This window comes from Rhinichthys klamathensis, unplaced genomic scaffold (genome assembly GCF_029890125.1).
Source record: "Rhinichthys klamathensis goyatoka isolate OS25496 unplaced genomic scaffold, OSU_Roscu_1.1 h1tg000152l_1, whole genome shotgun sequence".
In the NCBI taxonomy this organism is placed as follows: Eukaryota; Metazoa; Chordata; class Actinopteri; order Cypriniformes; family Leuciscidae; genus Rhinichthys; species Rhinichthys klamathensis.
Window position 1 is genome coordinate 1 of NW_026606687.1, and position 271,208 is coordinate 271,208.

The 271,208-nt window shown below is 39.8% G+C and overlaps 11 protein-coding genes across 20 annotated transcripts; 4 read left to right on the forward strand and 7 right to left on the reverse strand.

The window, feature by feature from the left end:
- Positions 1-37: 37 nt before the first annotated feature.
- Positions 38-20,152, reverse strand: csnk2a1 (casein kinase 2, alpha 1 polypeptide; the record flags this gene model as incomplete). Its single annotated transcript, XM_056258426.1, has 15 exons — positions 20,025-20,152; positions 18,828-18,917; positions 18,635-18,713; positions 15,812-15,940; positions 15,492-15,603; positions 15,293-15,394; positions 15,039-15,089; positions 14,889-14,948; positions 12,166-12,249; positions 5,281-5,391; positions 4,732-4,833; positions 4,444-4,544; positions 4,143-4,291; positions 614-703; positions 38-186 (listed from the first exon to the last, which is right to left on the reverse strand). Coding segments are annotated over exons 4-15 (1,212 nt in total), but the record flags the coding sequence as incomplete, so codon positions are not given.
- A 1,976-nt stretch (positions 20,153-22,128) lies between these two features.
- On the reverse strand, positions 22,129-113,638 carry ptp4a3b (protein tyrosine phosphatase 4A3b). Of its 3 annotated transcripts, none has more exons than XM_056258449.1 (7): positions 113,543-113,638; positions 88,854-89,208; positions 88,591-88,779; positions 88,288-88,380; positions 29,005-29,135; positions 26,803-26,877; positions 22,129-23,488 (listed from the first exon to the last, which is right to left on the reverse strand). In XM_056258449.1, the coding sequence occupies exons 3-7, from the start codon at positions 88,693-88,695 to the stop codon at positions 23,371-23,373; spliced, it is 522 nt and encodes a 173-aa protein (XP_056114424.1). In that variant the 5' UTR covers positions 88,696-88,779; positions 88,854-89,208; positions 113,543-113,638; the 3' UTR covers positions 22,129-23,370. The 3 variants fall into 3 exon arrangements, with proteins under 3 accessions (XP_056114424.1, XP_056114425.1, XP_056114423.1); XM_056258450.1 differs by lacking the exon at positions 113,543-113,638 and adding an exon at positions 99,360-99,377; XM_056258448.1 differs by lacking the exon at positions 113,543-113,638 and adding an exon at positions 91,689-91,853.
- Positions 113,639-116,504: 2,866 nt separating this feature from the next.
- On the forward strand, positions 116,505-120,597 carry ndrg1b (N-myc downstream regulated 1b). The gene is made up of 14 exons (XM_056258447.1): positions 116,505-116,654; positions 117,207-117,312; positions 117,558-117,678; positions 118,228-118,290; positions 118,415-118,475; positions 118,691-118,777; positions 118,915-118,971; positions 119,096-119,196; positions 119,365-119,427; positions 119,520-119,571; positions 119,712-119,759; positions 119,925-119,960; positions 120,131-120,182; positions 120,329-120,597. Exons 1-14 carry the CDS (start codon positions 116,607-116,609, stop codon positions 120,520-120,522), a joined length of 1,089 nt encoding a protein of 362 aa, XP_056114422.1. The 5' UTR covers positions 116,505-116,606; the 3' UTR covers positions 120,523-120,597.
- A 935-nt stretch (positions 120,598-121,532) lies between these two features.
- On the reverse strand, positions 121,533-126,588 carry ccn4b (cellular communication network factor 4b). Of its 2 annotated transcripts, XM_056258440.1 has the most exons (5): positions 126,422-126,588; positions 124,214-124,490; positions 122,691-122,948; positions 122,379-122,572; positions 121,533-122,185 (listed from the first exon to the last, which is right to left on the reverse strand). In XM_056258440.1, exons 1-5 carry the CDS (start codon positions 126,467-126,469, stop codon positions 121,886-121,888), a joined length of 1,077 nt encoding a protein of 358 aa, XP_056114415.1. In that variant the 5' UTR covers positions 126,470-126,588; the 3' UTR covers positions 121,533-121,885. The 2 variants fall into 2 exon arrangements, with proteins under 2 accessions (XP_056114415.1, XP_056114416.1); XM_056258441.1 differs by lacking the exon at positions 126,422-126,588 and having other exon boundaries at positions 124,237-124,376.
- Positions 126,589-128,675: 2,087 nt separating this feature from the next.
- On the reverse strand, positions 128,676-168,255 carry tg (thyroglobulin). Its single transcript, XM_056258427.1, has 48 exons — positions 168,105-168,255; positions 167,883-167,991; positions 167,685-167,782; positions 166,559-166,747; positions 166,189-166,348; positions 165,315-165,421; positions 164,879-165,022; positions 164,057-164,239; positions 162,619-163,656; positions 160,556-161,152; positions 160,210-160,443; positions 159,762-159,899; positions 159,095-159,172; positions 158,870-158,970; positions 158,624-158,744; positions 158,336-158,539; positions 156,520-156,723; positions 156,234-156,379; positions 155,211-155,367; positions 154,911-155,075; positions 154,411-154,560; positions 154,011-154,175; positions 153,050-153,172; positions 152,827-152,942; positions 152,213-152,318; positions 151,482-151,679; positions 148,832-149,002; positions 148,482-148,568; positions 148,275-148,352; positions 146,725-146,862; positions 146,448-146,621; positions 143,024-143,135; positions 142,859-142,938; positions 142,603-142,746; positions 142,402-142,467; positions 142,152-142,286; positions 140,638-140,802; positions 140,319-140,526; positions 140,082-140,169; positions 139,462-139,600; positions 138,135-138,331; positions 134,396-134,560; positions 134,152-134,319; positions 133,819-134,006; positions 131,600-131,707; positions 129,580-129,720; positions 129,110-129,303; positions 128,676-128,966 (listed from the first exon to the last, which is right to left on the reverse strand). The coding sequence occupies exons 1-48, from the start codon at positions 168,187-168,189 to the stop codon at positions 128,830-128,832; spliced, it is 8,199 nt and encodes a 2,732-aa protein (XP_056114402.1). The 5' UTR covers positions 168,190-168,255; the 3' UTR covers positions 128,676-128,829.
- LOC130090832 (src-like-adapter) lies at positions 134,921-138,055 on the forward strand. The gene is made up of 7 exons (XM_056258444.1): positions 134,921-135,192; positions 135,744-135,843; positions 136,581-136,667; positions 136,760-136,857; positions 137,081-137,212; positions 137,320-137,443; positions 137,607-138,055. The coding sequence occupies exons 1-7, from the start codon at positions 135,114-135,116 to the stop codon at positions 137,821-137,823; spliced, it is 837 nt and encodes a 278-aa protein (XP_056114419.1). The 5' UTR covers positions 134,921-135,113; the 3' UTR covers positions 137,824-138,055.
- Positions 168,256-168,670: 415 nt separating the features above from the next.
- On the reverse strand, positions 168,671-188,990 carry phf20l1 (PHD finger protein 20 like 1). Of its 7 annotated transcripts, none has more exons than XM_056258431.1 (24): positions 188,871-188,990; positions 187,773-187,906; positions 187,036-187,198; positions 186,704-186,799; positions 185,673-185,757; positions 185,331-185,419; positions 184,660-184,837; positions 179,185-179,460; positions 178,634-178,698; positions 178,325-178,550; positions 178,089-178,223; positions 177,368-177,562; positions 177,097-177,156; positions 176,685-176,975; positions 176,412-176,594; positions 176,255-176,311; positions 176,063-176,164; positions 175,704-175,844; positions 175,324-175,508; positions 175,016-175,115; positions 172,481-172,676; positions 171,862-172,105; positions 171,604-171,769; positions 168,671-170,013 (listed from the first exon to the last, which is right to left on the reverse strand). In XM_056258431.1, exons 2-24 carry the CDS (start codon positions 187,853-187,855, stop codon positions 169,871-169,873), a joined length of 3,459 nt encoding a protein of 1,152 aa, XP_056114406.1. In that variant the 5' UTR covers positions 187,856-187,906; positions 188,871-188,990; the 3' UTR covers positions 168,671-169,870. The 7 variants fall into 7 exon arrangements, with proteins under 7 accessions (XP_056114406.1, XP_056114405.1, XP_056114407.1 ...); XM_056258430.1 differs by having other exon boundaries at positions 184,660-184,834; positions 187,030-187,198; XM_056258432.1 differs by having other exon boundaries at positions 177,368-177,544; positions 187,030-187,198.
- Positions 188,991-213,443: 24,453 nt separating this feature from the next.
- On the reverse strand, positions 213,444-215,119 carry LOC130090838 (uncharacterized). The gene is made up of 4 exons (XM_056258452.1): positions 214,990-215,119; positions 214,641-214,788; positions 214,395-214,503; positions 213,444-213,685 (listed from the first exon to the last, which is right to left on the reverse strand). The coding sequence occupies exons 1-4, from the start codon at positions 215,066-215,068 to the stop codon at positions 213,560-213,562; spliced, it is 462 nt and encodes a 153-aa protein (XP_056114427.1). The 5' UTR covers positions 215,069-215,119; the 3' UTR covers positions 213,444-213,559.
- A 1,235-nt stretch (positions 215,120-216,354) lies between these two features.
- On the forward strand, positions 216,355-217,430 carry LOC130090834 (uncharacterized). The gene is made up of 2 exons (XM_056258446.1): positions 216,355-216,992; positions 217,125-217,430. The coding sequence occupies exons 1-2, from the start codon at positions 216,531-216,533 to the stop codon at positions 217,311-217,313; spliced, it is 651 nt and encodes a 216-aa protein (XP_056114421.1). The 5' UTR covers positions 216,355-216,530; the 3' UTR covers positions 217,314-217,430.
- Positions 217,431-218,415: 985 nt separating this feature from the next.
- Positions 218,416-219,550, forward strand: LOC130090833 (uncharacterized). Its single transcript, XM_056258445.1, has 2 exons — positions 218,416-218,918; positions 219,030-219,550. Exons 1-2 carry the CDS (start codon positions 218,466-218,468, stop codon positions 219,228-219,230), a joined length of 654 nt encoding a protein of 217 aa, XP_056114420.1. The 5' UTR covers positions 218,416-218,465; the 3' UTR covers positions 219,231-219,550.
- A 7,054-nt stretch (positions 219,551-226,604) lies between these two features.
- Positions 226,605-238,905, reverse strand: LOC130090825 (gamma-aminobutyric acid type B receptor subunit 2). The gene is made up of 19 exons (XM_056258435.1): positions 238,412-238,905; positions 237,144-237,281; positions 236,842-237,012; positions 236,655-236,756; positions 236,428-236,493; positions 232,999-233,187; positions 232,638-232,880; positions 232,138-232,198; positions 231,974-232,051; positions 231,671-231,821; positions 231,417-231,549; positions 231,149-231,256; positions 230,885-231,016; positions 230,225-230,335; positions 229,905-230,129; positions 229,545-229,778; positions 227,965-228,061; positions 227,177-227,255; positions 226,605-227,059 (listed from the first exon to the last, which is right to left on the reverse strand). The coding sequence occupies exons 1-19, from the start codon at positions 238,736-238,738 to the stop codon at positions 226,903-226,905; spliced, it is 2,802 nt and encodes a 933-aa protein (XP_056114410.1). The 5' UTR covers positions 238,739-238,905; the 3' UTR covers positions 226,605-226,902.
- Positions 238,906-271,208: the final 32,303 nt, after the last annotated feature.

The following is a 271,208-nucleotide window of genomic DNA, read 5'->3' on the forward strand; positions in this document are numbered from 1 at the left end:
GAGAGAGAGAGAGATGTGAAAGAGAGGGGGGGGGGGGGGGGGGGGGGGGGGGCAGTTGGTGTTCAGGGCTGGCTCCAGCGGCAGTGGGCACTTGTGTGGCCATTGTGTTTGGGGCAGGGATGACAGGTGAGCCGGCGCTGATGTTTGCGATGTTGGGCTGTGTGCTCGCAGTCATAGAGGTGATGCCTGCAGTGCGAAAGCCACCAACACGTTTAGCCTAGTGTTTTGATTTCCTGCACACAGTCGAAGTCTGAATATCTCTATTAGTAACATCTGTTCAAAAGCTTTTTAATCAAAAGATACGTTTTCTAAACAATTTTGAATTATTAATAGTTTCACCCAAAAATTAACATTATCATTTATTCACCCTTATGTCATTCCAAATCTGTACGACTGTCTTTTGTAGAACACAAAATAGGAAATTAAAAAAATTCTAGTGTTTTGAACACCATTGTATGAGGGGGGGGGGGTCCAAAACATCTTGTGTGTTCTGCAGAACAAGTCAAAGGTTCGAAATGACATGAGGGAGATGACAATTTCAATAAAAGACTATTTAAATAATAAAAAAATTCCATCAGAGATGAAGCACAGAGGAGAAAGATAAATGGTTTACCTGCCATCAAGCTAGAAGAGCTGACCGGTGTGGAACTAGCAGCCATTCCTGCTGCCGGCGCTCCTCTGCCCTGGTCTTTAACTATGGGGTCTACACACAAAGAAACATACCATAAATGTTATCTCAACATGAAGACAAATTATGACATGAAGTTTCCATCAACATGTACATTAATTCCATCTGAAGCAGTTAAACAGTTCCATGACACCTTTCAACTTGCATCTGGCAACTTCACTCAAACCAAAAACTATCTGTAACAATTGTACTAAGCAGGGCTCAAAAATAAGGATGGCCTGGTCTAGTGTGTGAGTTTTAGACAATTTGTCACTTTCCCTACTGTGTTTTGTAGTTGATCATTTACATGTTTTTTTTTTTCTTTCTTATTTTCTGGCAATGACCAGGATAATTCACAAGAAAATAAAGAGCAAAAGGAGGAGACATGATGTAAATACAAAGTATTTGTCCTCTGCATTCAACACCAAGTTAGTGCACACACATTAGGAGCAGTGAGAAGAACACACACTGCAAACCGTGGACACACAAACACCCGGAGCAGTGGGCAGCCATTCACTGCAGCAGCTGGGGAGCGATTGGGGGGTTAAGTGCCTTGCTCAAGGGCACCTCAGTCGTTTCCTGCCAGCATTGAGAATCGATGGGTTACAAGTAGGGATGCACCGATCCACATTTTTTTCACTTCCGATCCGATCCCGATACCTGAATTTGGATATCGGCCGATACCGATACTTTTCCGATACCAGAGCTGTGTTTGCTTAATATTTTTATTATCATTATTGTTGATTATATGATGCTGAAATAAACTCCTCTCTACAGGCAAGTATGATATGTACGTATGTATGCATGTATGTCAATATATATATATATATATATATATATATATATATATATATTAAATAGGGGTGTAACGATATTTGAACCGAACCGAAAAACCGCGATACACCACCCACGATACGTATCGCGATACTCTCATGGTGAACCGAACGCGCCCCGCCCCCTGCGGCCCCCGCCCAGCCCCGGCTCATTGCACCTCATGTGTTGTGTACACAACGAATACAGGGCTGTTGCCTAACCACCATTAACCACATATAATCGCAATAAGCTCAGTGTTTTGTTACTTTTGATAATAAGCCAGGTGTAATCTTTCAAATTATGTCTATTTGATCACGAAATGCAAACAATAAATGCCGTTTTGGCGCTCTTAGATGTGGCGTGACAGATATCACTGTATGCATGCGGCAGCGCGGAGCGCGATCATCTTTTCCTCAGTTACAGAATAAACATGAATGGACACCCGAAGGTATGTTGAAAGATACAGTATACTTACTGAAAGGCATCATAACTCGTGTAAACACTCAATCAGTGTTTCAACAGCGGAAATACGTCAATAAAACGCTTAGTTTTTCACATAGCTTTATATTTACCTCATGCAAGTCATTCAGTGTCCACAGCTTGCTGGTTTGCTAACTCTTTCACTAAATAAATGATATATATTAGCCTATATATTATATTTTACTTAACCTGTTTATGATGTCTTGATTATTTAATGTATGTTTAAAATAGTTGTCATGAAAATAACAGCAACTGTGTAAATTATTATATGACAATAACAAATTAGAGTAAAAACATGTTAATGCAAAAATTGCCTTATGTGCAGTTTACATGTTTTCATACAATTTGTTATTTGAGTGTTGATTATTATTATATAATTTAGGTTAAAAGTCTAGGCTCTGTTGTTAAGCTTTAATGTTATAGTAATGTGCAAGTAAGGGCTGTAGTTTACAGCATTAGCAGATAATTTTGTTGTCCTTGAGAAACGTTTACTTGTAATTGAATTAATTTAAAGACAAGGACACAATTTGTTCATTAAAGCACTGTTTAATAAAAAATAAAAGCAATTTTAGCTTTCTAACCCCCCCCCCCCCCCACCCCACCGAAATGAACCGAACCGAGACCTCAAAAACCGTGGGACGAACCGAACCGTCAGGTTTGTGTATCGTTACACCCCTAATATTAAACAATAGATAAACAAAAGATAGACAATTAAACAAAGATACACATTATACAGGCCTACACAGTGCTTTAATTTCAGGAAGGTCTACTAACATTATTCAGGTATGGTCTAAAAATAATTATAATAAAGTAATCAAAAGTAAAATAGCACTGCAAAGTTTATCATAGATAGATTTATGCTTATTAAAGCTAAAGTTATTCATTCAAGAGCTGTGAGTGATTGCCTCTTTGCCTTTTGTTGTTTGATTCTCAGTAATGAAACAATCGTCAGCATGTTTATTAGACTGCTTCCCCTTTAAGAACGAGTGCACCATATTTTCTCCCAACTATTTCCATAACTACGTCCATTTTAGACAAACTGTTTAAGTGAATCTCCAAGCCGGTCATTTTGACATTTTTGTGTAGGCTACATTTGATCGTTTAGACGTGCATATGAAGCCCAAAGTATAATGTGCTTGTCTCGTTGCGGTCTGTTTCGGAGCGCGCGACGCGGGAACAGCTTCTCTTGCGCAGATTTTTGTGCTTTTAATAGCTTTTTTTATTATTAAAAGCGTCCCGCAATTTAGCAACAGTAGAGACTGCATTTTACAACAATCACCGATCATGCTGATGGGCTGTCGTGTTGTGCGCGCTGTGGCACCGCGTGAGAGATCTCTCTCTTTCTCTTCTGGACTGCGAATAGCAAACATGCATCACAGACAAATGGTTTAATTAATACGGCTTTGCAAACATTGCATTTTGCTGTCTTGCTCTGCTGTGGTGTTTCCAGTGTGAAGTATTTCCACCATAGGATTTCCACACAGCGAACATGTTGGCAGCTCAATGCTATCCTGCGAGCTGGCTGCAAACTGCGGAATGGATTTCCTGAGGGGGGGTCTCTGTGTCTCATTGAGCCGCACCTCCGTTCAGGATATCCATTCCACAGTTTGCAGCCAGCTAGCAGACTAGCCGGCGGGCCGCGGGAATCACTTTTGGAGTCGTTTCAGCAGACTACGTTAAAGCGCAGACATGGCTCATGGATATCGGATATCTCCGCAGGTTGGATCGGGAAAATCCGATACGTGAATTACGCTGGTATCGGTCCCGATACCGATACTTGATCGGATCGGCCCCATCCCTAGTTACAAGTCCGACTCTCTAATCATTAGGCCACAACTGCCCCTTTTTAAAGCTTTTGCATTAAAAATTATGTATAAAAAATGCAAAAAAAAAAAAAAAACATTGAAGAGACTGTATAGCACAGCTGATTAATATCATTATTTTTGAGCTCCGCAATCAGTTTCTAGTCCCAAATGAAATCACCATGAGGAAGAAAAATTAATTAATGAATAGAACGTCACCATTTATTACTGATCAAATAGCTTTGAAGAATGCAGGACCATAAATTCATTGATTTATTAAAAGGACATACAAGCAAAAACAGCATCAAACTCAGAGACTGGAAAGCATTCACAGGTTTCCAGGGAGTAAATTTTGAAAGTGCTAAACTCTGGGAACTCACAGAAGTAAGGGTGGTCCATGGCCTCGCGGGCAGTCAGTCGCGCCTGGTGGTCATAACGTAGCAGCTTGTCCAGAAAATCCAGAGCCTCTGTACTGACCAGGTGCTGATTCTCACTGTGCACAAACCGTTCCCATCTTTTCCGGGAGTGTCTGGGTGAATGAGTGAGATGTTAAAATGCCATAAATATGACTATACACACACACTTCAGTTTTATAACTAAAAATAAAACAGCTATGGGAGGTAAAAAATTGTTTTAATTAAACTAGATAAAAAGTCTGTCCATCCTGTATTAAATTCATACCTGCCCAAAATGTCATTGAAACGTGGGTCCAGCTCAATGTTATATTTGTCAATGTAATCATACAGGTCCTCTGTACCCAGAACCTTTGCAATCCGAACCAACTAAACAGAAAAACAAGATCACATCAATAAACTGTTCACAAAAGATATTAACCAGCATTATAAAAGTAGATTTTTCCAAAACAGCAAGATTATGAATTCATCAGTCAGGTATAATGTGAATGACTGGACATCACTGCTATTTGTTTAGAATAAACAAGTTGAGACTAAAAATTAATAAATGGTAGACCTGGTCATAGTTGTCATGTCCATGGAAAAACGGTTCCTTCCTGAAGATCATACTGGCCAGCATGCATCCAAGACTCCACATATCCAGACTGTAGTCATACATCTGGAGAGAGACCAAAACATTTATTTGACTAACTCAAAAATATCAACTGGAATTGTCAATAAATGTGAAAACCACAATTAAAAATCTTAAGTAGAGATGTTAATGATTAATCAGTAAACGATTAATCGGCAATACTAATTATTCAATTGTGGATTCATAAATTTGAACACAAATGTGTTCAGTAATCATGCAATGTCCACCACAAAAACCCTGATCTTATATTAATGTAAAATATGATATCTGTGCGGCAACAGTATCTGTTAATGGACACCATAGCACGCAAGAACCGGACAAATCGTACCGCAACATTCGATTTCTATGTTGCTCCGAAAAAAATGTATTCTACACATGCCAAGATATGTAATCATTTGTATCATTGTGTGTAGTACCGATTGATTGATTGTTAATAACCTTGAAAATTCACATCCCTTATCTTAAGAGACTAACCTGATAGTCCACAAGTAGTTCAGGGCCTTTAAAATATCGGGAAGCCACACGCACATTGTACTCCTGGTTTGGGTGGTAAAACTCAGCCAATCCCCAATCAATCAAACGAAGCTTTAAAGGGAAAATGCATATTCAACAAATCAAAAACTGGACTCAATCTATATACACATTAAAATTGCCATCAATTACTCACCCTTATGTCGTTCCAAAACCATAAGAAATTCGTTCATCTTTGGAACACAAATTAAGATATCATTAATGAAATCTTTAAGATTTTTGGCCCTCCATTGACAGTCCACGCAACTACCACTTTGTTGATCTCTCATAAAGAGATCGTAAAACTAATCCGTTGAATCGAGTGGTTTAGTCCAAATTAAATTTAGGTTTTTATTCACATAAATATTCATCAGTGAACATAAAAAGAAGCTCAACCATACGCACGAGAACAAACCACACTGGTTCTTGCAGAATAACACACAAAAATGAACCTCATTAGCATGTTTGAGCTTCTGTTTTCCATATCTGATGTGTGCTGTTGATAAATGTTTATGTGAATAAAAACCTAAAATTCAATTAGTTCATCATTGAAAGCGGCCGTGTCTCTTTAGAAAATTTGGACTAAACCACTAAATTCATAATAGGGATGTTCATTTCTTTTTCTTTTTTCCCTAACCGACAACCAAAGCTCTTTAACCGATCATTAACCGCTAACTGACAAGACTATGTTAAATTCCATTAGAATGGATAAGGGTTTACCAATTAAAAATAAAAAAATTTAGGGGGTTTATTTTTACACGCGCAAATAGCAGCATAAACAACAGAAGAACATGAGGATTCATCGTCACATCACGCACCTGCAGCGCTTCTGTGAACGGAGAAAAACAGAATAAAATCATATATATAAAAAGGAATAAATACACTAAATATATTTCACTTAAATTAACAGATTAACAAAACGAAAAGAAAACTGCAAGTAGTATATGCTGAGTTTCAGTTCATTTTTGTGATGCGCTCCACAAACAAGTTCACGGAAAGGAAACTAAGACAGCATAAATCACATCCTGTTTTTTATTTTTTTTACAAAAGCACGCGTTTTATTTTTATTGTGTGTACAAAAATAAAAATAAACCTTTTACAGTTCCGAATGACATCTTACTCTTAATTAGCATGACCAGAGTATTTTAAGTTATTTCCGCTGTCATAAGGAAAGTAATTTCAAGTGATCGCGCAGACGCCACGCAGACACACACACAACATATCAGTTCTAGCATTGCTAACTATAATAAAAAAAATATATAATAAAATCCATTCAACCAAACATATAAAGTTACACTGCTCAATTTAAATAGTCCTTAGTACAATCTGTGCCATTCAGCGTGCCCTGTAGAATATGCCAAAAACAGTTTGCGCATGTGAAGAATGATGTTTTACGTCAATATTATAGCGCGAGTGAAGTATAAAGCCTATTTTCCATAAATAATATGAGAGAGGAGGGCTACGTGAGACCAACGTCGGTTTCGGTTTTGCTTTAAATTATTTTGTTTTGGCTTAATGTTTATATTTATCATATAATTGTAATTCTTGTTCTCTTCTGAATACTTGTACTTTTTAAACCGGTAATTAATTATGTTAATTATTAACTATATTCGTTAATTATCAGTTAACCAGTTAATTATGAGAAACCCTAATTCATATGGATTACTTTTACAAAATCTCTTAATGAACGTTTTGAAGCCTGAAAGTGGTAGTTGCGTAGACTGTCAATGGAGGGACAGAAATCTCTCAGATTACATTGACAATATCTTCATTTGTGTTTTGAAGATGAAAGAAAGTCTTACGGGTTTGGAATGACATGAGAGCGAGTAAATTGTGACTTTTTGGGTGAACTAACCCTTAACATTCAAAAGTTTGGCATCAGTAAGATTTTCTTTTTTTTTTTAAAGAAATTTATACTTTCAGCAAGGACACATTAAATTGATCAGAAGTGACAGTAAAGACTTTTACATTGTTACAAAACATTTTCAAATATATGCTGATCTTTTGAACTTTCTAATAATCAAAGTATTGTAAAAGCACCATTGTTTCCAATAAATAAATAAATAAATAGAAGCACAACTGTTTTCAACAATGATAAATGTTTCTTGGGCACCAAATCAGCATATTAGTTGAGATGGACCGATTGCAATTTTTTGGCCGATTCCAATTTTCTTTCTAAGAACTATAACTGACAGCATATACAAACAAAAACCTACGTTTCTTCAATGCAAAATTTTATTTTCTTAAAACACGCAAAAAGTAATAAAATAAGAACAAATAAACAAATTGCAAACAACAGCACAAAAAAATGCAAAAGAATTGAGAGATGAAATAAACACGGCTTTAAGTCTAACAGTAGGTGACCAAGTAAGAAATACTACAGAAATTAAAGTAATCAAATGTAAAATAAAACTGGCTAGTCTTCAATTGTAAAAATTAAATACAGATTAATGCTTAAAATTAAAGTTACTTTAAAGGGGTGGTTGATTATGATTTCACTTTTCTAACTTTAGCTAGAGTGTAATGTTGCTGTTTGAGCATAAACAACATCTGCTAAGTTACAACTTCAACTATACTATATATAAACAAAGTTCAAAGCAAAGGGAGATATTTGCTTTTAAAGAAATCGTTTTTTAAGGACTACAACAAACGACTGGTAGGAACTACACGGGCTTCCTCCCGGGTTAGTGACATCACTAACCCTAAAATTTACATAAACCCCGCCCCCGGGAACACGCAGTCCATATTAAGAAGAGGAAGAGCTGTTGTAGTCAAGCACATTTGTGAGTCAGCTCAAACTGTAGCATCCATCTTTTCTAGGGGTGTAACGATATTTGAACCGAACCGAAAAACCGCGATACACCACCCACGATACGTATCGCGATACTCTCATGGCGAACCGAACACGCCCCGCCCCCTGCTGCCCCGCCCCGGCTCATTGCACCTCATGTGTTATGTGTACACAACGAATACAGGGCTGTTGCCTAACCACCATTAACCACATATAATCGCAATAAGCTCAGTGTTTTGTCACTTTTGATAATAAGCAAGGTGTAATCTTTCAAATTATGTCTATTTGATCACGAAATGCAAACAATAAATGCCGTTTTGGCGCTCTTAGATATGCCGTGACAGATATCACTGTATGCATGCGGCAGCACGGAGCGCGATCATCTCTTCCTCAGTTACAGAATAAACATGAATGGACACCCGAAGGTATGTTGAAAGTAGGGCTGTGTTGAAAAATTCGATTCACCAATTCTGAATCGATTTTCATATTAATTTCTAAAGATCGATCCGTAACTCAGAGGATCGATTTAATAATAGGAACTTTAACTTGCCGCGACTGGGAGATCCCTGTATGCGCATTGAAAGGCTTTCACTCAGCGCGCACACTGTTACAACAACGGGCTTTGAGTGAGTCATTCGTTCATTCAACGAACACGTTCAAAAAAGCTGATTCATTAAAAGAGATGTAATGAAACAAGGTGTTAATTATTTTTAACTTTGAGTTCCACTTTTCAAGGCTCAGCTGAGCAGCAATGCGTCGCATGGGTAACGCTGAAGCTGATGCTTCACTTATTAGAGACCAATATGGCATTGATTCAATGCGTGACTCGCTGATTTTATTTCCCCGCGGCTTCCTCGCGCTGTGGAATGCTGACCAGCGCTGCTCCTGACGCGCATTTATGGTAAATACCCGTGACGTGAACGTTAAAAGGCAGATACGACAAATATTTAGCTTTCCTTTGACACGGCAACCTTTTTCACGAATACATATGACTTCAAAGACAGCCGCAGGTAATCCGCACGCGCTCTGCCGATCTCTCTCATTCACTGTCTGTGCGAAGCCTCTGTAGGCTACAAATCACCACGATAAACAGTCTTGTTTGTTATCATTATGAACTTGTTTAACATTCAATACACATGCATGAAGTTCAAAACAAGCAGTTAAATGTCTATAATAGCCTAATAGTATCAATATGTTGCATAACTACAGTCCTGTAATTCAGGTAACAGCTGGAAAAAAAAACAAAAAAACTCATATCTAAATCTAGAAAATCGGATCAGATCGGATCGAATCGAATAATGATAATCGATTCAAGATCTTGAGAATCGGAATCGAATCGATTCTTGAAATTTGAATCGAAACCCAGCTCTAGTTGAAAGATACAGTATACTTACTGAAAGGCATCATAACTCGTGTAAACACTCAATCAGTGTTTCAACAGCGGAAATGCGTCAATAAAACGCTTAGTTTTTCACATAGCTTTATATTTACCTCAGGCAAGTCATTCAGTGTGCACAGCTTGCTGGTTTGCTAACTCTTTCACTAAATAAATGCTATATATTATATTTTACTTAACCTGTTTATGATATCTTGATTTAATGTATGTTTAAAATAGTTGTCATGAAAATAACAGCAACTGTGTAAATTATTATATAACAATAACAAATTAGAGTAAAAACAGGTTAATGCAAAAATTGCCTTATGTGCAGTTTACATGTTTTCATACAATTGCTACAAATATTACAAATTCATAAATGATATAATAATAATCAACACTCAAATAACAAATTTTGTTATTTGAGTGTTGATTATTATTATATCATTTAGGCTAAAAGTAGGCTCTGTTGTTAAGCTTTAATGTTATAGTAATGTGCAAGTAAGGGCTGTTGTTTACAGCATTAGCAGCAGATAATTTTGTTATCCTTGAGAAACGTTTACTTGTAATTGAATTAATTTAAAGACAAGGACACAATTTGTTCATTAAAGCACTGTTTAATAAAATATAAAAGCAATTTTAGCTTTCTTAACCCTCCCCACCCACCGAAATGAACCGAACCGAGACCTCAAAACCGTGGGACGAACCGAACCGTCAGGTTTGTGTATCGTTACACCCCTAATCTTTTCACATGCAATAGAAAAAAGTCACTGTGTGCATCTCACAACAGTTCCTATACAAGCGATTTATAGATTATCCTGACAGAATATGCTAATTGAAGATAGTTAACTCCACATCAGCAACATAAATTAATCAACTAACCATTCAGAAATGTCCTGTTGTATTCTACATGTTGTCATTTCTTCTTAGTCTCTTCATCTTTGTCTGACTCTGGTTTAAACATACAAGGCAGAACGGTTTCTGACATTTTAGTGTCTGCGTGAGGTAATCGGAGCTGCTAACACACACAAGCTCTTGAAGCTCCGCCCACTGTGTCGGGAGCTGCAGCTCATTTGCATTTAAAGGGCCAGGCACAAAACGGTGCGTTTTTGCTAACCCTCAAAAAGTGACAACTTTAACATGCTATATAAAAATATCTGTGGGGTATTTTGAGCTAAAACTTCACATACACTCTGGGGACATCAGAGATTTATTTTACATCTTGTGAAAAGGGCATTATACTACCCCTTTAATTGTAAGTCAAGAGCAGAGATTGATTTTCTTTGTCTTTTGTTCTTTGATTAACATGACTGACAGAGGCAGGAATATTAGACTGCTGTCACTTTAAGAGTGTATGGACAGATCCAATATACTGTTACACAACATGCGTTTTGTTTCTCAACTATTTACGTTCCAAAACTGACTGTTTAACTAAAAACTCGCCAACACCAGCATTTTGACTATTTTGTGTATTTGATTTACACACATTTAAGAACAGTAAGCCATTCATTTTGGTACTTGTGACTTACAAGCTGTTTGAGAGGCAGCTTCAAGTGTGCTTATGTAGATCAGTGGTGCGTGTGCTTTTGGTGTAAGCATGAAACCTGTGGGAATTTGTTAAACTATGCACTATTTAATTATGCTCTCCTCGTGCAGCTGTAGCACTCCCTTCAAAATCAACCGAAGCCCTAAAATTATACTTATGAATTTTTTGTCCAGAAAGCTCATTTCAGTTTGATAATATTTTTTTTCAATTTTTAATGCAATTTTTTGGAGATTGTGTTTATTATTTTATTTACCTCTAAATTACTAGATTTTATAAATAATTTAATTATCATCAAAAATCAGCTCAAAAAGTCTCACCATTTATTTTGCATTTGTATGTGTGTGGGGCAGGGTAGAGCTGTTTCTTAATTGTAAATGTGTTCAAATCAAACCACTTAATATCTATATGACGACTATCATAATGCAGTCTGCATTGTGACTGACTTATTTGAAAAAAAATTGCCTGTTATATGACCGCCCATTAATTTAAATGGGCATTCCTGTGTGCATGCGAGAGCTCTGCATTGGGCATGTTCTATAGTCTCATGCCTTCATTTGAGTTTTTTTGTTTTGTTTTTTTGACTGAAGGGAGTGCAACTATTTTTATTATAATCACAGAAACCCCACAAATTCAGTAAAAAAATTTGTGTGTATTCCAAGTTCAAGTGCGACAAAGTCCTAAGATCTTGGACCACTCTGATGAACACTCAATTTTGAAAAACTGGCAACAAAAACGGACCGGCCGGCCACCGGTCCGGGCTGAGCATGTGGAAAACCGGCTTATTCCGGACCCTGGCCCTTCGATCGGTGCACCTCTACATATTAGAATGATTTCTGAAGGATCATGAGGCACTGAAGACTGGAGAAATTATTCTAAAAATTCACCTTTGCCATCACAGAAATAAATTACATTTCAAAAATATATTTAAAAAGAAAACAGTTCTTTTAAATTGCAGTATTTCAAAATACTGCTGTTTTTACTGAATCGGATCAAATAAATGCAGCCTTGATCAGAATATGGGATTTTCAAATGCATTAAAAAAAAGCTACTGACCCCAAACCTTTGAATGGTGCTGTACATATACATAAATAAACAAGCAATGCTCAACGTTGGGTATATTCTTAACTTGGGTGATACCTTTCTGTGCTCATGGTCAATCATAACATTGTGTGGTTTTACGTCTCTGTGCATTATTCCCATACTGTGGCAGTAGTCGAGAGCCTGGGGATAAAAGAGCGTATATTATTATATACATATTATTAATACTATGAGCTAGGGCTGGACGATATGGCCAAAATTTATATCACGATATATTTCTTAATTTCGGTCGATACGATATAATTCCGATATCGATATGAACAGTATAAAAGCCTCAGGAAAAACTGCCAAGAACGCCCACAATGAATGTCTGTACCTACAAACTTGTGAAAGATTAATTTGCCAAGTCTCTGAAACCTCCTCCTATAAAACTTCATAATATTTTAGGAATAAAAATGGTACAAATAAATGATTGTTAATATTTCATTTGTATTTAGCCTTCGTACAAACAAGAAATGTGAAATCACGGTCAAATAAACATAAGACTCGAAATATTAATATCTTTAACTTTAAACTATAGGCTAACATAGGTTGATTATAATATTCTTATATATTGAAAAAGGTGCTTCAGCCAGAATAAAGAATAAGAAAAGTGCTCAGAGTTGCTGCAGAAAAAAAACCGCAACAAAACCAGATGTTGCTGAGGGACATTTTGAGTGTTGACACCCTGAATTCATTCCGATTGATGAATCTGAATGTAGTGTTTACATGAACGCTTAACAAGTGATCGGGTCACAAGCTTTAAGCTTCAAATCGGAATTGATTTTTTGACATGTGCACACTGCACAAATAGAGTTTCCCGCTGTTTGCACATAATAACTATTCTCCTACATTGATTATTTGTTTTAAACCGCAGACTTAATATTTATCCATTTCTGGTGATAATTTGGAGACAATGAACATATGAACCGTTGTGCCGCTGTTTACATTTATAACGCAGTTAAAACGCCCCTCACCGCCATAGACTAGGGGTGGAACTGTACACAGAAGTCACGGTTCGGTACGATTTCGGTACAATGGAGGGAAAAGCAAAACAAAAATGCAGAAGGCATTGTATTTTTTAAATAAGTTATTAATAAAGGCATAGAACCAGTTTATTTGTAGTGCACTGACAATAGTTTTATATAATTAGTTTAATAAAAAGACAAAAAGACCTTGCGATATGTTTGGTAATTGTACCTGAATTAATTTAAAATTAATTTGCTATATTTCAGATCAATATATTTGTTTTCCTTAATTTTAATTAACATTATTAATTAACAATGTAACATTATTCTCATCTGAATTATAAATAATCGATTTCTGTATAAAATAATACTACCATTAAAAACACAACTTAAAACACTTGATTTTCTTTTTTAATCAATGTAGAATGTGTAAGATCAGTGCTCCGAGGACAAGAAATGAAAACCAATGCAATATTATGAATGTCCAAAAGATGGGACCCACAGACTGTTATGAAATGGAGTTGGATAAATATGTTTTGCTTTGTGTGTGTGTGTGTGATTTTGGTTGGGTGACAGTTGTAGGTTACAGTTTGACAAGAGTTTACAGTGTGACAAAAGCACAATGTTGTGTTTTATTGCGAGTGTACACAAATATAAGTAAACACTTTGCAGGTTTAATGATCTGTATGAACAAAATGACGGAGTATGTTTTTTATGTTTCCACTGTTCGATCGCGCCCGCGCGCCTCCCTCCCCCTCTCCCTCACAGTTCGATCGCGCCCGCGCCTCTCTCTCTCTCTCGCACACACACACACTCCAGCATTGCAATCTTGACATCGCAGCCTGTTCATTATGCGGTCACACCAAACGCGAATAGAGCGTCAAATTCACGTCTAGTTCGACGCTAGTCCAAAGCGAATAGGACCTAGCCGATGGTACAGATAAAGAACCCGCGTATCTAACAGTAGTTCCGCATTACATTAATTAATTTGCACGTGAGTTTTATTTATTTTTATACCGTGTATTCTCTGTGTAAATTCGGGCACCGAACCGTGACGCCCGTACCGTTTCGGTTCAATACAAATACATGTACCGTTCCACCCCTACCATAGACTGTAAAAAAAAAAGAAAAGCGCACGCACCCAAAACCAGTCGTCTGTGGATGAGACTCTGAAACAAGGACTGGTGGGACGTTGTCCTGCTCCACTTCACAGATGCTGAGTGAAATGAGAATTATAGAATGGCGGGACGCTCATTTATATAACACTTTATTTAAACAGGAAAAACAGCTTGTTCGCACGTCATACGCTATTTCAACGTCATTGCACATGCGCAGTCCTTTCAGTTTCGGTTTTCAATCCGATCAAGTGTTTACATGCCCTCTCGATCGTATTAGAAAAGGAATCAACCACCGCTCTCCATTCGATCGAAAATTCATTCGGATCAAGCTCAATCGGATCGATTAAGGCGTTTAAATTAAGGCTTTTCAGTCCGATCGAGCCGTCAATCCGATTGCTAATGGATTATCTGGTTGCATGTAAACGTAGCCCATGCCTGTAATGTATATTGAAATATCAAAAATGTGTTTAAAAATATCACCGTTATTGAAAAAAAATATTGCGATATATATTGATATTGTCCAGCCCTACTATGAGGATTACTCAAACTGTTTTGCCATTACAAATAAGCCAGTGAGGCAGATATTGGCTGGTTATGTTCCATGATATCGCTCTTGCAACCCACTTTTAAAATGGGCTTAAATAATGGTAAGGTCAATATGCACCTTTGTACAGGAGGATCATTGTGATCATCTCACCTTAAGAATTTCATACATGTAGAAGCGAATGTCATAGTCTGATAATGTTTGATACAGTTGCTGTGAAGAAAGAGAAACAATTAACTACAACCTCAAATTAAATGCATATACATTCTCTAAGGAGGGCCGACAAACATAAACATCTCTTACCTTGAAGTCTGTGTTGTTAACATGCTCAAAAACCAGCGCTGGTGTTCGGGACTGTGGATGGAAAAAGCAGAATGTGTTTTAACCCCGAGGGCACACAAACACACTTGCATATTTACTTTGAAAATTAATTAACTTTCCAAGAAAATACCAGCAAGACATTATAAAAAGAGTCACAGTTGAAAAAATACACTGACACAGTCATAAAGTAAGGAAGACAATGACAGTTTAACTCCCAAATATTTCAATAAACTCACCACAGGATCCTTTACGATGTCTAAAAGCGTTATGATGTTGGGGCCTCCTCTCAAGTTCTCCAGAATTTTTATTTCTCGTTTAATTTTCTTCTTTTTCACTGGCTAAACGTACAAGGGGGGAAAAAAACACCTTAAATATAAACAGACTTATCTCCTGTCAAATCTTCTCTGAGGTGTGAAACAAAACATCAGATGATACCTTGAGTATTTTGACGACTACTTTCTCATTGTTAGTGATGTTTATGGCTTCAAACACTTCACTGTATTTTCCCCGGCCAAGCTTTCGCACTAACTGATAGTCATCCTGATTTCTGCATAATACAAACATACAACAGAGTACATACAATGTGAGTTTAACACTAACACTCTGAAAGCATCAAACATTAATTGTTAAAGCAGCACATTTGATCCAAGGCTTCGGAAAAGCACAAATACTTATATAACAATTAAATGTGAAAATTGGCTATTTAATTACAGCACATGTCATTTTTAAGTACTAAAAAATTAAAGAGAACACACCCCCAGTCCACCACATGGGATTCATAGTCCCAGTACTCTCTGGGTCGCTGTGTGTTTACATCAGGGTAAACTCGAGAGCGACTTGGGACAGGGCCAGACATATTCTACACACGGTATTCCCTGAAACACCTGGAAAGACAACAGTATAAAAAACAGAGTTTACAGGAGGATCAGGAAGATGTTTATCAAATCAAACAGCTTTGAATAGCACAGTAAATAAAAGCTCTGAATTGCATCTAGACCAAGGGTTTTCAAAGTGAGATACAGGGCTCAGGGCTCCAGACTAACTTTTCCACTGGTTGCACTGGTGCTACCAACTTTCTCAGTTGGTCGCACCAGCATATAATTTGGTCGCACTCGCACCTTTTTTCTTTTCTTTTTTTTGCTACATGCCATGGGATTAATCAATGCATGCTGATGAATAGTGGTCCTAAACTGCATACCATAGTTTTACACTGATGTAAAAAGACTGACAGTGACAAGACCTCATGTTAGCAAAATGTTTTAATCTTTTAACTATCAAATCAAAATATTCTCAAAAAAATATATTAAAACGTTAAAAGTAAAAAGATGACTGAAAAATAGTAGTATTTAATTAAAAGCATTTATGGTGAGATTACTACATTTTATTTAATTAAATGCATTTATGATGAAATTCATTGTCATGTTAATTTGTGCTCATTTTGACCACGAACTATGCGCTGTCACCTTAATTCAGCGCGTGCAGCACAGCAGAAATAGACTCGGTGTGTAAACGATCTATGCACTGCTGTATACGCACCACTCCTGGAACGGATGCAGTGAGAAAATACCGTGTCAGGCTAGACAAATATTGATCTTGACATTGTTAGCCTCTTGTCTTTTTTACATGTCGTACACTGTACATTTAACTTACACTTATTATGACTTAATTCCTAATTGGCGCATTTCACCATCAGTGTGCAATGCGCGTGACGTGTACGTTCGTTAATAAATAAACTGCAAGTGTCTTGCGGAAGAACATTGTAGCCGGAGCTACTTCCCTCCGTTAATGTCTATGGCAAGTCACGCAGACACTGGGCAACTCCGCGGTCGAGCCGACCCCGGGATAAAATAGTCAGAATTAGGGCTGCACGATTTGGGCCAAAATGATAATCACGATTATTTTTATCAATATTGAGATCACGATTAATTATCACGATTATTTGTTGATTTTAACCAAAACAAATGTTATTGTCACATAGGCTAATTATAACTGCTTTCACATTATGCTACATTCCTGCTAATGTACAACTATGTGCATCAAAATAAAACAGGTCCTCTTATTCACCAAAATTCAGTGCATCTCTTTAAAGAATAAATAAAAACAAATAAAACAATAAAGAAAATGTAGCAAAACTTCAACAGGGCACTATTTTACATTGTGTAAATATAAAATAAAAATATAAACTTGCATTGTACCTGCATAATGGATGTGAATAAAACGCACAAAATATACAATCAATAAAAAACAAATATTCCATAACAGAATGTAACCAAATGAGAACATTTCAAGGCAGAACTAAGCACTTAGCACTATGGAAGTTCGATTAATGGATGAAATTCAGAGTCATTGTTATTTGACGCTTAAGAAATGTAAAATGTTGTGGTACAGTGTCAGTGATTAGTCTTACTGCATAAATTGAATCTTATTTAATCCTCCAAAGTGTATGTGCTTGAATTATTTCTACTTATTAAACAATAGTTCAAAACAAGAGTTTGTAGTACTGATTATTGGAGTCCATTAATCGAACTTTCATGCCATATTAATATGTAGTATGTATGTACCAATTTACTAATGCTCACACTCGGTCTCTCACGCGCACCGTCACTCGGTCTCTCTCGCGCGCAGACACAATCGGTCTCTCTCGCGCGCTGTCGCTCGTACGCAGACACACTCGGTATCTTTCGCGCACTTTCGAGCGCGCTCTTGGACACTCGGTCTCTCGTGCACTGTCGCTCGCGCGCAGACGGTCTCTCTCGCGCACTCGGGCTCATGGAGGCACGTGATCAGACAGTGGTTTACGGAGCGCTAGATTGGCTTTACAAAAAAAAAAAACCCTTTGATACGGAGTGTTCTGTGAATGTAATGACGCATTTTAAATATCGCTCGGTCACGCGAATTTGATCGTGGGAAGCCAAAATCGCGATCGTGATTAAAATTCGATTAATCGTGCAGCCCTAGTCAGAATATAAACACTTACTATAGGCGTACCGTAGTGATTCAGGATAAGTCAAAAACACGGTTTGGAAAATGGATTCATGATGTACTCGTTAATTTTGAACATACGGACAGCAGCAGCTGCTGATACAACGGCGTTCTGTTGCGCACACTCGCACAAATGCGACCACATAAAATTTTAACTCGCACGTTTTTAAAAAAAATGGTTGCAGTCTAGAACCCTGGGGCTGCAGGTCAAATGTTTAGAGAAAAACTCTACAAAAACATTTAAGTTAAATAAATTAAACAGGTAAATAAATAAAAGCTAATTAAAATAAGTAGATGGGAGAATTAATAAATACACAGTACAATAATTAGCAGACAAATATAGTACTGTAACTTAATAGAAATTAAATATTTTCCAAGTAATATTTTGACATTATTAATAGGATTACGTTTTTTTTCCACAGTACAAACTGGGTCTTTATACAAGAAACTAAACCGATGCCTTTTACATTTTAGAATAGGACCCATTGCATGAGGATGACCATATTTGGAGGTCTGTGGCATCTAAAAGATTGAAAACCCCTGATCTAGATTAATTTCATAAAGTGTTAAGCATACTTATATATGTTGGTTATTACCTTGGAGGGTTCCTCCAAGCAGCAAATGACAGGTGAAGCTGATGAAGGCAGATGTGATGACTTTATGGTGGACCATAGGCTACAAAATACATTAAATTGGCCTGTTAAGACAGCTGATGATCAAATCAATTCAAAGTAAACCACTTTCATTTGAAATTCACTATATTCAAGCACTGCCACACAAACAACCCACCTGATTGTAATTCGAATGAAAGAGGACATCCAGGAGCTTATTCAGGAGACACAGCAATCCTAAAAGTCCTTCCTCATGGCCCTCCAGATGCTGGAAAACACAAGGAGGTTGTAAACTTTACAGACACCGCTGTACAACATCAGCCTGAGTATCAAAGTACTGATTTATGGAACAACGTCCATTAATAACAAACTAGGTTACTGTACTGCCAGATAGTCATTGGACTAACAAATCGCTGTTTGTGACAAGACGTGTGATCTTCCTGAATGAATTACTAATTATTAAAACCACATGAATTAGCTCAATTAAAGCAGGGATGGGAGAAAAAACACATTGGAATATATAAAAGCCGAACTAGAAATTATATTTAAGCTCTATAGCCTCCATTATTAAAAGGAATACTAGTAATTTTTTCCTTAAATCAATATCTTGTTTTGAGGAGCCACAGGCCTGGTGACACAGCCAAAGAAATCAGTCTAGCTCACTAGACAGCTTTTCTACATTCCCAACTTTGTCCACATGTAATACACATTATTAAATAACTACAAACAGATCATATAAGCAATATAATTACAGGATGTCTCAATTGTATTATCAGCTTTCCTAACAGCTGTTAGTTAGCCAGCTAGCCGCTAACTAGCATAACGTTTGCCACACCTAAGCCATATCTAATTCATTTAACGACACATTTAACTCATTCACACTCCAAATAGTTCATTTCAATTTAAAACAAATTATAGAAGCATAAATCACCCAATACACTAACCCGGGGACACATATCACAGTGTTCTATCGCACAAATGCTGCTAGCTGAACGTGGCGCAACACGCCACATCAAAGCTAACGCCATTCGCACAAAAGATTAAACAAGCGCATTCAAGAAAATACTAACCAATTCATAGTCATATGAATTATAAAACATACACGAAGTTTATATTTGTGTTTAATCGGACCCGCAATTAATCCAGCCAGTTTAGGTCGGTTTTTATAAAGAATACGGCGGGTTTAGGTGGTTAGCGAGTAACGTTAGCACTGGCACGCGCTAACTGTGTCGCCTGCAAATACCATGAGATAAATTCACACAAGCGTGTATTAGTACTCCAGTGCCTTACACGTGTGTCCTTTTTTGAAATAATGCGAAAAGCCAGTAAACATAAGAATACAAATATCAGTAGGTCGTAAAGCACACTGCATTACCTCTCGGCGTCTCCTGATAGACAATATGGCGGATGCTGCACTAGAGAAAGGCTGCGTCTCATTACCTAGCGACCTGCTCGACAAGACCGTGTTGAATGCGCATGTGATGTCTCAAGATGCTGTCTACGTAGGCAGCCCACTAGTTTTTGAGTCACGGCTAAAAAATATAACTCGCAGACACACAGACAGACCGGTTTCATTCTGTACATTCTGTATGTGACTAAACGTGTAGGCCACTGTGTATTGTAGGCGGTTACATGTCTAATGCTCCGGCAATGTAAATATTTTTAACCATGCCAAAAAATCTCCGAATCCTAGATACAGACAGACAGATTGACAGAAAGTGACGTGAAGTTTTTCTTTCTTTCTTTACTTAATTTTTGCAGGCTATGTTGGTATATTTCCAGAAATTATTTCTGCATTTATTTTCCCTTTTTTGTTTTTGCTTCAAAGTCTGCACATCTGTCAATGTTTTGTTTTCTAGTGTTTAGGTGTGTATGACATTATAAGCTATTCAATTGCATATAGTTTCTCCAATTGAATATTCATCCAATTTGTTTAAAGCAACCATAATTTTGAGCAATCAAATGAATCCTGCTCATTTGTATTATTGCACAATATGATTTCATGAACAGCAGACCATGTTACTAAGTAGTTAAAAACTAAAAAAGTTAACATTTAATCTTCCTAGTGGTAATTTTCAGAGGAGACAAAAAGGAGTGCTGTCCTTTCCCAGTTTTTATCTGGTGAATCTGTTGGCATTAACAACAAACAAAATGTTGTTTGTTGACAAACAAAGAAGATAAAGGCAAGTTCTCAAGGAGAATCAGTGTAGAATTACCCTCAGTTATAATTAAAATCCATGAACAGCTGTTAGCATTACAATATACACCCATTATATACCCTAGTTATTTCCCTTCTTTGTCAATTATTCCTTCTCTGATAGATCTTGTGATTATATCACAGAGACAGTGTTTTATAAAATATAATGTACAACATAAACTAACAACATGATTGTGAGAAATACCAGAATGACATCCAAAGAGATAACATTCAATTACTGTGGTATTGAGCAATCTGTTTTTATTTATTTTTAATTAATCCAGATTTCACATATGTTCCAATTTCATAAAAAAAGAGAGCAATATTTACATCAATTCTTAACTTTTCTGTTTTGGTATTAAAACTTATCAATAATACAATCATTTCAACCGCTGTAGGTATGAACAGGGAACAATAGATCATTAATTATGGATCAATGTTTCATAATTATCACTTAATACATCAATGTCAAATAGGCCACTGTAGAGATGATCATGAAAACAAATGGTTCAATGACTATTACTGTGGTGTAAGAGTGTAATGTCTTCATACAGATTAGATCATAAATTGATTGCAAGTGATTTTTAAACACTGACACTATATCATCCAATGTCAAGGGTAATGACTTCAGCTCTTCTGTTTTATTCAAAAGAAAAGAAGAAAAAAGGGTGAACACATTTTCTAAAAGATATGGATAAAGGAAACATGAAAAAAAGTTTTTAAAAAAGTGGACATTCCCATGGATGATGTCGTCATCTTAAGGACTATGAATGAATGAGGTTTAGGATAAACCTGAGACGTGGCGTGTAGTTTGAGCCCCACTTACCTGCCTGATCCTTTATCACACAAAAAAAGAAATGTTTCCTTTGATTATTAGTGTGCTGATCATATCAGTTTTCAGAGACATTCTGAGAATTATTTAGCCAACAACCCTACAAAACATTCCAGATAACAAAAGTGACTAAAGAGGCTGTATGAAAGAGAAGCCCTTATATATGTGAGCAACAGCAACATTGAGCTGATTTATTCACACCTTTTTTTAAATGGGATCCACTGTGGAAAGAATTATCGAGCGTCATAACCAGAAATGCAAACTTGATTAACAACTGATGTCCTGTATTAAAGTTCAGCTCTAAATTGAAGTGAGCTTGGCATGTTCCTTTAAAACATGTCTATTCTCCTGCTATTATTTCTGTAGATAAACATGAACAAGAATTGGAAAATAATTTAATCCATAATATGTGCAATTTGCTTATCCTTCTCATAGTCATTAAGATGCAAGTATGCAAAGATGCTCTTTTATTAGATATTTCTTTAACATTTGCTCAACTAGCTTTTGATTTCAAAGGTAGAGAAATGTGACATTATCCCAGATCCAAAGTCTTATGCATTTCATATCCAAAAGGGAAGCAGATTGATTATGCATGTGAGATCATTTCAGTACCAACACAGATCCGTTAAATTTTTTCCTCCGTTGGTGTCTATTTGACCACTAGTTAGGCAGAGATCCTGTTTCCATTTCATTTCCCATTATATGACCAACACAAAGTAGTTTTAGCCTCACTCAAAAGTTCATTCTGTAATTCTAAAGTGTCCACAGTACAACTATGTCTCTGAGAAACAGCCACGTGTGAGCACTGAGCGCAAACAACAACAAAATAAATAAAACTATTGAAATTCAAAAATTCTGTACGTATATGCTAAGATCTTTCATTTGAAGCATGTAGTTTGAGGACTCCCTCTTGTGGTTGCTGATAAATTAAGACAAATCTACAGATCTACAAGTGCGCTCGCTCGTGGATTTCTCTCAGTTCATTGGTGCAATTCTGCGGCACAACCGGGTTTCAGATAAGCTGGATTTTTTTTCTGAGTTTTAAAGTGTTCTGAAAGCAGCTAAAACATCCAAAAACCTGGAAGTCATGTCAAAGTGTGCTATGTTATCCATCTAGATGCCCACAGTTCTATTAATAAAGAGCCAGTGGTGTAAAACTCGAATCCCAGAGTAGATTCATGATATAAGGTAGAAAAAAGAACAAGGTTAAATCACTCACTCGCATCCCCAAAAATATAGAGCAACATGCATTCTGACACTTCAAAATAACAAAAGAGAGACAGAGAGAAAGACAGGGTAGTCAAGCAGTTTCATACGAAAGCGCGAGTATAACAACCGTGATTTTGTTGAAGCAGGTGGCCATGATCATCTTTGGATTGTGTGCTGCTGGTACAGTGTGATGGCTGGTAGCGTTGAGTGTGTGCGAATATGCATTGGCGTGTGTTTGTGTTCACAATTCATTTGTGAACACACAGAGGATAGGGGTTTTGTGTGTAGACAAAATTCAAGAGGCTCGCCTTTCACAGCCCTGAGCTGGTAAAGACCCTGTGTTAGGGGTCTGATATAAACACCAAAAGGGGGTTGAATAACCCTCCTGAAAAGTAATGAGTTCAAATGCACTAGGTTGGTAATTTAAGTCTGGTTTAGTCCATGTGTGACTTGCTCCTTCAGATGCAGGCTAGTGAGACCAGATCACATTATGCAGCACTTGCTTTTGTGGTTGTGTGGGTCTTTGAAACGCAGTCTTTGTTTAGGGCGGTACTTCTCCAAGTACGTCAGCTGCTTGCTGTTGATGGCGCCCCGGCGCTTTCTATGTGAAAAAAACAACAACAACAAATACCCATCAGTTATATTAATGTCAGATCAGTGATTTTAAATAATAATAATTATTATTATTATTACTACTACTATATGTACATACACTAAGATATTGATGTTAAACAGGTGTTGAACTGTGAGTACAGTTCATAGCGGGTCGATGGAAACCCATCATCACCGTCACCATTCTAAGTCATTTAGAGCTACATATATGTAATATATATAAATAATAAATTCATTTTTTTATTATAAATGATTTTATTTTAAATGTTTTCTTAATGTTAAACACACACACACACACACACACACACACACACACACACACACACACACACACACACACAATTTAATTTATATACACAATTTATGTGTACAATTTAATTTATGTTAAATTAATAAAGAGCCAGTGGTGTAAAACTCGAATCCCAGAGTAGATTATATATATATATATATATATATATATATATATATATATATACGTACAGCCTTGTATGTGAGTGTATATATACACTCACCTAAAGGATTATTAGGAACACCATACTAATACTGTGTTTGACCCCCTTTCGCCTTCAGAACTGCCTTAATTCTACGTGGCATTGATTCAACAAGGTGCTGAAAGCATTCTTTAGAAATGTTGGCCCATATTGATAGGATAGCATCTTGCAGTTGATGGAGATTTGTGGGATGCACATCCAGGGCACGAAACTCCCGTTCCACCACATCCCAAAGATGCTCTATTGGGTTGAGATCTGGTGACTGTGGGGGCCATTTTTTAGTACAGTGAACTCATTGTCATGTTCAAGAAACCAATTTAAAATGATTTGAGCTTTGTGACATGGTGCATTATCCTGCTGGAAGTAGCCATCAGAGGATGGTACATGGTGGCCATAAAGGGATGGACATGGTCAGAAACAATGCTCAGGTAGGCCGTGGCATTTAAACGATGCTCAATTGGCACTAAGGGGCCTAAAGTGTGCCAAGAAAACATCCCAAACACCATTACACCACCACCACCAGCCTGCACAGTGGTAACAAGGCATGATGGATCCATGTTCTCATTCTGTTTACGCCAAATTCTGACTCTATCATCTGAATGTCTCAACAGAAATCGAGACTCATCAGACCCGGCAACATTTTTCCAGTCTTCAACTGACCAATTTTGGTGGGCTCTTGCAAATTGTAGCCTCTTTTTCCTATTTGTAGTGGAGATGAGTGGTACCCGGTGGGGTCTTCTGCTGTTGTAGTCCATCCGCCTCAAAGTTGTGCGTGTTGTGGCTTCACAAATGCTTTGCTGCATACCTGGTTGTAACGAGTGGTTATTTCAGTCAAAGTTGCTCTTCTATCTGCTTGAATCAGTCGGCCCATTCTCCTCTGACCTCTAGCATCAACAAGGCATTTTCGGCCACAGGACTGCCGCATACTGGATGTTTTTCCCTTTTCACACCATTCTTTGTAAACCCTAGAAATGGTTGTGCGTGAAGATCCCAGTAACTGAGCAGATTGTGAAATACTCAGACCGGCCCATCTGGCACCAACAACCATTCCACGCTCTAAATTGCTTAAATCACCTTTCTTTCCCATTCTGACATTCAGTTTGGAGTTCAGGAGATTGTCTTGACCAGGACCACACCCCTAAATGCATTGAAGCAACTGCCATGTGATTGGTTGATTAGATAATTGCATTAATGAGAAATTGAACAGGTGTTCCTAATAATCCTTTAGGTGAGTGTGTGTATATATATATATATATATATATATATGTGTACAGCCTTGTATGTGTGTGTGTGTGTGTGTATATATATATATATATATATATATATACACACTCACCGGCCACTTTATTAGGTACCCCATGCTAGTAACGGGTTGGACCCCCTTTTGCCTTCAGAACTGCCTCAATTCTTCGTGGCATAGATTCAACAAGGTGCTGGAAGCATTCCTCAGGGAGTTTGGTCCATATTGACATGATGGCATCACACAGTTGCCGCAGATTTGTCGGCTGCACATCCATGATGCGAATCTCCCGTTCCACCACATCCCAAAGATGCTCTATTGGGTTGAGATCTGGTGACTGTGGAGGCCATTTTAGTACAGTGAACTCATTGTCATGTTCAAGAAACCAATTTGAAATGATTAGAGCTTTGTGACATGGTGGAAGTAGCCATCAGAGGATGGGTACATGGTGGCCATAAAGGGATGGACATGGTCAGAAACAATGCTCAGGTAGGCCGTGGCATTTAAACGATGCCCAATTGGCACTAAGGGGCCTAAAGTGTGCCAGGAAAACATCCCCCACACCATTACACCACCACCACCAGCCTGCACAGTGGTAACAAGGCATGATGGTTCCATGTTCTCATTCTGTTTACGCCAAATTCTGACTCTAACATCTGAATGTCTCAACAGAAATCGAGACTCATCAGACCAGGCAACATTTTTCCAGTCTTCAACTGTTCAATTTTGGTGAGCTCTTGCAAATTGTAGCCTCTTTTTCCTATTTGTAGTGGAGATGAGTGGTACCCGGTGGAGTCTTCTGCTGTTGTAGCCCATCCGCCTCAAGGTTGTGCGTGTTGTGGCTTCACAAATGCTTTGCTGCATACCTCGGTTGTAACGAGTGGTTATTTCAGTCACTGTTGCCCTTCTATCAGCTCGAACCAGTCTGGCCATTCTCCTCTGACCTCTGGCATCAACAAGGCATTTCCGCCCACAGAACTGCCGCTCACTGGATGTTTTTTCTTTTTCGGACCATTCTCTGTAAACCCTAGAGATGGTTGTGCGTGAAAATCCCAGTAGATTAGCAGTTTCTGAAATACTCAGACCAGCCCTTCTGGCACCAACAATCATGCCACGTTCAAAGTCACTCAAATCACCTTTCTTCCCCATACTGATGCTCGGTTTGAACTGCAGGAGATTGTCTTGACCATGTCTACATGCCTAAATGCACGTAGTTGCCGCCATGTGATTGGCTGCTTAGAAATTAAGTGTTAACGAGCAGTTGGACAGGTGTACCTAATAAAGTGGCCGGTGAGTGTATATATATACACACACACACACACACACACACACACAAGGCTGTACATCAGTGCACATTGTATGCATAATTTCTGGACTGCATAATGTGCTATAATTTGTTTGTGCTGTATAATTAGCTGTAATGCATTAATGCTGCACAATATCTGTCATGTATCAATGCTGCATCATTTACTGTGATGTGATTGTACTGTATCAATCACTGTATTGATTGGGTATTGTTTAATGTTGCTACAAGGTGTTGGTGATGTTTTGTTAGCTGTAATGTATACTCACTGTCTGATGAACTGAATGGCATCCTCATATTTCATCCCGCTCTCTATAAGTGCCAGAGCCACCAGCACCGGAGCCCTGCAACATATACACACACAGATAGTGTTTAATACCAGGAAACACCATCACCTCAAACAGCTTGTGTGTGCGAACATTTAACCCTTCTCAGCAAGAATACCACCTAATGGATGTGAGAACAGGTTTGCAGTTATAGTATGTTAAATTTATGTGAGTGGCAAGATTCATTATTCTACTACTTACCTTACCGTCTGTTCATCACACAAAGCTATTGTATGGCTTCAAGACTTAATATAGTGCACAAGTCATGGATGAAAAATATATGCTGTTTTTTTTTTTTTTTTTAATAATTTTGGAGCTTGACTGCTCTTTTAGACAAAATGAAAATGAATGGGTATTTGGGGTGTGGAAACCAATTCATTATTCAACTTTTTTCCAGGTTTGGAACAACATTAGAGTATGAAAATAATTTTCTGTTCACTTTAATGACCTTTATTTGGATGTTTATGAATTTCAAGCAGCCATCTAATCCTTTACAGAGTCTTAAATGTCTTTTTTTTTCTTTGAGAGAAAAATCCCAGATTTACTAAAACCCAATAAATTTTTTTTTGAAGAGTGTTCCGTCCCTGTCAGAGACTTTGTCTATTTTTACCGTTTGGTACAGCTTTCAAGTCTCCACTGAGTGTGCCCCCTTCCAATGCGCAACAACACAAACTCAGCCTACTAAAGCAAACACTGTCAAAAACTGCTGAGGGCTCCCATAGGAGCTGCAACCTACGTCAGAGAGGCTGGTGCTTAACTTGTCGGCAGAAGCGGTCAGGGGTCAAAGTGGGAGGAGGGCAGGCAGGGTAAACCGGACTGTCATTAGCCTACCACTCCTGCAGAACCGCAGCATTTGACCGTCTAGCTCGACATCTTGAGCGCCGCAACTTAATTAAAGTCTGTGTGTTTTGACAGCTGACAAGATAAGAGGGCAACACCGACACTAGACCAGGATTCTATACTGAAAAGAGATACGGAGGAGCAAATTAAAGAGCTGCTTATCATCAGCTTCCCGTTTCGTCTTCGGACGTCAACCTTTGTGCCTCCAATAATAAACATGGATTAATATTGTGAGTCCGTGTGGACGGTTGGTTTTGGCACACATCGGTCAGGCAGAGAGAATGGGTTGACCTGGAGAGGACGCGGGCCAAGAATGAGAGGCCTGTCGCTGAGGGGTATTTGGGGTAAAGCAAAAAAAAAAAAAAAAATTTGAAGACCTCAAACACAACACTAACACAAGCCAGCTTAAAGCTCTGCCAGAGATATTACACAGTACACATAATCCATGATTGCATTCTGAGGGAAATAGAGCAACAGATCCTGGGAAAGGCTGTTGATATGTTTGAGAATTTTTTTAAGAGAGAGAAACGAGCCACATAAAGCCTGACCCATCAAATTCAGATGAGCATTTGAACGTCTACAAGTTCTGAACAGCCACAACTGCAGGCTGGGAAATTACTAGGACTATCTGGAATCTGCACCTGCAGAACACCGTAGAAAGCTCAGCAGATTTCCATTTGAACCAATGTTATTTTACTATTATGTATATACTATTATAGTATTTAATATTATTTTCAATTAGCTTTTATGTTTTCAGTTGGATTTTAATTTCATCTTAAGTTTTAGCAATGTTGCGCTTGTCACTTTATTAGTTTTATTATTTCTATTTAGCTTCATTTCAATAGATTTTTTTATTTAACAAAAATTATGTTTTGATTTTAGTTAATAGTAACAACATTGATTTGAACAGCCTAAATTCTAAAATTGTTCACAAAATTCTAGACATCCTTGTGGTCTTTTTTTGTTGTTGTTGTAGTTATAATAGCATTTTGAAAGTTTCAGCCAATTTCCAATCAGAATAATCATTTACATTTACCTAGGTGAGTGTAACAGATACAATTGGGCAATATCTAGCCGCTAGGCAGGAGTGAGTTGTTTTGAGTTGCCACATAATTCCTCACTGGAATATTAGAGCAAAAAAATTGAAAAAAAAAAGCACACTGATTCAGTGTGTGCGCAGCACTGGTTTGATTAAGTTCAATTTGTTCCATTTTAACATACCACATAGGTGGCTATAGCCTTGGACTTAGCAGCACGTCTGTGATAACAGGATGAAGTGATGTGATGCTGTTCTCCTTCACTCACCGGCCCAGTCCGGCCACACAGTGCACAGCCACACAGCAGCCTGGATCCTCACAGAACTTATTCTTCAACAGACTAAGCCAGTCATCCACGATCTTATTAGGAGGAGGTGCACCGTCATCGAATGGCCAATCCTGAGGGAGAGAAACAGAAGGATGAGTTCATATCTATTATAACTATGGATAACTATACATAATGGATAACTATATATGGATAACTATACATCTGTATTTCAAGTTTCCCCTTGAAAGGGAAAGACTCACATAGAGAGACAAAATAGCAGATACGAATGAAATAAATGATTCGGTCACCACCAGCAGGTGGTGCTCTATAATGCTTCAGAGTGCATCATCTCAGATTCACAGCAGCTTGTGAATCCCTTTGATGATTCCTGTGTGATTTTTACAAGTTCTGCAACGGCAAACATGGCACGTTCACTCGTCCTGTCAACTCCAGCACTTCAATCAGATCTGCCACTAACAGCTCGATATAACACCATGTGCAAGAGCTGAATCATCAGAAATATTATGTAAGAGAGAAACAGGGAATTATCACTAAGAAGACATTGCATTCAATAAGCCGTTTTATCAAAGTCTTTACATATTTAAAGGGATGGTTCACACAAAAGTGTTGCAAAAAATACAATCTTCAGAATATCTCCTTTGTGCTCAGCAGAGAAATAAAAGTCAAATGGGTTTGAAAGGACTTGGGGGTGAGACAATGATAGATGAAGTAACACTTTAAATTTGTACATTTCTTTGTACAATTTTATGATTTGACCTGTGGTTTGATATTCACATGCTCTCTATGCTTTAGAGAAACATTCTGAGTTTTGATAATTGCATCAGCAGATCAGAACAAACACATTCAGTCCAGGCACAATCTGACTCACATGCAGATATTAAAGACTTTTTTCTTTCTTTCATGGAAGACTGAAGACTGAACACAAATGTGCTGGGTCAAAATACACTGAAAAACAGAGCATGGTGTTCTGAATCGCTGCTTTCTCAGAAAAGGGGACATTTACAGGGAGCGAGTTGATGAGACCATTTTCTACGAGGACCGTCTATGAGAATCTCCTGGTTTAAAAATAACATTTTAATCCACTAAGAGGTTAATAGGCCCCTCCTTGTCTGGTATGTCAACAGTAGGCTATTAATTCCAGGAGTCCATTCCAAGATGGAAGTGCTCTGTACTCTTGCCAGGGCACACCGACTCCAGAACCAGCAGTGTGGGGCCTAATTGTGGAAAATGCCCTGCCATTTTCCTTGAATCGGATACCTGGTATTCCTCCAGCAACTCGAGCCTCTGCTTAAAAGAGAGCAGGAGAGGTCTGAGGCACCTGTTTGCTGTCAACCAACACTTCAGTTTCATTACTTCCTTTAAAGGGGGTCTTGATTTGAAAACTTTAACTTTGGAGAATTAGATACTAACAATGCACACAAATGTCAAATCATCTGATTTCGGTTTTCTCATAAAAAATAAAAATAAACATGTTGCTGGGTCATGATCTTTCATGAATTATAAAACAGTTTAGATGGTTGTTTCAGTATGATTTGTATTTTATTTTATGATTTATAGTGCATTAAGACTTTTTGCCATTTTATACTTCTGTGAGACAAATGGGATCTGAAAAGTACAAATCTACACTGAAATGAAACCACACAACCTATCATCAAGTTCACAGAACTTTTCTGATCCAACGGTGTAAAAATGTGGAGGATGACTGTTTAAATCCATCTGGATTTAATTAAAATGGAGAGGAAATCCCATTCCATGTTTTGACCCCCTGCAAAGCCATTGCCTCATCACCTCTTATGAAGAGCAGAAGTGTGTGTGTGTGTGTTGGGGGAGTCCACAAACAAAAAAGAGAGAACAAAGAGCAAAGGAACGATTCTCAGGTTGACTCGGGTTGAGAAGTGCAAATACTATGCCATTAAAATTATCATTTGAACAGTCTGACATATGAAATTCTATATCAATAGTGAGAGTTTGAGCAGGACGTTTGTCTGAACAATGGAAGACACTTTTCAATTCTATTTTGCGCCAATGCAAATGGTGCAGCAATTACACATTTCACCTTTAAAGGTAAAGTATATATTTTTTCTAAATTTCCTCTACACCTTCTTCTATACCAGCTTAAAAATGCAATGACAACTATACTACATTCAAAGACAAAATATAGTTTCAAAAGTTAGGGGTTGCTAATTTTGGAGGGATTTATTAATGTCTTTGAAAGAAGTCTCACCAAAGCTGCATTTATTTTGATAAAAAATAAAATAAAAATATAGTTGTGAAATATTATTTCAATTTAAAAATATAGCTGCGAGCAGCGATTACGGGCCCAAGCCGGTGGCACCGCAACCCCGGTGCCTTTAGTTACCTAAAGGCACCAGGGTGGCGGTGCCGCCGGCTTTGGCCCTTCATCGCTGCTCGCAGCTATATTTATATATATATATATATATATATATATATATATATATATATATATATATATATATATATATATATGTATATATATATATATATATATATATATATGTATATATATATATATATAAAAAGCCGGTGGCACCGCCACCCTGGTGCCTTTAGGGTTATTGTGCACGACGTGACACAAAATATCTGCTCACTATCTGCCGAACGACTCTGGTAGTTCCGCTTCAGCACTGATGATGTTGTAGAAATAGTGCGCTCTGGTTGGTCTGGATTATTCGGGATTTTTTATTTTATACAGAAATAAGTTATTTATAATTCAGATGAGAATAAAGTTAGTGTTGATTAAAATGAAGGAAAACAAATATATTGATCTGAAATATAGAACATTAATTTTAAATTTATTTAGGTTCAATTACCAAACATACAATCTTAATTTAATTTAAAGCAAACAATACATTTAAAATATATTGGTTGTATGCACTTTTTTTTATAAAAAAAAGATATATATCCAAAAAGACAAGGCCTTAAAGGGTTAAACTCTTGTCACTGTAACAGACACAATCTCTCTCTAATATATAAATATATATAAATTCAATAGGCCTACATGATTTTGAACACAAGAGGGCAGTATAGCACTATATATGATTTGGATTATTATTATTTTTGACTAAACAACCATTCTGGCTGTTTTTAAACTTAAAAATAATTCTTAAATTGAAAAAAAATTTCTGCTCTGAAAATATAAATAAGCATAAAAATTGAATAAGCACTTTGAATATTCTAAACAGAATAAGCACTAGTCGCTAATGAGTAAGTACTAGTACTTAATGGAATAGATACTAGTATCTAAAAAATAAGTACTAGTAGCATGAAAATAGAGACTAGTAGGTTAAAATGATTAAATGTTAAAACGGCTTGCCATATTAGCTCAGAGAGAGACAGAGAGAGGCTCACCATATTCAAACCAAAATATCTGACTTCCTCTTGGTCTGAGCTAATTACGGTAAATTAGAAAGTTGTCCGGCTCGAAGAGTACAATATACATATCGAGTTTTGTTACTGTGGATAAAACTAACCCCCCCACTTTTGTCAAAAGCATTTAGAAAGTGACACACTTCTTGCTGCCAGTTGGTGGCGCTATAACTTTGACTCACAATAGTTACATCCATCTGATCGGCCTTCCTAAACCCATAATATATGGGTTTAGGAAGGCCGATCAGATGGATGTAACTATTGTTGCTATATAGCCGACTTCCTAATTTTAAATTTATTTAGGTTCAATTACCAAACATACAATCTTAATTTAATTTAAAGCAAACAATACATTTACAATATATGGGTTGTATGCACATTTTGTAATAAAAAAAGAGATATATATCCAAAAAGACAAGGCCTTAAAGGGTTAAACTCTTGTCACTGTAACAGACACAATCTCTCTCACACACACGTCAAATCACTTACATTTTATATGCAATATTGACTTTTTTCTGTTTCAGCAGTGAAACTAGTTAAACAAAGATCACAGCAGAACCATTGCGCATCTCACAGCAACGTGTTTTCTCATTACTGAATGATTCAGCATTTTGAACGAATCGGTTGACTGAAAGATTCAATGACCAATCCATAATCTGTCTCATTCATGAATGACTCAGCCGTTCGAACGAATCGTTCGAACAAATGAATCAATGACTCGCTCATTAAGACGGTCGCCTGGCGACACCTAATGACGGTTTAGTGATATGTTTAAAAGTATCATTCTTTCAAACGATTGTTAATTAACTCATATTTGAAACATAAGCTATATATATATATATATATATACACACACATATATATACACAAAAATAAAATAAAAACACATTTGAAGCGTGTTTGCTTACTAAATTGTGAGCGGAACGAAAGTTGCAGCAAATATCAGCAATAAATTTCATTAATCACGAGAGTGAAGTGCTGACTGAAAAGATGATGACGGAATAGGCTATTTTATGTAAAAGCGCCTATTTAAGCGAATCTGTCATTGTACTCTTTTGTTGTTGTGTTTTCCGTGAAAAATAATAGACTATTGAACTCACAATTCAAGCAATCGGCCCCCGATATTGCACTAATTTTAAAGTGACACTAAAAAGTATGCGGCTGCAGTGGCATTCATTACAGTGCGCATCCATGGCGACGAGCGAGCAAAACAGAGCGAACGTTTTTTCATTTCTACTTCCATAGAAATTCATTCGAGCGCACTGCGAGCGCCACCACTATAAATGTCCTTACTTTACTTTCACTTTTAACTTAGCGATATAAAAGCCCCCGGTGTTACACGTCAAATAACCGGTGAGAAAAAATTCTCGGAGTCACATAGCAGCTACCTATATTTAAATACAACAGGCCTACCTGATTTTGAACACAAGAGGGCAGTATAGCCCTATGTATTATTTGATATATTTATTTTTTAACTGAATAGTGCATCCTGGCTGTTTTTAAACTTGTACATTATTCTTAAATTGAAAACAAGAATAAAATGGGTTTAGTTCTGATATTTGTATAATTTTATCTAGAAATAAATGGTGTATAATTACATTTTTAGAAGATATGAAGCTTTTAGTGTTTTTTTTTTTTTTTTACATGACTTTAATCCCTCGCCATAGCAAAACAATTAGAGATATTCAATAGATATTCACAATTATGCTTCTTTAATGTATTTTCATCATGTTGAAAAAGTTTGGTGGGAATAAAATAAACCACTTAAGAGGAGTGATGCATATTTTGTCATTTAAAAAAAAATACAAAAATTGTTATGCGAAAAGACAAGGACTTAGAGATTTCTTTATCCTTTAATGCAGGAAAAATCATACAGCCAGCCACACACACACACACACACACATAAACACAGACACCAACCCTCCCTCCCTCCCCTCCCCTCTGCTCCCCTCCCCACACAGACACACACACAAACAGAATGGCAGGGGGACAAGAAATCCATTCAAACTACAATATCTGACTTTCTGTTGCTCTGAGCTAATGACTTTAAATTAGAAAGTCGATTGGCTTGATGAGAACAATATGCGTGGCAAGTTTTGTAACTGTAGGTAAAACGAGCAAAGTTATAACACACTTTATGTGTCCTTTTTTAGTCATAAAATTAATTTCCTCGCCACGGCCAAACCGTTCGAGATATCAAAAATCCCTCCGGAATTTAGCATCATCAATGTCTTGACGTCATGCTGACCGAGTTTGCTTGAAATCCGATCAATTCCCAAGGAGAATTAAATAGAATTTCAGGGGTATGCGTTTCCAAACAAACCATGATAGCCGGCTTCCTGTTGGGATGTCGTAAAACTTAGAGCACGAAAGTTGTTTAACCCAATGAGATCTATAAGTGTACACAGTTTCATATTATTACATGCAAGTGTCTTTGATTTATGGACAAGTGTTCGAATCCCAGTCCAGGGGGCGCTGTCGGTCCGCCCTGCCACGCCCGGGTACCAGCTTCAGTCCGGCCCTGATGGCCACGGGTTCTGACCCGTGTGCAAAGTTTCAAGAGTTTTAGAGGATGTTAAGGGCCCCAAAAGCCCCCGAAACCTTGATCAACAATAATTAAAAGCTTTGTCACTCAAACAGACACATCCCCCTCCCCCCACAGACACAGAGGTATGCAGAGAGAGGGAGAGAGGGACAGAGATTACTCCAAAACATCCCATTCAAACCAAAATATCTGACTTCCTGTTGTTCGGAACCAAAAACTGTAAATTAGAAAGTTGTCCGGCTTGATCTGAACAATATGCCTACCGAGTTTTAAGATTGCAGGTAAAACTATGAAACTAACCCTCTCACTTTTGTCAAAAGGTGGCGCTACTGAGTCCCTGCACCACGCCCGTTCCTGAAACTTTGCACATGTCTACTGGCTAATATATGTGACATGTCTGTCGAGTTTCATGCAATTTCAAGCATGCTAAGAGTCTCAAAAGCATCAAAAAAGAATTTTAAAGTTTGATGTGTTGCCACGGCAACAGTATCAAAGATATCAAGAATCCATTCACAGGTCTACATCTGGCGTATGTTTACATTATACAGATGAAGTTTGAAGCAAATTGGGTTAAAATAAGAGGGTGATTTCGAAGCATTTTGAAAGTGACACACTTCCTGCTGCCAGTTGGTGGCGCTATAACTTTGACTCACAATAGTCACATCCATGTGATCGGCCTCTTACAGCGAACACACTGGTGAAGTTTCATCAAGATCAGTTAATGTATGCAGAAGTTATAACACACTTCCTGTTTCACGTTTCTCGCCATAATTTCGTTTCCCCGCCACGGCCAAACCGTTCGAGATATCAAAAATCCCCTCGCAATTTTTCATCCTCAATGTCTTGACTTCATGCTGACCGAGTTTCGAGGCATTTCTTTGAATTCTCTAGGAGAAGTACTTTAAATTCCATTGCATGCGTTTTACAAACAACCCTAAATAGCCGACTTCCTGTTGGGCTGGGGTAAAAAGTAAGAGCATGAAGTATATATGAACCGATGAGATCTATATGTGTACCGAGTTTCATATTCTTACATACAAGCGTGTTTGATTTATGGACCAAGTTTTCGGACCCCGTTCCAGGGGGCGCTGTCGAGCCCCCCTGCCACGCCCGGGTACCATCTTCACCCCGACCCTGATGGCCGCGGGTTCTGACCCGCGTGCAAAGTTTCAAGAGTTTTCGTGCACGTTAAGAGCCCCAAAAGTGCCCGAATAGTCGTAAGAAAAATAAAAGAGGAGAAAAAAAAAAAAAAAAAATATAGCTGCGAGCAGCGATTACGGGCCCAAGCCGGTGGCACCGCAACCCTGGTGCCTTTAGTTACCTAAAGGCACCGGGGTGGCGGTGCCGCCGGCTTTGGCCCTTCATCGCTGCTCGCAGCTATATTTATATATATATATATATATATATATATATATATATATATATATATATATATATATATATATATATATAAAAAAGCCGGTGGCACCGCCACCCTGGTGCCTTTAGGGTTATTGTGCACGACGTGACACAAAATATCTGCTCGCTATCTGCCGAACGGCTCTGGTAGTTCCGCTTCAGCACTGATGATGTTGTAGAAATAGTGCGCTCTGGTTGGTCTGGATTATTCGGGATTTTGTATTTTATACAGAAATAAGTTATTTATAATTCAGATGAGAATAAAGTTAGTGTTGATTAAAATGAAGGAAAACAAATATATTTATCTGAAATATAGCACATTAGTTTTAAATTTATTTAGGTTCAATTACCAAACATACAATCTTAATTTAATTTAAAGCAAACTATATATTAAAAATATATGGCTTGTATGCACTTTTTTTTTATAAAAAAAAAAGATATATATCCAAAAAGACAAGGTCTTAAAGGGTTAAACTCTTGTCACTGTAACAGACACAATCTCTCTCTCACACACACACACACACACACACACACACACACACACACACACACACACACACACACACACACACACGTCAAGTCACTTACATTTTAGATGCAATATTGAATAAGCAGAAAAATCGGATTTTCTGCTCTGAAAATATAAATAAGCTTAAAAATTGAATAAGCACTTTGAATATTCTAAACAGAATGAGCACTAGTCGCTAATGTATAAGTACTAGTACTTAAAGGACAACTCCGGCGCAAAATGAACCTCGGGTGTAATAACACATTGGTACAGAAAATCGTTCCCTGAGATTTGTTTTCATGATAATCGAATATAAAGAGTTTTATCTCTAAAAACAATTTAGCTTATAACGCTAGTATATTGGGCATCGAGTAAGCAAAAAGAGATCGCTAGTTAATACCATTAACAAGGCTCAAATTAGCCCCACACTAACACGGCAGCATAATGAGTGTCCTTGCATGCAAACCGAAGCATTGAGAACTTTGTAAGTGTATAGACAGTTTAATAAGAAGATACTTTACACAGACAGTACAGTTAGCGCATACAGACAGCAGCCATCTTGGAAAACAGTCTCGATCAATCGAACCACGAAGGTGAGCGAACAGTACGTGTAGATATTGAAGATAAGATGAATTATATTTATTTTTTTATTTTCTCTGTTGCGTTCAGTGCTTCTCTTATGCGCTCAGTGCTTTCTTCCGGAAACAACGGACCATATGAGATTCCAAGTCACAGTTCAGCTCACGTATCACCGTGTTCGTGGTTTGACTGATCGAGGCTGTTTTCCAAGATGGGTCCTGTCTGTATGCGCTAGCTGTACTGTCTGTGTAAAGTATCTTCTTATTAAACTGTCTATACACTTACAAAGTTCTCAATGCTTCGATTTGAATGTAAGGACACTCATTATGCTGCCGTGTTAGTGTGGGGCTAATTTGAGCCTTGTTGATGGTATTAACTAGCGATCTCTTTTTGCTTACTCGATGCCCAATATACTAGCTGTAACGATCAAGTCCACTGGAAGCAAGTTGAGGTGAGAACCCAAACGCAATTTATTCCAAAAACAAGATAAACACAACAAAAGCATGACAAGGCATGGAAAACTCTAAACTAAAACAGGAACACAAACCAAGACTAGCGAACAAGATACTGGAGCCTGGGCATAGAACAAACAATACTCGACCAAGACACAGGGCAAACATGAGAGTTAAATACATACAGGACTAACGACGAGACAAGGGACACCTGTAAACATTTAAACAATCAACCAATGACAACATGACACAACAGACAAGGGAACACAAGGCAAGATCACATGACTAGAACAGGGGATCACATGACAGACAAGAACAGGAACAAGACACAAAACCCACACCGTGACATAGCCCCCCCCCTATGGGCGGCTCCCGACGCCCCTTAAAACAAAAAAAATACACAAGTTCCGGAGGGTGGTGATGCGGAGGTGGTCTTGGGGGAGGGAAGGAGGGACAAGTCTGTGCAGGGGAATGGGACCAGGGCATTGCAAGGGCGCGCAGACGACCAGGGCGGAGCAGGACGCGCAGGCGACCTGGGCGGGGAAGACACTCGGGCGGCCAAGGCGGTGAAGACCTCTCGGGCGGCCACGGCGGTGAAGACCCCTCGGGCGGCCACGGCGGTGAAGACCACTCGGGCGGCCAAGGCGGTGAAGACCCCTCGGGCGGCCACGGCGGTGAAGACCCCTCGGGCGGCCATGGCGGTGAAGACCACTCGGGCGGCCATGGCGGTGAAGACCTCTCGGGCGGCCACGGCGGTGAAGACCCCTCGGGCGGCCACGGCGGTGACGAACCCTCGGGCGGCCACGGCAACTCGGGAACAGACACACACACTGGCTCGGGAACAGGCACACACACTGGCTCGGGAACAGGCACACACACTGGCTCGGGAACAGGCACACACACTGGCTCGGGAACAGGCACACACACTGGCTCGGGAACAGGCACACACACTGGCTCGGGAACAGGCACACACACTGGCTCTAGTGTGTGCGCAGCCCACACACACCACATGGCTGTGGCCATAATGGCCAGTGTTGCGGTCACTGAGGGTTCAGGTGGCGCACACGTGGCGTGACCAGTCTCTGGCTGAGCAGACGTGACGTGGACAGTCTCTGGCTGGGCAGACGTGACGTGGACAGTCTCTGGCTGGGCAGACGTGACGTGGACCACAGCCTCTTGCTTGGCAGGCGTGGAGTCGGCCATCTTGTCTGAAGACACAGGCTCAAAAAGAGGAAGAGGATCAGGCTCAGGATCAGGATTGGCAGAAGTGATGTGAAGCTCAGTCTCTGGATCGGCAGAAGTGACGTGAAGCTCAGTCTCTGGATCGGCAGATGTGACGTGAAGCTCAGTCTCTGGACCGGCAGAAGTGACGTGAAGCTCTGGCTGGACGTGGCTGACGTGAAGCTCTGGCTGGACGTGGCTGACGTGAAGCTCTGGCTGGACGTGGCTGACGTGAAGCTCTGGCTGGACGTGGCTGACGTGAAGCTCTGGCTGGACGTGGCTGACGTGAAGCTCTGGCTGGACGTGGCTGACGTGAAGCTCTGGCTGGACGTGGCTGACGTGAAGCTCTGGCTGGACGTGGCTGACGTGAAGCTTCCCAGGCTCAGCGGATACGGTGGGTTTGTGGGGCTCATCTGCAAAGCCCACAGTAAATGATGAGCCGCTTAACAAAAGAGCAAAGTCCATATACTGTACCAGCGTGCATTGAGGGGTATTGGCAGGCATGAGATCATAAATGGATGCATCAAGTCCATGGTGAAACATGTCTTTCAAGAACTCATCATGGAGATCAACCCCATGACAAAGTCCGCAAAACTCCTCCACATAATTCTCGATCGGGCGACCATCTTGGCTGAGGCGATAGAGACGGATTGCTGGGTCCATGTTGTGGTCGAGTATTCTGTAACGATCAAGTCCACTGGAAGCAAGTTGAGGTGAGAACCCAAACGCAATTTATTCCAAAAACAAGATAAACACAACAAAAGCATGACAAGGCATGGAAAACTCTAAACTAAAACAGGAACACAAACCAAGACTAGCGAACAAGATACTGGAGCCTGGGCATAGAACAAACAATACTCGACCAAGACACAGGGCAAACATGAGAGTTAAATACATACAGGACTAACGACGAGACAAGGGACACCTGTAAACATTTAAACAATCAACCAATGACAACATGACACAACAGACAAGGGAACACAAGGCAAGATCACATGACTAGAACAGGGGATCACATGACAGACAAGAACAGGAACAAGACACAAAACCCACACCGTGACACTAGCGTTATAAGCTAAACTGTTTTTAGAGATAAAACTCTTTACATTCGATTATCATGAAAACAAATCTCAGGGAACGATTTAGTCTGTACCAATGTGTTATTACACCCGAGGTTCATTTTGCACCGGAGTTGTCCTTTAATGGAATAGATACTAGTATCTAAAAAATAAGTACTAGTAGCATGAAAATAGAGACTAGTAGGTTAAAATGATTAAATGTTAAAACGGCTTGCCATATTGGCTCAGAGAGAGAGAGAGAGAGAGAGAGAGAGAGAGAGAGAAAATTACCTTTTAGATACTAGTACCTATTAATAGATACTAGTATTTAGGCTCTAGATCCACTCCGAAAGTCACTTCGTGATCATTTAACCGCTTCATTTGAGAAAAACTATCATTATGACATAAACAAACAAACTCAAAAGGTCTTCACGGCAACCCGTCAAAATAAAAGTTCAGTTTAACTTGACAGAAACATATTACCGTTGTACAGTAGAATTTAGATATGTCCCAATGTAATAATACTAACACTAATCCAAATAAATTATCATCAAAACTGAATTTAAGGAATAATCCATGTTTTAATTTTAACAGTAAAGCTCATTGTGCAGCACGTTATTTGACAAAAAGTTTATTTAATTTCATATGATTAAAATTGATGATAAATGATAAAATTTGTGTTTTATGTCTTCATTTTATTACCAGAAAAAACACAACACAGAATTAGTGTGACATTTTTTTTCATATTTTTTTTAAATGTTGTATACGTTTAATGATTCATAATACACTATTTCAATTAATTAGACATGCTTTTTGATTGCTAAAAAATTTACACCACGTATTCGTAATACACCCGCTCCGCAACACTAGCAGTTCCCCCAATCCCCCACCCCCCCCCCGAAAAAAAATCCTAGGGGAAACACTGGGCATTCATAACGGTGCGCGTCCATGGCGACGAGCGAGCAGAGCTGAGTGAACGTTTAGTTAATTTATTCATTCGAGCGCTCTGCAAGCGCCACCATTATCAATGTGGACGTCCGTATTTAAAAGCTCTCGATCCTCAGTCACATACCAAATATGTATATAATTTTGAACACAAGAGGGCAGTATGGCCCTATGTATGAGTTGGTGTTTAAACTAACCTATCACTCAAAGAGCCCCCCCCCCCCCCCCCCCCCCCCCCCCCTCCCCTCCCTCCCTCCCCACACAGACACACACACACACACACACACAAACAGAATGGCAGGGGGACAAGAAATCCATTCAAACTACAATATCTGACTTTCTGTTGCTCTGAGCTAATGACTTTAAATTAGAAAGTCGATTGGCTTGATGAGAACAATATGCGTGGCAAGTTTTGTAACTGTAGGTAAAACGAGCAAAGTTATAACACACTTTATGTGTCCTTTTTTAGTCATAAAATTAATTTCCTCGCCACGGCCAAACCGTTCGAGATATCAAAAATCCCTCCGGAATTTAGCATCATCAATGTCTTGACGTCACGCTAACCGAGTTTGCTTGAAATCCGATCAATTCCCAAGGAGAATTAAATAGAATTTCAGGGGTATGCGTTTCCAAACAAACCATGATAGCCGGCTTCCTGTTGGGATGTCGTAAAACTTAGAGCACGAAAGTTGTTCAACCCAATGAGATCTATAAGTGTACCGAGTTTCATATTATTACATGCAAGTGTCTTTGATTTATGGACAAGTGTTCGAATCCCAGTCCAGGGGGCGCTGTCGGTCCGCCCTGCCACGCCCGGGTACCAGCTTCAGTCCGGCCCTGATGGCCACGGGTTCTGACCCGTGTGCAAAGTTTCAAGAGTTTTAGAGGATGTTAAGGGCCCCAAAAGCCCCCAAAACCTTGATCAACAATAATTAAAAGCTTTGTCACTCAAACAGACACATCCCCCTCCCCCCACAGACACAGAGGTATGCAGAGAGAGGGAGAGAGGGACAGAGATTACTCCAAAACATCCCATTCAAACCAAAATATCTGACTTCCTGTTGTTCGGAACCAAAATCTGTAAATTAGAAAGTTGTCCGGCTTGATCTGAACAATATGCCTACCGAGTTTTAAGATTGCAGGTAAAACTATGAAACTAACCCTCTCACTTTTGTCAAAAGGTGGCGCTACTGAGTCCCTGCACCACGCCCGTTCCTGAAACTTTGCACATGTCTACTGGCTAATATATGTGACATGTCTGTCGAGTTTCATGCAATTTCAAGCATGCTAAGAGTCTCAAAAGCATCAAAAAAGAATTTTAAAGTTTGATGTGTTGCCACGGCAACAGTATCAAAGATATCAAGAATCCATTCACAGGTCTACATCTGGCGTATGTTTACATTATACAGATGAAGTTTGAAGCAAATCAGGTAAAAATAAGAGGGTGATTTCAAAGCATTTTGAAAGTGACACACTTCCTGCTGCCAGTTGGTGGCGCTATAACTTTGACTCACAATAGTCACATCCATGTGATCGGTCTCTTACAGCGAACACACTGCTGAAGTTTCATCAAGATCAGTTAATGTATGCAGAAGTTATAACACACTTCCTGTTTCACGTTTCTCGCCATAATTTCGTTTCCTCGCCACGGCCAAACCGTTCGAGATATCAAAAATCCCCTCGCAATTTTTCATCCTCAATGTCTTGACTTCATGCTGACCGAGTTTCGTGGCATTTCTTTGAATTCTCTAGGAGAAGTACTTTAAATTCCATTGCATGCGTTTTACAAACAACCCTAAATAGCCGACTTCCTGTTGGGCTGGGGTAAAAAGTAAGAGCATGAAGTATATATGAACCGATGAGATCTATATGTGTACCGAGTTTCATATTCTTACATACAAGCGTGTTTGATTTATGGACCAAGTTTTCGGACCCCGTTCCAGGGGGCGCTGTCGAGCCCCCCTGCCACGCCCGGGTACCATCTTCACCCCGACCCTGATGGCCGCGGGTTCTGACCCGCGTGCAAAGTTTCAAGAGTTTTCGTGCACGTTAAGAGCCCCAAAAGTGCCCGAATAGTCGTAAGAAAAATAAAAGAGGAGAAAAAAAAAAAAAAAAAAATATAGCTGCGAGCAGCGATTACGGGCCCAAGCCGGTGGCACCGCAACCCCGGTGCCTTTAGTTACCTAAAGGCACCGGGGTGGCGGTACCACCGGCTTTGGCCCTTCATCGCTGCTCGCAGCTATATTTATTTATATATATATATATATATATATATATATATATATATATAAAGCCGGTGGCACCGCCACCCTGGTGCCTTTAGGGTTATTGTGCACGACGTGCAAAAACGTAACCCTGCTTTGACTGTCGAAAAGAAGTGTGCTGTAGAGCTTGTATCAGTGTGGGCTCTGCAAAAGTGTGCATTGAGGGCACATGTCAACCACAAAGTATGCGAGAGCAACCTTCTGAAAGGTCAGGTCTACATCCAGGTCTACATCTGCCGTGTTTTTACATCATAGTAGTGAAGTTTGAAGCAATCAGGTGATTTCAAAGCTTTTTGAAAGTGACAGACTTCCTGCTGCCAGTTGGTGGCGCTATAACCGGGGTGGCGGTGCCGCCGGCTTTGGCCCTTTCACGCTGCTCGCAGCTATATTTATATATATATATACACACACACACACACACACACATATATATATATATATATATATATATATATATATATAATATATATATATATTGTTTTTTTAAGAGACAAGACAGAATATTACTTGCCTGATCTGATTAGAAAAATAGTGTTTGTGTGTGTGTGTGTGTGTGTGTGGCGTAATTGAACAATGTAGACATAAAGACATACTCCGTCCTTTTGTTCATACAGGACATTATTCAAACTGCAAAGTGTTTACTTATATTTGTGTACACTCGCAATAAAACACAACATTGTGCTTTTGTCAAACTATAAACTCTTGTCAAACTGTAAACTACAACTGTCACCCAACCAAAATCTCTTACACACACACACACACACACAGTTTAAAAGCAAAAAATATCAAACAATCCTATTTAAAAACAGTCTGTGGGAGCCATCTTTTGGACATTCATCATATCGCATTGGTTTTCATTTCTTGTCATCAAACAGAGCCCTAATCTGTTTATTTTTTCAGTTACACATTCTACATTGATTAAAAAAGAAAAATCAAAGGTGTTTTTATTTTATACAGAAATAAATAATCTATCATTCAGATGAGAATAAAGTTAGTGTTAGTTCAAATTTTAAGGAAAACAAATATATGATCTGAAATATAGCACATTCATGTAAAATTCATTTAGGTTCGATTACCAAACATACAATCTTAATGTAATTTTTAAGCAAACAATACATTTAAAATATATGGGTTGTATGACTATTTTTTAATATAAAAAGATATATATCCAAAAAGACAAGGTCTAAAGTTTAACAAGGGTTAAACTCTTATCACTGTAACAGACACAATCACACACACAATCACACACACACACACAAGTCAAATCACTTACATTTTAGATGCAATATTGACTTTTTTTCTGTTTCAGCAGCGAAAATAGTTAAACAAAGATCACAGCAGAACCATCGCGCATCTCACAGCAACGCGTTCTCATTACTGAATGATTCAGCATTTTGAACGAATCGGTTGACTCAAAGATTCAATGACCAATCAATCCATAAACATCTATCTCATAAGTGTTTACTTATATTTGTGAACAATCGCAATAAAACACAACATTGTGCTTTTGTCAAACTGTAAACTACAACTGTCACCCAACCAAAATCTCTTTTTTATTTTATACAGAAATAAATAATCTATCATTCAGATGAGAATAAAGTTAGTGTTAGGTCAAATTTTAAGGAAAACTCTGAAATATAGCACATTCATTTAAAATTCATTCAGGTTCAATTACCAAACATACAAATCTTAATGTAATTTAAAGCAAACAATACATTTAAAATATATGGGTTGTATGCCTATTTTTTTTTATATAAAAAGATATATATCCAAAAAGTAACAGACACAATCATACACACACACACACACACACACACACACACACACACACACACACAGACACACACACAAGTCAAATCACTTACATTTTATATGCAATATTGACTTTTTTCTGTTTCAGCAGTGAAACTAGTTAAACAAAGATCACAGCAGAACCATCGAGCATCTCACAGCAACGTGTTTTCTCATTACTGAATGATTCAGCATTTTGAACGAATCGGTTGACTCAAAGATTCAATGACCAATCCATAATCTGTCTCATTCATGAATGACTCAGCCGTTCGAACGAATCGTTCGAACAAATGAATCAATGACTCGCTCATTAAGACGGTCGCCTGGCGACACCTAATGACGGCTTAGTGATATGTTTAAAAGTATCATTCTTTCAAACGATTGTTAATTAACTCATATTTGAAACATAAGCTATATATATATATATACACACATATATACACACAAAAATAAAATAAAAACACATTTGAAGCGTGTTTGCTTACTAAATTGTGAGCAGAACGAAAGTTGCAGCAAATATCAGCAACAGGAGTCAAATTTCATTAATCACGAGAGTGAAGAGCTGACTGAAAAGATGATGACGGAATAGGCTATTTTATGTAAAAGCGCCTATTTAAGCGAATCTATCATTGTACTCTTTTGTTGTTGTGTTTTCCGTGAAAAATAATAGACTATTGAACTCACAATTCAAGCAATCGGCCCCCGATATTGCACTAATTTTAAAGTGACACTAAAAAGTATGCGGCTGCAGTGGCATTCATTACGGTGCGCGTCCATGGCGACGAGCGAGCAAAACAGAGCGAACGTTTTTTCATTTCTACTTCCATAGAAATTCATTCGAGCGCACTGTGAGCGTCACCACTATAAATGTCCTTACTTTACTTTCACTTTTAACTTAGCGATATAAAAGCCCCCGGTGTTACACGTCAAATAACCGGTGAGAAAAAATTCTCGGAGTCACATAGCAGCTACCTATATTTAAATACAACAGGCCTACCTGATTTTGAACACAAGAGGGCAGTATAGCCCTATGTATTATTTGATATATTTATTTTTTAACTGAATAGTGCATCCTGGCTGTTTTTAAACTTGTACATTATTCTTAAATTGAAAACAAGAATAAAATGGGTTTAGTTCTGATATTTGTATAATTTTATCTAGAAATAAATGGTGTATAATTAAATTTTTAGAAGATATGAGGCTTTTAGTGTTTATTTTTTTTTACATGACTTTAATCCCTCGCCATAGCAAAACAATTAGAGATATTCAATAGATATTCACAATTATGCTTCTTTAATGTATTTTCATCATGTTGAAAAAGTTTGGTGGGAATAAAATAAACCACTTAAGAGGAGTGGGTAAAAATGTAGAGCCTGGTTTTGCAAAACATCCACATTAAGACCAAAATAGCCCACTTCCTGTTGGGCTGGCTTAAAGTTGTTTGGCCCGATGAGATCTATATGTGTACAGAGTTTCATAATATTACATGCAAGTGTGTTTGATTTATGGACCAAATTTTCTGACCAAGTTAATTTAATTAATAAACTAATTATATAAAACTATTTTCAATGCACTACAATTCAACTGGTTATATGCCTTTACTTATTAATACAACTTATTTAAAAAATACAAGGCGTAAGACATTTTTTTTTCTTTTTTAATGCAGGCCAAACCACACAGCAGTCAAATGGTTAATCTAGCCCCCCTCCCCCTCCCCACACTCACAGACACACACACACACACACATAGACGTAGGCTCAGAGAGAGAGAGACATAAAATGACAATTTTCAAACCAAAATATCTGACTTCCTGTTGGTTGGAGCTATTGAGTGTAAATTAGAAAGTTGTCTGGCTGGAGGAGAACAATACACATACCGATTTTTATTACTGTAGATAAAATCAATCCCCCCACTTTTGACAAAAGGTGGCGCTACTGAGCCCCTCACCACGCCCGTTTCTGAAACTCTGCACATGTCTACTGTCTAATAAATGTGATGTGTCTGTCGGGTTTCATGCAATTTCAAGTATGTTAAGAGTCTCAAAAGCATCAACAAAGAATAATAAAGTTTGATGCGTTGCCACGGCAACAGTATCTAAGATATCAATAATCCTTTCTCAGGTCTACATCTGCCGTGTGTCTACATTATACACATAAAGTTTGAAGCAAATTGGGTAAAAATAAGAGGGTGATTTCAAAGCCTTTAGGAAGTGACACACTTCCTGCTGCCAGTTGGTGGCGCTATAACTTTGACTCACAATAGTCACATCCATGTGATCGGACTCTTACAGCGAACACACTGCTGAAGTTTCATCAAGATCAGTTAATGTATGCAGAAGTTATAACACACTTCCTGTTTCCTTTATTCGCCATGAATTCGTTTCCTCGCCACGGCCAAACCGTTCGAGATATCAAAAATCCCCTGGCAACTTTTCATCCTCAATGTCTTGACTTCATGCTGACCGAGTTTCGTGGCGATTGGTTGAATTCTCTAGGAGGAGTATATCGAATTCCAGGGGCATACGCTTCCAAACAAACCATAATAGCCGACTTCCTGTTGGGCTGGGGTAAAAAGTAAAAGTACAAAGGATATATGAATCGATGAGATCTATATGTGTACCGAGTTTCATATTATTACATTCAAGCGTTTTTGATTTATGGACCAAGTTTTCGGACCCTGTTCCAGGGGGCGCTGTCGAGCCCCCCTGCCACGCCCGGGTACCAGCTTCAGCCCGGCCCTGATGGCCGCGGGTTCTGACCCGTGTGCAAAGTTTCAAGAGTTTTTGAGCATGTTAAGGGCCCCAAAAGTGCGCTGAGAGTCTCAAAAGTATCCAAAAAGAATATTAAAGTTTGATGCGTTGTCACGGCAACAGCATCTAAGATATCAACAATCCTTTCACAGGTCTACATCTGGCGTGTGTCTACATTATACACATCAAGTTTGAAGCAAATCGGGTAAAGCCTGTTTGATTTATGGACCAAGTTTTCGGACCCCGTTCCAGGGGGCGCTGTCGAGCCCCCCTGCCACGCCCGGGTACCAGCTTCAGCCCGGCCCTGATGGCCGCGGTTTCTGACCCGTGTGCAAAGTTTCAAGAGTTTTTGAGCATGTTAAGGGCCCCAAAAGTGCGCTAAGAATCTCAAAAGTATCCAAAAAGAATATTAAAGTTTGATGCGTTGTCACGGCAACAGCATCTAAGATATCAACAATCCTTTCACAGGTCTACATCTGGCTTGTGTCTACATTATACACATCAAGTTTGAAGCAAATAGGGTAAAGCGTGTTGGATATATGGACCAAATTGTCTGACCCGTTCAAGGGGGCGCTGTCGAGCCCCCCTGCCACGCCCGGGTACCAGCTTCAGCCTGGCCCTGATGGCCGCGGGTTTTGTCCCGTGTGCAAAGTTTCAAGAGTTTTCGAGCACGTTAAGAACCCCAAAAGTGCCCGAAAGCATATAAAAGCATGAAAAAGCTTAAAAAAAGGAATATTAATGTTTGATGCATTGCCATGGCAACAGTATCTAAGATATCAATAATCCTTTCACAGGTCTACATCTGGCGTGTGTCTACATTATGCACATGAAGTTTGAAGCAAATCGGGTAAAAATAAGAGGGTGATTTAAAAGCATTTTGAAAGTGACACACTTCCTGCTGCCAGTTGGTGGCGCTATAACTTTGACTCACAATAGTCACATCCATGTGATCGGGCTCTTACAACGAACACACTGCTGAAGTTTCATCAAGATTAGTTAATGTATGCAGTAGTTATAACACACTTCCTGTTTCACGTTTCTCGCCATAATTTCGTTTACTCGCCACGGCCAAACCGTTCGAGATATCAAAAATCCCCTGGCAATTTTTCATCCTCAGTGTCTTGACTTCATGCTGACCGAGTTTCGTGCCGTGTGTTTGAATTCTCTAGGAGGAGTATTTCACATTCCATTGCATGTGTTTTCCAAACAACCCTTAATAGCCGACTTCCTGTTGGGCTGGGGTAAAAAGTAAGAGCATGAAGTATATATGAACCGATGAGATCTATATGTGTACTGAGTTTCATATTATTACATGCAAGCGTGTTTGATTTATGGACCAAGTGTTCAAACCCCGTTCCAGGGGGCGCTGTCGAGCCCCCCTGCCACGCCCGGGTACCAGCTTCAGCCCGGCCCTGATGGCCGCGGGTTCTGAGATGTGTGCAAAGTTTCAAGAGTTTTCGAGCACGTTAAGGCCCCCAAAAGTGCCCAAAAGGTAGTAAAATAATAATAAATATAGCTGCGAGCAGCGATTACGGGCCCAAGCCGGTGGCACCGCAACCCCGGTGCCTTTAGTTACCTAAAGGCACCGGGGTTGCGGTGCCGCCGGCTTTGGCCCTTCATCGCTGCTCGCAGCTATATTCATATATATATATATATATATATATATATATATATAAACAAGCCGGTGGCACCGCCACCCCGGTGCCTTTATATATATATTTATATGTCTACATTGTTCAATCACGCCTCACACACACACACACACTTTTGCAGAGCCCACACCAATGCAAGCTCTATAGCACACATCTTCTCAAAGGTCAAAGCGGAGTTACGATATTGCCCGTCATGCACAGTAACCCTAAAGGCACCGGGGTGGCGGTGCCACCGGCTTGTTTATATATATATATCGTATTATTCTAACTTGTAAAAAACTATTAACTTTTGTTAATATTCAACCATTTCACAACTAACTTTTTTCCATAGATCAAACACAACATAATTATATGGTGGACTGAAACAAAAATTATTAATTAAATAAAATTATTGTTTTCCTCTGAAATAGCAAAAGCATCACACACTAGCTGTACCTGCTCTAAATAAAAAATAGTAATTCAATAAAAATACAAAATCGAACTAAATAAAATAAATTATTACAAAAACAAAATCAAACCAAAGAAAATATATCTTCGAAAAAAAAAGCGAGTGTCATGAGGAAAGGCGCCTCAGGAATCGTCAGGATTAACTCCATGTGTAAGGAATTTTGATTGATTTTATTTGTCACTTGAAAATTATTGTTAAATGTGTGCCTGCATAACTTTAATAAGATTTATTTTCTTTGATTTGATTTTGTTTTATATAATTTATTTATTTCGATTTTGTATTTTTATTTAAATACTATTATTTATTTAGAGCAGGTACAGCTAAGTGTGCGATGCTTTTGCTATTTCAGAGGGAAAAAAACACATTTTATTTCAAAAAGGCTTTTCAATTAAATAAAATGTTCAAGCTTTGTTTTCGTTTTATTATTTTGTTTGTTTTAAGCTTTGTTTAATTTATATTGTTAATCATCTGACACAAAACAAATGCATAAAGTATCATTTTAACTTTTAAAAAACTATTAACATTTGTTAATAGTACATTGCCTGTCTTTTGTTAATAGGACAAAACATAGTTATTATATTTTATAATATTTTATAAATATATAAAATAAACATTTGTAATGAAATCGTTCAAAAAAATGATATTAGCATTGTTTTAAACTTTGAAATAGAAGTAGCGCAATGCCTGGCCACTCCCGCGCCGCCTCCTTTTCACAATCCGAGGGAACCGTCTCCGGAATATTAACCTCACTCCTAGAAGTCCAATTCTCATTATTCATGCCTCTTACCTGGGATTGATTGCACACACACACACACACACACACACACACGCACGCACGCACGCACGCACTCACACGCACACACACACACACACACACACACACACACACACACACACACACACACACACACACACACACACACACACACACACACACGTGTCAAGTCACTTACATTTTAGATGCAATATTGACTGTTCTTCTGTTTCAGCAGCGAAAATAGTTAAACAAAGATCACAGCAGAACCATTGCATCTCACAGCAACGTGTTTTCTCATTACTGAATGATTCAGCATTTTGAACAAATTGGTTGACTCAAAGATTCAATGACCAATCCATAAACATCTGTCTCATTCATGAATGACTCAGTCGTCATAACAGTATAATAAAGCCAAAACGAAATAATTTAAAACAAAAGTAAAAGTAAGTGGTGTTAGGCTCACGTAAATCTCTCTTTAGAATCTAAATGTTGCAACATTTGCGATGTATTTGGATGCTAAACTATTCTTTATTACAGGCTTTGTACTTCACTCACGTTCCAATATCGACGGAAAAAATCATCCTCTTCACTTGTGCAAAAATGTGCTTGGAAAAATCACAGTGGAGCGGTGCTTACTGTGAATGATACAAATTGTACTACTGACTATTTCAACATAGCAGTGTAATTTGTATATGTTAGGTTGAATGTTTTATTATTGTGTGTGTGTGTGTGTGTGTGTTTGTGTGTGTGTGTGTGTGTTTGTGTGTGTGTGTGTGTGTGTGTGTGTGTCAGTGTGTGTGTGGGGGTCTGGGTGGCTCAGCGCGATTGAACAGTGAAACATACTCCGTCATTTTCTTCATACAGGACATCATTCAAACGTCAAAGTGTTTACTTATATTTGTGTACACTCGCAATAAAACACAACATTGTGTTTTTGTTAAATAAATTAAAGTAATACGTCCCCCGAAATGGCGCTAATTTTAAAATGAAACTAAAATGCTCACGGCTGCACGGGCATTCATAACTCTGCGCGCCCACGGTGAGGGACGAGCAGAACAGAGCGAACGTTGTTTAGTTCATTCCTACTTCCATAGGAATTAATTGAAAAAGCTCACTCTACTCTGCACCATTATTAATGAATTGTGCAGACGTCCTTATTTTACTTTCGCTTTTTACCTGATTTTGAACACAAGAGGGCAGTATAACACTATGTATGATTTGGAAAAAAAATTTTTTTGACTAAACAACCATTCTGGCTGTTTTTAAACTTAAACATTATTCTCTAATTGCTCTCACCATGCCCGTTTCTGAAACTCTGCACATGTCTACTGTCTAATCAATGTGATGTGTCTGTCGGGTTTCATGCAATTTCAAGTATGTTAAGAGTCTCAAAAGCATCAACAAAGAATAATAAAGTTTGATGCGTTGCCACGGCAACAGTATCTAAGATATCAATAATCCTTTCTCAGGTCTACATCTGCCGTGTGTCTACATTATACACATAAAGTTTGAAGCAAATTGGGTAAAAATAAGAGGGTGATTTCAAAGCCTTTAGGAAGTGACACACTTCCTGCTGCCAGTTGGTGGCGCTATAACTTTGACTCACAATAGTCACATCCATGTGATCGGACTCTTACAGCGAACACACTGCTGAAGTTTCATCAAGATCAGTTAATGTATGCAGAAGTTATAACACACTTCCTGTTTCCTTTATTCGCCATAAATTCGTTTCCTCGCCACGGCCAAACCGTTCGAGATATCAAAAATCCCCTGGCAACTTTTCATCCTCAATGTCTTGACTTCATGCTGACCGAGTTTCGTGGCGATTGGTTGAATTCTCTAGGAGGAGTATATCGAATTCCAGGGGCATACGCTTCCAAACAAACCATAATAGCCGACTTCCTGTTGGGCTGGGGTAAAAAGTAAAAGTACAAAGGATATATGAATCGATGAGATCTATATGTGTACCGAGTTTCATATTATTACATTCAAGCGTGTTTGATTTATGGACCAAGTTTTCGGACCCTGTTCCAGGGGGCGCTGTCGAGCCCCCCTGCCACGCCCGGGTACCAGCTTCAGCCCGGCCCTGATGGCCGCGGGTTCTGACCCGTGTGCAAAGTTTCAAGAGTTTTTGAGCATGTTAAGGGCCCCAAAAGTGCGCTGAGAGTCTCAAAAGTATCCAAAAAGAATATTAAAGTTTGATGCGTTGTCACGGCAACAGCATCTAAGATATCAACAATCCTTTCACAGGTCTACATCTGGCGTGTGTCTACATTATACACATCAAGTTTGAAGCAAATCGGGTAAAGCCTGTTTGATTTATGGACCAAGTTTTCGGACCCCGTTCCAGGGGGCGCTGTCGAGCCCCCCTGCCACGCCCGGGTACCAGCTTCAGCCCGGCCCTGATGGCCGCGGTTTCTGACCCGTGTGCAAAGTTTCAAGAGTTTTTGAGCATGTTAAGGGCCCCAAAAGTGCGCTAAGAATCTCAAAAGTATCCAAAAAGAATATTAAAGTTTGATGCGTTGTCACGGCAACAGCATCTAAGATATCAACAATCCTTTCACAGGTCTACATCTGGCTTGTGTCTACATTATACACATCAAGTTTGAAGCAAATAGGGTAAAGCGTGTTGGATATATGGACCAAATTGTCTGACCTGTTCAAGGGGGCGCTGTCGAGCCCCCCTGCCACGCCCGGGTACCAGCTTCAGCCTGGCCCTGATGGCCGCGGGTTTTGTCCCGTGTGCAAAGTTTCAAGAGTTTTCGAGCACGTTAAGAACCCCAAAAGTGCCCGAAAGCATAAAAAAGCATGAAAAAGCTTAACAAAAGGAATATTAATGTTTGATGCATTGCCATGGCAACAGTATCTAAGATATCAATAATCCTTTCACAGGTCTACATCTGGCGTGTGTCTACATTATGCACATGAAGTTTGAAGCAAATCGGGTAAAAATAAGAGGGTGATTTAAAAGCATTTTGAAAGTGACACACTTCCTGCTGCCAGTTGGTGGCGCTATAACTTTGACTCACAATAGTCACATCCATGTGATCGGCCTCTTACAACGAACACACTGCTGAAGTTTCATCAAGATTAGTTAATGTATGCAGTAGTTATAACACACTTCCTGTTTCACGTTTCTCGCCATAATTTCGTTTACTCGCCACGGCCAAACCGTTCGAGATATCAAAAATCCCCTGGCAATTTTTCATCCTCAGTGTCTTGACTTCATGCTGACCGAGTTTCGTGCCGTGTGTTTGAATTCTCTAGGAGGAGTATTTCACATTCCATTGCATGTGTTTTCCAAACAACCCTTAATAGCCGACTTCCTGTTGGGCTGGGGTAAAAAGTAAGAGCATGAAGTATATATGAACCGATGAGATCTATATGTGTACTGAGTTTCATATTATTACATGCAAGCGTGTTTGATTTATGGACCAAGTGTTCAAACCCCGTTCCAGGGGGCGCTGTCGAGCCCCCCTGCCACGCCCGGGTACCAGCTTCAGCCCGGCCCTGATGGCCGCGGGTTCTGAGATGTGTGCAAAGTTTCAAGAGTTTTCGAGCACGTTAAGGCCCCCAAAAGTGCCCAAAAGGTAGTAAAATAATAATAAATATATATATATATATATATAAATAAATATAGCTGCGAGCAGCGATTACGGGCCCAAGCCGGTGGCACCGCAACCCCGGTGCCTTTAGTTACCTAAAGGCACCGGGGTGACGGTACCACCGGCTTTGGCCCTTCATCGCTGCTCGCAGCTATATTTATTTATATATATATATATATATATAAAGCCGGTGGCACCGCCACCCTGGTGCCTTTAGGGTTATTGTGCACGACGTGCAAAAACGTAACCCTGCTTTGACTGTCGAAAAGAAGTGTGCTGTAGAGCTTGTATCAGTGTGGGCTCTGCAAAAGTGTGCATTGAGGGCACATGTCAACCACAAAGTATGCGAGAGCAACCTTCTGAAAGGTCAGGTCTACATCCAGGTCTACATCTGCCGTGTGTTTACATCATAGTAGTGAAGTTTGAAGCAATCAGGTGATTTCAAAGCTTTTTGAAAGTGACAGACTTCCTGCTGCCAGTTGGTGGCGCTATAACCGGGGTGGCGGTGCCGCCGGCTTTGGCCCTTTCATCGCTGCTCGCAGCTATATTTATATATATATATATATACTCACACACACACACACACATATATATATATATATATATACATAAATATATATATATTGTTTTTTTAAGAGACAAGACAGAATATTACTTGCCTGATCTGATTAGAAAAATAGTGTTTGTGTGTGTGTGTGTGTGTGTGTGTGTGTGTGTGGCGTAATTGAACAATGTAGACAAAGACATACTCCGTCCTTTTGTTCATACAGGACATTATTCAAACTGCAAAGTGTTTACTTATATTTGTGTACACTCGCAATAAAACACAACATTGTGCTTTTGTCAAACTATAAACTCTTGTCAAACTGTAAACTACAACTGTCACCCAACCAAAATCTCTTACACACACACACACACACACAGTTTAAAAGCAAAAAATATCAAACAATCCTATTTAAAAACAGTCTGTGGGAGCCATCTTTTGGACATTCATCATATCGCATTGGTTTTCATTTCTTGTCATCAAACAGAGCCCTAATCTGTTTATTTTTTCAGTTACACATTCTACATTGATTAAAAAAGAAAAATCAAAGGTGTTTTTATTTTATACAGAAATAAATAATCTATCATTCAGATGAGAATAAAGTTAGTGTTAGTTCAAATTTTAAGGAAAACAAATATATGATCTGAAATATAGCACATTCATTTAAAATTAATTCAGGTTCGATTACCAAACATACAATCTTAATGTAATTTAAAGCAAACAATACATTTAAAATATATGGGTTGTATGACTATTTTTTTATATAAAAAGATATATATCCAAAAAGACAAGGCCTAAAGTTTAACAAGGGTTAAACTCTTATCACTGTAACAGACACAATCACACACACAATCACACACACACACGTCAAATCACTTACATTTTAGATGCAATATTGACTTTTTTTCTGTTTCAGCAGCGAAAATAGTTAAACAAAGATCACAGCAGAACCATCGCGCATCTCACAGCAACGTGTTCTCATTACTGAATGATTCAGCATTTTGAACGAATCGGTTGACTCAAAGATTCAATGACCAATCAATCCATAAACATCTATCTCATTCATGAATGACTCAGTCGTTCAAACGAATGAATCAATGACTCAATGAATCAATGAATCCATGGCGTCCATGGCGACGAGCGAGCAGAACAGAGCGAACGTTTAGTTAATTTCTACTTCCATAGGAATTCATTCGAGCGCCACCATTTCAATGTCCGTGCGGACGTCCATATTATACTTTCGCATCTCACAGCAACGTGTTCTCATTACTGAATGATTCAGCATTTTGAACGAATCGGTTGACTCAAAGATTCAATGACCAATCAATCCATAAACATCTATCTCATTCATGAATGACTCAGTCGTTCAAACGAATGAATCAATGACTCAATGAATCAATGAATCCATGCGTCCATGGCGACGAGCGAGCAGAACAGAGCGAACGTTTAGTTAATTTCTACTTCCATAGGAATTCATTCGAGCGCCACCATTTCAATGTCCGTGCGGACGTCCATATTATACTTTCGGATTCAGCATTTTGAACGAATCGGTTGACTCAAAGATTCAATGACCAATCAATCCATAAACATCTATCTCATTCATGAATGACTCAGTCGTTCAAACGAATGAATCAATGACTCGCTCATTAAGACGGTCGCCTGGCGACACCTAATGACGGTTTAGTGTTATGTTTAAAAGTATCATTCTTTCCAACGATTGTTAATTAACTCATATTTGAAACATAAGATATATTTATATATATATACATTCTGCCGGCTTTGGCGTCTGGTCAGACTGGCCGGACCTGAACGACCTCTGTGTCCGCACTGGAGTATCACTGGAGTGGGTGCGGTCTGACTCTGGGACTGTGAGGGTCTCCGAGGACATCATCACTGACCCCCTGACCTCTGTCAGGGCCACAGCCACATACGGGGGTCACAGCTACACCCTAACATCCACAGGGGCCCGGACAGCTCTCCTGGACCTACACCAACACCAGCAGAAACAACACTGGACAGGCCTGAACCTTCAGGGGAAACTTGCGTGTCTCTCCTCCGCTGATCACTCTGTTTCTCACTCTTTTTTTAAGAATACTGCACTCAGCGAGGAGATTATCATTTTTACGGTAAAAGCCAGACTACAAGTTCTTCCAACCAGACTCAATCTTTCTATCTGGTTTCCTACAACTCAGGTACCTCACTGCTTGCATCACACTACAGAACAGATCACTGAAACACTGCCACACATCTTAAACGGCTGCCATGCCTATAAAGGAATGTACATCGCACGCCACGACAGAATAGTGGATCTTATAGTGAAGGACATATCAAGCCTTTTCTCATCTGCTGTAAAAATGTACAAACATTCGTGTGTAAAATCATCTATGTTTCAGAAGTGTAATAGCTCTGAAACCTTTTCTCATGTGCTTGCAAATACACCAGATATTGTTGTGATTAATGAGGAGATCAGTGAGGTGTTCGTTGTGGAGGTTGCATGTACATTTGACTCTAGTATGGAAGAAGCTTTTATGACTAAGATGATTAAATATCAACCACTCCTAAACGTCATCTCAGAGTTAGGTTATCAGAGCCGACTTCTTGTGCTCATATTTGGCAGCTTAGGACACACACACAGGCTGGTTGTAAGGGGGCTTCAACAACTAGGGATGCCCAAAAAGAGGGCTAAACGGCTAGCAAAGTACTGCGCTCTGTCTGCTCTTATAGGCAGCCGTCATATCTGGCGGAGACGGTGCTACTTGTATCCATAACAACTGAGTGATGCAAAATACTGTGAAGATCTGCTGTATGCCACTGGTCCTTGATTATGTGCATGCATTTGACTGCATCTATAGTATTTGTGTCCCTGTAAATCATTTCTTTTAAGTGGACTTAAATAAATAGTTAAAATGTGGCGTAATTGAACAATGTAGACATAAAGACATACTCCGTCCTTTTGTTCATACAGGACATTATTCAAACTGCAAAGTGTTTACTTATATTTGTGTACACTCGCAATAAAACACAACATTGTGCTTTTGTCAAACTATAAACTCTTGTCAAACTGTAAACTACAACTGTCACCCAACCAAAATCTCTTACACACACACACACACACACACACACACACACACACACACACACACACACACACACACACACACACACACACACACACACACACACACACACACACAGTTTAAAAGCAAAAAATATCAAACAATCCTATTTAAAAACAGTCTGTGGGAGCCATCTTTTGGACATTCATCATATCGCATTGGTTTTCATTTCTTGTCATCAAACAGAGCCCTAATCTGTTTATTTTTTCAGTTACACATTCTACATTGATTAAAAAAGAAAAATCAAAGGTGTTTTTATTTTATACAGAAATAAATAATCTATCATTCAGATGAGAATAAAGTTAGTGTTAGTTCAAAATTTAAGGAAAACAAATATATGATCTGAAATATAGCACATTCATGTAAAATTCATTTAGGTTCGATTACCAAACATACAATCTTAATGTAATTTAAAGCAAACAATACATTTAAAATATATGGGTTGTATGACTATTTTTTAATATAAAAAGATATATATCCAAAAAGACAAGGTCTAAAGTTTAACAAGGGTTAAACTCTTATCACTGTAACAGACACAATCACACACACAATCACACACACACACACAAGTCAAATCACTTACATTTTAGATGCAATATTGACTTTTTTTCTGTTTCAGCAGCGAAAATAGTTAAACAAAGATCACAGCAGAACCATCGCGCATCTCACAGCAACGCGTTCTCATTACTGAATGATTCAGCATTTTGAACGAATCGGTTGACTCAAAGATTCAATGACCAATCAATCCATAAACATCTATCTCATAAGTGTTTACTTATATTTGTGAACAATCGCAATAAAACACAACATTGTGCTTTTGTCAAACTGTAAACTACAACTGTCACCCAACCAAAATCTCTTTTTTATTTTATACAGAAATAAATAATCTATCATTCAGATGAGAATAAAGTTAGTGTTAGGTCAAATTTTAAGGAAAACTCTGAAATATAGCACATTCATTTAAAATTCATTCAGGTTCAATTACCAAACATACAAATCTTAATGTAATTTAAAGCAAACAATACATTTAAAATATATGGGTTGTATGCCTATTTTTTTTTATATAAAAAGATATATATCCAAAAAGTAACAGACACAATCATACACACACACACACACACACACACACACACACACACACACACACACACACACACACACACACACAGAGACACACACACAAGTCAAATCACTTACATTTTATATGCAATATTGACTTTTTTCTGTTTCAGCAGTGAAAATAGTTAAACAAAGATCACAGCAGAACCATCGAGCATCTCACAGCAACGTGTTTTCTCATTACTGAATGATTCAGCATTTTGAACGAATCGGTTGACTCAAAGATTCAATGACCAATCCATAATCTGTCTCATTCATGAATGACTCAGCCGTTCGAACGAATCGTTCGAACAAATGAATCAATGACTCGCTCATTAAGACGGTCGCCTGGCGACACCTAATGACGGCTTAGTGATATGTTTAAAAGTATCATTCTTTCAAACGATTGTTAATTAACTCATATTTGAAACATAAGCTATATATATATATATACACACATATATACACACAAAAATAAAATAAAAACACATTTGAAGCGTGTTTGCTTACTAAATTGTGAGCAGAACGAAAGTTGCAGCAAATATCAGCAACAGGAGTCAAATTTCATTAATCACGAGAGTGAAGAGCTGACTGAAAAGATGATGACGGAATAGGCTATTTTATGTAAAAGCGCCTATTTAAGCGAATCTATCATTGTACTCTTTTGTTGTTGTGTTTTCCGTGAAAAATAATAGACTATTGAACTCACAATTCAAGCAATTGGCCCCCGATATTGCACTAATTTTAAAGTGACACTAAAAAGTATGCGGCTGCAGTGGCATTCATTACGGTGCGCGTCCATGGCGACGAGCGAGCAAAACAGAGCGAACGTTTTTTCATTTCTACTTCCATAGAAATTCATTCGAGCGCACTGTGAGCGCCACCACTATAAATGTCCTTACTTTACTTTCACTTTTAACTTAGCGATATAAAAGCCCCCGGTGTTACACGTCAAATAACCGCTGAGAAAAAATTCTCGGAGTCACATAGCAGCTACCTATATTTAAATACAACAGGCCTACCTGATTTTGAACACAAGAGGGCAGTATAGCCCTATGTATTATTTGATATATTTATTTTTTAACTGAATAGTGCATCCTGGCTGTTTTTAAACTTGTACATTATTCTTAAATTGAAAACAAGAATAAAATGGGTTTAGTTCTGATATTTGTATAATTTTATCTAGAAATAAATGGTGTATAATTAAATTTTTAGAAGATATGAGGCTTTTAGTGTTTATTTTTTTTTACATGACTTTAATCCCTCGCCATAGCAAAACAATTAGAGATATTCAATAGATATTCACAATTATGCTTCTTTAATGTATTTTCATCATGTTGAAAAAGTTTGGTGGGAATAAAATAAACCACTTAAGAGGAGTGGGTAAAAATGTAGAGCCTGGTTTTGCAAAACATCCACATTAAGACCAAAATAGCCCACTTCCTGTTGGGCTGGCTTAAAGTTGTTTGGCCCGATGAGATCTATATGTGTACAGAGTTTCATAATATTACATGCAAGTGTGTTTGATTTATGGACCAAATTTTCTGACCAAGTTAATTTAATTAATAAACTAATTATATAAAACTATTTTCAATGCACTACAATTCAACTGGTTATATGCCTTTACTGATTAATACAACTTATTTAAAAAATACAAGGCGTAAGACATTTTTTTTTCTTTTTTAATGCAGGCCAAACCACACAGCAGTCAAATGGTTAATCTAGCCCCCCTCCCCCTCCCCACACTCACAGACACACACACACACACACATAGACGTAGGCTCAGAGAGAGAGAGACATAAAATGACAATTTTCAAACCAAAATATCTGACTTCCTGTTGGTTGGAGCTATTGAGTGTAAATTAGAAAGTTGTCTGGCTGGAGGAGAACAATACACATACCGATTTTTATTACTGTAGATAAAATCAATCCCCCCACTTTTGACAAAAGGTGGCGCTACTGAGCCCCTCACCACGCCCGTTTCTGAAACTCTGCACATGTCTACTGTCTAATAAATGTGATGTGTCTGTCGGGTTTCATGCAATTTCAAGTATGTTAAGAGTCTCAAAAGCATCAACAAAGAATAATAAAGTTTGATGCGTTGCCACGGCAACAGTATCTAAGATATCAATAATCCTTTCTCAGGTCTACATCTGCCGTGTGTCTACATTATACACATAAAGTTTGAAGCAAATTGGGTAAAAATAAGAGGGTGATTTCAAAGCCTTTAGGAAGTGACACACTTCCTGCTGCCAGTTGGTGGCGCTATAACTTTGACTCACAATAGTCACATCCATGTGATCGGACTCTTACAGCGAACACACTGCTGAAGTTTCATCAAGATCAGTTAATGTATGCAGAAGTTATAACACACTTCCTGTTTCCTTTATTCGCCATAAATTCGTTTCCTCGCCACGGCCAAACCGTTCGAGATATCAAAAATCCCCTGGCAACTTTTCATCCTCAATGTCTTGACTTCATGCTGACCGAGTTTCGTGGCGATTGGTTGAATTCTCTAGGAGGAGTATATCGAATTCCAGGGGCATACGCTTCCAAACAAACCATAATAGCCGACTTCCTGTTGGGCTGGGGTAAAAAGTAAAAGTACAAAGGATATATGAATCGATGAGATCTATATGTGTACCGAGTTTCATATTATTACATTCAAGCGTGTTTGATTTATGGACCAAGTTTTCGGACCCTGTTCCAGGGGGCGCTGTCGAGCCCCCCTGCCACGCCCGGGTACCAGCTTCAGCCCGGCCCTGATGGCCGCGGGTTCTGACCCGTGTGCAAAGTTTCAAGAGTTTTTGAGCATGTTAAGGGCCCCAAAAGTGCGCTGAGAGTCTCAAAAGTATCCAAAAAGAATATTAAAGTTTGATGCGTTGTCACGGCAACAGCATCTAAGATATCAACAATCCTTTCACAGGTCTACATCTGGCGTGTGTCTACATTATACACATCAAGTTTGAAGCAAATCGGGTAAAGCCTGTTTGATTTATGGACCAAGTTTTCGGACCCCGTTCCAGGGGGCGCTGTCGAGCCCCCCTGCCACGCCCGGGTACCAGCTTCAGCCCGGCCCTGATGGCCGCGGTTTCTGACCCGTGTGCAAAGTTTCAAGAGTTTTTGAGCATGTTAAGGGCCCCAAAAGTGCGCTAAGAATCTCAAAAGTATCCAAAAAGAATATTAAAGTTTGATGCGTTGTCACGGCAACAGCATCTAAGATATCAACAATCCTTTCACAGGTCTACATCTGGCTTGTGTCTACATTATACACATCAAGTTTGAAGCAAATAGGGTAAAGCGTGTTGGATATATGGACCAAATTGTCTGACCCGTTCAAGGGGGCGCTGTCGAGCCCCCCTGCCACGCCCGGGTACCAGCTTCAGCCTGGCCCTGATGGCCGCGGGTTTTGTCCCGTGTGCAAAGTTTCAAGAGTTTTCGAGCACGTTAAGAACCCCAAAAGTGCCCGAAAGCATAAAAAAGCATGAAAAAGCTTAAAAAAAGGAATATTAATGTTTGATGCATTGCCATGGCAACAGTATCTAAGATATCAATAATCCTTTCACAGGTCTACATCTGGCGTGTGTCTACATTATGCACATGAAGTTTGAAGCAAATCGGGTAAAAATAAGAGGGTGATTTAAAAGCATTTTGAAAGTGACACACTTCCTGCTGCCAGTTGGTGGCGCTATAACTTTGACTCACAATAGTCACATCCATGTGATCGGGCTCTTACAACGAACACACTGCTGAAGTTTCATCAAGATTAGTTAATGTATGCAGTAGTTATAACACACTTCCTGTTTCACGTTTCTCGCCATAATTTCGTTTACTCGCCACGGCCAAACCGTTCGAGATATCAAAAATCCCCTGGCAATTTTTCATCCTCAGTGTCTTGACTTCATGCTGACCGAGTTTCGTGCCGTGTGTTTGAATTCTCTAGGAGGAGTATTTCACATTCCATTGCATGTGTTTTCCAAACAACCCTTAATAGCCGACTTCCTGTTGGGCTGGGGTAAAAAGTAAGAGCATGAAGTATATATGAACCGATGAGATCTATATGTGTACTGAGTTTCATATTATTACATGCAAGCGTGTTTGATTTATGGACCAAGTGTTCAAACCACGTTCCAGGGGGCGCTGTCGAGCCCCCCTGCCACGCCCGGGTACCAGCTTCAGCCCGGCCCTGATGGCCGCGGGTTCTGAGATGTGTGCAAAGTTTCAAGAGTTTTCGAGCACGTTAAGGCCCCCAAAAGTGCCCAAAAGGTAGTAAAATAATAATAATAATAATAATAATAATAAATAATAATCCTTAGGAAAACAATAGGGCCTTCGCCTTTTCAAGGCTTGGGCCCTAATAATAATAATAATAATAAAATATAGCTGCGAGCAGCGATTACGGGCCCAAGCCGGTGGCACCGCAACCCCGGTGCCTTTAGTTACCTAAAGGCACCGGGGTGGCGGTGCCGCCGGCTTTGGCCCTTCATCGCTGCTCGCAGCTATATTTATATATATATATATATATATATATATAAAGCCGGTGGCACCGCCACCCTGGTGCCTTTAGGGTTATTGTGCACGACGTGACACAAAATATCTGCTCGCTATCTGCCGAACGGCTCTGGTAGTTCTGCTTCAACACTGATGATGTTGTAGAAATAGTGCGCTCTGGTTGGTCTGGATTATTCGGGATTTTTTATTTTATACAGAAATAAGTTATTTATAATTCAGATGAGAATAAAGTTAGTGTTGATTAAAATGAAGGAAAACAAATATATTTATCTGAAATATAGCACATTAGTTTTAAATTTATTTAGGTTCAATTACCAAACATACAATCTTAATTTAATTTAAAGCAAACAATACATTTAAAATATATGGCGTGTATGCACTTTTTTTTTTATAAAAAAAAAAGATATATATCCAAAAAGACAAGGCCTTAAAGGGTTAAACTCTTGTCACTGTAACAGACACAATCTCTCTCTCTCACACACACACACACACACACACACGTCAAGTCACTTACATTTTAGATGCAATATTGAATAAGCAGAAAAATCGGATTTTCTGCTCTGAAAATATAAATAAGCTTAAAAATTGAATAAGCACTTTGAATATTCTAAACAGAATAAGCACTGGTCGCTAATGTATAAGTACTAGTACTTAATGGAATAGATACTAGTATCTAAAAAATAAGTACTAGTAGCATGAAAATAGAGACTAGTAGGTTAAAATGATTAAATGTTAAAACGGCTTGCCATATTGGCTCAGAGAGAGAGAGAGAGAGAGAGAGAGAGAGAGAGAGAGAGAGAGAGAGAGAGAGAGAGAGAGAGAGAGAGAGAGAGAGAGAAAATTACCTTTTAGATACTAGTACCTATTAATAGATACTAGTATTTAGGCTCTAGATCCACTCCGAAAGTCACTTCGTGATCATTTAACCGCTTCATTTGAGAAAAACTATCATTATGACATAAACAAACAAACTCAAAATGTCTTCACGGCAACCCGTCAAAATAAAAGTTCGGTTTAACTTGACAGAAATATATTACCGGTGTACAGTAGAATTTAGATATGTCCCAATGTAATAATACTAACACTAATCCAAATAAATTATCATCAAAACTGAATTTAAGGAATAATCCATGTTTTAATTTTAACAGTAAAGCTCATTGTGCAGCACGTTATTTGACAAAAAGTTTATTTAATTTCATATGATTAAAATTGATGATAAATGATAAAATTTGTGTTTTATGTCTTCATTTTATTACCAGAAAAAACACAACACAGAATTAGTGTGACATTTTTTTTCACATATTTTTTTAAATGTTGTATACGTTTAATGATTCATAATACACTATTTCAATTAATTAGACATGCTTTTTGATTGCTAAAAAATTTACACCACGTATTCGTAATACACCTGCTCCGCAACACTAGCAGTTCCCCCAATCCCCCACCCCCCCCCCTGAAAAAAAATCCTAGGGGAAACACTGGGCATTCATAACGGTGCGCGTCCATGGCGACGAGCGAGCAGAGCTGAGCGAACGTTTAGTTAATTTATTCATTCGAGCGCTCTGCAAGCGCCACCATTATCAATGTGGACGTCCGTATTTAAAAGCTCTCGATCCTCAGTCACATACCAAATATGTATATAATTTTGAACACAAGAGGGCAGTATGGCCCTATGTATGAGTTGGTGTTTAAACTAAACTATCACTCAAAGAGCCCCTTCCCCCTTCCCCCTTCCCCCCACAGACACACACACACACACACAAACAGAATGGCAGGGGGACAAGAAATCCATTCAAACTACAATATCTGACTTTCTGTTGCTCTGAGCTAATGACTTTAAATTAGAAAGTCGATTGGCTTGATGAGAACAATATGTGTGGCAAGTTTTGTAACTGTAGGTAAAACGAGCAAAGTTATAACACACTTTATGTGTCCTTTTTTAGTCATAAAATTAATTTCCTCGCCACGGCCAAACCGTTCGAGATATCAAAAATCCCTCCGGAATTTAGCATCATCAATGTCTTGACGTCATGCTGACCGAGTTTGCTTGAAATCCGATCAATTCCCAAGGAGAATTAAATAGAATTTCAGGGGTATGCGTTTCCAAACAAACCATGATAGCCGGCTTCCTGTTGGGATGTCGTAAAACTTAGAGCACGAAAGTTGTTCAACCCAATGAGATCTATAAGTGTACCGAGTTTCATATTATTACATGCAAGTGTCTTTGATTTATGGACAAGTGTTCGAATCCCAGTCCAGGGGGCGCTGTCGGTCCGCCCTGCCACGCCCGGGTACCAGCTTCAGTCCGGCCCTGATGGCCACGGGTTCTGACCCGTGTGCAAAGTTTCAAGAGTTTTAGAGGATGTTAAGGGCCCCAAAAGCCCCCAAAACCTTGATCAACAATAATTAAAAGCTTTGTCACTCAAACAGACACATCCCCCTCCCCCCACAGACACAGAGGTATGCAGAGAGAGGGAGAGAGGGACAGAGATTACTCCAAAACATCCCATTCAAACCAAAATATCTGACTTCCTGTTGTTCGGAACCAAAATCTGTAAATTAGAAAGTTGTCCGGCTTGATCTGAACAATATGCCTACCGAGTTTTAAGATTGCAGGTAAAACTATGAAACTAACCCTCTCACTTTTGTCAAAAGGTGGCGCTACTGAGTCCCTGCACCACGCCCGTTCCTGAAACTTTGCACATGTCTACTGGCTAATATATGTGACATGTCTGTCGAGTTTCATGCAATTTCAAGCATGCTAAGAGTCTCAAAAGCCTCAAAAAAGAATTTTGAAGTTTGATGTGTTGCCACGGTAACAGTATCAAAGATATCAAGAATCCATTCACAGGTCTACATCTGGCGTATGTTTACATTATAGTAGTGAAGTTTGAAGCAAATCGGGTAAAAATAAGAGGGTGCTTTCAAAGCATTTTGAAAGTGACACACTTCCTGCTGCCAGTTGGTGGCGCTATAACTTTGACTCACAAAAGTCACATCCATGTGATCGGCCTCTTACAGCGAACACACTGCTGAAGTTTCATCAAGATCAGTTAATGTATGTAGAAGTTATAACACACTTCCTGTTTCACGTTTCTCGCCATAATTTCGTTTCCTCGCCACGGCCAAACCGTTCGAGATATCAAAAATCCCCTCGCAATTTTTCATCCTCAATGTCTTGAGTTCATGCTGACCGAGTTTCGTGGCATTTCTTTGAATTCTCTAGGAGAAGTACTTTAAATTCCATTGCATGCGTTTTACAAACAACCCTAAATAGCCGACTTCCTGTTGGGCTGGGGTAAAAAGTAAGAGCATGAAGTATATATGAACCGATGAGATCTATATGTGTACCGAGTTTCATATTCTTACATACAAGCGTGTTTGATTTATGGACCAAGTTTTCGGAGCCCATTCCAGGGGGCGCTGTCGAGCCCCCCTGCCACGCCCGGGTACCATCTTCACCCCGACCCTGATGGCCGCGGGTTCTGACCCGTGTGCAAAGTTTCAAGAGTTTTCGTGCACGTTAAGAGCCCCAAAAGTGCCCGAACAGTCGTAAGAAAAATAAAAGAGGAGAAAAAAAAATATATATATAGCTGCGAGCAGCGATTACGGGCCCAAGCCGGTGGCACCGCAACCCCGGTGCCTTTAGTTACCTAAAGGCACCGGGGTGGCGGTACCACCGGCTTTGGCCCTTCATCGCTGCTCGCAGCTATATTTATATATATATATATATATATATATATATATATATATAAAGCCGGTGGCACCGCCACCCTGGTGCCTTTAGGGTTATTGTGCACGACGTGCAAAAACGTAACCCTGCTTTGACTGTCGAAAAGAAGTGTGCTGTAGAGCTTGTATCAGTGTGGGCTCTGCAAAAGTGTGCATTGAGGGCACATATCAACCACAAAGTATGCGAGAGCAACCTTCTGAAAGGTCAGGTCTACATCCAGGTCTACATCTGCCGTGTGTTTACATCATAGTAGTGAAGTTTGAAGCAATCAGGTGATTTCAAAGCTTTTTGAAAGTGACAGACTTCCTGCTGCCAGTTGGTGGCGCTATAACCGGGGTGGCGGTGCCGCCGGCTTTGGCCCTTTCATCGCTGCTCGCAGCTATATTTATATATATACACACACAAACACACACACACACACACACACACATATATATATATATATATATATATATATATATATATATATATATATATATATATATATATATATATATATATATATATATATATATATACATAAATATATATATATTGTTTTTTTAAGAGACAAGACAGAATATTACTTGCCTGATCTGATTAGAAAAATAGTGTTTGTGTGTGTGTGTGTGTGTGTGTGTGTGTGTGTGTGTGTGTGTGTGTGTGTGTGTGTGTGTGTGTGTGTGTGTGTGTGTTGTGTGTGTGTGTGTGGCGTAATTGAACAATGTAGACATAAAAACATACTCCGTCCTTTTGTTCATACAGGACATTATTCAAACTGCAAAGTGTTTACTTATATTTGTGTACACTTGCAATAAAACACAACATTGTGCTTTTGTCAAGCTATAAACTCTTGTCAAACTGTAAACTACAACTGTCACCCAACCAAAATCTCTTACACACACACACACACACACACACAGTTTAAAAGCAAAAAATATCAAACAATCCTATTTAAAAACAGTCTGTGGGAGCCATCTTTTGGACATTCATCATATCGCATTGGTTTTCATTTCTTGTCATCAAACAGAGCCCTAATCTGTTTATTTTTTCAGTTACACATTCTACATTGATTAAAAAAGAAAAATCAAATGTGTTTTTATTTTATACAGAAATAAATAATCTATCATTCAGATGAGAATAAAGTTAGTGTTAGTTCAAATTTTAAGGAAAACAAATATATGATCTGAAATATAGCACATTCATTTAAAATTCATTCAGGTTCAATTACCAAACATACAATCTTAATGTAATTTAAAGCAAACAATACATTTAAAATATATGGGTTGTATGACTATTTTTTAATATAAAAAGATATATATCCAAAAAGACAAGGCCTAAAGTTTAACAAGGGTTAAACTCTTATCACTGTAACAGACACAATCACACACACAATCACACACACACACACACAAGTCAAATCACTTACATTTTACATGCAATATTGACTTTTTTTCTGTTTCAGCAGCGAAAATAGTTAAACAAAGATCACAGCAGAACCATCGCGCATCTCACAGCAACGCGTTCTCATTACTGAATGATTCAGCATTTTGAACGAATCGGTTGACTCAAAGATTCAATGACCAATCAATCCATAAACATCTATCTCATTCATGAATGACTCAGTCGTTCAAACGAATGAATCAATGACTCGCTCATTAAGACGGTCGCCTGGCGACACCTAATGACGGTTTAGTGTTATGTTTAAAAGTATCATTCTTTCCAACGATTGTTAATTAACTCATATTTGAAACATAAGCTATATTTATATATATACATACATATACACACACATACACAAAAATAAAATAAAAACACATTTGAAACGTGTTTGCTTACTAAATTGTGAGCTGAACGAAAGTTGCAGCAAATATCAGCAACAGGAGTCAAATTTCATTAATCACGAGAGTGAAGAGCTGACTGAAAAGATGATGATGGAATAGGCTATTTTATGTAAAAACGCCTATTTAAGCGAATCTGTCATTGTACTCTTTTATTGTTGTGTTTTCCGTGAAAAATAATAGACTATTGAACTCACAATTCAAGCAATCGGCCCCCGAAATTGCACTAATTTTAGTGACACTAAAAAGTATGCGGCTGCACTGGCATTCATAATGGTGCACGTCCATGGCGACGAGCGAGCAGAACAGAGCGAACGTTTAGTTAATTTCTACTTCCATAGGAATTCATTCGAGCGCCACCATTTCAATGTCTGTGCGGACGTCCATATTATACTTTCGCTTTCAAGTTAGTGTTTTTAAACCCCCCAGCGGGAGGTTTACACAATTGGTTTACACAATCACACGTTGATTAACCGGTGGGAAAATATTCCCATAGTAACATCCCTAATATATAAATATTTATAAATTCAATAGGCCTACCTGATTTTGAACACAAGAGGGCAGTATAGCACTATATATGATTTGGATTATTATTATTTTTGACTAAACAACCATTCTGGCTGTTTTTAAACTTAAAAATAATTCTTAAATTGAAAAAAAGGAATAAAATGGGTTTAGTTCTAATATTTGTATAATTTTATATAAAAATAAATGGTGTATAATTACATTTTAGAAAGATATGAGACATGCCCTGATTCTTTTTTTGACATTACTTGAATCCCTCAACCATAGCAAAACCGTTTGAGATATTCAATATCTGTTCACAATTTAGCATCTTCAATGTATTTTCATCATGTTGAAAAAGTTTGGCATGAATAAAATAAACTACTTAGGAGGAGTAGCTAAAAACTCAGAATCTGAAATCCACATTCAAACCAAAATATCTGACTTCCTGTTGGTCGTAGCTAATTACGGTAAATTAGAAAGTTGTCCGGCTCGAAGAGTACAATATACATATCGAGTTTTGTTACTGTAGATAAAACTAACCCCCCCACTTTTGTCAAAAGCATTTAGAAAGTGACACACTTCCTGCTGCCAGTTGGTGGCGCTATAACTTTGACTCACAATAGTCACATCCATGTGATCGGCCTCTTACAGCGATCACACTGCTGAAGTTTCATCAAGATCAGTTAATGTATGCAGAAGTTATAACGCACTTCTTGTTTGTTGTTTCTCGCCATAAATTCGTTTCCTCGCCACGGCCAAACCGTTCGAGATATCAAAAATCCCCTCGCAAACTTTCATCCTCAATGTCTTGACTTCATGCTGACCGAGTTTCGTGCCGTTTGTTTGAATTCTCTAGGAGGAGTATTTCACATTCCATTGCGTGTGTTTTACCAACAACCCTAAATAGCCGACTTCCTGTTGGGCTGGGGTAAAAAGTAAGAGTGTGAAGTATATATGAAACGAGGAGATCTACATGTGTACCGAGTTTCATATTATTACATGCAAGCGTGTTTGATTTATGGACCATGTTTTCGGACCCCGTTCCAGGGGGCGCTGTCGAGCCCCCCTGCCACGCCCGGGTACCATCTTCAGCCCGGCCCTGATGGCCGCGGGTTCTGACATGTGTGCAAAGTTTCAGGAGTTTTTGAGCATGTTAAGGCCTCCAAAAGTGTCCAAAAGGTAGCAGAAAAATAATAATAATAATAATAATAATAATAATATAGCTGCGAGCAGCGATTACGGGCCCAAGCCGGTGGCACCGCAACCCCGGTTCCTTTAGTTACCTAAAGGCACCGGGGTGGCGGTGCCGCCGGCTTTGGCCCTTCATCGCTGCTCGCAGCTATATTTATATATATATATATATATATATATATATATATATATATATATAAATTATATATATATATAAAAAAAAAATATATATATATATATATATATATATCACTTGCCTTACCGGATTAGAACAATGAAAACAATAAAAAAATAACTAGGGAATCACTAAACCGAGAGAATTAATCTGTTTTGATGATACACTCAAAATATTACACAAGCAATTCTTTAAATTTAATGATATTCAGAACAGAACAAGAATAAAAAAAAACTATAATTAAGAAATAACCGAAATAATTGAAAGCGAAAGTGAAAGTAGGTGGTGTTTGGCTCACGTAACTCTCTCATTAGAATCAAACTGTTTCAACATTTGCGATGTATTTGGATGCTAAACTATTCTTCATTATGGGCTTTGTACTTCACTCAGGTTTCAATATGTGTGTGTGTGTGTGTGTGTGTGTGTGTGTGTGTGTGTGTCTGTGTGTCTGTGTGTGTGTGTGGGTGAGGTGCGGGTGCGGGTGCGGGTGCGATTGAACTGTTACACATAAAAACATACTCCGTCATTTTGTTCATAGAGGACATCATTCAAACTGCAAAGTGTTTACTTATATTTGTGTACACTCGCAATAAAACACAACAAAGTGCTTTTGTCAAACTATAAACTCTTGTCAAACTGTAACCTACAACTGTCACCCAACTAAAATCACACGCACACACTGTCTAAAAGCAAAAAATATTTATCCAACCCCATTTAAAACAGTCTGTGGGAGCCATCTTTTGGACATTCACCATATCGCATTGATTTTCATTTATTGTCCTCAGAGCCCTAATCTGTTTATTTTTCAATTACACATTCTACATTGATTAAAAAAGAAAATTCTAATGTGTTTTTATTTTATACAGGAATAAGTTATTTATAATTCAGATGAGAATAAAGTTAGTGTTAGTTCAAATTTTAAGGAAAACAAATATATTGATCTGAAATATAGCACATTCATCTCAGGTTAAATTACCAAACATACAATCTTAATTTAATTTAAAGCAAACGATACATTTAAAATATATGGGTTGTATGCATATTTTGGAATTTAAAAAAAAGATATATATCCAAAAAGACAAGGCCTTAAACTTGAACAAGGGTTAAACTCTTGTCGCTGTAAGAGACACAATGATTCAGCATTTTGAACGAATCGATTGACTCAAAGATTCAATGACCAATCCATAAACATGTATTGTCTCATTCATGAATGACTCAGTCGTTCGAACGAATCATTTGAACGAATGAATCAATGACTCACTCATTAAGACGGTCGCCTGGCGACACCTAATGACGGTTTAGTGTTATGTTTAAAAGTATCATTCTTTCCAACTCATATTTAAAACAATCTCACATTATTTAATGCATTGTTATTTTTCAGTGTAAACGATTTAATTTGATCACCCCTACCTAGAGTAACAGCCATATAGTGTCTTATTATTCTAAATAATTGAATTTATTGATCAAATTTACAAATTAAAAATGAAAGATGAAGCATACATTTAATAAGACTAGACTAGGGGTGCCCAGCAGATATTACAATTGGCAGATTTAAATATACCATGGCCCCCCACCGTCAATTTGGTGTGTGTATAATAAAATCATTTAGTCACTACAATTAAAACTTGAACGTATTTGCTTACTAAATTGTGAGCAGAACGAAAGTTGCAGCAAAGATCAGCAACAGGAGTCAAAATTCATTAATCACGAGAGTGAAGAGCTGACTGGAAAAATTATGACGGAATATTTTGTGTAAAAGCGCCTATATAAGCGAATCTGTCATTTACTCTTTTGTTGTTGTCTTTTCCCTGAAAACCGGAAGCAATCGGTCCCCGATATGGCGCTAATTTTAGTGACACTAAAAAGTATGCGGCTGCACTGGAATTCATAACGGTGCGCGTCCATGGCGACGAGCGAGCAAAACAGAGCGAATGTTTTTTCATTTCTACTTCCATAGAAATTCATTTGAGCGCACTGTGAGCGCCACCACTATAAATGTCCGTGCGGACGTCCTTACTTTACTTTCACTTTTAACTTAGCGATTTAACACGTTTTACACGTCAAATAACCGGTGAGAAAATATTCTCGGAGTCACATAGGCTACCTAATATATTTAAATACAATAGGCCTACCTGATTTTGAACACAAGAGGGCAGTATAGCCCTATGTATTATTTGATATATTTATTTTTTTAACTGAATAGTGCATCCTGGCTGTTTTTAAACTTGTACATTACTCTTAAATTGAAAACAAGAATAAAATGGGTTTAGTTGTGATATTTGTATAATTTTATCTAGAAATAAATGGTGTATAATTAAATTTTTAGAAGATATGAGGCTTTTAGTGTTTATTTTTTTTTTACATGATTTTAATCCCTCGCCATAGCAAAACAATTAGAGATATTCAATAGATATTCACAATTATGCTTCTTTAATGTATTTTCATCATGTTGAAAAAGTTTGGTGGGAATAAAATAAACCACTTAAGAGGAGTGGGTAAAAATGTAGAGCCTGGTTTTGCAAAACATCCACATTAAGACAAAAATAGCCCACTTCCTGTTGGGCTGGCTTAAAGTTGTTTGGCCCGATGAGATCTATATACCGAGTTTCATAATATTACATGCAAGTGTGTTTGATTTATGGACCAAATTTTCTGACGAAGTTTATGGACCAAGTTAATTTAATTAATAAACTAATTATATAAAACTATTTTCAATGCACTACAATTCAACTGGTTATATGCCTTTACTTATTAATACAACTTATTTAAAAAATACAAGGCGTAAGACATTTATTTTCTTTTTTAATGCAGGCCAAACAACACAGCAGTCAAATGGTTAATCTAGCCCCCCTCCCCCTCCCCACACTCACAGACACACACACACACAGAGACGTAGGCTCAGAGAGAGAGAGAGACATAAAATGACAATTTTCAAACCAAAATATCTGACTTCCTGTTGGTTGGAGCTATTGAGTGTAAATTAGAAACTTGTCTGGCTGGAGGAGAACAATACACATACCGATTTTTATTACTGTAGATAAAATTAATCCCCCCACTTTTGACAAAAGGTGGCGCTACTGAGCCCTCAACACGCCCGTTTCTGAAACTTTGCACATGTCTACTGGCTAATAAATGAGATGTGTCTGTCGAGTTTCATGCAATTTTAAGCAATTTCAGGCATGCTAAGAGTCTCAAAAGCATAAAAAAAGAATATTAAAGTTTGATGCGTTGCCACGACAACAGTATCTAAGATATCAAGAATCCATTCACAGGTCTACATCTGCCGTGTGTTTACATTATAGTAGTGAAGTTTGAAGCAAATCGGGTAAAAATAAGAGGGTGATTTCAAAGCATTTAGGAAGTGACACACTTCCTTCTGCCAGTTGGTGGCGCTATAACTTTGACTCACAATAGTCACATCCATGTGATCGGGCTCTTACAACGAACACACTGGTGAAGTTTCATCAAGATCAGTTAATGTATGCAGTAGTTATGACACACTTCCTGTTTCACGTTTCTCGCCATAATTTTGTTTCCTCGCCACGGCCAAACCGTTCGAGATATCAAAAATCCCCTCGCAAACTTTCATCCTCAATGTCTTGACTTCATGCTGACCGAGTTTCGTGCCGTTTGTTTGAATTCTCTAGGAGGAGTATTTCACATTCCATTGCGTGTGTTTTACCAACAACCCTAAATAGCCGACTTCCTGTTGGGCTGGGGTAAAAAGTAAGAGTGTGAAGTATATATGAAACGAGGAGATCTACATGTGTACCGAGTTTCATATTATTACATGCAAGCGTGTTTGATTTATGGACCATGTTTTCGGACCCCGTTCCAGGGGGCGCTGTCGAGCCCCCCTGCCACGCCCGGGTACCATCTTCAGCCCGGCCCTGATGGCCGCGGGTTCTGACCAGTGTGCAAAGTTTCAGGAGTTTTTGAGCATGTTAAGGCCTCCAAAAGTGTCCAAAAGGTAGCAGAAAAATAATAAGAATAATAATAATAAATATAGCTGCGAGCAGCGATTACGGGCCCAAGCCGGTGGCACCGCCACCCCGGTGCCTTTAGGTAAAGGCACCGGGGTGGCGGTGCCGCCGGCTTTGGCCCTTCATCGCTGCTCGCAGCTATATTTATATATATATATATATATATATATATATATATATATAAAAAGCCGGTGGCACCGCCACCCTGGTGCCTTTAGGGTTATTGTGCACAACGTGACACAAAATATCAAAATATCTGCTCGCTATCTGCCGAACGGCTTTGGTAGTTCCGCTTCAGCACTGATGATGTTGTAGAAATAGTGCGCTCTGGTTGGTCTGGATTATTCGGGATTTTTTATTTTATACAGAAATAAGTTATTTATAATTCAGATGAGAATAAAGTTAGTGTTGATTAAAATGAAGGAAAACAAATAGGCTATATTAATCTGAAATATAGCACATTCATTTTAAATTTATTTAGGTTAAATTACCAAGCATACAATCTTAATTTAATTTAAAGCAAACAATACATTTAAAATATATGGGTTGTATGCACATTTTGTAATAAAAAAAGATATATATCCAAAAAGACAGAATAATAAAGTTTGATGCGTTGCCACGGCAACAGTATCTAAGATATCAATAATCCTTTCTCAGGTCTACATCTGCCGTGTGTCTACATTATACACATAAAGTTTGAAGCAAATTGGGTAAAAATAAGAGGGTGATTTCAAAGCCTTTAGAAAGTGACACACTTCCTGCTGCCAGTTGGTGGCGCTATAACTTTGACTCACAATAGTCACATCCATGTGATCGGACTCTTACAGCGAACACACTGCTGAAGTTTCATCAAGATCAGTTAATGTATGCAGAAGTTATAACACACTTCCTGTTTCCTTTATTCGCCATAAATTCGTTTCCTCGCCACGGCCAAACCGTTCGAGATATCAAAAATCCCCTGGCAACTTTTCATCCTCAATGTCTTGACTTCATGCTGACCGAGTTTCGTGGCGATTGGTTGAATTCTCTAGGAGGAGTATATCGAATTCCAGGGGCATACGCTTCCAAACAAACCATAATAGCCGACTTCCTGTTGGGCTGGGGTAAAAAGTAAAAGTACAAAGGATATATGAATCGATGAGATCTATATGTGTACCGAGTTTCATATTATTACATTCAAGCGTGTTTGATTTATGGACCAAGTTTTCGGACCCTGTTCCAGGGGGCGCTGTCGAGCCCCCCTGCCACGCCCGGGTACCAGCTTCAGCCCGGCCCTGATGGCCGCGGGTTCTGACCCGTGTGCAAAGTTTCAAGAGTTTTTGAGCATGTTAAGGGCCCCAAAAGTGCGCTGAGAGTCTCAAAAGTATCCAAAAAGAATATTAAAGTTTGATGCGTTGTCACGGCAACAGCATCTAAGATATCAACAATCCTTTCACAGGTCTACATCTGGCGTGTGTCTACATTATACACATCCAGTTTGAAGCCAATCGGGTAAAGCCTGTTTGATTTATGGACCAAGTTTTCGGACCCCGTTCCAGGGGGCGCTGTCGAGCCCCCCTGCCACGCCCGGGTACCAGCTTCAGCCCGGCCCTGATGGCCGCGGTTTCTGACCCGTGTGCAAAGTTTCAAGAGTTTTTGAGCATGTTAAGGGCCCCAAAAGTGCGCTAAGAATCTCAAAAGTATCCAAAAAGAATATTAAAGTTTGATGCGTTGTCACGGCAACAGCATCTAAGATATCAACAATCCTTTCACAGGTCTACATCTGGCTTGTGTCTACATTATACACATCAAGTTCACCATATCGCATTGATTTTCATTTATTGTCCTCAGAGCCCTAATCTGTTTATTTTTCAATTACACATTCTACATTGATTAAAAAAGAAAATTCTAATGTGTTTTTATTTTATACAGGAATAAGTTATTTATAATTCAGATGAGAATAAAGTTAGTGTTAGTTCAAATTTTAAGGAAAACAAATATATTGATCTGAAATATAGCACATTCATCTCAGGTTAAATTACCAAACATACAATCTTAATTTAATTTAAAGCAAACGATACATTTAAAATATATGGGTTGTATGCATATTTTGGAATTTAAAAAAAAGATATATATCCAAAAAGACAAGGCCTTAAACTTGAACAAGGGTTAAACTCTTGTCGCTGTAAGAGACACAATGATTCAGCATTTTGAACGAATCGATTGACTCAAAGATTCAATGACCAATCCATAAACATGTATTGTCTCATTCATGAATGACTCAGTCGTTCGAACGAATCATTTGAACGAATGAATCAATTGGCGCTTTTCCATTACCAGTACCAGCTCGACTCGACTCGACTCGCCTTGGCTCGCCTCGACTCGGCTCGCTTTTCGCTCCGTTTTCCATTGCAGAAAGTACCGCCACAAATAGTACCCGGTCGTCATAGCGACGCATTTCGTTCCTCGTTGCCCCATCAAGCTCTCGCTGGATCCTTTCTTCGGCAACCAAACAAAGGAATGTCTGCACCTCCTCGTTTGACCACGGCGTATTCTTCCGAGTTGCCATAATAATAGTAGTAAGTTTAGTAACTATCTCTGGCCAAACTATTTAAAATACTCCATCTGGCGCGTGCAATGATGACGCAGATTCTCTGTGACCAATCAGCAGTCGGCATTGTTTTCACGTCACATTTTAGTATCGGCTTAGCTCGCCTCAGCTCGCTTGGAACCTCGCCGGAGGTGGTACGAAAAAAAGTACCCGAAAGCAGGTACAGGTACAACTTTTACACAGTGGAAAACCAAACAAAGGCGAGTCGAGTCGAGCCGAGCCGAGCCGAGGCGAGCTGGTACTGTGTAGTGGAAAAGCGCCAAATGACTCACTCATTAAGACGGTCGCCTGGCGACACCTAATGACGGTTTAGTGTTATGTTTAAAAGTATCATTCTTTCCAACTCATATTTAAAACAATCTCACATTATTTAATGCATTGTTATTTTTCAGTGTAAACGATTTAATTTGATCACCCCTACCTAGAGTAACAGCCATATAGTGTCTTATTATTCTAAATAATTGAATTTATTGATCAAATTTACAAATTAAAAATGAAAGATGAAGCATACATTTAATAAGACTAGACTAGGGGTGCCCAGCAGATATTACAATTGGCAGATTTAAATATACCATGGCCCCCCACCGTCAATTTGGTGTGTGTATAATAAAATCATTTAGTCACTACAATTAAAACTTGAACGTATTTGCTTACTAAATTGTGAGCAGAACGAAAGTTGCAGCAAAGATCAGCAACAGGAGTCAAAATTCATTAATCACGAGAGTGAAGAGCTGACTGGAAAAATTATGACGGAATATTTTGTGTAAAAGCGCCTATATAAGCGAATCTGTCATTTACTCTTTTGTTGTTGTCTTTTCCCTGAAAACCGGAAGCAATCGGTCCCCGATATGGCGCTAATTTTAGTGACACTAAAAAGTATGCGGCTGCACTGGAATTCATAACGGTGCGCGTCCATGGCGACGAGCGAGCAAAACAGAGCGAATGTTTTTTCATTTCTACTTCCATAGAAATTCATTCGAGCGCACTGTGAGCGCCACCACTATAAATGTCCGTGCGGACGTCCTTACTTTACTTTCACTTTTAACTTAGCGATTTAACACGTTTTACACGTCAAATAACCGGTGAGAAAATATTCTCGGAGTCACATAGGCTACCTAATATATTTAAATACAATAGGCCTACCTGATTTTGAACACAAGAGGGCAGTATAGCCCTATGTATTATTTGATATATTTATTTTTTTAACTGAATAGTGCATCCTGGCTGTTTTTAAACTTGTACATTACTCTTAAATTGAAAACAAGAATAAAATGGGTTTAGTTGTGATATTTGTATAATTTTATCTAGAAATAAATGGTGTATAATTAAATTTTTAGAAGATATGAGGCTTTTAGTGTTTATTTTTTTTTTACATGATTTTAATCCCTCGCCATAGCAAAACAATTAGAGATATTCAATAGATATTCACAATTATGCTTCTTTAATGTATTTTCATCATGTTGAAAAAGTTTGGTGGGAATAAAATAAACCACTTAAGAGGAGTGGGTAAAAATGTAGAGCCTGGTTTTGCAAAACATCCACATTAAGACAAAAATAGCCCACTTCCTGTTGGGCTGGCTTAAAGTTGTTTGGCCCGATGAGATCTATATACCGAGTTTCATAATATTACATGCAAGTGTGTTTGATTTATGGACCAAATTTTCTGACGAAGTTTATGGACCAAGTTAATTTAATTAATAAACTAATTATATAAAACTATTTTCAATGCACTACAATTCAACTGGTTATATGCCTTTACTTATTAATACAACTTATTTAAAAAATACAAGGCGTAAGACATTTATTTTCTTTTTTAATGCAGGCCAAACAACACAGCAGTCAAATGGTTAATCTAGCCCCCCTCCCCCTCCCCACACTCACAGACACACACACACACAGAGACGTAGGCTCAGAGAGAGAGAGAGACATAAAATGACAATTTTCAAACCAAAATATCTGACTTCCTGTTGGTTGGAGCTATTGAGTGTAAATTAGAAACTTGTCTGGCTGGAGGAGAACAATACACATACCGATTTTTATTACTGTAGATAAAATTAATCTCCCCACTTTTGACAAAAGGTGGCGCTACTGAGCCCTCAACACGCCCGTTTCTGAAACTTTGCACATGTCTACTGGCTAATAAATGAGATGTGTCTGTCGAGTTTCATGCAATTTTAAGCAATTTCAGGCATGCTAAGAGTCTCAAAAGCATAAAAAAAGAATATTAAAGTTTGATGCGTTGCCACGACAACAGTATCTAAGATATCAAGAATCCATTCACAGGTCTACATCTGCCGTGTGTTTACATTATAGTAGTGAAGTTTGAAGCAAATCGGGTAAAAATAAGAGGGTGATTTCAAAGCATTTAGGAAGTGACACACTTCCTTCTGCCAGTTGGTGGCGCTATAACTTTGACTCACAATAGTCACATCCATGTGATCGGGCTCTTACAACGAACACACTGGTGAAGTTTCATCAAGATCAGTTAATGTATGCAGTAGTTATGACACACTTCCTGTTTCACGTTTCTCGCCATAATTTTGTTTCCTCGCCACGGCCAAACCGTTCGAGATATCAAAAATCCCCTCGCAAACTTTCATCCTCAATGTCTTGACTTCATGCTGACCGAGTTTCGTGCCGTTTGTTTGAATTCTCTAGGAGGAGTATTTCACATTCCATTGCGTGTGTTTTACCAACAACCCTAAATAGCCGACTTCCTGTTGGGCTGGGGTAAAAAGTAAGAGTGTGAAGTATATATGAAACGAGGAGATCTACATGTGTACCGAGTTTCATATTATTACATGCAAGCGTGTTTGATTTATGGACCATGTTTTCGGACCCCGTTCCAGGGGGCGCTGTCGAGCCCCCCTGCCACGCCCGGGTACCATCTTCAGCCCGGCCCTGATGGCCGCGGGTTCTGACCAGTGTGCAAAGTTTCAGGAGTTTTTGAGCATGTTAAGGCCTCCAAAAGTGTCCAAAAGGTAGCAGAAAAATAATAAGAAATATAGCTGCGAGCAGCGATTACGGGCCCAAGCCGGTGGCACCGCAACCCCGGTGCCTTTAGTTACCTAAAGGCACCGGGGTGGCGGTACCACCGGCTTTGGCCCTTCATCGCTGCTCGCAGCTATATTTATATATATATATATATATATATATATATATATATAAAGCCGGTGGCACCGCCACCCTGGTGCCTTTAGGGTTATTGTGCACGACGTGCAAAAACGCAACCCTGCTTTGACTGTCGAAAAGAAGTGTGCTGTAGAGCTTGTATCAGTGTGGGCTCTGCAAAAGTGTGCATTGAGGGCACATGTCAACCACAAAGTATGCGAGAGCAACCTTCTGAAAGGTCAGGTCTACATCCAGGTCTACATCTGCCGTGTGTTTACATCATAGTAGTGAAGTTTGAAGCAATCAGCTGATTTCAAAGCTTTTTGAAAGTGACAGACTTCCTGCTGCCAGTTGGTGGCGCTATAACCGGGGTGGCGGTGCCGCCGGCTTTGGCCCTTTCATCGCTGCTCGCAGCTATATTTATATATATACACACACACACACACATATATATATATATATATATATATACATATATATATATTGTTTTTTTAAGAGACAAGACAGAATATTACTTGCCTGATCTGATTAGAAAAATAGTGTTTGTGTGTGTGTGTGTGTGTGTGTGTGTGTGTGTGTGTGTGTGTGTGTGTGTGGCGTAATTGAACAATGTAGACATAAAGACATACTCCGTCCTTTTGTTCATACAGGACATTATTCAAACTGCAAAGTGTTTACTTATATTTGTGTACACTCGCAATAAAACACAACATTGTGCTTTTGTCAAACTATAAACTCTTGTCAAACTGTAAACTACAACTGTCACCCAACCAAAATCTCTTACACACACACACACACACAGTTTAAAAGCAAAAAAATATCAAACAATCCTATTTAAAAACAGTCTGTGGGAGCCATCTTTTGGACATTCATCATATCGCATTGGTTTTCATTTCTTGTCATCAAAAAGAGCCCTAATCTGTTTATTTTTTCAGTTACACATTCTACATTGATTAAAAAAGAAAAATCAAATGTGTTTTTATTTTATACAGAAATAAATAATCTATCATCCAGATGAGAATAAAGTTAGTGTTAGTTCAAATTTTAAGGAAAACAAATATATGATCTGAAATATAGCACATTCATTTAAAATTCATTCAGGTTCAATTACCAAACATACAATCTTAATGTAATTTAAAGCAAACAATACGTTTAAAATATATGGGTTGTATGACTATTTTTTAATATAAAAAGATATATATCCAAAAAGACAAGGCCTAAAGTTTAACAAGGGTTAAACTCTTATCACTGTAACAGACACAATCACACACACAATCACACACACACACACACACAAGTCAAATCACTTACATTTTACATGCAATATTGACTTTTTTTCTGTTTCAGCAGCGAAAATAGTTAAACAAAGATCACAGCAGAATCATCGCGCATTTTACAGCAACGCGTTCTCATTACTGAATGATTCAGCATTTTGAACGAATCGGTTGACTCAAAGATTCAATGACCAATCAATCCATAAACATCTATCTCATTCATGAATGACTCAGTCGTTCAAACGAATGAATCAATGACTCGCTCATTAAGACGGTCGCCTGGCGACACCTAATGACGGTTTAGTGTTATGTTTAAAAGTATCATTCTTTCCAACGATTGTTAATTAACTCATATTTGAAACATAAGCTATATTTATATATATACATACATATACACACACATACACAAAAATAAAATAAAAACACATTTGAAACGTGTTTTCTTACTAAATTGTGAGCTGAACGAAAGTTGCAGCAAATATCAGCAACAGGAGTCAAATTTCATTAATCACGAGAGTGAAGAGCTGACTGAAAAGATGATGACGGAATAGGCTATTTTATGTAAAAACGCCTATTTAAGCGAATCTGTCATTGTACTCTTTTATTGTTGTGTTTTCCGTGAAAAATAATAGACTATTGAACTCAGAATTCAAGCAATCGGCCCCCGAAATTGCACTAATTTTAGTGACACTAAAAAGTATGCGGCTGCACTGGCATTCATAATGGTGCGCGTCCATGGCGACGAGCGAGCAGAACAGAGCGAACGTTTAGTTAATTTCTACTTCCATAGGAATTCATTCGAGCGCCACCATTTCAATGTCCGTGCGGACGTCCATATTATACTTTCGCTTTCAAGTTAGTGTTTTTAAACCCCCCAGCGGGAGGTTTACACAATTTGTTTACACAATCACACGTTGATTAACCGGTGGGAAAATATTCCCATAGTAACATCCCTAATATATAAATATATATAAATTCAATAGGCCTACCTGATTTTGAACACAAGAGGGCAGTATAGCACTATATATGATTTGGATTATTATTATTTTTGACTAAACAACCATTCTGGCTGTTTTTAAACTTAAAAATAATTCTTAAATTGAAAAAAAGGAATAAAATGGTTTTAGTTCTAATATTTGTATAATTTTATATAAAAATAAATGGTGTATAATTACATTTTAGAAAGATATGAGACATGCCCTGATTCTTTTTTTGACATTATTGTCCTCGATCAGAGCCCTAATCTGTTTATTTTTTCAGTTACACATTCTACATTGATTAAAAAAGAAAAATCAAATGTGTTTTTATTTTATACAGAAATAAATAATCTATCATTCAGATGAGAATAAAGTTAGTGTTAGTTCAAATTTTAAGGAAAACAAATATATGATCTGAAATATAGCACATTCATTTATAATTCATTCAGGTTCAATTACCAAACATACAAATCTCAATGTAATTTAAAGCAAACAATACATTTAAAATACATGGGTTGTATGCTATTTTTTTTTATATAAAAAGATATATATCCAAAAAGACAAGGCCTAAACTTTAACAAGGGTTAAACAATCACTGTAACAGACACAATCACACACACACACACACACACACACACACACACACACACACACACACACACACACACACACACACGTCAAATCACTTACATTTTAGATGCAATATTGACTTTTTTTTCTGTTTCAGCAGCGAAAATAGTTAAACAAAGATCACAGCAGAACCATCGAGCATCTCACAGCAACGCGTTCTCATTACTGAATGATTCAGCATTTTGAACGAATCGGTTGACTCAAAGATTCAACGACCAATCCATAATCTGTCTCATTCATGAATGACTCAGCCGTTCGAACGAATCGTTTGAACGAATGAATCAATGACTCGCTCATTAAGACGGTCGCCTGGCGACACCTAATGACGGTTTAGTGATATTAAAAGTATCATTCTTTCCAACGATTGTTAATTAACTCATATTTGAAACATAAGCTATATATATATATATATATATATATATATATATATATATATACACATATATATACACACACATATATATACACAAAAATAAAATAAAAACACATTTGAAGCGTGTTTGCTTACTAAATTGTGAGCGGAACGAAAGTTGCAGCAAATATCAGCAACAGGAGTCAAATTTCATTAATCACGAGAGTGAAGAGCTGACTGAAAAGATGATGACGGAATAGGCTATTTTATGTAAAAGCCCCTATTTCAGCGAATCTATCCTTGTACTCTTTTGTTGTTGTGTTTTCCGTGAAAAATAATAGACTATTGAACTCACAATTCAAGCAATCGGCCCCGTTATTGCACTAATTTTAAAGTGACACTAAAAAGTATGCGGCTGCACTGGCATTCATAATGGTGCGCGTCCATGGCGACGAGCGAGCAGAACAGAGCGAACGTTTTTTAGTTCATTCCTACTTCCATAGGAATTCCCTCGAGCGCTCTGCACGTGGCCATTATCAATGTCCCGTATTTAAAAGCTCTCGGTCCTCAGTCACATACCAAATATATGTATAATGTATATATAAATATAATTTTGGACACAAGAGGGCAGTATGGCCCTATGTATAATTTTGTGTTTAAACTAAAAGAGCCCCTCCCCCCCTCCCCACACAGACACACACGAATGGCAGGGTGCATTCTCTCTGTCAGAGGGAGAGGGAGAGAAAATTCTCAGAAACATCCACATTCAAACCAAAATATCTGACTTCCTCTTGGTCTGAGCTAATGACAGATAATTAGAAAGTTGTCCGGCTTGATCTGAACCATATGCATACCTGTGTCTGTCGAGTTTCATGCAATTTCAAGCATGCTAAGAGTCTCAAAAGCATCAAACAAGAATATTAAAGTTTGATGTGTTGCCACGGCAACAGTATCTAAGATATCAATAATCCTTTCACAGGTCTACATCTGGCGTGTGTTTACATTATACACATAAAGTTTGAAGCAAATCGGGTAAAAATAAGAGGGTGATTTCAAAGCATTTAGGAAGTGACACACTTCCTGCTGCCAGTTGGTGGCGCTATAATTTTGACTCACAATAGTCACATCCATGTGATCGGCCTCTTACAACGAACACACTGTTGAAGTTTCATCAAGATCAGTTAATGTATGCAGTAGTTATGACACACTTCCTGTTTCACGTTTCTCGCCATAATTTTGTTTCCTCGCCACGGCCAAACCGTTCGAGATATCAAAAATCCCCTCGCAAACTTTCATCCTCAATGTCTTGACTTCATGCTGACCGAGTTTCGTGCCGTTTGTTTGAATTCTCTAGGAGGAGTATTTCACATTCCATTGCGTGTGTTTTACCAACAACCCTAAATAGCCGACTTCCTGTTGGGCTGGGGTAAAAAGTAAGAGTGTGAAGTATATATGAAACGAGGAGATCTACATGTGTACCGAGTTTCATATTATTACATGCAAGCGTGTTTGATTTATGGACCATGTTTTCGGACCCCGTTCCAGGGGGCGCTGTCGAGCCCCCCTGCCACGCCCGGGTACCATCTTCAGCCCGGCCCTGATGGCCGCGGGTTCTGACATGTGTGCAAAGTTTCAGGAGTTTTTGAGCATGTTAAGGCCTCCAAAAGTGTCCAAAAGGTAGCAGAAAAATAATAAGAAGAATAATAAATAATCCTAAGGAAAACAATAGGGCCTTCGCCCTTTGGGCTTGGGCCCTAATAATAATAATAAATAATCCTAAGGAAAACAATAGGGCCTTCGCCCTTTGGGCTTGGGCCCTAATAAATAATCCTAAGGAAAACAATAGGGCCTTCGCCCTTTGGGCTTGGGCCCTAAATAATAATAATAATAATAAATAATCCTAAGGAAAACAATAGGGCCTTCGCCCTTTGGGCTTGGGCCCTAAAAAAATAATCCTAAGGAAAACAATAGGGCCTTCGCCTTTTCAAGGCTTGGGCCCTAAAAAAAATAATCCTAAGGAAAACAATAGGGCCTTCGCCTTTTCAAGGCTTGGGCCCTAATAACTGTTTTCTATTGAATATACTGTAAAATAAAAATGTATATTCTGTGATAGAAAAGTGGAATTTTCAGCAGCCATTAATCCGTTCTGTCACATGATCCTTCATATCAGAAATCATTCTTTTGATTCAGTGTGTCAAGAAACATTTATTTTTATTAACATTGTTAATTAAGTTTTTGTGGAAACTGTGGTCACTTTTAAACGTTTAATATAACAGCATTTATTTGCAATAGAAAGAATTAATTTCTTTTAATCTTGTTTACTTCAAACTTTTGAACAGTAGTTTAAATGTTTTCTCTTAATCTGAAAATAGCTTTACCAAACAGTCTAAAAGACCGTAAAAAGATAAAAAAGAATTACAGTTTTTTCTTCTTTATATGACAGCACAAGTAAGCCATTTGTAAGTTTATTTCCTAGAAAAGTATAAACACTGTGGCTCTAGGGTACAATCAAAACATTGCTCTGTTTGTTTAGGTATCCTGACCAGCATGACAACAGCAACACTGGCTCAACCAATGGCATTAGTTAGGGGCAGGTCTATCAGTTTTGTTCCAACCAATATCAGGCAGGGGAGTATTCTGCAAAACCCATTTGAAAATAGTCATTATTTTTGATATTCCGTTTTGTGACACTAGTGATACAGAAAGTACACATTTCAGCTTTAAGTGACCAAGTACACTATTCAAGTTGATCCTCAGTCTAAAATCTTGTTGAGGAATAGATAAAACAACTAAACAATGATGAATGCATTCATGTTTTGAACAAGCTCCATGCTCTTTTAAAGGAGAGCCATGGACTGAAGCTTTACATCATGTAAACACACAGCAGCAATGTTTCAAACAGGCTCTGTGTTTAAGAGTGTTTCTCTCTTGCGGAAACTGACTTTTCTCTTGATGGCACCATGGAGGAAGTTGATTTACATAACTGTGCTTCTGCTAAGCTTCTCATGCATGTTACAGTTTCTAAAAGTAAAGCCTGAAATGCACCAGAATGCTGGATAAATTCACTATGACCTCAGGTCAATCTAGGAGGCTTAGACAGCTACATTTCTAGAATTCTTCTAGAAGCCAAAGTTAAATATGTAGCATCATGTATACATCTTATCATTTAATAAGAAGTTCAACAGAGTAAAAGGGCACAAGGGTGTATGAGTCTTAATAAAAAGCTCAGATGGAGATAGATCAAGCTCCCCTCTGGCTGCCATGGTAACGGGGAAATGTTGACGAGCCAAACTGAAAACACATGTGGATGTTGGATTCAAGTAGTTTAAAAAAAAAAAGGTGAAGGCAGAGAAAGATATGATGTTTGGCAGAACGTTATAGGATTGTATCCTCAAATGCAGAGCTCCCTTCAGAGCACCAGACAAAAAAGAAACCTCATCTCACTCCACTTGACATCATATCACATGACTGGGCAGCCAATTCATACAGCATGTGTGTTCCAGAAATATAGAAGTGCTGCAGGGCTTTGTAGATGTGGTTTCTGCTGACCAGAACAAACCTCATCCTACATATGAATTCAGACAGTCTTTACTTGATGTCAGAGGAAGCCAATAACCTGCATTAGAGTACCACTAATTACAGTAGCATCACTGCAGTAAAGCAGAAGTGTTAATTAAAGTACAGATGGCATGGAGTGACACACTCATGATCAGGAAACTGTCCAGGATTATTACATTCAGGTGACAGTGCACTCACACACACACACACACACACACACACACACAAAGTACAGAAGGTGCAAGATGAAAATGCATCTAAAAACAAAACGCAGAAAAGCCAAGAAAATGATCAGTGCTAGTATTACACTGAGAGTCAATTACATAGTCAATCTATACAGTAGTTTCTAACTAACACAATACAATCATTTTAACTAGAGTTTGACCGATAGATTCTTATGATACATTCGGATATTGATAAAAAAAAAATTATAATAATTTTCAGTCACTTAGGATAAAGTGGAATGTTTCCAAAAGTTAATTTGGAACAAGATTTTGGGCATTTATCGGTAGATCTATTAAGGAATCAATGACAGTGTAGAAAACCATGAATATAAAAAAATATTGGCGATTATCAGTCTATCAATAGTTTTAACATTACTCAAAACCCATGTCTAAGTTTTCAAAAATAAAAATGAAAGGACTGCATAGGAGGCGGCAAAGGAAAATTTACTTTAAAAAAATACTTTACAGTAGACACTTATTTGTAGTATAACAAAGAAATATATCTCACCATGACAGTAATTCCGTCCTTTTCCAGCGGCGTCTTATCATAGGTGATTTCACACACACGCACTACTGTTGTTGCCCCATACTTCTTCAAATCCTGAGGAAACAAGCTTTTGAGTTTTGAGGGATTCAACAGAGTACATTTAGGATTTTGAACAAATGTTTTTCATTTGTTCTTGCTTGCTGTCCATTTATCTGCAGCAATGAATGTCACATCACAGTAATTAGTGACTCTTTCGGAGAAGAATATTTATGATCTTTCATATCTTAAAAATGATCTGTTGCATATGTTTGAATGGTCTCTCACCTCAATGAAGCTGCTTAATGTTGCATTGGTTGGGTTGTGCGTGATAAGGAAGCGCATGTTTTTGTAGCAGACCTCGACAGGAGCCGGACGGTTCATCTTGGTCATGCTGGTGTCCCTCCACTGTACAGTAAACACAGCACCCAGTCCGGGCCAGAATCCACAGAGCTCCACTCACAGTACGGCACTACTCTGACCTAGAGCAGTGCTACAGCAGATCACAGTGAAGGTGTCCGGGATTTGTAGGATCCTCCGTGATAAATCACTACTAATCAGTATATAAAATTTAAAGCTGCCTTTCTGGGAAGTTAGAGCCAACAAGAGTCTTCCTCTTCAAACAAATTGGCTTCTTCCTCTTGATACTCTGGCAACTAGACAGGTGGAAAAGTGTCCGGTAGTTAAATGCCAGGTGCCGCGATGCCAGTTAACCCATTTGGCGCACAACAAAGTGGTCAGTCAGAAAGACCAGCAAGAGAAGAGCAGAGAAGGCGTTTCTCTGGACATTCAGGGACAGATTCCGGGCGTATTCACCCGTGATCATGCGTTGCGATGTTGGGCGTGGCAGTAATCACCGCTGCCCTGCCGGAACTCCATTAACAAACAAGAAGCTGGAGAAGAAAGCTGTTAAGAGAACAAGACAGAAAGAAAAATTAACACATTTTAGACGATCACATACCAATCCATTCGTATACATATTCTTTATTTATAATTTAATAGGGGTGTCACGGTACATGTATTTGTCCCGATCTGTCACGCATACAGTCGGAGAACGAATACAAAAGCGATCCACACTCCAATCCAGAAGGGGGGGGGGGCATGTGCGGTAATGCAACACTGTTTGCTAACCGCCACAACAAAGAGACGAACCAAGCGTGCCGCACAAGCCCTGAAAAGTGAAGCCAAAACGTCTCGATCGCCCCCCCGGTGGCCGGTCCTAGTATAGGTCATAAGCCCCGCCTCCCCATGTTATTCAACAGGACGTGAGACCAACTAAACAATTAAATTACACTTCACATATCCTTTTTCCAGTGATAGTTTCTGTCATTTACAGTAGTTTCTATCACGTTGATGTAATTTCAAGTGTTTGTTTTTAAAATAAGTTTGTTTTTAGTTAGTTATTTGATGCTATAAAAACGGTGCTGTGACATCATGATTGACAGCTGTGATTGACAGGTTCTCTGTGTGAAGTATAGTCACTGAAGCACCAACGGACTTTTTTTCATAATGTTGACTATGTGGGTAGTAGTTGTATTTACCTTATTTTAACGAGGTACTGCAATCAGCAGACATCATTGGAGAGGAACGGAGCAGACAAGGCCACTTAAGAAAAGTGCAGGGGCGTGTGCTTGCGATTGATTCGGAGTGAGGGCGGGGCCTTGATTTCGCAGCTTTACTTCCTGCTCACGACTGCGCATGTCTGGTCCCGAAAACGCAAGTGTGCAGACTCAAGTCCCAAGATGTCAGCGCCATATCGGGACACTGGCGGCTTCAGTTCTCTCCGATGGAAAAGAGCGAAGGGGCGTCGTCCATCTTTTTTTACAGTCTATGAGACGAACCATGCACCAACCCAAAAAAAGTTTGTGTGTCCTTGGTATTTCAGACTTGCCAAGTTCGACTCAGGAGTACAAACTCCAGAGGACAGGAGGACGCAAGTTCGGTGATTCTGCAAATGGTACAGCATTATTATAATATAATATAATATAATATAATATAATATAATATAATATAATATAATATAATATAATATAATATAATATAATATAATATAATACACTGTACTCTTGCATTGTCAATACAAAATCTTGACCAAAAATTGTTGCACCTCTTGATGAAAATAAAGGTGCATCAATTTTTGATCAAGATTTTGTATTGACAATGCAAGAGTCAAGCATTCTGTATAGTCTACTCCAGCACATCCCAAGGACTTTCAATGAATTTAAGGTCTGGACTCAAAGGTGCCAATTCATGTGTGAAAATGATTCTTCATGCTCCCTCCCAAACATTGTTTCACAATTTGAGCCTGATGAATCTTGACAGTGTCATGGAATATGGCCATGACGTGTCTTCCTCCATGGTTGTTTAAGAAATGAAAAGCTACACACTCCATCAATTAGGGTTAAATAACTGTTGTGAATATATTATAATATAATATAATATAATATAATATAATATAATATAATATAATATAATATAATATAATATAATATAATATAATATAATATAATCCTCTTAAAGTTCTTTGGCAACTTCAAAACAAGTTTCAAAGAATAAATGATAAAATAATCTAAATGATGTAAATATAGAAGTTAAATAAAGCAACGGTACAGGATATTTAAATGGACAAATAGGTTAAAATAACACAAATATGTTCCTAAATCAAATTATGATGATATTTAATACATCAGACAAAGCCATAGAATTTCCCGAATCTGGCACATTTGAAGAAAGGTTTCAAAGAAAATGCAGAAATGAGTCTTTAGACAAAGGCAAATAAAGCAAAAAGGAAATACATTTAAGGTAATGGATTTAGGATGTAAATGGACAAATAGTTAACTCAAATAAATATATATTTGTAAATCACAAATTATGATTATGTATATAATTTAATTTAAATCATTATCATTTATTCAAAATGTCTCGGCACTATTCACTTTTTATTAAATGTTTAAAAAAAATTCAATAAATGTCTGAAGTCGTTTAACATAATATTTTGTGTTTAACAGAAGAAATAAAATCAAACATGTTTGGAACTGCATGAGGGTGAGTATATGATGACAATTTTGGGTGAAAGATCTCATTAAAAATTAAACAGAGTGACAGAACACTAACTCAGAATTACCAACAATAAACAGCAGTGGGTTTGACAGCGGCGCATATACAGCGCTCACCTATGCCAACTTCTCAAACAATGACACAGAACAACCATCTAAAATTCATATACACATGAAAAAAGAATCACAACCGAGTTCAAAAGAGAAAGAAGTAAAACACCAGGAAACCTCAGTTACACGTCTTTTCCCCCAATAACACGCGTGAGAAAATCATGCGGAACGGTTCTGTCTGATCTCCCCCGTGACTCGTGAGAGTTGTTTCCCCCTTACCTCTGTGACAGGCTGCGTTCTGCTCGGGATTAAGCCCAGGGCTCTGGTGGGAACAGCGGAGAGTGAACAGTTGCAATCCGCAATAACCGTCTCTGTTCTAAACCAGTCGAGGCTGCCTTGGCTTGCCATATGACAGTGACAGCACACTCTGCTAATGTCACAAACAAACGCACTCGTAATGCTCTTAGGGGGAGCAGTGAACAGGTCCACCCCCCACCTCTTTCTTTCCATCACAATATTAAAAATAGCATGGCCAATGAACCTAATAGGTATAACCACGTACACACGTCTTGTTTATGTTTTGCCATAGGCTTTGAGGTATTATACACACTTCGTTCCCTGCTGCAACAAGAGTGTAAGGAAACTACTCCAGAGTTAACTTGACTGTAAGCTGTTTAAAACTCACATACTTCCATGTTCGGCCCTGTTAATTTAATAATATTTTCACAACATGACTGAGGAAAGAATATATAAAATGGCAGCCTTCAAAGAATAATTCACCCAAAAATTCAAATGTCATAATCTACGCACCCTCATGTCATTCCAAAACCATTTGACTGACTTTATTTTGTGGAACACAAAAGATGATATAAAAAAATAAAAATAAAAAGTTTAAAAAAAAATCTATACAATGAAAGTCCATGGGGTTGCTGAACATTCTTCAAAATAAACTTTTGTGTTCCACAAAAGTGAGTAAATGTATAGGGTGAGTAAATGACAGAATTTTCATTTTTAGGTGAACTGTCCCTTTAAATATAAGGTCTCTATATAGGTTAGGCTATATTTTGATAGGCGAAAAAATGGTGGAATTCATACAGTTGAAAGAAACGGGTCCTACAGAAACAGGTCCTACACAGTTCAGCAACATATTTGCTCAAGAGTGGAGAGGAAACCACAAAATTAGACAGCCACTTATTTCTTCATGAGGTTATCATTTTGATGCCTAAACCACGTAAATCACAGGACTTAACAGATAAGAAAACAGACAGACTGCCACCCCTATAGTTACCCTGCTACTCTTGTTGAGGGCTTAGCACATCTTGAGCCAAATCCTTTTACGTAAAGCTGGAAGGTTGGATAGGTCTCTCTGCCCAGTAGTGCAGTGTGTTTTCAGGTGCTCTGTTGGCTCTGAGGTAAATATAGTCACTCCAACCTATGAATGTTCACTAATCTTTACTGTAGGCAGTGGCACGCTTTATTTTTGTTCCTTTTTAGTTTTCAAGATGCCATCGGTATTTATGTGTCTAGTCTAGCTAAAGAGAAGTTTAGAAGACAAAACATGGGCAGAGAAAAAGGGAAACAAACTAAATAAATGGAGAAATTCCAATCGGGTCCCCACATCATGTGTTTGGGGGAAAAAATTGATTCACATATGAATCGCGATGCTATCTTCTGCCAATTTGCATCGATTCACACATTTCAAAAATCGATATTCTAAAGTTGTACATTTCTTAAACTTCGCTGTACTAAAAGTTATTGAAAAGTTAAGAGTGTTATTAAATCACAATAAGCTGCGAAAAAGGACTCAACACTCTAAACAATGCTGGGTTGTTTTAACCCAAATTTGGGTCAAATATGGACAAACCCAAATGTTGGGTTAAAAATGTCATTTAAAATGTTAACCCAACTTCAACTTTCACTTTCAACTGTAAATTTTTTAATTACATTTTTAACCCAACATTTGGGTTTGTCCATATTTGACCCAAATTTGGGTTGAAACAACCCAGCATTTTTTAGAGTGAATGTGCAATGTGCACAGCACAGATGCATGCAATCCCGAATTCAGTTCCCTTTTACAGCTTATTGCTCTTGAATGGTCAAATAAACAGAGTTATGTCAAAATGCACATCGTGTGGAGTATTCACATGAACAGTCTGTTATGTTCTATGTGAACACAAACAGTTTGGAGCAAATCAGATGTGTAATATTATATTAGATCCGTGCATGTGTCCTTAAAGGGACAGAAGCATAATTTTAAATAAAACTAGGCTACTTAGAAAAACTTTTTTTCCATTGTATTTGTCCTATTGTTTATTTATTTAAATTTCATTTACCAGTTTTATATTAGCAAAAGTTTTTTTCTTTTTTTATCAAGGAATTTTATTTATGTACTAAGAAGTTTTTCTAACCTATTCGTCTCAGGTCTGTCTTGCTTTATTACAGAAAACTGCCAGTCATGTGTAATGACTGCAGTCAGCTTAAATGGCATTTGTTTTATAATATTGGGTTGACAAAAATAGGAAGAAAAACTAAATAAATTTCAAGGTTTACAATTAATTCAGTGAGATTTCTTCTTCTAGACCTATTGAATTGTCTACCGCAGTCAAATAAAAAAACACAAATCAGTACACTACAATCAAATATATCGAATCAAAATTTTATTCAAAATCGAGAATCGATTTTTAATCGAATCTTGAGGTACCAAAAGTTTCCCACCCCTACTAATTAATTAATACAAACTGAACCTTATAGCTTCTGAATTAACCAGACTTAGTGATCAACAAGGCTTGTTTGTAAACAGGTTTACACAATAGGCACCCAGCAAAGTCTTCTTTCCCAGAAGTCCTGGCTTGACTTCAAAAAGGCCAATTAATTGAAGGATTAAATGCAAATGACATCATCAAGGGCACATGTTCCAAGTAATCAAACAACAAAACCCAATGCATGACTCATCTGGGCCAGAACTCTCATCGTGGCAGAAAGCGCAGACTAGAATCAGAGTGAAAAAAATCATACAGAAATCTATTTAAGCAATAATAAGGGACTATGCTGTAATGAATACGGTCCAAGCTAAGGCAGCACATTTAACATTCTAGAACAATTTAAAAATAATTAATTTGGGAATTTAACATTTTGGAATGATTAAAAAAATATATTCATCCTGGAATTAAGCAATTTTTAATACTTAAAAAAAACATCAATTCTTGAATTAAATATTAAAACATATATTAATATTAGAATTATTAAAAAGAAATTAATTATTTTCTGATTAAAAAACATTATGCTGGAATTAAACATTCTGCAATTAATTAAAATAAGTTTTCAGACACTAAACATAAATAACAAAAAAACTAAAACAAAATTCTAGTACACACCTAGAATTATACAACAATTATAATATTATAAATTACACTTGCTTAAAATTGAAATTCACAGTCCTGGAACCTTTCTTTTTTTTTATGAATAGGTGCCATTTCCTCTGGGCCTAATAAACTCTACCATAGAAGACCTCCGCATTGCTCCACTGTGTGTATCCTTCGTCCTTCATCGCGCCTATAATAAGTCATGTGATCTCAGTTGGTGGTGTCCACCTCAGTTGACGTCACTTTTTTAATGACGTACGACTCGCATTTACTGGGGAATATCCGATTTGTCTGCTTACATGGCACACGCAAATGCACGTATCCGATTCATATCCGATTTATTACCACATATGAGTGAGGCCTGAATCCGATCTGAGAAAATCGGAATCCATGCGTTTTTTTCCTGCTTACACGTTCATGGGTCATATCCGATCTGTGCCACATGAGAGGAAAAAATCGGATTTGGGTCACTTGAACCATGCAGTGTAAATGGGGCCCTATTGAAGGTAAGATGTGATATGGAAAGCTTCCCCTCTTCCCCACTCAGCTGTGCTCAAGTAACCCCTGTGCAAGGGCTCCCCTGGCACGCTCTGCTAATGCCAATGCCCAGCAAATGCCACACAGGCAGCATCAACACACTTTCTCGACTGCTGAGGTCATCATTAGTCTTGCCTTATGGAAATTTCAATAGGATTTTTTAAAGCTGTTTAAGATTGCATAATTATCCAAAATTACTAGACATTAACACTCCCACACTCATATATTTTAGGATTCCTTTAGGACAGAGATGGGGTTATAAACATTTGAAAAATGATTTAAACGACAGGGCAACTACTCGAAGAGTACAGGAGGTGTTAGTTGAATGAACAGGTCTGCAGGTGTCTTCCTGTTGGCGCGACTGAACCTGTATTTGACAGGTGAATGTGCGTTGAGGACTGGGCTGGCTTTGTTCTGCCTCGGTTCTGCACTTGACTGGAGAGGAACTGCAGGGCACTAAGGCTCTCATGGCCACCTGTGTTCTAAATATACCTCTACCAGCTGTCACCTATTAAATTTAGTCCGATCCCAAATGAAGAGGGTCGGGAGTTAAAGATAACTGGGAACTTGTTTTGAAACATGAGCATCCTAGCTACCCGGAAACTACTACCCAGAAAGGTCTTGCATTTTACAACTGGATTAAATAATTAGCTGTGAGAAAATAATTAATCATACACACATTTCAATGCCATGTAACTTTATAAGGTTGGACATCTGAGCACAAATTCCTAAGAGCTCAGATACCAGGTGCCATCCCCAGAATTTACTCAGACTAGCCTAATTAAAACAACATTTTGAAGAGGATCACCTCATGATGCAGATGCGACATTTGGTTACACTTTATTTTAAGGTGTCATTGTTACAGTGTAATTATATATTTAAGTACTGAGTAATAATAAGCAACTACGTGTACTTACTAAAGGTTAGAGTAGGATTAGGATTTGGTTAAGGGGTTACTTGCATGTAATTATGGATAATTTACTGTTATTACTATGGAAAGTAGTAACATATGTAACAAGGACACTGTAAAATAAAGTGTTACCCAACTTCTTTTTTTTTTTACTTTTCAGCCACATACTGATGTTTTTTCACACTAAACATCTGGTGTAAATCTATGACATTCAAAAACAAACTACAAAATATGACCTTTGCGATGCGATATCAAACTTTTCCTCTTGTGTTTGGCAAACTGACAACCAGCATCACATTCCTTCAAAGATGCCAGGGCAGAGGTGATTTGTATAAAATAAGATGAGCAATCAAAGCTAACATGTGCCTCCAACATAGTGACTCAACCCCAAATAGCACAGCCAAAACAGAATTTGCTAATATAATTTTAATATCGACATTTGTCCGGTCAACTTTTTTGCCCTCAATAGCTACAAGGAAGTTAGCTTATACAGAACATTTAGGCGACATTTGCATTATTTGTTTGCAGACACTTTTATTCAAAGCAGTACATTAAGATACACATTCAAAGTGTTCCCTCTAATACAAACTCATGACCTTGGCAAGCATCATGCTCTGCCAATTGAGATACATGAACACCTAGCGAGAACCTTAGTGTACTTATTTTAAAAGCTGCAGGTTGTAAAATGAGTGACATCTATTACCTTTAACAGCATGCAAAGATCACGGTGCACTGGGATAAGGTCACCATGACCAAAACAAACATGTATGCTGGTTAGAGCACGAAACAAAACTGGAAGGACATGTGCTGGTTCATTTTCCTATAATAAAATGAATTCGTGATAGGCTTTGAACATGCAAAATTACTTCAGAATCTTAAGAAGTAACTCCACCTTCCCGCAACAGTCCAAATCATGCAGATTCAAAGTTTGTATTCTTTGTTTTAAGCAAAGAGGACAATCTGTGATGTTATATTCTCTTTTGGTTGAAATGTTTTTTGCTATCCAAATTTGTGGTTCAGAGTTGAACGAACATATGATGTGTCTACATTTTTACTCTGATATTGATGAGTCTTAAACATGTGCATTTATAATGTTGCTCTGCATGTTATAGTGTTGTGCAATTTGTTATCAGGCATAAGATACACATAAGGAAACGCTTAAGGGGGAAAACTATACCACATGAATAGGGCTCAATCCTTTGATTTTCAGCAGACATAATGCAAGCATATGGTATTAACGAAACAACACGGAGAGCTGGATGTAAAACTCAATTACAGCATTTTAAGACAAAGGCAAACATATACTGACAAAAATCATGATTCATATCTCCACAAAATTAGAAATCGCATTCTAAGATATTCAATGGGTGCCATTCTAAACCAGAGAATACCAATTTATATTTTGACTAAGATCAAATAAAAACAGGTTCTTCTCATTAAAATATGAAAATATCTGAGGAGGGGTGATTCCAAGATGTGATGGTTTGTAACTAAAACTGGAGGGATTGTGGCCACAGATTGGAGATTTGCAATACTTCTCAACTTCACAAGGCAATGTCCAGAGAATCATCAATAACATCCGCTGGATTTCAGAGGACAATTTCCATTAACTTCATTCAAATGTTTTATAGACTACAAAAATTTGTGCCTATGTATTGGTGTGTGTGCTCTATAGCAACATATATGTGATGTCACAAGAGATCTGGGCCCGTATGTATAAAGCCACTCAGAGTAAAATTTTAGTCTCAAGTCTGTCAAAATTCTAAGAATTACATAATTTAAGAATAAGTGTGATTCATAAAAGTTCCTAAGTGCTAAGACTTGGTCTCAGCTCCTAAATTATTTAAGAGAGCTGGAGAGGTCTCCTAACCTAGTTAGGAGTAACAAGATGGCAGCAGAGAGGTTGGGCCATGCACTTTTCAACGAAAACATGATGTATTGTAGTTAAATGAGTTGATCAAACAAAAAAACAAAAAATTTAATCATCAAGGTATTCTTTTTGTAACTTACCTTTAAAAAGTTTCATAGCAATGAAATTAAAGTAATAATTATATTTTTGGCGACTGGAGAAATGCAGCAGTGCACCTGTGATGATATATTTATTTTAATGGCTGGTGAGCCAAAGACAATTTTCCACCTTGGTGGACAATAAAGATATTACAATTAAAAAGCTCACAGGAGAAAAAAAATCATATATTGTCTGCAACATAATCATTTATTAATATTTGATTTTCCTCTCTTGTTTTTTCACCTGTTCATAATTTATTTGTATGACAGCTTAGCTAAAAATTATGTCAATTTGGAATGTTTCATTGTGTTATCACAAATAAACAATTGACTGCAGGCACAACTACACTACGCTTACAAAATATTGAACACATTTGAATACTATTTGAATAAAGGGTGAATCTGACAATTTTCCTTCAATACTAAGTTGTGATAATTTTGCACAATGCAAAGCCATTTAAAAAAATACATTTAAATATTAAAGTTTCAGTGTCTTAATTAAATTATTTTATTATAATTACATTAAATAATTGGTGTCATGCTGCTGTGACCTCACCCTTGCAGGCTCACTATTGGCTGATTCAGAGGGTGAGGGCGGCCATTTTGGGTTCACATCATTGTAGTCCTTAGTTTGCAGCACTTAAGTCCCACTTCAGTCAGCACTTAAGAATCAGTCTTATACTTTACTGAAAGTTGCTTTTAGCTGCTTTATAAAAGTCTCCTACTCTTAGAAAAGTCCTACTCTTTACTAAGTATTTTTTTACACTTAAGTCAAAGCTTAAGACTATTCTTAAGATCATTTCTTAGAAGTTTTATACATACGGGCCCTGGGGTTTTATCCTTATCCTTTCTGACCTGCAGGACCCAGTGTCCCTCATAACAGAAGAGAGTTATGAGCAGTGCCATAATCCCTATAAGAACACTGAGATCATCATCTCCTTTCCAGTCACATGACCCATTCAAACACAAATCATTCCAAGCAAGTTCTAGAACAGGTCATTTCTCCAGAAAGAAAAGGCTGGATAAGTTCTCAAGAATGTAGCAAATACATCACTTTTAAAAAGCTTTATAAGGGTCAGGCAAAAAATAGAGATTCTTAAAATTTAGGCCACACAGTGTTGCAATGCATCTCACCTTCCCTTAAGCTTTCCTTTCATTTCTTGTGCGCGTGGGTTCATGGGATGGGGGGAGGAAAAACAGAGACAGATACAGCACGTACGTGCATGCTGGGAGGCTCCCTGGTCACCACCTATTGAAACTCGACTCTTTTCCAGCTAGCAGACCACATTTAAGCAAAGTCTCCATGAAGATTCCTCCACGCCTGATGTTCAACCCTGCAATTGAGATCAAATTTATAGGAGAACAAACGCTGTATTAGGGGTGTTGAAATTAATCGTTGCGTCGCAATGCGTACGATTTTGCATCAGTGCAGTAATATAACATAATCGATTAAAGCCTACTGACATTTCTCTGACGTCATTCGTCACATACACGAGTCTCACGCTAGAGTAAAAAGGCGGAGGGAGGCGAGAAACAAAAGTGAGCAATAAAAAAAATGCACCCGCTATTTTATGCAACGCATAAACGCATGATGCAACGCATTGTGATATAGAATTGAATCGTTGACATAATCGTTACCGAATTGAATCATAAGACCAGTGATGATTCACACCCCTACGCTGTATACACTTCAGCAAACTCATCTGATTGGAAATGGTCATAAACATATTATGACTTTCAGAGAACAACATGCCATGAAACAAAACAAAATAAAGAACCTTTGGAATGAACACTTAATGAGAGATTTGTCTAGTCTGCAATGGGACAGGTGCTTTTGGTATACAAATGACCAGGCCTCATTCAAAACCCTCAGCATCAGTGTGCCATACAATTAGTGGAGTTCAAAGCATGTAAACACTTGGAATGGAAGCCACTCCCTCAATGGGATACTGCCTGGGAATTTCTTTGTCCAGTTTCTAAATGTAAACTGTAGCTCACCCAGTGAAGTCAAGGGAGATCAGTTTTTGCAATAAGGATTATCTGCTCATTCTGAGATCTCCTTTTCTATGAAGTGACATGGTGATGATGAATAGTATGAGATGGGAAGAAAAAAATAACTATTTCAATGTTTTGTGATCCAGATAAATTTATCTGAAAGGAATGCAAAGATTATTAATGTAATGTAAAATATTTGCATTTAATATAATTTTTCCTCTACCATTTTATGTAGGGGCTCTGTAACACTGTTATTGTCTCCAACACAAAATGTTATAAACATAAAAATTATATATATGCCAGAATGAATATTTATTTTTCTGGCATATATAACAAAATCTAAAACCATAGATTTTTATATAATAATCGGCTAGATTAGCAGCTAGATAATGTTACCTATCAGCACAATTTGTAACAAAACTTTGTAACATTTATAGAAAAAAAGTGTTTCAATTTACAAGACAAACACTTGTACAAGACAAGATTAATGACTGGAGGATTCAGTTAACACAGCACTGGCTTGACTAGGAAAGTGACTGTTTTGTCTACTAGCCTCACATTGGCCCTGGGCCTGGAGCAGGGGGCCATCTTTATTATTGATCCCTGACACAAGGACTCTCACAAGGATAATAGAAATATAACGAGCCCCTTTGGGTGTGCCCTTAAGAACAAGTCCTAATTCTCCGGGGCCATCTCCTTCTGAGAGCAAGAGTCCAGTGACAGCCCCATCTGTCTACTGCCACTCAGTCTGTACTGAAACATTTCACACAATCACTCTTACTCCAGACCTGCGTGAAAGACACCAGACCCACCCGAGATAGTCTCACATCTGCGGCCAATGGAGAAAGATCAAGATCGCACACCAAAAGGTCAGGAACTAGTTGATATCCTAACAGTGCTTTCAGGACTTGCTGCATTTAAAACACCAGGATTCAGATTTGTGTTTATAAAGATAATGATATGTTTAATATATGATATAAAAATAACTGGTTCATAAGAGTTATGCCTTTAGGGCCCAGACAACACTGGTCACTTAACTGGAAAATTAAAAAATGTGTTTGTTTACCTGTTCATGAAAAAAAAAAATCAATCACACTTCCTCACACTCTAAAGACTCGCACACTAATTCACATGACAGGTCTACGTGCATCCATACACTCTGGATGGAGCAGTATAAACACTGGCTCTCTCAGGGGTCACCATGGTTCCAGGACAGTCGTTTTTGGCCACAGCTGCTGGTCCATAATCAGATACTTGTTTAGATTTCAGATTGATTCATATCTAAACAATTTGAATATGAGCACAGGATGACGTTAAAGTACTTTGTGTTCACTACAATCAACTGTCCAACATGCATGTTCCTGTGAAAACTGCATGAGAAGTAAAACTGTGGAGAGGATTCTCAGTACTACCCCTGGGATATCTCTCATGATATTGCATCACCTCAAAATCCCCCAATACATGATAACTATAGTTTATATATTGGAGCTCAGGGGCTTCCCTACTGCCCTGTGGACCACTGTTTGTTTTTTTATTCCCACATAAGAAAGATACGGTTGTAGCAGAACTCTATGGGATCCCCACAGGAAGCATTTCCCTTCATTGTGTCTCACACTGGCCACAAGGAATCCCCCGGGACTGCTCAGACACCAGCTTGTCCTCCATCTCTCGCTCTCTCTCTATCTCGATCTAGTTTGTTCTACTCTCTCTTTTTGACTTTTTGACCACCATGTCTCTATCTGCCTGTGAGGCACTCACCGCCTATTTCCCCTCAACTACCCCAAACACATGAAGCGACAAAGTCTCCAGATCTCCAGCACATCACCTGAGGAGCAGCAGGATAATTATGGAGAAATCTCATTAAGAAAGCGACAGGGTATAGGCCTAACTAAGGCTAACTAATTAATATCTATAAATTTAATGTCTCAAGACATGTACTCGCAGAGGCAACTTAAGAAAAAGCAAAAATTGAGTATGACATAAATACACACAGGCAGCTAATATACACTCACCTAAAGGATTATTAGGAACACCATACTAATACTGTGTTTGACCCCCTTTCGCCTTCAGAACTGCCTTAATTCTACGTGGCATTGATTCAACAAGGTGCTGAAAGCATTCTTTAGAAATGTTGGCCCATATTGATAGGATAGCATCTTGCAGTTGATGGAGATTTGTGGGATGCATATCCAGGGCACGAAGCTCCCGTTCCACCACATCCCAAAGATGCTCTATTAGGTTGAGATCTGGTGTCTGTGGGGGCCATTTTAGTACAGTGAACTCATTGTCATGTTCAAGAAACCAATTTGAAATGATTCGAGCTTTGTGACATGGTGCATTATCCTGCTGGAAGTAGCCATCAGAGGATGGGTACATGGTGGCCATAAAGGGATGGACATGGTCAGAAACAATGCTCAAGGAGGCCGTGGCATTTAAACGATGCCCAATTGGCACTAAGGGGCCTAAAGTGTGCCAAGAAAACATCCCCCACACCATTACACCACCACCACCAGCCTGCACAGTGGTAACAAGGCATGATGGATCCATGTTCTCATTCTGTTTACGCCAAATTCTGACTCTATCATCTGAATGTCTCAACAGAAATCGAGACTCATCAGACCAGGCAACATTTTTCCAGTCTTCAACTGTCCAATTTTGGTGAGCTCTTGCAAATTGTAGCCTCTTTTTCCTATTTGTAGTGGAGATGAGTGGTACCTGGGGGGGTCTTCTGCTGTTGTAGCCCATCCGCCTCAAGGTTGTGCATGTTGTGGCTTCACAAATGCTTTGCTGCATACCTAGGTTGTAACGAGTGGTTATTTCAGTCAAAGTTGCTCTTCTATCAGCTTGAATCAGTCGGCCCATTCTCCTCTGACCTCTAGCATCAACAAGGCATTTTCGCCCACAGGACTGCCGCTCACTGGATGTTTTTCCCTTTTCACACCATTCTTTGTAAACCCTAGAAATGGTTGTGCGTGAAAATCCCAGTAACTGAGCAGATTGTGAAATACTCAGACCGGCCCGTCTGGCACCAACAACCATGCCACGCTCAAAATTGCTTAACTCACCTTTCTTTCCCATTCTGACATTCAGTTTGCAGTTCAGGAGATTGTTTTGACCAGGACCACATCCCTAAATGCATTGAAGCACCTGCCATGTGATTGGTTGATTAGATAATTGCATTAATGAGAAATTGAACAGGTGTTCCTAATAATCCTTTAGGTGAGTGTATGATGTCCTTCATAAATATAAATACACAAAAAATGTGGGGTAGGTAGGTAATATTTTGTAAGAACTCTTTAAAATAACTTCTCTAATTTAAATATATTTTAAATTCAGAATTTTCAGCATCATTACTCCAGTCTTCAGTGTCACGTGGTCCTTCAGAAATACTTAGGCATAAAAAAAAATTGTTTGGTTCCGGTTTCCGACCGACCCTGTCAATTTATGTGCGACCCAAATTTATTTTATGAGCTTGGGGAAGAAATAATAAAAATTTAATTAATACGCAAATGAAAAACTTTGAGGCGAACTATAATTTACGTTTTTGTACAGCACCGTATTTTTATAGCACGCGATGCAAGATGCCTGTTGTCCTCCAGCAAAACAAACAGGCAGCTACATGGTCGTTCACACATCGTTCGTCAAACTGAACTATAATACATATACAAGTCTTTTTTTTTCTTTCTTTTTTGTCATTTAGGACACTTTTATTCATATACCCACACATACAAATGCATGCATTCATAGGCACGCACAAACACCACATGATGCGTTAAAGAGTAACCTCCATCCGCCTCCCAAGTTTCATTAAAAATCATCGCAAATCCCAATACCCTCTTCTGCTGTCTACCACTTCTTTCGCCATGTTCGTTTCTTTTATTATTTTATGCAATCCAAAACACTCTAACCTGCCGCGCTTCGTATCTCCAGAGCCCGTCTAACTTGTCCGGGACAAATGGATTTTTGAAGGACAAGTTAGAGAATTTTACTTGCCCGAACGGACAAGTAGCCTGATTAGAACATCAATAACAAACAAAAAAATAACTAGGGAATCACTAAACCGAGAGAATGATTCTGATTTTATTACATTTATTGTAAGTTGCGATCGATTGTGGATAATAAATGTATTAGCCTGCTGACGGTGAGGTTGCGCTGTTGACGCTCGCGCAGCCTCTCGAGGAGAAATCTACACACATGAGCGCAGCGCACACACACACACACACACAGTTAACATACTGCCTATAAAAAATCTAAATGTGGAGTTTCTATATTTTAACATGTGTTAAGCAGCCTCAATTATTTTTCCTGAATACCATATCACGATTTAAAATGTGACATTGATTTCCTACAACAGTTCAATAAACAGTTCAAATTAAGTCACTTACATTTTAGATGCAATATTGGCTGTTTTTGTTCTGTTGCTGCAGCGAAAATAGTTCCAAACAAAAATCACAGCAGAACCACGGCGCATCTCACAGGAACACTCATCCTGTTTTCATTACTGAAAGATTCAGCATTTTGACCGAATCGGTTGAGTCAAAGATTCAATGACCCATTCATTAACATCTGTCTCAATCTTGAATGAATCAACCGTTTAAACGAATCGTTTGAATTAATGAATCAATGACTCACTCATTAATACGGCCGCCTGCCGCCACCTATTGGCAGTTTAGTGTTATGTTTATAAGTAGCCTAGTATACTTCTTTCCAATGTTTCTTATTTATACATTTAAATCAATTTCATAACATTATTTTATGCAATTGTAATTTTTCAGTGTAAATTATTTAATTTGATCAGCCCTACCTAGGGTAACAGTATGCTTCATCTTTCATTTTAAATTCCTAAATTTGATCAATAAATTCAATTATTTAGAATAAGACGACACTATAGGGCATTTAATAAGATTGGGGGAGGGGATGCCCTTCAAAGGTGCAGATATTACAATATGCCAATTTAAATATCAAAGCTGATTGAACACTGATGAGAATATTGCTTCAGAATAAATAAATAAAAATGTTAAAAATCCGGACAAGCAACTTTTTTGATGTGAATGACAGATTTACTTGTTCGGAGGGCAAGCACATGAAAAGGCTTAAGGTCGAGCCCTGAATAATTTCCTACCTATCCCTTGCTGCCACAAAAAAAAAAAAAAAAAAAAAAATCCCTACCGACCCATGACCTCAACTGACAACAAACCGGAACCAAACTTTTTTTTTTTATGCCTTATCTCGCTTAAGAAAAAAGTCTTATTACTGTCAATGTTTAAAACAGTTGTGCCAGTTAATATTTTTGTGGGAACGGTAATGCATTTTTCTGTATTCTTTGATGAATAGAAAGTTTAAAAGAACAGCATTTATTTGAAATAAGAATGTTGTCACTTTTAAAGTGCCCTTGCTTTATAAAAGTATTAATTTTATATAGGCCTATATATATATATATATATATATATAATCTCACTGACACTAAACTTTTGAATGTTAGTGTACATAAAAGATACTCTGAAGCCAATGAGGTACAACATATTTCTCAGCAAACATCCAAAGCTTGGTACTAAAAGGAAACCAAATGCCCAAAGCTGGCATCTGTTCTCTCCACCTTTGTAGCAACAAATATAACACAGTAGATTAACTTGTTTCCCATGAAGTTGCCAGTGTGACCTACTTCTCAAACATCGTTTTTAACATCTTTCTGAAATATTTTTTTTTTTTTACATCAAATTTTCATGTCAGAAACGAGGGGATCAAATGGACCCGCATATCTAAGGGTCCTTTACACCTTAAAAACCCTCTGGGCTTCTTCGGTCAAAAATGACCGAAAACTGTTACGTTTTGAAATGTTTAATTTTTTTGCTTCATCGGAGGGGGATGAAACTTGGTGACTTTTGTTGTATTTACCTATGTGAACACACAAAAACATCAAGGAGATGATTCGGATATGTTAAAGGGTCGTAAAAAAATAGTCACACTTAGCTTCCTCCCGGTCAAAAATGACCGACCATAGGAAATGAATGGGAAATACGAAAAAATAGGAAAACTCAGAGAAACTTTTGCTGGTACAAACTACAGATCAGCCACTGTGCAGAGAAAAAGTGTACAGCAATGAAGGGGTGACACTCTAAAACATCAAGAGTGCAAATAAGACACCTCCCCCCACTCACACCCACGCACACACACACACACACACACACACACACAGATAAACTGGCAAGACTGCAACAACAATTTTTTAGAATATGCAAAATAAAATCAATAAATGAAAAAAAAACTCTCGCTCAAATGCACGCACACACACACTTATTTTGTTCGATTTTTTAATTATCAAATACTGAGTAACAAAAATGTTTGCATTGTGTTCCCTTTCTAACCAAATGTTATTGTTTGATTGTAATCATAATGCAAAACCTAATACTTATCTAAAAAAAATGTAAAAAATGTTTTAAAAAGTCTTTTAGAATATCTAAATATATATATAAAAAAAAAACAAATAAGATAGAGAAATCATGTCTAAAACAACAATAGTAATCAAAAAGCCTTTCTATGTATTTATATAGGAAGCTATAGGCAGCCTACAGGCGGTTACAGGATATTTCACACATTTATATATTTTTAAAGCCACTGGATGGCGGTCTTCTCACTTGAATTTTTTTGCCTGCCGCCTGCACTCTATTTTGATGTGAAATGTTGCATTTATTGAAAAAAATAAATATATTATAAAAAATATATATATATTATATTAATTTTAATGGAAAAAATAGCTCGTAAAAATTATATAATTAATGCAAAGTATCATAAAAATCTTTTAAAATTCTAAATGATAATAAAAAAAATTTATTGAACAAGAATATATTTGATTGATTTTCCTGGTGGGAAAAAAGTAAAATTTTAAGGCTTCGGTCTTTTTTGACCGGGAGGAAGTGCATAAGGATATTCTTTAGCTTTAACTTTTCCTGCACTTCACACGTAGTCCCCAGAGTGCAGTCTGGACGATGGGGCGGGGCGACACGTGTCACTCCGCCCACCCCAAATTTAATTGGTTTATAATACCGCAATCTTATTGGTGTAGACGATTCAGGTCTGAGCATGCGCATTCCTTCAAATACGATTTTATGAATGATTTGGCCGTATTAAAGAAATATTAAATGCTTACTTTAATCGTATGGCTATCTTATCGGTTTACCATGGTAATTTTAGTTAAGATCTATTGCTGTTTTATTGTACTTAAGACACAGAATAGATTACGTTTTCGCTTGGTGCGAACGCTTGGTGACAGCACCTGTAGGCCTACTTCAGTGAGATGTTTTACATTATAGCGCGTCATTCACTTGGCTTATACTTATATCAGGATCGGTGGATCAGCACAAACTCGGGATTTTACGCAAAGGATAATTCACTGTAAGAATGTAGCCTAATAGCAGCTGATTTTAATTTTTAAACCACGACCGTTTTTGTTGTCATTTTTTAACGAGATGTTGTCCAATGCGTGCATTATTTGGTAGGCTACAAAGTGCAAAATAAAATGTTTAAAGTCCCCATGAATTCAAAATTGACCATACTTACTTTGTTTGCCTAAATTGATCGTTTTGTGGTGAACAATTCATCCATGCAAGTCAATCCACACAAAAAAATGTTTTGGCTTCGTAATCTTTAATCAAAATCTGAAATTTCCCCTCCCCTCTGCGTTGGAGGACCTTGCCTGATGACGTAGGTTTCACGGTTTGGGCGTCTTTTTAACATCCGTAATCACGCCCCTCCAACTGACAGTAGACAGGCTGAATGAAAACACCTACTTTTCTAGATCCAATCAGGTGCTAGTTGGGGAAAAAGTCACGCCCACCATTTTGCCTCATTTAGTATTCTGTTTCTCTCGGAAATACGTCACAACACTGGAGAAAAGTCGTTTGCAACTTCCGATTCACGGGGACTTTAATGGCAAACTCATGTTTCATTGTTGTTTACCTGTTAATAAAATGAGGGCCTTTTGGTTCTGTAAAGCCCTATGTTATAGTTTTAAAAGTCTATGTCTAAAAGTCTTATAGTCTATGTTTTCTAATAAGTGTCAACTGGTTAACATGTAGGCCTAGCTACAACTATCTGTGACTGTGACATTATACAAATCCTATCATTTATTTATCCACCCCCGCATTACGTGTCCATGTTTTAATCTGCGTAGTATAGAATACGGGATAAAAATGGTTTCAAATACTAACACTCAAATATAGGCTAGCTGCATAACCATAAAAAAACACTGCTGTAAATCTGTGCAATTATAATAGGCCTATAATAAAATAAATAAAATACCCAGCAGAGAAGTGATATGAACATGTAGGCATATTGCTTAAATACGCTCATGAGCACATAAATAATAATATTTGCTATAGCCTAGATCGACATAATAAATCTGTTTTAGTAAATAAATATTTATTTATTTATTTTCACATTTCAGCACTGCACGGTTTTAATTCCTTTTGTAGCCTACGCACAAAACCCAATGGCCAGGGCTTGTGTGCTATTTGGTAGCCTATAGCCCCGTACACACCGGGACGAATATCGGCGCTCGTTATTCGTCAGCGTTTTTCAACGCGTTTTTTTGTGTTCACACCCAAGCGATTTTCGCTGACGATGAGCCGAGTGAACATGCAAATTCATTCCCTGACATTAGATGGCGCTTAATGTAAAACAGAAATAGTCCTATTTTGTAGTCGCTGTCGCATTTGTCATCATAGTTCTTTATGTCTCGAGCCGACACCAACGAGACCAGCAGCTCTATACATTCATCTTGCCTCGCATCTTCCTCGTCTTATTTCTTCCCGGCAGTGTAGACCATAGATATACATAATAAAGGCCATATTTGGCTAGCAGCGCGGACGAGATCTAGCCTTTATTATGGATATCTATGGTGTAGTAGATGCTACTTGGAGCATCTTCTTCGCCGTTACGTATGTGTGCTCAGCAAGACCGTTTTGTGTTTGAGCGCCCCCAAGTTGTGTTTTACTGTAACTTCAGAAGCTCCAGACACGTGAGCAAAAGCGCCAATCTCATTGGTCGGATAGTTTTTGACGCGGCGCGTCAAACCAAAAAAACGAACCCGAGGCGTTTTAAAAAAAAATACGCTTTTACGCGTGGCGTTTTTCGCGTCGGTGTGCACACTCACATTGGCGCCCTTTGTTTAGTCACGAGGCGTTAAATGTCGGCGAATATCGCGCGCGAAATTCGTCCCGGTGTGAACAAGCCTTATCATTGTGACATTGTCTTATTTGTCACCGTGGTTTTGCTTTAAAATAAAATAAAACACACTTTTGGATTTATACAATGTTTTACCGAAACACAGTGAATTATCATCATTTGTGTAAAATCCTGAGTTTGTGTTTATTCACTGATCCTAATGGAAAAACGAAGAAGCATTTACGAATGATGTAAAATTCCGGAGCCCTGCATGACATGCGGAAAAATATTGTCTAGCCTATATCAGCCTATAGAAATTATCACTCCTTCTATGCCAGTAATTTCATGCCGTCATGATCATTGCTCACTAAAAGTGGCACTGACTTTATCTCCAGGGTAAATTAATAAATATAATAGTATCTAGGCTAAATCTCAAACAGTGTATCATCAGCAACATAGGCTATTTCGTGATATCGCCTAGCCCTAAAACTGCTCAATATTATAGCCTATAAAGCTTACAATATTACTTTTTGTAAAGCTGCTTTGAAATGATGTGAATTGAGCGCTATACGAATACATTTTGACAGGAACTTCATCTAACTTGATTCGTAAATTCATCAAAACATTATCCAATTGATCGTTACTGAAATCGGAAATCGCCATGGTTATAACTTAATATTTCTGTAGTAGGCTATGGCCAAACAGCGTCGTAGATCATCCATAAACTCCTACCATAGACTCGTACATATGCGCATGCTTATGCCTTAAGCATCTACGCCAATAAGATTGCTGTATTATAAGCCAATAAAATCGGGTGTGGGCGGAGCGACACGTGTCGCCCCGCCTAAAAGTGTCACCCCGCCCAATCGTCCAGACTGCACTCTGGGGTTACTCCGTCACACAGGATCTGAAAAACTACTTGTAAAAAATGGCCACTTACACATTTTATAATGAATAAATCGAAATTGATTGATGATTTCAATGTAGTCAGAATGCATCCTTGACCCCCTCTGAATGTGGTTTCAGTGATTTGAACACACTCTGATCAAAAAGGATGCTCTAACACCAGCATTTAAAATCCGATTGTTATCCGATCACTGAAAACGCCTTATTCACACTACAGTAAAAGGTTCCTATTAAAGTAATGTGCTCAATGTATGTGTGTGTGTGTGTGTGTGTGTATCTATATGTATACACTAGTCTGTATTGTGCTTTCTGAACCCAAAGAGTGACCTTAAATGCCAGTTTAAGAGAACGGGGACAACTGTTCCTTTGGGAATCGCAGCATAACCCTTTATTTGGCAACAGTGCACTTCTGAAACCTCCACTACTTTCTCCCCTTTTTCGCCTCTTTATGTGGTTGTCAGACAGCCAGAAACTATCAGGCTCCGGTAAAGTCAGATGAAGCCACTCTGATTGACAGGCAGAATTGCAGTGGTGGAGTCCTGCGGCTTATTTCTTCTATGAAACTACTAGAATTATGCAGCAGTGAGTAACAGGTTTCTAAGACTCCGGTCCCGCACGACTTTGTTCTCAGGGAGGAATTCCCAGCAGCAGGCTTCAGTAAATGCATGCTGGGTAAATGTCACATACCCTTGGGGGCCGACTTTCCTCGAATGAAGGAGCTTGCTTTGATTAGACCCACTGTGTTTCGGGTTGAATAACAGAAGTAACCCTCTAATAAAAAAACACAAACTATAGCATCTGTGTTGAAATGGAAAACAGACAGGGAGGCAGAGGTGGTGCTAAAATAATGGGAAACATAAACAGAGAAAAAAAAAGTTAAATAAATAAAAACATTAACACCCCCACCCCTTTATAATCTCTACATTTCTTACAAAGCTTCCAACTTCGCTCACTTTTTCCGAATAAAAGGGGAGTAACTCACTTGCCATGGAGGAAGCCACCCCTTGCCCCATGGTGGCAGCTTACGTCAGCGGTTAAACTTCAGTGTACAGAGCCAAGTAAAAACTCTTCCAACATTCCATTATAACAGGGCGGGTTTGGTGACCTGCTGCTTGGAGTGCACGGCAGGTAGGAGGAAACCCATCCCAGGCTAAACTCTTCCTGCCTGACTGATTAGAGGTGGGCTTACCCTTCTTGCTTGCACCTATAGGGCTTTTCCACTGCAGCGGAGGTTGTGTTGGGGCACAATGATTGCTTGCTTAGATGAACAACAGAGATAATGGTAGCAAATCAAATGAACACCGTAGGAATAGCAAGCTCACTTGCACGTTCAAAGGATCATACCGTAAAGTTATTTAAAACTAAATCTAGACTCACAGACAGCATTTATATCACCTGCAGCTAAATACCAGACCCACGAGTTGACCTTTTCTGCGAATCTCTCACTTCACTAGAAGTGGCAGGGGCGTCTTTATCAGGACTAGGCTATCTCTTTCATGCACAAGAACAGAGATTGTGTTCCCAAGCCAGTTTTAATGTTTAGAAGCATTTTGCTTGTTGTGTTTGTATTATTTTTCCACATTTGTAAGTTGCTTAAAAGGCTGTCAAATCAACAAGATATTAGGTTAACATAATACAAGGGGAAAACATATATCTTATCCCCTAATTGGGAACTACAGTTTATCACCATTTTTAATCAGGTTTCATCTTCACTCTCATTTTAAAGAGATAGTTTACCCAAAAATGACATTGTCATCATTTACTTAACCTCAGGCCACTCCAAATCTGTATGACATTCTTTCTTCTGAGGAACATTAAAGATATCTTGAAAAACATCTCCATGTTTTTATCCATGCAATGGAAGTCAGTGGTCTGCCAAACTGTTCTTCATAATATCTCCTTTTGTGTTCCGCAAAATGAACTACATAAGGGAGAGAAATCCTAAATACTGCATGTTCAAAAGTTTTAATAAAATAAATGTTATTTAAAATAACTTAGATGGAGTTTTGGATGTCACACCACAGGGATATTTTACCACCCAGCTACATGTAGGCCTAAACAGATTTTTTTAAAAAACTTGTCCACACTGAAAGCATGCCAACTGATGCACTCAAATGTCTTGCATACATTTTTTTTTTTACATGCTTGTATACGGTTTTACAGCAACTTAAGTTATAGATAAACCAAAAAGAAAAAGCACCCGAAATGCTCCTTCTGTGCCAAAGCCAACAAAGAAAAATAGATATCTTGAACACTCGAGCTAATGGTTCACACAGATCACATCTCGGCAACGACAGCTTTATATACACTTCTTCTAGCAGCGTTAACAGTCAGCTACTGCTGTGAAGAAATACTGAAACATGAACTTGGATAACCTGGTATAAGAGAGCTCTTTAATCTGGGAACATCTCTTCCTGAGAACACAAATCGCAACTATCCAGAACTGAACCATCAGGCATTTCAAGTGAAATGAACATAACAGCTTATATGCAAATAATACGTGCATGATCATTAGTAAAGGTTTACAGACTTCAGCGCACGGGGACAGATACCATACCAGACAAAGAGACCACACACGCACAACCCGCGCTTGATCACAACTTGTTGCTTTTATTGTGCTACTGAGTTAAAAACAGAATGAACATTCCACTTTAGCAAAACAATATTCATGTACGTCCAAAATTAAAGGTTTTCTTTTACTTTATCCATCGTTATGCGATGGATGGATGCGGATAGGCGTCCAGCTCTGTCCCATTCCATACACAAAGCGAGTTGACTTTCTAACACCGAACAAAGACACGTTTATTACCTGAGAGCTCCTTAATTATGAATGTTAATATGAACACACAAGCTTAATATAACGGGTGCTGTGTGAAAGAAATACCTCCAGCCCGTTAGCAGCGCGCTAACGCTAACACAGCCCCTCAACGCTTTTGTTCTGAAAACGCCGGTAGCAGACGACCACTTATCTTGACAAACGAACTTTCCACATTGCGTAGAAACAACATACACAGCATAATATGTCGGGTATTGACAAATATGTGCAATGTATGAAATATATGAGACGTTATTGACTATAACTGCCCCAAAACTATAAGAATATTCGCTCAGCGCGCGCTCTCCACCGTCAAAAATACGAGTCGCGCGGATTACAAGAGCATAGCAGCTACCTGATTTCACAAAGCTGTTAAACACATAGTTTTGTCTTAGCAGACGACTTTCTTGTCATTTTCATACAGCTTTTTCATACTCACAGATTTGTCAGACTCGCTCCATGTGATTCAGTGTGTATCCGTGTGTGTATGGGTGCGTGAGCGCACGCAAGCGCGGAGATTCCCCTGCTGCAACCATGGAGACGCAGCGTCACCCAGAGCAACCGAGAGGGAAGAAAATGTTGTGTAAAAATGACATTAGAATAATTTCAGTATGTGCTAATACAAACACGATTAATTCAAAACAATAAAAGAAACATTGTTCTGAGTTAAACTGATCATGTGAAGAGAAGAGAGTTAATAGAGTTAGAAATTCATATTTCATATTTTCGTTTGGTTACAATTATTATATGGATTGAAATGTGTTAAAATATACTAATGAAGCATATTCACATTTACCACACACTGGCTCTAATCTAATTCCGAACTAATCACTAAATAATTAAATACTGCTGATATAGCGCCATCTAGCGTAGCCTACAACATCATGGAAATGTGTCAGTAGGTAATGAAATGTGGGATTTATCTAATTTATTGAACAAGTTTATTGTAAAATGTAACTCACTGTAACCATGTCATCGACATATATTTCTGTATATAATGAGATTATATATATTTAAAAAAAAAAAAAAAAAAAGCTACTCTGGTATCCAGCATAATAATATACAAAGGTATTTATTTCACAAAAGTACTTTCTTATTGTGGTATTCATCATTATTACATAGGCTATCTGTAATGAGGTGATTAGATGTATTTTTACATCGCCCCTTATAGGTTAAGTACTCTGTGTGGTTTAGAATTTATGCAGGTCATTGCCTAATAAAAGATGAGGATCACATATGTCAAGCAACAGATGGATAGTCCACATCAGTTGGCTACTAAATAGTAGGCTATACTAGCTACTATTGTTTGAGTTAAACTATATAAGTAGGCTAAACATGTTTTGAATAAAACTCAAAAAGCATTTTATTTACACTGCACTCTCCAATATCCTGAATGCAATTAATGAGAGTTCAGACATGACAACTCTCGGACTGTCTGACATTGTAATGGATTTGACAATGTTGATATGTTTGGTCTTGGGGGAATAATCTGCTATGCTTCTGTAGGTTATTGCTGCTGCTTCAGAGTAAGCACGGGACTTGCTACTGCCAATACATACATAGCACATTGCTGTTAGCAATTGCTTCTGCTGTACAATATAACATGAAATCACCTGTAGAAGATCTATACAGGTGGAGCTTGGGAAGGTGGAGGGTTTCTGAAAGTGTGCTGCAACTGCTATAGCAAATGCTGACCAAGCATTTGAAGGTTTAGCAGCGAGCTCAGTGGATACATTACTGATATACAGCAGGAGGAACCAATCATCTGTGTCCTATAGAGAACGATAAGATTGTAAGCAGATCGAGTTAAGGACCTATCAGCCAGTGCCATCTAGATTTTAATGACAGAACTTTGTATTTGAGAGAGCATCGGCAAGCAATTACATATCAGTATAAAACAACTGTTCGTTAAATGCAGGTTGTAATTGTTGATTTAGTGATTGTTGAAGAAAATATATGCAGGAGACCCAGAATCATTCTGCATCATGCGATATGGATGATGATGACAGCGAACAGATCAAGTTTTGTTTTAAAAAATTATTGTTTATTTGTTTGAAAGTTTCGTTTTTTCATAAATAACTTTTTTTTAAGTGCATTTTCAAATCATTTTGTTTTTGTGAAATTCCAAATAAAATATTTCAACAAATGTTTTTGATACAATTTTTGTTCTGTATTTTCAATACATTTTCGATGTAAAATCAGCTGTGCCAGTGTAACAATCACAAGCTATACAGACAATCACAGTCTCATGGCAGATGGGCTGACACTGTCCCTTCACTGATGAGGATATGGCTCCTCTTGACCCTTTACTAATATACATGCATTGCCTTTCTCTTGCAGCACTAAGATCACTCCAGCAAATGTCATATTAGGCTGCATCACATTCTTTAAATGACTGGCATATAACAGTTAACAAAAATACTAAGTTAAATCATCCTGCCTTTATCTTAACACAGTTTATTAAAATGTTCTTGAAAGAAGTATTTTATTCTCAACAAGGCTGCATTTATTTCATCAAAAAAGAGAGAATAGACTGAAAACTGTAACTTTGTTGAATATTATTGAGTTTTCAGCATCATTACTCCAGTCTTCAGTGTCACATGATCATTCAGAAATCATTCTAATATGCTGATTTAGTGCTCAAGAAACATTTCTTGATATCAATGTTGAAAGCAGTTGTGCTGCATATAGATTTGCTGAATCATTAACAGTAGCCATCAGTTCTGTAAAAGTGGCACAATGAGGACTGAAGAAACAGCTTTCTTTGTCACTGATCCAAGACCATTTCAGTGCTGCTTGCAGGCCACTGTCGTGTGCTTGACAGGGACACTCGTATAGGGGCTCTCAGAAGCAATGACGTCTGGACCACATAAATGCCATCTGCCCCCAACTGCCTCACGCCTGCACAAACATGTTGCACGTTGTCATTATGCTAAGTGAGCTTAGCGCTGTTACTGTGATGATGGACACTGTAAACAGAGTACTTTAGATCATGAGATCAAGGTTCCTTAAGTGCTAGACAGTGCATGCCTGATGTGAGCTCTGCCTCTGACTGTCTTTCTTTTCTTTGCAATCATAGCATTTTAAATAGATTGTCTTAGCTTTTTGGACAGAATTTTCATTTTTGGGTGAACTATCTATTAAGTGTTTTGTGCAGTTCAAGTTCAAAACAGTTTAAAGGGATAGTTAACCCCCTCCCCTCCCAGTGCATGTGTCTCATTCAAATGTTTATGTACCTTAATTGGGAACACCAAAGAGGTGGGACGTGTTCAGTGATACCAGTGTCCAGCTTAACTTACTGATCCAATTTGTGGAGCTTTCCATAAGAATTATAGGCTCCTTCTGGCCACTATGCAAGGCATGCTGGGAGTGGGATGTTTACGCCACACTGTAAACAAGGATATATAAAACCCAGAGCTCAGAGCATTCTGTGCAACTCAGAGCTTGAGGCAGCAACAAAACAGGATCTACTCTATTCAAATACACCTTCCACAACTGTAACCATGGTACTGGAGGACTCTAAGGACAGCGTCTTTGAAATTGACATCACTGTGCGTTCTGATATGATTTTACTGATCTTCTGCTATTGTTGTATAGTGGATACAAAGGATGTTGAATGTTTTATTTGAGCTTAAAGTGTTTCTTTTAAGGGGGTTTTGATGGTGATATTTGTTGTCTGTTGATGGCATTTGTGTTGTTTACTGTCCAGCAGCTTTGCTATATCCGGTCACGGTGCTTTGATCTTTTTGTGAGAAATTTACAGGCTATTTAAGACTATAGGGTGGATTTTTGGTGTGCAACATAAAACATTTTTTTTCTGATTAACTGGAGGAAATGTTGCAATAAATACGTTCATCTTAATTCAAATCAGTCAAAACTTGAAATGAATTTTTTTTAACCATATATTCTGGCATGACTGCAGCGATTGAGAATAAATGAGATTAATGAGTATCAGAATTTTCTCTCCATAAAATAAAAACTCTAAAACATTGCAAAATAAGTTTATTCTCCAACTAAAGCTTTGTTTTTCATCTGATCTGATCAGTTTTTGATATGAATGCAGGTGAGATGTCACAAACCTGACCATAACTTTGCTCTTGTAGGAGGAAGATGTGGAGACTTTGTTTGGAAAGGTGCACTGCACCATGAAGGGTGTCCCGAGGGCCAACCGGCCTACCATCCTGACATTCCATGACATTGGACTGAACCGTAAGAATCTCCTCTAAACCTTCTCACTCCCTTATGCAGGAGCTGTGTCTGTACGACTTTTCTGCAAGAGAAATGTGCTCAGTGTGTGTGTGTGTGTTTTTAAAGCAACAGTATCAATGCTAGTTCCAGTGCTCTTAAAACTACCCTGTATATAACATCTCATCTGTATTCTGTCTTAATGGACTGAAAAAAATTTGTATGAATATCAAAGGCTTAGTACCATGGTTGTGTTCTTTGTTGTGCAGATAAGAGCTGTTTTGAGTCACTCTTTAATCAAAAAGACATGCAAGAGATCATGCAACACTTTGCTGTGTGCCATGTTGACGCCCCGGGACAGCAGGAGGGTGCCAGCACACTCTCCACAGAGTAAGTAAGAGTTCATTATACCACCTGATTATGGTTTCAGGTCTATCAGAGCATCCGAAGGGATATAATTAACCAAACCCTTAAGATTTCTGTCTCAGCAACATTCAAAATGAATGGTTGCTCTCTCTCATTGTCAAACAAAGACAAAAAAACAGCTTTGGTTTAACTTCCCCAGCTTCTAAGACAGGAAATCCATTTCAAATCTGCTCATTTGGAGCGGGTCTGTTTTAGGAAATATAATGCAGACCGCGTTAATCTGCAACCTATGGCACCAGACTGGCAGAATGTAGGTCAGCATGTCACTTATAGGGTCTAAGGGGAGTAAAGAACATGTATGATCTGCCATCTGCACAGCAACGTAACTGACATCCATTGCCCATAATCCAACCATCCAAAACAGCATCCAGACAGATTATGACCTCGCTAATGCCTGGAAGCCCATCAACAAGTCCTAAATATCCTGTTGTGCTGTTTACCGTCATAGTATTTGACCTCCATATTGTTCCACATGTGTAAGGCTAACAAATAAACCACTGTCTGGGGTTGTAGGTATACCTACCCTTCGATGGATCAGCTCTCAGAGGCCGTCCCTATGGTCCTTGAGCACTTTGGGTAAGTCTTCAATGCTCAATAATGGTATAAAAACCCATCTTAGATGTTTAACTCTTATTGTTGAGGCTCTTATGAACACTCTTGATCCAGACCAGCTTGAATGCTTGCTCTTTTCCCCTTATAGTCTGAAGAGTGTGATTGGAATGGCGGTCGGTGCTGGAGCCAACATCCTTGCCCGCTTTGCAGTGAGTTTTATACACTTTTCCTCTCAGTTGCATTTTGAATGCCCTTGAATATCACGGATTACAGTTCTGCAACTCTTGCTACAAAGCGATGTTGATACTTGCAGGGTAATCCTGCTCATTATTATCACATGCTTGCTTGTTGTGCCAACCATATTCCAGAGGTGAATATTTTTAATTTTTCATAATTATTGTTTTTTTGCATGTATCTCTTAAAGCTAAAACACCCAGACATGGTTGAAGGTCTTGTTCTGATTAATATGAGCGCTCAGGCAGAGGGCTTTATGGACTGGGCAGCACAAAAGGTACAAAAGCTGGTTTCTTACTGCTAGATTTGCATTCTTATGAGATTGGAAATGATTGGATTATTAAACTAATTTGAAGGAGCTTATATATTTGTTACAATGCACAAATCCTCACTAAAGTGTGACATTTTCAACAGATTACAAGCTGGACTCACGCTCTCCCTGATACTGTAATATCACACCTGTTTGGAAAGGTGAGAACTGTTGAATATATATTATAAAAAAATACTAATTTGACTATATAATAAAAAAGATTAATTTATTATGAATATAAATACATGCAAATTAATTCTCAATGTATTGATTGTTTTGATGTAGGAGGAGATACATAATCATGAACTGATCTCAACCTTCCGTCATCTCATTACAAACAATGTAAACCAGTCCAACCTGCAGCAGTTTGTCAAGTCCTACAAAAGGTATCACTAATGAAATTTGTGTCTGCACTGCAGTCACTCAGTTCCTGGGTTCGACTGTTTTAATAAACTTTACAGCATCTATTTATTGCAATACAGCAGAGAAAAAAGTTGAAATTCACCAATAATTTACTGAAAGCCTCTAAAAATATTATTTCCATCTTTTCTCAGCCGACGGGATCTGGAGATCGAGCGACCGGTACAAGGAGGAAACGTTAATGTACAAACACTCCAGTAAGTCCCACCTGCCGACAGTAAACTGATTTTGAGTAGTGCATTTAGACCTCACAATTGTGTTTTGTCTAAATGGTTTGTCTTTATTACAGGTGTCCAGTTTTGCTGATAGTGGGTGATAATTCTCCAGCTGTGGATGCTGTGGTGAGAAAAGTTATTTCTTTAAAGTCGATTGGTTGCAACAATTTCCCAATTTATTATTGGTGGTTATTATAGTATTCCCCATACTGGAGATAAATTGGAGACAAATCATCATATAATGGTTATCTTATTTGACCTCACAGGTTGACAGCAACTCCAGAATGAATCCAACAACAACCACCTTTCTCAAGGTCAGTGACCTTGCCATTTCTATTGCAATCACTCAAACCCGAAAATATCTTTGATAAATAACTATATGGATACAATAATGACTTAGCCTATATGGTACAGATATTTTGCACATCCTTAGTTTTTAGTGGTCGAAGTGTCATTTTTAATATTTAACTTTTTTCTAGATGGCTGACTGTGGCGGCCTGCCTCAGATTGATCAGGTAGTCTATATCATGAATATAAATACACACAAATACATAGGCCTATATATATATATATATATCATTTGCATATAGAGATTTTAGATATGGACACACATTCAAATCTGCATTCTTGATATCTGACAGTGGTTATAAGCAAATTTACACTACTTGTTTATGTTCTCTTGCAGCCTGAAAAACTAATAGAAGCTTTCAAATATTTTATCCAGGGAATGGGCTACAGTAAGCACACGTTATTTTAACAACAACACTGAACTATTATTAAAAAATATATATAGGCTATACGTATGAATAAATAATATTCATATGACATTTTATATGTAAGAAAATCGCGGTCTCACTGTCTTTTATCACTTTCTCACCCACAGTGCCCTCTGTCAGTATGACCCGTCTGGCTCGATCTCGTACGGCCAGCAACTCATCCCTCAACCGCAACCGCAGCGGTACAAACACGACGGATGAGCAGCGTGGACGTTCCCACACTGACGTCTCCATGGAGAGCGCCACAAACATGGAGCACAGTTCCTCAGGTCCCACACTTTCCGTCGAACTGATCTGCTGAACGCCTCTGCAGGCGGTTTAAAATTGGACCTAAAATGACAGAATTTGAACCTGAAAGCTGATGCTCCTGTGATTTGATAATGTTTAATGTATCATAGTGTTTATCACAAGGGATAGGCCTATTAGAATAGAGATAGCCCTCACTGCAAACAAATATTGCATGTAGGCCTACTTAACAGACCAGGCACATCTAAACCATTTGTAAACTACCATTTTATTACTTGTAATGTACAATTTGTAATATTTTATAATGATATAATATAAATAAGGTTATATGTGATGTGTACAGTAGGCTACAGCTGTACACAAAGTGTGTGCGTGTTTGTGTTGGAGGGTTTTCTGGTAAGGCTGAATGTTTGGGGGATTTTTTTAATACTTTATAATTTCTTATTACATATAAATTCTATACTTGTAATTGATAACAGTAATGTCAAATACTTGACAGTATTGGTTAGTATAGAGAGAATGACCACAGGTAGTCTACAAAATATTTGATATAATTTCCGAATCATTTCAGGTGGTAGGTGGCTACTGTAAAATCTTTCAACGTTGGTAAAATAACTTTGTATTTAACAAATAAAATTAAAATATAACAGTAAATTTTGTCAGTCTCACTGCTATATAACATCTAAACCTAAAAGTATAATTACATCCAATATATTTATGTGTCATGAATTTTAAACAGCACCATTACAGAAATGATGTAAATTACTCTATTGAGTGACAATAGAAATACAAGCAAATGCATAAAGAAAAGCATGTCTTTTTTATTAAAAAAAGAGATACATTTCTGGAATATTTCCAGAATTAAATATGAACAGCAACAACGTGGCAAAATAAATGTCTGAATAACAAAAAGATCACTGTCACTTCTCTTGTATATTTCAGAATATGACACAAAGTGTCTTTTAATACCATTTTAACTCAAATATATATTTTCAAAAACTGATTGCTATGTGTATTCCTTTAAGGAGAATTCCTTTTATCGTTGAAGGCAATATTTTTTTAAAATACATTTTCCGTAAAATACAAAAAGTGATTTTCTTTCTAACTTTGCACAGATTTGTAGCGGGAAGTCAACAGAACATCTTAAATTTCAAATGTTTTGTCCCTCATAAATCCATTAGAAATCTTGTACATAATGTCCCTCATTCTGAACTAACCTTCCCCTCACAATCCATCTCAATATGAGTAACTGTGCTAATTTTCATTCATAAACCATCCGATATGATTTCTCATCAACAGTGAACCTTTCAAAAAGCATCCCTGTTTCTGTGTCCCACTGTGAGCATGGACGCTTTTCATAGACTACAAATGTGAGTGCAAGGATGCCATAAAAAAGATTGCATCTGGCTCTCGGTTAATTAGTTAACAATCTCATTGAACTCATAGTATTGCTCCAGATCTGCGAAGATATCGTTTGGATTCCTGCAGGAGAGGTTGCAAAAACACGCGTTGATCCACATGTATTTCCAAGTAAGAACTGATCCATTTGGACACTCAAACTCCACCTCAATGGTCTTAGACTTGTAGGGGATGCAGCAGCGCTCATCAGTACAGATTCCACAGTACTTGGGCCAATACGCCTTCTTACTGATGCAGCCTGAGATGGTGAAGTACTGAAACTCTGGCTCACGGTAAATGTTCAGGCACTTTTTACCCGGCTGAGTCACAGATATGACAGACAGAAAGACAAACAATCAATCAGTTAATCAATCAATCAATCAATCAATATCGATCTAAAAATCATTTAGATCAGGGATGGGCAACTTAGATTATTCATATTCTATCATTAAAATAAGTGAGGAAAAGTAGAGATGGGTCAGCAAATTAAATATAATAGAAATTAATTCTTACTCTAAAGTGCTTGGTGATGTCGACCTCACAAGGTCGGAGGTTACACAGTCGGGTCTCTTTCTCCATCACACAGCCAGCATTGTCGTTAGAAATGCGCAATGATGTGCCCCGGCCACAGGTCTTTGAGCAGGGACTCCATGGGGTAGTCTGGGTAACGCAATTTTTATGCCAAATATCATTAGTGGTGAGGGACTCTGAAAAAGACATAAAGAAAAGGTGTGAGATTCGTCAATGATGATGAACTAAAAATGTTAATAGTATTCTTATGGACATTTATCATCACCACACAAAACAAAATAACGGACTGCTCACCCTCCTCAGGGGCGTGTCTGGGGTTGGTCTTGCGTGGTTTACGGGACTCTTCGCAGATCCATTTCTCACAACATTGGCCTGTGATCTTCACTCGCTTGGCCGACTGACACCAGACCCGGGGTGGCAGGGACTCGGTGCAGAGAGACACACATCCAATTGCCCCATTCACACACAGACAGCGGTACTTACAATTGGGCTGGAAACTTTGGCCATTACGGTAAATCACACCGTTATATTCGCAGCCTGTTCCCATAACATCTGAAACATAGAATTGACTGGATCATTTATTTCCTTAAAGGAATTATAGTTCACTTTCAAATGAAAATTAACCCATGATTTACTCACCCTCAAGCCATCCTAGGTGTATATGACTTTCTTCTTTCAGACAAATACAATCAGAGTTATATAAACAAAATATTTTGGCTCTTCCCAGTTTTATAATGGCAGTGGATTGCAACCAACAGATTGAAGCTCAAAAACGTGCATCCATCCATTATAAACGAACTTCACACGGCTCTGGGGGGTTAATAAAGGCCTTCTGAAGCAAAACGATGTGTTTGTGTAAAAAAATATGAAACTTAAACTTTATAAAGTAAAATAACTAGCTTCCGGCCAAGATTCCACTTAAGTGTAAAGCGCAACCTATGCGAGTAATGCAACGTACTGCTGATATTTACACTACGCCATGAGACGCACTACGCTACTTCCGCCGTCACATGTTTCGTAAGTTGCGCATTAGGGGCAAGTCGACTGCGTATGGCCGTTTGGCCGGAAGCTAGAATTTTACTTTGTAACGTGTTAAATATGAATATTTTCTTACACAAACGCATCGCTTCGCTTCAGGCCTTTATTAACCCCGCGGAGCCGTGTGAAGTTCGTTTATGATGGATGGATGGACGTTTTTGAGCGTCAATCTGTTGGTGCAATTCACTACCATTATAAAGCTTGGAAGAGCCAGGATATTTTTTTAATATAACTCCGATTGTATTCGTCTGAAAGAAGAAAGTCATATACACCGAGGATGGCTTGAGGGTGAGTAAATCATGGGGTAATTTTCATTTTAAAGTGAACTAATCCTTTATGTCAAGGACAAGAAACAATACTGGACAGCCTAAAAGGTTTTGTACCAGAGTACCAATTTGACAGAATAAGAAAAGAAGTAGATATTGCATTTAATCTGTTGGTACTAAAAACTGTTGTAATAGTATACGTTTAATTTGAGTATATTAATATTTACATAATTTTCCAATATTGTGGGGTCCAGTCCAGATGTCAAAGACAACATTTTGAAAACCTAGGATTTAAAACCTTATTAAAACCTGGACAAAAACAGAAAGATTTAATATGTTAAAATGTAAATAAATTTTAAAAAAAATATAATAATAATAATATACACATTTTAATTTTAACAAATATTAAATGATATATGAAATAATGAAGTATTCTAACTATTTCGTTGTATAATTCATCTAATGCATAGTAAATTAAGCCAAGCCAGTTAAAAAATATGTGGGGTCACTTACATGCACACACTCCTTTTTCGTACCTCGGCTTGTCAGCGCTGTAGTCACAGTAAAGTCCTTTATGATAGTCACAGGTATCTCTCTCATTACAGGTTTCCCCCACCTGCTTGGCACATGCCTTGCAGCAGTCACATCCATCTGTCAACAGGCTAACCCCATATGGGCAAACAGGGGCACTCTTGGGGCACTTACAGGGCCAATTGCAGTATCGATTTCGGTTATAAGGGTCCAAATCTGTGGTCACAAGAGGAGAGTCTGTGGAGTTGTGGGACCTGGCCTGTGTGGAAGAGAAGAGAGGAACATGAAGAAGATATGCCACCTTTAGCCACTTTGGGGCAACAGAGAGTTTGCTTTGAAATTTCATTGAAATTGGACCATTTTAATAGGCTCCCAAAACTTCACTGCAGAGAATGTATTGAATTAGTTTCTAACATGAACAATAAGATAGCACATAATCCCTTTTAAACAGAATTAGGCCTACTGTTTATCTATATAAAAAATTGCTCATCAGAGATCCAAAAAGAGAGAAATGCAACATTATTGTCATATAAATGTTCCTTTTTGTAAATCAAACACTGCCTGCAACAGTTTGGTTCTCAGTCTCATTTGTTCTCTCGCTCCAGTCAATAAGACTGTGTTTCTCTCAACAGTGGATGAAATGGAAACCCAAATTAGAACAGAAGGGAAGAAGAGAAGAGTAAATCTCTGACAAACCACTTCAAACGTAGCGAGGCGCTGTTCCAGACCGGTTGTCAGTCTGTGAATTGCTTCAGTCTGTGACAAGCAACCCTTGGAGAAGAAATAGCCTATAAGGCCAATTTTTGTGTGAGACGTACGGTGTTGGCCATCAAAGGAGTGTCTATTTATTTACACTAAGTGCAAAACTGCAAATAGCCTGCAGTGTTGGCCATTTACACTAACTCCGCCCACTGACATCTGGTTGGGCCAGACAAAATTAAGGAAGATGCAGATTTGTCAACGGTTGTAATAGGGTAAGGCATGTTGCAGAAATTTGACGCAAATAGAGTTCGAATCTGCCTTTTGCCAAACTCGCTCTACTCCCTTTTCCCATCTCATATCAGATCAGAAATGCATTTATTTTCAATAAAAAATTAGAAAAAATTCTAAAAGTGGAAATAAAGTGTCTATTGTGTTGTGTGTTTAATAATAAAGTGTTTATCAGTTAGGGTTAGGGATAGGTGTAGGGAGGGCTTATTGTCCCAATAAGGCAAGTGGTACTCACTGCAGAGTCAAATGACGTCCAGCTCCAACTCTCTGGACATCTAATGGGGTGGAAGGATAGAGTTGTTGGATATTTTAGCTCCACCCATTAGGGCCAAATTACATTTTACATTACAAATTATATTGCATTTTGTCTAGCAAGGAGGAGCTAGACATAAGCTCCACCCATTTGCTCTGCAGTGAGCAGCCTCTCCAATAAGGCGGCATCTATTGAATTATTTTAATAGTATAATAATATTAATATATAATAATATAATAGTAATAATTCAATATTTTAAAATAATAATTTTCAATCTGTTATTATTGCATACTTAATGTACAACACTGAAAAGCTAATAATAGTATCTGCCACTATTTATATAAATAGCATCTATTTACCAGTTACACTTATTGCAAAGATAATACTGGTATTTTTACATAGTGTAAATAGAATCTTTAGCTACTTGCACTTAGTGTAATTATAGATCTTTTTTTTACTTCGTGCAAATAGCCGCTGCCATACATCAATACCTTATTATAGCCTGACTGTTGCATAAGCAATTTCAAAATCTCAATCAAAATGTTGTAGGCTGCTACTAAATATCGAGGATGCACATGCGCGTTAAATTATTACAGCACATTTAGTGCAAAGACGTCAACAAATGTGGTCAAATAAAAAAAACTATTGTCATCATGATGACCAATCAAACTGTCATTTTCAGTTTTGGAAAAAAAAATATTATTTAGGTTTTTATTTACATTCGAGGGTTGGAATGAATGTGCAAGTATGGAAATTTGTATGACAAATCGCGCTTTCCGAGAACCAGCTACGGTGGCTCGCGTTTTGATTAAGGAACTACTTTACTGAGGTAAAAGCTAAAAGGCAGTTCATATTCTTGCTTTCTTTAATTGTTAAAGAAACGCCTTTAATGGCGCGAATTTTTATATTAAACTGCGTTAAATCAACAGAATTGATAAGACTCCTACCTGGTGCACGCTGGCTGTCAAAAGCATCCACAACAGGAGTCTCCACATTACTATATTCCTGAGAGAAATACATTGAAACAAGAAATGTTGTTTTCTACAGGTACAATCCACAAGCGTTCCCTCGTGGCATCCACAGTGACCGCGCAGATGACGGTCAGAGTTACTGGAGTCTCACTTTACGTCAGTCTGTCAGATTTAGTGGGAGTTTTCGGGAAGTTTTCCTTCAGTTCACTCCAGTTCAATCGTCAAGGGGGGTTGGAATCAAAATAAAACATCTAAATTATTTAGAAAGTGAACTTTTCCAAAAGTTATAACGTATTATAAAATTACTAACAGAAGACAAATGTTTAGATTTCTCGCATCGTAATAATGTCTCTGCTGGCAATAATTATGGCATGACATGAGCAGGCCATTCATTCTGAAACCTCACTTACTCTTCAGAAGATATAACCCATAGGAACACACGAACGAAACAACTTAAATTCATAGTGTGTGCGCAATGATTTGAGTAATCTGTTTTTGACTTGTCAAAGAATCCGATGAAGGACATTTAGTATTATAGCCTAGTGTTATAGTCAGGATATTGCTTTTTATAAGCAGAGGCGTTAATGATGTAAATAGGAGAGGAAGATATTATAATCCATATGATAACCATAGTTAATTCATTACTCATATTTCCCTAACTGCTTGACATTTGGAGAGAAATAATTCCAGAGAGCAGCGATAATTCAAGATAAGAGCATTTGGACCAGGACAGAGAACTGTGTCCCCAAAAATAATGTCCTCCTGCACTGCCAGAAGGTGAGAATGTAGGTGTAAGAAACCAGATATTGGTATTACTCATTTTAAAATGTACTTAAATTGTATTAACAAAACATGCACTGTAAAAATGTTTAGTACAGAAATTGGTTAACTGTAATTGGTCAATTGTAACTTTATACAGTGAACATTTTTATATAGTTTAACATCCCATTATTACCATGTAATTTATGGGGAAGATTTATGGTGATTTTGTTTAAGTAGGCCGGCCTATTAACATTATATGACGAAAAAAGATATACTTCCTGTACTGTATGTCTTTCTGTAATACCTGAAACATTGTCACTGTCTAATGGTGAATTTCTGACAACCACATTTAACAAGAATTTTCTTTACAGTGATTGAATCTACTGTAATGTATTGAACAATAATAATAAAAAAAATCTAGATCTAAAATCTAAGAAATAGTTTGGCTTTTTTTCTTTTAGTCATATTTCATGAAATATTAAAAAGTAAGGAACTGTAATTCATTCAAAGAAATTAATGTTGATTTAAGTGCATTGTTTGCTGGGAAAATGTATAGCTCAATTTTAAAACTCACTTACGGTTAAGATTGAGCTAAACAATGCAAAACAAATTTGTACATACTTGAAATATTTTTGGAAGGCGAGTACAAAGTATTTTGCAAGGTTTGTGTGATGTGCTCATATTTTGCCAAAACCTTGAAGTATACACTACTGCTGAGGTTTCCACAGTTTACAAATTAAAAAGCGACTGCTGGGCATCCTGCACTGATGCACTAAACAGAAGAACAGTAAAAATTCTAAACTAATCTCCTACACCACAGACTAAAAAAAAAAAACACTTAACTTTAATATTTCAGCCCTTAATGTGCAACTTTGTTTCATAGTTCATGTGGAAAATGTACAAAATATACCACATTCTGAGAAAATGCCCTAAACCTTGACTTCATTCATATGGGTGTACTGAACGTAATCAAAAGTGTCCAGACAGCCAGAGCAGAATAGTCTAGACAAAGAGGAAAGGCTTCTTATAATCTCCAGGAATAAAGTGATAATTAGTATCTCAGAATAGCCCTCAGTCAGTGGCACACAAGCCTGTGGCAGCATCTGGAAACTTGCAGAAAGTGAAACAGTCAGGATTACTCATATATTCTCCTGGCACTTTGGTCAGTCCTTATTCCATGTGACTAAATGATGTCTTCATTTTATTGTTAAATCACCTCAATTATTAATGAAGATAATCTAATGCTCTATATTTATATATCATTTTCACACACACACACAAAACAATTACCCACTCCGGATTGAATCGATATATCTCTATATTTGGTATGGTGTTTATAATATATCTGTTGCATGATATATGTTTTATAATGCTGGTGTGGTCAAAGAAAAATTTCAGCCTTGGTTGACAAAGTTGTATTGTATTGTGTTGTGTTGTAAAATTTGAACATTGAAGATTAAACCATAAGTGTTTTCAATGCAGTTTATTGCTTAAGTTCTACTATGAATGTTCATTGATTCATAATCACAATGATTTACATCAATAAAAATACCAAAATGACAGAGTGCTAAGCCTGAACTGGTTCTGGATTAAGCGATTACAACTAAATCTAAATTGTGAGACTAACTGTAAGCATCTTTCTCAGATTTAGGTTTGCTTGGAGTCAGAAAGAAGCTGGTATCTGGGAGTGACTTGGGCTCTTGGGTTGGAGTTTGAATTCCTCCAGTATCTCCCACTGAAGTCCCACAGGATAATTTGGCTGTGAAGTCAAAGTCAGATTTACAAGTAACCAAGTGCACAAAATCAGCATTTAAGACTGGTCAAAAAACCCCACTGCAATCTTCCAATCTCTACATTTAAAGACCACCAGGAGTTTATATGGATGTGTAGAGCAGTACTAACCGGTAGAGGAGATCAGAGCCAGCACATATTGGGACCAGAAGGAACACTGCGGGCTCTGGAGGTTCTTGCGGTTACTGAGCGTAAAGGACAGCTCTTTATAGCCACGTCCACCCAGCTGAGGGATGAACTGAGGCCATGGGGGCAAGAGCTTACTGAAGGACGTTCTAGATGTTGCAATAGGCAGGTTGGGGTTTCTGTGAAGAGCAGAGGAGAGATGAACAGGCCAGTGCAAAATCATTACAGTCGGCATGAAATGAAAATGTACCCTTTTTTCTAAATGCATGCTATTGATCTTATTGTGAACCACTCATTCATGCAGGTTTAATTTGATCAGATCTGCCTCCATCCAATCAACAACCGATGTTTTTCGATAATCCGTTTCACTCAGATCTGAAGAAAAGATCTGTCACTACGCTACTATTGTTAGATCGCAACTTTAAAAATATATAAAAATGGTTGATGATAAATACCCAGACTTTATGAAGTTTGTCATGTAGTTCATGACTTGCAGGGTAAGCATTCTCTCTTTTGAGCTGAAGAGGTCTTGTTTTTCTGAGGCAAGAGGTACTCCAAAGAGGAACTGCACATCCGTTGGAGGTGACAGATCAACACTGTGACAAAAATATATTTAGACAGGGTTCATACAAGGTGCTTAAAGTTTTTGAAATGTAAGTCTTGGAAAACCCTTAAAAAATATTTCTGAAAAGGTACTTGACAAGTGCTTGAATTACTGGAAGACAATAGGCTATATTAGAAAATAGAGTTTATTTTATTGACAAAACTATCTTTTCTCACCTGTCTAAAATTGATATAGAGCCATTTCAAATGGCTATGAGCGTGATATTGCACATATATTTATTCAAGTACACTCACCTAAAGGATTATTAGGAACACCATACTAATACTGTGTTTGACCCCATTTCGCCTTCAGAACTGCCTTAATTCCTACGTGGCATTGATTCAACAAGGTGCTGAAAGCATTCTTTAGAAATGTTGGCCCATATTGATAGGATAGCATCTTGCAGTTGATGAAGATTTGTGGGATGCACATCCAGGGCACGAAACTCCCTTTCCACCAAATCCCAAATATGCTCTATTGGGTTGAGATCTGGTGACTGTGGGGGCCATTTTAGTACAATGAACTAATTGTCATGTTCAAAAAACCAATTTGAAATGATTCGAGCTTTGTGACATGGTGCATTATCCTGCTGGAAGTAGCCATCAGAGGATGGGTACATGGTGGCCATAAAGGGATGGACATGGTCAGAAACAATGTTCAGGTAGGCCATGGGATTTAAACGATGCCCAATTGGCACTAAGGGGCCTAAAGTGTGCCAAGAAAACATCCCCCACACCATTACACCACCACTACCAGCCTGCACAGTGGTAACAAGGCATGATGGATCCATGTTCTCATTCTGTTTACGCCAAATTCTGACTCTATCATCTGAATGTCTCAACAGAAATCGAGACTCATCAGACCAGGCAACATTTTTCCAGTCTTCAACTGTTCAATTTTGGTGAGCTCTTGCAAACTGTAGCCTCTTTTTCCTATTTGTAGTGGAGATGAGTGGTACCCGGTGGGGTCTTCTGCTGTTGTAGCCCATCCGCCTCAAGGTTGTGCGTGTTGTGGCTTCATAAATGCTTTGCTGCATACCTTGGTTGTAACGAGTGGTTATTTCAGTCAAAGTTGCTCTTCTATCAGCTTGAATCAGTCGGCCCATTCTCCTCTGACCTCTAGCATCAACAAGGCATTTTCGGCCACAGGACTGCCGCATACTGGATGTTTTTCCCTTTTCACACCATTCTTTGTAAACCCTAGAAATGGTTGTGCGTGAAAATCCCAGTAACTGAGCAGATTGTGAAATACTCAGACCGGCCCGTCTGGCACCAACAACCATGCCACGCTCAAAATTGCTTAAATCACCTTTCTTTCCCATTCTGACATTCAGTTTGGAGTTCAGGAGATTGTCTTGACCAGGACCACACCCCTAAATGCATTGAAGCAACAGCCATGTGATTGGTTGATTAGATAATTGCATTAATGAGAAATTGAACAGGTGGTCCTAATAATCCTTTAGGTGCGTGTATATGATACAGCTTTCATTCTTCAGGTCAATCATATATTCAAGGGAGAAAAAATCAGTTTGAAAAAGGAAAGCGATATCTTTGTCATAGTATCCTTTTAATGGTTAACGTTACCACAGCCATTGCATGTGCTGCACTTTATTTGTACCATTTTTATGTTTTGTTTTATTATTATTTATCTATTTAAGAATTTGAAAGATAATAAAGATATGGTTTGATAAGTGAGATATCTCATTTTAGTCCTTGAAAGTCCTGGAATTTCATTTTACAGTATCTGTACAAACCCTGTTTAGAATACATAGAGATTATTCTTGGATCTGATAGATATTATTTTGAATGGAACCAAGTAATGTGCAATGAAGTACCGTAAGTATGATACTATGTGTGTGGAATGAGAGGCACCTGTTGTAGGCAGTGTCCTCAGGTAGGTGGTACATGTGAACACTGGACCGTGTGTTTGCTGACCAGAATTCAGCCATGTCCACAGCTGGACAGATGATAAAGAGGTCTCTGTAGAAATAAAGGGCCATGATATGGATGACATGCATAGCAAGGGACAAGCGGCTACATATTCATCTTAGGATTTTGATAACACAGGAGCCACTTTTTTACCACTTTTACACATCGGGCAGTATCGCAACAACAGGAAATTATAGTGAAAAGAGGATCAGGAAATGAAACTGGACTTAACTTGGTTTTATCAGGTTCTATATGTTCTGTTTAAGTTGTAAAAAGTCCTTTCCTGTTTGTGTTGCTATGCTGCGGTGCCTTTGCGTGCTGCAGGTCAGAGGGGTGTGTCGGTCAGGTTTGGTCTGTACTATATTTGACACTAGTGATTATGTGGGCAGCCAGCTTATCCTCTTTCTGAACTACTGACAATTCAGAGAAAGGACCAGGAATTTCAGGACATAGAAGTGGAAAGGAAATGTGAAATTTCCCTTCAGAGATTAGCTAATCTTTTTTTATTTTAACTTTATTCTAGCAGACATTTGATTTTACTCAACATAAAATATTTTGGCTATGATTCCAACAGTGAACAATGCAGTGTTTGGAGATATCTGGTAATCACAAACAACAATGAATCAAAAGAAAAAGAAAGAGCTTTTGGTTAAATGGACTATTGTCTGCTGAATTTTCCAGACACACTTGAGTAAATTCTCTCCTCTTCAGAATAATATAATAATGTTTGACAGAAACTGAGCTCAAGATGGTTGTATCTGCCATGTATCATTTAGAGCTGGGTCATTTCTGCCATAACCTATATTAAGGTAGATAAACACATTTCTGTCAGGACCACTATCGTCAAAGATGAGTGACAATTAGCATACAGTTTGGGTTGGCGGTATGGTTCTGTTCTGGCAAGAACTCCCTGCCCATATTCCTAAAGGTAGACATGGATCAGCTGAGAGTCAGCTGATGCGAGCTTGACTAACTTGACCTGCCAGAACTAATGCTACGCTTGATTACTTGAGGTCATCAAATTGTCAGTAAAACATCATTAAAAGTGCCATAGACTATTTTTACAGTATTGTTTTTTGGTATATATGCATAGTCTTCCTGATCTAAAATTAGCTGTCTCCATCCAGTATATGTCTCCATGTTATTTGAAGTGCTATGAAATTGTTTTAAGATCAGTGATGAGTGAAAGCTTCTGTTAGGACTGTTTTAAACTCAAGTATTTTTCAGTCAGAAACCCAGATAAACCATTTCCTTCCTCTTTGCCACAAACACTACAGCCTACCCACCCACAGTGAATGTAAGACACGCACGGGTTAAGCACAGAGTCCAACCCTAAGGCTCAAAATTATTTTGGCTCTGGATTCCTGTGCATTCCAGACCACTTAACATTTTTTTTTTTTTTTCAAGGATCTGAACAAACATACGTTCACAGCTGTGAACACATTGAGATTTGCTATTGTTCACTTTGGCATCTAACTAAAAAGTTTGCAACTAGCATTCAAAGTTTTACAAACAAAAAGCTGATCATGGGCTTTTAAATTAAATTAAAACTCTTTTTTATTGGTATGATTTTTTAATGATTGTTTCTTATGCTCACAAAGGCTGCATTTCTTTGGCCAGTGAAGACAGTTACAATTTAGAATAACTGTTTTCTAATTTAATATATTTTAAAATGTCATTTATACCGGTGATGGCAAAGCTGAATTTTCAGCATCATTACTCCAGTCTTCAGTGTCACATGATCCTTCAGAAATCATTCTAATATGTTGGTTTGCTGCTCCAGAAACATTTCTTAACATTATAACAGTTGAAAACATTGTAATTTTGAATATTAATACACACATATATATACAGTATATATATATATATATAAACATTTCAGGATTATTTGATGAATAGAAAGTTCAAAAGAACAGCATTTATTTGAAATGGAAATCTTTTGTAATATTATACATGTTTTTAATGTCACTTTTGATAAGTTTAATGTGTCCTCACTGAAAAGTATTACCGGTAATAAAAAAAAATAAATAAAAAATCTTAATGACCATAAACTTTTGAATGGTAGTGTAACTTTGGTACCTGGGGGGCACATGCTTTCTCTCCAACATTTTTATATTGACAAGAAAATATACTTCTGTTCTGTAAGACCTTTGACCTCTTACCTCGTAGCGTTTTCCAGAGCGCGAGAGAACACATTGTACCCTGAGGGTGTGGGGGAGTGCTGCAAAGAGTAGAACCAGGTCGCTGCCTCCTTCACGAAAGCATTAGCGTCATCTCCACCCAGAGAGTTAGACAGGGCCGCGTAAAATGCTGTCTTACTGTCAGCCCTTCCCTGAAGCTGCTCAAAATTCTTCTCAAATGAATGAAACAGAAAAGTGTCAATAAGAAAATGTCACAGTATTCTATTAATGAAACCCTACTAATGAATATTTTGAATAACGCTTGATTTCTCACACTGGTGTTTTCCTTTCATTCTGATATATCTGTGTCCTGACCTTGATGTTCTTGGCTCTGCTGATAAGGCCGTCTTCAACTGATGAGCCCAGAAGTAAATCAACTCTGTGGAAGTGTCCGGAACGAAGGACCACAGAAGGCTTTTCCCGAACTACAGTTCCATCAACCACTGGTGACCAGGCCTGCAGGGGACCACTCACAGCCAACAACTACACACAAACACACCAAGAGAATGTTAAACAAAAATAATGTGTGCTTTTTCTTCACAAAGGTGACCCATTGTACCTTGGTCTGGGCAGCATTAATGCTCTGAGCCGGTTTGCTCCTCAAACATGTCAGTATCTGTGTAGTATCAGCTGCCGAGCAGCCAAGTTCTCTAGCAAGAGATGCAGTTTGCGCCTGGGCTTTAGATGTACTCATTACAACAGCAGGAGAAAACACAGATCCACCCTGCAAGCAAACAACAGCATTGTTTAGCATTGTGTGAGACCACTAAAAAGGTATCTGGATCTTTAGTCAATAACCGTGATGAATTATTTTCATCTAGACTTCATTTATTATGGGGTTTTGTTATAATACTCGGTTTGAGAACTGAGAAAGAATTAGGCCACATCAACGCACATTTTATATTAATGCATTATGGTTTTCAAAACAAAATCATGATGAGTAGTTTCTTTGCATACCGCAGCTATTTATACACACGTTTACCCGAAGCTGCAGACATAGTACATATTTTAATGGATTTGCATGCGATTATAAAGCATTTCATTTCAGCACTTCCTATTTTTGCTTATATGTAGAGTGGAAAGTGTGGTGAGAAACAGTTTCCCCGTTTACTTGAGCCATGCCCTTAAAGTCTTATCAGTGGGAAGTTGCACAACAGAACAACAGCAGAATCTAATGACACTCTTTGCTCAGAACAGGACATTGTCTCAGTTGGGACAGACATCTGATGGCTGATCAGATGTGATAAATCCGTAGGAATAGCAGTGGGAGACTGACGATGGGAAGCGCTCAGGCAAGCCAAAGAACCCCAGAGGATTTCAGACAAACTAATACTAATGAAGACTTTCCACCGAGAGGTACGAAAATGCTGAGCACTGTTTGAGTGACAATGTATGAGTGGTTTCAAGTGACGTTTCTAGTTATTGTAGGCAGATGCCACATCGTTTCGATCATTTACAGATGTTGTGGTGTGTGAAGAGACTGTATTAAAAGAAACTGTATTAAAACATACAGATATCGGTTCTCTTTCTGAGCAGAATGTGCAGCGTAAGTTGTGGTCTGTCATTAAACTGAAGTAATATTCAAAAGACTAAACTGAACTTCTCTTTTCAACACAGATGTGTATGACCTAAAAAAATATAAAGTATCTAAGATTAGACACAAATGTGCAGAATTATCTGGTAACATACCCATGACCGAACTGGTGATAAAAACAGACGTTTGTTTTTCTGTTTAGTCAGTCAGTCTTGACTTAATAAATGATCAAGTTAAAAAGTTAGCTTAAAGGCTAATGGAGCCCATTAGCTACTTGATGTTTCCTTGACATAAGAAAACATCAAATATCATACATAAACATTACTAAAATCCTTTTTTCCAAGATACAGATGCTGTATTTTCTATTTTACAGTGCATGAGAATGACACAGCAGTAGTGTTGGATAACTACCCTCCTCCTGATATCTGCGAGCCCATATTTCGAATGGGAGAGTGGCTGAAAATAGTGTCTGAGTAAGTGTCTTAGCATTTCATGTTTCTACAAGAGCTTTAGCGTGTATGCTTACAATAAAAACTGTCTTTTTACAAGATTATTATTACACAAGCAAGGACATACACGGCCATTCAAAAGTTTGGGTTTGGGAAGATTTTTTACAAAATTTGAAAGAAGTCTCCCATGCTGACCAAGGCTGCATTTATTACATTAAAAATACAGTAAAATCAGTAATATTATGAAATATTATTACAATTTAAAATAGCTGTTTTCTATGTAATTTATACCTGGGATGACATAAACCTATGCTGATTTGGTGATCAAGAAACATTTCTTATTATCATCAATGTTGAAAGCAGTTCTTACAAACAGATTCTTTTGAGGATTATAAAGTTTAAAAGAACAGCATTTATTTGAAATGGAGTCACTTTATTGTCAGCTTTATTGGTGTTTACTGGCACCAAACCTTTTAATAGTAGTGTTTAGGAATATTTTCTAGAGACAATGTGTGTAAACTTTTAGGTTTAGGAGTGTTTGTATTCAACTATATTTATAGCAATGTTTGACAGTTGCTGGGCTCAATGTGTGAATGCACAACTGACCACAAAACCCTGTGTTAGCATTAACACTACCTTCCGCTGTTTATCACACACACAAAACTTGTTTTTCACTGAACAGAAATAGTTTTTTTTTTTGGGGATAATTATAAACTTAAAAATGACCCAAGAAGCAAACTGTCCACCAAACTTTCTTTCAGGGAAGGGTATTGGTGGAAGGTCTACTCAGTCAAAACGAAGGAAGTGAACTACATACCGCACTGTCATGCCACAAAAGTCTACCATGGGTAGGTTCTGAATTGCAAACTATACAAGCTTATTGTCAGTTAGCCTACGCTAACTGTTTAAGTGCTAATGGAAACATTCTCGATTGTCTCAGCTGGCTGTTTGAAAGTGTGACCAGACCAAAAGCTGAGGAACTGCTTCGACTCCCAGGGAACCGAGTGGGGTCGTTCATGATTAGAGAGAGCACAAAAGGTCAGAATACAACTTTAAAACGAACATTAAACTCTAGTCTAGTCTCACAAAGCCAGACAGCATAAGGTCCGGTCCATATTGAAGCTTATTTTTGACAAGAACTGCCCACTAAACAGGAAGAAACTGTCTGACAGAAAGAGTTTTATAAATAGATCAATCCAAATTATATACTAATTAATGTTTTTGGCGTATATGTTTGATCATATTGCTTGTATTTTTGTAGGTATGTACAGCTTATCTGTACGCCACAGAACTATTAAGCATTATCGGATAGTTCGAATGCCAAACAACTGGTACTTCATCTCTCCACGCCTCACATTTCAGTGTCTGGAAGATCTGGTCAACCACTACTCTGGTAAATCATGTAATACATAAAAAAATTAAAAAAAGTAATTTGTGCTGTTTTAGTGTAAAAGATGATCATCTGTTTGATGCAGATTTTCCCCTCTTGCTCTTGTTTAGATATAGCAGACGGCCTGTGCTGTGTTCTTACCGGCCCGTGCTTGGCCGTCTGTGAAACACACCTGAGTGAGCGCATGAAATCGACTGGGAGAAAATTATCCTTTGACTGGAGAGCAGTGAACAGGTAAGAAAATCAGTAAAAGCCGCTTAAATGTTGTTTCTTAAAGGGAAGTTCAAAACTGAGATTCACCTGATCAGTGTTTGAACTTTCATATAAACATGGAAGAATTTAAAATACTGTAAATCTTTTCAGACAAAATCTATAATAGTGATGCACTTTCTCTCAGCTCCGAGCTCATCCCACAGAGTACAAGCCCTTCGGCGGTCAGCTATGGGGTCCAGAACAGTGTCTCTTCCTACCTGTCTTTACTGGGAGAGCAGGAAAAGCCAGAGAGAAAGAAATTTAGTTTGAAGAAGAAGAGGTGGAGGTCTATCTACACACTGCCGAACCACCAGCTTGAAAATTTGGCCACTGTGGAGGACAACTATGAGGAGGTGCATTGATAGATCACAGCTAATTCATTTGAGGAGCTCAAAAGCTGATATTTAAAGGCACTGTTGTTTGTGAATCCTAAAGGGACTGAATTTTTTGTCAGAGAAACATTTGGAATACTTCAAATATTTTCTTAAACACATTTTTTATTCAAGTTTAGGCTTACAAATGAGTGTTTTAAGATGCTTGTATAACCATGATTCATTATTTTTGGACTAGAGTAGATAGATTTTACTGTAAATGTGACCTCAGACATTAGTTTTCTTACACAAAACAGTGGTGTTATATAACCGGCAGTGGGAACTCAGAGTTCTGTTCTTACCATTAGTAAAGCTCGGTGGAAGGGTGATGAAGCTGATGGCGAGGTGAGATGAAGGCTAGCAATGTCAGCTCCGTTTCTCTCTGCCCCTATTGTGACTTTATTGGGGTCTCCTCCAAACAAAGCAATGTTTTTCTGAACCCAACCCAGAGCTGCTGCCTGGTCTTGCAACCCATAATTCCCCGGCAGAGCACTGGAACCTATACAGAGTGAACAGACTTTAATTCATGAGGCACATTTTGTATCTCCAAATGTATTTTCCACACTATCACTCCAGAAGATTTGCAGTAGATTACTGAGAAATTACCTTCGCACTATAATCAGCATGTGAGAGTCCATTCATTATAGAGACAACAAAAATAATAATAATAATTTTTTTAATGTTTACTCAAATCTTCAAAGCTCCACAAGGGTTAAGCTGGGAAACTCAAGGAAGCCAATCAGGCTTCTGCACAGCTTTCACTGTGTGTTGTTTTTGGCTGGACAGTGAAAGCTCATCCTGGCAGACTACTCAAAGGCACCAGTTAGGCCCCCTTTTCAAACTTACTCATCCAACGGTGGCAAAGGGGAAAAGAATCTGAATATTTTCACAACCACTGTGTGGAATGGAACTTCTCACATGGACCTTACGTAACTATATTCCATAACCATATTCCATTGCATTTTTTGGAATTCCATTATATGGAAGAAATTATCCCATTTGTGCAATACGTCATTCTGTTCTAACAGAGCTTCCAGGGCACGGTTTAATTCCAGTGTAGGATTATACATTAAACTGTCTCAATAACACTGAGATTCTTTCCTTAAAACATTTTTAGGACTTTTCAGCATAAAGTGCCAAGGAAGCCTTTCTATGTTTTGTTGCATAAAAAAAAAAAAAAAAGCAAATAAAACTATTTTTGTTGTCAGTGAGGTTTTTTGTTTTTTGACAGAAATTTATACAAGGATGCATTAAATTGATCAAAAGTGACAGGACTTTTACATTGTTACAAGATAATTCTATTTCAAATAAATACTGTTCTCTTGAACTTTCTATTAATCAAAGAATCCTGAAAAACTGCATCACGGTTTCCACAAAATTAGTTTTCAGCATTGATAATATTAAGAAATGTTTCTTGGGCACCAAGTCAGCATATTAGAATGATTTCTGAAGGATCAATGACACTGAGGACTGGAGTAATGAAGGTTAAAAATTTAGCTTTGCTGTCACAGGCAAAAATGACATTTTAAAATATATACAAATAGTACAATTTGTGGGGCTGGCTAAAGTCTTGGAATATTTTCAAGATGCAAATATGAACACATTTGTGTATAATATGCGTGTTCGTACCTGCACTGAGGAATCCGAAAGCGGCCACTCTGAAACTGGCTGTCACTACAATTATGTTGCCAACAGCAGCGAGGTAAGAACCATCTAAGAGACCCGATCCAGAGTTGTGGAAAAACACCAGAACCGGTGCATTCTTTCTCTGTGACAAAACAGAACATTTTGTACAATTAATTACCAATATATTAGTATCCACACCACAGTCAGCGGATGGCGTGGTTTATTAAAACAGTATTAACAGACGTAAAAGTTCATGACACACAGTGAGGTCAGTTACACTTTATTTTGATGGTACCCTTTAGACATTCTGTTGACTATAAGTAATGATGTGCATCATTAGTAATGATGCAGTTGTTGACAAATAAATGTCAACAACTCTCATTAGAGTATTAGTTGATTATTAATAGACTGTTAGGAATAGGGTTACACACGGATTTGACAAAACCTGAAAAAAGTGCCTGTTGTCGTCTGTCAGTGCGGTGTAAAAAAAATGCATAATGCATACATGACTTCTTTTAAAACCATTTTAAAAAAGGTACTGGCCTCAAACTTTTGATTAGTGATTGATTACGTTTATGTACTTATGCATGTTTGAGATCTTGAGCATGTCATGGGGGTCTTACCACACTAATAGAAACAAACACATTGAGATAAAGACAGTCTTCACTGGAGGTGGAGTCAGCGGGGTCACCAGGCTGAAGACAACTGGATCTAAAACAGTTTTGATCAAACAAATCAGATCTCTTTCCAGAAAAGAGACTATTAATTCTGCAGAAAGGCAACCGGTCATTTTGAGGGTATAAATGTATGAGAACATACATTTATACTCTCACAATCTGCGATCAAAGTTGTCCACGCACCGGGAAAACGTGGCATTCCTGGTACCGGTCCAGTCAGCTGGCTGTGGAGGGCTGAAACGGAGCTCTCCGATTGGTGGACGAGCATAAGGAACACCCAGGAAGTAGGTCACACGCTTGCTATCTAAGCCAGTTATCAGTTTCACCTCACTCTCTCCGAGTAGCGTGCCGTGATCAAGGATGAAAACAGAAGTCAACTCTGGCTGTAAACCTATAAAGAAAATGTTTAAACATCTCTGTTGCTTGGATGAAAGAGATCAGAAACACTCTGAACTGATTGAGACTTGAGTGAATAGAAGGATGTTTTGTTTTAAGGTGTCACCTGTCCTGATATAAACAGATTGAGCAGGCTCTTTGGTAACTAGAAAGCAGCGCTGGCCGCTAGTTGTAGGAAGGCAGGTGTGTGTGTCTGGATACATCACACATCTCATGGCTGACTCTCTGCTATCGATAGACACGGCTGAACAGGACTCACTTTCCTCACATGCTACAAAGGACAAGAGAGTTATGAGCACACAAGTACATCCACATGCTTATGTATTGTAAATTACAAAAAAAGAAAACGGTAATACTTTAGTTTAGGGTCCAATTCTCACTATTAACTAGTTGCTTATTATTAGCATGCATACTACTAGGATATTGGCTGTTGATTAGTACTCATAAAGCACATATTAATGCCTTATTCTGCGTGACCATATTCTAAATCCCAATACCTAAACATAACAACTACTTTACTATTAATAAGCAGTAATTAGGAGATTACTGAGGCAAAAGTCGTAGTTAATATTTAGTTAGTTAATAGTGAGAAACCCTAATCTAAAGTGTGACCAAAAATACATATTAATCAATTATTATATAAATGTGATTATTATTCATAATTAAGTGAAAATAATAAATGAGCTATTGTGAGTTTTATTAATATTATTAAATTATAATATATTTAAACTACTGATCAAAAGTTTGGGGTTAAGTAAGTTTTTTTTTTAATAAAGAAATGAATACTTATATTTAGCAAGGATGCAATAAATAAGTCAAATATGAGAGTAAAAACATTGGTAAGGTTACAAGAGATTTCTATTTTAAATAAATGCTGTTTTTTTTTATTTATTTATGAAATAACCCTGAAAAAAGTATCATGATTTTTACAAAAAAATATTAAGCAGAGCAATTGATTTTTACATTGACAATAATAAGCAATTTCTTGAGCAAACATTCAGCATATTCAAATGATTTCTGACGGATCATGCGTTACTGATGATGACTGGAGTAATGATGCTGAAAATTCAGCTTTCCCAGCACAGGAATAAATTACATTTGAAAAAAATATTAAAATAGATCATATTTATTTTATATTATAATAATATTTCACAATGTTACTATTTTTGGTAAATGGTAAATGGACTGCATTTATATAGCGCTTTCACAGACCCAATGGCCACCAAAGCGCTTTACAATTTGCCTCACATTCACCCATTCACTCACTCATTCATACACCGACGGGCGACGGCAGCCATGCAAGGCGCCATCCAGCTCGTCGGGAGCAGCTGGGGTTAGGTGTCTTGCTCATGGACACCTCGACACTTGGTCAGGTGGAACCGAGGATTGAACCACCAACCTTCCGGTTTGTAGACAACCCACATGAACCACTGAGCCACTGCCGCCCCAGATTTTTGATCAAATAAATGCAACCTTGGTGAGTAAAAGCGATAAAACGTTTATTCAGATCAAAAGTAAACTTCTACACGTGTTCAACGTGTAATATGTGGCTCTATCACATTCAAATACGTAAAAATTCTGAGAAAAACAAAAAAAGGGATAGATAGAGAAAGACGTTACCAGAAAGACACCAGTCTCTGACTTTATCTAGGTCCTCAGCAATGTCTCTGCTTATGTGGACAATGTCAAAAGCAGAAACAGACGAATCCACCTGCACAGAGGCGCCATCCAACTGCTTCCAGTTCTTCAAATCAACTGAATTTTTTTTTTACAATATAAGACCCACAATGTTATTTGTGGAAATTAAACAAATGAATAATAAATTATATTCAATTAACAACAATTAATTATTCATTAACGAGTCTCTTACCATTCTTTATGGGTGAACGGAGACTAAATGGTGGACACACACTGGGATTCTTTGTCCATTGGTTCACTAGAGACATACAAAGCTGATGTTTAATATCTTTTCATCAAGTCATTCACTTCCTCAACCCGCATACTGGGAATTCTCAATTGATCGAAAATCAGAGTTTCTCAGTTTAAAAAGGCACTTGGATTTCAGACATACCTGGCTTTTCATACCAGCCGAAGGGATAGACTTCAGTCTGCACTTTGGATGGGGAGCAGTCCTGAATTCTCCAGTTAGTGCTGTCGTTCTCTCCACACGTCTGGATACCCAGACTATTTAGCGTTAGACACAACACATCTGATCCTGTACAAAGGAAAAACAGAGACTAACTGTGATTGGTTTCATTCCTCAGATTAGACATTTCACATATGTTTTAAGTAAAATAATTAATCTGAATGTAAAGGTTCTTTCGTACCAGGTACACCTGAATCTTGGACATATCCTATGCCACGACAGCATGGATCTTTATCACACCGCCTCTCACACTCAAAGAACCTGCTCAAGGAATTCCAACAGCATTATTCATGAGGGAAACAAATAAACTGCGATGGAAACACAAATTTGTTGGCTTTCCCCTCACCCTTCTGTTATAGATTTACGGGACACACTGACTCGACTGCGTACAGAGTAAGACACCATCTTCTTAAAAGGAACACGGCTGTAGAAGCTCTTCACACTTCCGGTCAGAGAAACTGCACAAAAAAAGAAAGTGATAAGCACATGACCTATCTTGAAAAAAAGCACTTTGGTGTATCAGTTGGTAAAAAACAACAACTTCTTTTTAACCTAATGGTCCAAACAGTGAACCATTTATACAAAAAAAACATCCATGTAGTGCTTTTGGGGCAAAAAAACAAACCCGTTTAATTATGAGAGGTTCTTTGATTCTCTCAGTACAAGCTAAAATAAAACGCTGGCTCAAAAAAACCCGGAAAATCTCTTTTACAGCATTGAGAAAACCCTTTACGGCAGATTTCCACCTAGGCAGCATTATTTTCCACCCTTAAACATCATCAGCAGATGGCCCACATGTTAAGAGTTTATGATCACACCTTTTTGTTGTGGATTCCTTTATAGGCCATGAAACATTCAGTCCCCTGTGATCCCCTATTATGACTGAAATTCACGGCACTTGTGTTCCAGGAATGCATAATAGAACTATCAAATCCTGTTTTGGCGTTTTAAAGATGTTTAACACTTACACTACCATTTAAAAGTTGACTATCAGTACGATTTTTTATGTTTGTTTGTTTGTTTTTGAAAGAAATGTCTACTTTTATTCATCAAGGATGCATTCAATTGATCAAAAGTGACAGTAAAGACATTTACAATGTTACAAAAGATTTTGTTTATACTTTATTTTAAGTTGACGTAGTTACATTGTACTTAAGTACTAAGTAATATTAATAACATGCACTTACTATAGAGTTACAGTTAGGGTTTTGTTTAGGGTTAGTTGCTTATAATTATGCACAATTTACTGTTATTACTATAGTAATTACAAACAGTAACATGTAACTGCGTCATCTTAAAATAAAGTGTCACCAAGATTTCCATTTCAAATGAATACAGTTCTTTTGAACTTTGTATTCATTAAAGAATCCGATAATTTATTGGTTCTATATAAGGTTTTAAATATAACGTAATTTTTTCTTTTTTATTATTATTATTCCAATCATCTCCCCAAACAGACAGTCTTGTTCAAAAAAAAAAAAAAAAAAGACCAATATCTCTCCGTAAATTCCTAAATAGTCCCTTTTAAAGGAAAGCTAAAAAGCTAAAGAGCGGTCAAAGTCTTTGCTATGCAGAGGAATGAATGACTAAGGTAATCTGAGAGGCACTCCATCTGTCCACTTCTGTTAAAATAAATTACTTGTGATTCCACATGGTTTAAATCCTAGAGCTGTTCTGCAGTTTAGACAGACATCCAGAATAACTACATTACTGTGTAGTCACTCACTCAACCAAATCTTACATAACACTTCTTTTCCATTTCTAATCAAAAGGATAACAATGAACATCATGCATAAACCACAGTTAGACAGTCTCCCCCTTGTGCTTTTCTTTCAAATGAAACTAATTCTGACACCTAGAGGAACAGTACAAACGGGAAATGGTGTAGAATGGAGCAGATGTTGAAATAAAGATTAATTTATCACCATTTAAAGAATGGTGTTGAATTTCAAAATTCAATTGTGCATAATGTGTTATGTACATAATAAGTACATAATGATAATATCATAAGCGGTAAGACTAGCGCACATTTTAGGTCCCTATGACATCACATTACAAGCTCAGTGTTCTATTAAATATTAAATTATTGTATCTGCTAAAAGAATAAAAAAATAAAAAAATTAGGAGCACACTAGCATATGTCTAGCATTAAAACTATTAGAAATTGACTAAATTGCAACAAAATGTGATGTCATGAGGCATTTAAGTTAAAATCAACTAACTTCAGGTGAGTTTTGCATGAACTTAGCATGACAAGTGAGAATGCTCTGAATTTTAAGAAGTGGAATTTCCATAAGAGTTTACACTTAAAAGGTCCTGAAACTAAACTACATTTTCTGAGACGTAGTGTAGGTACAGATACGATTTACACTTTTTTGACAGCAGCAGTACAAAGCAGATGTCAAATGTCAAGACATCATAGTCAACTGTACAAATTGCACAAGCTGTCGGGCATGTAGATTTTACAGATCTGCTGGTTCAGAATAGGTCATATTAGATTGTGTTAGTGTTTGTTTCCACGTACCGCAGACAGCATGAGCTCACTGCTGTCTGCACGCCACATGGGTGAAGTGGAGTTTTGCCACTTCAGCTCATTGAAATGTTCTCTAGTCATCCAGACAATTCCTGTTACCACTAACTAAAATGCATAATGAGAACTAGGCATGGCTCATTTTTATGGCTAATGAACAATGCACTGCATTTAAAGGCGAAATTAAGATAACGCTCCAGTTTGCAGTTGCAGGTATATACCATTAACAGTAGCAAAACAAGTAAAACTAACGGTGCAGTGTGCATTTCTTTCTTCTCACATAAAATAATTATATTATATAATTATGAACTAAATCAAATAAAACATTTAATGTCAATTTATTTACTTATCTAAAGTAGTAGCAGTATAATAAGTGGGATAATCTGCTTCATGTTGGTGTCCCATAGGTGTACAACTTCCGACGCTTTTGTAACCAACCAGGATGCATTACTAAAACTAAACGGCATAACTAAAACGGCATAATATATATATGGTCAGACAATTAAAAAAAATCTCTTCAAACTAGCCATTATTTATCCATCATCAGTGTCTCACTTTGCCCTTTCACCCTCTGTCTCTATAAAGCTCCAGCTATACAAACATCTGACTCATCGGGATTTCATGTTCAGTTGCTAGGATCATATCCGAAAACAATTCAAGTAAATGACAGAAAGACTCAATCACAAAGAAAGTGGTGACTTCAGACTTTACAGTAAACCACGGTCATGAGACTTGCATTAGGTAATGCAAAACCCATCTGTCCAATCACAGAGAAAAGTCTCTGAAAACCGACAGCTATTGCTGAGAAATATGAAAGCATTATATACATAGTGCATACGTGATTATTTGAGGATAATGGGTTATGAAAACAAAATCAAATAAGAAAACAAAATCTAATGTACTTGGTGTATTATAGGTATATTAACTAGTTGCTTATTAGCATGCACATAACTAGGATATTGGCTGTTTATTATTACTCATAAAGCACATATTAATGCCTTATTCTGCTTGACCATATTCTACATCCCTTAATCCTACCCAAAACTTAACTACCTTACTAACTATTAATTACCAGTAATTAAGAGTTAATTGAGGCAACATTTGTAGTTAATCGTTAGTTAAAATGAGAATTAGACCCTAATCTAAAGTGTGTCCAAATTATCATATTTTTGTATCATAAATTTCATTGTCTCGGTTTCATTGCAGTGACGCATGGCATTTTTGTGTATAAACGACTCACCTTTCTTCTGGTATGCAGTCTGAAGACTCTGTGCCATCACAAAACTGCATGCCTGTCTGAGAGGTTTGTCATACGCCCCACACACGCGTGTGTCAGGATACAATACACACGAAAAATACAGAGAGCCTTCATCGCGAATGTCAGACACGTGACACAGTTCTTCTTCTTCACACCCTGAAACCCATCACCCATATTCAAAGAACAGAAAGTGAAACATTGTTGCACTACACAGACATTCACTAACTATATAATAGTAAGCAAACGTTTTGCATCTTACGTTTTAGACACAACAGCTGAGCTTCCTGGAAAGTGTACTGGTGTTTAAAGATCCAGTAAAGCTGACTAGGCAGTTTCCTCTCTGGGTCGACTTTTATATCACCACTCTCCAGAACACCAAAAGCCTCCTTTACTGAGTCTAAGTGGACAATACAGTAGAAATAGAAATTAGACTTTATTAAATACCAATAAAATAAATATTAATACCATTTAAAAAGTACAACATATATGTTTTAAGGGTACTTTTAAGCATAAGAAGACAAAAATGCTCAGGTATACACTCACCTAAAGGATTATTAGGAACACCATACTAATACTGTGTTTGACCCCCTTTCGCTTCAGAACTGCCTTAATTCTACGTGGCATTGATTCAACAAGGTGCTGAAAGCATTTTTTAGAAATGTTGGCCCATATTGATAGGATAGCATAGCATCTTGTAGTTGATGGAGATTTGTGGGATGCACATCCAGGGCACGAAGCTCCCGTTCCACCACATCCCAAAGATGCTCTATTGGGTTGAGATCTGGTGACTGTGGGGGCCATTTTAGTACAGTGAACTCATTGTCATGTTCAAGAAACCAATTTGAAATGATTCGAGCTTTGTGACATGGTGCATTATCCTGCTGGAAGTAGCCATCAGAGGATGGGTACATGGTGGCCATAAAGGGATGGACATGGTCAGAAACAATGCTCAGGTGGGCCGTGGCATTTAAATGATGCCCAATTGGCACTAAGGGGCCTAAAGTGTGCCAAGAAAACATCCCAAACACCATTACACCACCACCACCAGCCTGCACAGTGGTAACAAGGCATGATGGATCCATGTTCTCATTCTGTTTACGCCAAATTCTGACTCTACGATCTGAATGTCTCAACAGAAATCGAGACTCATCAGACCAGGCAACATTTTTCCAGTCTTCAACTGTCCAATTTTGGTGAGCTCTTGCAAATTGTAGCCTCTTTTTCCTATTTGTAGTGGAGATGAGTGGTACCCGGTGGGGTCTCCTGCTGTTGTAGCCCATCCACCTCAAGGTTGAGCGTGCTGTGGCTTCACAAATGCTTTGCTGCATACCTCGGTTGTAACGAGTGGTTATTTCAGTCAAAGTTGCTCTTCTATCAGCTTGAATCAGTCGGCCCATTCTCCTCTGACCTCTAGCATCAACAAGGCATTTTCGCCCACAGGACTGCCGCATACTGGATGTTTTTCCCTTTTCACACCATTCTTTGTAAACCCTAGAAATGGTTGTGCGTGAAAATCCCAGTAACTGAGCAGATTGTGAAATACTCAGACCGGCCCGTCTGGCACCAACAACCATGCCACGCTCAAAATTGCTTAAATCACCTTTCTTTCCCATTCTGACATTCAGTTTAAAGTTCAGGAGATTGTCTTGACCAGGACCACCCCCCTAAATGCATTGAAGCAACTGCCATGTGATTGGATGATTAGACAATTGCATTAATGAGAAATTGAACAGGTGTTCCTAATAATCCTTTAGGTGAGTGTATGTATAGTATTATATACAAGTTTGGTTTAATTTCACTCATTCGTACCAGAAAGTACCATTCTGGAATCCTCTACAATAGCTGATCCACTGCAAGCAGAGGGAGGACGTGTGTTCATATCAGACTCTGAGAACATAAATTATAACCATTAGGCTATACATGAGCACATTTAATCAAAATATATACTTTTGTTTATTACAGGCATTTAAAATGCTTTATTAGTGTCATGCTCATGCATGCAGAGTATGTCCAAACCTTTCCAGATGTAGACACGTTGGAAACTGATGAGAGTTTCCTGATAACCAGTTTTATTTTTGCTGGATGGTGGTAAGGCTGCATCAGCTGCAAGAAATGTTCATTTTTATTACAATGCCCATAAATTCATAAAATCATAAATCTTGATATAGCATACAATCAAGTGTTTGTATTAGTGAGTTTATGAAATTGTTACGGGGTGATGCAGAATGATGCAATAAAGAGTAAGCGCTGGAAAAACTAAACAATTGATAAAGGTCAAATAACAGCTGAACCATGCTGTGCAATTTTTAAACAACAATGAAACATTTGTAGTTATGAAATCTGGAGTGTGTATGTGGGACTCATACTGAAGGTGAAGTTCTGTCCGCCAAAGTTGAAAGTGAAACGTTTCAGTTGTTTGCTGTATTGGACACCAGCACCACAGATGCGTTTGGAGGAGGCCACGTTCCTCACGTCCCAGTCTGTCTCGCTGCACTGCAGCACTGAAGGAGCGCTCAGGAGCCCACACATGATAGAGCCTGCAACACAGGACACAAACCACTTAACAACATAACACACAGATGTGAACCCTCACTCACCTTTTCTGATTCAGATTGTATTTGGATTATTATACTTTGATAACTTCAAACTTTTTGAACGGTAGTGTATAATGTTACAATGTCTTTATATAAAGATTTTTTAAATGTATAAAAATAATCACATCAGTTTTTGTTTGAAGTCAGTAAGAAACATATTTTTGGAAAGAAATTATAGAAATTCATATTTTATTGAACAAGGATGCATTAAATTGATCAAAAGTGACAGTAAATATTGTGACGATCGTCCTATGCACTCATCAGCGTTGCCCTGGAGAAAGACGCGAAACACCTGTGCTCGCTCATCATGGCTCGCTCGGCCACACCTGTCATCAATTCCCACACGGCCATATAAGCGACATGAGGCTGAACAACGAGGAGGAACAGGCTTCTTGAAAGCTGAGAACTAATGTGTCGTCTCTTGTTCTTTTTCCAGAAACCAGCGTGTGACCGAGCTAGACGAGTTACGAGCACAGCACCGATTCACCGCACCAAGGAAACCTCGAATAGAAAATACCGCCTCACCTCAAGAAAGCCGCTCTTCACTCTGCACTCTTCAACTTGCACTCTGCACTTATTCCACTTGTAAATAAACAATTAATCTGAGCTCTCCTTGTCGCGTGATACTTCCGCCCGTCACAGTGGTGGAGAATGCGGGCAGCGCCGCCCAAAGGCCCGGAACGAAGACCCAGGTGCGGGCTTTCCTGGGCTTAGCAGGATATTATCGCTGCTTCATCCCCAACTTCTCCTCGTTAGCCGCCCCCCTGACAGACCTAACCAAAAAGTGGCAGCCTGAGCGCGTCGCCTGGAGTTCCGAGGCAGAAGAGGCATTTCAGCGAATCAAAGATGCCCTGACAGAGGAACCGGTCCTGCACGCCCCCAATTTCGGCTGCCCCTTCCTGTTGCAGACGGATGCGTCTGAGACAGGGTTGGGAGCTGTCCTGTCCCAAGTCACGGAGAATGAGGAACATCCTGTTCTGTTTATTAGCAGGAAACTGACAAAGGCCGAGAAGAACTACGCCACGGTTGAGAAAGAGGCTTTGGCAATAAAGTGGGCAGTCCTGGAGCTGCGATACTACCTGCTCGGCCGTAAGTTCACCCTCCTCACAGACCACGCACCCCTTCAGTGGATGGCCAAGGCCAAGGATACCAACGCCAGAGTGACGCGGTGGTTCCTTGCGCTCCAGGACTTCTGCTTCATCGTCCGCCACCGAGCCGGATCTTCCAACGCCAATGCAGACGGACTCTCGCGGATTTGGTCAGCCTTTTCAGGTCTGTCAGGGGTCACTCCCCGCCCACCCCCAGTTTCCCCCTTGTTGCTTCCGTATGTTTCCACCAGGACCAGGACAACGCTTAGGAGGGGGGAGTGTGACGATCGTCCTATGCACTCATCAGCGTTGCCCTGGAGAAAGACGCGAAACACCTGTGCTCGCTCATCATGGCTTGCTCGGCCACACCTGTCATCAATTCCCACACGGCCATATAAGCGACATGAGGCTGAACAACGAGGAGGAACAGGCTTCTTGAAAGCTGAGAACTAATGTGTCGTCTCTTGTTCTTTTTCCAGAAACCAGCGTGTGACCGAGTTAGACGAGTTACGAGCACAGCACCGATTCACCGCACCAAGGAAACCTCGAATAGAGAATACCGCCTCACCTCAAGAAAGCCGCCCTTCACTCTGCACTCTTCAACTTGCACTCTGCACTTATTCCACTTGTAAATAAACAATTAATCTGAGCTCTCCTTGTCGCGTGATACTTCCGCCCGTCACAATATGTTTATAATGTTACAAACGCTTTATATTTCAGATAAATGCTGTTCATTTGAACTTTCTGTTCATTAAAGAATCCTGAAAAAAATAGTGTACACAACTGTTTTTAACATTGATAATAATAATATATGTTTCTTGAGCAGCAAATTAGCATATTAGAATGATTTCTGAAGGATCATGTGACACTGAAGACTGGAGTAATGATGCTGACAATTCAGTTTTGCAATAACCAGAATAAATTGCATTTTAAAATATATTCAAATAGAAAACAGCTTTTTTAAATTGTAAAAATAATCCTCAAAATTACTGTTTATGATGTATTTCGATCAAATAAATGCAGCCATGGTAAGCAGAAGATATTTCTTTCAAAAACATTTAAAAATCTGACTGATCTAAAAAAATTTGAATAGTAATATATATATATATATATATATTTAACATAATAAAAATCTTTTTGAAAGAACATTTTATTTAAAAATACATTTCATAATATATAAAATATTAAAATATATAATTGTCAAAGTTTTTTGGAAGTATTAAAAAAACAGTTTGTCGTGGATGTGTGTCGCCACGGGCCCTTATGGTTTTGTCTTCCAGTGATTTGGGTGAAAGAAGCTACATCTGCTCCTAATGTGTGCGAGCGTCTCTGACCTCCATCGAGGACATTCTGGTTCAGGATGAATCCATCACAGCAGTTCTCACGGCTGCAGGAGTTGACGCAGAAACGATGGACGTCAGCCAGAGTGGTTCCACGTGCATCAAACACAAGCGTCTGATACACTCCAGAATCGGTCTTACGGAAACTCAGCCTCTCAAAACTCTTCAGGCCTGCTGTGCTGAATTCATGACCTTTTGTCAAAAGATGAAGGGTGGAGAGTAAAAGAGAAAGAAAGAAGAACAGATATTCTTTAAGTCGTGGCCAAGAAACACAAGTGCATCTAAATGCCTGTTGGTTGCCAAAAATAATCAGAAACTGGGAGCTCCGTTCCTGAGAGAAGTCTCAAAGTATCAAGTCGTTTATTTCACACGGTACAATATTTATCTGTTAACAGAACAAGCCTGAGGAATGTTTTTAATGACAATTTTCTTTATTCTTGTGTCCATGGATGACTAGACCACTGTGTTCAAATCGTTGCTAACAAACTTAATCTTTGGGACTACAGCTCAATTATGATATCGTATGTTGATTATATTTCATTGTATTAGGCTCTGTCTCATAGGATAGTTAATTCTCTATTTAGACAAACTCAAACTCTCCCCACATTCGATGCATCACCATATTTTACTGCAGTGCATAACCAAAACATGGTCCAGGACAGGTGACTGACAACAACTAACCAAACTGAGAACATGGGGATATAACCAATAGCTGATGATCTTACCTTTCTTTCTCAACACCGTCAGATTGGGTTCATCTCCTTTTATTTTCAAAACACAGTTGAGAGTCTGGAACGTCTCAGCACCATCATTTCCCAGAAACCCTTTGCTCTGAAATGCCAAACAAACCACAAGACATTTTTTTTCTTCCATTTTTTGTAATAATCATATCACTTTGGGGAAAGGAGATATGAGTGCCACCAAGGCAAAAAAGACCCAATGCCAGATATAACACTGGAAATATCTCTAATATATCTTTGTCTTCTCAAAAGAAAATGTGCTATAGTTTATATTTATTAGCTTGTGTAAAGACAAATGAGGATTTATGTCAAAGAGGTTGTTAAATCAGGTAACCTAACACATGCACTCTGACAAATTAATGCTGAAATTATAAAGTTAGAAACTAAAAAGTGAAGATTATGTATTCATTTTATGTAGAAAGCATTTAACCATTAGAATACCATTCAAAAGTTGGGGATCTTTTGGTAAAACCTTTTTCAAAAACAATTTCTGCAATCCAGAATTAATTTAAGCTACAATATGCAACAAATACAACAAATACACCGGATGCAATATACAATTCACATGGGGTAAAGTGTGAATGCATTTTTGGTCATACTTGTTCAGATGTCCTGCATTCCACATTATCTGTACTGGTGCTGTACAGCTCACAGTACGTTTTCTCTGCATCACTGAAAATAGCCACATGTTGGCATGAATCTTCCATGGCACAATCTATCAGAGATCAGGGATGAGATCAACTTTAGTGATGAAGAGTGTGAGTACACATCTGACTAATTCAGTACAGGTGCACAGCTGCAATATCCAACAGTGTATCTCACCAAGCACACACTTCCTGAGCTGTGTTTCCTTTGGCTGGGTTGAGGAATCAGAGCTCAGTATGTCAGCACTCTCTGATTTCAGCAGCAGGGAGGAAGGAGCAACCACATCAAACTTTCCCATTACTGCAAACACACAAAGAGGGATTTTCTGAACACACACAAATACATTTATATATTGTTTGTGCTTTCATACTGATAAAGATTTACTGATCTACTTAAGCACTGTTAAAGAAATAATGAAGCCAGTCTTGTGAAAAGCAAATTCATAGCTCTCCAAGTTTAGCTACACTAGTAGTTAGGTAGACTAGTTATTTTAGAAAGCAATATATTTTTGAATATAAAACAACCACTGTCATTTGATTAACTTTTACAATCATTTAGCTGGCATCTTTTTAGGGTCGGGTAAATTTACACCAAATATCGAATACAATTAGAAACAAATTAATCTATTTAACTGAATCAAAAATATAGTAACAAATAGCAGAATTTAAAGTCGCAGTGAAATAGAACTAGTAATAGGTATTTTCTTCTGTATTATTATGTACACCTGAGTAAAATGGATTATCAATAAAGAAAGTTCAAGTAGGTTAGAGGCTTGGTTCTATCCATCAGTTGTTGATTGGATGCAGGTAGATCTGAATGTAAGGAGGAGGCGAGTTTAAGGGGACTAAATGATGTCCAGCATATGCCACTAGAGAGAAAAATTGAGTTATGTCATTTTAATTAAATTATGAAGTCAAAAAGGCCTTTAAAAATGAAACAAATGCATGGAAGAATTGTTCACAATGTGATCAATAACATGCATTTAGAAAATAAAAAAATAGTGCATTTTCATTCTGTGCCAACTTTTTAATTTGGCTACACTTTAAAAACACCTGAACTACTGTCACACTGTATAAAAATGTTGCATCATTGCTATTTTTAGTGATTTCTACTCCTTAACGCTGACTGTAGCACATACCTTTGCACTCTTCAACTGTCATTGGACCATCAGAAGACGTCCAAGAAAGTTCCTCTCCCTGTGGGGAAACACACAACCATCTGCCAGTCACGGGGTGCTCCTGGGCTGACAGAAAATCCCCTTTATTTGTACAACTCCGTTTACTCTGCTGGCACTCAGTAAGACCTTGAAAGTATTCAGATAGAGAGAGGACAAATAGAAAACAAAATTTTAAACCATGAAAAATCACAAGTGAAAAAAACAATATTCCTATTTGGTCACTCTTCTGCCTCTGAAACCTATGATCTACATTTCGACAGAGCATGTATATGTATAACTGTAACCATCTACTCCTGCTGTTCTTGAATTTGTGTGACAGTTGGCACTTGGGCTGGGCTGATTTGTTTTGGCCTTTACTCACAATGAGAAGCACTGAAGGCTCCCTGGGCCACAGTGGATGTTCCAGCAGGGCAGGGAGAGCAGAAGACCTGCCCTTCTTCCTCTTGAAATGTATCACGTGGACACAGAGTACACACACCACCACTGGAAAATGAACCAGCTGGACACAACACTATGCGTGAGAGAGGATAAAAACAAACACACAATAAACAGAGTGATTGAGCATGAGTAAGGACGGTGCAGAGTGGAAAAAGAAGAGAAAGTTTTACAGATACAGAAGGAAAGATTAATAATAGAGAAGAAGTTGTGTGCAGTTTGAAATATTACATAAACCTTCACAAATACATTTACACATTTTTGCACACCACATTTCTATTTTCGTACAGGCCCGTAAGCTAAAATGTGCATCAGTTATAGAACTTTATAGATGCATATTCAGAAACACAAGTAAAGCCATTTTCTTTTATGGTATACAGGCCAGTCTGTCATTAAGACGACCAAATGGTACAGAAGCCAACCTACCACACCCAGTGGATTGTGGGAGCCGCTTATAGCCAGCCATGCAGCTAAATGAGGGAGGACTAGAGAAAGCGAGAGAACCGTCAGAGAGAAAGATGGACAGGTATGCCCCACTTCGGATTAATGCCTTCACACTGTTTAACAGTCTCTCTTCACTAAGTGCTATATCTGGAAAAAAAATAAACATGCAATATTTAGAAAGAAAATTACATGGAATACCGTAATAAAACACATCAATGATTCAGAGTAATGTGAGTGTGAAATGAAACATTTGGCATTAGACATTGGAAAGGCTGCTCTCACCAATATCATGAAGATCAGGGAGAGATGTTATTGGCAGGTCAGAGAGGCGGGCCCTAAAGGTGATGCGCACAGTGACCTCCTTGTCAGTCAAACACTCAAGAGACACAGATGACTCGTCACAGACTGCAACAGAGCTGGTCTGGCCGGATGAGGTCAGCTAAGACACATTAAGAAACATTCAAAAGAAGTTGTATCTGTAGTTTTAGATATCTGCACAATTTGTTGATGTTGTACTGTAGGCCAAAGATACCTACATATTGAATATGACATTCACAAACTTTTTTCTCATATTATTTTCTATGACCATGTCCCCTTAAGGGCTCCATAAAAGCAAGGGGGTCTATGGAAATTGATTTATTCTATGGATATTTTTTTTCAAAGTTAAATTAATAAAATGTATTTGTTTAAAAATATTTATTTAATATATTAGATTTATTTTGTATTTGAAAATACAACCATTTTGCCATGTTTACTAATAATAATGGTATTTATATTCTATTGACAGCCATAGTTTTAACTATAAGTTTAATGTGTTTAATCATTTTAAAGGTTTAATCATTTAATATTACACACATTAATAGTGGATAGATAAAATCATATACTGCAAACTTAACACAATATAAATATTTTCCAATTTTTTTTTCCCAAAGATTAGTAGCTTTGGCTTTAGGAGAATGACAAAATACAAGCCAGATATTTGATTTTAAAACATGTAGTGGTAACACTGTTTTACAGTGTCCTTGTTACATATACTTACTGTAGTAGTAACAGTAAATTATGCATAATTACACACTACTAACCCTAAACCAAACTCTAGCCCTAATTGTATAGTGAGTACATGTTGTTAATAAATATTACTCAGTACTTAAATGTATAGTTGCACTGTAACAAGGACACCTTAAAATAAAGTATAATCCATGTTGTCTTTATTATATTATGCTTATTTTTTGTCACACATTAAAAATGTGTTTTATACATGAATATATATATGGTATATTTCAAAGCAGACTGTGTGTATTGTACCTGTAAGCTGCAGAGACCTGTAGCTCTCATGTCTCGCAGCAAAGCAGCCTGTAGCTCAACACTCAACACGCTGCAACTCTTTTGGCCCTCGGCCAGGAACATCTGTAGCTCTAAGGACACCTGCACTGTCTGCAGTACCCGAGGCTCTGATTGACATCATAACCACACAGACGCTCAGTAATTAGAGCAACAAGACTTCATAGAAAGGCAAATCCCAAAAGGAAATATTGCAACAAACTGTGAGCATTTTAACAGGTAAATAGAACAATGTGTGTGTGGCCTTTACTTTGGCAGGCGTAAGAAAGTGGAGCATCATCAAGCCAGTTTTTCGCCTTGGGATCACACAGGAAGCTGGTGACAGGAAGGGTGTTGACATAACCTTGGTCACAGAACAGCTCACAGCGCTGCGTCTGCTGGCCCGCAACATTCGCAGTTCTACACAGAATGGCACCATGGGAAATGTCTCTGTATGGAAGGGAGCACTCAGGAACTGAAAAGGGAAAAAAATAAGGGAAATTATTGTTGCCACAGGTATATGCCAAAACTGAAGTCAACAAAATCAAAATTGACAAAAACATTTTACGGAATATTGCAGTTTTTATCATCAATGTTTTTTTTTATGTTCAATTTGATGTTTTAAGCTCATCGAGGCTGTATTTATTTAATCAAAAACTGTAAAAACATAATACATTTTAAAATGTAATTTTATTCCAAATTGTCAGCATCATTACTCCAGTCTTCAGTGTCACATGATGCTTCAGAAATCATTCTAATATGCTGAGTTGATGCTCAAGAAACATTTATTATTATCAATGGTGCTTAACATTTATTTTACATTTTTTAACAATGATACCATTCAAACATTTGTGGTAAGACTAATAAAAAGACAGAAAATAAACTAATTCATCAAGGATGCATTAAATTGATCAAGAGTGACAGTGAAGACATTTATGTTACAAAATATTTATCTTTAATAAATGCAAATAAATACTGTTCGTTTAACTTTTTATTCATCAAAAAATCCTGAAAAAAGTATAACCATTTCCACAAAAATGTTAAGCAGCACAACTGTTTTCAACATTGATAATAATAATAATTATTTATTATATAATTATATAATTATTATAATTTGCACCAAATTAGCAAATTAGAATGATTTCTGAAGCATCATGTGACCCTAAAGACTTGAGTAATGATGCTTAAAAATTCAGCTTTGGCATCACCGGAATAAATTACATTTAAAAATGTATATTCAAATATAAAATTTGTAATAATATTTCACAATATTACTGGGATTTTTTACTCTATTTTTGGTTAAATAAACGCAGCCTTGGTGAGCATAGGAAACTTCTTACAAAAACATTTTAAAAAAATGTAATGTTTCCAAGCTTTTGACAGGTACGGAAGCGTATTGCATTCACTTGAGGAAAAAAAATCTACTCTGTTTTTCTGAATTAACGAGTTAATTATCTCAGAATTACGAGATCATTTTTCATGGGAAAAAGTTGTTGCTCTGTTTTTATGAATTAATGACTTAATTATCTCAAAATTATGAGTAACTCATTAATTCATAAAAACAGTGAAAATTTTTTTTTTCAAGAAAAATGTATCTCATAATTCTGAGATATTAACTCGTTAATTCAGAAAAACAGAGCAAAAACTTTTTTTTCATGAAAAATTATCTCGTAATTCTGAGATAATTAACTCTAATTCAGAAAAACAGAGTAGATTTTTTTTCCTCAAGTGAATGCAATACGCTTCCGTAGACAGGTACTTTATCCATGCACATTATATTTCTATTTATTTATCTTCATTTGCGAGCTTTAATCAAAATAACAGTGACATCCCTTCTTTTCTCTCATGACGTTTACCGGTAAGAGGGCAGGACAAACTGTCACTCACATGAAATCACAGCAATAACAAACCACAACTATCCAATCAATTTCCGATTGACAAAATAAAGTACCACCCTACATTTTTTTCTCGTTTGAGAAGCCTTTTCCTGTTTGCGTATACATTTAACAATAGGGAAGAAAAGACTATCGCAACCTCCATTTCATGCCGACTTTAACAAAATGTAAAGCGTGACCTAATTCACTTACTGTCACAGGCTGGGGTTTGTCCTGTGCTGCGAGAGGTACGCGTTTTTGGCAGCTCCTTTCCGCTTTGAGAAGCACACCAACAGTCGAACAGGTCACACTGCAGGGGTAAGAACCGCTGCCCGTCCTGTACACATTCAGGCTCATACCCCACACCGACTTCTCTCTGCAATGCCAGAGTCTTCTGTAGAGAACACCAACCTGGACCTACAACACACAAAATAATACAAAGGTCTGACGTGGTACATTTCTCAACACCTTGCTACAATGTGTGTGTGTCTGTGTGGTTACATTGCAGTTCTCCAGAGGGATCGGCGATGGCGGGTTGGATGACTTGTCCGGTTATTGGACTCACGCACAACCCCTGCGAAAGGCCTGAACTGGTCTTCTGGAGTACTGAAAACTCACCATCCTACAGATATGTGCACACAAACAATGAGACAGATACACATGAAATGCAAATCTTCAGTAACTAATATTGAATGTACTTTTTTTAAGTACAGTACAAGCTAAATAACCACGAAAAGAAGGCCTTACCTCCTCACATGAAGGGCTATATGTGAAAGTGATATTAGAGCTTGTTTGCATCCAATTAGAAAGCAGGAAATGACTTTGGAGCCTTTGGCATGTAGTTTGACCTGGGAGACAAATGATCACAAATCAGCTTACAAAGATAAACCCCAGAAGTAAAACTAGCAGTTCCCCTAACAACCTTGATTATTATTGAAAAGATTCGAGTAAAACATGAGATTGGACTCTTACACTGGTAAGGGGCCGCAGAACGAGACATCAGAGAGTCTGCGATGTATCTGCCCTCCTCATCAACACACCAACAGTGAGCTATGACATCAGACAGAGCAAAAACATACAAAACAAAACAAAAACAAACAAAATTATCCACAAATAAATATTGCAATGTTTTCCTTTGGCAGAAGTACACTACTGTTCAAAAGTTTGGCATCAGTAAGAATTTTTTTAAAGAAATTCATATTTTTATTCAGCAAGGATGCAAAAAATGTATCAAAAGTGACAGTAAAGACTTCTACATTGTAACAAAAAAAAAATCTATTTCAAATAAATGCTGTTTTTTTTAACTTTCTAGTCAAAGAATCAGCACCAAATCAGCCCATTAGAATGATTTCTGAATGATCACGAGACACTGAAGACTGGAGTAATGATGCTGAAAATTCAGCTTTGCCATCACAGGAATAAATGACATTTTAAAATAAATAAAATAGAATCCAGTTATTTTAAATTGTAATACTATTTCACAATATTACTGTTTTTACTGTATTTTTGATCAAATAAATTCAGCCTTGGAGAGCATAATAGACTTGCAAAAACATTAAAACATCTTACCTACCCAAAACTTTTAAACTGTAGTGTATGTGGCAGGATGGTTAAATAAAGTACCGGAGTACGGTCTCACCTGTGCTTTGGTGGCACTGATTGGGCAGCCACTGGCCATAAGCATCACACTGTGGGATGTAGGGCTGGTACCCCAACATTAAACTCTGTCTATCTTTGTCACTGGCCATCATTCTGCTCTGCCAATAGAAATGTAGGGCTGTCGAGAAGCGAAAGCATATTTAATATTAGTGTGGGTAGAGCTTTACAGCAAATAACCAAAGAAACGAAGTGTGGAATGATTAATTACATAGCAGAGGGGGGAGGAGTTATCAGACTTGTTGAATGACAAAATAACCTTATAAAATTCATACACTACACAGTTGAGTACATAGTGCATAAGTATAGTGTATAAGTGCATAGTGTATAGTGAATCATTTGGGACACTTAATTTCCAGAGTTTTCTCAGACTTTCTTCTGCAGCATCTTTTAACTTTTCATTTTGAGACAGATAAAACAAAAGACTGTACTGGAATGAGCTGCGAGTCTCAATGCTGAGTTGACGTTGCTCAGCAGAGTTTGAGTGATGGGGATGTTTGAGGAGCGTGTCTGCTCCAACTCCACAGGGCTCAGATAGACACTCTCAGCCAGGAGGAAACCGTAACCCGCAGGCACATGCGTGTTGTTTGAAGCAAAGATTAGTTCCTCAGCCTGCTTCAGGAACTCAGAAACCTGGCTTTGAACCATAGAGCAAGGACCTGGACCTGAAGAGACACACAAATTAGATATTATGAAGATGATTTCAATAGATTGTAAAGCAATATTTGAGCAGATAGTAATGTCACTACATATATTAATTCCTATTGTATAACTCACATTTGGGAATTTGTCCAACAGGAGCCTTGCTATCTGCTAGCATGTCTCCTTGAGGGTCAACGCACCAGCATTGACGCAGATGAAAGGTCCCGAGAGGAACACTGAAGTCTGATAGCGGACCTGGGTAACCAGAATCTTCTCTTCTGATCAGTCTCCAGAAAGATAACGGGTTCAGAAAAACTGACGGTCCATAATTGGCCTCAACGCTCCCTTCTAACAAGTCAGATGGAACATCAGAGAACTTCTCAAATCTCACCAGGACAGGGAATACTCTGTGGTGCCCAGCCTTGAACAATTCGGATACTAAGGCTCGGAATGACGCCATTGCTTCTGTGTTTCTTGCATAGGCTCGCAGAATTCCAAGAAGTTCTGAGACGGGCAGGTCTTGTCCGGAATTTATGATCTGAACCCACTCACGGTAGAACTCGTTCACTTGTTCTGGAGGTCCATCGCACTGGATCTGGTTCCAGCTGCCATCATATGCACAACGAGGTATGTACACTTCAGAAAGCTGCGTTACAGAAGATGGATCTGTGAGAACAGAGCGGATTGTGGACAGGAATTTGTGGGTAGCTGTGGCCTGGCAGTTTGTTGGACCTTTGGAAGAAGATCAATAGAGGATTAATAAATCAAATCACAACATATTTTAAATAATAAAAAAACATAATATTAAAATGTAAATTCAAGTTGTACATTTCAGATTTGTATAATCAGTGTTAATATGATGCCATTTCGGTATAGCAAAGGGCTTTTGTTGTCAATAAACTGCATGGCATTATGGTGCATTTCCGGTTTCTATAGCCATTATAGTTCATTATGTAAATCTGTGAAATAAAGTCGCAATTCTGAGAACTAAAGGTTCAATTATGAGATTAAAGCTGCAATTATGGGATTAAATCACAATTGCAAGATATAACATTTATATTTATGCATTTGGCAGATGGTTTATCCTCTACATTCTGAACTACAGGAATGAGTATACAATTATGGAAAATAAGTCACAATTTCTACATAGTGCCACAATTAACTCTGAGACAGAAATTCACTTTTAAACACTTTCAGAGAAAATATGCAAAAAATGTACAACAGCTTGTCATTGGGACAGTACCCTTCAAGAGACAACATTGTACCAAAAACAACATTATCCCTAAAAGGATCCTAGTAGTACTATAAGGTACCTTTTAGGGGTAGTACAAAGTTGTCCCTTTAAGGGTACTTCCCCAGGGACAAGCTGTTGTACCCTTACAGGTAAATTTTTTTACCAGTGTAGGTTACATAAGGCTGACTATGAAATGTGTTCCATATTCAGCTTAAAATGTACACCGACAATTTTAAAATAAATAAAAAGCAAATAGCAAAACTTTGAGAAGAAGCCTTGCAAAATTGAAAGCACCTAAGCTCCATAAAACAAGATGTCTCTATAGCCCCTTTCACACAGGGCTTCGAACCCGGCAAATTGCCGGCAAATTGCCGGCAAATTGCCAGAGTGCCTTCGGTGTGAACGCAAACACGACCCGGGATTGATGCCGGGATCGATGCCGGGTTGGGGACCTAGTAACATTGCCGTGTTCAGACCCGGAACGCGCGCTGTGTGAACAAAAGCCAGAACCATGAACCAATGCCGTATAAGGGGTGTGTCGTAGAGAGGATTCACGAGCCTTTGCAATGACGTAGTTATCGTGCGGCTCAGTTACTCTAGAAGAAAGTTTGTGTTCGTCATCGATACAAGAAAGAACGAAAAAATGTCTGCAAACTGGACTGAAGTAGAGACCCGTCACATCCAACGTCACGCGTCTTTCCGGAACATACACGGGTTGTGTGTGAACGCGCTCTCTGATTCCGGCAAATCACTGGCAGTGTGAATGAAGCAAAATCAAACGAACCCGGGTCAAATCCCGGGTCACTTTATCCGTGTATTTTCCGGAATCTCTGTGTGAAAGGGGCTTAATGCATACATTTTGCCTGGTTGTCTATTACATATGAGCCAGATCATTTAATGTGTGTTTAATTAAATGTATGAACATAGCTCTGTATTAATCATCTGTTTTAGTGTTCAGACTCACATTGAAGAGAGCTTCCTGAACTCTGAATGCTGAGTTTTGTTCCAGATCGGTCCACGCAGAAACAACTTTTGCCAAGGCATTGTCTTGCTACGTAAGCACCATCAGTCTCACATTTAGGAATGAAGACCTCAGATCCTGCAGAACTACTGGCTTTGACTGCAATAGCCATCTTACGTTCTTTCTCACACTGGGATAAGCATCTCGGTCTTGACTCAGTAGTGCGAGAACCTGTTATCTCCAGACCACGAGAGTCCACACACCAACACTCTGTGCCCTGACATTGAACTTCTTGGTATAGTCCATTCTCAGTGCACTGGGGTATGTATGAAGTCAAGGTGGAAGTCACAGAATTACAAACATCTGATTTCTGGAAAATTGCACGAAACAGTTGACCCAACTGGGTGCTTTCATTTGCCTTCAGCTGTTTGATGGCCTCTCGAAGGGTAGTGAGAAACTGCTCATTCTCAAGAGCCATTGAAACAAGTTTAATCATATCTCGGTTGATTTTCAGGTTTACAGAACGACCAAACGCATCAGAAATCTCCTGGTCTATATTAAGACTGGCAGAGTCATCTGCAAAGGTCTTGGCCAACTGCATCAAGCCAGTCCCGGCCTGCATCAGACCAACTTGACTAAAAACTTGACTGAAACTCAATGTACCACTGTTTCCAACAATGCCAGTGAAGTTGAAATTGCCAGCATTCTTCAGGAATTTTCCTCCAAAGAGATTCTCCTGGAGTCTCTTGGGATTCGGGGCAAGAGCAAGAGCTTTTAGGGCAAGAGCCCCAGAGGGAAACATCCCTTGAAGGAGCTCTGCCAGGATGTCTCTGACATTTGGACGCTCCAACTCTGGCAAAGACTGCAGAAGACCGGAGTTGGCCAAAAGCTCCTGGAATTCAGGACTGCAAGTACCAAGAAAAGAGAGGGTGTCTTTGGAAACGGAGAACACGTTGCTCTTGCTGAAGTCTCCAGCTGGGCCATAAAAAAGCCTGGAGAGGGCTTGTCTCCTCTCAGACAGACAGTCTTTCACTCCAGTGCCTAAACAAACAAGAAACACAACATTAGTCAGTGCACAAACTCCATTCTACTTAAAAATGTTAAGGGATCGCTAAACCATAAACTCTCAGAACTCAAAGATTAGTTTTTAAAACAAGTAAAACAGGTAAAATCATTTAAATAAGCTTAAAGATCACTAGTATTATAGAATAAAATGTACAATTAAAGCATGAATTTCTACTGCTAGATTGGATTAATTCGAGTAGTTCACAATGTGTTTACAGATGTATTTTTACATATACTATTTGACTACCAACTCATTAATGTTACTGATTGATAAAATCAAGATTTACTGTTACCAGAGATGCTGAAGAGGCATCATGTCACATAAGTATGGAATATACCGTGAAATACACACAAATGCAATTAAGGCCAAACTCACTACATTTTGGAAGTCCATACTGGCGTGTGCCAAAGATCTCTTTGCCATCAGCATCCACACACCAGCACTGGCCACCGGACTGACACTGGGTTGGCACATACACTCCATTATCAGTACAGGAGGGTACAAAGGAATTACCAGCCTGAGTAGCTGCGGCCCGTTCACTCTCGCACGGGGTGGGACCTTATGAATACAAAAAGAGTTGGGTACTGTTGGTTTGAGTACCTGTACTATTATACAGATGTAGCAAGTGTTAGAAATGCTAAGAGGTAAATTTTATTCCTGCACTGCCTGTATAGTATTATTTTATTGTTTTCATATTCTATGCTTGCATGTACATGAAACTAATGTTTATTTAGTCTCCACAAAAAAATTATTATTTTATTTTATCACAAGAAAAGTAGATTCATTTTGTGCAAATTATTCTTGTTTGAAGTTTACAGTATTTTTTTCCTCAAATTATATGCTTACATGTACATGAAACTAATATTTATTAGTCACAGCAAAAAACATTTATTTTATAATGGCAAAAAATGTTTTGGGCGGGGGCAAATTGTTCTTGTTTAAAGCATAATATGACAACATGTAATTAAGTTTATGTTTAAATCAAGAAAATACTATTTGCAAATGAAGAAAAATAAACTTAAACCTAACAAATTAAATTGACCTGAGAAGCAAAAATGCTTATCTTTAATGATATTTAGATATTTTTACTGGAAAACAATGCAAAAAAATAAATAAAAAAAACAGATAAAGAAAATGATTTTTACAGTGTATGACCATCATTATAGTTGTTTTGTTTATCAACAAAATGTTGCATACATCTAAATTTCCCGCTGACGGCCAGCTGGACAGCAAGGTAGCGGCGCTGTAGGATTCGATACATGTTTGACTGTGCAAATGCACTTCCTGCAGTCTGGTCTGAAAACGCTGTGTCGTACACCTCATCCAAAAGCAGCTCCACACCTAGATAAACCAAAATCAGAACAATTCATCTTTATAATACAGCACACAAAATGTCACAACTTGATCAGGCCAAAATAATCCTTGAATGACAACACAAATTATAGCACCACTTGACATTTAGGTGATACTTTAATACAATTTGATTTATGGTTCACTTATTTCAGGGACAGTTGCCCAGGAGCAAACAGAGTTCACTGTCACAATGGAGACAGTTTATGGATCTCTCCTAGCTGGGTTTGAACTTTTGGCCCAGTTCTGTAACCTGAAATGTAACAGAAGAGGTGTGTATCACCTGTGCTTGGCATCTCTCTCCCACGACTGTCTGCACAGAAACAATAACTAGATAGCTCTGGGTAGGCCTTTCTGAAAACACTAAAGGTCTGGAACACTTCTGGGTCTCTGTTGATGAAAAGAAACTTCAGCTAAATAAGTCACTTGGAGCAGATGCATTTTAAACTAAAGAAAACAGAAAAATTAGGAAAAGGGAAAACAGGAAAACAGTTATAAATGCTTCCTCTCTCTGACACAATACTGCTGTCTAGTGGTAAAACATGCATGCTTGGGGCTGGTTTCCCAGATACAAGTGTCTAGCCCTTCACTAAACGAGCTTTCAGAAGGGAATCTTTATTCAATCTTTATACAATTTAAATAAAATTTGGGGTCAGTAAGATTTGTATTTATAATTTTAAAGAAATAAACATTTATTCAGCAAGGATGCAATAAATTGATTAAAAAAAAGTATATGTATATATGCTGTTTGACCTTTATATACAGCAAAGAATCCTAACATGTATCATGGTTTCCACAAAAATATTAAGAACCACAAATGTTTTCAACACTGATAATAACAAGAAAAATTTGAGCACCAAATCAGCATATTAGAATGATTTCTGAAGGATCATGTGACACTGAAGACTGGAGTAATGATGCTGAAAATTCATCTTTGCCAACACAGGAATAAATTACATTTCAAAATATATTAAAATAGAAAACACTCCTTAAATTGTAATAATATTTCACAATATTACTGTTTTATGGTATTTTTGATCAAATAAAAGCAACCTTGGTGAGCTTACAAGACTTCTTTCAAAATAATTTAAAAAAAATCTTATCGACCCCAAACTTTTGAGCAGTACTGTAAGGTTTGAAGAAAAGGCATGTCTCACCTGTTAAAGGTGTGTAACAGATCAAAGATCATCCTGTCAGAGGTGTTGACAAACTTGCACTGCACAGGTAAGAAGCTCCCATCATCTGAGCACTGAGGGGGAGAGGGTTCTCCGAAACCATGAAGGAGTCGCCGCTGTCTCACCTCACAAACACCAGGACCTAGGGTCAAGAGTTTAGAATCATTTTACATCTGATCACTAATAGTATCCATTTAAGCATCATCCAGCATTTTAAGAGTCAGGATTAAAATAGCTATGAAAACACATAAGCAGATAAAACTCTTGATCTTTCATTTAGAGACTCATCTAAACTGTTCAACTAATGCATCTAGGGAATCAAATGAATGTGACACTGAATAAGTGAACTCACACTTTAAGAGTTTTCCATTTTGCCTGGTTCCGTAGATCTCCATGCCTTCTTGGTCCATGCACCAGCACTGGCCACGGGACACATCACACTGCACCTGCTCGTACTCACCTGAGTCCAAACACACTGGCACCAGGGTTGCGTTTCCAGTCTGCAGTGCCTGTTGTCTCTGGAGCTGGCATGAGGTCAAACCTATAGTGAGGACAGAGTGTGGTCCATTCAATGAAATTAAAATGATTCAATGGACACATAACTTATGATTATACTAAATCCTTATGTAAACGTTCTCTTGTTAATCATGCTTAATATTAACAGCATATCTCTGTTGTTGACTTGTGACCTTAAGTGGTTGCTCAAGGATTATGTTTGGGTTCCCAGAGACACCAAGCAAATACACTATAGTTTAAAAGTTTAGGGTCAGAAGGATTATTTAAATGTTTTAGAATGAAGTCTCTTATGCTGACCAAGGCTGCATTACTTTGATCAAAAATACAGTAAAAACTGTAATATTGTGAAATTGTATTACAATTTATTTTCTATTTTAATATATTTTTTAAATATCATATATTCCTGTGATTGCAAAGCTGAATTTTCAGCATCATTACTCTTCAGTGTCACATGATCCTTCAGAAATCATTCTAGTATGCTGAGTTGCTGCTCAAGAAACATTTCTTATAATAAATATTGAGAAGTGCTGCTTAATATTGTTGTGGAAATGCTTTTTTTTGGGGGGGGGGGGGGGATTCTTTGATGAATAGACAGTTCAATAGAACAGCATTTATTCCAAGTAAAATTTTTTTTTGTAACAAATGTAAAAGCCTTTACTTTTTCAAATCAATGTCCTGCATCCTTGCTTAATAAAAGTATCAATCAATGTAACAATCTTGCAAAAAAAACAAAAAATAAATAAAGTTCTTACTGACACCAAACGCTAGTGTAAACATAGAAATGTGACTGGCATTCAATCAAATAATGTGTTTATTATAGAAAAATCAAAATAAACAACTGACATTTATTCACGTCTTACATCGGGGTTTTCAAGGAACCCAAATGCAAGTAAAGCCACTTTTTTTTTTTTTTTAAACAGAGGACAGGTTGTCAAGTTGAAGTATGAAGAAAGGCAGCTTACAATGAACAGTGGATCCATTTTGTCGACTCCCAGGTATCTCAAGTCCCTCTGCATTCACGCACCAACATTCACCACCTCCATGATTACACTGAACATGCCTATAAGAATGGATTTTTTTTTCAGACTTTCACAAACAACATGGAAATACCATGGTACATTTATATGATGATATATACAGCATCGGTCCAGTTAGTGCACCTGAAGCGGCCATCCTCAGAGCACTGGGGGATGTGCTCATGTTCCTGAGCTGCACTGACAAACCTGAGCTGCTCACATTGACTCAGACTCTCTGTCTCCAGCTGGTACTCTAAAGGTAAAACAATAAATAATAATAGGTGGATGAATTTCCTAGTCCATAAAAATACAGCTCCCAGACAGTAAACATAAAGGTGATGTTGTGATTAGAACAAAGACGCTCACCTGAAATCTTTCCACATGTCAGAGAGAAGGTGCTAAGCAGTGTGGCAGTTAGACAAAAAAGCGTCATCTCTTCCATGTTCTGCATCTTCTCTAGGATGCAAGAACTCTCCTAGTGAATGCTACGAAACTGCAGCATCTTTTATACCAGAACCAAGATGTGCACTGTCATACCTGTTCAGCATTCTGTTGTTTTACAAATTTGTCTATCAAAACACTAACCTCTCCAAACTGGTTAAAGTAGCTGGTGGTGAATAAGAACACTCTGGACATTGTAAGGTGAGCAGCCAAGCTTGAACTTTTGAGAGTGCTTCTTTGAGGAGAAACAGCTTCATCAGTCTTCTGAAAACCACTTCCAACAGAGTTAAAAAGAGCTGTGCGTTGTTACTTCTCTTATGTTGTTGCCCTCATATTTCAACAAAAAAGAAAATACTTAGTGGAAGCAAAGCAAATGACATATATAAATCTTCCTTTTTGCCATTTCTGTTAAGAGAACTCAAATTCACACATGATACAGACGGTATATAAGGCAGAGTAAATTTATCTTGAATCAAGATACACAAAAAATGTTGAGAATATTTTTTTAATGAAGTTGTACATACAGATAATTACATCGGGTCTTTAAATAAACTCTTTAAATGTACAGCTGGTATTTTCATCAAAAGAAACTTCAAGTTTTAAATCTAAGTTCTAAAACACTCTTTGTACAGATTAATAGAAATTGAGATTAAACAGGCATTTTCAAGTATCATCCTTTTATGCCTTAGTTTTTTGTTGTTTTTCTTTACAGTTATAAAAACTGTATTTTACATTTTTCAAAAACAAAACAAAAAATGAACTAAATGGATTTAATTATATGCATTTACATCAATCTCAGGATTAGCTTACTTTACGGTAGATACTCTCAAAGTATCAACATGATAAACGGGCCCTAGTAAGAAAAGTCACCCATCTCTGGACGTCCACGTATCGATTAGCTTGTTTTCTTGTGAATCACTACAGCATCCATTAAAACTGCAGAGAAACATGCTAAAGTATTAGACGAGTTGTTGTAAGAAAACTATCTAGGTGTTGTTCTAATGAATTTGTTGGCATTGTGAACCTTTAGTGCCAGTGTATCAGACGGCTAAACCCAATCCTGGCCTAAAATGCAACATTAATTTCAAAAACGTGAACTGTGCGTTTCTGAGCAACCAGATCACAGTGGTCTGTTTTCTTGGCACTTCAAAGTGACTTTTTAAGTGGCGAAAACCTTTATGATCTGATTTTTTTTTTTTACATCAAACGCTAATGAACTCTTAAACAGTATGCTATCAGTGACCCACTTAAGTCAAGTTCATATTTCCTTAAGAAATCTCACCTCACAGAGTGGAAATAGTTAAAATTTACTTTTGGGGTCTAACTGATGCAAAAAAGGCTAAAACTTAAATCTGTGTGTGGTGTTGTGACCTCTTCAGTTTTTTTTAAGATAACGTTCCCTTCTGTTAACATGTGAAAGAATTATTCTGCTATAGTGATCTCTTCCTATTTTTGAGAACAACATCTTTAAGCAGATATGTGGTTTAGACTCAGCACGAATACACTGACATGTTCCTGTTTCACACATTAAGTGTGAATTTTCCTTATCTTACACTTGAAGATGGCCAACGATTTACTTCACAGAGTGGGCACCTACTGAACAGTGTTGAATACACCTTCTTCAGTAGTAGAGTTGTGTGCGAAGAAACGGTTATGGTGTTAGCTCAAAACACACACTATAAATGTGTGCATCACACAGAGCAGAGGGTGCTCATCTGCTGCACTTTTCCCAGGTCCGTCAGAAGCTGTTTGATGCGGCACTTAAGTTGTGGGAGTCTGGCGAGGGGATCAGGGGGCTCCAATTCACCTGTGAAGTCCAACCAACTCTCCAGCACTTCACACAGAAAGGGAGAAAGATAATGAAACCTTAACAAAATATCAAAAACAATTCTTTTGAAAATTAATGTTTTAGATTAGATTTTGTAAATGACGTTTAAAAACGAATATATTCAATTTCCTTAGTCTTTCATTATTGTGAGCAGGTGGCCCAGGCATGAAATAACAGGTGCAGTTTATTGTACAACTAAAATTAAAATAAAAAAAACACCCCAAAACAAAGGAAATAAAAAAACAAATTCAGTGCAAACTTGGGACTTTCAACTATAAATAAGGCTAAAATAACCTATGGGTGAAAAAAAAAAATTACAGAAACTGTTATTCATGTTGAAAGTGGCAAAAATGATGAATTGGTCAACCTCTAGTCCTCAGAGCAGTTAAAAGGGTCATATGATGCTTTGTAATGTTTTCTTTTGCTTTTAGTGTGTAATGTATCTATTTGTGCATGTATATGATCTGGAAAAAAGTTACAACGCTTAGTCTCCTACAAAGGGATTTTATTCTATCTAACAGAAAACACTGCTCCAGATCAAAGTCCAGATATTACATCCTCAAACGGCTGTGTCAAAATGTGAAATATTAGCATAATGCCCAGCCAAAGGCATATACAAAGAAAGAAGGTGACACTTCAGTGAATTTGACTGTTGTCGTCATGTCGCGGAGACACTGTGTTAGAAAACCGCTTTGTTTGGCCTTCTGAAAATGGATGAAATTAGGAATCAGAGGTGACGATTTATTTATAAACCTGTTCCTGAGCAATAGGCTACAACCCAAAAGTTTTCTTGTGCAAAGAAAGATTTCTCTGTACAAATTTTACAGAGAAGTGTACTATGAGAGTACAATGCCAGCCATATTACAAAGACTGCTAACAACCAGTAGGAGACGGGTCATGCTAAAGATGGACGCAAAGAAGAGAACACAGCAGAGCAAATACTGCACCAGGCACAGCAAGCTCACTGTTCGCAACGCTCGGAATATAGGAAGAAAAACATAAATATTCAAATTGGGGCTGGGGATTTATATGAATGTCTCTAAAGATAACTGACTGTCTTCAGAAAAGTTAATTCAAATGCAGTGGTTGCCTCTAATTTCAAATGGATAAGATTTTTTTTTTTTGTTTAAGGCCAGTTTGCCTGTTATAGAGCAAAGAAAAAAAAATGGCTACCGGTTTGGAACTGGCCAATTTGTCTGTAAAAAAATTAAATAAAAAAATTAAATAAATAAAAAACATATTGGTGCATCACTCCAATAAATAAAATAATGAACTTATTGAAAATAGCATTATATGACCCCTTTAAACATGCAGGCTTTCTGAGGTAATGCCATTGTCATTGATAGTAGTTTAGTGGTTAGGACTCAAGGTAATCAAAAGGTTGCTGGTTAAATCTTCACAAAGGCTGAATCATCACCCATCACTACTGTACTCATGAGCCCGAAACTTAAGACCCAAATATATAAGCTAAATAAGCTCACGGTGGCAATCTACGCCGACACCGCAGAACCAAATTCAACCAACCCTGATCATGTGTTGACAAATATTGCACCAAATATGGGAAATGCCTACATTTCCCATATTTCTCACCCTTACCATCAAGCTCTTTCTCAATGAGGTCCATGCGGCCAGACAGCTGGTTCTGAATGTCCTCTATGTGTGTAAGCAGGTTCATCTGCCACTGCAGGCAGTTCCTGGCCTGTTCCATGGAGCCCAGGCTGCTTTCATTCACACAGCCGGACAGAGCAATGGCACTGTTCACCTACACAAACCATAAACACAGCATTGATTTCAAACTCTGTATCCTTTCACCTACCTTGAACCAGATCTGAGTTTTTAATGCTCTTTGGTTACCTCTTCTTCCTTTAGGTTAAACTGAGCGGCTGTATGTATCCCCTGTTCATCCCTTGCGTGCTCGAGGCCTGTACCGGGAGGTTTCTGGTAGCTGTGCTCGCTGGTAATATAAGTTTCAGGGTTTGAGTTCTGGTTGAGGTGCTCTTTGAAATGTAGGCAGTCCGGAACCCCACCCATAGGCTGGTCCTCATCAGAGTTCACCCAAGACCGAGCCCACAAGTGCAAACTTGGGTTATGCTTGTTCCTGAAAAAAATGTGATAAGCATATTATTGTTCCCACATCTTTTCTTCTACAGTTGTATATCAGATCAATTTAAAGCCTGACAGCACTGGAAAAACATGCCTAAAAAATGTAAACTTTTCTCTTCCGGTTTCACAGACAAGGCTTAAGCTAGTCCCAGACTAAAATCCCTGTTTGAGCTGTTACTGAAAGTAACTTACAAGTAACCCTGTCTGTGAAACCAGGCCATAAACTTCAAAGCACAACCAATCCATCTTTTCAAGCAATTCCTTTTGATAATTATTATGGTAATTAAACACTATTGTGGTAGTTTATTTCCACAATTTCTCCTAAATTAAAGATGTTGGTAGGCTTCTGGGAAGGCAAAGAGGCTCTTACTGTAATATATCCATCTTCAGCTGAAGGCCATTAAGCAAGTTTTTAACACTGTAAACATCAGCCAGCAGCTGGTGAGTGGACACAATTTTCTTGGCGTTCTGATGCGAGTAGTTTTCTGAGAGGAAGGACAGGCCATACATGTGGCCCTTTTGGAGCCAGTCTTTATCATGACGGTATTTAGCACTCCACCTCTGACCTGAGAAAAGTAAACATTTCAGTGACAACTCTGGAGTGACTTCAGTTTTATATTTCCTAGGGCTGGGTATTGACAACTTTTACGATTCGATTGGATTTAGAAGCTCAAGCTTTCAATTCAAATCGATTCAATATTGATTCCTTTGGATAAACATCTGTGTTCTGGCATGCCACATTAAAGAGCACCAAATTGGTATTTACTGCTTGAATTTCATATTAAAATTGACAGATTTTGAAAGCTGACAGTAACAAAGCTTATTGCAAGTTATTGTATGGGAGGCATGCTACAAAATTTTGCATAGATAGACCAAAGGACTGATGCTTGTGATTTAAGAATCGATAACAAAATCGATATTCAAAATATAGCTGCATTCCGCAATTAAGAGGCCAAGCACAAAGCAGACACGTCAAGTCATGACTGCATACCTGGGAGCATCAGATCAGCTGCAACAACGAGCAATTAAAAGGCTATAAGATGATTTTAGGCAAAATGTCTGAAAATCAAATACAATCACTAGTAATGTGATTTAAAGGTTTATCACTTTCAATCAATAGGTGGCGCTGTTACGAATTTGATGTGGTGTGGTCAGAGTAGGGTGACAATGATGCATACAAAGTTTGGTTTTAATGCGCCAAAGCATTGCAGAGAAGAGATACAGCATTAGTCATTTTTGGCACCATGCCTCAACTTTGTTGATGTGGTATATGAAAACGATTTCACCTATCGACAAGAAATCCATAACTTTTTGACGGCACAGTCTGAAGATGATCTGACTTGGATTTGGTGAAAATCAGACAAACGTTCTAAGAGGAGTTAAAAAAAGTATGTTTTTAAAGAAAAACAATGGCGGACAGAAAGTTAGGCCAACTATGGCTAAATTGGTATCTATGTACTCGGCACTAAGAATCTGCTGAGTTGAGTTTCATTACAATAGGCTAATTTAATCAATTTATTAGCATTTTTGGAAATTTCATTTTCGAAATTTTTTTAGTACTGTCAGGACATGGTACCGAAGACACATACTGAGTTTCGTAACGATATGCCAATGCGTTTGTAAAATATAGCATTTTTTGACAAAATCCAAAATGGCAGTAGGGTTGCCGCAGTGAGGAAAATTTCCCACCGGTTAATCGACGTGTCACAACACCGATAATGCTGGTGTCACCGTGGGGGGAGGGGATGCGGGGGGGTTGGGGGGGGGAGGGGGTTAAATAGCTTTTAAATGCGTGCGCGTTATACTTTCACTTTCGAAATAAGCGTCAATTGGCAATTCAGCGTCAATTGCTTGAATGGACAAAAAAACAACAACTCGGCTCGCTGATAATAAAACTTTTATTTATAGACAGAACTTTTATTAGCATAACGAACGAATAAAAATAACCCCATGCATAGGCTGAAAATCGTCAAACTGTGGGCCCAAACAAATAAGAACCATAAAACGTTTATTAACGAATAAGAAAATAAAACAGGCCTAAATAAATTACACATTCCGCCATTATCTTGCTTTTCTGTAATTTGACTCGTTCTCATCTCCACACGTGCTAAATGGAATCCTGATGCTTGCTGATCTGTGACGTGACTGGCTCTTGGCACGCACTGCGCAGTTCAGTTTTTAAATATAATGTATGCTCTCTTCTGAACTAAATAATTGATAATTATTATTTTTAATTAATTCAAATAAATATTTTAGCAAAAACGAATACTTTAAAAAAGTCAAGACATCGCGGTGTCACGGTGGGAAAGTGATGTCACCGGTGATGGGGCTTAAAACCGGTAACACCGTCAACACAGTCTATCGCGGCAAGCCTAAATGGCAGACGCCCAAAATAGCTCCTGGCACTGTGCCAATACTGTGAAGGTAGCCTCAGGTCATGCATGTCATAACACACCAATTTTGGTCAGAATGCGCTAAAGCGTTGCGGAGATATAGCCTCACATTCATTTTGGCAGGCACTTCGTCTAATTAGTTTGTGCATTATTCGAGAACTATCAACTTGAATTCCAGAACTTTTTGTCGGCATGGTCTGTGGATGATCTGGTTTAATTTTCATGAAAATCGGAGCAACGGCCTTGGTGGAGTTCGACAAAGTAGGTTTTTTGGAAAATTCAAAATGGCATCATGAGAATAGATTAAAATTGAGATATTGTATTTTTAATATTTTTTTTAATATATTTTTAACCCAGCCCTAGTATTTACATTAACATTCAAGAAACAGACATTAGACATCTGTAGTAAGCAGAATACAAAACTATATAACTGTAGTTAGTTACTATAGTAGAGTATAAAACTATAACATCCTGCTGACCCTTTGTGTGTGGTTTTGTTGCATGGTTGTTACCTGGTGGGTCCCGACAGATGTAACAGATGTATTGATCGGGTATGCTATCTTCCAAAAGCCCCATACACACACTGTGCTGCCAGCACATACACTCCTCACACTGTACAGAGAAAAATATACCTATTACCAGAAACTATTATGTGCATTATGTGCATTATATACTATTATATAACTACAACAGATTCAGAACAAACACAACAAAAAGCCACGCAGAACCATTTCAGCACACTTAAGAGGTCTCTTGCATGAAACTGTTGTTAGAGACAGAATAAAACTTATTGAAGAGCCATTGCTAAAAGTAATCCTACCTGAATCATGAAGCCGTTTTCTTCATCCATCTCACAGATGCAGCGAACAATTTCATCTGCACCAACTTCATCCTCATCCTGGAAGTCCTCCATAGTGATCGAGTCTAGATCCTGGTTATACTCATCTCCACTGAACAGCAAACTCTCAGTGGTTGAATCTTCCAGGAAGTCGATGTCTGACAGGTCTGAAATAGGAAAAAGAATTAGGACATGAAATAAGCCTCAACATCCCAGTACAACACTGATATCATATTCATGTTGAATACAATCTATTTTAATTACAGAACACAAAAAAAATGTAATAGCTGAAAGCTATAACTGAAATGAGGCCATTATTGGAAAGTGGCTACAAATGGCTGCAAATCGGTAAGAGGACTTACTCTCCCCGGTGAGGTCAACAGACAGTATGGCACGAGGGTATTGGAAGGTGCTGTGCTTGAAGGCACTAGAAGAAGAACGATGTAGTGGGGAAGACGGTCTTTCCAAGTAAGACAATGACATCTCATCCAGGTCTGCGTAACCTTAGCAGAAAGATGAGAACAATATGACCCTCTCATTTCATAACGGCGACTCGTTATGGACTGAACAAGATGGCTAGAACTAATGAGGCAATTTAAGACAAATTAAAGTCACAAATTAATGAATTATAAAAGTCAATTTAATTTAAAAGTTATATTATTTGTAAAACTTGTAAGTACATAGATCTCTGAACCTGAGGCAAACTCAAAACTTAACTTACAGTGCAGTTTTGATTTCTTCTTCTTTTTTTTCTTTTTCTTCTGTTTAATTCGGAAAAGGTCCTTATCTTTCCTGTCCCTCCTGTCTTTATCCCTCTTTTTCGCTACAGCAGAGAACGAAATAAGAGATATGAGGACTGGTTTATAAATGTGAAATTGAAAAAAATAAAAAATAAAAATAAAAATAAACTCACCAAACAATTGACATTTATCCTCCAGTTTGAATTTCCGTTCTGTCTTTATACAAAGCCCTGAAGAAGAAAAAAAACATCCATAAGATGCACAGTTAAAGAAAATGGAATAAAGGAAGAACTCCATTCATGAACTTTAAAATCTGCTGAATTAGCTCACCATCTAGGTGCTTGTCCTTCTTGAGAATCTTGTCATGGAGGTTATCAAAGGTTGGAGGAGGCAGGGAGACCTCCGTACTGTCTGAACTGACAGAGGCGGAGGAACGTTTCTTCTTACAGAACTTAGGAGGCCTCACACAGCCAGCGCTGTCCATTTGAAGCATGAAGCCCTGAGAGGATAGAGCTAGGACACAAAATAAAAGAACAGAACTCTCATTAATTCAGTTTGATTGTGTAACTGTAAATGTAATAGCCATTTGATTGATGAACTTACAGGAAGAAGTAGAGACGGTCCTGCGTCTCTTGTTATCTGGGATATCTGACAAGGTGCTTGTAGGCATGGAAGCAGATGTGGCCCTGGTGCGGCCCACCCTGTCTGGTGAGCAGACCTCGCTATCCATTTCTTTCTCAGTGTTATGATAGTACTTCAGGTGATAGTCCAGCAGCTTTGCTTTCCGGAATGCTTTAGAGCATCCAGGGACTTTACATTTGAATTTATTATGGTCCAGGTCTATTAGAGACTCATTGGGAGCAGTGGGGTCATCAGACTTCTTGCTGTTTATAACTTAGGAGGAAGGAGAAAGTTAGATAAAAACTTTTTTTTTTTTAATTTGTATTACATACATACAGACACTAGATAGAAAGTATCTGAATGAAGTGAGTGGGAGACAGGTGATGATTCATACTTGGCTCTCTGGCATGTTTGTTGGCTTTAGGAGTCCTGTAAGGAACTTTCTGACTTGCAGCTAGACATAAAATGAGAAGATAATGAATAGTTTTTAAATATCACAAAGTCCAAGTAGCATTACACAATTTAAAATCTACTGTTGATATTTTCTAAATATCCTGGTTAGTCACTTTGCGGTTTACTATATCCTCAAAACCAAGTGTCCTTTAAAAGCTTCATGGAGAAACATAATAAAGACATTCAATGCTTTGGTTACATGGCCAACCTACCTGTCACTACAGAAGGTGAGTTCTCTTCAAGTGTTGTTTGATTATTGGGCAACATGTCTGTCATCTTGTCCTTCTCAGTGATTGGTGACTGAACACTGCCAGTGGGAGGAGCTGTGGATGGGCTTCCTGAAACTGGCTTTTGTGAAGAAGCTTCTGTTTTAACTGCAGTGCTGCTGTCTTCTTCAAAAGAGAGTGCTTTAAAATGCAAGATTTACACAGGTCAATCATAGATAATTATGAAATTTCATAACAGACAATTCTAGAGTGGCACAATTGAAAAACAGCATGTTTAAAAAAATGCTCAAAAGTTTGGGGTCAGTATGATTTATTGATATGATTTATATAATCCTATTAAATTGATCAAAAGTGACAGTAAGGACATTTATAATGAACATGAAAGAAACCTGATTAAAAAAAATTATCAGTTTCCACAAAAAAATTAAGCAGCACAACTGTTTTAACACCAAATCAGAATATTAGAATGATTTCTGAAGGATCACGTGACACTTAAACCTGGAGTAATGATGCTGAAAATTCAGCTTTGCCATCCCAAAAATCAATTACATTTTAAAACATTATTTTTTTTTTTTAAATAAATCTCCTTTTTAAATAGACACTCCTTTCAAAAACATTTGAAAAATCTTACCGACCCCAAAGTTTTGAACACTGTATTTTTAGTGCTTTATTATGCCATAAGCTCTGCATAGTTTGCGTCTCTCACCAGGTTTCTGAGAGCCATCTGGGGGAGGAGGTTGAATGAAGGAATCCCTCATGTGTGGTGAAGAGGGGTAAGCCTGGTCAGAGCTTGTCGCTAGACGCTGAGACCGTCTCCTTCTCTGGGGGGAGTTGGGAGGGGCTATGCAGAAACAGACATGCATATTATTATCATCATCAAGTCTGTTATAATTGCTGACAGTAGAACATATAAACATTACTACTGCTCTCTGGCTGACCCACCAGTGTGTGTGCTGTCTGGAAGGGTGTGTGTCGAAATGGATGAAGGACTGGGTTCGGGGGCTGCGGTTGTGTTCTGACTGCTAGAGGTGGACTCTCCCGAGTCGTGTTTAAGTCTTCTTGAGCGAGACTTGCACAGGGATGGGCTAGAGAGGGATGCTGGGGTTCTTTGGGCACTGACAGACTGGGATTTCTCTTCAACTGGACTAGCCTCTGCACCTGACACTTTCTGAGGGGTGGAGAAGTAAACATGACACAGTGTGTACTAAAGTGATCATCGTGTTGATAACAGTATGTCAGTTTCATCTATACCTGCTGTGATGTTACTGGAAACTCTTTTGACTCTGCTTTGCATTCAGACTCAGTGTCAGCACATCCTTGATGATTAGAAACGAAAAGCACACTTAAAACATCTTAATCAGTATCACAGTTTATTTAGGAAATATAGAAGCCATGATTGTAGCATCAACTTTTTTCTCAAAGCCAAGCACAGCAAAAACAGCAGAACAAACTGTAAGCTGTCAGTCAAATTAACTTAACTTGTGTGATACATGCTTGATCAGCACACTTTTGTTGACTTGCGCAGTTTATCATCACACTTTAATAGTATTTATAGCTACTAACTTAAACAAGCTGTGTTACTATGAGGAATGCTTAGCTCAAAATGTAGATCTGTATGCAGGTGCAAGGTACTTTAAATGAAATACATACACCTCTCACGCTTTTGCACAAGTGCCAGCGATTACACATTTGCACGCGTGTAGGTTGACTGCATGGTAAGATATTAGCTAGAAACTATTTCTTGTCATAAACTAGTAGAAACTAAGCCTTGTTGTGGGAAGTTACTCTCTGCTAATGTTTACCTGTCCCTTTGCTGAGACGAGTCCTTTTACTGCTACACGAGTTGCCTTGTCTTTTGCTCCTCCTCTTTGCTGTAGCTGATTCAAGCTCCTCAACAACCGGCTTACTGTCCTCCTCAATAGCCGGCTTACTGTCCTCCTTAATAGCCGGCTTACTGTCCTCCTCAATAGCCGGCTTACTGTCCTCCTCAATAACTGGCTTACTGTCCTCCTCAATAGCCGGCTTATTGTCCTCCTCAATAGCTGGCTTACTGTCCTCCTCTTCTGAGTCTAGGTCTGCTGTGTAAACAAGGAAATAGACATATGGTTGTGTTAAGTTTAAGACATGTTAAGTTTAAGACATTAAAAAATGTGTTCATGCACATTATACCTCTGTGCTGAATATTGTTTAATATTTCACATGACGTTTTACCGGGAATAAAAATGGGACTCATATTATGAAGTTCCCGGAAGTGCGGTGGTGTGGTTGTTCGAGCACGAACGGTGTGGTGTAACGTTTTGGTGTTGACGAATAAACGGATGATCGATTCTGAAGTGTATCTTTTTGTATAACATTGGTAGCAGAGGATGGTTAGCAACTACAGAGTACCACCAACATTTGATGAAGGAAAACCATATGAAAGTTGGAAGAATGAAGTCGCAATTTGGACCAGGGTTACGGAGCTCGAAAAAAAGAAACAGGCACTTGCTGTGGCTTTGGCGCTGTCGGGAAGAGCGAGAGAAACGGCAATGGAAATACCGGTAGATGATTTGAATAAGGACACTGGCATGGACACTTTACTTGTGAAACTCGATGATTTGTTTCTCAAAGAAGAAAAGGACCAAGTTTATGAGGCGTACTCGAGTTTTGACCGGATTATGAAAGATAGCGCTGTTTCCATGACAGACTATATAATTGATTTTGAACAGCGGTACTCGCGGATGCGTAAATATAAGATGGAGCTTCCCGATGCAGTGTTAGCATTCAAACTGCTCGACACCGCGTGCTTAGAAGTGAAAGACCGACAGTTAGCTCTGACAGCATGTACAGATTTGAATTTTGCTTTAATGAAGTCAGCACTGAAGAGGATTTTCGGAGGAAAGTCTGCTTCTACAGTGGGGATTAATCAGGAAACAGCATATGTAACGGAACAAAGACGACAAAGGAGCAAGCCATGGTCGCAAAATGTTCAGCAAAAGACACCACTGCCTGGTACTAACCCTCTGGACAGGTATGGACGCAGATCAAAATGTGCTGTTTGTCAAAGCACGTTCCACTGGGCCAAAGACTGTCCACACAGAGGTGAGCAAGTCAAACTGACTGAAGATTGTAAAATAGATGATATAGAGGAGTGCAACATTACTCTGTATACAAAAGAGTCGCCCACTGAAGCAGAAATATTTATGACAGAGTGTTTCGGCTCAGCAATAATAGACACTGCATGCACACGGACTGTGTGTGGACAGGAATGGATAAATAGCTACATCGCTGAACTAAGCCAAAACGAGATAAAAGACCTGAGGAAGACAGAAACACACAGTCACAGACCCTTTAAGTTTGGTGATGGAAAAGTGGTCTATTCCAACAGAAAGTTGAAAATTCCTGCAAAGATTGGACAAACTAAGTGTCATATTGAAACTGAAGTTGTGCCAGCGAAGATTCCACTACTCTTGAGCAAGGCATCCATGAAAAGAGCTGGGACAGTGCTGGATATGGAGAATGACAGTGCGGTGATGTTCAGTCAACCTGTAAAACTTGACTTTACAAGCTCTGGTCATTACTGCGTAAACATTATGGACAATGAAAAGAGAAACATTCAAGGTGATGACTGTGTCTTGGTAGCTGTTGAAGATGTCTCACTAACGGAACAAAAGAATGAGGATGTACAAAGTCAGTGTGATGAGGAAATACTGACAATCTCAGAAAAAATTAGCTCAGCAGAAAAACACAAAATCCTGATGAAGCTTCACAGACAATTTGGTCATGCTTCTGCTGATAGACTGCAGAGACTTCTTACCAGCTCAGGCAATAAAGATGCAGAATGTAGTGTCATTCTGGAAAAAATTGTGAGTGAATGTGAAACGTGTCAAAGATACAGTAAGACCAAACCAAAGCCTGCTGTTGGCCTACCACTGGCAACTCAGTACAATGAAACTGTTGCAGTAGATCTGCATGAACTTGAACCAGGTGTGTGGTATCTCCACATCATTGACCAGTTCACAAGGTTTAGTGCAGGCAGCATACTGACCACGAAAAGGTCTTCTGAAATAGTGAAACACTTTGTCCATGTCTGGATAAGTGTACATGGTCCACCTCAGAAACTGTTTAGTGACAATGGGGGAGAATTTAACAATGATGAGGTTAGAGACATGGCAGAAAACTTCAACATAGAAATAAAGACAACAGCAGCATACAGCCCGTGGAGCAATGGACTTATAGAGCGACACAACCAAACACTTACAGAGATTATAATGAAAGTGAAGACGAGTAACGGCTGTGACTGGGACACTGCATTGGACTGGGCTCTTATGGCAAAGAACACCATGCAAAATGTCCATGGCTACAGTTCTCATCAGTTGGTGTTTGGACAGAATCCCAACCTGCCCTCTGTTTTAACCGACAAGCCCCCAGCTTTAGAGGGCACCACGAAAAGTGAGTGGGTGGCAAAACACATCTCTGCTTTACATGCATCAAGAAAGGCGTTCACTGAAGCAGAATGCTCAGAAAGAATACGGAGAGCACTGCGTAAACAACTGCGTAACACAGATGAAGCATATAAAATGGGTGACAAAGTGTACTACAAGAGAGTTGATTGTCCAAAGTGGAAAGGACCAGGAGTTGTCATTGGCCAGGATGGTGCAGTGGTGTTTGTCAGACATGGAGGAACCTGCATTAGGGTACACTACCTCAGACTAAGAAAAGTAAACACAGACAGCAGAGATCAACATGTCGATAAGGATGATGCTGAAATTGACACAAACAATGTGCATAGACAGGAGATGACAGGAGATGCTGTCAACAACACAGAGGGAACAGAAACTGTAAGCGAAATGCAGCAGAGTTCGGTGCAAATTGAGCACACAGGGGCATCCACTATGGAGCAGAATGTAGCAGCACAACACACAAGTGACGACATGGGGACACAAAGTGATACAGAGCAGGGAACTGATGTCCGTCTAAAAACAGGGCAAGTTCTAAAATACAGAGACAGAGACAGTGGGTCTTTGCACACAGCAAAAGTATTAGGACGTGCAGGCAAAGCTACTGGCAAATATAAAAACTGGTACAATCTTCTGCTCATAGAACCCACAAATGTTGCAGGCAGTAAAGATTCAGTTGACATATCATGTTTAGAGTGTCTTCAAATAGAACCTGCTGTTACTGATGTTAGTGTCACTAATGTTAGTGAGGACGTATTGGTAACAAAAGATCTATCCTTTGACCAAGCCAAACAAGATGAGATGAAGAGTTGGAGAGATAACAGTGTGTTTGAGGAAGTTCAGGATGAGGGACAAAAGTGCATCTCAACCAGATGGGTGTGCACCCTCAAGGAAACACTAACTGGACTAGTACCGAAAGCACGGTTGGTGGCCAGAGGTTTTGAGGAGTTAAATGTGTTAGAGCTACAAAAGGATTCACCCACATGTGCTTCAGAGTCTCTTCGACTGCTGGTGGCAGTTATTTGTCAAAGACAGTGGACACTTCATTCCATGGATATAAAATCTGCATTTCTGCAGGGAATAGAACTGTCACGTGACATCTACATCAGGCCTCCCCCTGAGGCTAACTGTGAGGGAGCATTATGGAAGCTCAAAAAGTGTGTATATGGTTTGGCAGATGCTTCATTGTACTGGTACAATAGAGTGAAAGACATAGTACTGAAAGCAGGAGGAAAAATGTCCAAGGTTGATCCAGCTGTTTTTTATTGGCTAGATCAGGACTGCACTGTAACTGGGGTGCTTGCCTGTCATGTGGATGACTTCATATGGGGGGGCACGCAAAGTTTCTCCACAACTGTGATACCACACCTTCGATCTGTTTTTCAAGTTGGACGTGAGGAACATGATCACTTCTGTTATGTGGGAATAGATTTTGTGACTGTTGACGGAAAAGTACAAATTCACCAGGAAAACTACATTCAACACATGCAGCCCATACATATGGATCCTTCACGAGCTGTGGAACAAGACTCATCTCTCTGTGAGGAGGAAAAGGATCAGCTCAGGTCCAAAATAGGCCAAATTCTCTGGGTGGCAAGGCAGAGCAGGCCAGATGTCATATTTGATGCTAGCAATTTGACATCAAACATAAAAAATGCAACTGTGCAGACAATCCATGAAGCAAACCGGATAGTGTGCAAACTTAAGTCCAAGAAGGTCATTCTAAACTTCCAACACTTGGGGAGAGACAGTGCTCTTAAGATAATTGTGTTCAGTGATGCTTCGTTTGGAAATCTTTCAGATGGAGGTACCCAAGGAGGGCACCTGATTCTTCTAATGGGAGAAAATGGAAAATTCTCACCACTGTCATGGCAATCAAAGAGAGTCAAAAGGATTGTGCGGAGCACACTTGCTGGTGAAACATTGGCGATGTCTGATGGAATTGACAATTCTATCTTTCTGTCCACACTGTTCTCAGAACTAACTACTGGTGATGCTGAACATGCTCCACCAATAATCTGTGTCACAGACAATCATTCGCTTGCTGATGCACTTAAGTCCACAAAGTCAGTCTCTGAGAAAAGACTCCGCCTGGAGATAAGTAGTATCAAAGAACTTGTCCAGACACAGAGAGTTGAGCGAGTACTGTGGTACAACACAAAAGAACAACTTGCGGACTGCCTTACCAAGAAGGGGGCATCAGCTTGTCAGTTACTCAAAGCACTGAGTGAAGGACAATGGAAACTGAATTAAAACAGTCTGTCTAAGAGTTGTGCTCGAGAGCTTGTTAAAATATACTAGGTTGTATTTTTGTTCAAGGAGGTTGTTGTTCAGTAGGCCTATGTCCTGTTAGTATACTGAATTGAAAGATTATTATTATTATTTTTTTTTTTTTTTTTTTTTTTAAAGAGTGGGAGTTTGTTAAGTTTAAGACATGTTAAGTTTAAGACATTAAAAAATGTGTTCATGCACATTATACCTCTGTGCTGAATATTGTTTAATATTTCACATGACGTTTTACCGGGAATAAAAATGGGACTCATATTATGAAGTTCCCGGAAGTGCGGTGGTGTGGTTGTTCGAGCACGAACGGTGTGGTGTAACGTTTTGGTGTTGACGAATAAACGGATGATCGATTCTGAAGTGTATCTTTTTGTATAACAGTTGATGTTGCTGCTCAAAATGAATGAAGTGTTGATTTAAGATCAGGCTCCAACCAAATGAAAAAGGTTTATGAAAGATATGTAAGTGAACACAGAGCAGTAGGCAAGAACTTCACCATAAAATGTCTAGAAACTACAATTCATTAGGCAAGACAAGTCCTAACAAATCACATACCAAGTTTCTCTGATTCACTATCATCATCATCGTCATCGTCATCCTCAAGCTCTTCATCTGAACGTTGTTCTCTCCTGTCCTCTCGGTCCTTGTTGCTGTTGGCACTGGTACGTGGTCTGTTCACTCCTTTATTCTTGGCTGCAGCTGAGGCAGCCTTCACCAGAGCGATCCAGTCCTGCTTGAACACAAACCAATACACTATCAGTCACATCTGACATGGTCAGGTCACAAATACACTTCTTGCCATGGCAAACGTAATAAAAACATTAAATTAAAATTAAAGAAGCTTTTTAAGCATTAATAATGTAGTAAAGGTAACTGAGGAGGTAGAATAAAGTGATTTGGCATCCCTGAGCTGCCTGACTGGCACAAAGATGCACTGTAAGCTGTGTAGACCAGCTGCTTGTCTTCAAATATTATTCACGATTGACATCATGCATTTTACCTTCTGAAAGAGAGGAAGAGGTCAAGGACAATGCTATAGATGGCCACACTGAAATATATGAACTACAAAGCATCATGCTTAGAATTGATTGTCATAGGTCATACAACAGTTATCTAGCAGTGTAGCAACGCATGTCCAAAACCATCTATTAAACTTCAGGAGAACCTATTTGTTAATTAAACAGAACTGATGAGGACTCTCTGTGAAATCACTTTAATAAACTTACTTGTCCTTTTGCATCTTCTGGCATGGACTTGATATGGATTCTTTTCACACAGCGAATGACTCCATCATAAAACTGTACAGTGTAAGTGCCTAAAGTACGAAATAATAACAGCAAATCAGTGCCTTTTTATATATCTGAGTCTTTCGATTTGATTCAAACAAACATTATTGTATGAAGGCATTACTGTGTAGGCATTCAGTTAAATCCTATGCTTTTCAAAATAGCATTTGAGAACACTTTTCCCTATGCATTTGAAAACCATTCAAATTTAACACCTTTTTGTATTGCATACTGACAGAAGAAGTATGTTTCTGCCCAGAAGGGTCAGAAAGATGACCTTACCTTCCTTGTTGATACTTTCAATCTTGGCAGGGTAGTAGCGGCAATCTGTCCATCGGGCAAGCACCTCCTCACCATCTCTCAATTCCTAAAGATGAAACAAAAACAGAATAGACATGCAATTAATTTGTCAACACACCAAGATAAATTCAGCCAAGCCTGTATTGAAGATATGGGATGCGCTGTGATCATAAAAGTGAATGGTTAGAGCAGAACAAACTGTGATGGACACAGAAAACCTCTGATTATTTCATGTAGTACCAGGCAAGCTGATAACAGTAGTTAAGCAACCACACAGATACTAGTGAAAATTAAATTCAAGAAAACCAAAGCTTCAACTGTATTTAAAGATTCTTAATTAAAATTCTAGCTCTAATATTTTTTTATGTCTATATATCAGAAAGGAACGCTTTCTCTAAAAAAATTTTTTTTTAAACACCATTCAAAAGATTGGGGTAAGTTTTTTTTTTATGTTGTTACAAAAAAATCTGTTATTTTCTATTCTATTCATCAAAGAATCCTAAAAAGGGTTCCAAAAAATATATTATGAAGCACATAGGTTGTCAACAAAAATAAGAAATTCTTCTTGAACACTGAATCAGCATATTAGAAATATTACTGAACAATCATGTGACACCGAAGACTGGAGTAATGGCTGCTAAAAATCAGCACAGGAATCAATTACATTTCAAAATATGTTAAAATGGAAAACAGATATTTTAAATGGCAATTCAATTTCAATAACGGTTTTTACTGTATTTGAATGAAATAAATGCAGCCTCAGTCAGCAAGAGACTTATTTCACTTTACAAAATCTTACCGACCCCAAACTTTTGAACAGTAGTGTAAGTGTAAGAACACCTCTTTAAATATAAGTCACAAAGGCCTGTTTATTTTTTCAAATGGATGATTGTTTGTGGACCAACAAAACATTAAAAGGTTTTGGCCATGTAGATGGAGGAAAAACCCAAACAATGATGGGACAAGCAGTTGAGAGAGCCAGATCAAGGTAGATGGGCAATTGAGGTATGTACTTGTCTCTGCTGAGGTAAGTCTTTTTGGTCCTCTGTGCTCTCTGTACTTCCAGGAAGCTCACGAAGGCGAGATGCTCTCATCTCGCTGAAACTCTCCTGGCAGAAATGTTTGTAAGACAAGAATTAATCAATCACTCATCTCATTAACAAATGAGTGGCTGAAAACTTCAATAATGTTAAGTTTAGCAGCTGAAAAACTTAATTTGGCACTATGAAGACATACTCTAACAGCCCACAAAGGACCCTGTATTTCTCATGCTTGCCAAGTCATCCTAGACAGTTCAGACCATAAATATATCTGACAAGAGGAAGTACTGCAAACATACAGACACCTCCTCTTCTTTTAGACCCTCTTTGCGGAGTGCCGGTCTCTCTAATGGCCGAAGTCTGTTGCTGTCCCAGAGAATCCATTCGTCGTACCTATGGCTCCAACGGTCAAAATGCACAAGCATCTTTCCCTCATCATAATCAATCTTCTCGATACGTGAAGGGTACCTGCGAAGACACCATTCAACAAAGATCAGATCATTGATGGATAACTTGAAAAACAACAAAAAGCACTGCAAATAACTAAAGCTTTAATAACCGTCCATTCAAGTACTCTTGAAAATGGAAACAAACTAGTCCTAAACAAAGAATTTCTTTATACTCTTATTTGTTTTAAATGAAACAAAAATATTAATCATGCAAGTATTTAAAAACCGTAACACTGCTCTTACACAAGGGTTTTTAATCTTTTAGACGCCCCTTAACCCATACTAATATAGTTTCTTGTATAAAGACATTTATAACATTTATATTTATATTATAAATGTTTAAAAATATAATCTGGAAAATATTTTGTTAATATTACTGCTATTGTTTTTTTAGTTCTAGACATTTAGAGCTATTTATTTTTTAAATAACTTATTTACTTATTTTAATTATTATTCACTCATTTATTTTATTTATTTCAGCCACAGCCGAGTCCCCAGACCCCAGTTTGAAAAAATATGTTCTAACATAAACAATATGCTAGCAGCAGTTATTGTATCACATTTTTAAACAAATCTTCCAAATGAATTCATACCATTTTTGCAGATAGTCCTGGGCCTCAACCCTGGCACCAACCTCATAAGAGATCCCTGGTCGATTTGGAGGTTTCTTGCTCATTTTGAGTGTACTCTTACCAGATCTTCCTCAAGACACAAATGCTCTTTCGTCCTGTGGACGGACATGTGAATGTAAAGAAATGATCTATGAGTCTATGTACAATCAGCTGAACTATATTGCATGGACAAATGCTTGACACATTTTCTTTACACTAACTTTAAATCAAAAAAGGCAAATCTTTCACTCCTAAATCATGTATTGCATTGGTAGTATTTGTAGATGTATCAATAAACTGCACGGTTTCACGTAAGCTGATTAAAGAAAACATGCTCAACTATTTTACCAGCTGGCAAAATGTGCCCTAAACCAGGCCTTTGATTGCCCTACTGCATTCTGGAACTCATATTAGGGATATTTTTCAAACGTTTGCACACTTAACGTTCACGAAATAGCATCACATGCAAACAACAGAAATCAAGCAAATATATATAATCAAAGTGTTTCTGGCTGGACAGTAGCTAACTGAGCTATCCAGCTACTATACTAACTTACTATAGTCCACTTATGATACCCTGGCGCACAAATTAAATCGCTATGTTAAAAAAATGGTTAACCTATACGGAAAACAGAACCCTCTAAAAGACCTAGATACAAATTTACAAGTGCAAAAAAATCCAATACAATAAGAGGGTAAATAACTCTTTTACCTGGATTATCATAGCTCGCTAATGCTAGGTATTGGCTAACGAGCTTCTTCTCAAATTTTCTGCTGCCCGAATATAATTGTCAAGATTTTTCCTTGAATAACTACACAACCCTTGAGCATTAATATTACACTTCAATATTTTAAAGATGAAACTCCGAGTCAAACCTCTCATTGTCCAGTTAGCACAGAAGAATTGGCCAAACAGCTAGCAGCTAATGCTGTAACGTTACCAGCTGACTAGCTAAACCGTTCCGAGGGGATAAAACTATGTGCAAAAAAAAAGAGAAAAAAATGACAAGCCAGTTTTTATCTTTGTTAAAACGACTCGAAGAGTGACAGTTGCTTTCTGGCGTCCGCTATACGTGTGACATATAGATTTACCTTAGCAAATTCATTGAGGGAATAGCAATTAATTCCTATAGTGTATTGTGATCATTCAAGCTCAGATACTTTTACCCAAACTGGACGTGGGCGCGCACGCACGCGACGCACAAAATGTCTGAAGGCACGCGCACCGCAGACTGACACGTGACCGATATTCCGACGCTTTGTGTTTGTTTGTTTTGTTTTTAAAGAGGCAGAACCCTACTAAATCGACCACCTCTAGTGTAGTGCTGTGTCAAATGTTTTTGTTTGGGTGCGTGTGTTAGATCTTCTGTTGTTGTGACTGCTGCTTTTTCTTTGAATCAAAGTATTCACATGAATTGAAAGGGGGACATTTTAAAACTTTTAAACTGTTGAAACAAAAACAGTTTTCTTTGTCAGTCTTCTTCATGTCTGTATTCTTTGTGCTCTCTTTTTGCTTTTGAGTTGTTGGGTGATGATAATAAATTATAGAGTAAGACGGGATAAGATTAGGCTAACACCCATCCACCCCCCACCTTTTTTCTCCATTGACCATAGATATTAAAGGGATAGTTCTCTTTGAATTTAATTTTTGATATGTTTTAGCTTACCTCAAGGGCATCCAAGATGTAGGTGTCTTTGTTTCTGCAGTAGTTTCAAATATATTGATATTTTTAGGTCAAACCGTTCTTGTCTGTCAGTCATATAATGCAGGTCTATGGTCACCACCTCAAAGAGCATGCACAGAGAAGTCCAAATTAAACATGATTTAATGACTCGTAAATGTAAGTACACATTGATGGCCTAAGACACAAAACGAGCGGTTTGTGTGAGAAAACGAACAGTATTTATATCGTTTTTACCTCTTGCAACCACAGCCACGTCCAAGTGATCTGAGGCCGCGGGCGCTTCGGTCTGTGCGTTACAAGAGGTAAAAATGATATAAATACTGTTTGTTTTCTCACACAAACCGCTCGTTTTGTGTCTTAGGCCATCAATGTGTACTTACATTTACAAGTTATTAAATCATGTTTAATTTGGACTTCCATGCTCTTTGAGGTGGTGACCATAGACCTGCATTATATGACTGACAGACAAGAACGGTTTGACCTAAAAATATCAAAATTGAAACTACTGAGGAAACAAAGACACCTACATCTTGGATGCCCTTGAGGTAAGCTAAAACATACCAAAAATGAATTTCAAAGTGAACTATCCCTTTAATGAATGGTGCTCTTCATTTAGCAATTTAATCTAAATATCAACATGAGATTTAGTCAACAGTTTTGAGGTTTATTGATTTTTGTGTCTCTGGAAAATAGTGACCTATGACGTAGCTATTTGTAATGTCAAAAGTTTTTTAGTCTATTTTCTAATAAGGGTTTTGTGGACACATTAATGTTTTTAGATCTGTGGAGTGAAAAAAAAAATGTTTTTATTTTTAATTAAAAAGAAAAAATTATAGTTAGAATTTTATTTTAATATGTAAAATAATTATTTGCTTATTTTAAAATATGTAATCCATGGGGTTATTATTCAGTAATTGCATGAGTTAGATGTACATTTTAGACTTCCTCACAATTATTAAAACCTTTAGGGCAGGCTAATTAAATTCACACCGTCTTTCAGGCGATGTTCCCGGACTCGAGCGCGTTTACAGTTGTGGCAGAGACAAGACGGCATTGCGCGATTATCTTGCGCGATTTGGCATTGCCCCATATGTGAAAAGGAGCTTGTGGCACGGATTAACCAGGGAAACTGTCGTCATGTTTGACGAAAGCATGAACAGAGCAACAAAGAGTAAACAGTTGGACCTGCATGTCAGATACTGGGCAACTGACCAGACTGGCACTCATCACGTTCAATCCCGTTATTTTGGGTCCCAATTCACAGCAGAGGATTTGTTGGAACATTTTAAGGTATATTCTATTTTTCTATAATTTTCATGCTCGTTGCTACTGAATGTTTGTCTTGAATTCATTCTTGGTGTAGAAAAAAAAAGAAAATCCCACTGTAATCAAGCATTTTCCTTGCAATGAATTTGTGATGGTAGGTCATATTTAACAATTATCCCTGAAGGTTTTGGATTTTTTATCATATGTTAATTCAAAAAATCTTGTATAATATGACTTGCTGTTTTTGTTTGTTTTGGTTTTATTGTATTTATATGATATTTGTATTTTTGTAATTTAATTTTTGCCATGAAAATGGCTTTGAATGCTGACGGCATTAAATAAAATAATCTGAATCTGTGATGGTGGGTAAGTGTGACATCTAGTGGATTAATGGAAAATAACACTTGCCCTGGAAGTAAACCAGGACTATTCTGATATAAACCAGGGGTATACCCTCTGTTATGGATTTTTTCTATTATTACTCTGATTTCAGTGATTCCTAATGATGGCCTCATCTGTTCTCACGAATGTAGTGATATGGGGCCTTTGGGTGATAATTTACTGTGGTTGGGAGTCAGTGGAGGTAAGGAAAAGCAGGTGGTCAAGGGGTCATCTTGAGTGCATTTGTACGTTATAGCCTAAAGGGTTAAGGGGGCATTTACCTCTCAGGGCCAGGGAGAAATAGAAAAAAACAAAGTATATCTCTCCTGTGAGGGGAGGGCAGAAATAAGGCCTTGGAGGACACAAGATATAAAAAAGACAGACACTGCTTCTCTTTATCTCTCCTCACTGACTCACGAATGTGTATTGGTGACGAGGATCTCTCTTGCAAGATAATAAATACTTTATAAACTATTAAATTGGACTCAGAGTGTCTCTTACTCAGTGATTATGTTTGTTGGACAGGAAAAGCCACAACACCTCCATAATGCTTTCAAGAGTGGATTTGTGGTGTGGCAGATACAGAAGGTGCTTAAATCTCTGCACTCTCTAGGAGAGAGGATTTCACATCATCAACGTCATCAACAACATTCCCCTTACCCTTCTGTGGTCATCGGTGGCTTGAGAACTTGCCAACTGTGCAAAGAGCCTTAGAGATTTGGCCCTCCATTGAGAAGTTTGTGGACCAGGTGAAGAAAAAGAAGGTGAAGAACCCAGGGACATCATCATATGACACCCTCTCTGAGGCTCGACTGGATCCCCTTCTGCAGGCCAAGCTCCATTTTTTCATGGCTATATATCAAGAGCTTTCCAACCTTTTCTGGAGAAATACCAGATGCTCCAATGATACCTTTTTTTGTGGAAAGATCTGGAGGATTTGATCAGGGTAATTATTCATCGTAAAAATACTCAACACACTTAAATGGCCAGGACACAGGACAGGTTTAACTTTAACTTTTATTTTTAGAGTCTTCTCAAACGATTTATGAAGCGTGATACACTGCCTAGTACCCCATATAAGCTGGTGAGGCTTGAAGTCACTGACCAGAAGCTTTGGCTTAGTCCAAAGGACGTCGATATAGGCATGGGTGCAGCAGCTGTCATCAAGGTGGCACATCCAGTATATTCAGTAAATTAACCATTCCGAGAAATTCACTAATGACTTATCTTCAGATGTATGACAGGGAAATGTGAGGTCAAGTCAAAGATGGCAGGCTAATTGAGAATGTTTTAGAGCTGTGTTTAGAATGTCTTGCAAATGGTTTAATCTGGACAGCTGCCTTCATGCTAACTTCCTGCTGAGCATCTAGAGAAATCTTAGAGATTTGACAAACCATTTTTCTTTGTCTAGGAACTCACAAAAGCAGGGGCCAAAAGCTGTGTAAGTGAGCTTGGTGTCCTGCAGTTTAAGAAAGACTGCCAGAATGCACTTTCAAGTATGTGCAAGAAGGCACTTGATAAGTGCCCCCTGAAGTAGGCCATAGTCCACAACATGACGTGCTTGGATCCAGGCAAAATGTGCACCAACCCTGAAGAGTGCCTTCAGAAAATGAAGTGCCTCATTCAGAAGTTTGTGCAAGACAAACAACTGTCAGGCGGGATATCTGCTGGTAAATGATAGGAATAAGATTAGAATGGAATAGATTATTATCTTAATATGACACCTCCTCTCATTTGTATCAACATCATGAATGGTATGAACATTAACACACTAGTACATGGATTGAAAGGGTGTAGGTCAATATATTTATGTTGTGATTTCAGTGATCAGAGATACTTGATATGCTGTACACTGACTTCAAATTATAGCTAATTTCTGATACACAGTTAAGTTGCATGTTATTTACAAGAAAGTAACTTTGCCTTTAAATTTTGTGATGCTGTTTATCATATACTTTTTTTCAAATGTACTGAAAATATTATTTTGTGCATTATTACAGGTGATGTGATTGCACAGTGATTTGAAAAGGTCCTTTTCAATTAGGCCAAAGCTGTGGAATTCATGTCCTTCGGGCCCTTGGAGAAGAGTGGATATTTTTGCAGCAATATCTTCAGTCCTACCCTGAACTCTGGACATTTTGTCAGTCACTTCTTCTTCTGTCCCATGGACAGGCAGAAGTTGAGCGGGGTTTTTCCACCAATAAAGAGGTGGAAACGTTTAATATGGCAGAGGACACAGTGATCTAACCTGGCCCTATAGCCAGATGAATTTCGCTCTGCCTAGCTTCACTCACATCCATCTGGAACCTCTTCCATTGAGAGTGATTTCGAGTGTGGCGAAAGTGCCTCTGACCAATGAGCTCATCAGTTACTGTGCTTCAACACACAGTCGCTACAGGGAGCACTTGGAGGAGGAAAGACGTAAAAAGGAAAAAGAGGAACAGTCCAAGAAGAGGAAAAACATTGAAGATGATCTGGAAGGGCTGAAGAAAAAGAAGAGGTCCATTGAGGAGGTGTGTAAGTCACTTGAAAGTGACGCAGACCGAATGGCAGAACAGGCAGAAAATTCTGTAGGGTCAAAAATGGCCACGCTGATTACAAAGTCTAACACAATGAGAATACGGGCCAAAGAGAAGCAGGAGGAGTTGAAGGGAGTAAATGGACAAATTGAGGACAAACTCTCTGAGCTCAAAAAAAAAATTAACACTTCAGTCTTATTTGTTATTTTTAAAATGGCACTTTATTTATTTTTTTATCTTTATCATTTTTTATACTGATTTTGTTACCATTTGCCGTGGATATTTTATGTTATGTACTTTGAGGTGTACACTTTGAGGTGCAGGGGGCAGCTAAGGATCCCCCTCTACATTAGGGCTCGTCTTATACAGTTTTAATTTCTCAGATAGTGTCAGCTGCGGTTGTTCAGCTGGTACTATTTGCTTTATTGCTTCGTTTTTAAAATGTTTCAAGGTGCTTGCTCCAGTAACTCAGTCTTCTCCTTGCTGCTACAGTGGCAACTGCACACCCAAAACACAAGACTTGGCGTATCTAAGCAGTTTGCATGTATGCATGTCTAACAGTTGACATTATGCACCCTGTTGTTCACAATGTGTGTGCTAAAGTTAGTAAAAAAAAAACTATTACATAAAACAGTTTTAAGTTGTCGTATTTATCTTTTTTTTGCTGTGGTATAGTCTTAATTTTTCCATTTAGATGTCTTGAAAAGGTCTTAAAAGTCTTTAAATTTGCACTTAAAAAAAGTGCAGATACCCTGAATTCTCCTGCAGAGGAAATGTTTGTCCTGGACTTGACTACAGTGATTGAGGAGGATATCCCCAGTGGATGTAATGAAGACAGTCCAAGAAGTTCTTACAAGAAAACGTAAATGTTCCTCAGCTACAAACCAGGATGGTGACAGTTGCTTCTGAAACGGGAAACCGAAAGAGCATAAGTACAAATTGAACTGGGTAAAGAACAAATCTTGCTTACCCAACTGCAGCAGAAAAAAGTGCAGATGGAGATACATTTCCTAAAGGCAGAGAGTTTGAAAGAGCTAGTATCTGTCCTGTAAATGATTTTTGACTATTGGATAGCATTGTTTTTGTTTTGTTATTTAACATTATAACAAAATAAGTAAAATATATTTCGGTTTATTACTGTGTTTCTGTTTCTTAAAATTAAAACAAACAATGGCTATTTGTGGCCACCGGTATTTTGCCTACCTGTTCTTTGCTAAGCCAGTAGGCTACACTGTTGGTTCCATTTAAGGAGTAAACAGGATTGGGTAATCCTGAAATTTGGTGTTTGGATCACAGTGATCCAATCCAATGTTCCTTTAAAAAACTGGCTTAAAAGTAAGATGGATCAGGTGATCCTGGATAGCAAAAATAGCAGGTCCAGTTGACCTGGATAGCTGGATAGATCAATTTGAAAGCCTGGGCCCTGGTGATGGTAAGATTTAACTGATAACATATGAGAGAATCATGGGCACAAACATAAATAAATAAAAATCATAGCTTTGGTGCTATTTGGTATAACTACATTTTCTGTGTTTCATAACACTCCTTTTGAATTTGTCCAGTCAGATTACTTTACAAAAGTAATCATTTTTTCTTTTTTTTACTTAAATAAAATGAGTTTGTTGAAACCAATTGTTTTCATGATTTGACAGGTAGATGTTTTCTTGCTGTTAAATTTTAGACTCAGCTGATTGGGAAATCTCTGCCATCACCTGCCCCCAACATCACAAAGCCACAAAAAGGGAACAAAGATTGTTCCGGCAGCTGACTATTTAGTGAGATTTCTTAAAGGTCCCGTATTATGCCCCTTTTCACAAGATGTAAAATAAGTCTCTGATGTCCCCAGAATGTGTATGTGAAGTTTCAGCTCAAAATACCCAACAGATCATTTTTTACAGCATGTTTAAATTGTCATTTTTTGGGGCTCAGAAAAACGCGCTGTTTTAGTGTGTGCCCTTTAAATGCAAATAAGCTGCTGCTGCACGGCACAGGGGGCGGAGCTTCATGAGCTCGCGCTCAGTCTCTCAGGACAATTTCATCTCACGGAATGATAATAATATCAGAAACTCTCAGTAACGGTGTTCATTTCGAGTCGGACAATAATGCCTACAGAGTCAGAGTGCTGTATAGAGATGGAACAGGTATAGTTTAGTAGTTTAATTACGGTTATTATAACGTATTTGTCATCTGCTTGTATGTATCCATTATTCATTAATAGCCTACAAGTCTGCTGTTTCGGACCAGGTCCGAATGATGATCAAACATATACTGATGAGTTTAATAAAGTTTATTGTACATCACACAAAAGATGAAGCGTCAGTTTTACTTCAGAAAATCACCGTAAGAGCTGAGTAAACACAGTAAGTTATAAGAAGTGCGCAAGTTGAGGGAGCATTCGTGTGGGCGGACGTTAGTTAAAAACCTGTTCTACTGACGTCATTAAAGAAGGAAGTAGAGGGATGTAGTCCAAACGGGCCGTTCGATGTAGGCGACTTCTGTTAAATAAAATATCTCGCTTGGCATTGAACTTTGAGCTTTATAATTTTACAGATATTATTTATACTCTAACAACAACATTACACACTAACTAAAGTGTGAAACATGGGATCACGAAGAACGGGACCTTTAAGGTGCGTGTCTTAATTCATGCATTAGACTGATTTAAAAGACATAAATGATATTATCAAACTTAGTGATATTAACACCATACTAATAATGCATACTACAGAAAAGCAGATGAGCACAGAATATGACGAAAGAAAGCAAATTTGTGTTCAGTGCAAATAAACCAGCTGCCTGTGTTTAATTAATAATGTATAACGAATTTATATTTATATATATATATACACTCACCTAAAGGATTATTAGGAACACCTGTTCAATTTCTCATTAACGCAATTATCTAATCAACCAATCACATGGCAGTTGCTTCAATGCATTTAGGGGTGTGGTCCTGGTCAAGACAATCTCCTGAACTCCAAACTGAATGTCAGAATGGGAAAGAAAGGTGATTTAAGCCATTTTGAGCGTGGCATGGTTGTTGGTGCCAGATGGGCCGGTCTGAGTATTTCACAATCTGCTCAGTTACTGGGATTTTCACGCACAACCATTTCTAGGGTTTACAAAGAATGGTGTGAAAAGGGAAAAACATCCAGTATGCGGCAGTCCTGTGGGCGAAAATGCCTTGTTGATGCTAGAGGTCAGAGGAGAATGGGCCGACTGTTTCAAGCTGATAGAAGAGCAACTTTGACTGAAATAACCACTCGTTACAACCGAGGTATGCAGCAAAGCATTTGTGAAGCCACAACACGCACAAACTTGAGGCGGATGGGCTACAACAGCAGAAGACCCCACCGGGTACCACTCATCTCCACTACAAATAGGAAAAAGAGGCTACAATTTGCAAGAGCTCACCAAAATTGGACAGTTGAAGACTGGAAAAATGTTGCCTGGTCTGATGAGTCTCGATTTCTGTTGAGACATTCAGATGGTAGAGTCAGAATTTGGCGTAAACAGAATGAGAACATGGATCCATCATGCCTTGTTACCACTGTGCAGGCTGGTGGTGGTGGTGTCATGGTGTGGGGGATGTTTTCTTGGCACACTTTAGGCCCCTTAGTGCCAATTGGGCATCGTTTAAATGCCACGGCCTACCTGAGCATTGTTTCTGACCATATCCATCCCTTTATGGCCACCATGTACCCATCCTCTGATGGCTACTTCCAGCAGGATAATGCACCATGTCACAAAGCTCGAATCATTTCAAATTGGTTTCTTGAACATGACAATGAGTTCACTGTACTAAGATGGCCCCCACAGTCACCAGATCTCAACCCAATAGAGCATCTTTGTGATGTGGTGGAACGGGAGCTTCGTGCCCTGGATGTGCATCCCACAAATCTCCATCAACTGCAAGATGCTATCCTATCAATATGGGCCAACATTTCTAAAGAATGCTTTCAGCACCTTGTTGAATCAATGCCACATAGAATTAAGGCAGTTCTGAAGGCGAAAGGGGGTCAAACACAGTATTAGTGCCGTGGTGTTCCTAATAATCCTTTAGGTGAGTGTATATATATATATATATATATATAACTGTTGGTCCATTAAGCCTCATTAAGCGTTTTCTTGGTTTTCTATGAGAGGAAAATGCTTAACGTGCAATTAAACGAGTTGCGTTCATTTTCTGCTCAATTGCTTTTCTGTATGCTTTATTTATGGTGTTTCCTGAGTTTGGTCTTTTAATACCACTGTCTTAAGTTAACGTGTTGCGTTCATATTCTGTGCTCATCTGCTTTTCTGTAGTATGCATTATTGTGTTTACTAAGTTTGATAATATAATTTATGTCTTTTAAATTAGTCTAATGCATTAAGCCATGTTAGCGTTTCAGAACATCCACGAGGAGGCGGGTTTCGTGACATCATCGCGTACAATAGAAGTCCCATTTCATTGGCTAGGCGCCAACCAATAAAACGGCTCCTTCGAACACCCCCACTCCCGCCCCCCTTCCGCTCTCACCGCCACTGAGTTACAAGTGCACAAATCAGTTTTGCACCTCATATATCGCGAAAAGAGTAGCAAAAGTCAAGGCGCGAAATTTGAACTTGCAGTGACAGATTTGAGAAGTTGCAAGTGCCAATTTGAGGTTGTACTGCGAATTTGAATGTTAGAAGAAGTACAAACTTGTATTACAAGTTTGTGTCTGTCGTTGTATCTGTGTGAATGGCATTTTACACATTTCTGACTACTTGTCTGCAGCTTCAGATTCAAAATACAGGTTTGTGACTATTGTCTGCGAGTGCAAATCTCAGCGTTCAAGTTCAGATTTTTATTTTACAGGTTTTCACATCGGAGCTGTGAGTGTAAATGTTCACATACAAGTACGAATATTTATTGTACAAGTTCTCAAATTCACATCTACGTGCTCTCGAGTTTAGCTACTGATTTACCTTCATATTTGCTCACCCCGCCTCTCTGTTCTGTGTGTACACCGTTTGTAACACAATAACACAATAACCATAACGCGTTGTTCAGTATAAACGTGGGATTATGAATTATATTGAGAACATCATACATAGAAAACATGCCGTAATGTACCCTAAGTGTAAACCTTAGACGCATTCATTGTGAAGCGTGCAGCTAGCGATTTGCAAAGATTAATATAAATATTAATATAAAGTTGAATAAAACGTTACACTCACTTCAGTTGTTCTAGAGGTTCATCAGGAACACGAATAGCTGGTACCGATCCTTTATTCATGAGCAGCTTCTTAGCAAAACCAGCTCATACTGACTAGAAATGATTCGTGCAAACATGAAAGCATTGACGTTGCTCGTGGGGAATATTCTCTTCGAAAACAAACTCAGCCACTGCGTCTTCTGCGGTTCGGATTTAGGAACATTAAAATGACTGCTGTGTTCGTTATTACACCCAAGAACAGAACACCACAATCGCTTAGACGCCATTCTGCTCATAAACAGTGCTCCACAATATCAACAATGACCACGCCGGTCCGCGCAGACTATGATTGACAGCTCTCACGAGCGAGGGCGGGTCTGTGTTGAAACGATGCTGTCAATCAACAATCGTGGGTGGGGCTTCCGAGTGTGTGACGTCACAAAATCGAACGGCTCAATTTGAGGCAGGGGAAAACATATAAGGAGATTAAAACAAAAACACTGGATGGATTTTTATCATTTTATGATGGTTGTGTACAGGCACTGCCAACACACATTTCAGTACAATCAACTTGTAAAAGTGCATGTACCATTATATGACCCCTTTAATATTTTACTCTCTTAGTGTTCATATTGTAACACTGTGTCAGTGTTGCGAGAGGCAACACTTTTGAAAGTGTTGAACTAACACTTTGTGGGTAGTTACCATAAATATATTTTTAAAGTGTTGAAATTAACTCTTGGTGTTGATTTCAAATTTACTGTGAGCAGGACTGCACAATTAAATGATTGTGTAAATAGCAAATCAATTTGCCAAAGAGATTGGCTATTTGGAAATAGCCATTGCTTAATAATTATTCTGACTGTATCTCATTTGTGCCATACCTTACCCAAGATCAGACAATGTTTAATAGAAATATCTTACGCACAACGTAATAACGGCAATTGACCCTCTCGTGGTTCAAACAAACAGGGCTGGGCAACCGCGTCCGTCATTACGTTGTGCGTCAAGGTCAAGGGTCACTCTTCTGTTGGCGTAAATCAATGTGTACGGGCGTCTGCCGGAAGCTAGTTCCCATTCAGTCGGTCAACTTGGTACAACACATTACTATGGGATATTGCGCTCTAGCGCCATCTGCAATTTAACGCCTGAAAGGCCAATGACGCATGCCGACGTGGGCGGGCATTCCCTTTGTTCTTCAGCTCTTCACCGTGCTGCTAGAACGCCATCACGCCACAGTTTTTCATAGGGAAAAAAAACAAACGGTGATTCCTGTCGAAAAGCAAACAGAGAAAAGTGTTAAGAGCATAAAGTTTAGCATTGCTAACAAAAAAAGCTAATACATCTTTTTCTCTAAGAAAAATGGCTAAAAATAAAAATTCCAATTCCATGTCCAATAACGTGGTTACTTGTTGTCCGAGAAAGATACACACGAGCACTGCCCGGTGTGTTTGGGGATTGTCCATGCCAAGCTGGCTCTCTCCAACCCCGCAGCATGTATACACTGCCGGCAGCTTCATCGCTCGACACTTGGGCGGCATGTAGTGTTTGTTGAGCGAGTGCTCGATGGTACAGCGGACATGCACTGTTCTGTCCTCAGGTGCTGTTCCCGATTCGGCACTAGCCGCTTTTGAAGAAGCCACAGGGACTTGGATGATTTTAACGATGTTCCCCGGATAGCTCCGGGGTTTAATCAGGAACTGGAGTGTCCAGAGGAGGACTCTGTCTCGCTTGAAGCGGGCAAGGAATTCTTCGACGACAACCTTCAGCCCGAGCAGGTCGCGGCTTCCCCCTCACCTTCTGGGGTAACGGGTGAAAGTGAGTTTATGGAGGAGCCCTTCATTGAGCTATATCTGAGGGCAGCAGCAAAGCTGTCAGCCCCTCCCCCAGTTCAGAAAAGCTCGCGCTTCGATGGGTTCTACTTGTCTCAGGTACAAACAGTGGTAAGGACGCATTTGCCGCTTTACTCCGACTGTTTGGCAGAGCTTTCAGCTTCATGGTCAAAACCTATGTCCCCTCTTTCTCCGGTGCCGGGGATGGGTAAATTCACCGACCTCGAATGAGCACAAGAAGCAGGGTTGCTATCTTTAGGTCATGCGATGGCCAGTACAGTGGTGGCTCAGCACCATCTATGGTTGACTCTGGCGAACTTGCCGGAACTAGATCGGAATGCGTTCCTCTGCGCAGCCAAAGCCAAAGCTGAAGCGGTCTCATATGAAGCAATCCGAGCGGTGTTGCCATGGCTGCAGATGCCATATGCCTCAGGAGCCTCTGAAAATGTTTCAGTGGAACCGCACTCATGCCCTCGAACTGTCTCAGGCAAGTCAGCAGTGACTGCGTTCGTTCGCTCGTAAGCTGCGCGGACATGGCGACCAAGTCGATCTCCATACCGAGAAAAGAGATCCTCTGCACGGGGCAAAGTTTGATCTTCTCTCAGTTGACCCCAAGGCCCAGACGGGCTACATGGCGGAGCACCAAGTCCCTGTGTTCGCAAAGCTGATCTCAAGAGTGAGCTAGGATTAGCCAGTCGTCGAGATAATTCAGAATGTGAACCCCGTGTTCCCAGAGGGGAACAAGGGCTGCCTCGATGACCTTCGCGAGGAGACAGGGCTTGCCCAAATGGGAGAACTGCGTACTGATATGCCTGCCCCTCGAAAGCAAACCGCAGGAACGGTCTGTGTCGAGGGAGGATGGAGGATGGAGACATGAAAGTAGGCGTCCTTCAGGTCGATCGCTGCAAACCAATCCTGGTGCCGCACACATTCGAAAACGCGTTTGGCGGTGAGCATCTTGAACGGCAGCCTGTGAAGGGAGCGGTTCAGAACGCGCAGGTCCAGGATTGGCCGTAACCCACCGGTTTTCTTCGGGACAATGAAGTACGGGCTGTAGAAGCCGGTCCTCATTTCGGCTGGAGGGACAGTCTCGATCGCACCCTTCGCCAGCAGGGTAGCAACCTCCGCTCTCATGATAGGGGCCTTGCCACCGACCATAGTGGAGCGGACTCCCCTGAAGCGGGGAGGAGACCGCGCGAACTGAATCGCGTAGCCGAGCCTGATCGTTCACGCGACCCAGCGGGACAGGTTGGGAAGCTCTAGCCAGGCTCCCAAGGACTGTACCAGCGGGGTCATGCGAACCACAGACTTCCCGTCGGTGGAGCAGCGAGGCGGTATGGCTGACCCAGACGTGGACGGCATAGCGGCCCGGTGTGGGGGTACAGCCATAGACCGCGTCCTGACAGAGGAGACCAGGGAAGGACGAACGTTCCACGGGGGTCTGCTCTGCCAGGGGTCTGGCGACAGAGGAGGATGAGAGCGGCACGGTCCGGGGACGGCGCGCACTGTCATCCGGCTCTGGGACAGAGGAGGACGAGGGGTGCACGGCCCGGGGGCGGCGCACCGTGTCGTCCGAGAACTCTGTGTGCTCAGAGACGGGAGAGTCAGTTCTTTCTGGAATAAGGATTCTTCCCCGGCCCTCACCAGGGAAAGGAGTGGCCCTGCTACCAGCTCCTGGAAAGAACTGAGTCCCATCTCTGAGCAGCCCATCTCAAGAGTGCATCTTAACCCGGCGTATAGCGGGGGGCGGGGCTGGAGAGGGTTGTGTCGTCCCCCTGCGGCTTCCAGAGCCAGCCCGGGTGAACGGGCGGGGTGGGAGCCGCAGGAGGGCGCCTTCGGCGGTGGGCAGACCGAGGGATCTGCTCGGACGGCGGGGCTGTCGGGGCAGAATAAGCCTCAGTCTGCTCGTGGGCGGTTGAGAACTGTTGGGCAAAGCCCTCAACCGCACCACCGAAGAGGCCGACCTGGGATATGGGGGTGTCAATCAGAAGGGTCCGCCCGACATCCTGCACAAACAGTCGGCGGATTTGTTCCACACTCACACCCTCAGGTCACCCTGGCCACCAGCCAAAGTAGCACCTCACGTGGAGAGTGTTAGATCGGGGTGTGGATGAGGGGACTCTCTCTCTAACGAGATCATTGAGTCTCGACCGTAATGACGCGATGGTCACGTTCCCGCGGGGAGAACGTGAGTCATCCACAAACGCTGCTCTAGCGTGATCAAGCCCAAGCACGCAGAGCAGAGAATGTGCCCATCAAAATCGGAAATGAGTCGACCGCAACCAGAAATTGACAGAGATTGACAGCAGGCAATGTGAACTCGCTGCAGATCGCCGTCACACCAACACCGGAGAGAGTGGCTCGTCTCGTAGAGTGAAGTCAGAAATGGCTGTGGAGTGAAGAGATACTCTTGGCTCCGAAGCGAAAACATGCCTATTTGCTGCCAGCATTCTCCTTAAATACCCACGAGGTGAGGCGGAGTTACGCTAGGCAAATTCCGCAGACCCATGGCATTTCTTTGCCATTGGCTCGTTTTTGTATACTCAAAGTCGATAGGCTTTCTAAGCGAAACCCCATTCGTCGTCATCCGACGGAACTCGGAGTGACAACGAAAGGGAACTTTCATTTCATCATGTGTGTAGGGTACTTCTAACATGTTTGGTTGGTAATAAATATGTTGTAAATTCAAATCAGAGCGTCTTCCGTGTCTGGAATGGATGTATTCTTGAGTCTATAAGGTAACAATAATATAATAAGATAACTATAAGAAGATAAGATTGTTTGAAATGGGTTTGGCTAAAAGAAAATTTTGGTTTCGTCTATACTACTAGGTAGAATTGCATTACTAAAAAGAGACTAAAATACAATTTTCATTGACTAAAACTATGTCTTTCATCGACTAAAACTAGACTAAAATGTCATCAGTTTTCGTCGACTAAAACTAGACTAAAAAGTCATCAGTTTTCGTCGACTAAAACTAGACTAAAATGTCATCAGTTTTCGTCGACTAAAACTAGACTAGACTAAAAAGAGTATGAACGTAACTAAAACTAATAAAAACTAAAATGACAGCTTGACACAAAGACTAGACTAAAACTAAAATTAAAACAGGCCACCCAAAACAACACTAGAACAAGCAGTGTTGCAAACAGAAGCCCTTGTGTTCCATCTACGATCTCTGGGATTTTTGATAAATCTCAAGAAGAGCTCCCTGGTTCCATATCAGCGGATTTCATATCTCGGTTTAGAGATAGATTCGGTAAAGAACACAGCTATGCTGTCACTTCAAAGGGCCGAGAATTTTCGCAGCTGCCTGAGCCTTTTTCGACTGGGAAGGCGAGTACGTTTCCGTATAGTGTTGAGTAGGGCTGCACGATATTGGTAAAAAATCACATTGCGATATTTTATTTTTCTGCGATATATATTGCGATATAAAAACAATTTCACCAGATTACTTAAATAGCTCTATTTGGAAAGAATGAATCATTCTAGAATGACTTGGGTGGTTTTGTCATGGAGTAAATCTGCATAGAAACTAATATTAATAGTATGTTAACTAATGTAGTTAACTAGACTTTAATAAATGGAACCTTATTGTAAAGTGTTTCTGATTTATGTCTCTTGAGTTCAGTGTTGGACAGATCAGTTGTTTTAACCATTCATTAAAGTGAATCGGTTCAAATGAGTCATTAGTTCGCGAATCGGACGTGTCATTAACGGACCACATCGCACAAGATTTGTCAACACAGAAAACATTTCATCACTGGATGAAATCCATCACTGAGTCAACTCAACTCAATTCATTAATATGCGCGAGGGAGGGAGAGCGAGAAAGACAGTTTGAAGACGGTGAGAGTGCGCGCGCGCGACCGGGGCTTTCACTCTCTCTGCTCGCTCTCTCAGTTAAACAAGCGCAGCAGTCAGTCTTTACATCAGTCACCGGTCAAACTTTGGCGGGACAAAAATACGCTTTAGAGGCTGACAGAAAACAGCGCGCAAGTTCCAGTCTTCTTGCTCTTTATGTTTAAACTGACAGGACTTGCAAATTGATAAACTCTCACACTATGATGGTTGAACTTTGCAATTAATCCACGAATCACAAGCGTTACGGGCCGGAGAGCTGCTGGCACGTTGCCTACTGATCATGAATCACCATCAACTACGATCCATACTTGACATCGTACATATCTGCGATGTGACTATCGTGGATGCGCACATCGCGATATCGATGTTAAAATGATACATCGTGCAGCCCTAGTGTTGAGGCTTTTGGGGTTGATGGCCTCGATAATAGCAGTCGTTCGGCTGGGTCTCCTATTTATGCGTGCATTCCAGAGATGGGCTCTGAGCACTGGTCTGAATACCACACGGCATTTAAACAGACAAGTGACGATAACGCCAACGTGCGTTCGGGCTCTGGTTCCCTGGGGATCCCCGGGATTGTTGACAGAGGGGATTCCCCTAGGCAGAGTCACGTCACGTATAGTAGTGACGACAGATGCGTCACTACATGGATGGGGAGCTCTATGCCATCGGAACTCTGTAAAAGGAGAATGGCCGTCAGCACTGAAGCAGCGTCATATAAATTAATTGGAGTTGCAGGCAGTTCTTCTGGCACTGAAACACTTTGCGCAGCTTCTGCACGGCAAGCATGTGTTAGTCAAAACGGACAACACGACAGTAATGTCGTACATAAACAGACAAGGGGCACCCGCTCTCTTCCATTGCTACAACTGACACAGACACTCTTAATATGGGCTAGCGAACACTTAGCGTCGCTTAGGGCAGTACATGTAACGGGCCGCCTGAATGGCGGAGCAGACCTGCTATCCAGGGGAGGACCGCAGGTCAGGGAATGGTGTTTGCACCCAAGAATAGTGGCACAGATTTGGGATCGTTTCGGGCAGGGCCGAGGTCGGTCTTTTTGCGTCCAAGGAAAACATGCACTGCCCGCTGTTTTTTTTTTTTCGATAACAGACAGCGGCGCCCCGCTGGGGGTGGATACGCTCTCTCATGTATGGCCCAAAACTCTACTGTACACTTTTACGCCAGTGGACCTGATACACCCCACTCTGGACAGAGTACGTCAGGAGGGTCTGTCACTAATTTTAGTGGCCCCGTGCTGGCCAACGAAAACATGGTACACAGGCATTATGACGTTGCTGTCAGGGAAACCGTGGTGTCTTCCCCAGTGCAGGGACCTGCTTTCCCAAGCAGGAGGTCAGATTCTACATCCCCAACCAGAATTGTGGCACCTATGGGCCTACCCACTGAGAGGGACAATCTAATGGCAGCAGGTCTCCCAATTAATGTTGTGGCCACAATACAGAGTGCTAGGGCACCATCAACGAGGGGGCTTTACGCATCGAAATGGTGCATATTTGAACAGTGGTGCGAACAAAAGTCAATATCGCCAGGTCAATGCCCGATTGCAGGAATATTAACTTTTCTACAGGAATTATTTGAGGAATGGTAGCTCACATTCCACTCTAAAAGTGTACTTAGCGGCCATTTCGGCCTGTCACAAGGGTATTAATGGGGCCGCACCGAGCGCGCACCCGCTGGCCGTTCGGTTCCTTAAAGGAGCCAGACGGCTGAGACCTGTCGCAAAATCAATGGTACCAACGTGGGATCTGACCCACGCGTTTTGGAGGCTATGTGTGAACGCCCATTTGAGCCCTTAGAATCATTGGGTCTAAAAATGCTGTCTTACAAAACAGCCCTGTTGCTGGCGCTAGCATCAGCAAAACGCGTTGGTGATCTCCATGCGCTGTCAGTACATCCCTCATGCATCCAGTTTGCGCTAGATGGGTCTAGAGTAGTGTTGCGTCCAAACGTGGCGTATACACCGAAGGTCATGTCAGGGGCATATAGTGCGCTCTCCTTCGAGCTGCCAGCTCTGTCAAACCTCTCGATTGATTCAGAGGAAGATGAGAGACTCCATGCGTTATGCCCTGTGCGAGTTTTACGCAGGTATATTGAACAAACGCAGGCTGTGCGTTCATCCGACCAACTTTTTGTGTGTTTTGCCAATCCAGTTCGGGGGAAACCGCTGTCTAAACAGCGCCTGTCACATTGGATCGTGGAGGCAATTTCAATCGCATACAAGAGTAAAGGGTTAGCTCTACCAGCAGGAGTACTGGCGCATTCTACAAGAGGCATGCCAACGTCATGGGCATTGTTTAGAGGGGTGTCAATAGATGACATTTGTGCGGCAGCCAGTTGGGCATCCCCACACACATTTGTTCGGCTTTACCGACTAGATGTCACTGCGTTGACAGTGGCTCGGTCCGTGCTTACTGCAGGGGCTTTAGACCAAGGACCGTCACTCTCTTGAAAAAGGATCATGTGGCGGTGCTGGTCCCTTACGTTTAGTTCAGCAACTTGGCGGGGCGTGAATATAGGTCCCATAGTAATGTGTTGTACCGAGTTGACCGACTGAATGGGAACGTTGAGTTATGCATGTAACTACTGTTTCCAGAAGGAGGGAAACGAGGTTACAACACCTCTGGGCCCCGCAAAGTCGGGGTCCCGGTGAAGAGCTGGACTGAACAAAGGGAATGACGCATACGACTGCATTTATATGTTGTGGGCAGGTAGCCCCGCCCACGTCGGCATGCGTCATTGGCCTTTCAGGCGTGAATAAAGGTGTCTTCAGCAGATGGCGCTAGAGCGCAATATCCCATAGTAATGTGTTGTACCTCATTTCCCTCCTTCTTGGAACAGTAGTTATATGCATAACTCAACGTTATTTTAGTCGATAAAGTTTTAAATATGGATATTTTTCTTACACGAATGCATCGCTATTCGCTTCACTTCAGAAGGCCTTTATTAACCCCGGAGACGCGTGGAGCACTTTAATCATAAATGGATGTGCTTTGATGGACTCCAAAGACATACAGCCATTCACTGCCATTATAAAACTTGGCTGACATTATAAGAATTTTTTTTATATAACTCCGATTGTATTCGTCTGAAAGAAGAATGTCATACATGTCATGATCCTGGTTCTTCCTGTCCTTTTCCGCCCTCTTTTGGTCACTTTCGTTATCGCATTCACCTCTCTTACACGCTCTTAATTACTTACTCTCAGCTGTTCCTTATTTCCCTCTGCTTTACTCCTATTGCCTCACACCTGTTCCCTTTTCTCTCTAATTGCGTTTGTTACTTCTCTCTCTTCCTCCTGTCTTGTCGTCAGATTGTTCTTTAACTACTGATGAAGGACGCGTTTTGTGACTTTACCTTCCTAAATCTCTCTCGTCCTGTCCTGTCCTGTTCTGTCGGGGAAGAGATACATCCTGCTGCAAGTATTTGTCTGCTTATACTCTAACCAGTTCTCTGTGTACAGTGCCGTGCTTATCAAAGCTGCTGCAGCTCCCCGCAGTCATCTGTCGTTATCTCTGCTGTGTGATCTAAGCCTTGCCCCAGCTGTGCCCGTGCATCAACGACGACTATCGCCTTGGACCTTTTCCAAGAGGACTGTTCTGTTATTAATTTACGGCCATAAGTGTTGCCTGTTTTTGTTGTGATTTATTCCAAGAAGATTTCTGTTCAAGTCTTGCTGGCGGCTATTTCTGCACATTCATTAAAGTGATATTTGACTGTCATTTGCTACTGGGTCTTATCTATCCTTACAACAGAACAATCTGACCATGATGGACCCAGCGAATGAGACTCCTTTCCATGTTGCTGTCGAGCGCCAGGGAGCTTTACTGGGCAGGCACGAAGAAGAATTGTCCACTACGAGACGCGTGGTGGAGTCTTTGGCCGCGCAGGTGTCTGATCTTGCCGCTCAGCTACATCAACTTCGCCAGGAGACCTCACCTTTATCTCCGCCGTCCTCGTCTTCTGAGCCAAGAATTAATAATCCGCCTTGTTACTCGGGTGAGCCAACCCAGTGTCGATCATTTATGACACAGTGTGAAGTAATATTTTCTCTCCAACCCTCTACTTACGCCAGGGACCGCGCCAAGGTTGCCTTCGTGATCTCCCTTCTTTCCGGACCGGCTCGTCAATGGGGAGCTGCCAGCTGGGAGGCGGAGGCAGAATTCCTGGATCATTTTAGCCTATTCAAGGAGGAGATGATTCGCGTTTTTAATCGCTCGGCACATGGAACCGAGGCTTCCCGCTTGCTCTCTTCACTTCGTCAAGGGAGACGTTCAGCCGCCGACTTCTCAATTGAGTTCCGCACCCTCGCCACGACTTGCGGCTGGAACGAGCCCGCTTTGGTGGCCCGTTTCCTGGAGGGGCTCAACGCTGAATTAAAGGATGAGATTCTCGCCAGAGAGGTTCCTAGTCGTCTTGATCCTCTCATTGACCTTGCTATCCGTATTGAGAAGCGTTTTGATCTGCGGCGATGAGCGAGGGGTGCTGAGGCTGGTTCTCTCGCGTCCCTCTCTACCTCATCTTCCTCTTCAACTGTGGTGGAGGTGGCTACCGAACCTATGCAGCTGGGGGGCTTACGTATTTCCTCCAAGGAACGAGAACGGAGAATTTTAAATCGCCTCTGTCTCTACTGTGGCTCCGACAAGCACTTTGTTTCAACGTGTCAAGTAAAAGCCAACGCTCGCCAGTGATAGGAGGGTTGCTGGCGAGCGCAACTTCTCTGATCCCTTCTCGTCGCGTCAACACTGCTATTCCTGTTCATCTGCACTGGCAGGGTGTCACAGTTTCTACCAACGCCATGATAGACTCTGGGGCCGAGGGGAATTTCATTGACGAGACCTGGGCTTGTGAGCAAGGTATTCCTCTCATAGATCGTAAGGAGGCCACTCCCCTTTTTGCCCTAGATGGTAGTTATCTTCCTTGGGTCAGCTGTGAGACTGTTCCCCTGTCACTCACGGTCTCTGGAAATCATCGCGAGAGATGATCCTTTTTAGTTTTCTGTTCCCCATTTTCTCCCATTGTCTTAGGCCATCCCTGGTTGGTCCAACATAGCCCCCATATTGACTGGTTTTATTGAACGATTTTATCATGGAACCTGTCTTGTCATGTTAAATGTCTTGTCTCTGCCATTCCTCCTGTTTCTTCTGTCTCTGTGTTTCAGGAGGAGCCAGGTGATTTGTCTGGAGTCCCGGAGACGTATCACTATCTGCGAGCGGTTTTCAGTCGAGCCCGGGCCACTTCTCTTCCTCCTCACCGTCCGTATGATTGTAACATCGAGCTCCTTCCCGGTACCATGCCACCCCGGGGTAGACTATATTCCTTGTCGATTCCTGAGCGTAAGGCTCTTGAGGATTATCTCTCTGAGGCTCTTAATGCGGGTACTATTGTTCCCTCCTCCTCTCCTGCCGGCGCATGGTTCTTCTTTGTGAAAAAGAAGGATGGGTCCTTGCGTCCCTGTATAGATTATCGGGGTCTCAATGACATAACGGTAAAGAATAAATATCCGTTGCCTCTTATGTCATCCGCCTTTGAGATCTTGCAGGGAGCGAGGTTTTTCACAAAGTTAGACCTACGTAATGCCTATCATTTGATACGGATAAAGGAGGGTGACGAGTGGAAGACCGCGTTCAATACTCCTCTCGGGCACTTTGAATATCGCATTCTTCCGTTCGGGCTCGTAAACGCTCCCGCCGTGTTTCAAGCACTCATTAATGACGTCCTTCGTGATATGCTCAACATCTTTGTCTTTGTATACCTGGACGATATTCTGTTTTTTTCCCCCTCTCTTCAGGTTCATGTTCAGCACGTTTGACGCGTTCTTCAGCGCCTGTTAGAGAATCGTCTGTTTGTCAAGGCGGAGAAATGTTCGTTTCACACTCACTCGGTAACCTTCCTCGGGTCCGTTATTTCGGCGGAGGGAATTGGGATGGATTCGGCTAAGGTCCAAGCGGTCTCTGACTGGCCTGCTCCAGACTCACGCACGGCCCTTCAGTGATTCCTTGGCTTTGCTAATTTTTATCGTAGGTTCATTCGGAACTTTAGTCAGGTTGTGGCTCCGTTAACCGCTCTTACGTCATCCAAGTCTTGTTTTGTTTGGACTAACTCCGCTCAATGTGCGTTTGATCGTCTTAAGAGTCTTTTCTCCACTGGTCTCATCTTAATCTCCCCCAACATTTCTAACCAGTTCATAGTCGAGGTTGATGCCTCAGAGGTGGGCGTTGGGGCCGTCCTCTCCTAACGCTCATCTCAGGACGGAAAGGTACACCCTTGCGCGTATTTTTCACACCGTCTTTCGCCGTCAGAGCGCAATTATGATGCTGGAGATCGCGAGTTACTCGCCATCCGTTTGGCGTTGGGGGAATGGTGTCACTGGTTGGAGGGAGCATCGGTTCCATTCATCGTTTGGACCGATTACCGTAACCTCGAATACATTCGTTCCGCCAAAAGATTGAACACGCGTCAGGCGCGTTGGGCTCTTTTCTTCGCACGCTTCGAGTTTACGATTTCTTATCGTCCTGGATCAAAGAATGTTAAGCCCGACGCGCTTTCTCGACTTTTTGAGCCTCCCGTAGTCACCCCAACCCAGGAGGTTATTATTCCTTCTGAACGGGTGGTTGGGGCGACTATCTGGGGAATAGAACGACTTGTTAAACGGGCGCTTGCTCATTCCATCGTGCCGCGAGGTTGCCCTAAGCATTTGCTTTTCGTCCCGGTCCCCGCCCCACGCGCGGTTCTTCAGTGGGCCCATACCTCCAAATTAGCTGCTCATCCCGGTGTCAGAGGTACCGTTGCCTCGGTTAAGCAATGGTTCTGGTGGCCGGGTCATGATAAGGATATCCGTCGTTTTGTTGCTGCTTGCGCGGTCTGCGCTCAGACAAAGTCCCGTCATTCTCCTCCGGCTGGCTTGCTGAGACCATTGCCTATACCCTCTCGTCCATGGTCTCACATAGCTCTAGATTTTATTACTGGTCTTCCTTCGTCTAAGGGTTTTACGGTTATCCTTACTGTCGTTGATCGTTTCTCCAAGGCCGCGCACTTCATTCCCCTGCCTAAACTTCCCTCCGCCAAAGAGACGGCTCAAATTATGGTCGATCATGTTTTTAAGCTCCATGGTCTTCCTTCTGACGTTGTTTCTGATAGAGGTCCCCAATTCGCCTCTCAATTTTGGAAGGAATTTTGCCATCTGATCGGGGCTTCTGCTAGTCTTTCGTCCGGGTTTCATCCCCAGACTAATGGTCAGGCCGAACGCGCTAATCAAATTGTCGGCCGCATTTTGCGCAGTCTCACTTTTAAGAATCCCGCGTCCTGGTCCGAGCAGCTCCCCTGGGCTGAGTATGCCCACAATTCTCTTCCGTCCTCAGCTACCGGTCTCTCGCCCTTTCAGTGTTGCCTGGGCTATCAACCGCCTCTATTTTCTTCCCAGGAGTCAGATTCGCATGTTCCGTCTGTCCAGGCTTTCATTAAGCGATGCAAACGAACCTGGAGGAGGGTGAGGTCAGCTCTTTGTCGATCTAGAACTAAGATGTGCGCTACAGCGAATAGGCGTCGCATCAAGAGCCCTCGCTATTTATGTGGTCCAAGAGTGTGGCTATCCACCCAGAATCTGCGTCTTCAGTCTATTTCGCGGAAGCTGGCTCCTCGTTTTATCGGTCCTTTTCGGATTTCTAAGATTATCAGCCCGTCTTATCTTCGTTGCGTCCACCCTGTATTCCATGTCTCTTGCGTAAAACCTGTTACTCGCGCCCCGTCCCGTCCTGCGCACCCTCCCATCTCTGTCGAGGGCTCGCCCGTGTATAGTGTTCGTAAGCTCCTGGATGTTCGTCGTCGTGGTCGCGGTTATCAGTATTTAGTGGACTGGGAGGGGTACGGTCCTTAGGAGAGAAGTTGGATACCATCTCGGGATATCCTGGACCGCTCGCTGATTGATGATTTCCTCCGCTCTCGCCAGTCTTCTACCTTGGGAGCGCCAGGAGGCGCTCGTTGAGGGAGGGGTACTGTCATGATCCTGGTTCTTCCTATTCTTTTCCGCCCTCTTTTGGTCACTTTCATTATCGCATTCACCTCTCTTACACGCTCTTAATTACTTACTCTCAGCTGTTCCTTATTTTCCTCTGCTTTACTCCTATTGCCTCACACCTGTTCCCTTTTCTCTCTAATTGCGTTTGTTACTTCTTCTCTCTCTTCCTCCTGTCTTATCGTCAGATTGTTCTTTGACTACTGATGAAGGACGCGTTTTGTGACTTTACCTTCCTAAATCTCTCTCGTCCTGTCCTGTCCTGTTCTGTCGGGGAAGAGATACATCCTGCTGCAAGTATTTGTCTGCTTATGCTCTAACCAGTTCTCTGTGTACAGTGCCGTGCTTATCAAAGCTGCTGCAGCTCCCCGCAGTCATCTGTCGTTATCTCTGCTGTGTGATCTAAGCCTTGCCCCAGCTGTGCCCGTGCATCAACGACGACTATCGCCTTGGACCTTTTCCAAGAGGACTGTTCTGTTATTAATTTACGGCCATAAGTGTTGCCTGTTTTTGTTGTGATTTATTCCAAGAAGATTTCTGTTCAAGTCTTGCTGGCGGCTATTTCTGCACATTCATTAAAGTGATATTTGACTGTCATTTGCTACTGGGTCTTATCTATCCTTACAACAATACATCTAGGATGTCTTCAGGGTGAGTAAATCATGGGCTAATTTTAGTTTTTGGGTGAGCTATCCCTTTAACTTCTGGAAAAGCTAAAGAACTGAAAAACCTCTGTCACCATCTGCAGCTCAGATGAAATATTAATGATTAGTCTAGCATTCGCCTATAGCCTCGATTTCAACCTGTTTGAGATTTGAATCGTTTTGATATTGTCTGTAAACTTTTACATTCCAAAATATTACTAATAATCAATACATTGAAACAAAATGATACATTTAAAAGTTATTTATTTGGGAAACACAAGATTGTCAAGAATGCATTTTCAAATTAATCATAAAAAGTATGCTATGAAAGTGATGCTCTCTTGGTACATCGTAGTTGTGAATTTAACCATCCATCATCCGGTCGGCTGCATCATGGCAGTTATCAAACAAAAGTTTGTAGTCCGTTCCTCCAGCCTTCACAAAAGCAGACACGGTCTTACTCCCACGGAAATTTTTTGTCTCAACAATCTGTCCATTAAAAAAAAGAAAAAAGATTAGCACAGACCAAAATGATCTTCTAAAGTTAAATGAAATTGCTAAGGTAGGCTATTAAATTCTAATTTCTAAAAATACATACACTACCGTTCAAAAGTTTGGGGTCAGTGAGAATTTTATTTTTATTTTTTGGAGGAAAGAAATCAATACTTTTATTTATCAAGGACAGTAAAGACATTTATAATGTTACAAAAGATTCTATTTCAAACAAATGCTGTTCTTTTGAACTTCCTATTCATCAAAGAATCCTAAAAAAAAAACTAAAAAAACTGTACAACTGACAGACCAACAACTGTTTCAACATTGATAATAATAATAAATGTTTCTTGAGTATCAAATCCTCATATTATACTGATTTGTGAAGGATCATTTGACACTGAAGACACTGACACTGGTGATGCCGGAAATTTAGCTTTGATCACAGGAATAAATTACACTTTACTATATATTCACACAGAAAACAGCTGATTTACACTGGAATAATATTTAATACTATAACTGATTTTTGTTGTATTTTTAATCAAATAAGCGCAGCCATGGTTAGCAGAAGAGAATTCTTTTAAAAGTATTTAAAATCATACTGACCCCAAACTTTTGAACGGTAGTGTACTATACAAGGACAAAATACAGTCTTTTATTTACAAGTAAGTTGCACGCATATCAGAGTTACAAAATGACTTGCCTTCCAGTTACTGCTCATATGACGCGCATCCACAACAACAGTCTGAGTTGAGATGCCATAGCCATCTCCCTTATGGACCAGCCATTTAGTGCCGTCTTCTAGAGTCACTCTAAAAGCAGAACCAGCAGAAGACATGCCTAATATTCAACACATTCTTTCCTCTTAGTATTCAAGTGTGATGTATTCACCATGTACTCAACACAATGCATGTGCTAATACAAAATAAAATGACAGTATCTTGATTACCTGACTCCAGAGTGGCTGATTTTGCCTACTTGGAAAGACATCCCCTCCAAAGGTCTAGTCATCCTCTCTGCCTTGAAAACTTTGGAGTTGTATAGTTTCCTTAGATCAGACATTTTGGAAAGGTCGTAACTGTAAGAGTTTCCGCTTCCTGAAAATTAAATGTGACAGAAAATATATCATTCATATGAAGGCACTATTGTTAACTTTAAAAGTAAGGAAGAAGGCAGAAAAACCTTAGTCCACCTTCTTGTTGGTTATTAAAATTAAATAAAATTAAACAATAGAGAAGGTGCAGTGTAGTGAATGTATTGCTAAGCAAAGTAAAAATGAACTAAATTTGTAAATATACCATTGCCCCATGAGGATTCAGCCACCATGGCCAACATGGCCAAGAAAAGCAGACCTAGTGTAGTCTTGAAGGACATCATGGTTCACAGCAAACTGAAGCTTGGTAGAAAACCAGAGCAATATTTATACTTTTTTGACCCTGTGATCCTCCCTTTACCAAAATCTTGCTTCACTGCTGATGTCATCTGAACAAACATGGCTTGTGATTTGGGAAAGAGCAGTATTGCACAATTTTAGCATGAAAGGTTATCGTTAGAGCTGTGCTGCTCAAGTTCTGAATTTCTTCCAGAGGTCTTGTTGTTCTTCTGGCAAATGGAAAGCGGGAAAAGCCAGAATTGCACAACTAAACTGGAAGAGAAAAAAAACAGCTGCTAAATTGAAAAAGAGCAAGGACACAGTAAGTGTTGGGGGGAAATAAATTCTTATTTATTAGACAAAGATATGCAACTGTATCATGTTATCCCTCTTAATTTTTACTTTTGGAAAAGAAAGTCATGTCTATTAACAGCTACCAAAATTAAGATATAAATTGAGATGTAAACTATAGTAAAGTATTTTTTGTTGTTATGTAGTATAATCATGGAAATTTTCAATACTCTACAAATGCTTACCACCAATACTAGTCACCCTCACAAATGTCTGATTCAGTGCCCTGGTTTGCAGAAGAAAAATTCCCATTTCGCCCCATTCCCATTCCCATTCTCATTTCGATGGACATTTCAGAAACCTGTAGTCTTAAAGGGATAGTTCACCCAAAATGAAAGTTTTGTCATCATTTACTTTTCCTCAAGTTGTTCCAAACCTGTATGAATTTCTTTTTTCTGCTGAACACAAAAGAAGATCATTTTAAGAATATGGGTAACCAAACATTTGATGGACCCATTGACTTCCATAATATGGAAGGCAATGGGGTCCCAATCGAGGGTGAGTAAATGATGACAGATTTTTTCATTTTTGGTTGAACTATCCGTTTAAGCTTTGATCCAACCCAATGTTTCCTAGACGAATAACATTGCAACATATCAACAGCAACAACTGGCAAATGATTACTAATCCCAGAAGGTGTGGTTTGAGTATTTCATGAAATGGCTTAACTCAGATTTTCACAACAGTGTCTAGAAGTTCAAAAACAGAAACCATTCAGCGGGCAGTTCTGTGGATGAAAATGCCTTGATTTGACAAGGTTTAGAGGAGAAGGCCCAGGCCGATTTGTCCGTATATTGTCCATATGCTTCCATTAGAGCCACTCAAACCCACTATCTAAAGATTTATGGGTTTTTATAATCCAACACTCTGTATGTTGCAGCATTACTCAGTCAGAAGTCACTTTTATATTTAAGAGCTGCACATAAAACTGCCATTAAAGCGACTAGTGTGCCACATAACCACAGAATAAATGTCAGTGTCACACAGAAAATTTAGATGGAGGCTTGTCTCACTATATGACACCCTGACAGAGGCGTATATCAAAAGCATATCCATACACAGCATAAAAAATTTACACATCAATTATACAAATTTCTCCCCTTATCGACGCTTAAAATGAGCAAGTTGGAATGGATAGGACGCTTGAAAAACATGGTGAAGAAGAGTCCTTTATATTCAAATTTCGTTATCGGCTTTGTGATGGTGGGACTTGAGCAACTTGTGGAGATAGACTTTGCATGCCCTTGTAATCCGAAGCTGAATCTGTTGTTCTCAATGGCGTATTTTGTAGTTCCCGCTCTCTTCTCCTTCGCACTTTTGTTTTATATTCAAAGCTCACAAATCAGCAATTATTCAAGCTGTTTGCACTGCGCTTTAGTTTGTCTTACTCCGGCCATTCTCTGGATAATGCTTCTGTTCTTTGATGGACAATACTTTGCCTGTGCAAAGACTTCATGGGAAGGACTTACGGTTCACACGGATATAACTGCTTCAACAACATGGTGTCAGCCTTTAATCGAACGTGACAACACCACAGAAAAGCAAATGACATTTTTTAACTATCGAAATAACTCTCAGGTGAGCATGATGATGAAATCAAGATACTGTTACAAATATGTTGTTTGATTAATCTATTTTTTTTTTATGAGTTGATTATTACCTGGTCCCAAGTTTTCATGTACTCATTTAAACATGAATATACTTCTTCAGCTAGTGGGACTGTGCATACTGCTCCTGATTTCATTGCCTCTGATCTGGATGGGGAGTAGGAGGTGGTACTACACACCAACAAGAACCAAAGAACTTGAAAATGAACAAATGGAAATGGTGGATTTGAGCCCATCACCCCCTCCTGACACTGTCTCTACAATTGGTGATCCCAGTAGAGATGAATTTTAACAGCTTTAAATAAAACATCACTGGACAGAAATTACTTAATTTTTTTCCACAAAACTCATGTTTTAAAATCAAGTCTTTTTGGTATGCATTTAATATAATGGAATAAATAAACTTTTAAAAAGAGTATTTTTCAATTAACTTGTAAAAGTTTGTATTTTTTAATTAGGCTATATATACACTGTAATTTGGTGTTGTTGCAACAGAAATAATCCCTTCTGAAGAAGTAAAGCATATTTTGCCTTTTTCTAATGAAACTGTGTCATATTGCATCTTTTACCTTTAGCTGCAATGTAGAGTAACAAACCACTTCCTGTCATTTACAGCAAGGACATGTTTACTTTGTTTTTGAATTACATTCACTTTGGATGGCATACTCAGATATTAAATCATTAGATAGCCTGAGAATGGTTTTCCATTTTGAAGAAAGGGGAAAAAATATATATATATATATATTTAAACATGTTTCTAAATTATATCCACTGAGAGACAGGGCAGAAATAGGGCAATTCTTGAACATGTGACTTCTCGAACTTAAAGCAAAACACATACCTCAAGACAAACGCATCCAACACTATATTACAGTTTATTAATGAATAAAAAACTGCTTTAAAATTTGACGTGAAGTAGTAAAGCGCACAATGACAAAGGAGATAACACAAACCCCTTTATTAACGATGCATAATACTCATGAGATCACAGGAATAAATCATAAACAAGAACATATAATGGACTGAACATAACAGGGAGTATAAATACAAGGCACACATAATGAAAGACAGTTGCAAATCATAAGTAACCAACATAACTATATTTCTGTTGTTATTTTTATGTTTATTTGATATTTTTTACAAGGCCTTTTATATGTACTGTAAGTACATATTACAATGTGCCATGTCACAGTTACTCATTCAAATTGTAGTATTATGGCACAAATTTATATTCAGTGCTTTTATTTATATTCATCATTTATATAAGTGCCATCAAAGTGACGAGAGCACAATCTCTTACAAAGGTTCAAACCTCTCAATCGCAACTCCGAGACACAGTCATGAAGATGTGAAAGGTGTGAATTTCACTTGCATTGATGCACAAAAGTAGTCAGCAATCACTTTCAGTTTTAGTCTGTACACCTTCCGACTAACAACACGCACAATGGGCAAGCAATGGGTAGCAGAGCTGAAAAAACAGCTGAAGAAGAGTCCTTTTTATTCAAATGCAATTATTGGCTTTTTAATGGTGGGACTTGAGAAACTCGTGGAGATGGATTTTGCATGTCCTTGTGATCCAAAGATGAACCTGATGTTTTCTGCTGCATATTTTGTGATTCCTGCTCTGTTTTCGAGCACACTCATGTTTTATATTCAAAGCCCACAATGCAACACAAAGCGTCTGCTCTCTATCGGGACCTGCATCATTCCAGCTGCTGTTTGGATCATGCTGCTGTTATTTGATGGACAATACTTTGCCTGTGCAAAAACCTCATGGGAAGGACTGACGGTTCACACTGATATATCCGCTTCAACAACGTGGTGTAAGCCTTTCATCAATCCTGACAACATCACTGAAAAGCAAATGAAATTTTTTCGCTTTCGAAATACTTCTCAGGTGAATGAGTCATTGGGTTATTCAATTCTGTTTGATGTGGATGAAGATGTAATTCTTTAAATAAAACCAAAGATTTTGTCATGCTTCAAATAACACAACTTTTCACTTCAGATATTTGCTCTGAGCATGCTGGGTTTAAGCTCTCTGCCTCTATTTGCCTTTGGATGTAAGAGGTGCTGCCACCAAGCAGAAACCAAAGAAACTGAAGCTGAACAAGTGGAAATGGGGGATCCTAGTCAACGTTCAACACCCCCTCCTGAAGGATCTTCATTAATAGAGGATGAAATCAGAGGTGCATCAGATCAGCTATAAATAAAGACACTTTTTTCAGATCTTGCAAAAAAAAAAAAAAAATTAAATGTTTAATATTCACTTTTAATGTTCACAAACCTCACATTTAAAATGTAACAAAGAAAAAAAGAATGGAAAAAAGTGTTTGCAGCACACCCATCCGCACCACAAATTACATGTTTTTTCAGAAGTCTTGACGTAATGAGAAACCACATCCTGTCATTCAGTGCTGCCTTATGTAACATTGTACAATATGCTGCTCACATCCACTGATTGTTATTTTTTATGCTTTCGGCTTGTGTACTGTCTTGTAAGTTTGGTAAATAAAAGAATACACACTGCGACTGATTTCTGTCACTTATAGCTACATTTTAAGGTATGTGAGGTTATAGGATGAAACTTAAGCATTAAGTCCACTTTGACCAACTGGCTTTGGTTGCAGTTGACCTTAAATGTTTCCTCAAGGCAGGAGGCTGATCTTCAATCAAATGACAGAAATAAAGACGTTTATTAATCCCTTAACAAGCACCCCCACAAGCCAAAAATGACCTACCCAAAATGAAATGGCTGCAGCTCTTGAACCCTTTGGTCTACAGGCATAATCCTGGTCATGTTTGAAAGCAGACATTTGACTATTTCTTGTAGTACAGGAACAGTTTTAGAGAAGCTCATATATACTGAAAAATGACTTCTTTTTTTTGTACGATACTTTCAAGGAAAATAACAAGAATTGAATTTGAGAGGTTTATAACATTTGAAATAAAGATAATGTTTTACTAAGTTCTGGTTTAAGTTTGAGGATGATTCTGATGAAACTGTATTTTCTGCAAGTAAAGCTTTTAGGTGTCTTTCCAAAATATTATTTATACCGTATTCTATATTGCGTCTGCTGGTTTATTTGTGATCACAGGCCCTCGCTATACAACATCCATTGGGGTTCCAAATGTGCACACACAAAAACTAAATTATGGGATCATCTGAATGAGTATGATGCAGCTTCAAAAATTCTTAGCGCTGCCTATCTTCTGGGATTTATGAATCGCAGGCAGATGATTCGCTGCAGATACATCACTCATATTTTGTGATCATATCCACACGTCTTGATTTTACTAAGTTAGACGCATTCCTGGAACAACACTCCTGTCCAAAATTTTAATATTAACCAAATCTCCACGTCTAAACCTAGTCCTATCCATAAGTTATCCCTTAAATCAGAGTGAAATATTAACTCTGTATGTATAACACTGATGCTGAAGCACCTAACCCTGGTAAGCCTAAACTTGACAGTGTTTACCTGAGAAATGCTAAGCAAAAATTTTTATAACAAATTATAAAAAGCTACAAATAATATATATCTGCCTCCTTATTTCACCGTTAGATCGGAATTGTTGTAAAAACTGTGCTTTAAAGGGTTAGTTCGCCCATTTAAGACATGAAGTTGTATGCAATCCTTACCAGCACTATAGTGCATACACACTGACCCACTCTGTTGTCACCTCCCTGGTCAGAGTTCTGGCCACTGGAAGTTTTTCAATAAAGTACTCCCGGTTATTTTCCGGGGCCACAAAACTGTGCGTTTTTACTTGAAAAAATGATTTGCGTTTCAAAGCTTGATTAATTTACCACACAAAAAACATGCCGGTCAAAATTCATACCTCAGTTTTAATCGGCACTATTTTCTATCCATTTCTATCAATCCGCGCTGCTGTCAACGTGCGCACGTTCCGATCAGCTGTTCCATAGTGTTTACACAATCGATTGACAACGACGTAAAAGGTATTAAATTAACAATGGTGCGAACTTGTAAATTCCCAGGCTGTGACCACAAGGATGTGCCGGGATCAAAGTTCAGATTCCATCGTTTTCCTGTTTCGAATATAACTATGAGACAGCTTTGGCTGGTTGCCATCGGCTACTCTGCGGGAGCTAAAATATCCAGAATAAAGGATTTTCGTGTGTGTAGTGCTCACTTCAGCGAAGACGATTACATCCCCAACCAAGGAGGAAAAGGAAAATTAAAGAGTTTTGCTGTACCAGTACCACGGGTAAGCCATTTATAACTTTATGATCCCATGTCTAAACTGTACGGTAAACAAGCTGATGTTTAGACTCCATTATAAAACACGTGAAAAGATGTCTAATATAAAAACAGTATATAGGGATATTGGTACAATTTGCTGAGAAAACTATTTGATTGAACACACACACAATTGAGGTTTTGTGTTGCAATCAGTAACATTGTCGTTGTGCTAAAATTACTTTCATCATCTGATCCGTCTGACATTGTGCTAAAATTGGTTTCATCATCAGAAGTTTCGCAGTCAGACATGTTGTCAGCGAGTCGCGCTATCAACAGCTGATCGGAACGTGCTCACTGTTGACGTTGACAGCAGCGCGGATTGATAGAAATGGATAGAAAATAGTGCCGATTAAAACTGAGGTATGAATTTTGACCGGCGTGTTTTTTGTGTGGTAAATTAATCAAGCTTTGAAACACAAATCATTTTTTCACGTAAAAACGCACAGTTTTGAGGCCCCGGAAACTAACCGGGAGTACTTTATTGAAAAACTTCCAGCGGCCAGAACTCTGACCAGGGAGGTGACAACAGAGTGGGTCAGTGTGTATGCACTATAGTGCTGGTAAGGATTGCATACAACTTCATGTCTTAAATGGGTGAACTAACCCTTTAAAGTGAGTTTTGAGAAAAAGCATTCATCTCATAAAATGATGTTTTATTAACAAAGTTTGGGAGGAACATGTTTAAATGATCTACCCAATCAGCACTTGAGGAGGTCTATATATACATAGATGAGCCACTTGTGTTTCTCGAAAGTTTTTCTGCATCCCTCCACCACCCCTGACTCCTCACTCTTGGCTGGTTCCTATCCCAGCCAGGTATAAGGGGGGAATACACCGTGTTCGGGCCAAATTCCGAGCTCGGAGCCCTCCAAATACGCATACTCTTTACTCAATCTGATTATTTGTAAGTTTGAACTTGTGAACTGTCATATTTGTTGGTAATTGTAGCTATAATGCACCTGTCACAGACTCCACCCTCACTCCAGCACAGCGTCCACCATCTCCGGAGTACTAAAGACATGCACCTGTCCCTCATCAGCACTGGTATCATTGTCTGGGCTGCGTTCCAGTCCAAAATTGTCATGCCCTTCACTCGCTAACTTGGATGTACGTTATTGCTTATGTTGCACAAGTGCCCACTACTGGCGGAAACTGCAATGGGCTTAATTGGAACGTCCTAAGCCTTTGATCACTTGAAATCAGCTATGGAGTTGATTTATTATTTAATTTTTTTCCCTTTAAGAATTTGTTTAATGCAGCATCCAAATTTATATAAAAGGGACGTTATCTTTGCATGTCCTGTTCGTCCTCCTCGTCCCACGGTAATTCCCAGTCCCCATATCAATTCTACACCACTCACCTCCATAGTCTGTCTTACTGCCTCTAATGTCTCTGTTACAGTCAGCGCCCTCATCGCCCTAAGCTCTGCTGTTATCTCAAGCTCAAGAAAATCTGCAACGAAACCCAATTCAAGGTTCACTCAATAAAGGGTATGCCGCTCAGCCGAGACCATGTGCACTACAGTATTGGCACCTAAAGCTGCAAATTGGTTTATTCCACTCCGAGTCCATTAACTAGCTGGTTCTGGAGAAATCCACCGCTGACGTCATCTTAGGGAGCCTCTGGGTCGTGAAACTTCATCCAGTGCTTTCCTGGACAACGGGAGAAGTCCTAAAGTGGGGCAATCACTATTTTCCCAACTGCTTTCTGGACCTACCTCTTAACATGTCTGACTTAACCAGTCAAGTCCATTCCTTTGTATTCCACTTCCATTAAAAGCCCGTTTGAAAAGCAGTCTGTAGACATTCCTAAATGTGTTACGCCCCAGTCACCACCACAGAGACCTGGCATGGGACTGCGCCATCAACATCATACCGGGTGAGTCAGTGAACAGAAGGCCATGGAGGAGAACATTCAGGATGCCCTCGATCAAGGATACATCTACTTCTCCTGCTTCCTTAAGTTTCTTTTTTGTGGCTAAGGCTTGAGGCCTTGAATCGACTACCAGGCCCTTAACAAGATCACAGCAAAATTCTGTTATCCACTTCCCCTCGTCCCAGCAGATCTGGAACAACTCTGGGGTGCCTCGGATTTTCACTAATCTGGACCTCTGGAGTGCTTATAACCTCATCCTTGAGGGGGAAGAGTGGAAGACCGGTTTTGTGACTCCTACTGGCCACTATGAGTAATACATGATGCTGTTTGGCCTGGTCATCATCCCCCCCTCCGTATTCCAGGATTTCATGCACGAGGTGCTCCGGGAGTAGCCTGGTAATACCAGACTCTGCTACTTCACTTTGCTTCGTACACAGAGTCTGGGATAGCATAATAGAGAAGTGTTTTCTCTCTCGCTAGGGGGCGCGTACTGAAGTTTAAAATCATTGGTTACCCGTAAGCCAATCAGATAAGTTTGTTTATGACGTATGTTATGCGCCGACACAGCCGCATCGAACCACAGACATCATGCATCGAACTCAAATCTATGATCGAACTTCCACTGTAAACACTTGATGATGCGAGCGAAATACCCGAGTGAACATGGCTGTAAACGACTTTTTTGATCTGTGAATGATGTAATAGAATGACTGCTGCGCTTGACAGGGCACAAACGAGCAGAGAGAGAGAGAGAGAGAGAGACCCGGCCGCGCGCGCGCACTCCCACGTCTACAAACAACACGAGCACTGTCTTGCTCTCTCTCCCTCGCGCATATTCATAAAAATCAATCGACAAGATAGTAAGAGGTCGGAAGACCGCGGTTTCACGTGGAGCATTTGGAGATTTTTAGAGATTATAGACTCTAGGAACCACATCTCAATGAACAACATCTCAACTATAAAGGCCTGTCTCATATAAGTTAGACGCCGATCTCAAGTACAAGCCGGTGCAGTTCGACGATTTGGGCAAATAAAAGCCCGGGCTATTATTTGAAGTTTTACGGTATTTAAGACCTGGAAAAGAAAAGAGACACTGACCTGTCAAAAGGCTCCCCAGTTTCTCGCTGACGATCGGTAATAGTTGATAAATTAAACTTTTCCCAAAGGGAGTAGGGCCACAACATCACCTCCATTCAAAATGTTTAATACACACTCTTCGTGTTCGGGCTTCAGTTTGCTAATGCCGGGAATATTCTCCACAACAGAGCGAATTGCATCCGCGTCTCCATATCAGCGGTCGTTTTCGATTTCCCTGACCTAATCTTAAACACGGCGCTTACCGACTACGTCACGGCTTTCAGCCCGCCCTCTGTTCGTTGATTGGCCAGGCTGTTTTCAGGCCGGTGGAAAACAGAAAGATAGGCTGCTATCTCAGACTGACTGCAGGAGCGAAATGAAATTAGCGGAAGTAGGAAGTCTGACGTAGTCAGGCTACTCCGGGAGTACCTCCAAGGGTTTGTACTCGTCTACATCGATGACATCTTGGTGTACTTTCGGACAATATACGAACATCGCCAGCACATCTCAGAGGTCCTCCAACACTTGCATGAATTTCACCTGTTTCTGAAGGCAGAAAAGTTTCTCTTTCATCAATCTTCTGTCAAGTTACTTGGTTATGAGATCAGCAAGAACGGCATCAAGATGGACGATGGGAAGGTATCTGCTATCCGTGACTGGCAGAGGTTGGCTGATAGTGGATGCCATTGTCTTGGCATACCATGTTATATTTAGAGGTTACAATGTGATATTTAATCTTTGTACATTTGTCTTGTGTTGTTTTGTTTGCAGAAATACACACACAAGAAGAGCTGAGGTTTCATATATTTAATCAAAACATTGGTTCATTGATTTTTAGTGGAAAAAATGTTAAACTTTAGTTTTAGAAACAATGGCAACTCCCTTAAAGGGATACTCCACCAGTTTTTCTTATTAAACTATGTTATTCCCTTAACTAAGACGAGTTGATACATACCTCTCTCGTCTCAGTGCGTGCACTATATCGCTCTGTATTGCCGCAAAACTATGTTAACACTTAGCTTAGCCCATGCATTAAATATGGGCCAAGCAGAGAAGCGACCAAACACTTCCACGTTTTCCCTATGTAAACACAGTTACTCGAGTAGTGTAACTTGACCTGGGCTGGTGACACAAAATAAACCGTTGCGCTTTTCTAAGCGTTTAAAATTGATGACTATATTGTATGGCGGAATACCATAACAAGTGCTTTTGAGCACTTCGACTTGGCGCAATAATATCTTCACTCGTGAAAAGTCCCCTTACCGGCTCCCGCTTCCTCTCCCCCTCCCTCTGACATTTCCGTCAATACAACCAACGTGACTTTTACTACCTGTGCTATTAGCAAACTGCAGATCATTTGCAATGGCGGACTTTGTAGATGATTATGACTTCTTTGTAGAAGACCCAGAGCCATTTCTGTTTGAACCCGAGTACACGGAGGAGGAATTAGCTCTTATGGACCGTGAGAGGCAAGAAAGATATGATCCAGAACAGACCGGAGCTGGCGAAAGACCACGGGCTTTTTGTAAGTGATCTGAATATTGTTGGTGTAGCCTCATCCTTTAGGCGTGTTCCTGTGCAGGTATAGTCCTCCTTTGTGAAATGTTCGGAGCAAACACGCCACTTCTTCAGAGTCATCAATGGTGTTTTGGGATTCTTGTTCAAAGCAGCTAACCTCTCCGCTGTATGTGGTGTGTTGGAATTCGGTGAAAAATGACAGCACTATGTACATTCTCCTTATTTTCACAACCCTTTACGATGCACGCTTTAACCATTATTGTACACAAACTAGCTTCCAACAACCTGTTACTTCGTCAACTCCGCTCGAACTACTACTAACGTTACCGGCGCATGTCACGTTGGTTGTATTGACGGAAATGTCAGAGGGAGGGGGAGAGGAAGCGGGAGCCGGTAAGGGGACTTTTCACGAGTGAAGATATTATTGCGCCAAGTCGATGTGCTCAAAAGCACTTGTTATGGTATTCCGCCATACAATATAGTCATCAATTTTAAACGCTAAGAAAAGTGCAACGGTTTATTTTGTGTCACCAGCCCAGGTCAAGTTACACTACTCGAGTAACTGTGTTTACATAGGGAAAACGTGGAAGTGTTTGGTCGCTTCTCTGCTTGGCCCATATTTAATGCATGGGCTAAGCTAAGTGCTAACATAGTTTTGCGGCAATACAGAGCGATATAGTGCACGCACTGAGACGAGAGAGGTATGTATCAACTCGTCTTAGTTAAGGGAATAACATAGTTTAATAAGAAAAACTGGTGGAGTATCCCTTTAATAGCAATCAAATGGAACAACATTTCCTGTACCAGTTGCTAATTGTGATCGTGTTTTATTTTAAATAGCCTGTATCATCATATCTTCTCTAAACCAATTTATGTATGACTATTCTGTTCTTTAAATATAATAGTAATTTAGTAGCAGCTTTATTTGTAAACTTAAAAATAATACACTTTTTAAAATATTTAACATTTAAATTTGAGTTACGTCACAAGTTACCAGATGTACTACATATATACAATATATATATATATAAGTAATTGTGAAATATGCTTACATTTATCAATGCATTTTAAAAATGCATTTTTGTCTCCATGTCTGTGTACAAAGTATGAACCATACTGTTCTTGCAAGTGTATGTGGGTAAATCACAGTCCTGTCACCAACACGCCATATGTCCTAGGCATCAGTGTATGCTGAGGGCTGTCAGAAGGGCTATTTAGAGGACTGGAGTCCACTCCTCCAATTGAGGGCAGGTAGGCAAGGTGCAGAATGGGTAACTGCAGAGAGAGCCTGCGCTGAATGCTGTGGAAGCAACACATCCATTAAATGAAGTGATTTTTCAGGAATAAAAAATATTGCAGAACTTTGCATTCAAATTCCAGTTTACTTTTAAAGGATTGATAGAGACATGAAACCCACTGTTCAGGGGAGTTGATGTCTTCCAGCAGATTCCTGTTGGATTTGGAGCTTTCGGGGAGAGTCAGACATTTCTCCTTTACTAAAAAGACATAACATTGAGATATTTTCATAAAAGGCAAACTTTTATAAAAAGAAATTCAACCCCTTTACAGAGCCACTGGGTATCAACTATCAGCTGGAGTTCAAAGCAATGTGCTGAATGATCCCTAAGAATTCACAAAATGGAAACCTTAAATAATAACCTAGGTAATAGAGTGAAATTGTTAAGTTTGATTATGTAAACACAGATAGTAGAATATATTTTATGTGATTGAAGTCAACTTATTTTCATGCAGGTTAATTTTTTGTTAGATAATAGAAGTTGATAACTTTTTAATACTTTTTAAAAAATCATGGGACACCAAAGTGTTCTGCATTTGTGTGCCTTAGGTGGCTTAAAGTGGTAATTCACCCAAAAATGAAAATTCTGTCAAAAGTTGCTGTATGAATTTCTTTCTTCTGCTGAACACAAAAGAAGATATTTTGAAGAATGTCTGTAACCAAACAATTGATGGGCCCCATTGAATCCATAGCATAGCATTTTTATACTATGAAAGTCAATGGTGTTGTTTTGTGTTCAGCAGAATGAAGAAATTCAAACAGGTTTGGAACACCTTGAGGGTGAGTAAATGATAATAAAATCTGAATTTTCCTTTTTGGTTGAACTATCCCTTTAAACCATCAGTCCATAAAGACTGTGTTTGCTGCATCTGCACACAGGTGCACTCGCTCAATACATTCTTCTATACCTGCTTTGTGCACAAAACCTCTGATGATGACATTCTCCATAACGCAAGGACTCAGTTCATTTAGTTGCCTGGTCAAATCCTCCAGCTCAGCATCCAGCTGTAGGAAATCACAATAAATTAAAACAACAACAACATACAAATGATTCTTAAAGGGGTCATATAATGCCATTTTTGTACAAGCTAATATGATTCTTTAGGGTCTAAATTAAAAGTTTGTAATATACTTTAATTAAAAATTCTCATTAGTATTGTAAGAAAACACTTATTTTACCTGGTCAAAAACAGCTCTGTTTTCAGCACGCCGTTTCAGTGCATATGACTTTAAATGATAATGAGCTTTGCTCACCCCGCCTCTCTGTGCTGCTGTGCATACACCATTTGTAACTCAATAACACAATAACCATAACGCGTTGTTCAGTATAAACGTGGGATTATGAATTATATTGAGAACGTCATACATAGAAAACATGCCGTAATGTACCCTGTGTGTAAACCTTAGACGCATTCATTGTGAAGCGTGCAGCTAGCGATTTGCAAAGATTAATATATTATTATAAAGTTTAATAAAACGTTACACTCACTTCCGTTCTTCTGGAGATTCAGCAGGAACACGAATATCTGGTACCGATCCTTTTTTCATGAGCAGCTTCTTAGCAAATCCAGCTTTATACTGATCCTCGTTTATAAAGCAGTCTGGTGAGAAATGATTCGCGCAAACATGAGAGCATTGACGTTGCTCGTGGGGAATATTCCCTTCGAAAACAAACTCAGCCACTTCAGCGGTTCGGATTTAGGAACATTAAAATGACTCCTGTGTTCGTTATTACACCCAAGAACCGAACACCACAATCGCTTAGACGCCATTCTGCTCATAGACAGTGCTCCAGGCAGCATATCAACAATGACCGCGCCGGTCCGCGCCGCGCAGAATATGATTGACAGCTCCCTCATGAGCGAGGGCGGGTCTGTGTTGAAACGCTCCTGTCAATCAACAATCGTGGGAGGGGCGTGCGATCTTGTGACGTCACAAGCTCGAACGGCTCGATTTGAGGCAGGGGAAAACATATAAGGAGATTAAAACAAAACCACTGGATGGATTTTTATCATTATATGATGGTTGTGTACAGACACTGCCAACACACATTTCAGTACAATCAACTTGTAAAAGTGCATGTACCATTATATGACCCCTTTAAGGCACTTCATCCATCCCAAAACTACTGACTGAACATGTCCTAACACGTCCTCTACATATAGTTGTACTTGAGAACCTCCTGGGTTTGTCACCCCTCCTTGATTGTGTTATTGCTTTCTGGAGAAAAACTGTAACAATGCACTATATGAAAGTTATTGTAAGTGCTGTGACCACCAGAGGTAAAACTGTGAGTAATTCTAATTATTTTGCTTATTTTTATTAGATTCTTGTCTGGTTTGTCTAATTTTACCACTTTTGGATACTTATACAAGTTTGTTTGGTTGGATTGACATTTACAGTAATACTCACTGATTTTGCCTTCTCTTCATAGTTATAAAGCAAGCATCTGCAAAGTAAATAAATGTAAATACAAAAAGCTTCTCACTTCATTAATGTGCCGTCTGAGGTGTAGGTTTTCTGACAGTACAATGTCCAGGCTTAGCGAGATGTTCTGCGTCACGTCAGTCACAAAGTCAGATGCTCCTGTGTCGTCCTGCTCCAAAATGTTCCTCGCATCATTGTCTTGTCCACTCTCCTTTTGTAATTCGCTATGCCACTGTGTGAGGTGGAACCGCCTTGACAAGAATGCAGGATCAGGACCCATCCTTATGATGATAATCTGTAAAATATATATGGGTATCAACTATCAGCTGGAGTTCAAAACACTGTGACAAATGACAATTGATCAAATAAAAATCATATAAATGATTAAAAATGAGAATTGCAGCTAATATGCATCTCATACCTTTGGAAGAAACACCATACACAGAGTGCTGCAGCAGCATGTGATGATCACAAGGGATACAATGCAGAACTGCACATTTGGCTGATCCTGCCATAGCATTGATGCATATGTACCAATCAGAATCACTGGGACTGACACAAAGACACTGAATCGGATACCCCTGCTGTCATTTATGGCAGGGATGTTCATGTGTCGTGTGGTCCAGGCCAGGAAACAGGTACTCAGCTGGATAGGAGACAGAGACATGTACTTTTGTCATCTGTTTCATTATAGCTATCTAATGAATCACTGTATGACATGTTTTTAATCTAATCTCATACCAGGAGTATCCCCTCATAAACATAGAATGCAGCCATCCAGAAACCCATGTATGTGTTTTCACATCGCTCTGAAAAGGGCTGAATGAAAAAATCTTGCCCGTGAGGGTCAGCCTAAAACAAAAAGAGAAAAAGACTGATAAGCATGAAAATTTAAAGGTAAAAAAAAAAAAAAAACATGATAACAGATCATGTGTTTTTTTGTGTTCCAAAAAAAAAAAGAAAGAACGTCATATGTGTTTGGATTAAATTATGATAGATTTTCATTTTTGGGTGAACTATTTCTTTGAGAAAGCTTGTATTGCTTTAAAGTGACAATGAAATAATATTTTACGGAATATTGCAATATTTATCATAAATTGTTTATCCGTGCACATCATTATTTTTTATAACTTTAATCAAAACAACTTCTCCACCTCTTGGTGGGACAAACAGTCACTCAAATGAGATCACAGCAATAGCAAACCATAACCATCCAATAAATTCCTGATGGATGAAATCAAGTCCCGCCCTACATTTTTTTCTTGTTCAAGAAGCCGTTTCACTCATATATAGGTCACAATAGGGAAGAAAAGACTACCGCAACTTCAATCTCATGCCGGCTTTAAGTGTGTCCAAATGTTCTTGGCAGGTTTGGAAAATTAGGTTCTGCTTAGTGCTCACCTCTATACGATATTCCTTTACTGTTCTCCTCAAGGGATCCAAAATTTGCAGACAAATTAATAAGCTCAGGTCAATCAACAAAAGCAACAAAACCAGGAGTCCTAGCCCATAGTCCTTTGTGGTCTGGGGTAGCTAATAAAAAAATAAAAATAAAGACTGACAGGAAGAACACACTGTAACCCTTAATAATTTAAATAAATTATTTTCAAACAATATATAGCCATTATTTTTATATAGTAAGCACAAACAGTAAATCTTTCTTACCTTTTTTTCCATGCTGTGTTTTTTGAAGAATGAATGAATTTTCCAAGTTTTTACAAACATGGCCCCAAACGATGCTGTACATCCAGTAGATAGACATGATATTTGTACCTGTGAATGATGCCACAGATCCTTATTATGTAGAATATTTTGTATTTAGACACATATAAACCCACAGCAGATTTCATTATTATGACTTCTAATTATGCCTCCATAAAAAGTGCTAACCAAAAAACAACTGTAACAATATTCTGATGCCATAAGGACTTACAGAGCAAGAAACTTCAAATACTCTATCAGAAACATAAGACCCATCCAATCCTATGAAGAATATGGAGGAATAAGACAACACAGCGCCAAGAATAATTAAAGTGTTCAGAAAAGGTCTTGACATGCTGATGGCCCTGTGAAAGACAAAAGAATATAATACAGACGTATAACCATAGTTTCAAAGAAATGCTTTTAGTACTGTTGAATTAATGAACGAATACACATTCATGATCATTAACCTAACACATGACTTACCAATGATTGTGGTGTTTCACACTGAAGACTAGGAGACTGCAAGCTGTAAAAATTCCTAAGAAAGTTAGAAACGCCACAACACCATAAAGTAATATACTGATGCGTTTTCTCTGAGGGTATACATGGGTTCGGTCCTTTGTGGGTTTATCCCCTGTAGAAGACAAATGCATGTGCTTTATTTCAGGACAGTTATTTATAATATCACCGAAATTTCATCAACAACTTTTCAGCATGTAAGTGAGATACATACAAATATCTGTATACACAACATCAAACTCCATATTTTCTTTTTCATAGTCTTACTTTGAAATCGGATTGGACTGATGAACTCTAGTTCATCTGTAACGGCACTATATTGTTCAATATCGACAGCTTTTCCATCTATGGAGTAAGAAAAATCTGCTGTCAAGAATAATAAAAAGACAATGTGAAGAAAGCTATGCAGCCTCAAACAAATTGATCTGTACCTTGATATTGTGCAAACTTCACACTGGCCAGTCTCTCACCTTTTTGGAACATAATGTGACCCTGAATAACAATAACATAAAAATTCAACGATAGATGGATGGATGGATGGATGGATGGATGGATGGATGGATGGATGGATGGATGGATGGATGGATGGATGGATGGATGGATGGATGGATGGATGGATGGATGGATGGATGGATGGATGGATGGATGGATGGATGGATGGATGGATGGATGGATGGATGGATGGATGGATGGATGGATGGATGGATGGATGGATGGATGGATGGATGGATGGATGGATGGATGGATGGATGGATGGATGGATGGATGGATGGATGGATGGATGGATGGATGGATGGATGGATGGATGGATGGATGGATGGATGGATGGATGGATGGATGGATGGATGGATGGATGGATGGATGGATGGATGGATGGATGGATGGATGGATGGATAGATAGATAGATAGAATTTTGAAACGTTGTACACACTGTCACACCAAAGAAGTTGATCTTGTCCATGGCCTCCAGAATCATTTGTTCCACTTCTTGGTCAGTGACAGTAAAGTTGCGATGGATGCTGTAATTCTCTCTGTACCTCACAGTCTCCATGACTCTTGTTAAAACTTTGGCAATTACCCATGTACCATCATAAGCAAAACCATGAAACTTGCTTGCACCCAGACCCTTCAGCCGTCTTCTTTCATCATACTCCTTCTCGTACTCCTGAGGTGTCTGAGTAGAATCAGTATAGATATGAAAAACAAGCAAAACAATCCCTATAAAACAATGTTTACAACAACTGCTCATTGCCTCAAACAAAGATGATGATAGCAGTTAAATGCAAACCTACCCTACCAGAGATCCCTCTGATGTGTCTGGAGCTAAGAGTCTCGATATCTGCACTGATGGATCCCTCTATGGCAGTCAGTATGTTTTTAGCTGTGCAGTTGGTGGAGTCAGTGTTAGTCCACCAGCTGCCTTGGGTCCAGTCTGGCAGAATCCACTGGTACTTTTGGCCATACATGCTGAGATTATAAACCTGTGACACAATGGTATGTTTATGTATAAATCTAATTCTGACTGGTCAGTCGTGGAATTCAGCAGTCAGAGATTTCCTATTTGACATCATTCATGGCAGAACACTGTATCTGCTCATATACAGTATCGGCTACTTCACATGGTGATTGAGAAGATAAAAAAGTCAGGAAAGTGAAGAGAGGTACAAGAAAAGAGAGGTAATATTGATGGTATTATTGAATCCAGGGGATGGGTCTCTGATGACATTAGCAAATTGGCTGTTGAGTTGTAGGGGGCATAACTTGTGGTAATACGCGTAATGAGAAGCGTGGTTTGTAGTACTGCAGGACACAGTTGGATACATTGCTAGTGTTGGTATCTTGCTCTCGCTTCATACAAGCGCAACTTTCCATCTTGCTTCTAACTTACCTATCAATTGTAATGAAAATTACCTCAGAGGACTGCAGTATTCATTTTACAGTTGCTTTGTTTGTCTTGTTTCTATAGGCTGATTCATTGGGAATTACGATGGACTTTTTTTCAGTCCAACAGAAGCTTTCTTTTCTTTGGCAGTTAATTACTTGCTTTAAATTTTGACGGACTAATGTGTAGATGAGTTTCCCTTTTCGGCATGATTATGGTTAATGTCCCCATCAACCTCTGTAGTCCCATTTAGCCACTTGTCAGCTTACGCCTTTTTACATTTTAAGATAAAAATAAAAGCTTTTAAAAATTCACAAGGGGTATTACTGATGTATTTTATGCAGTAGAATTAAATGTGAAAATATTTTGAGCTTGTGTTACCACAGTCTTTATTTCAGACATTTATGACTACAGGACGATGGAAATAAGAAGTCATTTTTGGGTTTTGGCCTACATAAAATATGTCATCCTTGCAGCACTATAAAATTTAAAGACCTGGGGGCGCATTACAGAAGGATCCTAACTTTAGAATCCTATCTTATCTGTTTGTTAACCATTAGCAATTTCAGTTAGGACCTCATTTAGGACAAAAGCTATAACAAAATGACATTTCTTAAGTGCATGATCTTATCTTAACTACAGATAGGAAAAGGGTATTGCAGAAGCATCCTAACTCCACAAAAAAATCCTAAAAACTGTCTTAACTTTAGGACAATCCCATGGTGTCCTAACTTCAAAATTATTTGAAAGCCAACTGTAAAAATCACATAATAATAGCCCTGTCTGAGAATGACGTCACATTTATTAATGATACAAGATGAAGAACAGCGATGTTTGATGGTGGAAAGACTGTGAACACCCAAATGATGTGCTGCACTTTGATGACAAAACTCTGACAAATAATTACAGACTCCTATGAAATAAAAGGATTAGGCTTTGCCTTTTCTACCAAGCTTATCAACACTTCACTTAATGAAAAGCACCACTTATTTTGTTTTTCACCATTCTTGAGCACCATTTTCCAGTTTTTCCATTTTACTACACAGTAGCTGTTTGCGTGTCGTTGGTTGCTTGGTAACAGGCCTGAGAGTTGATTACCGAATTTGATGGAAGGGTTTCAGATTTCCTAACTACAGATAAAATGAGATTTTGTAAGATAGGATAAGAATCCTAAATCAACTTAAGATTTGCTTCTGTAATACGAATTTGTGAAAAATCCTAATTTAACTTAAAGGGTCACTTCACCCATTTCAACATTAATCTTTATTGAAAGTGGGTCATATATGTAGTCGAAATGTAAAAGAAATTTTGAATTTGATGCCCTCTTGACCGAGAAAAGACAGAAAATAACTTTAGTGCGCATTTGTATGCAAGACAACAACTCCCACAATGCACCACATTGCACAGCTCCGCAAGCCACTCCCACTAATCCAGAACAGCGCAAACATCAGAGAAATCACTTTTCCGTCTACAAGGCTAACGTTAGCTGCCACCAGAGTTAGAAATTCATTTCACACAAAATTTCTAGTTAGTTGGCTGTGGCGAGCAGGACGAGGGCGAGGGATGTGATAGGACAGCGCGAGGCCGCTGGCGCGAGTGATAATGAACGACACCTGTGAGACGCGCCGGACCGGTCTCTCTCGCGTCTCTCACCGAGGAGCGGACGCATAAAACGAGGAGCGACGACAGGGCAGTTTGAGAGAGGAACAGGCCTGATTTTATGTTGTGTTTTGTTTCTGTTGTGTGTGGCCAGCAGTGAGGGGCTGCTCGCTTATATTTTTGTTTTGTATTTGTTTATTTTACTATTAAAATGTTTAAATGTTTGCCGGTTCCCGCCTCATTCTTCCCACAACAACGAACCCCGTTACATTGGCAAACTCATTAGTGAATTACTCCTCGTTTGTATTTCTTTCTATATGGTGAATTATTGCATGATGATGATAAAGTTACCTGGATGTTCAGTCAGAACATATGCGGTGCGAAACTTGGATGGATCACAACACAAACGTCCGTGTGCTCGTCTGATTCAGAGATTTCGTCCAGGAGATATTGCGATCGTTGAAATTCAAATTCTCTGCAGCAGACGGACTCTATCTGTGTCCGTAGCGCACAGCGAGAGCCGAGAGCACAGGCACCAGCAGTCCGCCCAGCTCGAGCCAGTCCGGGCTTCTCGTCTGCGCCGGGCTGGTCTCCTGCCGCAGCCGACGCCGCGTATAAATAGCCACGAACATCAGTTTCGAGCAAAAGATTTTCAAAATCCTCGTCTTCCATATCGTGTGTCGTAAATTCAGGCATTATGGTAAATCTAACTCCTTGAGCGCTTGTTAGCTTAGCTTGCTGTCTTCCAAGCAAGATGGCGGATTAATAGTTTAGTTTCTTCAGGTTTAGTCCCACCCACTGATCTGTAATAGGCCGGTGGGGTGAGTGGGTCCCACGCCCTTGAATAATAATGAGCTAAAGGCTGTAGTTTTCTTAATATGCAATGAAATTTATCTTCCGTCCTATCGTGACGCAAAATGACGATATTTACGTCACGATAGGACGGAAGTAAAACACTTAAATCCTTTTTTCTCCCATCTCAGAAAAAAAACAAGCAAAATTCCACCATCATTATAATATATGACTGGGTTTCTAACAATACAAACCTTAATGCAAATGGGTGAAGTGACCCTTTAAGAATTAAGATAGAAAGTTTCTGTAATACGACCCCTGAACTATAAAGAAGTGTTTTTGTGTGATTGAAGCATTCCATGGATGCTAAAGGTTCTTCATGGAACCATCAATGCCTCAAAAACCAAAGAATCCTGTATTCAAGAATGTATGGCTGGGATATACTTACACAGCAGAAGACTTTAGCAGCTAAGCTCACATCAAAATGAGCAATCACTATTCTCACATCATTGTCCTGTAAAGAAAAAGCTTTATAAATGTCTACAGATAAATATACATTATGGAATGTGATTTGTGCAACTCTTTAGTGATGCACCCAATACAGATAAGTCTTGAGAAAAGTTCATAGTTGATTTACAGAATGTGTGTGAGGAAACCAGACCCTCAAATACACACCTTTAGTTTTTTCACACAATCGCAGGGGACTTCAGAGAAGCTCTCCGCCTCAGCTAGCTTGATGTTAGCCACCTCCAGATGCCTGCTTAAGTCTCTCTGTACCTTTTCGAGAGAATACGAGTTTTCAGTTCACCTTCTATCAAGCCCCATATGTTTAATATTTTCCCAGATTAGTAAGTAGTATTACCTCTGTGAACTTCTGCTCACGCTGGGTCAATGTACCAACTCTACTCCATCCATACTGCCTGAGAAACCTCACCAGTGCCACATTAACTGCGCTGTCTGATGGCACAGTCTGGAAGAAGTTTGGAAATCTTCTTTTGTTGCCCAGTGAAGGTGCCGTTACCGCAAATGACAGCTGGGAAACAAAGAAATAATTGTACAAATTTAAATAAAACACCAACGTCTCTCAAGTATTTGAGTTTACCATTACAAATACCATGGAAGTGGGGATAATCAGTCAGATAATCAGATTGATTGATTGAATACCTGCACAAGGTTGAAACCCTCCAGTGATTGGGCTAGGATGGACGTCACTGACAAACACACCCCTCCAAAGATCATGATAGGTTTGGGGCCATTGAATATGGTGTCAAAAAATGCTTTGAGTGCTTTGCCGTTATCACACTAAAAGCAGAAAGAGTACAAGTGTAATACAAGCACAGTCAAGATGATAAGCAAAATGTAGGTTTATTTTTTTACACATTTGAACCAGGCTGATTTATAGTACTGAGCGGTCAGAGGAAAGGCTAGTGGTATCATGTGATTACCATGTACAATGGGGCTGGGCTGGCTGCAAATTTGGATGTCTTTTACCTTGCTTATCCCATTATTAAAGCAAAAATTGTATCAGTATATACATGTCGTTAGATAACTAGAAAGGTTTTTTTTTTTTTGCTGGGAATGCAGCAGAAAATGCACCGATAATCATATTTGGTTTGGAATATATGGTTTCTACGATTTAACCAGCTTGCACAATAGTACAACATGCAACGGCAGTCATCTGGTGATCTATGGTAAGGATCATGGCAGATTAGTAGTGTATGTGATTTTCACTGTACCTTAGAAGCAAAGATAATTAACAAAAATACAAATAAAATAAAAATACAGAGACACTTTTAATTTAAGTCAAGTAATTTCTTACATTTTCAAAGTTCATTTTTACATTTTTATTAACAGTGGCATTAGCTTTAGCAACACATGCTATTTGCAGGACAATAAAAATAATTTAAAGACAGACTCCCAACTCTAATTGTAGCAGAAATTAATAATGTCTATATTTATTTTTAAATGAACTGATGAATGAGATGAAATGTTGTCAGAGAGAATTTAAAGAGTTTGCCCAAGCATGACAATTCTGTCATCATTTACCCACCCTCATGTAATTCCAAATAAGACTTCCTTTCTTCTGTGAAACACAAAAGAAGATAGGCTTGTAAAGATGATGTTTTTCATGCAATAAAAGTCGGTGGGTTATTTTGGACCCCATTCATTTTCAATTGTATGGATAAAAAACAAAAACAAAGACATTTTCAAAAATATATCTGTTAGATATTTTAAATTTAAAAGATAAAGACTTTATAGATAGAAAGTCAGTTTTGGTTTGGAACGACAATAGGCCTAGCTAATGACGTCAGAATTGTAATTTTTGAGTCAACTATCCTTTTAACATTTGAGAGTTCATTAGTAGTTTCTGAGCTTCTTTTTGCTTCACCATCAAAATCAAATGAGAAAAAGAAGCGGGTATGTTGTATTACCTCCGAGTCTGTGAGGTGAAACTGAAGCTCATAGTTGCCAAGAGGAGACGGCTGCTCGCTCAAATGACTCAATGCTAGTTCAACAGCAGGAAGAACCTCTGCTGTAATGTTGCCCCTCGCTGGATCTCCGCTGACTGGCATAATCCATAAAACTGGTAGCTTGTGTCGCACCAGGCAATAGCACAATGGCACCTGAGTCAGTTCCCAGAAAGTGAGAACATTCAACAATTTCCACCAGTATTCCATCCTCTCAGTAAACATGAACTCACGCAGCTTCTTAGCATTTTCTAAAGCCTCGTCTGTTGTCTCTCTATAGCTCTCAACCATCCACAGGGATAAAGGGATAAGGACTGACTTTGGACATCTGTTGCTACACTAAATCCTCAGAAAGAGGAGGAAACACCAACACACAAGTCTCAGGACACACAGGTTTCTCCTAATGCCCACTACGGCTGTTTGGACCTTTTTATGTGAAACATAGTTTTCACTATTTTTTTTTTTTAAAGTGTTAGTAATTTTTTTTGTGTGTTTTTATCAATCCCCATCGTCTCGAGCACAGAATATGTTTTCAGTGACTGGCTGAATTGCACTTGTCAAGAGTATATTCCTGAACATGCTCATAATGTAAACGATTACGCATGGGGGTCGAGGGCCCCATATACATTCCAAACCCCGACATATTACCCATCGTGCCCTCCATTACAGGTTCATGTGTATTGTTTTGGCAGACACAGCAGACACCCTGATGTTTGGACCGAGTGGCACCTTGGCAAACATTTTGATCAGAGCAATGTCATTATCATAGCTGGCTTTTGAACCACCCAGATTCCTGAGATTCTGATAATTTGGGTGAAATATTATCTTCTCTGTCTTCATAGTAACTGGGTTTTGGTTCTGAACATCAATTATTCCCCCTACCCAAGTTATGTTGGTGTTTTCATTTGCATCCTCTAAATGAGCAGCTGTTAGAGCCCAGTAATCACTGATCAGAGATGCACCTATTCCCTTATATAGCATGTCATGTATGAGCTGCCAGGGAATCTGCCCCAGGCTGGCTGGCGTCCCACCAAAGACTCTGGCAACAAAAGAGACCTCTGTATTCATCCCACACACTAAAACATAAAAAGGAAACAATTATATGAAAATATGTGTAATGTAAAATTAAGTTAAAAAACAATAGTACAAAATAATATAAACCCTCTCGGTAACACTTTACTTGAAGGGGTGTGCATAAGACGGACATGACACCTTCATAATCATGACATGACACATCATGAATATGAAAGAGGTTTTATGCATGTTTATGACAGCGTCATTCGCTCAATTATGAAATTTTTAATGCAAATATGAGATTTTTTGAGATGTCTTTGTTATGACACCTTGACATAAACCAATAGGCCCTACATCATAACCTGTCAGTATCTTTGTCATGACAATTTGACATCTAATTTCCGATTTAGTTTACATTCCATTCCAGCAGTTGTAAAACTCCTCGCTACATTACAATTATTGGCATCAGGATAATTTCAAACAGTAGCATCAGCAGTGGGAATATCGTAGTCTGCACTCAGCCGTATCATAGGCTTGTTTGAGATGCGCCTTGCCTCGCCTGAAATGTAGTCGAGAGTAGGCAGCTGCAGTGAGAGGAGGAGTGAAAAAAGCGCAGGCAAGCCGGACAGTTCTCTCTTCTCGCAGTGGATCTGACACCTGCGAGATCAAAGATGGATATCGTGGGATTCACGCTCGTGCACGGTGTTGCTAATAAACTGGATGTCATTTAAAGTAACACCAGGGAACTTTTGCTCTCGGGGTGGGGTCCCCCTACAGTTGGGAAACAGTATTGTCCTCTAGACCTCTACTACTGTCGTAAACTCTGTCATTCTACATGCACGTGCAATTGTTGACAACCATGATAGCCCTGAACACTGTAGGAGGAGGTCACATGCAGGTGTTCTGCTTGCGTCGCGTGTGAAATGTCTTCATCCCAGGTACAGTGGCATATATTTCAGCATGTCATATAAATATAATTTCATGGGTTTTATTTTTTTTCTAACGACAAATGATCGCGATGATCACGTTTACAAGCCAGCGTCATTATAGTAGCCTAGTCTATTGGCTACCGTTTTACTGAATCTATATGATACTTCAATGCAATGTTTGAGTGGTTGATAATAACCATATATCGTCAATATTATAATATCAAGCTACCATAAATGAATCTGCAAATTTTACAAATCGATTTGCATTATAGCTTGAGGCAAGACAAATAAACAAATATCACAGACATGTTAGGTATCCTAAAATATGATTTTGTACATCTTATATTTACTTGCAACAATGTAGCCCCTACCAAACTTGTGCACGCCGTTTAGACACAGGCTTTCATTTCATTTGATTTTTTTTTTTTTTTTGCCAAGTCTGCATCGGTCGGGCACCCCTCCTCCTCCTTCAGCTCACGCCAGCGAGAAAATGCTGGCCCAATGTTGATCCTCGTTCTGCCTTTAACGCGATCACTTTCTCTTTTTCGCTTTGCTCCGATAAAACCTTTGCTTTCTTGTTTTTCTGTGCTGCTTCGGCCATGACTATAACATTTGGCTCGCACGTCCGATTTTAAGGAAGTGGGGGTGGTGGTGGAAGTGACGTATATGCCGTAAAGCAGTCGAATTTTGTAGTTCTCTTTGTTCGCCGGTTACTACCATAGACATAATAAATACATAAGACGCCCTATTGGCCGCTTTGGAACGTTGCTGCGATACGTCAACGGGTCCGCCATTTTGCGGAGGGCAAGACTGCACTGTAATCAAATGTAAGTAAACGGGTGAGCTGCGTTTTTTCTGGATAAAAACAAACTGTTTTTACATTTATCAACCGATTTCAGTGGTTTGTATGTGGTGTACAAAAAGTTCCATCTCTAGTTATTTAAAATCTCGATAGTTAGACTTGTAAAAAAAAAAAATTTAATAAAGAATGGTCAAAGCTCAGGCTTGTCATGTATTTGGCTTTTTATTCTTGGATAAGAATGGTGAAGACCCCCATACTGAGATATAAGTTTTCTTATTGTGGAAAAAGTGTGATTTTCTGTGATTGACCAGATTTTAGCAATAACAAAGATAACTGATGGATCCTTTATGATAATATGTCACACAGGTCACACCGAGGAATGCTCGGATGACCAACCGCCCCCCCCCCCCACTGAGTCACCACCGTGGGGAGCCGACACCACAGGCACACAACAGAGGACTACGGAGACACAGGTACGTTTCAAAGGAGGAACAATCTTTATTGAACGATAAAACAAGGGGCATCAATTGGATAGCCTTCACTGTCCTCTAGATATCCTTCTGTCACGGGCGGGCGTGTTGCAACTGTCACGGTGTCCCCTGGGCGGCAATTTGGGGACTCCGTTCACAGGGGGGCGAGCCAGCGAATCACTAGACGGCTTCACCAGCGATGCTGCATGCTTCTGGACTCAAACAGTAAGTAGAACAGGTAAGGATATTCACAGTACCGAGAACTCTCATCGGCACACCGTAATGGAACAATGGTTTGAAAGCTTACTTTTTCCCAGCAGTGCTGCCGACTTCCGAACTCGGGCAATAAGTGTAGCAGGTAAGGACTCTTCACAGCGCACGGTACTCTTCGGTCCACAGGAGGAAGACAGTGAGTTAAAGGTTTGCTTCGCCCATGATGCTGCGTCCTTCTGGACTCAAACGGTAAGTAGAACAGGTGAGGATCTTCACAATACAATATACTCTCTTCAATGTACAGCAGGAAGACAATGGATTAAACAGGGTACTTTACCAGTGATGCTGTATACCTCTGGACTCGGACAGTAAGTAGAACAGGTAAGGCTCCTCACAGTACACAGTACTCTCTTCAGCTCGCAGTAAGGAGACAGTGCATTAAAAGGTTGCTTCCCAAATGATGCAGTGTACTTCTGGACTCAACAGTAAGTAGAGCAGGTAAGGATCTTCGCAGTACAACGTACTCTCTTCGGTACACAGCAGGAAGACAATGAATTAAAATGGTACGTTACCAGTGATGCTGTAGGCTTCTGGGCTCAAACAGTAAGTAGAACGGGTAAAAATCTTCACAGTACAATGTACTCTCTTCAGTGCACAGTAAGGAGACAATGGGTTAAAAAGGGTACGTTACCAGTGATGCTGCATGCCTCTGAACTCAACAGTAAGTGGAACAGGTAAGGATCTGCACAGTGCTCTCTTCAATTCACAGTAAGGAGACAGTGGGTTAAAAGATCGTTTCTCCAGTGATGCAGTAGGTTTCTGGGCTCAAAACAGTAAATAACAATTAAGGACCTTCACAGTACAGAGTACCCTCTTCAGTGCAGCTGTATCACACTGGACTTCCAATGGGGAGCAGATATAGTAACTTTCCACAAACGTGTAAATGGGGCTAGGGCCACTTCTCAGCAAAGGCACAGCACACTTGTGTTCACTTCAATTCCACAGCCACAAATCAATGTGTATCAATAAGGCAAAAGCACTGCAATTCACTCACACATTAAGGCTGGTCAGAGGCCCCACTCCGTTTGTTGCGCTCGCTCCACGAGGGATTTCTCTCTCAATTCCTCCTCAACACACTCTGAAACACATAGCTCTTCCGACAATCAGATCCACATTTACTGCATCCTCTTGCAGCAATTTGAACGCTCATAAGATTAAATCAGTTCACTTATCTCTTCTCTCTCCTTCCACAGCACCAATCCAGACGATAGCTCAGTTCAGCAGACTTCCCACGAACGATCACTCTGATCCAGCAAACTCAACTGGGCGATCTCCACACCACAACGGTTTTCCTGAGGAAGCTTGTATCCAACTCTGCTCCAAGTCAACCCTTTAGGCTCTTCAACACTTCCAACTCACTGAGCAACGCGGACCCACTGAACAACGAGAACCCACTGAACATCAACGACCAACACTCTCTGAATGGTCCCTTTTTATCCTGGCTTGCGTAACAGGAAGCCTGTGTGAGTGCCGCTTCTCTCTCTCTCACACCTGCAATGCATTAGCGCTAATCAGTGCGGGCATGTTTACATCACCGGAGTGGGGCGTGTTGCACACAATACCTTCCCCTGGGAAACTTAGGACTCTCAAGGGGGTTCCGCTTGCCGAGCGATTTTGTCACCCGTGACAAATACATATGTTATGGTAGTGCAATACAAATAGTAAATATAACATAAAGTGAGAAGTAATAGTAAATAGTCAATAAAATAAACAAATAGTATACAGCAAATAAAATAGTAATGAATAGTATAATTATATAATATCACAAGTACAATAATACAATCATAAAAATATTGATAAAAGCATATCGTTTATTAATAATACTATAGCAATAGAATAAGCATAGCAATATTCAATTACAGAATATACACAATAAAAAAATAAGTTAAATAGTGACTTTAATATTTAACTCTTATTTGTTAAATTTCAGTATTATTGATCATTAATAGCCATTATAACAGAAGTAGCTTCAGTCAAACATACAGCTGCAGGATACAACGTTAAAATAGCCTAAATATAAAGTTATGAAACTTCACTTTGCCCTCAGCCAAAACGATTTACCAGGGAACCATTTATAGATTAATGAGACCAAAGATCTCCCGTGAGATATACACAAGACGAATTATATCTCATGTTTAACCACTAGACTACAGACATCCGAGTCAGCGGCAAAACTTCAGAAGCACTAACCGAGGTACGGCTGTTCCAGGCGGGGTAGACGAGCGCTGAGCCCCGGTGATAGCATCTTACAACCATAGACAGTATAAGAAGCTTACAACTCCGAAAGCATCAGAGCAATTTTTTAAATAGGCGCTATCTTTATAAACAAACCACATATTTGAGCTTTAAACAACTACATTGTCGACTGAAAAACTATTAAAACTACACTTCGTGACACAATAACAGTAGTATTTTTAAATGTATCCTCTGAACGTTACTATTACTTATTAAATCATGACCAAATACAACCAAAAACAAACGCTCAGTCTTGCTTGTGAAAGGTAATTCCTCGAAAGCTGTTTTCAATTGTGTGGCGATGTGTACAGCCCCAAGCAGCGCACAAAACAATAGGTTACTGTCGTAACCCCGGTTCTCTGAAACATCGAGTGGAGAGATCCACCTATGGGAAGGGCATCCGTACCTGACCTCTGCAGAAGCATCCAATTGCACCAAGTCTGGCTAACAGACAGAAGCGCGCAGCCAATGCCAGGTGAGGCCACACCCCCTTACCTACGGGCATATCACAGCTGGGCGCGCTGCTATTCCTCAGTAAGTATATTCGCTTCTCGTGCGGCAAGCGGGGCAAAGCTGGTGGATCTCTCCACTAGATGTTTCAGAGAACCGGGGTTACGACAGTAACCTATTGTTCTCTTTCATCATCTCGTTTCGAGATCCACCTATGGGAGAGACATGGACAGCTCCCCGATTGCCCAATACACTCACAGTGAGGTTCTGAAGGCCAGAGAAGGACGGTCACCTCAGAGAGGCGGTGCCTGACACGTCCCACAAACATGACCCTGCAAGTTTTCCGCCACGCTAACTGCTGTGGACAAGCAGGGCATGAAACATGCATGAGACACATACATGATAATGGCCCCCGCACCACCAATGCACATAGCTAAACCCAAGAAGGAATGCGAATGCTAGGTGACAGGAATGAACATGGCCTGCCGGCCCATTCACTCCTCGTTGGTTAACCAAACGGGGCTGTGGGAAAGGGCTAAGAGGACCCTACCCCTAGGACCGAGTGTGCCACCGAAGTCCTGGTGACATCCAACCGGTAGTAACGCTCAAAGGTATGAGGAGAGGCCCAGCTGGCCGCAGAGCAGATGTCCTGCAGTGGCACTCCCCTGAACAAAGCCCTAGAGGCGGCTAAGCCCCTTGTGGAATGAGCTCTGATGCCCCTTGGGGCTGCACTCCCTTTGCTTCATAAGCCATAGTATAGCATCCACAAGCCAATGTGAGAGGCATTGCTTTGAAATGGGACTCCCCTTGTGCAGGGGAGCCCTTGAAACAAAGAGCTGGTCGCTCTTGCGGAAAGCACTGGTCCTGGTCATATATGCTTGCAGAGCACGGACGGGACACAGAGCATTCAGCCCCTGATCCTCCGGGGAGGCAAAGGGTGGAGGGTGAAAAGCGGATAGCTCCAAAACCTCCGAAGTGAACGCAGGGAAGCATTTCGGCATGAAGGCCGGGTTAGGCTTAAGGAAAACCTTATCTCCACTTAGGGAGAATTTGGTGCACGAGGGGTGAACCGAGAGTGCATGTAGCTCACTGACCCGTTTAGCAGATGCCAAGGCCGAGAGCAAAGCTGTCTTGAGGGACAGCAGCTTAAGGGAAATACTCCCCAGAGGCTCAAAAGGATACAGAGACCGCGCTTCCAGCACCATGGAGAGGTCCCACTCTGGAACAGATCTCCTGATGACCGGCAAAGAGTGGCGTGCACCCTCCATAAATCTGCGGGTTAGAGGGTGCTGCCTGACGGTGGAGCCCCAAAACCCACATGACAGGCTGAAATCGCAGCCAGGTAGACCTTAATAATTGAAAAAGACCTGCCTCTTTCCATGAGGTCTTGCAGGAAACACAAAATATCAGGCACCGAGCACTGATAAGATGTGAAACCACGCCCATCATACCACCCTTCGAACACTTGCCACTTACAGCCATATAGGGATCGCGTGGAAACGGCCCTGGCATTCTGAGTAGTGGCGATTACACGCGGCGGGAGCCCCAGTGCATTTTGGTTCGTCCTCTCACGGGCCAGGCCCAGAGAGCCACCCTGTCCGGGTGGGGGTGGTAAATCTCCTTGTTGGCTTGGGACAGTATGTCCGTGCGAGGGGGGAGGCGCCATGGCTCGGCGTATAACAGAGGGATTATTTCTGCCAGCCACGGGGCTTTGGGCCACCTGGGTGCTATCAGAATGAGAGACAGGCCGTGCTCTCTCACCCTAGCCAGTGTGAAACTTATCAGGCACAGGGGAGGAAAAGCATACAGCAGCACTTTGGGCCATGGGTGGGCCAGTGCATCTGCCCCGAGGGGCGCGTCCACGTCCTTTAGCGAGAAGAACATAGGACAATGGTGATTTTCGCGCGAGGCGAAAAGATCTACGGCTGCCTGTCCGAATCTCATCCATAACCTCTCCACTATCTGCGGGTGAAGACGCCAATCCCCGTAGATTGGGTTTCCCCTCGATAGCAGATCCGCGCCTCTGTTCCGAATGCCCGGGACATGAGTCACGCGAAATGACAGAAAAACCTGTCTGCTCCACACCAAAAGCCTGTAAGCTAGAGCGTGGAGTTTCGACGAGCGCATGCCACCCTGACGGTTGATATAAGCCACTGCCGTGGTATTATCGCACCGTACTAGAACGGGATGTCCCTGCAGGCAAGGCAGAAAATGATTCAGAGCTTTCCAAATAGTAAAAGCTCTAAATAGTTAATGTGCGCTGAACGGAGTCTGCTCAGCCACAGACCGTTCACCGTTCTGCCTTCCTGGGTGGTTCCCCAGCCTGTTAAGGACGCATCTGTCGTCAAAACTTTTCGACAGACAGTCCATCGGCGAGCAAACACGCTTGTGGCGAGGGGGGCGTGGTTCAGCGAAGTCTGTAGCGGGAGAGCGAGGGCGGAGCCGAGCGGTGAGTAAGTGGGTCAAGTTCAAATGACAAACACCTGTTTGTGATTTCAGTAATTGGCATGAGGAGACCGCATATAAGCGGGCCGTGTTGACAGCGTTTTGAGAGAGGCTGGGAGCTCGTGCACATCGCGTGAGAAGCTGTGACCAGTGAACGGAGTGTTGCTGAAACTTTGACACGTGAAGCTGTATCCAGCGGGAAGAGTATTATTGGAATCGTGTCCAGTGAAGCTGTATCCAGTGGGAAGAGTATTATTGGAATTGTGTCCAGTGAAGCTGTGTCCAGCGGGAAGAGAATTATTGTCTACTGTTTATTTTGCCTTTTTAATATTCTGAGTTAACTTTGTTTGAGCGTGATTACACGCCGTGAAGGGGGAAAAACCTCATAAATAAAAGTGCACGAGTCCCAGTATTCGCCGATCTCGTGTCTCCTTGTGTGAAAGGTTCGTTTGTGTATGGATGATGCCATACACAAACGAACCTTTCATACATCACACTGGTGCCGAAACCCGGGATGGAAGGAGAGGCCGCCGCCAGGCCACCTCTGGCATCGCCGTTTGCGGACATTATCAATGCGCTCGCGGGCCTCCATCAACAACATCAAGAGGCTCTGCTGAAGATGGAGGAGCATCAACAACATCGTTTCGAGGCCCTCCTCCAGACCCAGCATGAGGACCGCAAGCAGTTCCGGAGCTGGATAGACCGGGAGGCTCGGGCGTCTACATCGTCGGTCCCGACCACGGCCCTCCCCCTCCACAAGATGGGTCCCCAGGACGACCCGGAGGCGTTCCTGGACCTCTTTGAGAGGTCAGCCGAGGCCGGGGGCTGGCCGCCCGCGGACTGGCCCATGCGTCTGATCCCGCTGCTCTCGGGACAAGCACAGATCGCCGCTCAGCAGTTGCCAGTCTGCAACCTCCTGGTCTATGAAGACCTGAAACGCGCCATTCTTCAGCGGGTCGGCCGGTCCCCGGAGCAGAGTCGTCAACAGTTCCTCTCCATGGAATTCGGGGAATCCGGCCGACCCTTCATCTTCGCGCAACAGCTCCGGGACGCATGCCGCAGATGGCTGGTGCCTGAGGACCGCGGCGTCGATGGAGTCATCGAGTTGGTGGTACTGGAGCAGTTCATCGCCCGGCTGCCAAAGAAGACTGCGCAGTGGGTCCAGTGCCACCGCCCGACGTCGCTGGACCACGCCATCCTATTGGCAGAGGACCAGCTGGTGGCGTGCCCAGGGGTTGGCGATCCCCTCCCGACATCTCTCTCTCTCTCTCTCCCTTCCTCTCTCTCTCTCTCTCGCCCTGTCCCCGCTCCCAGGTCCCGAGGCGGCTTCCCACCGCGCCCGGCGCCCCGCTGGGGGACCAGCCCCGCAGCTGAACCGGTCCATGCACCTCGTGCGCAGCCCCGGGGAACCCCATCGACGGTTGGCAGCTCGCCAACCCCGACCCCTGCACTCTCCTCACGCCAATCACCTGACCCACTTCCCGCTACTGGGATGGGGGGGGAGGCCTGGGCCGGCCTGCTGGCGTTGCGGGGACCCTGGACACTTTGTGGATAGGTGCCCGGTGATGGAGGTCGGAACGGTGATCAGGGTCCCCGACGCGCCACAGGTTGCCCCCGATCAAGCTAGGTTGTACCAAATTCCAGTAAGTCTAAAGGGGGGTACCTATCAGGCTTTGGTGGATTCAGGTTGTAACCAGACCTCCATCCATCAAAGCTTGATTCATCCAGTGGCATTGGATAGGAGCCGCATGGTTAAGGTTCGGTGTGTGCACGGTGAGGTGGTGGGATACCCCTTAGTGCCAGTCATTATTCAATTTCGGGGACAAAAGCATAGTGTGGAGGTGGCAGTTAACCAGCACCTCCAGCACCCGCTAATTTTGGGGACCAATTGGCCGGGGTTCAAAACGTTATTGGCTCATTTATGTACGGGTGCTTCTGGGTTAAGAAAGAGGCAGGAGAAGAGAGCGGTGGTTCAGGTTGGAGAGGCTGTACCGGGACCCTCGGGCCCTGTCTCAGAGGAACGGAGTGCGTCAGAAAGGGAAATCTTTTCTGACCGCGATGATTTTCCTCTGGAACAGTCCCGAGATGAAACGCTTAAAAATGCGTTTGATCAGGTCCGCGTGATCGACGGACAGCCTGTCCACCCAGACCAGCCGCTCTCATATCCTTATTTTGCCGTGATAAAAGACAAGTTGTATCGGGTGACCCAGGACACCCAGACAAAGCAAGATACAACTCAGTTGTTAGTTGCAAAGACCCGCCGGGAAATGCTTTTTCAGGCGGCTCACTGTAATCCAATGGCTGGGCATTTAGGGCAAGCAGCTACACTAAATCGCCTAATGACCCGATTTTTTTGGCCGGGCATTCACGAGAATGTGCGCAGGTGGTGTGCGTCTTGTCGTGAATGTCAGTTGGTGAATCCACCGGCCAACCGAAAAGCACCTTTGTGCCCCCTTCCATTAATAGAGGTCCCCTTCGAGAGAATTGGCATGGACCTCATCGGGCCATTAGAACGATCCGCACGGGGGCATCGCTTTGCATTAGTTCTGGTGGATTATGCAACGCGATACCCCGAAGCAGTGCCGCTTCGCAACATTTCGGCTAAAAGTGTTGCGAGCGCACTGTTTCAATTAATCTCCTGGGTGGGAATCCCGAAAGAGATTCTCACCGATCAGGGCACGGCGTTTATGTCACGCACAATTCGCGAGCTGTACGAATTGCTGGGCATTAAATCGGTTCGGACCAGCGTCTATCACCCACAAACAGACGGCTTGGTAGAACGATTTAATCGCACGTTGAAATCCATGATTCGTAAGTTCGTGCAGGAAGACGCCAAAAATTGGGATAAGTGGTTAGAACCCCTCTTGTTCGCTGTATGCGAGGTCCCCCAAGCCTCCACGGGGTTTTCCCCCTTCGAGCTGCTCTATGGACGCCAGCCCCGCGGGGTGCTGGACGTGCTTAGGGAAGCTTGGGAGGACGGACCTTCGAACAGTAGAAATGAAATTCAATATGTCCTGGACCTGAGAACAAAACTCCACACTTTGGGGCGGCTCTCTATAGAGAATTTGTTACAGGCTCAGGACAAACAACGTCGGCTGTACAACAGGGGGGCTAAACTACGTACATTTGCACCGGGAGATAAAGTGCTCCTATTGCTTCCCACATCCAGCTCTAAATTACTCGCCAAGTGGCAAGGACCGTTTGTGGTCACACGGCGAATCGGGGATCTCAACTATGAGATTCTTCGATCAGATAGGGACGGAGCACATCAGATTTACCACCTCAACCTGTTAAAAAAGTGGAATGAGGCGGAGTCAGCGATGCTGGCGACGGTAGTGAGTGGGGAGGAGGATCTCGGGCCAGAGGCGAACTTAAAATCTCAATCCTCTGCTCTGGCCATTTGCGGAGACCACCTCTCACCGTCCCAGATCGCTGACATTCGAGGTTTACAAACGGAGTTTGCCGATGTGTTCTCGCCCCTCCCTGGTCGAACAAACCTCATACAGCACCATGTTGAGACCGAACCGGGTGTGGTAGTGCGCAGCCGGCCATATAGATTACCTGAGCATAAAAAGAAAGTAGTTCAGGATGAATTAGAGGCTATGCTGGATATGGGAGTCATAGAAGAATCCAACAGTGACTGGGCGAGCCCGATAGTTTTAGTGCCTAAAACTGACGGCTCAATTCGGTTCTGTGTGGATTATCGTAAGGTGAACGCTGTATCGAAGTTCGATGCATATCCAATGCCACGGGTGGACGAATTACTTGATCGGCTCGGCACGGCTTGATTTTATTCGACACTGGATTTAACAAAGGGTTATTGGCAGATCCCCTTGTCTCCAATGACTAAAGTAAAGACCGCTTTCACAACGCCATTACACCAATTTGTTACCCTTCCTTTCGGCTTGTTCGGGGCACCTGCTACCTTTCAGCGCCTGATGGATAGAATCCTCCGGCCGCATGCTGCATATGCCGCGGCATACTTGGATGATATTATCATCTATAGTAATGACTGGCAGCGGCATATGCAGCATTTGCGAGCTATCCTCAGGACGCTGCGAGGGGCAGGGCTCACGGCCAACCCAAAGAAGTGTGCGATTGGGCGCGTGGAAGTCAGGTATCTGGGCTTTCACTTGGGTCATGGGCAGGTGCGTCCCCAAATTGATAAGACAGCAGCAGTTGCGACCTGTCCAAGACCTAAGACCAAAAAGGAGGTTAGACAGTTCCTGGGGCTAGCAGGATATTACAGAAGGTTTGTACCTAATTATTCGGACCTCGCTAGCCCGCTGACTGATCTAACTAAAAAGGAGGCACCAGATACCGTCCAGTGGACGGAGCAGTGTCAGCAGGCTTTCACCCAGATAAAGGCTGCCCTGTGTGGTGGGCCGCTATTACAGGCTCCTAACTTTTCTCTCCCTTTTTCCCTACAGACTGACGCGTCGGACAGGGGGCTGGGCGCCGTCTTGTCCCAGGAGATGGAGGGTGAGGAACGGCCGGTGCTGTACATCAGTCGGAAGCTCTCAAAGAGAGAGACTATGTACAGCACCATTGAGAAAGAAGCCCTTGCCATCAAATGGGCCGTCCTCACTCTCCGCTATTATCTCCTGGGGCGAGAGTTCACCCTCTGTTCGGACCACGCTCCTCTGCAGTGGCTCCACCGCATGAAAGATACCAACGCGTGGATCACCCGTTGGTATCTAGCTTTACAGCCTTTTAAATTCAAGGTGATCCACAGGCCGGGTGCACAGATGGTGCAGGACGGCTCCCCGGCCTGAGACGGGCGGTGGGGGTATGTGGCGAGGGGGGCGTGGTTCAGCGAAGTCTGTAGCGGGAGAGCGAGGGCGGAGCCGAGCGGTGAGTAAGTGGGTCAAGTTCAAATGACAAACACCTGTTTGTGATTTCAGTAATTGGCATGAGGAGACCGCATATAAGCGGGCCGTGCTGACAGCGTTTTGAGAGAGGCTGGGAGCTCGTGCACGTCGCGTGAGAAGCTGTGACTAGTGAACGGAGTGTTGCTGAAACTTTGACACGTGAAGCTGTATCCAGCGGGAAGAGTATTATTGGAATCGTGTCCAGTGAAGCTGTATCCAGTGGGAAGAGTATTATTGGAATTGTGTCCAGTGAAGCTGTGTCCAGCGGGAAGAGAATTATTGTCTACTGTTTATTTTGCCTTTTTGATATTCTGAGTTAACTTTGTTTGAGCGTGATTACACGCCGTGAAGGGGGAAAAACCTCATAAATAAAAGTGCACGAGTCCCAGTATTCGCCGATCCCGTGTCTCCTTCCATCATCCATACACAAACGAACCTGTCATACATCACAGCGCTCTTGAGAGAGACGCGCTCGCATGGAGACTGAGTTCAATTCCAAGCCCAGGAAAATGGCATTCTGACTGGGAGTCAGATTGTTTTTGCTCGCATTCACCTTGAACCCGAGGGATGTGATGTGCGCGAGCACCCGGCCGGTGTCCTTCTCCTTTGATTTGGCTATGATGAGCCAGTAAGTCAGAATTCTCAGCCCTGATAGTCTCAGGGGCGCCACGCCCACCTCCGCACACAGACAGAAAGTTCGGGGACTCAAATTGCGCCCGAACGGAAGAACTGTGAATTCGTAACAAATGCCTTGGTAGGCGAAACGAAGATATTTCCTGTGTGGAGGGTAGATGCTTATGTGAAAGAAAGCATCTTTCAGATCGACTGATGTGAACCAGTCGTTCTGCTTTATGGCACAGGCGAGAGAGCCTTGTGTCACATTCTGAAATTGTATTTCTTCAAATGTTTGTTCAACACTCGAAGGTCCAATATAGGGCGGGGGGCGCCACGCCTTTTGGAACATGAAAATACCAGGAATAAAAACCATGGTTTATCAGATTGGGTGGCACCATCTGAATCGCTCCCTAGTTAGGAGGGAGGAAATTTCCTCTTTCAGAATGTGTGAGGCGTTTTCTTCTGTGTGAGAAGAGAGAACGCCGTTGAAATGCGGAGGTTTTATTGCAAACTGCAGCTTGTAACCCTGGGTTACGGTACGCAAAAACCCACTCGGGCGCTGAACGGCTTGCCAAGCCGCTTTGTGACTCGCGAGCGCCCCCGCTCGGGCCGGGGCTGTATGGGCCCAGCTGGTTCATTTGTGATGCAAAGGCGCCATCTAGTGGGCACACTAGAGGCGACATGCAGGGGTTCGGAGGGATTTCTCTCTGCAGTGAGAAGTTTTCTCTGCGGAGAGAGGTCTTCTCTCCAAAACGAATTCATTTGATTCGTAGCTTTGTGTGTTTTGTGTTGGGCAAACACTGGGGCCGAAGCCTTTATTGACAGAGTGAGGGGAACATAGTGTGGTGTCCACTGTGCTGAACTTTCCCTCACAAGGTGCCCCCAAAAGTGGGGAAAAACACATATCTCCTGAACACATGAACAGGGCAGTCTCAAGTGCAGGCAGAAAAATAATATCCGCGGAGAGAGATACTCTCTCTGTAACGGATTTATTTAATTCGTTTTTTTTTTTTATGTGTTATTTAGTTATGTGTGTGTTTTGTGTTGGGGAACACAGGGGCCTTCCACACACAACGTCCACTAAAAACACATCGGCTGGACAGCCGCAACTGAACTGTGTGAGCCCAATTGGTTGATTTGTGAGGCAATGGCGCCCTCTTGTGGACGGACTCAGGGCGACATGCATGGGATCAGAGAGATTTGCTCTCTATGTTGGCACTGGCAGATATATAAATCTGCACGAATTCATTTGATTCGTTTATTAAATGTGTTGTTTAGTAATGTGTGTGTTTTGTGTTGGGAAACACTGGGGCCGAAGCCTTTAATAACTGGGTGAGGGGAACCAAGTGCGTGCGGTGTGGTAACACTGCTATGTACTTTTCCTCACGACAGGGACTGAGGCAAAGCCGCGTGAGCGCTAGCCTAGGGAACGCTAAAAGGACCGCGTCATCCCCGTCGCCGGAACCGACCGGTTCGTCAACGAGAGTGAGGTTTTCCCCCGAAGATGTCCTCTTCAGGGAATGCGGATTGGGCTGATGTCAGCTCAAATATTTTAGAGAGGTAGCGCGTCATCATCACCGTGTCTCTCCTCCGAGTCAGAAAGGCCGAGCACGGCGCGCTGTGTCGTGCAACTAAAAGCCGGCTTAGTAAAAGCTACATGGGCAGCAATTACAATGACCGCAATTCTCCGGGTTCTCCAAAGCTTGAGCGTGTTAAGCCCAAGCAGACCACGCAGAACGAGAGGGTCCTTAGCGGCGATGAGAGCACCACACGCGGCTGGGCAGGCTCGTCGTGATAGGCTGTTCCCAGGGGGAAGCGGCTGTTTAGACGGTCACATAGCCATGGGTGGGCCAGCGGTGAAGAACTCGGAAAAAACCCGTGGCGGGCAGCCATGTAAAGGAGGAGCAGGTGAAGGACAGCAAGAGCTCGGGCGGCTCCGGATGTAAAAAACACAGCGGATAGGCTGAAGAAACGACTGTCACTCACGTCTGGCGGAGGCTGATCTGGCGATATGTCCTCCTGAAGACTCGAAAGTGAGCAGCGTAGCGTTAATCCAACCGAACTGTGTCAATGCAGAGATCGCGAGAAGCGAATGTCAACTGAGGAATAGCAGCGCGCCCAGCTGTGATATGCCCGTAGGTAAGGGGGTGTGGTCTCACCTGGCATTGGCTGCGCACTTCTGTCTGTTAGCCAGACTTGGTGCAATTGGATGCTTCTGCAGAGGTCAGGTACGGATGCCCTTCCCATAGGTGGATCTCGAAACGAGATGATGAAAGAGAACAGGCATTTTTCTCAATTCCCGGTATGAGAGGTATGGGAAAGTTGCCATCCCCAATATGGCGGCGCCGTTGACGTACGCTGCAGCGGCTAATAGGGCGTCTATGTATTTATTATGTCTATGGTTACTACCCGAAACCCGAAGTTTAAAAGTACGATTAAAAACGCTACAGACCCCGTCAGGCTATGGCAGACGTGTCATTCAACCTATTGAAAGTCGATGTATCATCACAAGAGACTTGGAAATATATTATGAAGGTTGAAAAGTAACCTAGTGCTGCTTTAAGTTATGTTGCTTTTATATGAAAATAAATATAATGAACAAGATATCCAAAGTACTTGTTATTTAATTCCATTCCAAATACGTGTTTATCAATAATTTTTTCTTTAATACAGATATGTTTTTTTTAAAATAAAAATGATATTGCATAACCCATATCGCACTATCAGAGAGTTTGGGAATATTCACACATAATGTATACACATAAAACATGATATCAGAGTTTTAAAATCAAACATTTTTCAAAGAGAACAACACATAACGGTTGTTTAAACCAATGAGCATTAAGGTGTGTCGTCAGTAAGTTGTTTCACATCATGCTTTTGATCAGCGCAGTCGGTGGAGAGCAACTGCACGCGACTGCAGAATCCGACACGTGCGCCTTGCGCACGCGAGAGTTTTTTGACATATGTCAGCATGACATCAGAGCAAGGCGGACCGCATTCGGACACATTTCTAACCGGCATGCATCTCGCGATGATCACCGGTGATCGGTTCTGCAAGGGGGTAATCCACCAGCCGGAAACTGAAGCTTCGCTTGGGGGCCGCCATCAGACCATCACCTGCTGTTAGCATTCCATTGACTCCCATTCATTTTAGCGTCACTTTGACAGCGAATAACTTTACATCTGAGGCGTCCAAAGACTCCATTTGTCCATTATCTATTTCTAAAGAAACACGACAATATATAAAAGCCTCCATTACTTTGTATCTTACGTTATGGCCCCGTAGAAGCCGTTTTTGTAAAAGTAGGCTAACGATTGTGTCATAACCACAGGACTCTCTGTCGCACAGTAGAGACATTACCGTATAGACAGAAGGAGAAGCTCGTAGGTAATCTTTTACTGTCTATGAGCCAATCGGGTGAACATGGAGGCATAAAGTCAAGGGAGAAGCCCATAGAGAGTCCATAAAAGCAACGGGACAAAATATTTCAACAACAGATTTGTTTCAGATTTCAATTCAGATTTGTCTTGGCACAGCTACTAGAAGGTCAGAACGGTTGCTCACGTCACATCTACGTAGTCAAGCTCAATTTGAGCCTGCGCAGTACGCTCAGGCATCAGGAAGTGAGTGCTTCTAATGGGCTTACATTTTCTCCGTTGAAATGATTTTTCCTGCAGGAGAGAAGGGATCTGCTATCTCCTTATTGGACTATTTCGATATGTGCGCTCGTAGGACTGAGGAGACCATGGGAGCCGGCGGTCGGGTGGGAGGAGGTAAGCCCAGGACTGCGACTAGCAGCTCGTCTGGGACTCCGGCTCGGACGCAATCTTTTTAGGGAACCCGCTTGGCCAGATTCTCGGGGACTCGTAGAGGCCATGGAGGGGGACATGGTTGTCGTGGGCACCAACATCGGTCCACAGTGCACGTGGTTCCGTCCAGCACAGTGCCTTCACCACTGGTCCCGTTCAGCCCTGCCGAGCCTGCGCTTCACGTCAACCCTGCCGGGCCGGCGCTTCACGTCCCGTCAGCTCAGGCAAGTCCGGTGGTCCGGGAGGACCTGACGTCAGGGGTCTCAGGTTCGGTGGTCCGGGAGGACTCTACTTCGGGGGTGGCCAAGGAGGCGGCAGCACCGCCGCGACCACGTAAACAGCGGAGGAGGAGAACTACCCCGGAACCTATCGTTCCCACCATCAGTCCTGCCATGGCCAAGAGAACGGTTCTGTCCTTCTATGCATTGGCCATGCTGCATGCATGGAAGAAGCACGTCACTTCTGCCGATCCAGAGACTGTTCACGTCACTTCTGCCGATCCAGAGACTGTTCACGTCCCTTCCATCGAGCCAGTGTCTCCGGATAAAATGGCCGCCACGCCTGAACCTGAGCCCTCAGCGGAGATGGCCGCCGCCACGCCTGAACCTGAGCCGGTGTCCGTTCCTGTGCCTGAGCCGGTGTCCGTTCCTGTGGCTTAGCCGGCATCCGTTCCTGTGCCTGAGCCGGCGTCTGTGTCTGTTCCTGAGCCGGTGTCCGTGTCTGTTCCTAAGGACTATCTGCTTTGCCATGGCCGCCTGAAGGGCCTGCTCCGCCCTGGTCACCTACACAGCCTTGTAAGGATTCAGGGCGGATCTAATCCGTGGGGAATTTGCATATCGTAATTAATAATTGGTAATTAATAATTATTCATACATGTTTGGATTAGATCAGTCTTACATGTTAATAAATCTCCCGATAAGGGAGGATCTGTCATTCTACCTGCATGCGTGCATGTGAATCCCGGAAATTAACCACAAGTTGATTGCAGTTAATTACACGGACCATGTTTCACAAACAGGTAAAATGAATTAGCTCAATTGTCAGGATGATATTTGTGGGATCCACAATATCATCTTACTTTATAGGATTTTAGGAAACGCAATTCTCTGGCCAGAAGAATTGGGTTTCCCGCCCTATCAACACATAACGTTAACGTTACTCTTTAAAGTATCTTTAATTCGTAAAGCTTGTAGCATTTAGACCTTTGGCACTTAAGTGACTTGAAATTGAGCAAAGAGACAGCACATCAATCTAATGAATATATAATTAATTTAATAGAGGCATGACTACTTATGTATTTACTACGGTTACATGGGATATATGTATTTACAAACACATAGACAACAATGAACAATACAATAAGACATCAATGAACGAGAAATGCATAAAGTTTGGACAATGGATAACGTACACGCGTGAGCGAGTAAGAGAGAGAGGAAAGGGGATGGGGAGAGAGAGAACAGAGAAATTGGGAGAATTTCATTGGCAGGAAGACATTCACCTCTCCGATTACAACACGAAACATCATCTTAAAACTTCTTAGAAGCTCTATAAAGAGATTTATACTTGCAATCAACTTATGTTATGGTCTCTCTCTGTGTCGAAACATTCCTGTACGGCCCTGTCTGGCCGCGTGAGCTGAGTCCTTTGGGTGTGAGGAAGCGTCACGTGGGCTGCTTGGCGCGCGTGTTGAACGGAGGTTTACAGTCTTTGTTGTAACATTTCCAAAGGGAAATAGTTCGGCTAAGTTCGTTTCACTTCGTGGAAGTGAACTGAGTCGGCTACGGAAAACAAAACTTTGACTAACAAAAAGGGAATAAAGATCTCTACGGGGAAATCACACGGAGTTAACGTTGCATCTTTCCATGGCTTGTGAAGAAGCGTGTGTGTCTCTCGGTCCGGCGCGTCACGTGGTCACGTGCGCGTGTTTCTCCTTCAAAGAGAGCGCGCGCTCGTTTAAAGGTCCCTTGTAGATGGATTTGCTGAAGAGATATGTCACGGGGTTTTCTTTTCAATCGTCGATTGGAATTAAACACAGAGACTTATCTACAAATGAAAAACACAACTAAACTAGAAACAAATAAAAGAAAGGCGAAGAGCTCGCCCGGAGGCGAGACGTTACATCATGACACGAGGACACGGGAGAAAGAGAGCGAGCGAAGGGGAGAAGCGTCATTTATCACTTTCGGAGAAATCCAGCCTCTTCCTGTTGGCTTGGCCAATTAGAGGGTTGGAAGTTTACAGGCGGGACTTTGGGTTTATGGCCCTTTGTCTCCAGAGAGAGACATCTGAAACCCTAATCTCGTCGGTTGTTTAAGAGAAGAATCTTCACAATTCTTATAATACTAATGTGTCACAAAGTTTAGCAAAATGTAATGTCAATTAACAAATGGGGAACGAAGATTGGAGTTTATCGAGACCAAACTTGCCACAAATGGATTTGGTTAAACATTAGTTGGCAAAGTTTGAAACATTATCCAATTAAGAGTTGTCGAGAAACATAGACCAAACCACAGAAAGGCAACTCATGAAATAGGGAACTTAGATACATCGTTCATACAATTCTCAAGTGGATATATAATAGCATATATATATGAATACAGGATTCATTTCTCCTCCTTGGTTAGAATTCAGAGAGAGAGAGAGAGAGACATACTTCTCTGACATTCCTGGTGCGGTCGTAAATGCTGTTATCTAAGACCCCAGGCTCTGACAGTATGTTAAGTTTTGGTTCTTACTGTCCCCAAAAGCTGGTGCACATAGAATCATAACTTTTACTGTAATTTCTTGTATCTGATTAATTCCGCTGGATCATGAGAATTAAAACAAGACCAAGAACGACGTATAACAATACTGGGAATAGACAGTTAAATGTAAAAATGCATAATGATAAAGTCACAGTTATTCCAATGTGACATGGGCAAATGGACACACATAAAAACACATCAAATATATCTGGTTGAATGTCTTTTAAAGAAAAGAAGTTCCTTTGGGACATTCCAAAAATGTCATAAAATGTCTTAATGTCTTGTAAGCGGACACCACGCTCTGTCCTGAGTGTGGGTGTCAGCTGTGGGGGAGGTGTGTGTGTGTGTGTGTGTGTGTGTGTGTGTGTGTGTGTGTGTGTGTGTGTGTGTGTGTGTGTGTGTGTGTGTGTGTGTGTGTGTGTGTGTGTGTGTGTGTGTGTGTGTGTGTGTGTGTGTGTGTGTGTGTGTGTGTGTGTTTGTGTGTGTTTTTTCAAGTTCCAGGCCTTTTGGGGCTAAAGGCTTTGGGATTTTAGCACGAAGGTATTTAGTTATTCAGATTCACCCTGGCCCAGTCCTTACAGTCCCCCTTTTTGTCTGATGAAGTCCCTGTGTGGACTTAATCGGACAACAATCATCACAATGGACGGATGGCAGGTGAATCATGACTCATGCAGCAGGTGGTTATTAGGGCTGAGGATTCAGCTCTATGAGGTTCGAAGCTGCCTCTGGCCTGGTCTCTGACTTGGCACCCCCTTTTTGCGGGTTTCGTCCGAAACCTTTCGTGAGCTTGGCTGAAGATGTTTGTATCTCGTTGAGTCTCCTGTATAGGATGAAGGTCAAGCCCAGTGTCAGGGTGTGTCTGACTACCATAGAGGTACACCGTGCAGTGTCGGCTGCGGTCCAGGCTTGGACAACTGGTGAGGTAGTCAGAATGGGTAGTAGAGACAAAGCTTGGAGAGCTGTGTCGATAGGAGCAATGTCAATTAGCTGGGATCACCCCCCTTTCGCAAACCACAACTCCCGTTCTGGAGTTAGGGTGAAAGTGTGGTACCTGGAGAAGGATGGGATTTCCAGTTTTAATTTGTACTCTTTGCATGGAAGATGGTATCATGCCAGGTCGTCAAGGTGAAGGATGGCACTTTCCGGTGCTTGGATTCACAGGCTCTAGTGGAGCGAGGTGACACAGGTGTCAGTGTCATTCTGGTCGTAAGTGAGTGCAGCTGTGCGCACAGGAGTGTTAGCGAGCCGCCGGTCACTTACACTCTCTGCTTGGGTCTTGATGCCTTGAGTGCGTAGCTTGGCTTCGGCAGGGCAGCGGGTGTCGCTGATCTGCAGCCCGCAGATTCCGTCAGTGTTGTCTCTGAGGAAAGGCTTGTTAGGGCAGAGATAGTGAATTTCTTTGGTCAATGTGCACACGTACGGGTTCGGAGCTTAGGACGGCTTTGTGTTGCTGTCGTTGCAGTCAACCCCGTCCGGCGTGTGGATCTTGATGTGAATGTTATTTTTCAAAATCTGACCTTGACAATGTTCTTGAGCCGGTAGATTCGGCTTGACTCTATGATGGGCAAGTTCGAGAGAAAGCCCCCCCCCCCTTCTCTGCTTGTAGTCGACGCAGAGAGGGATGGCACTACCCAGAGAGTAGGAAAGGTGTATTTGTAAAGAGTCAGTTGGCGTGGTGATGGCGGACGCCAGCACGGTTTTCACGAGGCTTAAGGGTATCAGGTGCGGTGGAATTCTACCCCTGGCGAGGCTGTCGATGGAGGAGTTCACCCCCTGCAGCAGGTTTGTCATCAGGGCTGTTACCAGCTGCGTTTGAGCAAAGTTATTCACAGTTCCCTTCAGTGTCTTGTCGATGGTCTGCAGGGATGCACTCTGTTGTGAGTGCTCTTTTATCTGTGGAATCTCAGTCTGAATTTCGGCTACATGCCGTCCCACGTTGGCGAGGTTTGCTGCATTCATGCTGGACATACAAGTGTTAAACAGAGTTCTGACGGCAGTGCGGCGGTGGTTGTGGCCACCTGCTCCGCTAGCGTGACAGTCATTTTCTCAAGTTGCTTGGGCATGTGTTCAACCACGGTCTCAGCGTGAGTGCGGGAGTCCTTTGTCCATCGGCACCTACCCAGCTGTATTGTGTTGTTACGCTGGGGTAGTGTTCTGTAGGCGTTGTGAGGATCAGGTGGCACATTCACTTTCTGAGTGCGCGTCCGGCAGAAAAGGAGTCCTGGTGCCAGACCTGGTGAGATGTCCGAATGCGGTTGCCCTCTGGTTGGCTGGAGGCACAGCAGCATCCTGGTAAAAGTGAAAGGGAGAGAGAAAAAGAGAAAGGGAGGAAAAATTTCGGCAGGTGTTGTCCTTGGTTGGCTCGGACAGTCCTTTCACGCCGGTATGCCACTTGCTACGGTGTCTTGCAAGTGTCTCTGGTGCTGCGGCGTGCAGCGGCATACATTGGCATTACCCCCCTTTTGCACTGTGGCATCACAAGCTGTGGCGCGTGATGGCATCAGGTGCAGAACGCTGAATGTTGTTGAGTGCACGCAGCATGTGCTTGTTGACGCAGGTTGTCTGGAGCACCGGTTGTCGGTTTGTGCAGACGGCGTCCGTGGGTGGTTGGAGGGGTATGAGTGGAGGTTTCTCATAGTGTCCATTGTTTTGTCAGTCTTTGGTAAGCTGAAAGGTTAAGGTCAGGTTAGGCAGGGGCTCTATGGCATTCTGGCACACTTGTTGTGAGTGATTAATGCGTGGCCCTAAAAGTTCAGAACTACTGCTTAATAGGTTCGTTAAGCATTTAGCATAAAGCTAAGTGTCTCTTGTGTCCTTATCTTAGCTGTGACTGTTAGGCTAAGTTTTGTGTGGTTCCGATGGTGCTTTCTTATTTAAATTCTGCTTATTGTCAATCCTCAGGACTCTAGTAGTGGTGTTGAAGGGTCACAAAACGAGTGCACTGGTTGAAATTAAGCCAAAATAACAAATAAGGGGGTCTGTTTCCTTTCTGGGCCCTATAGGAGATGGAACCACACTCGGACAAGAGAGGCCAAAAAAAAAATTAAATCATATAGATGACCTAATAGACCAGGGAATAGCTGCTTGCTATTATTATCAAGGTCAAAGGAATGAAATAATTAATGAGGAAAATAAAATAAAAATTAAAGCAAAATGGAATAAAATGATCAAACACAGGAATGATCTGAAGTCGAGAATAATCAGTGGCATTAGTGACTAAACTTTGGATTTGCTTTGATCAACACTTTATAGTGGGTTGTAGCGGTTGCATGTTCAAAACCACCTCGTGTGTGTCCCTCCAAAGGTTTAGTCAACATGCAGATGAAAATTCCTATGGTTATACAAATTCTTCTGTAGTTAGTTACGCAGTTTACATGTAGTTAAACTTAAGTTTAATTAACAGGGGCTCTGCGAAGTTAGTCTTCAACGGTTAGCAAGGAGTATTCCTAAACCAGTGAAGGTGAACTTTAGCTAATAAGAATTGCAAACACGGAAAGTGGATAATTAGAAACCCTAACTGGTGTTGAGGAAAGTATTCTAGAATACTTTGCCCTGTGGAACACAGGCGGTGATTAAGGGTTCAAGTAAATGATGCTAGCTGCTAACTGTGGAAGTTATTTCGCTTAGCCTATGCTGTGCGGGAGCTAGGTTAGGTTAGCTTAGCCTAAGTTAGTTTGATGCTAAGCTAGGTTAGCTTAGCCTAAGTTAGCTTGATGCTAGGCTAGGTTAGCTTAGCCTAAGTTAGCTGGATGCTAGGCTAGATTTAGCTTAGCCACCCAGGCTGGTTTGTTTACAAAAGTGACATTACGAGTTAACACTTCCTGTGGCAAGTTGTTGTCATGGGAACCAGAGCATGTCAGAACAATTCAACAGTACTTGAAGAATGTCTGTACATTTTACATGAATCACACACGTTTTAACGGGTTAACAGGAGGCGCCTATACTTTGTTTTTCAAGAACTTGATGTTCCATTTAGTAAACTGCAGATGTGTTTTGGCATTTGCTAATTGTACTAATGGAACTTTGCTCTTTACTTTACATGACTTATTCTATTTGTTTACAAAGTAAGGAAATAGAATTGCTGCAAGTCAACGCTTGTCTAAGCGTATGTAGTTACGTCCCTTCTCGTGCATAAATGCTGATTTTCAGCACGTGACTTGGTTTGATCGCTTAGTAGCTTTCTGCTTGTAGATGCAGCCAAAATTTAGGTGAATTACATCAATCTAGCAACAAATTTTTTTTTCTTTTTTTTTTCTGAGGGCCTTTACATCGTAGAAAGGGGAGCATCACCCGGGTCTACATAGATAACTCAGAACAGTGTTTTCTTTGTCAGAAACAGGTTTTAGTCATACCGCGATTTGGATTTCTTTTTAACCAAAGCGGAATGGATATCGGTACAGATTACAAGCTGCTGAGATGATACCTTTTTCACACAGACTTACGCTTTAATGCTGAAGTTACTGATACCAGTTGAGAATCTAAGGCTCTTTTACTTGAAGTAGAGATGTCAATTCCAGCTATTGTTTTGTCGGCATTTAGACAAGCCAGCGATCGAAACACGTATTGCACGTTTTGTTTTAGTTGGATCGCGATGATCAAGTGCACTCCCGTGGGTTAACGGTAGTTTAGAACTCAGGTGATTTTACTACACTCTGGCGTCAAGGTAACGTATACCCTATTTGGAGCTGGTGTTCTATGTAACTCTTCCCTGTCACGGAACCTAATGTTTAGCGGTGCCGATTTACTCAACATCTAGAAACCGTTTGTTTCAAAAGAGTCGTGCATAGTCTGTCGGCCGTTGAGGCTTACATGTCCGTCTAAGATTCCTTTAAATCAGTAAAATTCTAATTTTACAGACGCAGAGTCTTGCAACTCTTTGAGCACACTTTCATCTACTTTTAAAAGTTTTATGTCCGATGTTGATCAAGGACCTTTTAGCTGAGTCTTGCACGGTGTTCGTGCAGTGTGTCTTCTGGTTTTGCAGTTCAGGAATTTGGGGTTTTAGGAATTCTTACTGAGGGGACCTTCACGCATCGTTGAGTGGGCATTGCGTGGGGGCAGAAGAACTATGGTGGCTGACGGGTTTTGGAGGGAAAGTTTCTTGAAACTTGTGTCCTCAGTCACAGGTTCGTTGTAAGTTCCACAGCAAACTCGTTCGGAGCCGGTGGTGGTAGCACAGGTTCTTCTAGGTCTGTGCTGCTGGGTGTCTGTGACGTGTGTTTTCACCGGTTGGAGACTGCAGGTGAAAAATCAATGTCCTGTAGATTGTCAGAGATGTGTGGAAGGCGGGCTTTTTCACCCCCCTTTTCAGCTCTTGTGCGTTGGCTGAAATGTGCGGACCGGTCAGGGGAAACTTGTGGTGTGTTTTTCCCCTTTTCAGGTCATGCTGCAGTCTAACAGAGTGTGGCGACTCTGTGTGATCGGTGCCAAGTTCGTGTTCGAGATCTTGTCTCTGTTGAACGGGCTTGTGGATGGTCGCACGGGCCTCTTTTGGGTTTTTCGCAGGCCGTGCGCTTTCGAGTCTCTTTCAGTTCGGTCTCTGCTCTTTGCAAGAGGCTTCACTTTGTCGGAGTTTCTCGTCGAGTTCCTCTCTGGTTCTTTTCTCTGACTATTCACTTCGGTCTGTGTCGATGAAGGTTGGCCAGGGCGGTTTGAAGTCTTTCCACTTCCTTCTTGTAGCTAGGGGTCGTTGTCATCCTCGGCTTGCATCCTTAGCGTTGCAACTTTGTGCTCCAGGGCGATGCGGCTCCTTTCGTGGAGACGTTCTTGTGTGATGAGCTGGCAAGTGAGGTTGACGTGTCTGACCGGTCTTTGTCGTGGGAGCTTTGGCTTGGTTTGTGCGCCGTCAGCTTGTCCACGTCTGCGATGCTCTTGGCTCGAGGCTCTGAGTCACTAGCGTCCTCGGGCAGGAAGTTAGCCGTCATGGCCGTCAGCCATGTGTCGAGGTTGTCCCAGCGGGTTGTGGGACCGGAACAAACTGGCTTCACTGTGGGCGAGAGGAACACAACACACGCAGAGAGACCAGTGCAATTTCGTTCTACGTTTAACGAGCTATAATACGGGCTATGCCGTGTATGAAAATTTTGGTTAACTGATGCAGACAGTTAAATCATTCGGTGGGACAATTTAGGTAGTTCAGTATGGGCCTGAATAAAATTTAACAGGGCGGTAGCTTAGTGGTCACCTGTTGATGCTAACGGCTTGGTTTGTCAAACTATTATTCAGCGTTCCTTGTTGTCTCAGATAGGCTCTGTCTTCTAGGTGAACTGAAAGGAACAGAGCACAACAGAAAAGAGCAGTGGCAAGATAGCAAAGTTTGAAGTAACATGCAACCATTAAAGATGGAAAGTTTTGTAATGAAATGGCGTCAATAGTACACAGGAAGTGTTACAAGGGAAGAGGAGGCCTAAGCCTGCGGTTTGTGGCTCGGAGAGGAGAAGGGAGCCACACGCTTCAATGACCGGGGGAATTCATAGATTCTGTGGCCAATACTAAGTGGATGGGTTTAATACCTTTTTCTAGTTTGCCTGGGGTGAAATGAGGTCATTCCGCTCGAAGTCAGCATCGTGGTTGGTCCTTCTGTCGCCCCAAACACTTGGCAGCAGTGTCCCGGGCCTTTCGGTGCATCTGTACCTAGGTGCGCCCTTTCAAGCAACTTGACCTGGAACACAACCGGCGGTGCCGAATTGGTAATGTCGTGTTGCGGGCCGCACGAAGGGAAAGATACAGGAAAGTCCGAGACCCGTGCTCAGTCAGTGCTGGTGACGCAGATCAGACGAACCACCCGCCGGACCTCGAGCAGAGCTGACTGTCAAATCGCCACAGCCCGAGAGAGATTTCTACCTACAAACACAAAACAGGATGAAGAACAATTGAACCTCAACGTGAATTAAAGCTCTTTTATCTAAATCAAATTGAGTGTCTCTTTTTTTTTTTTTTTTGAAAAATCAAAGGCAACGGCTTTACTAAAATTATGGTAAAAACAAAAGGGAATTATGACAATGTTAATTATCAGAATAACCTAGTCTCCCTTCGGAGGAGAGTTTTAGAGCCGCAGGAAGAGCACAGGAGGAAGCAAGCTGCAGTGGCGTGTTTGGGCCACTTCCTCCTAGTGGTCAATCTGGCTGACAGAGACCTTGATTTAAATTGCATTCAAACTGGTTTAACTACAATTCAAATCAAGCATATGCATAGATGTTAAGTAACTTCTAGAAAGTAAGGATACAGTTGTCATAACGTATCGAATCAAAATTACTAAAAATAATTTGAAAAAGGAAATATAGAAATAAAGCCATAAAACCATTCCCGACAGGAACGGAGACTTCCTTCAAATTAATTTGAAATTTGTTTGTTTCAAACCAAATTTGAATAAGTGTAGGAAATTGAAGGTTGGCATTATATTTGATTAGTCATCAGAAACTGCTAATACCTACTTTTGAATTTTAAATTCAAACGTGGTTTGAACTAAATTCAAAATAAATGTACACAGTCAGTAGTGAAATCATGTTATTAAAACTGGAACTTGCACATGCATTGAAAGTTAGAAACACAATTTCAGGAATTCACTGGAACAATCTGAAATGGTGCTGAGAGAAAATTATTTAGGAAAGGATGACCTTGTTACCATTGTCCACACGATGGCGACATCTCGCTCATGGAGGGTAAAGTCAGGACGTGGAGGCCGTCTGATACTGGGAAACTCAAGGGCGCGCCCTAGCGTTTGGCAGTAGCATTGCAACCCGCCTGCTTTCACAAGTGACTGTCTCAGAGGACGTGCAAAGAATTACACGCCTCAATTGCTGCATCAATCCGAAATAGTGCGGAATTTAAATATCGACGGATTTCTTTCCGGTTCTATATTTCACAAAACGGCGTGGCAGGATTTTTCCTACACACACACATAGGGACAACAGGAATTACACGTCTGTCGTTCGGATACAAATACATTTATCAAATAGCATTTTATGATTTACAATGTTTTTTAGGTTTTGGATTTTTTTTCGATGCTATATTTCACACAAGTGTGTGGCAGGATTTCTTCGCTGCACTACACGTAAATTGTGGACAACAGGAATTAGGCATCTGTTTTTCGGATCCAAATAACATTTATCAAATAGCATATATGATGAAAAATGTTTTCAGTGTTGGATTTTTTTTTTCTCGGTGCTATGTTTTACAAGCACATCTAGCAGGATTCGTCGCTGCGTTGTGCGAGAGAAAACAGGAATTATTCATCTGTTTTTCGACTCCCATAACATATGTCAAATAGCATTGATTAAAAATGTTTTCAGTTTTGGATTTTTATCGGTGCTATATTTATTTAACACGTTAGCAGGTTTTCTTCGCTGCGTCGTGCAAAAGGAAACAGGAATTATTCATCTGTTTTCAACTCCAAATAACATTTATCAAATGGCATTGATTAAAAATGTTTTCAGTTTTGGATTTTTATCGGTGCTATATTTATTTAACACGTTAGCAGGTTTTCTTCGCTGCGTCGTGCAAAAGGAAACAGGAATTATTCATCTGTTTTCGACTCCAAGCATATATCAAATAGCACTTGTGATAATATGCTTTTCGGTTTTTTACAATTGAGTAGCTAAGTCAATGTTTTAACCAGGAGTTTTTATCGTTAATCTAACGATTATAAAATAAGGCCTTTTTAAGAATAGTGAAAGAGCATCGATTCACTAAATCTTGTCTTCACCCTGACAGAAGAACATCGTTCGGACAGGGGAGTTTAACATTAAAAATGTCGTCGTTCAAAAGAGGTTTCTTCGTCTTTTGTGGGACAAATTTAATACTATGAACTGCAGTTTACTTTTAGTTATTAACAATGGCAAACGGAATGTCAGACATTATTTTGCAGCGGTGAGTTCGCATTGCGTTCGCTCACTCGAGGCACATGTACAATATTAAATCACAATATAGACATAGATTGAAAACTGATTTTGCTCATAAAACAAGTTTAAAATGTGCTTAGCATTTTCTCCACCATTTTTATGTAAGGATTCAGGGCGGATCTAATCCGTGGGGAATTTGCATATCGTAATTAATAATTGGTAATTAATAATTATTCATACATGTTTGGATTAGATCAGTCTTACATGTTAATAAATCTCCCGATAAGGGAGGATCTGTCATTCTACCTGCATGCGTGCATGTGAATCCCGGAAATTAACCACAAGTTGATTGCAGTTAATTACACGGACCATGTTTCACAAACAGGTAAAATGAATTAGCTCAATTGTCAGGATGATATTTGTGGGATCCACAATATCATCTTACTTTATAGGATTTCAGGAAACGCAATTCTCTGGCCAGAAGAATTGGGTTTCCCGCCCTATCAACACATAACGTTAACGTTACTCTTTAAAGTATCTTTAATTCGTAAAGCTTGTAGCATTTAGACCTTTGGCACTTAAGTGACTTGAAATTGAGCAAAGAGACAGCACATCAATCTAATGAATATATAATTAATTTAATAGAGGCATGACTACTTATGTATTTACTACGGTTACATGGGATATATGTATTTACAAACACATAGACAACAATGAACAATACAATAAGACATCAATGAACGAGAAATGCATAAAGTTTGGACAATGGATAACGTACACGCGTGAGCGAGTAAGAGAGAGAGGAAAGGGGATGGGGAGAGAGAGAACAGAGAAATAGGGAGAATTTCATTGGCAGGAAGACATTCACCTCTCCGATTACAACACGAAACATCATCTTAAAACTTCTTAGAAGCTCTATAAAGAGATTTATACTTGCAATCAACTTATGTTATGGTCTCTCTCTGTGTCGAAACATTCCTGTACGGCCCTGTCTGGCCGCGTGAGCTGAGTCCTTTGGGTGTGAGGAAGCGTCACGTGGGCTGCTTGGCGCGCGTGTTGAACGGAGGTTTACAGTCTTTGTTGTAACATTTCCAAAGGGAAATAGTTCGGCTAAGTTCGTTTCACTTCGTGGAAGTGAACTGAGTCGGCTACGGAAAACAAAACTTTGACTAACAAAAAGGGAATAAAGATCTCTACGGGGAAATCACACGGAGTTAACGTTGCATCTTTCCATGGCTTGTGAAGAAGCGTGTGTGTCTCTCGGTCCGGCGCGTCACGTGGTCACGTGCGCGTGTTTCTCCTTCAAAGAGAGCGCGCGCTCGTTTAAAGGTCCCTTGTAGATGGATTTGCTGAAGAGATATGTCACGGGGTTTTCTTTTCAATCGTCGATTGGAATTAAACACAGAGACTTATCTACAAATGAAAAACACAACTAAACTAGAAACAAATAAAAGAAAGGCGAAGAGCTCGCCCGGAGGCGAGACGTTACATCATGACACGAGGACACGGGAGAAAGAGAGCGAGCGAAGGGGAGAAGCGTCATTTATCACTTTCGGAGAAATCCAGCCTCTTCCTGTTGGCTTGGCCAATTAGAGGGTTGGAAGTTTACAGGCGGGACTTTGGGTTTATGGCCCTTTGTCTCCAGAGAGAGACATCTGAAACCCTAATCTCGTCGGTTGTTTAAGAGAAGAATCTTCACAATTCTTATAATACTAATGTGTCACAAAGTTTAGCAAAATGTAATGTCAATTAACAAATGGGGAACGAAGATTGGAGTTTATCGAGACCAAACTTGCCACAAATGGATTTGGTTAAACATTAGTTGGCAAAGTTTGAAACATTATCCAATTAAGAGTTGTCGAGAAACATAGACCAAACCACAGAAAGGCAACTCATGAAATAGGGAACTTAGATACATCGTTCATACAATTCTCAAGTGGATATATAATAGCATATATATATGAATACAGGATTCATTTCTCCTCCTTGGTTAGAATTCAGAGAGAGAGAGAGAGAGACATACTTCTCTGACATTCCTGGTGCGGTCGTAAATGCTGTTATCTAAGACCCCAGGCTCTGACAGTATGTTAAGTTTTGGTTCTTACTGTCCCCAAAAGCTGGTGCACATAGAATCATAACTTTTACTGTAATTTCTTGTATCTGATTAATTCCGCTGGATCATGAGAATTAAAACAAGACCAAGAACGACGTATAACAATACTGGGAATAGACAGTTAAATGTAAAAATGCATAATGATAAAGTCACAGTTATTCCAATGTGACATGGGCAAATGGACACACATAAAAACACATCAAATATATCTGGTTGAATGTCTTTTAAAGAAAAGAAGTTCCTTTGGTGTGTGTGTGTGTGTGTGTGTGTGTGTGTGTGTGTGTGTGTGTGTGTGTGTGTGTGTGTGTGTGTGTGTGTGTGTGTGTGTGTGTGTGTGTGTGTGTGTGTGTGTGTGTTTGTGTGTGTTTTTTCAAGTTCCAGGCCTTTTGGGGCTAAAGGCTTTGGGATTTTAGCACGAAGGTATTTAGTTATTCAGATTCACCCTGGCCCAGTCCTTACAGCCTGCACCACCCTGGACCTGAGCTGGGACTCCTGATAGGCCTGAACCTCCCTGGCTCAACCCTCCCGTCCCTCCCGTCCCTCCCGTCCCTCCCTGGTTATTGCTTTGGACTTTTTGGACTCTCTGTTTTGCTGTTTTGCTTCTTAGTTTATAAACAATTCTATAAACTTCTTCTGAGATGGTTTAAAACAATACTCTACATTGATGATTAAAATAATAGTGTGGATGGACACAGATTTAAATAAAATGTTAAAAAAAAGTAATTAGAACCAAATAATTTGAACTTTTCCAGACATGCAGATTTCAATAGCACCTTCACTAAAATTATATTTTCAAAGCAGTATTTTTTTTTATCTGTAGTTTTTATGCGGCTACAACTGTAATGCCTCTCTAGTGACAGAGCAAGGGTCAACTAACTAACAGGACCAACAGATAAGCCAGTGCTACAAAAATGCAACAAAAGATGCAAACAACCTTTCCCATGATTCACACTGTAGCACTACAATGGTGTAGGCCTAATTTGTAGTTTGTTTAAAGGAATAATTCACTCAAAAATGAAGATTCTGTTATCCTTTAGTCACCCTTAAGTTATTTCAAACGTGTATGCATTTCTTTCATCTGCTGAACACAAAAGATATTTTGAAGAATATCGGTAACGAAACAGTTGATGGAACCCATTGACTT

Bases quoted from the DNA above. Each gene is read 5' to 3' on its own strand.
- ccn4b (XM_056258440.1), bottom strand. From the start codon at position 126,469: ATGTGGAGACTCCTGTTGTGGATGCTTTTGACAGCCAGCGTGCACCAG. The intron at 122,949-124,213 runs GTAAGTGACCCC...TCTATGTTTCAG, and splicing joins CGAAAAAGGAGTGTGTGCAT to ATGTTATGGGAACAGGCTGC. The intron at 122,186-122,378 runs GTAAGAATTAAT...TCTGTGACTCAG, and splicing joins ACATCACCAAGCACTTTAGA to CCGGGTAAAAAGTGCCTGAA.
- phf20l1 (XM_056258428.1), bottom strand. From the start codon at position 187,855: ATGAGCAAGAAACCTCCAAATCGACCAGGGATCTCTTATGAGGTTGGT. The intron at 176,595-176,684 runs GTAAGTTCATCA...TTTGTGTCCTAG, and splicing joins GACCGTCTCTACTTCTTCCT to CTCTATCCTCTCAGGGCTTC. The intron at 171,770-171,861 runs GTAACCAAAGAG...TGGTTTGTGTAG, and splicing joins TTAACCTAAAGGAAGAAGAG to GTGAACAGTGCCATTGCTCT.
- ndrg1b (XM_056258447.1), top strand. From the start codon at position 116,607: ATGGTACTGGAGGACTCTAAGGACAGCGTCTTTGAAATTGACATCACT. The intron at 117,313-117,557 runs GTAAGAATCTCC...TTTGTTGTGCAG, and splicing joins CCATGACATTGGACTGAACC to ATAAGAGCTGTTTTGAGTCA. The intron at 118,778-118,914 runs GTACAAAAGCTG...CATTTTCAACAG, and splicing joins TGGACTGGGCAGCACAAAAG to ATTACAAGCTGGACTCACGC.
- LOC130090825 (XM_056258435.1), bottom strand. From the start codon at position 238,738: ATGGTTGAGAGCTATAGAGAGACAACAGACGAGGCTTTAGAAAATGCT. The intron at 233,188-236,427 runs GTAAGTATATCC...ATTGTGTCACAG, and splicing joins CTGCTAAAGTCTTCTGCTGT to GTTTATAATCTCAGCATGTA. The intron at 228,062-229,544 runs GTGAGAAGCTTT...GATTTCCTACAG, and splicing joins TCAGACGGCACATTAATGAA to CTGGATGCTGAGCTGGAGGA.
- LOC130090833 (XM_056258445.1), top strand. From the start codon at position 218,466: ATGGGCAAGCAATGGGTAGCAGAGCTGAAAAAACAGCTGAAGAAGAGT. The intron at 218,919-219,029 runs GTGAATGAGTCA...TTTTCACTTCAG, and splicing joins GCTTTCGAAATACTTCTCAG to ATATTTGCTCTGAGCATGCT.
- LOC130090832 (XM_056258444.1), top strand. From the start codon at position 135,114: ATGGGAAGCGCTCAGGCAAGCCAAAGAACCCCAGAGGATTTCAGACAA. The intron at 136,668-136,759 runs GTAGGTTCTGAA...CGATTGTCTCAG, and splicing joins GCCACAAAAGTCTACCATGG to CTGGCTGTTTGAAAGTGTGA. The intron at 136,858-137,080 runs GTCAGAATACAA...GTATTTTTGTAG, and splicing joins GATTAGAGAGAGCACAAAAG to GTATGTACAGCTTATCTGTA.
- tg (XM_056258427.1), bottom strand. From the start codon at position 168,189: ATGCAGAACATGGAAGAGATGACGCTTTTTTGTCTAACTGCCACACTG. The intron at 142,468-142,602 runs GTATGTCTGAAA...GTATGTCTCTAG, and splicing joins CGGCTGGTATGAAAAGCCAG to TGAACCAATGGACAAAGAAT. The intron at 139,601-140,081 runs GTAAGACCCCCA...GTTTTGTCACAG, and splicing joins TGTTTGTTTCTATTAGTGTG to AGAAAGAATGCACCGGTTCT.
- ptp4a3b (XM_056258449.1), bottom strand. From the start codon at position 88,695: ATGACCAAGATGAACCGTCCGGCTCCTGTCGAGGTCTGCTACAAAAAC. The intron at 29,136-88,287 runs GTGAGATATATT...TCTCTCCCTCAG, and splicing joins AGGACGGAATTACTGTCATG to GATTGGCCATTCGATGACGG. The intron at 26,878-29,004 runs GTGAGTGAAGGA...TATATGTTGCAG, and splicing joins TGTGTGGCCGGACTGGGCCG to GGCTCCGGTGCTGGTGGCTC.
- LOC130090838 (XM_056258452.1), bottom strand. From the start codon at position 215,068: ATGATGTCCTTCAAGACTACACTAGGTCTGCTTTTCTTGGCCATGTTG. The intron at 214,504-214,640 runs GTAATCAAGATA...TTCTGCTTTTAG, and splicing joins ATCAGCCACTCTGGAGTCAG to AGTGACTCTAGAAGACGGCA. The intron at 213,686-214,394 runs GCAAGTCATTTT...TTTAATGGACAG, and splicing joins ATATGAGCAGTAACTGGAAG to ATTGTTGAGACAAAAAATTT.
- LOC130090834 (XM_056258446.1), top strand. From the start codon at position 216,531: ATGAGCAAGTTGGAATGGATAGGACGCTTGAAAAACATGGTGAAGAAG. The intron at 216,993-217,124 runs GTGAGCATGATG...ATACTTCTTCAG, and splicing joins ACTATCGAAATAACTCTCAG to CTAGTGGGACTGTGCATACT.